A 288,358-nucleotide genomic window follows, 5' to 3' on the forward strand; every position below is an offset into this window, starting at 1 on the left:
GCTATCATGATGGAGTACAGGTCTGCGTACTCTTCATTCTGCTAGACAAGGGTCTCCATAGCGTCCGCCATCCTCCCCATGGAGACCTCCATACGCGCACATGTGGGCACCACTGCATCAGAGAGCAGGCAGACACATTCCTCCGATTCGCATGCCACTCTGTTGAGGGCTTCCAACAGCTCTGTGTGATGGTCTCACGCCTTCTGCTGGCTCTCCGCAATGAGTTGAAAAGCCAAATCCAGAGGTTCATCAGCTGACTCGGACCTCACAGATGCCTGAACCCCAGCAGTCCCCCGAGTGCCGGGGAGCTCGCAGGAACCTGCCTTCAGCTGCTGGGTACACGTGTCCATGTGGTGACTACTAGATTGTGACCTGAGCCTGCTCTAGATCTAGGTCCCACCGAGGTGTGTGTCTCTGCGCTAGTGCAGGGTGTGGGTAAGCACTGAGATGGGTCTTCCAGGCTGCTTATTTCCAGCTCTTCAATGGAGGAGGCGTCCTCTTGTATGGAGGCGAGGACCTGGATGGAGCTGAGAGACTGGCTGGCTGAGGGTACTGGTCGCTTGGTAGATGTCCTTGTGAACCAAAGTAGATTTGTCAGGCATGACTTCCCCTTGCTGAAACCATGGTGACTTTGCCCTATTTTACCATGCACTTCCAAGTATTCTGAAAACTCATCCTTAATAATGGACTCTAAAATCTTACCAACGACCAAGGTCAGGCTAATCGGCCTGTAATCCTGTCTTTTGCCTCACTCTTTCTTAAACAGGGGGGTTACATTAGCGATTTTCCAGTCCTGTGGGACCTGCCCTGACTCAAGTGATTCCTGAAAGATCACCACTAACACCTCCACTATCTCTTCAGCTATCTCCTTCAGAACTCTGGGGTGTAATCCATCTGGTCCAGGTGACTTATCCACCTTCAGACTTTTCAGTTTTCCTAGCACCTTCTACTTGGTAATGACCACCATACTCACCTCTGCCTCCCGACTCTCTTGAACTTTGGGGATGTTACTCGTGTTTTCCACCGTGAAGACTGACGCAAAGTACCTATTCAGTTCCTCCGCCATTTCTTTGTTCCCCACTACTTCTTCTCCAGCATCATTTTCCAGTGGCCCAATGTCCACTTTTGCCTCTCTCTTACCCTTTACACATCTAAAAAAAACTCTTGCAATCTTCTTTTATATTACTGGCTAGTTTACCCTCATATTTAATCTTCTCCCTCCTTATTTCTGTTTTAGTTGTCCTCTGTTGGTCTTTATAGGCTTCCCAATCCCCTGGTTTCCCACTGCTCTTCGCCGCATTGTATGCTTTCTCTTTTGCTTTTATGCTGTCCCTGACTTCCCTTGTCAGCCATGGTTGCCTCGTCCTCCCATTAGTAGGCTTCTTCTTCCTAGGGATAAATTTTTGCTGTGTCTCCCAAATTACTCCCAGAAACTCCTGCCATTGCTGTTCCACTGTCTTTCCTGCTAGGAAATTCTGGCCAGCTCCTTCCTCATGCCTCTGTAGTTGCCTTTATTCAACTGTAATACCGTTACAAAAACAGAATTACCTGGAAAAACTCAGCAGGTCTGGCAGCATCGGCGGAGAAGAAAAGAGTTGACGTTTCGGGTCCTCATGACCCTTCAACAGAACTGAGTAAAGTTAGGAGAGGGGTGAAATATAAGCTGGTTTAAGGTGGGGGGTGGGGTGGGGGGAGAGAAGTTGGGTTGGGGGGGAGGTGGTGGTAGTAGGGACAAGCAAGCAGTGATAGGAGCAGATAATCAAAAGATGTTGGGTTTTAGTAAACACCGTTACATCAGATTCCAGCTTTTTCCTTTCAAATTGCAAGGTAAATTCTATCATATTATGGTCACTTCCTCCTAAGGGTTCCTTCACCTTAAGCTCCCTTATCAAATCTGCCTCATTACACATCACTAAATCTAGAATTGCCTGTTCCCTAGTGGGCTCCACCATAAGTTGCTCCAAAAAGCCATCTCATAGATATTCCACAAATTCCTTTTCTTGGGATCCACTACCAACCTGATTTTCCCAGTCTACCTGCATATTGAAATCCCCCATGATCACTGAAACCTTGCCTTTCTTATACACCTTTTCTATCTCCTGGTGTATCTTGTGCCCCACATCCTGACTACTGTTCGGAGGCCTGTACATAACTCCCATTATGGTTTTTTTACCTTTGCGGTTGCTCAAGTTGAATCCACCCCCTCACATGCTAACCTGCTGCTTTGTTTCCCATTAGTCATACTTCTTGGAGTTTTACCCTTCCCTTAGCAGCTTTTCAAGCATGGAGTGGTGTTGGAGGTCAGGCGAGTCAGGGGATCAGAAGGGGAGTCGGGTGGTGGGGTCTAGTCAGGTCAGGGGATCGGGAGTAGTTGGATGGCCAGGTCAGTGGGGGGGGGGGTGGATTTGGGTTGTGGGAGGATAGTCAGGGGGTCGAGGGGGATGTCAATTGTATAGCTACACAGGAGTTAGACTAGGATTTTTCTGCCTAACATTTCAGGGGTGACGATCCATGTAAGCGAATCAGAACTGTCTGACTCTAACTCAGGCTTGGAGACTTTTTAGGGGGGGGTCCCAGGGAGCAGGGGAATTGCCCATTGGATGTTCAGACTTCCCAGGAAGTTCCCACAGGATCAGTGCATTGGGACTTCCGAGGGGTCCAGTCGTAAAATAGTGGTGTTGAACTCAAGTTGTGTTGGCTGAGCTATAGGAATAATACCAAAAGGAAGTGGTACCTTAGACATCATAGATGCGTCGTTAGAAACTGTGGGTGAACGGTTGAGAAACAAACTTAGAAGCTGTGGTGGAATTTGTACTGCTATGGTTGGTAGGAAGGTCTGGAACCAAATCTTTTGTAAGTTGAGTTTGGGTATAAGTCAAGTATTATTTAATAATAGTAACTAATGAAACATCCAGAATAGTAACTAATGAAACACGCAGAAGGATAATCAAGGTTGAAGTAAAGCAACAAAGTATGAAGTACCTCAATCCTTTCTTCATGTGAGAGCAAGTCCCATTATTGAGGGACTGCAGTGCTTTGTTCCTTTTTTGAAGTGTCTCCATTTTCCTTCATTGTGATGTAACACCCGCCATTTGCATTGCACTTGGTTTCCTGTGAAACCAACCTCTGAGGCATTGGGGAGCACCGTGTAGGGAACAGCTGGTGATGCAGTCGGTTGTAACGTGATCAACATTGTTTCTGATGTCATGTTCCAGGCTGGGTCCTGGAAGACTGTGTATGACTGCACCTTGTTCTGGTCCTCCATTCCTGTACCCTTCAGGAAATCTCTTGTCCACAGAGACAATTTTAAGAGTTTGGCCAATTCGCAAATATTTTCACAGTTCTTTCATTAATAACGGAATGTATTTGAACAGGTTTCTTCCACTTAGGTCTCAAACCAGGTTTTTGTTCAAATTTTCTCTCTTGAACTCATTCCCTTGTCGAGGGTTGCCAAGCTTTGTTGGCCAGCCGATTTTGTCTATTTGTCTCCCTTATCCTCAGATCAATTTTATGAATCTCATCTGTTTTTTCTTGTTTCAAATCTAATTGTTGCTGTCGGGTCAGGGAATCAGAACGTGTGGAGGCAATAAAGGTACCATGGGTAAGTGGTGTATGCATATCAAAACCATACATTAAATAATATGGAGTTCTGATGCTGATGTGAGCACAATATTGAGCGATAGCTGCACCTCCGGCATGATGGTGATCCACGTATTCCCTCTGATTCTCAACAGTTTGGCCAATAGCTTTTATTACTTCCTGGTTTTTACGTTCCATCAGTCCCACCGACTGCAGATGACAGGGTGTGCTGCACTCTAACCAAATCCCCCTTTGCTCACAATAGTCTTTGAAGACCTTGGAAACAAAGGCTTTGCTTTGATCAGAGTATAGGATCGTGGGTGCACCAGCTACAGTAATAATGTCGGTAATAGCATCAACAAGTTTTTTTCTGAAAATGTTTTCATGGGGACCAGCCAGCAGACAGATGTGCAGCTATCAACACAAACAAGAACATGTTTATACCCCAATGATGGGGAAAGTGGTCCAATGAAATCAACAAAAATTTCTGTATGGATTGAGTAGCTTCACAGGAGCTAATGGTGGCGGTTTACTAAGTGAGGACCTGTTTGTTAAATTCCTGGCTCACAATTTGCCATGTATGTTTTACAGGGTTTGAGCATGCCTGGCCACCAATATAAAGGAGTCAATCTGCAGAATGTTGTATAGGCACCACAATGTGTCTGACCCACACCCTCATGAGCTTCTTTTACAAGCTGTTCTCATTTGTGATTCGGTGGTACTTCTCAGGCACCCTTGGGCAACTCAACCAGTACAATACCAGTAGGGCTCTCCGAGTCATCTCCGATGGATATCCTTTTGGATTCTCTTTTGTTGGGTCTAATAGCTGAATCAGTTCCTCATCCTGATTTGCTGCCCTTACTGCACTAGTGATGACACTAACAGTGGCAGGCCCCTCCCGAGGGGATGTCATGCAGACTGAGTGTTTAGCCTGTAGGTCTGCAAGATTGTTGCCTTTTGAGTGTACTGCAGTAGCATGCCTGGGTACATGAATTACATGACAATTACATTTTTTTTCTGTTCGAAACTGAGAATGTCCTCCCACAGTGACTTATGTTTTATGGGTTTACCCTTATGAGTTTTAAAGCATGTTGCTCCCAGAACACCAAGTCCAGGTTGTATCCAATAGATATCCTTTTGGATTTTCTTTTATTGGGTCTAATAGCTGAATCAGTTCCTCATCCTGATTTGCTGCCCTTGCTGCCCTAGTGATGACACTAACAGTGGCAGGCCCTCCCAAGGGGTGTCATGCAGACTGAGTGTTTAGCCTGTAACAGGTTCTATCCCTGTTTACAGCAGCCACTATCTGTACAGATTAACGTGGGCTTGACAGGGTCTGCCTGGTCTAAAGCATACTGTAGCACTGCTGCTTCAGCATATTGTGCTATTCATTGGTTAAGGGATATGTATAGTAATTCCTTCATATAAAAAGAATAAGAATCCCAAAAGGCCCCTACTACTATTCCTATCTCAGCTAAGGATTGTTGGGATGGCCTTTTCTCAGCCATTATCGTTGACCCATCGCAGTAAATAACCTGATGGTATTCTGTAAGTGGTCTCAAAGGCACTTGCTTAATTCCCTCCTCGGTATCATCATCCTCCATAACAGATAGGTGTTCTAAGTCCATGTCTGAGAATAGAAATTTGAAAATGAGCGTAGGATCACTCAGAAATGCAGCGTATTGCATTTGGGTGGTTCTCTTCTCATCAGAGGCCATCTGCAAAACTGACCTCAGGTCTGCTATTTCAGTATAGATGGTAATGGGGCATACTCCCTGAAGGGGTTGTGCCTTAATGAGGCACTGGACTGTCATTGTCATGACTCTTTCTTTTTTATTGTACCTTCTTTCAATATTGGAAAAATTATAAGAATGAAACTAAACAGGCACTGTGTCATTATTGTGAAAAACAGCAACTGCTACCGTGGGTGACGTCTATAAATGAATATTGAGTGGAACGTGCAAGTCCCTTTGTTCCAGGTCAATGGTCTTCAGTGCATCACAGCACAGTTGCTGCAATTTTGAGTAATCATCTACGAAAAAATGAATGGGCCTTTTGCCGTCCCACCCACTCTAACACATAGAGGTGCTGTGAGCTAGGCAAAGGTCGGTGTAAATGACCTTGCCAAATTCAGGCTTCCTAAACTTGCCTGTAACTTTTTCAGAGTCTAGGGTATTGAACCTTCAACAGTTTCTCTTTACAGGAATAAGTTAACCCTTGCCATTCCTGGTTATATAGAGGCCTAGAAAATCTACTTCCTCCTTAATGAACTGACTCTTTTTAATGTTGAGCAGATATCCAGCAGCAGTGAGCTGGGATAAAACCACATCAACACCATTCAAGTGGTTGTGGAGATCACTACATGGAACATATATGTTGCCTACATAAGAATTAACATTAGGCAAGTCTTTTAAAAGATCTATAACATGACCAGAAAACAGAACAGGGTTATTTTGATATCCTTGGGGCAATCTAGTCCAGCAACACTGATAGCCATCAGGTGCAGTCATTGCTGTTTGCTGCCAGTCAGTTTGTTTAAGTGGGTGTGACCAAAAGCCATTTGCTATGTCAATACAGGATTTATATTTTTCTCTTTTATACCAGAGAGAAGGGCAGTGGAATTCTACTGTTGAGCAGTGTGTGGCACTGAAACCTTAGTCAGGGATGTATAATCAACCTCCAACCTCTATCTGCCGTCAGGTTTAGGGTCACCAAAAAAGGTGAATTAGATCTAGAAAGCATTTTTATTAGGGCACTATGTTCCTCTAAATCTCTAATAGTATTTAGAAGATTCAATTTACCTTTGTGATGCTAGATGGGTGCTGTTTCCTGGGCTTGTGCCAACCTGCACCAAGAGAGTGAGGCTCTATATCTACCTTACCACATTGATTTGGATGACACTGTAGATAAGGGTAGTATTTATTAAAGAGCTGCTCTAGGAGACCTTTATCTCCCCTCTCTCGGCAAGTGTGGTCTAGCTGTACCTGAATATTAGTTTGCCGGTCATCCTGGTCCATGGATGCCTCCACAGGCCTGGATGAGATATTAAGGAAATGCTTTATATCAGGCTGCCCTACAATAAGACGGCAAACCAAATTAGGTGCCAGTCCCAACTCTAGGGTGGCTGTATTGTCATAGCCAGTAACAGGAATTAGATAAAAATCAATCATGTTATCTGGTATGATCTGATAGCCATCACAGAAACATGACTGCAAGCTGACATAGATTGGGACCTGAATATTGAAGGGTACATGACATTTAGGAAGGACAAGAAGCTAGAAAAAGGTGGAGGGGTGGCTTTATAAATTAATCGTTAGCACAATAGAGCAGGATGACCTAAGTTTCGGAAAGCAGGATATAGAAGTGGTTTGGATACAGATGAGAAATTATAAAGGCAAGAATTCACTTGTGGGAGTGGTGTAAGGCCCACAGTAGGACGGAATATAAAGGAAGCAATAATGGGAGCTTGTCAGAAAGATACGGCGATAATATGGGGGATTTTAATCTACATATAGACTGGAAAAATTAGATGGGCAAAGGTAGCCTAGATGAAGAGTTCACAGAATGTTTTTGAGATAGTTTCTTATAACAGCATGTTCTGGTGCCAACCAGAGAGTAGGTTATACTCGACCTGGCATTGTGCAACGAGATATGATTAATTAATGACCTCATAGTGAAGGTGCCCCTAGGTAGCAGTGATCACAATATGATTGAATTTTACATTCAGTTTGAGGGAGAGAAGAGTGGGTCCAAGACTAGTATTTTAAACTTAAATAAGGGCAATTAAGAGGGCATGAAAACAGAGCTAGCTAAAGTGATCTGGCAAATTAAGTTATGGGATACATTAATAGAGATGCATTGGAAGACATTTAAATGGCTATTTCAGAATACACAGAATAGATACATTCCAAAAAATAGAAAAATTCCAAGAGGAGGACCCATCATCCATGGTTAACTAAAAAAGTTAAAGATAATATCAAACTTAAATATAACAACACAAAAGACGGGTAACACATCAGAAGACTGGACAGATTATAAAAAACAGCAAAGAATGGCTAAAAGATTAAGAAGGAGGGAAAAATTAGAGTACGAGAGAAAGCTGGCTAGAAATATAAAAACAGATAGTAAGAGTTTCTATAGATGTTTAAAAATAAATAGTTAACAAAGTGAGCGTTGGTCCTACAGGAAGTGAGTCTGTGGCATTAATAATGGAAAATAAGGAGATGGCAGATGAATTGAACAGGTATTTTGCATTGGTCTTCAATGTAGAGGATGCAAGTAGCACCCAGAAATAGCTGTAAATCAGGAAATGGAAGGAAGGGAGAAACTCAAGAAAATTACATTCACCAGGGAAGTGGAACCAAGCAAATTGTTGGAGCTGTGAGCTGACAAGTCCCCGGATCCTGATGGATTTCGTCCTAGTGGCTTAAAAGAAGTGGCTAGTGTGATAGCTGATGTGTTGATTTTATTTTTCCAAAATTCCGAGGTTCGGAGAAGGTTCCATTAGAATGGAAAATAGCGAATGTAACTCCTTTATTCAAAAAGGGAGTGAGACAGAAAGCAGGACACTACAGGCCAGTTAGCTTAACATCTGTCATAGGGAAAATGTTAGAAGTTATTATTAGAGATGTTATAGCAGGGCACTTAGAAAAATTCAAGCTCAACCAGGCAGAGGCAACATGGTTTTGTGAGAGGGAAATTGTGTTTAACCAAATTATTGGATCTCATTGAAGTAACATGTGCTATGGATAAAGGGGAACTGGTGGATGTTCTGTACTTAGGTTTCCAGAAGGCATTTGACAAGCTGGCACTTTGGTGTAGGGGGTAACATATTGGCATGGATAGAAGATTGGCTAGCTAACAGGAAACAGACAGTAGGCATAAATGGGTCATTTTCTGGTTGGCAAGATGTAACAAGTGGTGTGTCACAGGGATCAGTGTTGGGGCCTCAGCTTTTTATAATTTATATAAATGACTTGGATAAAGGGACAGAAGGAATGGTTGCTAAATTTGCCGAAGACTCAATAGTAGGTAGGAAAGTAAGTTGTGAAAAGGACATAAGGAAGCTACAAAGGGCTTGGTGTTGTAAACAGATTTTCTCATCATCCAGACTGAGCAGCCAGAGCTGCAGACCTGAAAAGCTGTCTTGAAAAAAAAGATCTGTCAGGCTGAGAGTTCTGATTTTTTTTAAAGCCGGTCTGTCAGTGCCAGACCAGTTTCACTGGGTTGCTGCATTGCTGCTACTGACCTTCAGGCAACTTCGTGATTCCAATTATTTTTTTAAAAGCCCACCAGGAAACCATGAAGCTGCCTGAAGGTCAATGGAAGCAGCACAGCATCTAAGGGTATTCTTGCTTGAAAAATGGCGAGTCAAATCTCTGTAATTTTAGAATCAATTAGATGCTCTGTGTGTGTGTGTGTGTGTGTGTGTGGGTTGGGATGTGGGGTGTGGGGAGGTAGAGGGGGGTTTTCAAAGGAGGTTGGAAGGAGTTTTAGGGGATTTGGAGGAGATTGTGGGAGATTAGAGGGGGGAGGTTATGGGGAGGTTGGGAAGAGGTTGGAAGGGGGTTAGGGCTGCAGGCTGGAGAAGGCTGGGGGTTTTTGTGGGGGTCTGGGCAGGGAGGCTGGAGAGAGGGTTGAGGGGGAGGTTAGCTACAGAGCTGAATTGTTTTGTAAATGTGATTTCTTTGTAACCGCTTTCCTAACATTAGTCGATTGCTCTGTGATTAATTACCCTTAGAGAATCAGCATTGGGCCTCCAACTTCACCATTGCTACAGTTGCTCTGCCTACTGCTTGCAGGTGTAATGGGAAAAAGACAAAATCTACATTTATTCAGCACTTTTCACTATGTCCCAAATTGCTTTACAGCCAATTAAATACTTTTGAGTTGCAGTCGCTAGTATAATGTAGGCAATGTTATCAAATGGCAGAGTAGGCTCCTGCTCCTAATAAATAAGTTCGTATGTCATTCTGGGATGGATAAGATGAACTGGGCTAGATGGCCTTTGTCGTCCATATTTATCTTATGAACAGAGGGTGGAATCTTGAGTTCTGTTCTTTTTTGTTGCTAATGAAAGTTTACTGTGAGCGGGCTTTGTTGGTGAGGTTGCCAGAACAAGAGTGCATAATGCGCTCATAGTGAAACTTTAACCTGTTTTACGCTGCATATGATTCTCGAGTCTTTTTATTGGCTTAAATCTTGTCCTTTTGTCCACTTACCTATTATCCCACCTTATCTTGTTGCTTTTTATAGGCTTTTTGGGGTATTGAAATATTGTGATAAAGTTATGTTGCATAGCAGACAAAGAAAATATATCAGCAGAGTCTTTAGGCTTGCTGATTATGATACAATTGTGAACCATTCAGTCTTTGTCCTCCGGTCTCTTAAAAGTTGTGTTGCACAGAGACACCTGAGAGCTCCAACGCTTCTCACTGACAGTGAAGAACTATGTTGTTTAATCATTTCAGAGGAGTCATTTGATCTTCCCACCCTGTGAGATTACTGATAAAATAGAATCCAATTACACCCTGTATATGGAATAATTATAATGAATAATATCATGCACTCAGGCCAGAGAAAGTCTTCTAATTCTAAATGCTACTTATTGCTCACTGCATAAACAGTTAAATACATTCCGAATTGGGAAAAGGCATATCCTCATGAAAAGGAAACTTAAAACCTTTGTCTTGACCAATCAAGGAAGCTGACTAGAGAGGAACCAGTTCACCCCTTCTCACCAGGTCTTAACACACCCAAGATGGAGTGCCCCTTTGTGCCTCCCATCTCCCTGGCCTCCAAAACCTGACACCCCACCCTCCTCCCACCAATCCCTAAGATGCCTGATCCCTTCCCACCCAAAAATCCCAGACTTAGTTGTAGTATAAGTCCGGAATCCATACTGTCTTCTTCGTGGGACTGCTTGCAGCAACTGCTACTGAGTTCTGGTACTGCTAGGAGTGCAAGAGCTGTTGGCCAGTCAGATTGGTCAGTATCTCTTGAGAGTGAGATTTCCTTCCGCTGAGGGATGGAAGTCCCACTCTCAGCTTGTTAAGGTCACCTGCAGTGCAGTGTAATATTGTTGCAGGGCGGCCTTTTTTAAAGTCAGTCGATTCATGACCGACTTTTCTAATGGGGGGGGTTTGAGCAATATGCCCATCCCCCACCCCACCTTCCACTATAAAATTCACCCCAACAGGTCTCCCATTTAAGACTGGGATGTGGAGGAATTTATTTTTTCATATGGTCATTAGTGTTTGGAATTCTCCCCCAAGTGAGCAGTGGAGTTGGACTTGGACAGGCTAAGTGAATGGGCTACAACATCGCAGATGGAATTTGTGTGAATAAGTGTGAAGTTATTCACTTTGGTAGGAAAAAACAGAATGGCAGAATATTTCTTAAATGATGAGAGGTTGGGAAGTTCAGGATCCAAAGGGGTCTGGGTATCCTTGTTCATGAGTTACTACACGTTAGCATGCAGGTGCAGTAAGCAATTAGGAAGGCAAATAGTATGTTAGCCTTCAAAGCAAGGGGATTTAAATACAGGAGTAAAGATGTCTTGCTGCAGTGTTATAGACCCTTGGTGAGACCTTGCCTGGAATATTGTGTACAGTCTTGGTCGCTTTATCGAAGGAGGGATATACTTGCCATAGAGAGAGTGCACCAGAGGTTCATCAGATTAATCCCTGGGATGGTGGGATTGTTTTATGAGGAGAGATTGAGGAACTGGGCTTGTATTCTCTAAGAGTTTCAAAGAATGATAAGTGATCTCATAAAATCCTACAAACTTCTTACAGGGCATGATAGGGTGGGTGTAAATAAAACATTTCCCCTGGCTGGTGAGTCTAAAACCAGGGGACATAATCTCAGGATAAGGGGTAGACCATTTAAGACTGAGATGAGGAGGAATTTCTTCACTCAGAGGGTAGTGAATCTTTGGAATTCTCTACTCCAAAGGGCTGCGGAAGCTCTATCATTGAATATGTTCGAGACAGAACAATCAATAGAGCTGAAAGCGAAAAGATCCAGATTCCGAATAAAGCAATTCTTGAGTGCAAGAAAGCAATTTTGCTAAAGGAAATTGGCCTGGAAATGTATAGCACGCTGTAAGAATCCTGGGAAATCCCTACATTGAGTTTTCTTGCTCCTGGGTAAAAGCAATTGAGATGAGAACTGTGATTTGGGCCTTCATTGATCTAAAAAGTGTACAAAGGGCCAATGGTCAAAAGGCAGACTTCAGCAGAAATATAGCAGAGTTGAGAACAGATGACCTGCTCTGCTTGAGCAGGAAGATAGATAGCTCACAGAGGAAAGAGTAGTGCCTTGAATTGAATCCTAGACAAGGCACATGGGTATCAAGGCCACCATGTTTTCATTGCTTGGCATGGGAATCTGACTTCCTTTACCAGGGACGGAGCATGGGAAGCCAATAGTTTGAGAGTTTGAACATTGTCTCGTGCTTCTGCACAGCTCAATGTGGATCAAGATAGTCGACAGTATCTCACGATAAACGCACACATGTGGTTATACTCCCTCACAAAATTGCTTTATGATCTGAAGTCTTCTCCAAAAGTCTTTCAAGCTACAATGAATAATATTTTGCAAGGAGCACAGCATTGTTTGTGCAATCAGGATGATGTGTTGATTGCAATCACAGCAGAGTAATAATCTTCAAGTGTTGGATGAAGAATTAAGAAGGCTCAATGATCACAATGTGAAGTTAAAAAGGAGCAAGTGTGCTTTTGTGCAATTTGAAGTAGTGTAACTGTCCTGAAAATCAATGAAAAGGGGCTACAACCAGTGAAAGAAAAGATATAGGTTATAACCAATGCCCCAAAGTCAAAAGATGTGTCTGAGTTTAGGTCTTTTCTAGGCATGGTCCAATATTACTTGTGATTTCTGCCTGTGCTCGAACTGTTGAAGAAAAATACAAAATGAGAATGGTCTAACTGTGGGGAAGCAATGGCGTAGTGGTATTGTCACTTGACTAGTAATCCAGGACCCACCACAGCAGATGATGAAATTTGAATTCATTAAAAAAGATCTGGAATTAAGTCTAATGATGACCATGAAACCATTGTGAATTGTCTTAAAAATTAATCTAGTTCACTCATGACCTTTAGGGAAGGAAATTTGCCATTCTTACCAGGCCTGTGACTCCAGACCCACAGCAATATGGTTGACTCTTAAATGCCCTCTGAACAAGGACAATTAGGGATGGGCAATAAATTCTGGCCTGGTCAATGACACCCACATCCTATGAACAAATAAAAAAAAGGTGCTTATGATGCATATAAGGGAAGCTTGATCAGTGATGCGCTACAAATACTACAACAAATTGCCACCTGAAGTTAGGATGTGATGCTTCATAGAAACATAGAAACTAGGAGCAGGAGTAGGCCATTCTGTCCTTCGAGCCTGCTCCAGCATTCATTATGATCATAGCTGAACATCCAACTCATTAGCCAGCTCCCGCTTTCTTCCAATACCCTTTGATCCCTTTCACCCCAAGAGCTATATCTAACTCCTTCTTGAAAACATACAATGTTTTGGTCTCAACTACTTTCTGTGGTAACGAATTCCACAGGCTCACCACTCTCTAGGTGAAGAAATTTCTCCTCATCTCAGTCCTAAATGGTCTACCCCATATCCTCAGACTGTGACCTCTGGTTCTGGACACCCCCACCATCGGGAACATCCTTCCTGCATCCCTGTGTAGCCTTGTTAGAATTTTATAGGTTTCTATGAGATCCCCTCTCATTCTTCTGAACTCCAGCGAATATAATCCTAATCGACTCAATCTCTCTTCATATGTCAGTCCCGCCATTCCAGCAATCAGTCGGGTAAACCTTCGCTGTACTCCCTCTATAGCAAGTACATCCTTCCTCAGATAAGGAGACCAAAACTGCACACAATATTCTAGGTGTGGTCTCACCAAGTCCCTGTACAATTGCAGCAAGACATCCCTACTCCTGTACTCGAATCCTCTGGCTATGAAGGCCAACATACCATTTGCCTTCTTCACTGCCTGCTGCACCTGCATGCTTACCTTCAATGACTGGTGTACAAGAACACCCAGGTCTCATTGCACATTCCCCTCTCTCAATTTATAGCCATTCAGATAATAATCTGCATTCCTGTTTTTGCTACCAAAATGGATAACCTCACATTTATCCACATTATACTGCATCTGTCATGCATTTGTCCACTCACTCAGCTTGTCCAAATCACACTGAAGCATCTCTGCATCCTCCTCACAGCTCACCCTTCCACCCAGTTTTGTGTCATCTGCAAATCTGGAGATATTACATTTAATTCCCTCATCTAAATCATTGATATATATTGTGAATAACTGGGTTCCCGGCACCGATCCCTGCGGTACACCACTAGTCACTGCCTGCCATTTGGAAAAAGACCCGTTTATTCCTACTCTTTGTTTTCTGTCTGCCAACCAGTTTTCTATCCATCTCAATACACTACCCCCAATCTCATGCGTTTTAATTTTACACGCAAATCTCTTATGTGGGACTTTATCGAAAGCCTTCTGAAAGTCCAAATAAACCACATTTACTGGCTCCCCATCATCAACTCTACTAGTTACATTCTCAAAAAATTCCATTAGATTTATCAAGCATGATTTCCCTTTCATAAATCCATGCTGACTCTGTCCAATTCTGCCACTGTTTTCCATGTGCTCAGCTATTAATTTTTTAATAATGGACTCTAGAATTTTCCCCACTACCGACGTCAGGCTGACTGGTCTATAATTCCCTGTTTTCTCTCTGCCTCTCTTTTTAAATAGTGGGGCTACATTAGCTACCCTCCAATCTGTAGGAACTGTTCCAGAGTCTATAGAATCTTGGAAGATGACCACCAATGCATCCACTATTTCTAGGGCCACTTCCTTAAGTACTCTGGGATGTAAATTATCAGGCCCCAGGGATTTATCGGCCTTCAATCCCATCAATTTCCCCAACACCATTTCCCTAGTAATACTGATTTCTTTCAGTTCCTCCCTCTCACTAAACCCTGTGTTCCCCAACATTTTTGGTATGCTGGAGCATATGCACTTGCACAAGCTATGCACAAGCCTTGAATTTGGGCTGACATCTTGATTTGCTTGCTGTGCATACACAAAGCCCAATTCTCTCCCCATAGTGTTCTAGGTTTTGAGTAATATGAACATGCATCACGTGCATAGCTTAATATACACTGCTTAGTAGTAGACGATACTTGACATCAAGGCTCTGCACAATCATACACATATGAATGCAAAATAAAAGTTACACCAACTGATATTTCAAGCTGCCTACACCTGATTTGTAGAGTGAAGTGATATTCACACATGGTTATTAATAATCATTATTGTTAATTATGTAGAGGAACAGTAAGTCCAGCCATAAATACTAGAAGTATGTGTTCTGGAGATAAAATAAGTTCAGCTCAGCTGTGGAGCAAAGAAAAATTCTTTTCACCTAATGAAATATGGCCTGAGCTGGTATTAGTCATGATGAAGAAGCCCCCAGTTGGCATTCTTTAGAAGCGGGTAATAAAACAATGCCAAAATATTATTGCTCCAAAGGCAACTTCACAGTTGAAACTGGCAACAAAGCTGTAAACCCCATCAGGTGTGCTTTTCCTAAATCGCCTCTTTCTGACCATTTTAAAACTAACCTTTATCGGTGCTAGACACAACTGAGAATGATCCAAAATACTGATCACTAGTAATTATGCAACCAATAGTTAATGGGAGCACGTGCTCATTTGTAATTCTTTCTAAGCGCTAATGTTGAAACATTTCTGCAATGAAAATGTAATCAGTCGATCTTTGACACATGCTATTTCATTTCAGGAAGGCTAGGAAAGCTCAAACAATGAACATGTTCAAACACTGCACCCAAATTAATCATAGTAAGCTCCTTTCCCATGGGAGCAAATACAGTATTGATTAAGCAGGAGTACAGATAATAGGATGAATTTGCACTTTTTTCAGTTTGTCTGCAATGATTTCTCTTCCTGCTTCTGCACCATTACCTCTGGCGTCCTCAAAGGATCTCTCCTTGATGCCTTCCTATTTCTCATCAACATGCTGGCCCTCAGCGACATATTGTAAAAACTTGGCAGATGGAATTCACCGTCAGTTGTAGCTGGACAGCCCCATGTAAGCCAATATTTCTCATCATTCTTTCTCTTCAGGTACTGTCCGTCTTCAAATCTGTTGTTTTCACCTCTCTACTCAAAAAAACAACTATTGTTCTCTCCATCCTTGCAAGGGATGCCTATCTCTATGGCTGTATGCTTGTGGCGTACAGAGAGCAGATGACAGAGAAGAGAGCAATTGTGGCGCAGAGGGAGGAGAGACACCCTCTGGAAGAAGAGGTGGCTGGGGCTCCTGCATGCGCCACCGAAGAGCCACAGCTGGCCCTTGCTGGTCAGCGCCTAGCTAGACCCGGGGTCTATAGATGCCACCTTTCATCCTGCAGATGACTGAGAACCAGTGTCGCCAAAGACTGCGCATGTTTAGGGAACTGTTCAGTCACATCTGCCAGCTACTGCAAGATTTGGCACCACATGGACTTGGAGGGCATCCATTGCCACTGGCCATGAAAGTGACAGCGGTGCTCAATTTCTATGCCAGCGGCTCCTTTCAGGGCTCCACAGGTGACCTCTGTGGGATATTGCAAGCCTCCACGCACAAATGCGTACATGAGGTCACAGATGTCATCTTCATGAGGGCACACAACTCTGTGCCTTTCGCCCAGGACCAGGAGAGCCAGGATGCAAGAGCAATTGGATTTTCCCAGATCTCAGGTACAGGGTGTGATTGACTGCTCTCACATGGTGTTCAGATCTCCATTGCAACACGCAGTCAACTATGTCAACTGCAAAGGATTCTATTTGATGAATGTGCAGCTGGTGTGCAACCACCACAAACACATCCTGCAGGTCTGCGCACAGTTTCCAGGGAGTGTGCACAACTCCTACACTCTCAGTTGGTCACAATCCTTGATGTATTCCAGGGTCCACAGAGGCTGCAGGGATGACTCCTTGGGCACAAGGGCTACTCACAGAGGATGTGACTGATGACACCTGTGCGGCGGCCTCAGACTGCAGCAGAGAGAAGTTACAATGAGGTTCATGCTGCAATATGCAATTTGGTGGAGCAAACCATCGGGATGCTGAAAATGAGGTTCTAGTGTCTGGACTGGTCTAGTGGAGCCCTGCAATATAGTCCACAGGTGGTGTCATGCATCGTCATCACCTACTGTGCCCTTTTCAACCTGGCAATGAGGTCCTTGCACTGAGGCAGGTGCGCTTGAGAGACACTCATAGCTGCTAGATTTTCAGAGGATGATGATGACATGCAGTGAGGAGACACCATAAGATCCTCACATTGCATCTATGAACGTTTGACTCTAGTCTGGCTTATGGCAGCGCACGTATCATCTGTGAAAATGCTTCTGTCATGGAGAGGCAGTGGAGGCCCTAATAGTCACTCAATTGCAGGAGGATGATGATGACATGCAGTGAGGACAATCCATAGATCTTCACATAGCACCTGTGAATGTCTGACTCCTGTTTGGCTGAAGGCAGCTCGCTTGCACTCAGTGAACAGGATCATATCATAGAGACACAGCCATGAAACTTTAGAAGCATCTGATCCCTTGTTCGACTTCAACACCTGAGCCCTTCAGGAGCACAGAGTCACTGGTCACAGATGAAGAGATGGGGGCCAGCCCCACCTTAAAGATGCTGAGAGTACACAGAGAATGATGGAGCTCTGTGGTGCCTGGCCACTACATTCTGGCAGCAATGACAAGCACCAACGAGGTGTGGGCATCACTAATGTGTCCAGGGAGTGTGAAGTCAAACCATCACTTTGGTCTGAAGGCTGCACAAAGCACAGGGAAGAGGCCCTGGACTGAGACACCTGCCTTTATCTTGTGCAGGGACCAAGGTTTCACATCTGAGTGACACAAACATTGCTCATCAGAACAAAGAGCCATAGGCAGGGAGACATTCTTGAGAGTTAATTGACAATCGTGAACATTATATACAAGTGATTAACACCTGTGCCCAGGCTGTGCAAGCGGAGGAGGGGAGGGTGGGGGGGGGCGGCCAGGAGGGAGGAGGACCTCCTCGTGAACCTGCTCCTGGGCCTGGCCAAATTAGCCATTAACAAGTCCAGGCAGCAGGCGATCGAGGGGGTCACCCGACCCGACTGCCTGCCCCTCTTCCGTGGCTACGTTCGTGGCCGGATGTCCCTGGAGAGGGAGCACGTGGTGTCTGCCGGCACCCTCAAGGCCTTCCGTGCCTGGTGGGCACCGCGGGGGCTGGGGTGCTTTATCGACTCTGTTAATCACATTTTGGTTTGATGTTGTAAGTCTCCTTTAAATTTTGTCTTTGGTTTTGCAGTGACCCTAACTTAGGGGGTGCGTTTAATTTATCCCTCGTTTTGTTAATTTAGTTTAATTGTTTGACTCCAAAAAAAGAGGTACATCTTCCTGACTGCACAGCTGTGGCTCAGTTCATAGCACCCTCACCTTTGAATCAAAGGGTTGTGGGTTCATGTCCCACTCCTGGAAAACCAAGAACTGTGATTGTACTCGAAAGAAGTTGCAATCTGTGACTGTTGGTAACTTGAAAGAGTTTCCTGACTGCACAGCTGTGGCTCAGTTCATAGCACCCTCGCCTTTGAATCAGAGGGTTGTGGGTTCATGTCCCACTCCTGGAAAACCAAGAACTGTGATTGTATTCGAAAGAAGTTGCAATCTGTGACTGTTGGTAACTCGAAAGAGTTTCCTGACTGCACACAGGTGCACCTCGCTGCTGTTTGATGCTCTTGTGGGTTGCTGCTACTGGGGATTCTCTTTTTGGCCTTCCCCCGGAGGAAGAGGTCTGCTGCCTACTGGGAGGAGAAAAGAGTTTGGGAGTTGCACTCTCTTCTTTTTGGAGACTTCTACAACCTGCTGCTGCTGCTATAGGGTGGGGCCTAGCAAGACCTGACGAGCCTGGGAGTGGGAGTTTGAAGAGAGCCAGATGGGAGAGGACCTGACTCCAGCCAGAGGGGAAGGACCTTTTGCTGCCAGAGGTGGGTGCCTGGGGGAGAAAAGAACTGCCTTTTGTCTGTTTGGTTTTCTGCAGGGGGAGGAATAGAACATCCAAGCAGGGAGGGCTGTGAGAGGCTGAACTTTGAAGGGAAGAAGACCTGCACCCCACTCCACCCTCCCTTGCCTCGCCTGGGTTAGCTAGCACTGCCCAGAGCCAGCTGCATCTACGGACATTTACCATCATTCCTGAACTGTGCCTGCACTGCCCAGGTGAAGGCCCCTTCACCTGCAGTGGAACATCGGAACACCCTCCGCTCCACCTGCCTGCCTTTGTCCCCTCTGTCTCCCCTACCCCCCCTTCCCCTCACTCTCCCCTACTCCTGCTCCCCTTTGCTCTTTTGTTGTATGTATTTTGCTTGCATCAGGGTGGGCGTAGCACTCCACGATGGCATCAACGACTTTGCCGGTGGCGGGGCCGCTCGGGCCACCTACATGGGAGCAGTGACCTCTTAGGCTCCTGCAGCCCTGTCACCTTTAAGGCTACTGACCCGCAAGCCCAGGGTGAAGCACTACACCCACCCCACCATGACAATTGAGGCATGCATGCAGGCTCTGGCTGGGGTTGTTGGCCCCTCAGCCATAATGGCAGGCTCCAAGATGTACGGCAAGGCCGTATTCTTTTTGAAGGCCAAGCAAGCGGTGCACCTCACCCTTGATAAGCGGCCCATGGTGGGTGGGACGTTCCTGGCGGTGGACCCCCTGGAGGCCACCGCCCAGAGACTTATATTATCAAACATACCGTCCTTCATCCCCGATGAGCCCCTCCTGTCCCACCTTTGTCATCTGGGGGAGGTGAGATCGGGAGTGGCGCTGACCCTGCTTGGCATGTGTACTCCTTCCGGTGCCAGGTTTTTGTATACCTTGCCCAGGAGGAGTGCATCGAAGGGGGTTTTGATGTCATCTCCGAGGGGGCCACCTACTGCATCTTTTGGTCAGCGAATGGTATGCGGTGCCATGCCTGCAAGGGGTGGGGCATGTGAGGTAGAACTGCCCCACCTCCAAGGCCACCAATACCACCCAGGTGGCAGTGGCTGGCATTGCCGCTCCTCACCCCCGCCACCGCTCCATCTTCCTCCCCACAAGGGGAGGAGCCGCCGGCAGCCACTGTCACCTCAGTTGCCGGCGAGGCTAGGGGAGAGACCTCACGCCAGAAAAAGGCGAGGAAAAAGAGCTGGCATTTGGAAGCGGGCCCCCGAACTCCCCAAACCAACCCTGATCCCCAGACACCGAGTGACACCGGCTCGGGGAGAAAAACACCATCTGGCCCCAGCGACGTGTCTGTGTGTGCTACCGGGCCCTTGTGTGCCTCAGCGGCATGTGCTGGGCCCAGTGTTGTTCATACATGGGCTCCTGGCTCCGACAGCGATGAGGCGCACGACCCCGAGCCAGTGGTCAACTAAAGAGGGTGGACCTGCCCAAACCCCAGGGAGAGGAGCATCCAGAGGGGCTGGACGAGGTGGCGGGGGCCTTGCAGATGGAGGTCTCCTCAGCCCCCAGCCTGGAAGAGACGCCACTCCTCGGAGGGAGAGGATCTCACTACTCATGAGGTCGATTGTGTCTCCTCCTCCAATGAATAGGCGGAGGCATCTCCGCCCCGTAAGTCCTCGCTCTGCCCTCTGGGGGACGCCCAAATCCCCATCCCCTTGCTGCAGTCCTCTGAGCAAGGCCCCTTGGGGGTCAGTGAGGGCACCACTCTTGCAGTGGTGCCCCACCGCAACCCACCTTGTAACCCCGTGATGCCATCTGACCCACCAAGGGCAGTCCCTTCATGGCCCCAAGCCCTGGGTCATCAGGTGGCAGTGACGAGGAAGGCCTCACCATTCCCTCCCAAACCTTAGTTTCTGGGCCCGGAGCTTTTTCCGGACTCGCTTGACAACCCGGTTCCCGGGGAGGAGCAGAGCTCTGAGCTGCCGTCATCTGTGGCCCAGGACCAGAAAGTGAGGCCAGAGAGGATCCCTCTGCCCTTGATCCTGGTGGCGGGATCGAGTTGGAGGTGCAGCTCCAAATCAGCCCCTGTGCTCAATGCAGGTGAGGGATTGGAAACTGGAGGCAATGACCTAGAGGAGGATGGGATTTCGATGGTGAGCGCCGAAGACGGCTTAGAGCCATTGTTGGGTGAGGCGGTGGATCCCCTGGTGCCCCCCACTGATTCTCCCCTCATCCCTTTACGGGAACTCCAGGATTTTTTAGTGAGTAATCGCAGTCTCTGAGACAGGATCCAGTCGACCCTGTCCGGTGACATTCTTTTCCTCTTGTGTCCTGGTCCATCCGCGAGGCCCTCAAGGCCCCTGGGCTGGACTGGAACGCTAAGAGGAGGGTCCACATGTTTCTTGCTGGGCTCCTGAAGGAGAGGAAGGATTAAAATAGTCTTCTCCTTCTTACACTAGGCATGGTGATAGTGGCACATACTTCTGACAATGAAGACTACCATAGCTAGCCTCAACATCAACAGCAGCAGGGACGCACAGCGCAGGTTCCAGAACTTCTTGGTCCTCCGGGATGGGGAGTATGCGTTGTGCTTCCTGCAGGAAACCCATGCTGTTCTGGAAGACAAAGCTATGTGGTTCCTGGAGTTGCGAGGGGGGGTCTATATGAATCACCTAACCACCAATTCTGGCGAGGTGGCTATCTTGATGGCCCCACATTTTCAGCCGGAGATCTTGGGGGTCAAGGATCCGGTGCCAGGCCAGTTGATATTTTCCAAGAAGACCTTAAGAACCCCACGAGTTTCCTCGTAAATGAGGCCAGAGATGTATTTAAAGCCACCACGATGAGCGAGGTGGTGAGTTGCGAGTTTAGTGATTCCCTGGATATTATCTCGGAGGACTTTCCGGTGCCGGTACCGAGACCTTTACCGCCTTTGCCTCTACCGGACATCACACCCGGAGACAAAGTCTTGTATTCGGTGCCAGGCTGGTTGCTGCACCTTACTGTGCGCCTGGGAGGTGCGGCGCTTCACTTTGTGAATGTATACGCTCCGCTGGGCGCGCAGCAGCAAGCGAGCTTCTTTGAGGAAGTGTCCACTCATCTCGGCTGCAACGATGCGGGTGAGTGCATCGTCCTCGGTTGGGGGGGCGGGGGGATTTCAACTGTACCCTCGGTGCCAGGGACCGTCACAGTGCCCAGTGTTGCTCGTTAGGTGTGAGTAAGTTGCAGGACCTGATTGGGTCCTTCGATTTGGTGGACATCAGGCGACATCTCCATCCTGACTCCAGTGTTTTCACTTTCGTGTCACCTGGAGTCGGCGCGTCCACACTCGACCTCCTTTACATTTCCAAGGTGTTCATGTCCTGCATTCCATTGGCTTCTGTGCAGCAGGTGCCATGCATGGACCAGCATCTGGTGCGGGCAGAGCTCGTTCCATTCTGCGCTCAGATGGGGTCCATGTACTGGCACTTTAACAACCTGCTACTGGAGGACGAGCAGTTTCTGGATTCAGTTCGTCGTTTCTGGGCCGGCTGGATAAAGAATTGGGGAGGCTTCCCCTCCTCAAGACTATGGTGGGGCGTGGGCAAGCCTTGCATCCACGTCTTCTGTTAGGAGTACACGAGGGGGTCGACAAAGAGGTGGAAATTCAGGGTTGAGAGTTGGAGAAGGAGGTGCTCGACCTGGAGGCACGTCTCTGTCAGTGGAGTTTTTTTTTTGTTCATTCATGGGGTGTGGGCTTCGCTGGCTGGGCCAGCATTTATTGCCGATCCCTAGATGCCCTTGAGAAGGTGGTGGTGAGCTGCCTTCTTGAACCGCTGCAGTCCATGTGGTGTAGGTACACCCACAGTGCTGTTAGGAAGACAGTTCCAGGATTTTGACCCAGCGACAGTGAAGGAACAGCGATATATTTCCAAGTCAGGAAAGTGAGTGACTTTGGAGGGGAACTTCCAGGTGGTGTTGTTCCTATGTATCTGCTGCCCTTGTCCTTCTAGATGGTAGTGTCATGGGTTTGGAAGGTGCTGTCTAAGGAGCCTTGATGAATTCCTGCAGTGCACCTTGTAGATGGTACACACTGCTGCTACTGTGCGTCGCTGGTGGAGGGAGTGAATGTTTGTGGCTGTGGTGCCAATCAAGCGGGCTGCTTTGTCCTGGACGGTGTCAAGCTTCCTGAGTGTTGTAGGAGCTGCACTCATCCAGGCAAGTGGGGAGTATTCCATCACATTCCTGACTTGTGCCTGGTAGATGGCGGACAGGCTTTGGGTAGTCAGAAGATGAGTTACTCACTGCAGGATTCCTAGCCTCTGACCTGCTCTTTTAGCCACAGTATTTATATGGCTAGTCCAGTTCAGATTCTGGTTAATGATAAGATCCAGGATGTTGAAAGTGGGGGATTCAGTGATGGTAATGCCATTGAACATCAAGAGGTGATGGTTGGATTCTCTCTTGTTGGAGATGGTCATTGCCTGACACTTGTGTGGCACGAATGTTACTTGCCACTTATCAGCCCAAGCCTGGATATTGTCCAGGTCTTGCTGCATTTGGACATGGATTGCTTCAGTATCTAAGGAGTCACAAATGGTGCTGAACGTTGTGCAATCATCAGCAAACATTGTCACTTCTGACCTTATGATGGAAGGAAGGTCATTGATGAAGCAGCTGAAGATGGTTGGGCCTAGTTGGGACACTACCCTGAGGAACTTCTGCAGTGATGTCCTGGAGCTGAGATGACTGACCTCCAACAACCACAACCATCTTCCTTTGTGCTAGTTATGACTCCAACCAGTGGAGAGTTTTACCCATGATTCCCATTGACTCCAGTTTTGCTAGGGCTCCTTGATGCCACACTGTCAAATGCAGCTTTGATGTCAAGGGCAGTCACTCTCACCTCACCTCTTTTGTCCATGTTTGAACCAAGGCTGTAATGAGGTCAGGAGCTGACTGGCGAAACCCAAACTGGGCATCAGTGAGCAGGTTATTATTAAGCAAGTGCCGCCTTCCATTACTTTACTGATGATCGGGAGTAGGCTGATGGGGTGGTAATTGGCCGGGTTGGATTTGTCCTGCTTTTTGTGTACAGGACATACCTGGGCAATTTTCCACATAGCTGGGTAGATGCCAGTGTTGTAGCTGTACTGGAACAGCTTGGCTAGGAGTGCGGCAAGTTCTGGAGCACAAGTCTTCAGTACTATTGTTGGAATATTGTCGGGACCCATAGCCTTTGCAGTATCCAGTGCCTTCAACCGTTTCTTGATATCACATGGAGTGAATCGAATTGGCTTAAGACTGGCATTAGTGATGCTGGAGACCTCCAGAGGAGGCCAAGATGGATCATCCACTCGGCACTTCTGGCTGAAGATTGTTGTGAATGCTTCAGCCTTATCATTTGCACTGCTGTGCTGGGCTCCTCCACCATTGAAAATGGGGATATTTGTTGAACCACCTCCTTCAGTGAGTTGTTTAATTGTCCACCATCATTCACAACTGGATGTAGCAGGACTGCAGGGCTTAGATCTGATCCGTTGGTTGTGGGGCCACTTAGCTCTGCCTATCACTTGCTGCTATGCCATTCTGCATGCAAGTAGTCCTGTTTTATAGCTTCATAAGGTTGACACCTCAGGACCAACTGCAGGTCGGCCTGGAGGGTGCCAGAAAGCTTGACCTGCCTATAAGCCTGGGGGAGCTGACCGGCACCGTCAACAGCCTCTCCAGAGGCAAGAATCCGGGGCTGGATGGGCTGACTGTGGAGTTCTTCAGGGCGTTCTGGGATGAGAGGGACTACATGGGGATCATGGGGAAGAGTATTGCAACTGGGCAGATGCCCCTTTCGTGGCACAGGTCTGTGATTGCCCTGCTGCCAAAGATAGGGGATCTCCGCCCAGGCTCCCTCCTCAGCACGGATTACGAGATCTTTACCAGAGCACTGTCTTTTTGCCATGGCACCATGCTGGACCACATGTTCCACCCTAACCAGTCCTACACGGTCCCAGGCTAGACCTTCTTCGATAACATCCATCTGATCCGGAACACTATCCACTTTTCTCAGAAGACTGGTCTGTCAAGCGCCTTCCTGCCTCATGACCAGGAGAAGGCATTTGACAGGGTAGATCATGAATATTTATTTGGGACTCTGGGAACATTTCGGTTCGGGATGCATTTCGTCACCCGGATCCAACTTCTATACACTAGCAGAATGTCTAGCTAAGGTTAACGGGTTCCTGACGGCACCCCTTCGCTTTGGGAGAGGAGTGCACCAGGGCTGCCCCCTGTCTGGCCAATGGTATTCTATCTGCGTGGAGCCTTTCCTGCGTCTCTTGCAGAGGAGGTTATTGGGATTGGTTCTGCGCGGGCCAAGCATTGGGGTGGTCCTCTCGGCTTACGCCGATGATAAATTCTTTATCTTCACCGACCCGGCTGACCTGCGGAGGATGCGTGAGTGCCAGGAGGTCTACTCTGTGGCTTTCTCTGTCAGGATTGACTAGGGCAAGTGTTCTGGACTCCTGGTCAGTCCTTGGCAGATGAATCCCCTACCCAAGAAGCTCAGGCCTTTCACCTGGAACAAGCAAAGCCTCCTTTACCTGGGGGTCCACCTCTGCCCTGCTGAGGAATCCTGGCCGGCGAACTGTCTGGAGCTGGAGGCCAAAGTCACCACTCGCTTGTGGCGCTGGACAGGACTGCTCCGAGTGCTGTCTTACCAGGGTCGAGTTCTGGTCATAAACCAACTGATTGCCGCCATGTTGTGGTACCAGCTGGTCACTTTGACCCCTCCCTGGATTTTGTCACAAAAATCCAGAGAATGCTCGTCGACTTCTCTTGGGACAAAAAGCTGCACTGGGTCGCTGCTGAGGTTCTGAGTCTCCCACTTAGGGAGGGCGGTCAGGCACTGGTGTGCCTACGCACCGAGATGGCGACTTTCCAACTTCAGGCCCTAAAATCATACCTTTAAGCCGAGCCCTCTTCGAGATGGTGTGCCCTGGTGACGTTTTTCTTCCGCCAAGTGCTTGGCTTTAATTATGATGTGCAGCTCCTGTTTGTAGACCTGAGGGGCCTCCTTTTACCAGGACCTGATCAAAGTCTGAAACATGGTCGCCTTGCGACAAAGCTCTCCGCCATCAGGAGTAGCGGCTATCGTCAGAGAGCTGCTGCACAGGAATCAAGACCTTGGGACAGTTGTGCTCAGCCCTGATGTCATTCTGGGCCTCGAGGTGGTGCAGGTACGCGGTGGTCTTCCGTCTAAGCGTATCCCTGTTTGGACGGAATTCCACATTGGCCCCAAGCCCCGAACCCTCCCTCTGGACCCTGTGCCCCGCAACGTGAGCCATCTCGCAGAAATGCGCTCCGTGCCCTTTAGCACGGCGCGGAGGGGTCTCCTGTATGGCTGCTGCTCTACGCCCTTCACTTCCTTGCCCTTGCCCACCACCCAGACACACCCTGGCATGCCTTGTTACTGTTCAGTGGTGGAGGTCCTCAGTCGGAGGCTCTCTATGGGGGTGTCCTCCCATTTTCGATCAGGGAACTGGGGTGGAGGGTGTTTTATGCAGCAGTCCCTCACAACCGTAAGATATGTCAGTTCACAGACTCTCAAGATGCCTGCATCTTTTGCGGTCTTGTGGAGTCCGTGGACCCCGCATATGTAAGTTATCATAGGCTGCACCCCCTTTTTTAGTTACTTGAAAGACCTTTTGCTTCTGTTTTGATTGCACTTCAGTCCCATGCTCCTGATCTACGGGCACCCAGTGCAGAGAGGGGCCGGCCGGGAGGAGAACCTCCTCGTGAACCTGCTCCTGGGCCTGGCCAAAGTGGCCATTAACAGGTCCAGGTAGCAGGCGATCGAGGGGGTCGCCCAACCCGACTGTCTGCCCCTTTTCCGCGTCTGCATTCACGGCCGGTGTTCCTGGGAAGGGAGCACGCAGTGTCTGCTGGCACTTTTGAGGCCTTCTCTGTGCTCGGTGGGCACTGCAGGGACTGGGATGTTTTATTGACCCTCTTAATCACATTTTGGTTTTATGTTTGTAAGTTTCCTTTAAATTTTGCCTTTGTTTTTGCTGTTTCCCTTTAAGGGGCTGCTTTTTAATTTGTCCCTAATTTTGTTAATTTAGTTTAATTGGTTTGTAACAAAAAAATACATCATCTTAACCTTCCTAACCCATTTTGGTGCAGCGGTGGTGATTGGGGAGATGGTGGGGAAACTTCTAGATACAATTATTTGTGATAGAATTAATGGAAATATGTGGATTGATTTGGAAGAGTCAGCATGGATTTGTTAAAGGAAAATTGTGTCTGACTAACTTGCTGGAGTTTTTTGAAAAGGTAACAGAGATGGTTGATGAGGGCAAGGCCGTTGATGTGGTGTATATGGATTTCCAAAAGGTGTTTGACACAGTGCCACACAACAGACTTATGAGGAAAGTTATAGGTCATGGAATAAAAGGAACAGTAGCACCATGGACACAAAATTGGCTGAGGGATAGGAAACAGCAAGTAATGGTTAATGGGTGTTTTTTGGGCTGGAAGAAGGTTTGTAGTAGAGTTCCCCAGGGGTCAATATTGGGACCCTTGCGTTTCCTGATATTTACAAATGATCTAGATCTTGGAGTGCAGGGGACAATTTCAAAGTTTGCAGATGACGCAAAACTTGGGAGAATTGTAAACTGTGCAGAGGACATTGGCACATTGGTGGAGTGGGCAGATAGGTACAGGTAGCAGATGAAGTTCAATGTGGAGAAGTGTGAGGTGATACACTTTGGTACAAAGAACATGGAGAGACAGTATAAAATAAAGGATACTATTCTAATGGGTGTGCAGGCACAGAAAGACCTGGATGTATATGTACATATGCCTGTCTACCATCTGCAAGGCACACATCAGGAATGTGATGGAATACTCCCCACTTGCCTGGATGAGTGCAGCTCCCACAACACTCAAGAGGCTTGACACCGTCCAAGACAAAGCAGCCCACTTGATTAGCACCGCATCCACAAACATTCACTCCCTCCACCACCGACGCACAGTAACAGCAGTGTGTATCATCTACAAGATGCACTGCAGGAATTCACCAAGGCTCCTTCGCTAGCACCTTCCAAACCCATGACCATTAGCATCTAGAAGGTCAAGGGCAGCCGATAGATGGGAACACCACCACCTGGAAGCTTCCCTCCAAGTCACTCACCATCTTGTTCCTTCAGTGTTGCTGGGTCAAAATCTTGGAACTCCCTTCCTAACAGCCTTGTGGGTGTACCTACACCACATGAACTGCAGTGGTTCAGTAAGGCAGCTCACCACCACCTTCTCAAGGGCAACTAGGGATGGGCAATAAATGCTGGCCCAGCCAGAGAAACCCACCTCCTGTGAACAAATAAAAAATGGCATTAAAGGTTGCAGCTCAGGTAGAGAGAACTGTTTCTAAAGCATACAGTATTCTAGGCTTCATTAATAGGGACATAGAGTATAAGAACAGGGGGGTTTTGATGAACTTATATAAGACACTTGTTAGACCTCAGCTGGAGTATTATGTATAGCTCTGGGCACCACACTATAAGAAGTATGTGAACACATTGGAAAGAGTGCAGTAAAGGTTTATGAGAATGGTTCCAGGGATGAGAAACTTCAGTTATGAGGAAAGATTGGAGACATTGGGGCTGTTTTCCTTGGAGAGGAGAAGGCTAGGAGGAGACTTGATAGAAGTTTTCAAAATCATGAGTGGTCTGGACAAAGTAGATAGGGAGAAACTGTTCCCGCTCATAAGCAGATCGAGAACCAGAGGGCACAGTTTTAAAGTATTTTGCAAAAGAAGCAAATGTGAGGTGAGAAAAGTCTTTTTCACACTGAGTAGTTAAGGTTGGGAATGCAGTGCCTGGATGTGTAGTGGAGACAGGTTCGATTGAGGCATCCAACAGGGCATTGGATGATTATTTAAATAGAAACAGTGTGCAGGGTTATAGGAAAAGGTAGGAGATTGGCACAAAGTTAAAATGCTCAGCGAGCTGATGCAGACATGATTGGCCGAATGGCCTCCTTCCACACCATAACAATTCTGTAATTCTGTGAGGTGGAGGCAGCCTGCTGACTGCTTCACCCTGTCTGTGACGACCTTGATGGGTGTCCTCTGGAGGGCCGAGACTTGGAGGGCCCCGGCCTTTCAGGATCCTGCTTTATGGCAGTGGCAGCCTCTTTAGCCTGTGGAGCTGGAGCTGCTGGGATCACAGGAAGAGGGGATTCGGATGGGCCGGACACTCCCAGAGTCACCTGGGTGGATGGCCCCAGGGTGTGCACCTACTGATCCTCCTCTCTATGGGTGCCCAAGGGGCCCCTGGCTGACTCCTTCAGGAGAAGGGGAAGCTGGAATGAGATCGAGCTGCCCCACACCCCTCTTGCGTACGTATTTTTGGAGGCCAACTATGGCATCAGCGATGGAGTTCAGCCCACGCAGCAGTGCAGGAGTGATGTTCTGCACCAAGATCTCCATGGCAGTCGCCACGCTACCAGTGTTGACCTCGGTGCATTAGCATGCCAGCACTATCATCTCAGCCTGCAGCCGACATCCCTTCCTGATATTCCCGAGCTTGCCTTTGCAGCGCCAGGAACTGTGACATTACCCAGCCCAGAGGCTCGTCATCTGACTCAGACTCAGCAAAGTTCTTGCCTCCATCAGTCCTCCACGTGCCGGAAACCTGGGAAGTCCCTGCCACCACCTGCTGTGGATCAGAAAATGTGATGTGCACACCAGATTGTGATCCCAAGGCTACTCTAAAGCTAGGTCCCACCGAGGTACGTGTTTCTGCGCTAGTGTGGGGTGTGGGTGAGCGCTGTGACAGGACTTCAAGAGGGTGCCTCCAGATTCCTGTTCAGAGGTTTCTCCATGGCTTGATTGGAGGCCCTGGGTCATGGACTCTGTCAGCTGTTTGGCAGATGTACCTGCAAAAGCAAGGGGAGATAATTAGTGTAAGGCAGTGGCCTGTGAAAAAGGACACACCACTCACAGCATGGTTGTCTGATGGATGTTGCACTGCTGGATCGTCACTTGGTAGAGCACCGCCAACCTCACTGTCAGCACAGCATCGGTCCAGATACTTGCTGGCTAGGTGGATGGCTCTGTTTTCAAAGTCCATGAGGACCTTGATTTCAGGCATTCCTCCACCGGTCTGTGACCTCTCCCTCTTGTTGTGTGCCAGCTTGTCCTGCATGAACAGAGATGGAGAGAGTGTAAGCAAGATGTCTGCCAGGACAGATGATAAGTATGCCTGGCATGTGTGGGTGGTGAGTGGTCCCATGGATGGGATGAGAACAATGAAGGTGACTGTGAGAGAGTGAATGGTGATGTCCCTTGAATTGGCAGTGAGTGAGATCCCTGTGGATATGTAATGGGTTTGTGAGCGTGTGAGTTAAGAGTGATGAGAAGAGTGACTTACCCTGGCGGAGAGGAGGAGATCATTCATCCTCTTGCGGTACTGGATGGCTGTCCTCTTTTGCAGGGCATTGGTGCTGACCACTGCTGCCACCACTTCCCAAGTCGGTTTGGTGATGTTGTTGCCCATCCTGCAGCCAGAGCGAGGGTAGAGGACAACACGGTGGGCCCCCACTGTGCCCAAAAGGCACTTGAGGGAACGCGTCCTTGAGCCTGGGAGCTGCAGTCTTTTTGCCTTTCAGGGCCATCTCTTCTTCGCAGCAGTCCTGGGCTGGGAGCACTGAGAGGTGTGCGCCCGGCTGCACTTTAAATATGGTGCCCAGAGTGATGAAGTGGCGAGATGATGGTGTAGCGGCCAATTGAGAGCCCATCCGCCATCAAAACAGTGTGTTTTCCAAGAATGCATAATTAATACGGTGGGTTTGGGACAATACAGCAGCCGGCAGGTAAAACGTGTTTTTATGCGCCTGCTACTGCCCTTAGTGCAAATCTGGGATGATTCCGCGCACAGTTGACCACACCAACCTCTTCCAATGTTTCTCCACTGTTGTTCAGCTAAGTGCAAATGTATGTGTTTGGTTCCATTCTGATTTGTTTAATTGTAGACAAGGAATCACTTGCATTGGCTTCTCTTCCCTCTCACATAGCAGTACCTCGGGTGTATCCCAAGGATCTATCCTTGTCCCCCCACTATTTTCCATTTCTCTGCTACCTTTTGGCAACATCATCCAAAATCACGAAATCAGTTTCCATATGTATGCTGTTGACACCCAGTTTTACCTCACCACCTCTCTCAACTCCCCACTCTAATAGTCATACTGTTTGTCCAATATCCAGTGCTGGGTGAGCAGAAATTTCCTCCAATTAAATAATGGGAAGACTGAAGTTTTAGTTTCTGCCACAAACCATGTCTCCTACCTTCCCAGTTGACAGTCCAGAAGAATATGGACTGTGCAAATGGGCTGGATGGCAATGAAGAAATGGCAAGGCTTTCCAGCTTGATTAGCTGCTCACCTAGGAGAAAGACAACTCCACAATTAAAATCAGCGTCCTTTCAGCTGTTGCACACTTGTGGCACACATTGCACCAGTGAAGTAATAAATGTTGGATGATGAAATTGTCCATCGCCTGGCTAAAGCATGCTCAGCATTTTGTAGGCTCAACCACAGGCTTTGGAGAGAGCATGGAGTTAGTCTCAAAGCATATCAAAGTCTACCAGACGTGTTCGCACATCACTATGGCTGTGAAGCATGCACAACCTTGGCGTCACAAAGTAACTAGATGCATTCCACCTTGCTTCACATCTATCTGCAACATCAAGATCTGAATTTTCAGCTCGGTGGGTGGGCATGATTGGTGGACCCAGGATCAGTCGGGAAACAGGCCGCCAACTGCAATTGGCCGCTGACCGCGATTTCACGCTGGCTGGCCAATTAATGGCCAGTCAGCGTGAAGCGTGCACTGAAAAGCTCGGCGCCGCTGGGGTGGGGGTGAGAGGAGGGCGGACGATGACATTAACGTTGGCCTGGGCGAGCACTGAGAGAAAGCTCCCTGAAGGCAGAGAGCTGCACACCTGAAAACCATGAAATAAAGTTTTGAAAATCAGAAAGAAAATGTCCAAGCATCCCAATCAGGCACCTGAACATATCGATGATAAAAGTGCTGTCCACAGATTTTTATTTTTATTTGATTTAATAACAGAAACCTCATCCCGTCCTTGGATGAGGTTTGATGAAAAACTTTAAAGTCTGCCTGGTCGATTTGCCAGTCTGCCAACTGTAAGGTTGGACGGACCATGAAAAAATGGAGACAATTGCGCCATTAATGGGCTTAATTGCCCTCTTAATTGTCGGCAGGTGTGCTTCCGACTTTTGCGTGCGCCTGCTGAGTGAAATATTGCATGAGCAGGGTTGACATCAGGACACTCACCCAACGTCTTCTCGTGCTATTTTATGCCCAATCAGGTCAGGCGAGTGCCCACGGGATGTAAATTTCTGCCCTAAATGGCAGGGCAAAATCCTGAACACGGAAGCTCTTGCAAGGTGCTGCATACCTGGTATTGAGAATACGCTCACCAGAACTGAGCTTTGCTAGGACGGCCATGTGGTTCACATGGAGGATCCCTGCATATCAATGGCGTATTCTACAGTCAGCTGAATGTGTAGCTTCTGCCTACTTCCTCAAGATGAGCCACCTCTGCAAACTTTGTTTCACTTAGAGAAGTTAAATTAATATTGTACCTGCCTAGCATTCTGACAGATAGGGCTGTTCTATGCTCTGATCTATTGTCCAAAAGCATTCTGACATTCCATAAGCCGAGTGCCATCAGGGTAGTTAGTTGTCCTTTGAGTTTGAGGGGTTTTTTTTAACTGTTTTTACCACAATGATTAATGACCAGCCAGCCACTGAGCACAAGAGCACAAATCCCAAACTTGGATACAAAGATATTCTGAGAGCCAATCACAGAGCCTGTAAGCTGGACCCAATTGGATAAAAAACAACCCTGGGCAGATCCAAATGGACAAGCAATCGCAACACATGAGTTTACAGTCAGGTTCCTGCAGGACAAACATGCATGCCGTAAAGCCAGTGCCTCCACCCACCCCTCCAACAGTGACTTTGTGTGTAATCTTTGCAATCAGATCTGAAAATCAAGATTTGGTTTAGCATCGCATATGAGATGACACAAACCTAGATTATGAACAATTGGTCTCCTTGCTGAACTCCTCCATTGGAGTGATGGGAGGAGAATCCATCATCATCACTTTTTGTCTTCTACTCTGAATACAAGTGCAGAATGTTTGTGTAAAGTCTCTGCCATTCCTTTATTTCCCATTATAATTTCTCCTGTCACTGCCTCTACAAGGGACCCACATTTACTTTTGCTAATCTCTTCCATTTTGCATACTTGTAAAAACCCTTACAATCCGTTTTTATATTTCTTGCAAACTTACTCTTCATTTTCTGGGTCATCTTTTGCTGATTTCTGAAACCCTTCCAAATTCTCTGCCTATGAATCTAGGCATGGTTGTGAGTTATATGACCTTATAGCTGCACATCCAACATGTCATTAAGTGACAATGCTTCTTCCTCAGCAAGACCATGTTACATAGTGTGAGCCTTTTCAAGGCATGAAGGTGCCAAGTCTTTTAAACATTTAAAATTGTCAGCTGTTGTCTAGTGGTGGCACTCTGACCACTGAGTCAGAAGGCTGTGCGTTTACAGACCCACTCCAAAGTCTTGCTCGCTTAATATAAACTGACTTTTCAGTAAAAGACTGCTGCACTGTCAGAGGTGTTATGCCTTAAACAAGACATTGAGTTGAAGCCCTATCTGTGGATATAAATAAACTCATGGCACTATTTTGAAGAAAGCAGGGGCATTCTTGCTGGTACCCTGGTAAATATTTATCTCGAAACAACAATATTGTACATTATGTGTGGGGCCTTAGTGTGTGCAAATCCGCTGCTCTGTTTTCTACATTACAACATTGACTACACTTCAAAAAGCACTTTATTTGCTTTGAGGTGTCCTGTGGTTGTGAAAGGCACTATATATAAATACAAGTTATTTACTGTATTGTGTGCTTTTTTGGGTGTGCAAGGTCAGAAATGAAAGACTTGCAAAGCTGTATAAGAATTCAACATGGGTCCAGCAAAAAATGTGAAATTGGTTGCCCACAACTTTGTGTTGCAGGACTGTATCTGAAAACCATTGTATGTTTAGAGTGTACCATCTTCCGCCATATCTTTTTCCAGGGATGTGAGTGTAAGCTTGCCCATAACCACCTGCACACGTGCTGCCCTGCTTTTCTCTGTAGATGTGTTTTGGTGTGTCAAATGGAGTGGACCTCTCACACCAAGCTCTTCCAAAAGCACCTTTAAGTTACCAGGAATCAGCCTTGGGTTTGGATGCTATGTAGCTCTAGCACCAGCCTAATGGTATTGATTGAATTACTTCTCCAACACAGCTATTATTAGAATCTTAGTTGTTTGGATGCTTAGGCATTTATAACTCTCAATCAAAGCCAAAGAATTATATTTTAGACTATATTTGTACTACAATAGAGTATTCTTATTGTCATTGTTATACCAAGCAATATGATCATAAAATAACCTATTTTTAAATTTTCAACTTTGAGATTCCAATTTTTATGATGTCTGTACTCTCGTAATAATAAATAGATACTCCAGTGGTTCAGAATCTGCGTCTTATTTAATGCCAATTTTAACTAACATTGTCCCCATTGTCTTCAACATTTTCACAAAGATACTACAGAATGAGTAATTTAGGGAGGGAGGTGAGAAGAAAACAAAAGATTCTTGACAAATCCAGGTGGATGAGCATACTTTGATAATCTGAGCAGTCTAATTGGCTGATAATACTAATTTCTTAATCCATTGAATCGCTTCATATTGACATTAAGTCAACTTTTATCTGCCAAGTGAGAAATAAATATTTGACCATTTAAATCTTGTCACTGTTAAACATTTTACTTTTGAAGGAAAGAAGTGTTGTATAATTTTATGACAGCCAATTTTATGGTCTGCATTCAGGTTCACTGGCAGGTTTTATGGCCACATTTTTGGATGAGTGCTCTGTCACGCTAAAACTTCTGGGATAAAGCTAACTTTAATAAAGTTTAAACAAAGATCAAAACCTAAATTGGGTCTGCCAGGAGGTGAAATCCATTTGCAAATTTTAAATGACGATCAGTGAGTCAGAAATTTATAAGACTAATAAACATTTTCAAAGGATATTTGAGGCGTTGGGGCAAGGAAATTGTTGGCAATAAACAATGAGTAACAAAATTAATGTAGAGGCAGGAAGTGGAGCCTTTAAGGATGAGAGATCAATCAGAAACAATGTACAGGATATCTATTTATTTGTGATTTCATCCAGTTTTTGCTATTGGAATGTCTGGTGATTGTATTTGAAACATTTGGTAATCCTAAAGTTACGCTGCTTGATAATAGGGAAAGAGGTTATATTGATGTAGACTGTAGTTAGCAAACTGCACAAGATTTTTTCTGTGTGCTGTATGTACAGGTGTTAAACATGTTATAAAGAACAGGGACGATTTCCTGATCCCCTGCCATACTCTGGAGAAATGGTGCAAAAGACAATTTACAGCATTTCTCCAGGCTTCCCATTGTTTTCTTGCCAAAGTTATGGAAGGAAATTGGGACACTGCTGTAAAAAATTCTACTCTCAAGTTTCCTTGACCCCTCATCCAGCTCAGCCTGATGAGGTGAAAGTCTGCACTTGCTCCCACAATGGCTTTGCGAATAAAGGCATGACCTAATATAGTGTTAAACCATGAAGGTCAGAGAGTGACTGGTTTCTCTTTCAGTCTGTGCTCTTTTAGTGGATCAGGATCCACCTAGGGAAAAGGGGGAGAAAAACCAGCCAGGATTTCTGCTCCTGATATGCCTATTGGAAAGAGTGTGTGCTCGTGCATTCATTAATCAAATGGAGAAAGAATTAACTTCCTCAGTTTAACTAACATTCACTGCATAGGGTGACACATGATGGCACCCACAGAAAGTTCTTTAGCTAAAGTCAGTGCATCAGGAGAGAAAAAGGGGCATGGTCTTTTTTCAAACAAAAGTCTTAGCTTTCTGCTGGCTGTAAAGTGTCTTCTACGAAGTGAGTTTCGGCACATTCAGCCAGGTTATAATTGAGTCCAGACTCCATAAAACAGACCACATTTCAACACAATTGGCAGTAATTGGATAGTCTCAGTATGGAGGCCATTAAAATGACTGGCATAGGAAGAGAACATTTTCGCCGTGCAGTTAATATTTTCTTTTGAGGCTCTGGATGAGATATGTATTTGTACCTAGACTGTGAGTACTTAAACTGTGGGCTCATGCTGATTTTAAAAAAAACAGAGAATATTTTCATCACTAGCTCGATTCATGATGATGTAAACTATCTTGATCCCATGGCCTTTTCTACTGGCAAACTCAGCACTGCTGCTGTCTAGAAATATGCACGTTGCAAATCTGCAGCAGATTTAAATTTTCACCAATATTTTTGATATTTCCAACCAGCAATTATTTGACGACAGTCAATTAGAAATTATTGCTAATATCAGGCTGGAAATTATTGCAGGACATTATTATTAATTTTGGCTCTGACTTATATTTTAAGGGCTGTGCTTCATTAACATTTGGCTGGCAACATGCAGGCTCTAAACAAACCCTGAGGAAGCCAAAAGCAAAATACTGCAGAAGCTGAAAATCTGAAACAAAAACAGAAAATGCTGGAAAAACTCAGCAGATCTAACAGCATCTGCGGAGAGAGAAGCAAAGTTGACATTTTGAGTCCATATGACCCTTCTTCAAGCACCCTGGGGCAGCTGTTCTGCACATATCCCACTTGCAGTGGGCCAGAAGAAGGTAGCTGCATTGAGGAGGGACACACAAGGGTTCAATCTTATTGGGCTGAGGGACCTGGAGTTACAGTGGTTTTGCAGCAGGTTAACTTTGTGAAGTCCAAAGGAGCACTTCTGCTCCTCCCATTCCCAAAAAGATAAAGTAAAACTTATCTGCTACGCTCCTCTCCAGATAGCCAGCTAATACTAGGTGGAGTATGCACAGCGGATCCCACTGTTGCAACATGCCAATCATATTAAAAGACCTACTGTGTCTAAAATGACGCTAGATATCAATTGTTAAACTGATTTATCTTACAGGCAGTAAGTGAATGGACAGAATTTTCTCCCTGTCATGAGGGCCGGGCGGGAGTGGGCGCGGGTGGGTGCGCAGCCAATCACTGCCCGTGATCAGTGCCGCCATTTTACGTGGGCTAGCCAATTAAGGCCCGCCCAGCATGACGTGCACCCGGAAACAGTAAAAGCACTCCCTGTGCGGGAAGGGAGAGGAAGGAGAGTTGGGGCCTGTGCTGTTTCGTGCGAAAGAGCACAGAAATCTCCCTGAGGCAGCTCCGTGCCTCAGGGAGATTTATTTCATTGTGAAAACCTGAAAAAAAGTTTTGAAAAAATTAATCAGACATGCCCCCTCATGTGACATGTCTATGAATTTTATTTTAAAATTTTCTAGAGTTAAAAGACCTTCATGAAACCTCATTCCGCCCGTGGATGAGGTTCCATGAAAAATGCGAAGGCCGCCTGGGCTCTTCACCTGCCCGCCAACCTTAAGGTTGGATGGGCAGCCCTGAGAAGCAGTTTACTTAGTTAATTAATGGCCTTAATAGGCCTTTAATATTTCGGCGGGCGCACAGCCCACTCCGCTGCATACCCACTGAACTCCGCTGTACGCCCACCAAACTGAGGATCGGACTGACGCGCGGTGACGTTGGGACGCAGGCCCGACATCACCTCACATTATTTTGTACATCGGCAAGTGGGGCCCGCGCCTGCACGCTAACCAGAAGATTCAGGCCATAATAAAAGTTCACTTATTTTACCTAACTTCAGAACTCTCCTCGTGATTAGGAAAGCTGATACATCACAGTTTTTGTGGGTTAACAGGCTAACTAGCATTTGCTTTTGGTCAGTCTAGCATTCAAACAGATTAAAGTGTACGTGGAATTAAATAACCTATTTCCCTGTAGTATATTCTATTTGACCCAATCAGTTCATGCCAACATTTATGAACCATATGAACCTTACATTCTCACAGCTGCCCTCATCTAACTCAATCAACATAACCCTCTGTTCCCTTTTCCCTCATAAGCTTATCTAGATTTCCCTTACATGCATCCATACTATTCGTATCAACCACTCCCTGTGGAAGTGAGTTCCACATTCTCACCACTCTCAGGATAAAGAAGTTTCTTCTGAATTCCCTATTTGATTCTTGGTGACTTTCTTATGTTGATGGCCTTGAGTTTTGCTGTTACCCACAATTAAAAACATTCTTTCTATATTTACTCAAGAAAATATTTCACAATTTTAAAAATTCCTGTTAGGTCACCCCTCACATTTCATTTTTCAAGAGAAAAGAGACCCAGCATGTTCACTCTTTCTTGATAGGTATAACCTCATATTTCTGATGCTATTTAGGCAAATATTTTGCCCTCTCTCCAGTGCCTCTATTTTCTTTTTAGAATATGACAACTAAAATTGTACACAGTGCACCAAGTGTGCAAGATTGTATACAGTTCTCCAAGATAGCCTCTGCCATTTTGCCCTAAGATTCTTTTGAAATGTGTGGATGTAATCTGTGTGAACCAGGGGTTTTATCTTCTTTGAGTTTGATTTGTTGATTTAATACATCTTCCCTTTTTTTCTAATCTCATTTTCTGCTGTCATGTCCACCTGATCTGTCCCAGGTTCTCTATTCCCTTATTCCCATTGTCATCTAGCCAATTAATTTTGGGGTAGTTGAATTCTACTCTGATGATTAATCTACTTTTTTACTAATTTCCTTAATTTATTTGCGTATTTCTTCCTTCCATTATTAAATGGTCTGTAAACTATCTCTCTCCATATGATTAATCCTTTATGTTTTATCTCTACCTATATGGATTCTGTTTCTGACTTACTGTTAGCTGCCTCACCTTTTTCTACTGCCATTATGTTATCTCTAAAACTACAGCTACTCCACTTCCCATTTTTCCCTCTCTACCTTTTCCAAATACGTTATACCATAGACCTGTTTTTTTTTATTAATTCATGGATGTGGGCTTCACTGGCTTCGCTAGTTGCCCTTGGGAAGGTGGTGGTGAGCTGCCTTCTTGAACCACTGCAGTCCATGTAGCACCATTGTATAGCACCAGTATTACAATTAATTACCTAGGCCTTTCTATAAACAGATGATCCTGACTGGCATTAAACATTGGGATTCTTCCCTGGAATTCTTCCACCACATTCATGAATCAAGGGACCTTTCTGTTGTTTGCTATATTTTTCATGCTTCCCTGCCTGCCTGTTATTGTGCCATTCCATTTATACCTCCTCTGGATCTGTCCTTTGTTTCTTGTTCTGTTTTCACCCCATTTTTTTTTGCCTTGTACCAGTGGAACTATTATTTAATAGCTGCTGCTCTCCTATTGCAGAACTTTCCATTTTGTTATTTTCTGCCCACCCTTTACCCTTGATTCTGCACTTACCTAAAAACTGTTCATTTCTAACAACTTTTTGTACTATTCATTTCATGGGATGTGGGCCACACATTCAGCCAGCATTTTTATTGCCCAACCCTAGTTCCCATTGAGAAGGTGGTGGTGAGCTGCCACCTTGAACCGTTGCAGTCCAAGTGGCGTAGGTATACCCACAGTTCCGTTAGGGAAGGAGTTTCAGAATTTTGAACCAGTGCCAGTGAAGGAACAGTGATATATTTCCAAGTCAGGATGGCATGTGGCTTGGAATTCAACTTGTAGGTGGTGGTGTTCCTATGTGCCTGCTGCTCTTGTCCTTCTAGGTGGAAGAGGTCATGGGTTTGGAAGGTGCTGTCAAAGGAGCCTTGGTGAGTTGCTGCAGGGCATCTTGTAGATGGTAGACAATGCTGCCATTTTGAGCGTCAGTGGTGGAGGGAGTGGATGTTGAAGGTGGTGGATGGGGTGCCAATCATGCGGGCTGCTTTGTCCTCGATAGTGTTGAGGTTCTTGAGTACTCGTGGAGCTGCACTCATCCAGGCAAGAGGAGGGTATTCCATCACACTCCTGACTTGTGTCATGTAGATGGTGGACAAACTTTGGGGAGTCAGAAAGTGAGTTATTCTCTGCAGAATTCCCAGTCTCTGACCTGCTCTTGTAGCCACAGTATTTATATGGGTTGTCCAAATCAGTTTCTGGTCCATGGTAACCCCTAGGATGTTGATAATGGGGGATTTAGTGATGGTGACGCCATTGAATGTCAAGAGGAGATGGTTGGATTCTCTCTTGTTGGAGATGGCCTCACAGTTGTATGATACAAGTGTCACTTGCCACTCATCAGCCCAAACCTGAAAGTTGCCCAGGTCTTGCTGCATATGAACACAGGCAACTTCAGCATCTGAGGAGATGTGGATGGTGCTGAACAGTGTGCAATCATCAGCGAACATCCCCACTTCTGACCATATGATGGAAGGAAGGTCAATGATGAAGCAGCTGACGATGATTGGGCCGACGACACTGCCCTGAGGAACTCCTGCAGTGATGTCCTGGAACTGAGATGATTGACCTCCAACAACCACAACCATGCACTTTGTGCCTGGTATGAGTCCAACCAGTGGAGAGTTTTCCCTCTGATTCCCATTTGCATCAGTTTTACTAGGGCTTCTTGCTGTCACACTCAGTCAAATTCTGACTTGATGTCAAGGGCAGTCACTCTCACCTCATCTCTGGAGTTCAGCTCTTTTGTTCGTGATGGGACCAAGGCTATAATGAGCTCAGGAGGTAAGTGCCCCTGGCGGAACCCAAACTGAGCATCACTGAGCTCATGGTTGCTGAGTAAGTGCTGTTTAATAGCACTATCAATGACAATTTCCATCACTTTGCTGATTAACGAGAGTAGACTGATGGGGCAGTAATTGGCTGGGTTGGATCTGTCCTTTTTGTGGACAGGACATACCTGAGCAGTTTTCCACTGGCTAGGGAGATGCCAGTGTTGCAGCTGTACTGGAACAACTTGACTAAGGACACAGTTAATTTTGGAGCATAAGTCTTTTAGTACTATTGCTGAAATATTGTCAGGGCCCATATCCTTTGCAGCATTCAGTGCCTTCAGCCATTTCTTGATAGCATATGGAGTGAATCGAATTGGTTGAAGACTACCATCTGTGATGTTGGGGACCTCCGGAGGAGGCCAAGATGGGTCTTCACTTGGCACTTCTGACTGAATTTGTTGCAAATGCTTTAGCCTTATCTTTTGCACTGATGTGCTGGACTCCTCCAAAATTGAGGATAGGGATATTTGTGCAGGCTCTTCCAGTGAGTTGTTTAATTGTCTACCACCATTCATGTCAGGATGTGGCAGGACTGCAGAGCTTAGATCTGATCGGTTAGTTGTGGGATCGCTTAGTTCTCTGTATTGCATGCAGCTTTCACTGTTTGGCACGCAAGGAGTCCTGTGTTGTAGTTTCATCAGCTTAACACCTCATTTTTAGGTATGCTTGGTGCTGCTCCTGGCATGCCGTCTTCATTGAACCAGGGTTGATCCACCGGTCTGATGGTGGTGGTAGAGTGGGGGATATGCCAGGCCATGAGGTTACAGGTTATGGTTGAATACAATTCTGCTGCTGCTGTTGGCCGGCAGTGCCTCATGGATGCCCAGTTTTGAGTTGCTAGAGCTGTTCATAATCAATCCCCTTTAGCACAGTGGAGGGTATCCTCAATGTGAAGACAGGACATTGTCTCCTCAAGATCTGTGCGGTGGTGTCTTCTCCCAATACTGTCATGGTCAGATGCATTTGTGACAGGTAGATTGGTGAGGATGAGGTCTAGTCATTTTTTCCCTCTGGTTGTTTCCATCTGCCGTAGACCCAGTCTAGCAGCTATGTCCTTTAGGGCTCAGTCAGCTCGGGCAGTGGTGGCGCTACTGAGCCACCCTTGGTGATGGACATTGAAGTCCCCTACCCAGAGTACATTCTGTGCCCTTGCCACCCTCAGTGCTTCCTCCAAGTTGTGTTCAACATGGAGGAGCACTGATTCATCAGCGGAGGTGGGGACCGTAGTTGGTAAGCAGCAGGAGGTTTGATGCCATGAGACTTCACGGGGTCCAGAGTCAATATTGAGGACTCCCAGGGCAACTCCCTCCTAACTGTCTATACTGTGCAGCCACCAGGGATGGTGATGGTGGCATCTGGCACATTATCTGTAAGGTATAATTCCATGTGTATGACTATGTCAGGCTGTTGCTTGACTAGTCTGTGGGACAGCTCTCCCAATTTTGGCACAAGCCCCCAGATGTTAGTAAGGAGGGCTTTGCAGGATAGAGAGAGCTGATTTTGCCATTGTCATTTCCGGTGCCTAAATCGATGCTGGGTGATCATTTCTCTGCATTCCCCTTTGTAGGCTTTGTAGAAGTTTGATACAACTGAGTGACTTGCTAGGTCATTTCAGTGGGCATTTAAGAGTCAGCCACATTGCTGTGGGTCTGGAGTCACATGTAGGCCAAACCAGGTAAGGACAGCAGATTTTGTATCCTAAAGTGGACCAGATGGGTTTTTGCATCAATCGACAATGATTTTGTGGTCACTACTACCAAGACTAGCTTGTAATTCCAGATTTATTAACTGAATTTAAATTCCACCGACTGGCGTGGTGGGATTCGAACCTGTGTCCCTAGAGCATTAGTCTGGGCCTCTGGATTACTAGTCCAGCGACATTACCACTCCATTACCACCTCCCCTGTATTTTTAGTACTAATGAAATTTCATTAACATTGGGTGGAGCTTAATGCTCCCCACCCCACAGGATTGGGTTGGGTGGTGGGGATGGAGCACATAATGGGTGGGAAAATGCAGGTACAGACCCAGTCATTAAATCCAGGATGGGAGAAGTCAAGGACGGCTATCCCACCTGGATGCCAATTGAAGCCCTTAAGTAGCCACCTCAGGACCACTTAAGGGCCAGATCCCATGACCACTGGTATTCAACCAGTGGCACGCAGGAGCCATGCCATGTGGGCAAACCACCAGGTGAAACCTCCTTCTCAGGCATCCTGTGCCCAATGGAGGGGACTGCTGGCAGCAAGGGAGAGACCCATGGGAAGTTGCATCCTGCCCCTCATAATGACCCCCAATCCCTCACCAGGGCCGTCCTGACTGCTCCCGGCAATCCCACCTCACTCACCTTCATCTGGAGGATCCGGCAATGATCTTCATCGTCAGGCCTCCTGCAATACTGGCTGTGGCCACCGCTCCAGTGGTGCTGCCTTCACTGGAGAGCTGCCAGCCCCTGGTTGGTCAGCAGCTCTTGGAGGTGGTACATCCACCTCCCAGTGGAAAGTACAGTGGGAAATTACCCCAATGGAGCTGGGAACCTCATCAGCAGCCAGTGGATTGCCTAATTGGGATTAATCCCATTGGGCCTCCAGAATATAGCCCCGACAGTGTTGTTACTGGCTCTCCAGCCAATGGATAGGCTAACCAGCACAACCATTAAATTCCACCTTTAACCCGGTTTTTCCCTTCACAGATGCTGCATGTCCTACTGTGTATTTTCCAGCATCTTCTGCTTTTATTTCAGAATTTCAACCTGTGAAGTATTTTTTCTTTCATTTACACTTAAAAGGTAACTGATTTCCAAATTCTCTCCATGGAAAAAATGGTTACAAACACTGAAATCTGACAACACGGCCCAGCTCAATCATACTTCTGTCTACTATTTTAGCTGAGATATTAACTCGTGCTATCAATAACAGCCATTTCTAGCCATTATGCTGTCCCAAGAAAAGTCGTATAGACCTGAATCATTAACTCTTTTTCTCTCTCCACAGATGCTGCCAGACCTGCAGAGTTTTTCCAGCATTTCCTGTTTTTATTATCTAGCCATTGTGTTCCTTAGTTTCAGGGTAGATTTTGTCAGCCTGAACTTTTGACATGCAGGCTAAAGCTAAATCAAGTATACAGAATTTAAAATACAGTCATTCACTTGTGATTTGTCTGTGAAATTACTTTATCTTTCTATAAAATCGCAATGAACTCGATCTCAAGTGTTATAATTTTACACGGTTATTGCCCTATATTTACTGGGCTCAAATTTGATACAGGGGGCTTGGATTTTTAAATGTGCCCAGGATCCAGATTTAATCCAATCCCCAAGCCATTTTCAATGATGGTGGTTCAGATACGTAATCCTACCAAGAAGTGGTGAGCAGTCAATTAAGGCCAATTATTGTTAATTTAGGGACCTGATACTCTTTCAAGTTATCAACAGTCACAGATTGCAACTCTTTTGAGTACAATCACAGTTCTTGGTTTCCGGGAGTGGGACATGAACCCACAACCCTCTGATTCAAAGGCGAGGGTGCTATGAACTGAGCCACAGCTGATGACTGGAATATGTTGGCCTGGGCCACTTCCAAGACAATGTAGTGGGCTCAGGATGGAGGCAGGGGGAGGGTCATGAATGGTCAAGCAAGGGAGCCCCCCCACCCCTTCACTTGACCCATAATGGCCATTGGGTCACAGCTGCAGCCACTGGCTGTCTCTTGGGTGGGTCGCCCCTCCAGGATCATGGCCAGGCAGCTGTGTTTTTTTAAAAAGTAAAAACAACTTTATCTTCAATTATCCATCACAGTCTTCATGATCAGATGTGCAGCTCCTACCTCAGTTGGAGGGGCTGCCTTTCACTGAGTGCTGGAGGGCCTCCCACTAGCCGTCCAGCATCAGGAGCCTGCCTGCCATCCTTGATTGGATAGCGAGTCCCTCTGTGGCCTTTAATTGGCTGCGGCCATGAAGATTGCTGTGGGCATGCATAAAGCACGCTGTGTGAGATCAAGACCCTTGATCAAGATCAAGACCTAGCCCCCATTCCCGATACCTGACCTCTAATTGAAAATCCAGTCCAGAGCTGCTTCAAGTTCCCAAACTTTAATAAATCTTTTGGTGATTTTTCCAGAGTTTCTGGAAGTAGTGTTGAAGCTTAATCTATTGGAGGTGCTGGCTGTTCTGTGTTAAAATAATAGATTATAAATTGTTAAATGGAGAAAATCAATTAGGACAAAATAAATCACAACTGTCACTTGGATAACACAAACCCAGAGATGAATAAATGGTCAATATAGAAACAATTCTACCTTTACATTTCCATTACACTCTTGACTAACTAGTTTTATCATTAAATTCACATCAGACTATATTTGTCACATAGTTTAACGGTAGCAGTGGCATAGTAGATTATTAACCTGCTGCTGCAGAAAACAGCAACATCATAATGTCAGGCAAAATCTTGATAGGCACTTTGAGAATAAATATTATGGGTAAACTTAAAGTCATTTTGTTCTTCTAGTCATTATTTTTACTGCATCTGTTGTTTTGAAACAGAGGGTGGAATTTAATCAGAAGATCATGGCTCCCAAGGGCAGGACTGGAAGTGGGTGGTACATCTGCTCACAGGAACCACATCTCATGCAATTATGATGCAAGCCATTAGTGCGGTGGGCACATGTACCACGTGCAATCATATCAGGGCTGGGTGAGTGGTGTCTGCCCCCGGTCATCATCTGACTCAATTCTAGGTCAGGGTGGGCTAAAAAAGTCCAGCCTCTACATGCATCAACTCTCTGCAGGCAGGGAGAATTGGTAGGAATTTGGCAGCAAGATCTTCCACCTTCAGGGCCAGTGAACAATTTATCGTTGAACCACAGCCTGCATCCCCCTTGACAGGTTTTGTGAATTAAACCCCCCCCCACTCCTCACTATCCCCTCTCTACAGTAATCAGTTTCCTGGACCCCATTACTGCCTCCTCTCCTCTGCAGCAATCAGTTTCCTGGACCCCGTTCCTGCCCTCATTCCTTATATGAAAAAGAGTGGAAGGTGACTTGGGTTGAGTATAAACACCAGGGGCAGAATTTTTAGGTCGGTGGGTTGGAGTGGTCAGCTGGTCCGGGATCAGCCAGGGAACGGACCGCAGAACACGATCGGCCCCTGACCGTGTAAGGATAGTGCTTCAGAAATATGGTGGCGGCATATAACACAGCATCTCCCCTTTATAGGATTGCAAAATGGCAACACTGTTTGGAATCCCTCTATTAATGTGCTACTTGGAAGTATTCAATCCTTGACCCTCTTCAATCAAGAGTGAATTTATGGATTGTTTGAAAATGGAATTATTCCTCAAGCTGCAATTCTGGTATTCACCTGCATGGCCCCATGCCGGTGATCAAACTCTAGTTGAACTCTGATTGGTGAATACATTTTTCGATTCATGCAGGATCACATTAGAAAAAAGGCTTATTTCAATTATACACTGCACCCGGACCAATCAGCAAATTGGTAGAAGTCCAGGACATGTGCTTTTCACTCCTTGATGTCAATGGAAAAGTTGGTGAACTGATTTCCTCTTGCAATTAAAGGTTCTGTAACCTGATAGATGCAACAATGAACTGTTGACTGGTTTATGCAAGTTATGACGCAGGGGCCCTGAAATCCTTCAGCGGTATTGAATTTGACTATTATGTTCATCTTCGATGGCACATGCGGTGGATTGGAAGCACAAGGAAGGGGTTTTTCAGCAGATGACACAGCTCTCACACTGCCCCTACTAAACCAGAGCCTCTGGAGCTCCAGAAATGTTCATCAAAGTCTATAAACTTACATAGCTCGGTGCTCTTGAGTTGTTTAGTTTTTCTTGATGCATCCTTACTGGTACGGTTCCAAGCAAGCTTCCTGTTTATTCTCCTTCTCCAAAGGGGTGATTTCTATCTGAAGTTGGAAATCTATGATTGCAATGGCTGATAGCATCAAAAGAACTTTGCACAATTCATAATCTGTAGCCAATACAGCTATTGCACAGATTTCCAATTGTTTTGTGTTCCTGCATGCCATTGTAGTGTAAAGTTGCTTGGCAGAGCAAGGATTAACGTGGGACTGGAGAATAGCACCGCCCACAGTATGATGTATGGAGTCACATGGACTTGGTTACAGACTTGGAAGACAGTCTGGAAGAAGCCTGCATGGAAGTAGCACCATGCATGGCAGTAACTGGGATCTGTACATGGTTAAGGATTACTAATAAATTGTTCATGTTTAGACATACAAGTCTCAAGATCTCATCAATGAGACACCAAAGGAACCCATAACACAACAGGTGATTTCTAGGTGATGTCGGAAACCCGACAATGGCTGACAGCATCAAAGGAACTTTGCACAATGCATAACCTGTAGGCAACACATTTATTGCACAGATTTCCAATTTTTGTCCAGTCAACATGTCTTTCCACCATGTTTCTTCTTTCTAACAGTGGGTGTTTCTGCACAGGTGACTAGGCCAGTGCTGCAATGAAGCTGTTCTCCTGAAGAACAATAGGACAGGGGACTGGCAGCTGGGTGTCTCAGTCAAGATCAAGGACCCCAACTGACTCTCAATCTCTGTGAGCTTACACACTAAATGAGCTACATTTAGGCTGAAGCTCACCTATTGTGGCACAACTTGGCATTGTCTGCTTTCAGGTGCTGATGGGGTGGTGACTGACACCTCTTGAAGTGGAGCCATCTGGATTAAGAACATAAATATTCCAGCCTTCCACTTATCCCAACGTCACTGCCACTTTGTCCTTAGATCTCATGGGTTGACAGACTCCATGACAGATATAACATTGACCAAGGTGACCGCTATTTTCCCCATGTTTTGAGAAACCTCTTCAGTACGCCTGTCCTTTCAGGAGGCTGCAGTGCATTTGGGCAGTGATGGGATGGGGTGGGTGAGAGGAGAGGGCTACATTGCAAATGTGTGAGCATACATGAGAGAAAACAAGACTGAAAGAAAGGTTTCAGCAGTGAGGAGATAATTATTAGATAGCTTTAGACATGCCACCTGCTTGAAGGATGCCTGCCTGCCTTCAAAAGCTCACATATCAGAACCTCACAGGTGGACACCTCCAATCTGGTCATTATATTGAGAAGCTACCCTGCATTACTTGATGACTGCATCAAACAATCCATAAATTCACTCTTGATTGAAGAGGGTCAAGGATTGAATACTTCCAGGTAGCACAATAATAGAGGAATTCCAAACAGTGTTGCCATTTTGCAATCCTATAAAGGGGAGATGCTGTGTGATATGCCTCCACCATATTTCTGAAGCACTATCCTTACTGTTCAGGTGCCCTGGACAGTGTCCATAGTGCATTCAGTTCATCCATGACTTTTGTAGTATAAGGGTCTGGCAGAAAAGGATAAATGTGTGACTCAGTACAGTACCCCCTACACCCTGATGTAACAGAACACATGATCCACGCCTAGGGGTCAGTGTAGTGTTGGACAGAGCCGTGGGTAGAAGCAAGCATGGAGTCAGCTCCCAGCTAGCTCCTATGACTATGTATATTGTTTCTAATAGTTAATAAATACTTACTGTTGAACTACTTAAGATTACAAATACTTTAAAAAGACCTACTGAACTGCACCCAAAAGCTTACAGCAATTTTAATTGTTCTTGCAATTCCTTGCTGTTGATTTATGAAGTTCTGCATGCCACTATATGAATGAAGGTACAGAAATATAATCACATAAATTTTTAGCTGCATTGTACAAATATTTTACAAGTGTTAAGCCTGAACTCATTGATAACTTGCTAGAAGTGCAATTTTAAAATTAACTGAGCAACCGAAACAGGTTTAAGATACAAATCAGCAAGGAATTGATAACCTATCAAATATGATTGTATTGCAAATCTGAATTTGATGTGAAGTGATATTAGGAAGCAGGATAGAAAGTCTGTGCTCCTAGACTTGATCACAGCCAGGACAGATGAAGGTGGAATATTACAGGCAGTAGAGTGCCTGGACCAGGGGTTTGAAAGTCATAAAAACAAAAAGCTAAAAGCTACTGCGGATGCTGGAAATCCAAAACAAAAAGGGTCATGAAGACTCGAAACGTTAACTGATTTCTTCTCCACCGATGCTGCCAGACATGCTGAGTTTTTCCAGGTAATTCTGTTTTGGTTTGAAAGTCAGCCACTTTCAATCATCCTTCAATCATCCTGTTGTTTAGTCATCCATCTACGGTAACAGGTGAGATCAGAATTGGGCTCAGCTGCAGTTTCTGCCTCCCGGGCCAATAACCTGCCAATATTCACTGCCGAGGCTAAAGAGATGAAGAATGACCATTTAATAAAGGAGCAGTGGAATTTTACCCCACCATTAGTTAGCCTCATCAGGAAGGGACAGGAATAATTGTGAAAGGTATGGGAAGAAGAGAAATGTGATTTAAATAGTAATTTATATAAAACAATAAGCTTCTTACAGGAAAAGAAATACTCTGGATTTAATGAAGAGGAATTATTATTAACTTTAACCAATGTAATTAGTACTGGCACATGGTGCATTTAGTATTTTTCTTCAGAAATATGAAATCTCTTCAGGTAACTACTTTTTGTTTTCCAATTAGCCTACGTGAGTGATGGTTATTTCAAGATCATGTGCAGAGGAAAATCAATTCAGGCTATTCTATCACCATGATTGAAAGTAAACGCGATTGTTTCCAGATATATTTACAATGAATGTAGATAACCTGTAATTAAAACTTGAACATTGTTTATTTGCTAGACTTTTAAAAATACTGAGAGCTAAGTTTTTGCAAACATATGGGAGGAAAAATTAATTGATAGTGTTATGACACGGCAGATGTTGTGTGCCAGGCAAATCAAATCCATGAGGGAAACTTGGTCACACTACCACAACAGTTTTGCAACTTGTATTTATTTTGAGATGGGTGCAAGACTTTTTTAGAGGGTTTTTTTAAAAGTTAAATTGCAATATTTATTAACAAAAGTGAAAATTTCAAGCACATACATAGAACTACAAATTACTACTATAATAACTCCTAAAATCCTTAATTAACCTGACTCTCAGTTACACCCATTTAAGGCAATGGTCCAAAAATAGATTTTAGATTTCAGCAAGTTAACACAATACCCTGGACAGTTAAATTCAGAATGGCTTTCTCCAGCTTTGGTTTCTGTAGACAGCAGGCTTATGCAGAACTGCTGGAGGCCTCATTAAGGGTATTTCACACACTTCTATTAGATCTCATGATGCCTACCCTGACACAATCCCTCATTCTCCTTTATATATGTTTCTGTCTTAATAAACGTGGAAGAGCTACCCGCACTGTTACAAGGTATCAAGAAACGGCAAAAGGCAATGGGTTGCTGATTTGTTAACACCCGTTTCACTTCATGTGATATCAAGAAATGGCTGAAGGCACTGGATACTGCAAAGACTATGGGCCCTGACTATATTCCGGCAATAGCACTGAAGACTTGTGCTCCAAAACTTGCCGCACTCTTAGCCATGCTGTTCCAGTACACTGGCATATACCCAGCTATGTGGAAAATTGTCCAGGTACGTCCTGTATACAAAAAACAGGAAAAATCCAAGCCGATCAATTACCACTGCATCAGTCTACTCTCAATCATCAATAAAGTAATGGAAGGGGTCATCAACAGTGCTATCAAGTGGCACTTGCTTAGCAATAACCTGCTCACTGACGCCCAGTTTGGGTTCCGCGATGGACACTCAGCTCCCGACCTCATTACAGCCTTGGTTCAAATATGGACAAAAGAGCTGAACTCCACAGGTCTGGTGACAGTGGCTGCCCTTGACATCAAGGCACCATTTGACTGAATGTGACATCAAGGAGCCCTAGCCAAACTGAAGTCAATGGGAGTTAGGGGGAAAACTCTCCATTGGTTTGAATCATGCCTAGCACAAAGGAAGATGGTTGTGGTTGTTGGTCAGTCATCTCAGCTCCAGGGCATCACTGCAGGAGATCCTCAGAGTATTGTTCTCAGCCCAACCATCTTCAGCTGCTCCATCAATGACATTCCTTCCATCATAAGGTCAGAAGTGGGGATGTTCATTGATGATTGCACAATGTTCAGCACCATTCGTGACTCCTCAGATACTGAAGTAGTCCATGTCTAAATGCAGCAAGACCTGGACAATATCTAGGCATGGGCTGACAAGTGGCAAGTAACATTCGCACCACACAAGCGTCAGGCAATGGCCATCTCCAACAGGAGAGAATCCAAGCATCACCCCTTGATGTTCACTGGCATTACCATCACTGAATCCCCCACTATCAACATCCTGGGGGTTACCATTGACCAAAAACTGAACTGGACCAGCCATGTAAATACTGTGGTTACAAAAGCAGGTTAGAAGCTAGGAATCATGCAATGAGTAGCTCACCTCCTGACTCCCCAAAGCCTGTACATCATCTACAAGGCACAAGTCAAGGGTGTGATGGAGTGCTTCCCACTTGCCTGGATAAGTGCAGCTCATCAAGAAGCTTGACACCATCCAGGACAAAGCAGCCCATTTGATTGGCACCACATCCACAAACATTCACTCCATCCACCACCGACGCACAGTAAAAGCAGCGTGTACCATCTACAAGACGCACTGCAGGAATTCATCAAGGCTCCTTAGACAGCACCTTCCAAGCCCACGACCACTACCATCTAGAAGGACAAGGGCAGCAGATACATGGGAACACCACCACCTGGAAGTTCCCCTCCAAGCCACACCCCATCTTGACTTGGAAATATATCGTCGTTCCTTTAATATCACTGGGTCAAAATCCTGAAACTCCCTTCCTAACAGCACTGTGGGCGTACCTACACCACATGGACTGCGACGGTTCAAGAAGGCAACTCACCACCACCTTCTCAAGGGCAACTAGGGATGGGCAATAAATGCTGGCCCAGCCAGCGAAGCCCACATACCGAGAATGAATTAAAAAAAACATCCCCACAGGCACATCACTTCACCACAGGGTTGAATTTCTGGTTGCCTCCCTTACTGGTAGCATCTCAATTAATTGCTGGAGAGGGGCTGTACGGGCGGAAGTCAATTGTAGTCAGCAGTGATCTTGAGAAATGGTGTGGAGCCAGCAGGAGCACTTCTTAATATTCATTTTTTTACTTAATATTTTGCAAGGTCATATTCAAGCCAGCAACGCCTAAGTGGAGCAGCCCAGCACCAATTTCCCAAAGTGGTCCTGAAGCAAATATTAGGCCCCTCATTACCATATGCGATAGGCCTAATACCTGTTTTAGGATGTGCCTGGCCTGAAAGTGGCCTAGCCTAACAGGGGATGAAATCTCTTTCACACATTCTTGGGTGCAGGACATTGGTCCCTGAAGTTGGCTCATAAATATGTGCAACAAGGTCCAAGTTCTAGGCCATGCATCTGTAAGTTTGAACAGAAAATCATATGCGTATGGTTGTGTATCTAGGAGAACATGATTCTCAGGTCTGGGAAATGCAAGTTAAATACAATTGAAAGTCTGATGGGAGTGCATTAGAAAATCATAAACATAAAAGACAGGAATTAACAAGAGACCCAACTGTAATGTAAATTTTCCTATTACAATTTTTTTCATTTCCTATTAGGGAAAATTGTTGATGATCCATAACTGGACTTTGACATTGTTGTATTGTTTTGTCTGAGAATTGGCAGTAGTAAGAATTAATGAAAGTATTTTCTGCTACCAAAAGATGTAAATTTAATATGGACAAAAATGCCATGTCGATTTTTTTTTCATGAAATTAAGGTCCCCATTGAACATTAGGTTGCAGGTTTCATTTTCTATTTTTGTTGCCTCCTCCTCCATGTGAGAGCCGAAGTCTGTATGTCGATGAGCCCCGTACCTACACTTATTTGTTGTCCATCCATGGGTGAGTTCAGTGTACAGCAATCAAGAGCAGGAACATTTACTAATTTCTCTGTGCTAGTTGGCCTAGCAATATCCCATCTGAGATTAGCTTGGCATGACCATTGATCAAATCCAGTCCTTTCAACTCTGTATGGTTCAGTACCAGACCAACTGTTGTGATTATCAATTGAGCCATCAAGGGAGCTGCAGAATACATTTTCAACATGTACCATTGACCCAAGGAGAAAAATTGCCATTGTACTCAATTAAAATGTAACTATCATTTTTTTCTCTCTCCTTATATGTGTATACATAGAATTCAACTCCAGGCTAAAACTTCTGTGCAGATTTCAGAGAGATAGCAGAATGGTATGCATTCATGTCCGTTTGCCTCTGGCATTTGAAGACAAAGTCAGTATAGAACCTTTCTTTCGGAACCCTTAAAGTTGCTTAGGAAACAAGTAGTTGACGTCATCTCATTTTTGCCAGGGAACAAGTATCACATAACTCTGCCTATGGACCAGTTTAGAAAATATTTATTAATCACAATCGAGATAAACGGGAATTAATTTAAATTCATTCAGAAAATAAATGAAGATCTAATTTGTGTGAATCAGGATTGGACATATTTACTGCTTTAAGAAAACTGAATTGTTTCTTTGCAATTGTGGGATTTGTCAGATCTGATCATTTGTCCAGATGCACAGAACATTTTAGCAAAGCTCTAAATGTTTGCACACTTTATTGTGCTTTGATTCCTTTTAAATGAGAGGCGGAAGCTGTCAGGTAGATAATGAGTGTGGTATTGCTTCCAAGTTCTTCGGCAGTCTAGTGGGTTAATGAGTCTCATAAATTGGCAATCCGGTGGCTTTGTGCATTTGCTTTGTCTCATTACCCTGATTATCCTGGTAGTCCTATGGGCTTATCTATCCTCAATATCTGATTTTCCTGGCAGTGCAGTGGATCTATGCAACTGCAGTTTTGATTTGTTTGGCAGTCCAGTGGGTTTATGTATCCATAATATTCAGTTTCCCTTGTATTGAGGTAAGTGCAAAAGTCTGACTTTGTTGGCAGTTCAGATTTTGCATCTGCACTTTCTGATTATCCTGATAGTCTTGTGAGTCTGTGTCCATAGAATCCAATTTCCCTGGCAATGCATTCAGTTTTCCTAGTAGTGCAGTACGTCAACATAGCTTATATGCCTGATTTCCCCAGCAATCAACTGCAAGTTTAGAACATACGGCAAGAAATATTTTTTACACAGAGGATGGTCAACAGATGGAATGGGTTGCCAAGATGTTTGGTTGAGAAGGATTAAATAAATAATTTGGGGCCTTCTGTTATATTTTTGAGTCCTTGCTATAGTTCTTACTTCAGACTTTCAGCTCTTATAAATTAGTTCTCCCTTCTACATGAATCCTAACTCATTATCTTTTTAAAAATATCTTCACCAATCCTGATATCTTGGTAAACCTTTGGTAACATTTCCAAGATCACAGAGAATAGCTTTTGCGCTGATTATTTTGGTCACTGGAATGATTCTAAGCCTCCATAGGATCTTCTTCCTGTTTTTGACAACTAATGGGGAATTACTCAGTAATGCAAATTAGGCAATTTTGTTAAGACAGTATACTAAAACATTATTGAAACATTAAAATATCATTAGAATATCAAAGCTAGCAATAAATTGCATGTGGTCAGAACTTAGGGATTGTACAATCTTTGCAATGCAAAATTTCGTTATTTTGTAAAATGCTCTGCGATTGTGATTTGCACATTTATCTGTAAATAGGTCAGTTCTATTTAGTGCAGAGAAAAGTTTCATCAGGACATCTGGCTTAACTGCCAGCCATTTCCTCAGCATTTGTTCATAATTGAGTGTCATGGTGGTCCTGGGGGCTGGTTGCTCTACTGCTGTTTGAATCCACGCATCTGTGTCTTTTCTTGATTCTTACTCCCATGAGCAACCAGCTACCTCCAGTATAGGATGACCAATTTTCATATCAATCAATAATCTGCGTGTCAAGTTGTCCTTATCAATGTTGACAATGCACTCAAAATGCATATCTGCTGGCAATTGTTAGAAAGGATTAATGCATTCAAAGTGGTTCAATCAAAGGTGGCCATAAGTATCCATGTGGGATCCCCAACCATGTGAGATACTGCTGCATCCTTTACCATTGAGATAATTTATAGTACTGAAAGCAGTTGGCAGCAGATTCCTCCCTTTGATGAATGAATCAATGGATCTTTTGCCAAATATCCAGTGAAATGGAAATTGAGGGCAGAATCATCCATGCCCACTGGCGTTGGGTGTGTTCAGAGGCGTGAGTGGACAATACGGCAAGAAGGCCAAAAATCAGTTTCACGATATTGTGAAACTAGTTTGCGATCGTCCGCTCAGCCCGTTGATGGTTTCTTGCCATCAGACATCGGGAACCTCATTATAATACATCTACATATCATTATAAGCGCGCTGGACTCAATCCCCATGCTGGATTGTCCGTCTACGTCGGCGTGATTGCATGTCGACGTGTTTCACAACAGTGCATAAGTGACCTGGCTAGCTGAACTTCACTCGGGACTTCGAATTTTGTTTGGCTATCTTGCTTCGAGCAACAGTTGCAGTTATCAGAGCCAGGCTTCGCAGACAGCACCACAGCACTTTTAGGGGGGCTCACGGGCTGGTCTCTACCATGGCTAAAGGGCTAGGACTTGCTTGGGGGAAGGGGGAGAAGTGGCCTCAGGCAATGGAAGAGGTTGCAGGGTGAGGGCTGTACTGGGAAAGAGGGGATATCCCAGGGTTTGTGTGGAGGCACAAGTTGATCTGAGCAAGTGGCCTCAAGATGATGAGGACTGAGGAGGCAATCTCCAGAGGAGATGAGTCCAGATGGAGATGTGAGGCTATGTGTGAGAGAGTGAGTGATCACGTCCCTTGAGCTGGCAGTGAGTGAGATGCCAGTGAATGTGTGATGGGCTTGAGTGTGTGAATTTAGAGTGATGAGATGATTGCCTTGCCCTGGCAGCACGGATGAGATCATTCATCCTCTTTCTGCACTGGATAGCCAACCTCTTCTGTGCAGCATTGGCACTGATCACCACTGCCATTGCCTACCAAGCCAGAGTGGTGATTTTGCTGCCCTTCTTGCAGCCAGAGTGTGGGTAGGTGTCCAACAGGCGCTCAAGGGACATGTCACTAAACCTGGGCGCTGTAATCTTCTTGCCTTTCAGGGCTATGTCTTATTTGCAGCAGTCTTGGGCTGGAAGCGCTGAGAGGTGTGCGCAGCTGTACTTTAAATGTGGCATCAGGCGTGATGAAGTGGCGAGGTGACGGTGTGGTGGGTGAATAGGAGCCTGCCCGTCATGGAAACGGCGTGTTTCCTGGTAATGCATAATTAATGCGGTGGGTTTGGGGCGATATGGTGTAAGAAGCCGCCATTGTAAAATGTCATTTTACCCGCCTGCTACCGCGTTTCTAGGATGATTCTGCCTTGAGTATCATATGCAATGGAATAGCCTAGTGTCGTGCTTGTGTTGCTGGACTAATAATCCAGAGTTGCCAAATAACCCAGTAGAATTTGAGTTCAAATCCCACTTCGTAGTTTGAGAAATTGAATTCAGTTCTGTTTTATAACGTTTCTGTGAAGTGCATTGGGTTTAAGTTGTTGTTTAAAAGAATCAATGAAAGTGACCATGATGCTGTCAGGTTGTCGTAAAAATCCAACAAGTTCACTAACATCCTTCAGGAAAGAAAACATGCTGTCCTGACTTAGTCTGGCCTACATGTGACTCCAGTACTGGAGTATTAACTTTAAAATGCTCCAGCAAGTTATTGAGTTGTGTCAGACCAGCACTACAAATGACTGCTTTGGTCTGAGGGGAAAGTCCCACCATCACCTGTCCACGATAGCTAGGAATGTACAATAAATTCTGGATCTCAAGAATGAATTATTTTTTAAAAGTCACTTTCCATACTAAACATTCTTGTTTCATGGAAATCACAATGACACCAATTAGATTTGATAGAAGTTTCAAAATCACAAAGGGTCAAGCCAGTTAGGGAGAAACAGTTCCCTTTAATGGAAGGATACATAGGGCATCTATTTAAGCTGGTTGACAAAACAAGCAACAGCAACATTAATAAAAACTTTTTTAAGCATTGAGTAGTTAGGATCTGGATGCACTATCTGAGAATGTGATTAAGGCGGATATGAAGCAGATACAATCAGGGCTTTCAAAAGGGCATTGGATAAGCACCTGACAAGGAAGAAAATGCAGGACCTGGGTAAAGGGCAGGGGAGTTAGTTGAATTGATTTGCAGAGAGCCGGCATGGATACAATGGTCAGAGTGGCCTCCTCTGTGCTGTAACCATTCTGTGGTTCTATGAGTTGGATCCTAAAGAATTATAGTAAGAATATTAGCTCCATCACAATCTCTCTCTCCCATACATACACACACACACACACAACACACACATACGAACGTTACATGAATTCCACAGTCCAAAGTATCAAGGTGACTTTTCTGCCTTGCAATGTCAAAGAGATGCAGCCACACCTCAAGAAAGAGCCTCAGTTATTCATGCATTTTTGTTGTGTCTACAGATAATAACACCATGAAAGCATTGGAGGATTTTGGAATTCTCAGCCACCAGCAGCTTTATTTGAGTCCAGTCATGCTAGTGCAAACCATGATGGTAATTTGCTGATTGGCTTGTTCCCTATTTGCGCGTTTTTTTTTGTTGATGAAAGCTAGCGGTTTGCTAGGGTGTAGTTTGTAAAAAAAAAGCCGGTTTCACCAGCATTAAGAATGTTTTTATTACATGACCAATTTTCAATGCATTTTGTGGGAGCATCACATTCATTCTCATGTTATCTAATTGAATGGAAATTTTCAAAATGACTGACCCAAAATGAGATTGATTTCAGATTCTTTGCTGCATTTGTTTGCCTTTTCCAGCAAAATAAAGATGAATAGCCCAGGATGCTAGCTGCTCTAGTCTACTTGACACAGCTGATTCAACATCAAGGTAATTTGGGTTACACAACCAATAAATTACTAAAATACTTCTGCACACCGTGGCCAGGATTTTACGTCCCCACTGCACGTGTCTCCCCTAATGGATGCAGCGAGCCATGGTGGAGCGAATGAGATCATTCATCCTCTTCCTGCACTTGGTGGCATTTCAGGCACGGTTGCCAGCCGCACTGACCTATTCCGCGATGGCCTCCCAGGCCAGAGAGGTGAGGCTGCTGTGCTTCCTGCAGCCATCCCTGGGATAAACCATGTGCCTTTGTGCCTGTACCCCTCTGATCAAGGTCTGGGCCGTGAAGCGGGGTGCTGCCTTCTTCTTGAGGTTCTCGGCCTTCCTCTTCTGGCTGCCAGGCATCTCTTGGTAGGCTAGAGTGGGTGTGATTGTGTGCTGGACTGGCCTTTAAATATGGTGCCCCGACCTTTGAACCCCGCAGCCAATGGCAGCTGTACGAATCAACTCCTGATCCGCCAGGTGATTCGGACTGATACGCGTCTTTGCATAATTAATGAAACTCCAAGCGCAGAATTGGGCGCGAGTTCCTGCCATTCTGGACAGCGAGGTGGGTGCTGCTGAAACCGCCCACCACCGCATTTAGTCGCATTTATGGAAAATTCCTCCCGTAGGTCAGACCTGCATGATACATGCTGGTGATCAGACACCAGCTGTACATTAGAGGAGTGCAAACCTCTGCTGTTCATGAAGGCAGCAGGGTTCATTACCGGGAATCTTTGTGGTGATTTGCTTGCAGTCAACAACATTCCAGCATAGCATTACAATATATATGTGCTCCAGAGCTAAAATCCTGCTGTTTTCAGTTACCCATGGGAGGATGAGAGTCTGTTTGCTTTTGTGAACGTGACACGAGTCACCTGCTTAATGTAAGAGAAGCCCATTGCAGACTGACTGGCATTGCTGAAATCTCCCTGCACCACTGCTAATAATACTTGCCATTATTTTATACATATGTGATTATGGTTGAATATTCCCATATTTTAAGCTCTAACTAATAAACTTTGACTGCAATAGACAATGCAGTGTCAACTATGGCAACAGTTTGTAAGCCTTGTATCAGCAGATGACACAGGCTTGTGACAACCTCTCTGAAGGACTGCAGGCTCCTCTGAGAACTGATGTGACATTGCTCTGGCTCTACACGCTGCAGTTAGAAGGTAAGGATGTCTCCTCTGTTTCCTCCCTCTCTGTGATCTTCCTGCAACTGAAACCCCATGGTGAAACCATTGTCAGTTGTTGGAGGCTATCCCCTCAGAAGGTGGTTCATGATGCTTCTCCGCCATCCAAGAACAGAAGCTGAGCAGAGGTACAATAGGAGCCATGCTTCCACAAGGGCTGTAGTGGAGAGAGCCATCGATCTTCTCAAGATGCATTTCTGATGCCTGGACCGCTCAGGAGGTGCACTCCAGTACCCTCCGGATTGTGTGCTGGTGATAGTGGTTGCATGCTGCGTTCTACATGATCTTGCACTGGAAAGAGGGTACGCAGAGGACGATGAAGACGTTGACACAGTGTCTGCAGCTGCACACGATGAGTCCAGCACTGATTCTGGGGATGAGCATGCACAGGTTAATGCTGAGAGGGTAGACACTGACCCGGGATTACAAGGAGGCAGGGACACATGGGAGGCTTTAACCCAACAATCCTTCAGCTAGCTCAACACAAATGGATCAGCAGGACCAGCCTTGCCTGGCGCATCCATACTCGGCACCTAAGTGCTAAATCTGCCAGGTCATCAGCAGGAACTAAGGGCCTTGTACATAAATTTGAAAGACCAAACAAACGCTCATGACAGTTTTCTTAAACATACACATGCAGAACAAACGAGCCACCCTCAGCCATGGTTACACATCTGAATTTTAATTTTCAAATCAGAAGTTCTCCCAATTATTAAACAATACTGTAATCAAGCAAAAAGAAATCCTAAGGATCTAATCTTGGGCCAACACAAAAGCACCTGTAAGAAACCCGTGGTGTGCCTAATGTGCCTTATGTTTCCGTTTCTGGGTGCAACGTCTTGGTGCTGCCCCATCGCTGGGAGTGGAATCTGAGAGAGCCTGCTGACTCTGCTGTCCTGTTGGCCTTGATGACCTTGGCAGTCGTCCTCTGGCCCATGGAGCCTGTGCTGGCCCCGCCTGGGAGGGAGCTGCCAGTTGCACAGCTGGCATCTCCCAAGTCGTCGCAGCCTCACTGGGAGAGGAGCTAGTGCCCTCATCTGGAGCACCCTGAGAGGAGCCCACAGAGACGACAGGCAGCTGCTGCACCGGCGTGAGGTCGCCTCGGACCACCCTGCTCACCATGGATGGATGGGCAACAAGCTGGGAAGCTTGATGCCCAGACCATCTCCCAAACTGGCAGTGAGCAGCTTGCTGGTCAGAGCGCATCCCCAGGAAGCCCTGACGGGTCTCCTGGAGGAGCCTCTCCATGAGACCTGCTACTTGGACATAGTTTCAGCGAGCGTCTGCGTAGACTCCTCCACCACAGACACCAAGTGAAGCATAGCCTCATGTATCTCCCCCAGATGCTCTCGCACACCCGGCCGCATTTCCTGCAGCTGCTGCGTCACGGAAAACTCCTGAGGCACATCATCAGGCACTGACCGCTGACACAATCGGCACTCTCTACCTCTGCCAGTTCCTCCAGCGATTGTGAAGTGCCGTCTCCGCTGTGCCCCAGGACACTAGCTGATGTTCCAATGCCCACCAAGGTGCTAGTATCTGCACTGATGCCTGCCTGGCAGAAATGGTGTGATGCTGGTGAGACTTGAGGGCCCTCAGGTATGAGAGGGGGCATCTGCAACTCCTCCTGCCGGCTGTGCTCTGAAGATGCTGAAAGGAACAACAAGGACAGTGGATCAGTTAGCATGCACACAGTGACACACTTCATCCCTATCCCACTGGCTCATTATGCACTCAACCTTCCAGAACCTATGGACATGAACATTGGTGGGGTGGTAAATAATGAGGAGGATAGCCTTAGATTACAAGCGGATATAAATGGGCTGGTCAGATGGGCTGATCAGTGGCAAATGGAATTTAATCCGGATAAGTATGAGGTGATGTACTTGGGCAGGACAAACAAGGCACGGGAATACACGATGAATGGTAGAACACTGGGAAGTAACGGGGATCAGAGGGACCTTGGTGTGCATGTCAACTGGTCCCTTAAGGTAGTGGGACAGGTACATAAGGTGATTAAGAAGGCATATGGCATACTTGCCTTTATTAGCCGAGGCCTAGAATATAGAAGCAGGGAGGTAATGTTCGAATTGTAGAAAATGCTGCTTAGGCCACAGTTACAGTAATGCATGCAGTTCTGAAATGCACTTTATGGGAGGGATGTGATTGCAGTGGAGAGAGTGCAGGGGATTTTTACCAGGATGTTGCCTGGCCTGGAGAGTTTCAGTTATGAGGTGAGATTGCATAGACAGGGGTTATCTGCCCTGGAGCAGAGGAGATTGAGGGGGGACATGATTGAGGTGTATAAACTTATGAGGGGTATAGATAGGGTAGACAGGAAGGAACTTTTCCCCTTGGCGGAGGGATCAATAACCAGGGAGCATAGATTTAAGATAAGGAGCAGGAGGTTTAGAGGGGGCGTGATGAGCAACTTTTGCACATAGAGGTGGTGGGAATGTGGAACGCACTGCCTGAAAGGGTGATAGATGCAGAAACCCTTATAACATGTAATAAGTATTTGGATCTGCACTTGCAATGCCATGGCATACAAGGCTATGGGCCTAGTGCTGGGAAATGGGATTGGAATAGTTAGGTATGTGCTTGACCCACGCATCCTCGATGGGCCGAAGGGCCTTTTTCTGTGCTGCCCACCTCTGACTCTATCACTCTGTGATCGAGCAATGTTGCAACAATAACAAATTTTACAATCATCAGTGCTATGGATGTTGGGAGGAGATTGCAGACCTCACTGTTGGCCTCAAATACCTGGCCGTGCCACTCCGGCCTCACCGACACCAGTTGACCTGGGTACATGCTGCCTCTCCAGTTCAAGGGCCTCCTGCTCGAATCTGCTTAAGATGAGGTGTGTCTGGCCGTCTCCAGTCATGCTCCAAGGCATTATGAGCATTCTTCTCCTGAGAAAGAGGGAACACCATTCATTATGGCAAATTGCACATGGACTCTGCACGCGCACGCCGCACCCCAACCACAGTGGCCCATATCAGGCCTCCAGTGCCTCCTCTCCCCGCTATTGCTGATCAGTCACACAAAGGTAGTATGCCTGCTCCCAAACCTCCCCAATGGCCCCTTGACACATACTGCGTACATCACTTTAGGAACCACAGGGTATTTGCTCCCATAGCAAGGATGCGCAACCACATGCAGCGTAGAGGGCAGCAGATGGTTCTTTGCTACGACACCTTGAAGCTTCCCTTCCACCATCTCATTACCCTGAATAGGACATGTGCTGGAGTTCTGAGTATGCACCTAGCTGCATCTCCTGCAGGTTGCTCCCAGACTAGTCATGCGTGATTAAGAGCAACACATGGTGCAAGGGAGAACTCATCTCCTCATGAGCCAATCAGGCTGTTGTATGGGCACTATCTGCTTGCCCACCCAGCAAAGGAAAAATGCCCAAATGATTCAATGCAGTCACGACAGTAAGACTTGGGGAGGGGGGGTGCTCAAAGGTTAAGGCTACCTGCTGGGTTATGTGCTCAATGCCATCATGGTACTCACCCTGCTAGAGGGTGAACAAAACGTTGAAGCGCTTACGGCACCGGATCCAGGTACGCCGCACCACGTTTCGGGAGCTCACCACCTCCACCACTTCCTCCCAGGCACATTTGGTCATGTTGGGGGGCCTCCTCCTCCCATCCTGGGGACCAACACCTCTCGCTGTGCTGCCACCTACTCGAGGAGGGCAGCAAGGCAATCACCTGAAAAGCGAGGGGCACATTGGCCCCCCCCGCTGGCCTACCCTGCAGCCTGCCCTGCTCCTGTGGCAGACCTTGCAGCCTGGCCTGCTCAGCCGACCCCCTGTGGTGCGTCTTCGAACTGGCCATTGTGAGCAGCCTACAGGAGGCTGCCAGGCCTTCCTTTAAACAGAATGCCGGTTCGCCATTGGACCCAGTGGTCTGTGCGCGCCCGCTGCCGCCCACACACTCCCGCTATCCATGGGAGTCAGCAGATATGCTGGGCGGGCCTTAATTGACCCGCCCGTGTAAAATGGCGGCGCAGACCCGATCACGGGCGGCAATCAAGTCTGCGCCCGCCTGCACCTGCACCCACTCTCCCCCCCGCCCCCCCCCCCGCAACAATGGAAAATTCTGCCCATTATTACCACATATCACACCACCTCCTCAGCTGATGAATCAGTGCTCCTCCATGCTGAACACAAATTGGAAGAAGCACTGAGGGTGGCAAGGGCACAGAATGTAATCTGGGTGGGGAACTTCAATGCCCATCGCAATGAGTAGCTCAGCAGCACCACTACTGACCAAGCTGACTGAGCCCTAAAGGACATAACTGCTAGACTGGATCTTGACAACAAGAGGGAAAAACATTATACTTGAAGGAGAATGCAAGTCCATCAAATGATCTGTACATTTTACACAACACAACTGCCAGCAGCTACAAGGAGAAATGGCAAAAGATTCCACGTTACAGAAGCTGTGAAAAACCGTCATTGACGGATGGCCTGATTAAATTCAGCGTGTCCACGAACATGAGACTATTTTGGCCTTATCAGGGCAGGTTAGACTTCTCCCAGGGAATCATTTCGAAAGGCAGGCTGGTCATCAAACTGGAATCTTTGCAACCTTAAATTCTTCAACAACTTCATCACTCACACATGGGCATAGATTAGTCGAGAAGGTTCACAGGAGAGCCCGGATATGAATAATGACATTGAAGTCGTCATTATGAAGTACAAGGCATGTCAAGAGCATATGCCATGTCAGCATAAAGAAGCAATGACTCCACATGAAGTTCCTACCCAGCTTTGGTCCAAAATCACATCCAACCTCTTTAATGCCCATGGCACTGACTTTATCGTCATCGTCAATTACTTTGCCAAGTACTCCATTATTCGACAATCGCACATTACATCAAGCACAACTGTTGCACACATACTAAGTGCTATTTTATTTGGTGTGCCTAGAGATATTGTTACAGATAAGGGTCTGCAATTTATTGGTAAGCTATTTCCGGATATATGAGAGAGGTGGAATATTGATCACACTACTTCTTCTCCTCATTACCCTAGATCTAATGACCTAGCTGAATGAATGATTCACATGGTGAAATCCCTAATTCTCAGATGTAGACAGGCCAAGCAAGATCTACACATTGCAATGTTATATCTGAGAGCAACACCTTTAGGTGCGACTATTCCATCACTGGCAGAGCTTATGTTCGGCAGACCGGTGCATTCCAGTTTACATACTCATATCTATTCTACTTTCAGAGACTAGACAGCAACTTTAAAAACTGCATGAGCAGATGACCAACGTGCACGATAAAAATGCAGATATAGAATTGCCAAATTTACAGTTGGGACAATATGTTCATATCCAGGATCATAGAGAAGGTATGTGGTAACCAGCTGAGATGGCAAGGATTTGTTCAGAACCAAGCTTCTGTGAAGTCAGTACACACAAAGGCGGAATGGTGAGGCATAGGTGAGGACAAATCAGATCCATTCCAGTTCCTCAACCATCGTACAGTCCTATTGCATCTAGGACAAGATCCCAAATGAAACAGAAACAACATCCAAGAATGACAACCCCAAGATTACTGTGTTAAAGACATCTCCAGACAAGGTTATCATAACAAGATCTGGGTGTGCCAGCAGATCACCTCTACACTTTAGAGACTCATAGATTCTAATTTCTATACACTTCTGTAATGGTAACTAAACATGAACACGTAAATGCTTATACATTTTTGGAAGGGGGAAGTATCTTTAAAAAGAAAGATGGATGTTGTAATATGCCTTTACGGGATAGCAGCATGCCATCACTAGAAGGGAAATGTGTTATGTTATCCAGTCTCAGTTTCATTTTGGCAAGAACAGAACACAGCACATACAGTTCTGCTGCTGGTGTCTTCAAGCTTTATACCTTTGTATAAATATTCCTATGTTCCTAGTCCTAATAAATGAACCCACAATGTTTACACAATCCCTTATGAGCAACTAGTGCCTTTATATCACTATAAAAACACAATAGCAGCAACTTGTCATGCCTGCTTCAACAGCACCTTCCAAACCTGTGACCTCTGCCACCTGGAAGAGCAAGGGCTGCTGATGCATGGGGACAGCACCACTTGCAAGCTCCCGTCCAAGCCACACACCATCCTGACTTAGAACTATAATACCATTCCTTTACTGTTGTTCGGTCAAAATCCTGGAACTCCTTTCCTAACAGCACTGTGGGTGCACCTATACCAGATGGACTACACCCATTCAAGAAAGCAGCTCACCACCAACTTCTCAAGGGCAATTAGAGATGGACAATATATGCTGGCCCAGCCAGTGATGCCCACATCCCATGAAAGAATAAGAAAGCTTGTCGTATAAAAAGGAGTAACTGTTCTGGTTCTGCTGAGACATGACATTCCTGAAAATATCTTAAGGTCTCCGACCAGGTGGAAACAGGATAGTACTGCCCCAAATTTGGTGGGGAAATGATGCTGTATGTTTTATAGTCTGTGCCATACCAATCTTGTCCTCAGAAAACAACTTGGTGGTTGGAGTGCTACCGTAGGTCAAATAGTAAGTCCATTAAAAATGCAAATTGATAGTATCACATACAAAAGGTCCGATTACCATTTAGGACAGTACAATGCAGAGCAGATTGGTGGTCCAGCTGAAGAGGTTTAAGCCTGTGTTTATTTCTGTATGGCTGGGAGGAGCAGCAGTGCTATTCCAGGCTCTACCAAACCAACCTGGGCTGTTACTTCACCAGGTCTTATCCTCCTGAACCTACTTTCCTCCAGCCTCAGAGGCTGGTAAGATTGCACAATATTGTGACAATTTTTAGTGTCAGTGAGCTGTTCTAAGGTGTTTGATTTCCGCCAGCAGTCAAAGCTTGATATGAACGAGGTCTAGCCCTCAGAAATGGAGTGTCTTCAGCACTATTGAGGGGCTGTCCCACTAGCCAATGCCTAATAGTTAAAACCCACCCCTGTGTGCCTTAACATCAATATATCACAATGCATCAGCAGGGATAGGGTGTGAAATAACATTACATTTTCTGCTGACTACTGTGACTCCCTCTCCTACTCCCGGTTGGTAAACCCTAAACCCACCTTACTGAGTAGATGAAATGGGTCTGGCAAGTGATTTGTTGCAGCATAGCATCCCATGACAAATCTCACAAAGTATTTCTAAAATGTAGTCCTGTTTTTTAGGTAGACAAACCTAGCAGCCAATTTGTATACAAGCAATGTCTCACAGTCAGAGTTGAAATGAATGGCTTATTTATCTCTTTTGGTGGTTGAGGGAGCAATGTTAGTCAGGACTCTCTCACTTTTCTTCAGATAATGTGATGGGGTCTTTTACAGCATCCTGTGCAGTCAGACAGAGCCTCAAATTAACATTTTGGCAAATGCAGCACTTGCTCAATAAGGCCCTGGAGTGTCAGCTTCAATCTCGTGTTTGAGCCCATCATGACACCTGGAGCTATACTTTTCCAACTCAGAGGCAAGAGTGCTACTAACTAAACAAGGGCATTATAAAGTATCAGTAATCAATCCTTTGAACTTATTAGTCTGAAATTCTATTTATTCAACCCAAAATAACAAGTTTTTTGTGTAAATCATTGGAATTCTGGATTTTCTGAATGTAAATCTATAACATGAATGCAATTAGCCTGTTGTGTATTATCAGAGAAGCTCATTGACAGTAATAGTATAAATGGAGCGCATCTGATACTTATCACAAGTAGCATCATGCTCCGATGCAAATGTAAATAAAATCTTGCCGGTCACCTCATGGGAAAAGGGAGAAAAATGCACATCAATTTAAAAATACCAGCAGATGAAATAAAGTCACAACTTTTGTTGGAATAAAAGATTTTTTTTACAACCAGATGTTTCAGTCTCTGAGAAAATCAGTATAGAGGTAGTGCAGTTCACTGTCTAATAGTATTAGAAGAAAATTCACAAAAAAAAGATCTTGCCAAAACCTAGTTTATATGAATGACAATTCTTGGAGTTTATAATATTTACTAATATCCTTATTGTTTTCTCTTAAGGGATTGTTTCCATTTAGTTGTATCTATATCGCAGATTCAAATATCAAACACAATGTTCAAATTACAGGCAATCCCTACATACATTCTAGTATCAATATTTTTTCATCTTAAAAATACAGAATGTAAGTCTTGGTCTTGGGGCTGTAATAATTTGATTCTGTAAATGGATTTATCACTACACCGAGGCTGGAATAACTTTTTTGTGTTTGGTTGAAATTCTATGCATTAAATGAAATGTACCATGAGAGGAACGTGGGAGGGAGAAAACAGATAAATCATAAGAAATCATTTTAAAGGACCTAGATATGAATTACCTCATCATTGCAGAAGCATGCACAGCACTTGATAACTGTAGAAATGTATCTAGAACATGCTTGCTCATTCTATTGAAAAATCACATTTTAATGATGCTCTTCTAGATGCTGTAGGCAATCTGCCACCATCTGTGTCCATGTTGCTGAATAGTTATACATATGTAGCAGAGGTAGAGCAATCGGCATTCAACTACGACGGTCATTGTTTCAATGTGAAAAGTTAATGCTGAATTTGTTACTCCATCAACATGATTCATGAAATACAAGAGTGGAAATTTAGGTTGTGGCATCAGAGTGAAGTCTGCTAAAACATTGATGAATATATGTTATTGTATGAAGAATTACCAATCCTATTAAATGTTAATGACCAATCATATCACTGAACAAGCAAATCTGAGAGAATAGCAACTGAACAGATTTGTTGTGGGACATGTTTGTTGTGATTCACTGATTTGTTTTATATTTTATGTATCTGATTTACCTCAGAGCAATGCAAAGGTGACACCAGTTCGAAATCTAAACAGGTTCATTTATAGAGATTTAATATATCTCAACAATCGCAGGTTTTCTACACACAAGCCCATAGCTCTGGCTTCTCAGAGCTTTTCTCTGGAAGCTTCTGTTTACTTTTTCTCTCAGAGGCTACACCAAGGCTTAATCAGTCAAGCACAGTGAAATAGATCAGTCAACAGACTAACATAATCAAACATGGATCAATTGAACACTTCCTCTTTTCCTCCTTTTCACTAAAGACCTTATTTTAAATTAAATCATCCTCCATGAGGTAATGTTCCATAATTTATGGAATTGAATTATTTTCAATTAATTGGTCACAAGTTAAGTCGTTGGTTAGCTTGCCAAATTTACATGTAGAAGCCAATTGCCACAATGCTGCCACATATTGTTTAATCGGTTCACTATTTCCTTGGCTTCTCTGGCTGAATGTATATTCCTCAATCATCACAGTTTTCTTTGGCTTTAAGTATTTTTCGAGAGCACTTGCTACTGTATCAATTGCTCAAATATTTGCTGGCCTTCTGCTCCAAGACAATGTACGAGTATCTCCTTCCTGTGGATTGCTGCTACATCCGGACTGTTCATCCACGTAGCAAGCAAGAACCCCAATCCCACAACATGGGAGAATCCCCGGCGATGAAAGAAACACTGGAATTGGTAAAGATAACATTTTCTCAACCATCCTTGTCACCAATTTTGTTGTGTATTCACTGGTTTGTTGTATATTTTATACACCTGATTCACCACAGAGCTGAGGTGATGCAGAGATGACGCAAGTTCCAAATCTACACCAGGGCCTGAATTATACCCTTGGAGTGTGCCCGAAGTCGGTGCGGCCGGAAGCAGATGTAAAACCCACTTCTGTTTGCGCTGTGAATGCGATCTCACGCTGGATGGCCAATTAAAGCCCGCCCAGTGTGAAATGTGACCGCCGGATGTTTTTTTTGGTGGGGGTGGGAATACGTTGGGAACCCGGCGGTGTGTTCAAAATCAGGAGAGGCAGCTCCCTGAAGGCTGCCAGGAGTTGTGGGGGAGGCTGAGAGAGCTGTTTGGAAGCAATCCAACAAACGTCCTGGTGTACAGACATGGCTTCAGCACCTGGTGGCTATGAAAGGCGGGAGGGCAAGTCAGGTGGGCACTCTGCTCCCCGTTTCTCAGATGAGTGCCTGGGAGGGCTGGTCGAGGAGGTCAGTGCCAGGCGGTATATCTAATGCCCAGGGGCGGCAAGAGAAGGCCACCCCACCTGACTAAGAAGGCCTGGACAGAGGTTGCCACCCAGATCAGTGGGCACAACGTGGTGCGCCGCACTTGGCTTCAGTGCTGCAAAAGATTCAATGATCTGCTGCGGTTAGCAATGATAAGTGCAGAAATGGCATGGACCTGTGCAGAGAACTTTAATCGGGTGCCCGTTGCTCGAAATGTTCAGGGGTCTAAGAGTGCGTATGCCAACTGGCACTTAAGCCTGCCCTGTCAAGCCTAGGATGTCAGCACGACTGGCCTCAGTGCATTGCAGGGTGAGATGTGCCACAGCGACATGGTCCACCTAATGCCCTTGGGAATCAGGAAAGGACCTTCAGGAAGACAATAATGAGGCTTTCTATTCTTCTCTGTCAGGAGAAGAGCAGTCACAATGCTATGGAGTGCCACAGAACAGGTGGAGGAGGGCCAAATCAGTGCATCCTCACGAAGCACGAAAGCAATGCACTGGAGCTGGAATGCTACCTTCAGTCGTGGTGAGGTGGGAATCTCAGATGAAGCTAAGAGTGCAGGTGACAGATGTGTGAGTGATGAGTACTGGAAACATAACGGGCTCCTCTCATCAGAAGCTGAGCTGTCATAGCCAGAGAGCCCACTGAAGCTCCAATGCAGTTGGCACCATGTGGCAGGTCTCCATTATCTCCTCAGCCCGCCTAGCATGCATAGTGACTATGATGATTGAATGTACTGATCTTTTGTCTTCCTCCCATGGATGCACCATCTGCAGGAGCTGCCGACAACCCCAAGGGTCCCCCATTGAACTCTGAGGAAGATATCACGCCTGCACCAGCGTCACACCGTCCCTCTGAACCAGGCACCAATGCAGATACACACATGTCGGTGGGCATTAGTTATTCTGTTCCATGGGTAATGCACAGTGGTGAGGGCACATCACACTCACATGAGGAGCTGGCAGAGGCAGAGAAGTCCCAGGGAGCCGACAGTGGGAGCACACTGGAGACCAGGATCATGCTGTGTCCGAGGCAGATGACGAGCCTCTGGAGTCGTCCATCAGGTGGCAGATGGTGGATGTCCAGCGGGATGTGCAGTGAGAACTGGTGGGGATCCATGAAGGTATGCGTGCTATGGTCTCCATCAATGGAAGAGTCCATGTAGAGCATGAGTTCTGCATTATCCCTTAATACCGAGTGCACAGCCTCTCCATTGAGAGAGTGGTGACTCTCAGAGAGAGGCAGTTTAGGAGCAGACTCAGGGGTTCCTCGGGTTGCAGTCAGACCTGCAAGCCCTTACACAAGCAGTGAGGGGCTCACTACCAGTGTGAGAGATGGATGAGGCACCTAGTCTCCCTGCTAGGTCCCCATCGATCAATGGTGAATTGGGAGGTGCAAACACACCTCACGCTGGCAGATGAGTTGCCTGTCATCTCTGTGGGCTTCTCTCAGGGCACTCTGGACGAGGGCACCAGTTCCTCTGCACCTCTGCCAGTGGCCACTGCATCTTATGATGCCACAACAACTGAGGAGTATCCAGCTATGGGGCTGTATGCACCCTCCCAGGTGGAGCCTGCTCAGGCTCTGGCGGCTAGAGGACGACCGCTAAGGTCATAAGGACCACCAGAACAGCTGGATTAAGCAGGCTGCCTCAAACGCCACTGTCAGCGAGTGGAGTGGAGAGGGGGTGAGGGTGGGGGTGGGGGCACCAAGGCACAGCACCCGCAGATGTAAGTTGAAAGTACCTTGAGCACAACAGGGGTGTGTCACAGATGACATTATTTGCATTAATTATTTTGATGTTTGTGTGAGGGATGGACACTTTGTTTGTTCATGTGAAGTAACATAAACATTTATTTGACCTAAATGTGCTGAGTTGGCTGGATGGTGTAGTAGGTTGGCTTTTCATTTATTGATTGTTAGTAAAGGAGTCATTGCCATTGTCCAAGGTCATCGCCAATTGGGTCAAGTCTGCTCTGGAATTGGTGATCCACCCTGACCAGACCTGCACTGTGCCGGGCAGGAATATCTCGGACAGCCTCGCGCTGCTCAGGGATACGATTGCCTATGTGCAGGACAGGGGTGTGGACACCTGCCTCATCAGCCTGGATCAGGAGAAGGCCTTTGACAGAATATCGCACACCTAGATGGTGGATGTGCTCTCCAAAATGGGGTTTGGGGAGGGAATTCGCAATTGGATCCAACTGCTCTACACTAACATCAGTAGCGCAGTCTCAATCAATGGGTGGGAATCAGATAGCTTTCCTATTAAATCTGAAGTCAGGCAGGGCTGTCCTCTCTCGCCTGTTCTTTTTGTGTGTTGCATAGAACCCTTTGCTGAGTCCATCAGGGAGGATCCGGGCATAAGAGGAGTGACAATCCCAGGCAGTGGAGGCACTCAGGTCAAAGCCTCCCTGTACATGGACAATGTTGCCGTCTTCTGCTCGGATCTGCTATCAGTGCGCAGACTGATCCACATCTGCGACCAGTTCGAACTGGCCTCGGGAGCCAAGGTAAATCGTGGGAAGAGCGAGGCCATGTTCTTTGGGAACTGGGCTGACCGATCCTTCGTCCCCTTCACCGTCAGGGCTGACGGCCTGAAGGTGCTGGGGATATGGTTCGGAGGGACCAGAGCATGCGTTAGAAACTGGAAGGAGTGAGTGCCTATGGTGAAGAGGAAACTGGGCATGTGGGAGCGACGCTCCCTCTCCATTGCGGGTAAGAACCTGGTCATCAGATGTGAGGCACTCTCGCTGTTGCTGTACGTGGCGCAGGTCTGGCCCATTCCACACTCCTGCGTGGTGGCAATCACCCGAGCCATCTTCCGGTTTATCTAGAGGTCGAAAATGGATCATGTCCGCAGGGACACGATGTACAAGCCTCTAGATAAAGGGGGAAAAAACGTGCCCAACATCGCCCTCATACTGATGGCCACTTTTGTGTGCGGCTGCATCAAGCGGTGTGTAGACCCTCAGTATGCAAACACCAAGTGTCACTATGTGCTGAGATTCTACCTGTCCCCAGTGTTGCGAAGGATGGGTCTGGCCACGCTGCCGCGGAACGCTCCAAGTAGTTGGACCGTGCCTTACCACCTGTCCCTCGTGGAAAGATTTATGTAGAGAAACACCTTTGACCACAAGTCCATCAGGCAGTGGTCGGCACGTAACGTCTTAGAGGCCCTGTGGGAAAAGGAGAGGGTGGATCCTGTGGGATGGTTCCCCGAGCAGACTGTCAAAGTCATTTGGCAGAATGCCTCATCACCAGAACTTTCCAACAAGCACCAAGATGTAGCTTGGCTGGTGGTGAGAAAGGCCCTCCCTGTCAGATCCTTCCTACACGCCAGGAGTCTCACCCCCTCTGCATGTTGCCCTCGAGGTGGCTGTGGTGGGCAAGAGACCGTTGTTCACCTCCTGGTAGATTGTGCCTTTGCAAAGAAGGTCTGGAGAGAGATGCAATGGTTTCTGTCAAGGTTTGTCCGGAGCAGTTCTGTGACACAGGACTCTGTGCTCTACGGGCTGTTCCCAGGGACACACACCAAGACAAACATCAACAGCAGCTGGAGGATCATCAACTCGGTGAAAGACGCTCTTTGGTCTGCCCGAAACTTGTTGGTCTTCCAGCGCAAAGAGTTGTCCCCGACCGGGTGTTGCAGACTGGCACATTCCAAAGTCTAGGACTACGTGCTGAGGGACGCACTAAAGCTTGGGGCAGCCGCCGCAAAGGCGCAATGGGGAAGGGTCGCTGCCTAAGACCTTTCTGCCACAGTGCACCGAGGGACTGGGAACTGTTTAAATCCCCTTGGGCTGTACAGCTCAAAATGAATGTCTGCAAATGATTGTAATATTCATTTTTTGTATCAATGCATTTCGTGATACACGTTGTAAAAGTTGAACCTGATTGTATTTTTGTGTTGGTGATTTTGAAATGGTTTGAAATGTTGTTGAAGATATTTTGTGAATAAAGTATATTTTTGCAAAAAAAAAGGCATTTATGCCTTGGATCCCTAGCTGAAGGTTTGCTGGATCAAAGCATCCCTGGTATCCCTGCCTCCGTGAGGGTTCTTGTCCTCTGCCTCGGGGACCTCACCCTGCGCCTTCCCAGGCTTTTCCACTGAGCCATCCCTTAAGTCATCCTCCCTGGCCTCGCTTTCCTCAGCTTCCAGTGAGTCCCCCATTGACAGAGCCAGGTTGTGCAGGGGTGCAGCATGCAACGACTATGAGGGAGATATGATCAGGAGGATACTGCAATGGTTCCCCTGGCTGGCCCAGGCATCAGAGGTGCATCTTCAGCAGCCTAATGGTCCTCTCCACCATCGCCCTTGTGGCGGCATAACTTCTGTTGAATCTCTCCTCGTCCTTAGTTCTTGGATGACGGAGTCATCAGCCACCCCTTCAAGTGATAGCCCTTGTCACTCAGGAGTCATCCATCCACTCATGCAGGAGACATGAACAGCCTTGGTACCTGTGAGTGCCACAAAATGTAAGCATTGTGTAAGTTCCCAGGGTAACGGGCACAAACTTGGAGAATCTGTGTCCTGTAGTCGCAGATGATCTGAACATTCATTGAGTGAAACCCCTTTCTCTTTACGAAAGGTCCAGGCTTAACTGTTGGTGCCTTGATGGCCACATGAGTGCAATCTATTACACCCTGGACACGGGGGAACTCAGCCATCGCAGCGAAGCCTCGTGCTCTCTCTGCCTGGCTCACCTCATCTGTCCGGAAGTGGATGAACATGTGGACGTATCTAAAGATGGCATCAGTCACAAGCTTGACACAACTGTGTACAGCTGATTGAGAAATACTGCACAGATCCCCCACTGAGCCCTGAAAAGAACCAGAGGCATAGAAGTTGAGAGTCTCTGCGACCTTCAAAATCACCGGCATGGGGTGTCCACCCATGTAGTTGGAGGCAATTTCTGGACCTACCTTGTGACATATTGTTGTCACTGTGTGCCTGGAGAAGCGGAGTCTCCTGTGGCACTGGATCTCGGACATCTGGAGGTAGTTGGAGCGCTGCCTGAACACTGTAGACGCTGGGTAGTGGTGACTTCAGCCCTCCCGCCTTGGCCTCCCCTTGGCAGGCCCTGCACCAATTGAGCCTGTGCGTCTCCTCTTAAAGGTCTGTCCATTGGAAGTTGCCTATGCCCACCTGGCCTCCTCTCCGTCCTGCCCCTTTCTTCCTCTTCACAGGAGGTTCCACCAGTGGAATACACTTTCCCAGTAGATGGGAGGCAGTGGAGTAGTGCCTTGAAAATGAAGGAACACTGTGCTGCAATACTCAGGGGAACCTTCCAGGGAAGATGAGGACCTGAGATGCTGAAAGGCAGGCTTGACAATCAAACAAGATGCCAAGAAATTCTGGGACATCTCTGTACTCACACAGCAGCAAACTGATAATGACAGAAAAAGTGCTGCTGCTTCTGAGGCCTTTTATCCCGCTCGTGGATGAGGAAATGATTAAAACGTGAATTCCGTCCACCAGTTTTGCCCGTGCGACGAGCTAAAAATCACATGGGCAACATAAAATCGCAGTCAGTATTCTTTTTAATGACCTTAACTGGCCCTTTAATGGTTGCTGGGTGCTGCTCCGACTCCCACATGCACCCGCCGACCTCAATATTGCACGCGTGCAAAATGACGTCAGGACGCACGCCCAACATCTTTTCACGCAATTTTACGTGTGTTTGGATCAGGCACGAGCCCAGCCTCAGAATGCAAGATTCAGGCCCAGGCTTATTTGCAGTGCTTTAGAATATCTCGGCAATCACAGGATTTCTACAGTTCAGGCTTCTCAGGTCTTTTCTCACAAAGCTCCTGTTTGCTTTTTCTCTCAGAAGTTATGCCCAGGCTTAATCAATCAAGCACAGTGAACATATTAAACCATTGAACACTACATTGTTGATTAATTAAATAAAAATGGAATGAGTTTAGGAGAAAAAATTTAGGTGCAGAAGAATAACAACATGCTTGTCACTAGTATTCATTAATCCAAAAGTTAGACTTGAACTTCATAGAATTTGAAACATGGGGTAGAAGAGCTGGGTGATGCATTGGTGCATACAGGAACCTTTTGCTGTTGGCATAATCAAATGCAGCCCCCATCAGTCGATGAAAGTTTCCCATATTTTTTGGCTGTAAGGATTTTTGCATGAAATGAGTTTGATCTGGCACTAATTTGGAAACTATTGTTAGGAAATAGGGACAGTTTAAATAAGTTATATTTGTATGTGTAGGTGTAAGGAAGGAGTTTTAGCTTTAAAGTTTAATTTGTATTTCTGTATGTGTGTTAAGAAAGGTCAAATGGAGTTTTAGTTTCACTTTATAAAAAGGTGCTTGCATTTCTAATGAGAATTTATGACTTAAGAGGTTAAGCAAACAAGGGTAGAAGAATTGGGCTGTTGCCTAGCAACAGGGGCCCAGAGAGGCAGGTCCCTCCCACAGGCACACACACAAGAAACTAGAAACAGCAGTTTTGTTTTGGAAGCTGCTGGAGTTCAGCAGGTTTTGAAGATAGCTGCCAGACAGGAGCAGCCTAGAAGGATAACCAGTCCCGAGCTAAAGAAAAACCCCAAAAATCCAGTGGAGTGGAACAGGGGAAAGTCCAAAGAAGACCTTCTAGTCAAAGGAAGGACAGGGACCTGGAAAAGGTACTGCTAAGTGAAGTTAAGAGTGAGGGGCAGAGAGAAGGGCTCCAAACTTCAGATTTAAAGAGACCAAAGCTGCAGAAAGCAGATTTAAAGTGAGAACAGCTTGCAAGAGGCAAGTAGGTTCAAAGAGATGGATGAAGATTTCTAACTTTTTGCTATGGGCATGTGAAGCAGTGGTACTGTTGACGGCTGAGTTAGTGAGAGGGAGTGCGTGGAAGACAGCTTGAATGCATGTGGTGACCCAGACAAGAGGAACATCAGAAGGAGAGTTTGAAATCCTGGAGGTGAACCCTTGCGGAAGGAGTCTAGGAGAAACTGCCGGTTTGGGAGAAGATTCCAAGGCTAGTCCTTGGAGAGTGGAGATTGGAAACCCTCATGTGAAAGATGGAGTTCAGTGAGACTGGTTGGCTCATGGTGTGACAAGCAGCTGGAGGGAGTTGAGGAGAGATCCATAGCATCTGGTTGAGGTGATATCTGTCACTTGGTCTCAGAGTGTGGTGTGCCTGACCACAGGGTGCCTATTGGTACATGGACTGTGTACTTATTGTGGACATTAGAGTATAAGATAGCTTTTGTAACTTGTGTCTTCCTTACAAATATTTATACATCTGTAAAGGTATAGTTGTGGGTGAAGGTGTATTGTAATATCTTTTCCTTGTTTAATAAATATTTTTATTCTATTGTTAAAAGTTCATCAGTTGACTCCTGTGACTCTGTTCAATAGCTACTCTCCATGTATCTAAACAAATTAAAAGTTAGCATCTATCAAGCTGGGTTCCACTCTGGGATCAGGCTTGTCCAGGGGTAAGCTCAGCTGGGGATAATAACACTATGCTCAATAATGGGAAATAAAATACTGCCACACTAGTGCACTAGGGCTTCTGTTCTGAATTTGGGGCAGAGTAGAGGGAGAACCTAAATGTGCTTTATCTGACCTGAGAACATTTGCATGAGACTTACACAGGATACACAAAATGAAAAGCATTCCATTTCCTATCACCATTAAAACAAAAGTTCAAAACATGACATTAAGAGTTTAGATTAAATCAAGAAATCAGTTCTTAATCCCCTTATTCATTTGGATCTAATTTATAATGTTTAAAATCATAAAGTGGAAGGAAGAAAAAGACTTGCATTTATATAGCACCTTTCACAACCTCAGGATGTTCAAAAACTTTTCAAGCCAATGAAATACTTCTGAAGTGTAGTCACTGTTGTTATATAGGAAATGCAGCAGTTAATTTTCACAAACAGCAATGCGATAATGCCCATTCACTCTGTTTTTGTGAAGTTCATTGAGGGATAAATATTGGCCAGGACACTAAGGATAACTCACTTACTCTTTTTCAAAGTAGTGCTGTGAGATATTGAGCTTAGAGAACAGACAGGGCTTTGGTTTAACATGTCCAAAATAAAGCACCTCCAACAATGCAGCACTCCCTCAATACTGCACTGGAACATCAGCCCAGATTTTTATACTCTAGTACCTAGAGTGGGACTTGAAGCCACCGCCTTCTGACTCAGAGGCAAGAGTACTTACAACTAAACCAAAGTTGACAAACAAGCTGAGTTTGTTTTGATTTATATGATGATTACACACATGGGGCAGAGTTTGAAACATTGTTTCCCTTTATTAGTCCAGTGAGGTTGATGAGAACTGTACATTTAAAAAAAAATCACAGTAATTCTATACAATGGTTCAACCACACATTACAGGTAGAAGTGTCAGACAAAGGAAGCTCACATGGATGTTCCTCCTCACATTTCCTGGTCAGTACAGTCCCATCAACTAATATATCATCACCCACAAACCTAAAAGCACAGTGTCCTCAGAATTTACTTTAATTAAAATTAAGAATAATTAACTGATATAATACATTGCTATTCCAGTTATTGTACAGAGCAAATTTTATATTACAATCATTAAAATCCTCATCACGTTTGCCAGACAGGACATAACATCATTACCCAAGTTATAAAGGATAGCCAAGAACTAACATTAGTTACAAACACACAGTTTCACTTAATTTGTTCGGGTTAGCTATTGCTACACACAAAACTATGAAATACTGTAGTAGCAATAGGTCAGAAATTTAACACACAAGAAGCACCTAAAGAAGCTGGGTAATGTGCCTGGTCCTTCACCTCACAACATGATATGCTAAAATTAGATTTTTAAAAATAAACATTTATTGCTATTTTTTGTATTTATTTTTACAATCTTGCTATTACAATAAAGAGGAGAATATTCAAAATCCAGGGAAGAAAATGTAAACCTCAGTTTGGCATCATGTGATACAATGAGTTAAAAGACCTGAAAACTTTATCTAATAATAGTCTGAACAGAGATAAAACACTAGAGGTACTACAGGTAATGAATGACTAAGTCAAAAACCTTTATATTGCTATTAGTATATACTTACAAAGTTGAGAACTCAGTTTAGCAAACATGTGAAGACAATTTTCCAATGGACAGACAATAGAATCTCTCAATACAAATTAGCGATGGTCAAATAAACAAAATGTCACCTGCTATAGCCTGAAGCTAAATGAGTTTAGATGAATAGTGTAGCTGGGATATGTTGGTGTGGGGAGCAGAATGGCATTAGCAGTATTCACAGGAATCCTGTCTTTTCTTTTCTCAACAAATTATGAAGTTAAACTGATCTGAAATTTACTTATCATGTTTGTTGGCTTTACTTTTCCTTTAAAAATAGATGGAATTTGTGGGATAATGCTACCATGGAGTAACAAATAATGGGCTGTAATTTCGGAACACACCTGACATTTTTATTTGAAATCACATGAGTAAACTCTTCATATTTTTCTCCTGATATATTAACTCATATCTAATTTAATGTAAAGGACAAAAATGAAAGCACCTTTAATGATTAAACATATCCGTGGGAGTGGTGACATGATTCATTTTCTAAGTTGTTCAGTTGCAAGTTCATTGTAAAGCTACATTATGGGAAATCAACATTGGTCCATGTGTCTATCAGACACACAGACAATTTTACCCATCTCATTTCACACCTCTCCAACATTTTAAATATAATAGTGTACACTAGCGTCTAACTTGTGGTTACATTCTTGATTTAATTATTGAAAAGAAGGCTGCATTTACAGTGCATAGCTGTAACAAACAAAACAACATTGTTATATTTACATAAAATAAAAATAACTCAATTTAATTTAGTAAATTTGTAACTACACTTCAGCATTTAGTAAATAAAATATTTGAAACACCCCAGGTATTTAATCCCAACTCTTGTCAGTAATATAACACCACATCCAAATATCAGAAAAAATGCTGAACAAGCTGCATATTCCACCAATTAGATTATTGTTTATATATCATGTGTAAAACAGTGCTAACTTATCAGCTGTATTCTTCCTTTTCAATTCCATTTTCTTTTAATTGAATATCTGTCAACTTTCCTCACACACTGCAGCAGCTGTGTTCATGTAAACTTCATTTGTACAGAGTGTAAAGAGGGATAAGATCCCAGGATGACTAATGCAAGTTCTTTGATGGTAAATGAAAGAATGCCTACATGGTACTGCGGCTTCCTTCACTAGTAGCACATTTGGTGTCTGTTACCTACGCAGGCTTCGCTGGGCCTCTTTCAGCAAGGTGTCAAAATCCATTGAGTCATACTTGCTTTTAGTTGAAGTAGGGTCAAAGTCATCTGAATTGGGATCTACAACAAAGGAGTAATGTTTCATGAATACCGTTTCTCATAAAGCTTTATAAAATTAACTAAATGTTTTGCTTTCTGGGATTGCTTTAATACTAATAGGTGATGAAAGGTGTAAAAGAATTCAAAGCAATTTTACCATTTTAGACTTAACGAGACTAATGACTCTTGGTTAATAAAGACTGACCTTGTGCCTGCAAAAGGCAATGCAATGCTCTTTAAAATCATGAGAACTATTGGTTAAATCATTCAAAACATTTTACCTAAGTGTAATTAACAATATATATGTACCCTGGTTTTCAGAAACATAGGTAATTTGTGTTCATTATTTGTCTCATAGTATTTTTCAATAGTACACAAATAATAATGGCTGCGTAGCAAAAATCTTTGAGTGTTCATTGACTACAAGATCATAGATTTAAGTTCCACTGGCCACTGTTTCTAATTTACAGAATGCATGCATTTTTCAACTGGGCTTCAGATTGAGTGTTGTGTGAACAAGACAATTTGGGGGTGAAATTGTTGGCAGTAGCACAAAATGGCTGATACTGAATTGGCAGCCTTTTCTGCGTGGAAAAGAAAACTGGACACAACATAAAATGAGCTGGCAATTTGCAATCTGCCCATTTTGCACTAATGCTGTAGGCCAGTTTCACTTGATCCATCTCTAGAGGAAAAAAACTGAAATCATTCAGTTCACTATGTGTAGTGGATAGTCTATTTGACAATTCAAATAGGGCAGAATTTTACATCCTGCGGGCGGGCATGCGCCTGACCCAATCGGCATAAAATAGCGCGCAATGACGTCAGGCGAGCGTCCCGACATCATCGCGCACTTGCGCAATATTTCAGTCGGTGGGCGCACGCGAGAGTTGGCAGCGCACCTGCCAACAATTAAAAGGCCTATTCCTATTAGGGCCATTAATGTATTAATTACAAGCTATATTTCACTACCTGTCCAACCTTACAGTTGGATGGGCAGCGAGCTGAGGGCTGGAGGGTATGAAATTGTGTGAGGAAAAAATAATGGGAAAGAAAACCAAAGAATGAGGAGGTAAGTCTGCGGGGAAGCGATGAAACATCTAAGCCTCTTAGGTAGCTGCTGATTTGGAACTGGTAGTGTATTATGGAGTATTGCTATTTGTGCAACTCCACAATACCACCCCATGGGTCAGCATTGCAGCATTTCTGCAAGGAGGTGGAATCAGTTTTAAGGCCACAGCTGGATTGTTCCTGTCACAGATGCCCCAGCATTATTGCTGAATAGAAGCTGCTGATATCGTTGCCACACAAGTGCCAGGCAATGACCATCCCCAACAAGAAGGAATCTAACCATTGGCACTTGACATTCAATGGCACTGCCATCACTGAATCCCCCACTATCAACATCCTGGGGGTTACCATTGACCAGAAATGGAACAGGACTAGCCATTGAAATACTGTGGCTACAAGAGCAGGCCAGATGCTAGGAATCCTGCGGGAAGTAACCCGCCTCCTGACTCTCCACTTGCCTTGATGAGAGCAACTTCAACAACATTCAAGAAGCTTGACACTATCCAGGACAAAACAGTCCGCTTGACTGGCACCCCATCCACAAACATTCATTCCCCCCACCACCAATGTACAGTGACAGAAGTGTGTACCATCTACAAGATGCACTGCAGAAACTCAGCAATGCTCCTTTGACAGCACTTTCCAAACCCACGACCACTACCATCTAGAAGGACAAGGGCAGCAGATACATGGGAACATCACCACCTGGATGTTCCCCTCCAAACCACTCACCATCCTGACTAGGAAATATATCATCATTCCTTCATTGTCACTGGGTCAAAATCCTGGAACTCCCTCCCTAACAGCACTGTGGGTGTACCTACACCACATGGACTGCAGCAGTTCAAAAAGGCAGCTCACCACCGCCTTTTCAAAGGCAATTAGCAATGGGCAATAAATGATGGCCTAGCCAGAAGTACCCACATCCCACGAATGAATAAAACAAAAGTAGATGGCACTCAAATAACTGAGAATAGTCACTGTCAGATGTGCCAAAATAGATTTTTTATTATTCTTTCATGGGATGCAGGCATCGCTGGCAAGGCCAGCATTTGCTGCCCAGTTAAGAGTCAACCACAATGCTGTGGTTCTGGAGTCACATGTAGGCCAAACCAGGTAATGACAGCAGATTTCCTTCCCTAAAGGACGTTAGTGAATCAGATGGGTTTTTACCACAATCAAAGATATTTTCAAAGGCCGATTGGCCTATTCACCCACCCGCCAATCGAACGGTTGGATGAGCAGCGAAAAATTCGATTTAATTATTTGATTGAGGAGCTTAATAAGCCTCTTAATTGTCAGTGGGTGTTCTGCCGCCTCTCACGCACGTTCGGTGAGTGAAACGTCATGAGTGCGCGCAATGACGTTGGGATGCCCGCCTGATGAGGGAAAAATTCTGCCCAGTGTATTTATTTTTCCCAAAGATTACTGGTAAAACTTGGTACTATAACAGATTTTTATTATCAGGAAGGTAAAGTCCAAAGACATAGTTAAACAATGGGTATTTGCATTCAAAGGGGAAAATATGTATAAAGGAGCAAAGGCTGTGTATAAGGGTAGGCAGTCTAAGATTCAACAAGTGTGAAACGCCTTCAGCCTGTATGTACCAAACTGCTGCCTCCAGGAACTGAAGTCAAGAAAACTCACTTTGTATTCGACTGGTTCAGGGTATCATGTTTCTTTGCCTGGGCCTTCCTTTTAAAATCTGTATGTCTTACTGTTGCCTTGACGAAAGTGTGATTGGGAGTCAGATTAAGTAGGGGATTTAGAAGTTATCATAGTGGTAATTTGTTGATTTATGTATGTATTTAAACATTTATTAATAGAAGAAATGAGTTTAGTCTAGTTTTGTAAAAACCTATAAGACTTGGTGGTCTTACTATTACTGAATTCAAAGCATGCATCTCAAAATTTATACAAATTGCAAAACAAGTTGTGGCAGTTGTTTCAAGTTTCCCTTCGGGATTTGAACAATTCAGCATTTACCATCAGCTGTGCCATAACATAACTGAATTCAAATTCCAACAGCTGGTGAACCCATCTCCCCAGAGCATCAGCCTGGGTTTCTGGATTATTAATCCAGTGACATTATCTCTATGCCACCATCTTCCCTTATAAGGCTGGTGGTATTTTGGCAGATAAGGAATCAAGGTATATTGGCATGTTTTATTTTATGCAGTATTGCTGAAAGTATCATGAGTCGTGATCAAGATCCTTCTGAAGAGGATCCCACATTACTGTTAGTCAGATGGTCACATATTTTAGTCGGCAGTCCTAGTTTCCTTAGAGAATATAAACTTCTGCATGCACTAATTGTCAGTCAAATCAAGGCTTGGCTACTTGTGTCTGCAGATGAGGGTTTGAAGGTTCCAGCAGGTGAGTACAGGGCACCTCTTGCACAGCCTGACATGTCTGATAACATCCTATCCCATGTGCCCTTCTTCTTCCAATCAACTCAGATAAGGAAATACCCTCTTGCAGCCAATAATGGTGCTGGGAGAAAATATAATTAGCTATTAGGCACAAACCATAGAAAAGATATGATGCAGAAAGAGGCCATTAGCCCATTGCATCTGTGCCGGCCATGAAAAGAGAATAAAGAAGCTAGCCGCTCATTTTAATCCTACTTTCCAGCATCTGGTCTGTAGCCTTGCAGGTTACAGCACTTAAAGTGCATACCCAGGTACCTTTTAAATGAATTGAGTGTTTCAGCCTCAACCACCAACTTAGGCAGAGAATTCCAGACACCCACCTCCTTCTGAGTGAAAATATTTTTCTTCATTTCGCTTCTAATCCTTCTACCAATCACCTTAAATCTATGCCCCCCTGGTAACTAACCCCTCAGTTAGGGGAAATCAAGTCTTTCCTAGCGACCTTATCTAGGCCCCTTATAATTTTGTGCACCTCAATTAGGCCACCTTCCTGTCTCCTCTGTTCTAAGGAAAACAATCCTAGCCTATCCAATCTTACTTCATAGCTGCAATTTTCAAGGCGTAGCAACATTCTTGTAAATCCACTCTTGTAAATTCTCTCCCCATTTAGAAAATAGTCTATGCCTCTATTCTTCCTACCAAAGTGCATGACCTCACACTTCCCCACGTTGTATTCCATCTGCCACTTCTTTGCCCATTCTCCTAACCTGTCCAAATCCTTCTGCAGCCTCCCCGCCTCCTCAATACTACCTGTCCCTCCACCAATCTTTGTATCATCTGCAAACTTAGCCAGGATGCCCTCAGTTCCTTCATCTAGATTACCCTCATCAATCCTCCTTGTTACTTCCTCAAAAAATTCTATTAAGTTAGTAAGACACGATCAAAGCCATGCTGACTATCCCTGATCAACCCGTGCCTTTCTAAGTGACAGTTTATCCTGTCTCAGAATTGATTCCAATAATTTTCCCACCACTGAAGTCAGACTGACCGGCCTATAGTTTTCTGGCCTATCCCTTGTACCCTTTTTAAGTAAACATTTACAGACCTCCAGTCCTCTGGTACCTCACCTGCATCTAGTGAAGATTGGAAAATGACCATTTGGGCAACTGCTATTTCCTCCCTGGCTTCCTTTAACAACCTGGGATCCAGTCCATTGGGCCTTGATGATTTATCCACCTTCAAGGATGCCATTCCCTCCAGTGCTTCCTCTCTCGCTATGCATATTGTATCTAATATTTCACACTTTTCCTCTTTAACTAGAATGTCTGCATCATCCTTCTCCTTAGTGAAGACAGAGACAAAGTACTTATTGAGAACCCTGCCTACATTTTCAGCATCAACGTACAAGTTACCATGTACATCTCTGATAGGCGGCACCCATTCCTTAGTTATCCTCTTCTCTAAATGTACTAGTAAAACATCTTAGGATTTTCTTTGATTTTACCTTCCAATATTTGCTAGTATCCTCTCTTTGCTTTCCTAATTTCCTCTTTTACTTCACCCCTGTACTTTCTATACTTCTTTAGGCTTTTTAGAGTATTTAGCTTTTTGTGACTGTCATAGGGTCTCTTTTTCTGCTTCATCTTACTCTGTATGTTTCTGGGTAACCAGGTGGCTTTAGGTTCGTGGGGACATTTCTACACTCTGCCCATAGAATCTCACTTTTTAATACCTCCCACTGGTTTGACAGTTTTCCCTTCCAATAGCTGTATCCAGTCCACTCTCGCCAGCTCACCTCAGTTTTGTAAAATTAGTCTTCCCCCAATTTAGAGCTTTTACTCCTGTTCTACCTTTGTCCTTTTCTATCATGATACTAAATCATTATTAATCACTATTAATTACTAAATCACTGTATTATGGTCACTATCGCCAAAATGGTCCCCCGCTACTCCTACATCCACTTGTCCAGCTTCATTTCAAAAGAGTAAATCTAGAATTGCGCCCCCTCTCGTTGGGCTTGTTAAGTGCTAGCTGAAAAATTCCCTTGAATGCAGTTCAAGAATTTTGTGCCCCCTGTGCCCTTCACACTGTTCGTATCCCAGTTGATATTAGGGTAGTTGAAGTCTCCAACTATTACTGCCCTTTTTTTTTGCACTCAAATTTGCTGCATATTTGCTCTTCTAACTCTCTTCCACTATTTGGGGGTCTATAGTATATTCCTAGCAATGTGGATGACTCTTTGTTATTTATGAGCTCAACCCATATGGCCTCATTTGGTGCTTCATTTAGTATATCATCCCTTCTCTCAGATGTAACTGTTTCTTTAACCAATAATGTTCCACCCCCACCATTTTTATCTGCCTTGCTATCCTGCCTCAAAACTATCAAGGAATGTTGAGCTGCTATTTTTGCCCCTCTTTAAGCCAAATTTCCATTTTAGCAATGATATCTTGCTGCCATGTTTCTATCTGTGCCCTCAGCTCATTGGCTTTATTTACAATACTCCTTGCATTTACATTTACACCTTTTAACACTGCCAAATTCCTGTGCTGTACACTTTTTAACCTCTGCTTCTTCTGTCCTTCAGAGTTACTCATAATTCTCCATCTCCCATTCCCCGCTCTGAATTTGCTCTTGGGTTCCCAGACCCCCGCAAATCTAGTTTAAACCCTCTAGTCCCCCCTGCCCCTCCAACAGCACTAGCAAATCTCCCTGCGAGGATATCTGTCCCAGTCCTGTTCAGGTGTAGACCGTCTGGCTTGTACAGGTCCCATCTTCCCCAGAACCGGTCCCAGTGCCTCAGAAATCTGATTACCTCCCTCCTACACTAGCTTTCCAGCCATGTATTCAATTGCTCTATTCTCTTACTTTTATACTCACTTGATCGTGGGGCTGGGAGTAATCCTGAGATTACTGCATTAGGTCCTGCTTTTCAATCTTCTACCTAGCTCCCTGAAATCTAATTCAGGACCTCATCCCTTTTCCTTCCTACGTTATTGGCACCAATGGGGACCACAAGCTCTGGGATCACCCTCCCCCGGAAGAATGTCCTGCAGTCTCTCTGTGCTATCCTTGACCGTGGCAACATGCTATCCTGGGGTCACGTCTACAGCCACAGAAATTCCCATCTGCTCCCCTAACTAACAAATCCCTTATCACTACTGCTCTTCCTCTCTTCTTTCTCCCCTCCTGTACAGCAGAGCTGCCTGTGGTGCCACAAACATGGCTCTGACTGCACTCCTCCAAGGAAACAATGCCCTCACCAATATCCAAAACGGAAAACCAATTGGCAAGCTTGACCCCAGAAAACTGCTGCATTACCTGCCTAATTTTCTTGGACTGCCTGCTGATCACCCATTCCCTTTCTGCCTCCAGGCTCCTAAGCTGTAGTGTGACCACCTCTCTGAATGTGCTATCCACATAGCTCTCAGCCTCATGGATGCGCCACAATGATTCCAGCCACCAGTCAAGCTCTAAAACCCGGAGCTCAAGGTTCTGCAGCTGGTGACACTTCCTACATGTGGTCATCAACGACCACATGAATGAAACCGGACGGACCACCAAGTATCGATCTAGGCAGCGGAAATGACAATGGCAAACTCAGCCTTGTCAACCCTGCAAAGTCCTCCTTACTAACATTTGGGGGCTAGTGCCAAAATTGGCAAAGCTGACTCACAGACCAGCCAAGCAATAGCTTGACATATTCATCCTCACAGAATCATATCTTACAGATAATGTCCCAGACACCACCAACACCATCCCTGGGTATGTACTTTCCCACTTGCAGGACAGGCACAGCAGATGTGGTGGCACAGTGGCATACAGTCGGGAGGGAGTTGGCCTGTGAGTCCTCAACATCGACTCCGGGACCCATGAAGTCTCATGGCATCAGGTCAAACATAGGCAAGGAAACCGCCTGCTGATTACACATACCAGCCTCCCTCAGCTGATGAATCAGTGCTCCTCCATGTTGAACATCACTTGGAGTAGGCACTGAGGGTGGCAAGGGCGCAAAATAACTCTGGGTGGCGGATGTCAATGTCCATCACAAACAGTGGCTTGGTAGCACCACTACTGACCGAGCCCTAAATGTCATAGCTGCCAGACTAGGTTTGCAGCAGGTGGTGAGGGGGCCAGCAAGAGGGAAATACATACTTGACCTCATCCTCTCCAACCTGCCTGCCGCAGATGCATCTGTCCATGACAGTATCGGTACAGTGACCTCCGCACAGTCGTTGTGGAGATGAAGTCCCACCTTCACATTGAGGATACCCTCCGTCGTGTTGTGTGGCACTACCACCATGCTAAATGGTATAGATTTCAAACAGATCTAGCAATTCAAGACTGGGCATTCATGAGGTGCTGTGGACCAGCAGCAGCAGAAGAACTGTACTCCAACACAATCTGTATCCTCCTGGCCCAGAATATCCCCCACTCTACCCTTATCATAAAGCCAGAAGATCAACTCTGGTTCAATGAAGAGTGCAGGAGGGCATGCCTAGAGTAGCACCAGGCATACCTAAAAATGAGGTGTCAACCTGGTGAAGCTATAAAACAGGACTACTTGCATGCCAAACAGCATAAGCAGCAAGCGATAGACAGAGCTAAGTGATCCCACAAAAAACGGATCAGATCTAAACTCTGCAGTCCTGCCACATCCAGTTGTGAATGGTGGTATACAATTAAACAACTCACTGGAGGAGGAGGCTCCATAAATATCCCCATCCTCAATGGTGGAGGAGCCCAGCACAGCAGTGCAAAACATATGGCTGAAACATTATCTACAATCTTCAGCCAGAAGCACCGAGTGGATGATCCATCTGGGCCTCCTTGGAGGACCCCAGCATCACAGATGCCAGTCTTCAGCCAATTCAATTCACTCTATGTGATATCAAGAAACAGCTGAAGGCACTAGATTGTGCAAAGGCTTTGGGCCCTGCCAATATTCTGACAATAGTACTGAAGACTTGTGCCCCAGAACTTGCCATGCCCATAGCCAAGCTGTTCCAGTGTAGCGACAACACTAGCATCTACCTGGCTATGTGGAAAATTGTCCAGGTATGTGCTGTACACAAAAAGCAGGACAAATCCAACCCGGCCAATTACCGCCCCATCAGTCTACTCTCCATCATCAGTAAAGTAATGGAAGGGGCCATCAGCAATATTATCAAGTGGCACTTGCTTAGCAATAACCTGCTCACTGACACCCAGTTTGGGTTCTGCCAGGGCCACTCAGATCCTGACCTCATTACAGCCTTGGTTCAAACATGGACAAAAGAGCCAAACTCCCAAGGTGAGGTGAGAGTGACTGCCCTTGACATCAAGGCTGCATTTGACTAAGTGTGGCATCAAGGAGCCCTAGTAAAACTGGAGTCAATGGGAATCAGGGAGAAAACTCTCCACTGGTTGGAGTCATACCTAGCACAAAGGAAGATGGTTGTGATTGTTGGAGGTCGGTCATCTCACTCCAGGACATCACTGCAGGAGTTCCACAGGGTCGGGTACTCGGCCCAACCATCTTCAGCTGCTTCATCAACGACCTTCCTTCCATCATAAGGTCAGAAGTGGATATGTTCGCTGATGATTGCACAATGCTCAGCATCATTCGCGACTCCTTAGATACTGAAGCAGTCCAAGTCCAAATGCAGCAAGACCTTGGCAATATCCAGGCTTGGGCTGACATGTGGCAAGTAACATCTGCACCACACAAGTGCCAGACAATGGCCATCACAAACAAGAGAGAATCTAACCATCAGCCCTTGACATTCAATGGCATTACCATCACCAAATCCCCCACTACCAGCATCCTGGGGGTTACCATTGACCAGAAACTGAACTGGACTAGCCATATAAATACTGTGGCTACAAGAGCAGGTCAGAGCCTAGGAATCCTGCGACAAGTAACCCACCTCCTCACTCCCCAAAGCTTGTCCACCATCCACAAGGCACAAGTCAGGAGTGTGATGGAATACTCCTCACTTGCCTGGATGAGTGCAGCTCCCACAACACCCAAGAAGCTTGACACAGGACAATGCAGCCCGTTTGACTGGCACCACATCCACAACATTCACTCCCTCCACCGCCGATGCACAGTAGCAGCAGTGCATACCATCTACAAGATGCACTGCAGGAATTCACTAAGGCTCCCTCCAAATGCATGACCACTACCATCAAGAAGGAAGGACAAGGCCAGCAGCAAAGGCATCACCAGCTGGAAGTTCCTCTCCAAGTCACTCACCATCCTGACTTGGAAATGTATCGCTGGGTCAAAATCCTGGAACTCACTTCCTAACAGCACTGTGGGTGTACCTACACCTCATGTACTGCAGTGTCCATGAAGGAAGCTCACCACCACCATCTCAAGGGCAACTAGGGATGGGCAATAAATGCTGGCCCAGCCAGCGAAGCCCACATTCCATGAATGAATTTTTAAAAAAAAAAATACTGGTCGCATCCACAACTTCCCACATCTTACAGGATATTCATTCCACACAACCAAGCTGTTCTGCCATTGCTTGAATTTACTTCCCTTATGTTGACTTTATTTTACTTTGGTTTACTTATACTAATTTATTTTACCTGGCATTGACTTTACTTTACTTCCCTATTGCTTGTGTTTCTTACTAAAATCTAACTTGCTCTTTTTTTTCAAGGTAAAATGTGTTTTTCTAATTTTCAGCTACTTGAAGACCTTCCTTAACAGCAGTTTCTCACCAACCGATGAACTAGTGTTTCTCCTGTGATGTCAGTCTCGGATGTTTTCAAAACTCAGCCCTCTTGTGCAGCTTTTCAACTGCTGGTCTCCTGCAGGCTGAGAAAGACAGAGAAAGAAAAGAAAAGAGCACCTCCCTCCCTGAACTCCCTTCTCACCAAACTCACAGCAATTCTACTCTACAGTGCACTTCATGACAGGGCAACTAACCTGTCTCATTTATCCTACTGAGATTCAAATGAATCTCCTATCTGCCAGTTACTGAACAAGATTAGGCCAGTTCCTTCATTTACTGATCTCACCTGCTCTCCAGCAGAGATCTTGATTTGCTTGATTAGCCCTGCCCAAGCCTCTAAGAAACTTAAAAACGGTAAATTTAAGTAAAATGCTGAATTGCAAGCAAACAGTACTAGATTTTATAAAAAATTAACATTCATGAGAACCTAAGTTCCTAAGTTAGTAAAAATGATTTAAAAGAAGCTGAATTATTAGAAACTGAATGGGGCTCAAGTGTACATCCACCAACAGAAAAGGCTGAAGACCCCATTCCAAATCTGAGATGACATAAGCCATCTGCCTGTCTGAAGTAAAATTGCTTCAGAGGCCACACCCTGATCCACTGGTAGATGCTGTAGCAACACACAACCACTTCAATGGACCAAGCAGAAGCTCTTCATGGGCTGGCAATGATTTCCATTGATTTTTTGCCACTTCCAAGTGGAATAATTTCCTGAACCTTCAAAGATAATCACTTGCCTCTAATCACTTTCCTGCAGGATTCACTCTTCTCTGTGATCTTTGGAGTTTTCTAGAGGCTTCAATAGAATACACTCCTGGGTGGAATTATCAGAGTAGCCAAGGAACTTTCACAGACACGGTCCCTTTAACTGAGGTGGGTGGAGGGCATAAGATTCATTCCCTCCCTATCTCTGTTGGAATTAAGCGTGGCACTGTGCATAGGATAAAGAATTGTGTTTTGTTCCACATTCCAACCTGCTCACCATTCTGACACTGGATCAGAATTTTGAGACTAATGCACTTACTTATGCCCTTTAAATTAGCTACCACCATAGTCATCCCCCAACAACATTAGACATGCATTTCGCTTAGACATCCTTTCTCAGACAACCTCTTACATGGTTGACTGCATTAGGACTGGGATATATCCAATGGCTAGTTAACTGAAATGCCCAGCACTTTGAGGTAGCCAGTGGAAACCCAGCAGGTCATAAGATCATAAGAAATAGGAGCTGATGTAGGCCTTCCGGCCTGCTCCAACATCCTGCCAACACAATCATGCCTTGTCTTCTACCTCAATTCCATTCCCACATTATCCCCATATCCCTTAAATCCCTTAGTGCACAAAAATCTATCAATTGTACAGAGCATTGGTGAGGCCACATCCGAAGTACTGTTTGCATTGTTAGTCTTCTTACTGAAAGGACATAAAGGGCATACCTGTCCTAAAGGGAGTGCAACGAAGGTTCACTAGATTGGTTCGTGGGATAAGGAGTTTGTCCTATGAAGAGAGATCAAGTAAGCTATGCCTTTTCCCTTTGACTTGAATATACTCAATGGCCTGAATATTTAGGATGGCAGGTCTTATTTCCCACCATCCAAACAGTTGGCAAGGAACACATCCCCGCCGAAGCCTACCACCCCACAGCCAATTTATGCTCCAAAGAATGTTACTTAGCTGCAGGCAACTCTTCTACCCCTCAGCCGCCTTAAAGAGCTGCCAGCCAATCTGATTAGCCGGCAGCTCCCAGCACCATTATTGGCTGCAAGAGGGATCCTGATTGGCTGGCAGCTCTCCAGTCCCTGCACTGACAGCACCGCAATGGACAAAAACGGAAGCTCAGAAAGATGTTGGAAACTAAGTCTGGGAACCAGAGGCCCAGGTAAGTTCAGGGGGTTCTGGGGCTGGGAGGATAGGGAAGGCTGGGGTGGGAGGGGCGCGCGGTGCGTGGCGGGCAATCGGGGTCTTGGGGGGAAAGAGGCCCAGGGAGTAGGGAATTCCAGAAGCCACCAGACCTTAAGGGGGATGCCTGACTTCAGAAAGGGCCTTCTGATGGAGATGCACCAAAGCCCCCCTGACACCACCACCACCCCACCCCCCTCCCACCTTCCGCCCTGGATATAACTATGATGTATTTCGGTCTTCCCCCACAGAGGTTGAATTGAGGCTGGGCGGGAAATAGCCAATTAAATAGCCACTCAATTGGGGCAAGGGCGGGCTTCCCATCCGAGGCCTTGCCCGCCCTAGCGTAAAATCGCTTTGTGGTTGGGAGCCCAGGGGGAATCACGTCCCTTCCATTTCACGCTCCCCCACCCACCCCGACCTCTGCCTAAAAACCCATTGGTGGAGGAGTGTAAAATTCAGGCCAATGGCTGAGCATCCACAGTTCTCTGTGGTAGAAAATTTCCAAAGATTTAAAGCCTTTTGAGTGAAGAAATTTCTCCTCCTCTTAGTCCTAAATGGCCCGTTATTCTGAGACTGTGATCCTGTGCGCTAGATTGCCTAGCCAGAGGAAACATTTTCTCAGCATCTACCTTGTGAAGCCCTTCAAGAATTTTATACGTTAAATTCAATTAGATCACCTCTCAATCTCCTATAACTCCAGGATATATACATAGACCTACTCTACTCAATCCTGCCTCATAGAGTAATTTTTCTAATCCTAGGAACCAGCCTAATGAATCTTTGATGCATTCTCTCTACAGCAAATATGTCCTTACTTAGGTAAGGAGAACAAAACTGCACACAGTACTTCAGGTGTGACCTCATTAACACCCTGTATAATTTAGTAAGAATCTTTTACTCTTATATTCTAAAACCTTTTAAATAAAAGGAGACATAGCATTTGCCTTTCTAATTCTTGCTGTACCAAAGAAATGTTAACTTTCTTTGATTCATTTTTAAGAACACCCATGTCACTCTCAGTGCATTTTCCAGCCTCTCAGCATTCAAAAAGTATTCAGTTTCTTTACTTTTTTTCCTACCAAAGTGGATAACTTCACACTTCACCTCAATATATTCCATCTGCCATGCTCTTACCCACTCACTCAACCTGTCTATATCCCTCTACAGCCCTTTTGTGTCCTCCTCATTGTTTACTTTCCCACCTAACTTCGTATCATCAGCAAAGTTCGATACGTCATATTCAGTCCCCTCATCTAAGTCATTAATATAGATTGTAAATAGCTAAGGTTTAAGCACTGTTCCTTGTGGTACACTGCAACGATCGGCCTACCAACCCAAAAATGTCCTGTTAATTCCTGCTCTATTTTTGTTCATTAGCCCATCATCAATCCATGCTAATACATGGATCCCAATCCATGAGTCCTAATTTTATGTAATAACCTCTTGTGTGGGACATTATTGAATGATTTTTGAAAGTTTAAATACACGACATCCACTGGTTCCCCTTATACATCTTACTAGTTACATCCTCACAAATCTCAAACAGATTTGTCAAACACAATTACCCTTTCATACATCAGTGTTGACTCTGCTTAATTATATTATTACATAAGAACATAAGAACTAGGAGCAGGAGTAGGCAATTCAGCCCCTCGAGCCTGCCCCGCCATTCATTATGATCATGGCTGATCTCATTTTGGCCTCAACTCCAATTTCCCACCCTCTCTCCATAATCTTTCAACCCATTACTAATTAAAAGTCTGTCTATCTCCTCCTTAAATGTATTCAGCGTCCCAGCATCCACTTCTGAGGTAGTGAATTCCACAGATTCACGACCCTTTGAGAAAAGTAATTCCTCCTCATCTCAGATTTAAATCTACCACCCCTTAGCCTAAAACTATGGCCTCTCGTTCTAGAATGCCTCAGAAGGGGAAACATCCTCTCCACGTCTACTTTGTTCTATCCCCTTTAGGATCTTATATACCTCAATTAGATCTCCTCTCATCCTTCTAAACTCCAGCGAGTATAGGCCTAAACTGCTCAATCTCTCCTCATAAGACAAGCCCCGCATCACTGGAATCAATCTAGTGAACCTCCTCTGAACCGCCTCCAGTGCAACTACATCCTTCCTCAAGTAAAGGGACCAAAACTGTGCACAGTACTCCAGGCACGGTCTCACCATGTACTCGCCTTGTATAGTTGCAACAACACTTCCCTATTTTTATACTCTATTCCTTTAGCAATAAATGCCAAAATTCCATTTACTTACTTTCCAAGTGTCCTGTTATCACACCTTTCATAACAGATTCTTGGGGCTGCATTTTCCGGTCGGCGAGCAGGGGTGAGGCCTACTCGCTGACACGTAAAATGACTCGGGGTGACGTCGGGCGTGCGTCCCGACGTCACCAAGCGTCATTTCAATCTTTGGTTTGGCGGGCACGCACCAGAGACGGCTGTGCACCCGCTGTACTGTCAATGGCCACTTAAGGCCTTTAAAAAAATAGTTAACCCAATTAATGGACCTACCCATCCAACCTTAAGGTTGGCAGGCAGGTGAAGAGCCCAGGTGGCCTTCAGAAAAAACATGAAACCCCATCCACGAGCGGGATGAGGTTTCATGAGGGATTTAAAATGTGTATAAAATTTTTAAAATAAAAGTAATTGACATGTCCCTGCTCATGTGACAGTGTCACTGGCCTGCCCACGTAAAATGGTGCTGCACCCCCAACTGGGGGCGCCGATCGGGAATCCGCCCGCCGGCAGCGCCTGCACCCCACACAACCCTCCTCAATGGGGGGGAACACGCTGCCCTTGGTATTTTGCCAACTACTGATATTATGCTAACTGGCCCACAGTTCCATGTTTTCCCTCTTCCTCCTTTCTTAATTATGTTTTCTGTCTTCCAATCTTTGGGAACTGTTCTAGAACCTAAGGAATGCTGGAAGGTCAAAATCAATGCATCCACTATCTCTGCAGCTACCTCTTATAAAGCCCTAGAATCGAGGTCATCAGGTCTGGGGGATTTGTCGCCAGTTAGTCCCATTAATTTCTGTAGTACTAGTTCTTCACTTATACGGACTTATATGGACTTAAGTTCTTAGTTCTTGCTAGACCCTTAATATTTCACTATTTTCAGTCTTGGTGTCCACTGACTATCAACCCGGTGCAGGGACGCACAGAAATTATTAATTATTGGAATAATGATGAGTGTCAGGTACCAGATGCTGCCTGGCACCAAGAAAATGTATCACAACAAGGATTCAGCCTCATCAGGAGCAGAATAGAGGAGCATAGAATATTAATGAAAGTAAAACCATCTGTAAGTACAGTCTTGGTTTTGTAGTCATTGAATAGGTAATATTTTACTACCTTACAACTCCCCTGGATGGTCCATTTCCAGGCTGAGTTCCAGTGGAGCGAGACTACCCCCATTCCCCCATATTCATATGACACAAACTCAGGGAAGTCATTTATTATATCCAGTAGAGTTTTTGCTGCCAAGCGGAAACATACCAATGTGAAGTTGAGAATCCTGAATGTTTTGCACAGTTAGCTGTATATAGGGCCACAATATACTTGTAGTGTAAGGGTCTGATACATTTAGGGTTACCATGGGACTGAGTACAGTACCACCCACACAGTGATGTAAGAGAACACATGACCCGAACCTCGGGGTCAGTCTAGTGTGGGACAGAAACGTGTGCACAAGCAAGCATGGAACCAGCTCCTAGCTTGAATCCTTTACTGTATATGTGTACATAGTTTCTGTAGTTAATAATACATATAGTTAACCTACATAAGACTATGAACACTTCATTAAGACCCACTGAATGGTACACCATACAACATGGTGGCAGCGAATGGAAAAACACAAAGCCTCACAAAAAGTGCAGAGAAAAACTAAAATCTTGCAAGACTGAAGAAAAATTTGAAGAAGCATTCTGACCTGAAGAAAAGCTCCAGGAGCGCAGAGAAAAATCACTAGGGAACAGCTCCAAAGGAAGCCTTGGAAGCTGAAGGCAGAAGTTTAAAATTCCTCAGGCGGCAGAAGACTCCATGGAATCTCTTGGAAGTCTAGCTTCCCAGTGTGCAGAGTCAGCAGACCCATCAGGGGCACGCTAAAACTTTTAAATTCCAGGATACAGCCAGTCCTGAGAAACTATTAAATAGTTCAGTGGTCAGAAATTGCCATTTAAAATTGGAATAACCAGATTCCCAAGTCAGTTTGAGCTCACTCCAAAAAGAAGAAAAAATTAATTCATTCATTCATTCAAAAGAATCACAACTACGTAATCAGCTTTAAAGACCAGCAAAGTCCAGGATTCAAGGCTTTCCTGACCCTAAAGCATATCCTTGAAACGGAGAAGTCTGCAGCTAGTTGATCTAAGCAGCCATCGTTTACAATTCTTTCAACGCTGGGTGTGAGTGCTAATGTAGCATGGGCCCACCAAAACGGGCAAGCACAGGTAAATCCTTTGTCTTCAAATGGACAGCAGCGCCATCTTGAATTTCAGCAATTTATTAAAGCTGAACCTACACTTTAAAATGATTTAACCATGGATCAAAATTCCAATCTACCAGATCAGTTTGGATTCATCCAAAGGCCAAACCTAACGGAAAATTGGGCATCCTGGAGAAGAGGATTTTTAAACTATTGGAGTACATAAGCTCCCAGTAGAAAGTCAGAAAAAGTTCAGATTAATTCCTTTTTCTACTGGTTTGGTGAACTTGCAAATGAAGTAATCTTAACGTGGTGCATTGATTAATCCTCAACCAGCTTCAATGAAATATTAAAAGCCTTTGATGAATATTTTGATCTTCAAATTGTGGAGTGCAGAGAGCTTAAAAGGAAGCCCAGAAAACCCCCAGTAAAGCGCCAAAAGGGTAAAAGACAATACTCCAGTAAACCACAAAAGGGTGCTTGAGAGGCAGGGAACTTTCTTTAAGTCTAAAAAATATATATTTTTGGAAATTCTGACAGATTACCTGAACGGCAACAGCAAGGGAGGCAATGGCGTAGTGGTATTGTTGCTGGATTAGTGATCCAGCGACCCAGGGTAATGCTCTGGGGACCCAGGTTCGAATCCTGCCACAGCAGATGGTGGAATTTGAATTCAATAAAAAAACTAGAATTAAAAGTCTGATGATGACCATGAAACCATTGTTGATTGTCATGAAAACCCATCTGGTTCACTAATGTCCTTTAGGGAAGGAAATCTGTCATCCTTACCTGGTCTGGCCTACATGTGACTCCAGACCCACAGCAATGTGGTTGACTCTTAGGGATGGACAATAAATGCTGGCCTAGTCAGTGATGCCTGTTTCCCATGAATGAATTCTAAAAAAAAAGGTGACACTACAGAGCAAGCAGCTGGCTGTTAATGAAGGAAAGTTATCTAACAAAACCCAAAATAAACAAACCCTGCAAAAAGAAAATGAAATAAGGTTGTAACATGTTCATATCAGAACTGAGTGGGAAGATTTGAAACTCAAGATTCAAGCTGAGTATATTCCCTTGAAAACGTATGAGACACTAAAGTCGTCAATGAACTAAACTGTTCAAGATATGAACAAACAAAATTTTGAGGTGTCACAGAGATACAAGAAAGAGACTATAGAGCTGAAGAAAATAGTTGGACACTTGGAAGAAAACTTTGAAAGACATTACATTACCTAAGAGATATATGAAGAGATAAAAATCAATAACCTAGAATGGCAAGGCAAAGTAGAAGCTCTCACAAAAGAGTATGAGGAGTCTCAAAAATAATTAGCAGAAGCACAAGTACAAAATGTAAGCTTGAACAACAGCACAGAGGAATTATACTCCGCCAAGGAAAAACTGATCAGTACAAGGAATCAACTTTCACATATGAAAGATGTGCTCAATAAGGAAAAATGAGAACCAATGAGAACATTGGAATGTTGCTCACAGGAAATAGAACACTTGAAAGAGGACTTGAGATGCTTAAATGATGAACTTGTAGAAACAAATTTGACAAAATGGATCTTCGATTAAAACTTAATAAACTTCAAGCATCAGAAGTTTCTAGCAAGCACTGTGCAAAGTGCCTCAGGAGAGGGTGGCGTAGTGGTAATGTCACAGGATTAGTAATCCAGAAGCCCTGGCTAATGCTTTGGGGAACAAGGATAATTTGGAATTAAAAAGCTAGTCTCAGTGATAATGACCATAAAACTATTGTTGATTGTCATAAAACCTATCTGGATCACTGATGTCTTTTAGGGAAGGAAATCTAATTATCCTTACTTGGTCTGACCTACATGTGACTCCAAATCCACAGTAATGTGGTTGCCTCTTTACTGCCCTCTGAAATGATGTGGCAAGCCATTCATTTTAGGGGCAATTAGGGATGGCAACAAATGCTGGCCTTTGCCAGTGATGCCCACATCCCATGAAAGAGTAAAGAAAACAAAAACAGGAGAAGGATCAGATGAATCAGAACAGTTTCTTGAAAGCAGAATTAACAACCAAAATTGATTAACTTCATGAACTTTGGTCCAATCTGAACAACATGAAGGATGAGATATGGAGTATGGAAGTACAAATCCAGACTTTAAAAGCAGAAATGGTGAATTCTATGGAACTGATTGAAGGTCTAACTAGTCTAAGGAGCAGTCATTGACCATGGAAGAAAGATTCCGGATGGAACTGAATGCCCAGGTGAAGATGTCAAACTTATGCAAAGGTTCTGCAGATAACTCTGAAACAAAAACAACTCAACTTACCAGAGTAGTTACTGAGCTGAATAAAAAGATTCATAAGCTCGAAAAACAACTGGAGAAGAAGAAAATACTCAAAAACTTGGCTAAAATTCTGAAACAAGTGACAATAAATGTTCCGTCGTGAACTTCCATATACGTCACTGTGAGCCACATGACAAAAGAGAAAAACACACTAGTCCCAATATTACCATCAGAAACACCATCCTGTAATTGGGATACACCTAAAAGCAAGGAAGTCTTGAATTTATATAAAACCTCATTACCGCCTTGGTTCAAAAATGGGCAAAAGAGCTGAACTCCAGAAGTGAGAGTGACTGTCCTTGACATCAAGGCAGCATTTGACCCAGTGTGGCATCAAGGAGCCCTAGCATAACTGGAGTCAACAGGAATCAGGGTGAAAACTCTCCATTGGCTGGAGTCATACAAAGGAAGATGGTTTGTGGTTGTTGGGGGTTAATCAACTCAGTTCCAGGGCATCACAGCAGGAGTTCCTCAGGGTAGTGTCCTAGGCCCAACCATCTTCAGCTGCTTCATCAATGACCGCCTTTCCATTATAAGGTCAGAAAAATGGGGATGTTCGCTGATGATTGCACAATGTTCAGCACCATTCATGACTCCTCAAACACTGAAGCAGTTCATGTCCAAATGCAGCAAAATATGGACAATATCCAGGCTTGGGTTGACAAATGGCAAGTAACATTCGTGCCACACAAGTGCCAGGCAATGACCATCTCCAACAAGAGAGAATCCAACCATCGCCCTTTGACATTCAATGGCATTACCATCACTAAATCCCCCACTATAAACATCCTGGGGGAATACCATTGACCAGACATTGAAATGGACTAGCCATATAAATACTGTGGCTACAAGGGCAGGTCAGAGGCTAGGAATCCTGCAGTGAGTAACTCACCTCCTGACTCCCCAAAGCCTGTCCACCATCTACAAGGCACAAGTCAGGAGTGTGATGGAATACTGTCCACTTGCCTGGATGAGTGCAGCTCCAAAAACACTCAAGAAGCTTAACACTGTTCTAGACAAAGCAGCCCACTGGATTGGCACCTCATCCACACACATTCACTCCCTCTATCACCGACGCAAAGTGGCAGCAGTGTGTACCATCTACAAGATGCACTGCAGCAATTCACCAAGGCACCTTAGACAGCATCATCCAAACTCACAACCACTACCATCTGGAAGGACAAGGGCAGCAGACAAATGGGAACATCACCACCTGGAACATTCCCTCCAAGCCACTCAACATCCTGACATGGAAATATATCGCCGTTCCTTCACTGTCACAGAGTCAAACTCCTGAAACTCCCTCCCTAATAGCACTGTGGGTGTACCTACACACATGGACTACAGCAGTTCAAGAAGGTAGCTCACCACCACCTTCTCAAGGGAAATTATGGATGGCAAGAAATGCTGGCCTAGCCACTGGCGGACACATCCCATGAAAGAATTAAAAAACTTTTACAACCAACAGATGCCCCAAAGCGCTTTACAGCCAATTAAGTATTTCTGCAGTGTAGCCACCATTGTAATGTAGGAAACAAGGTAGCTAATTTGCACACTCCCACACACTCCCTTGAAAACTCCCACAGATAGCAATGTGATAATGGCCAGATAATCTGTTTTTTGTGATGCTAATTGAGGGACAAGTATTAGTCAGATTGCTGGGGATAATTCCCTTGCTCTTGTTCAAATTAGTGCCATGTAATTTTATAGGTCCACCTGATGTGGTAGGCAGAGCTTCAGTTTAATACCTAATCCTAAAGATAGCATCTCTGACAGTGCTGCAATCCTTAGTACTTCACCGTAGATTGTTGTGCTCACGTCCCGGAGTGGGGCTTGAACCTTCTGACTCAGAGATGAGAGTACTGCCAACTATGCCATAGCTGACCCACCTGACACAGCCATGCAATTTGAACCCTCCACCCCTGGAGATCCAGAACACCACATGATCTCTTTCACTCCTCAAGGATATCTACCTGCTCACTTAAGCTTTGGCTCTGTGAAGCAAGATTCCTGCCTGAAAGGTCTCCAGCCTATCAGTCAGGCTGCATGTGGGAAGGAACCCCATTTAAAGAAGCCCTGCAGTTAAATTCTGCAGGACATTTGGGAAACCCATTCTTCTGGGTTTCCCGACCTCACAACAGCTTTTCACACCTGAACAGAATTCCTCTCAAGGTTGAAATCCAGGCCATAGCCTCCAAAATTTCCTCTCCTCCACAAGCCACCTATACTGTGACTGTGAGATTCCCTGTCTACTGCACTCCTCAAGATCCCTCCCATTTCTCTGAAATCTGCCTATTTTGCCACTGATATTCCTCTTTTTTCTGGGATTGAGGGCAATTGTCGAAGACTGCTAACTAGAATCCAGTAATTGTGCAGAAGTGATCACAGATGAATAATTTGCAGTCCTGAAGAAGAATCATATTGGACTCAAGATGCTGTCAGGCCTGCTGAGTTTTTCCAGCACTTTCTGTTTTTTTTCCAGATCTCCAGCATCCACGGTATTTTGCTTTTATTGAATAATTTGCTTGTTCACTTTTGGGGAACAGTATTTAAGCAAAATTTTCCTTCAATGGGATTAAATAGACAGGATGGAGCCGATTATGGGGCAAAGTGTACAGAACTCATGGAAAGAGTCAAGCATCTTCATCTCATTCATTTTTTTTTCACTTCTATGACACTCCTATTAGAGTATTTTCACCTCAAACTTGAACCCTAAAATGAACTTCACGCATCCTTCATTGTTCACTCTCCAACACAGTGTGACCTATCAGGCAAAGGACTAAAATCTACATTCATTTCACCCTCACCATGTTTGGCCACCTTCTCCAAAATATATAAATATCCCACAACTCTGTTTTTAAGTAAGAATAAATGTGATTTTTTTTGTGCTTCTAACCATTAAGGAAATATTTTAAAATTGCTATTGTAATTGCTGTTTAAATTATGTTCTCATTGGCATGGTTTGTGTATACAACACAAAAGCATTAAGTAATGAGTCTGAATACCATTTGCAATTAAGTTTATTACAGTGGGTGTGGGCACTTTGTTAGAATCTAAGTTGATTTGTACTCAAAGGTGCTAGAACAACCTAAAACTCTATTGGCTTTCCCTAAAGCCGTCTCACACCTTCTATAAGTGATCAGCTACTATCCCCACTCTTTCTCTTCATCCCTTAACGGTACCCTGAATGATGCAGACATGGCCGGAATTTCAGATCCAAATGAATATCATTACACTCTCCATATTATTTTTAGTCTGCTGCACATAAATGCATTCACCTATCTTATCTAAATATACCTGAAACCCACCTACATCATCTGGATTAACTGGCCAAAAAAGGGAGCGTGGGTAATTCAGTGCTGAACATCCACAAGTCCTTCAACTAGTGGCCCTATCAGGACCAGTGGTTTAAAACAAACACCTTGTCCTCTTTACAAGAGAAATAATTTCCTTGCAATGTCAGAGATTTCTTTGTGGATACAGACCAGATCATAGAACTGGCCCCCATACCTGTCATATTATTGAACTGAGGCTCAGTCCTGTGACACTGGAAACAATGCAGAGGCTGCTGGGTTTGGAGGTAGCCTGGGCGGAAGACATGCCTCAGTACACTACCACTTTGTTGAAGCAAGGGGGAAAAAAGGCAAAAACAGACCCCCAGCCCTCGGACCCACTCACTCACCTGTGCTCCATCCATGCCAAACCATGCCATCTCATGCCACCCACCCACCACCTGGCCCTTCATACTCTCCTTACCAACCTATGCCCCTGTAGCCACACCTCCCATGGTGTCCCATACCCCTCATGCCAACCTATACCCCTCCACCCACACCCTATAGCTCCTCATACCCTCCATGTCAAGCTACGCTCCTCCACCCAACCCCATGCCCCCTCTTACTCCCAGACCAATCTATGCCCCTCTGCCCAACCCCTGTGGCCCTTCACATCATCCAGGCCAAAGATGCCCCTCTGCCCACCTCCCATGGCCCTTTATAGGGCATATGCCAATTAGTGCCAATGCATGCCATCCCATGCCCCCCATCCTTTGCCTTTACACCTACCATTCACCCAGTATTCACAATGGGCAGACTTCAGGACCCATGCTGAGATTAAATAAATTCTTAGTGTCTATTGGCGAATTCACTATTTTAAAAAAACTCTCATTGATAAAAAACCATTTACGACATTAAACTTCCCTTAATCCCTTATAAAAACAAGCACTGGAATTCAGTGTCCCGCTGCAAAGAGTTTATAATCACCTGGAGCTGTCAATCAAACTGTGAACTGACAGGCACCCCACTGGGACAATGAAAGGTTGTGAAATCAGTCATGCAGCACTAATTATTTAATGATAACCCTCATGCTTACGTCAACAGACAGAGTGAGATAGCAAGCACTGATTTTTGTTTTAAACGCTGCAGATAATTTTTAAGCATTTAAAGGGCAGCAGTTTTAAATACCTTAATGGCTTGACCCTTTGCCAGCTCCCTTTGAAAGCTCTGTTGACAGTTCCTTTTGACAGCTGCTTTGGACATCTCCTTTGGACATCTCCTTTAGACTACTCCTTTTGACAGTTCCAATGAGCTTGACAGTTCCAATGAGTATATACACTTTTTTTGGCACATTCATGTTTTTTTTTATTCATTCATGGGGTGTGGGCGTCACTGTTTAGGCCAGCATTTATTGCCCATACCTAATTGCCTTTGAGAAGTGGTGGTGAGCTGCCTTCTTGAACAGCTGCAGTCCATGTGGTGTAGGTACACCCACAGTACTGTTAGGGAGGGAGTTCCAGGATTTTGACCCAGCGACAGTGAAGGAACGGCGATATATTTCCAAGTCAGGATGGTGAGTGGCTTGGAAGGGTACTTTCAGGTGGTGGTGTTCCCGTGTGTCTGCTGCCCTTGTCCTTCTAGATAGCAATAGTCATAAGTTTGGAAGGTGCTGTCTAAGAAGCCTTGGTGAGTTGCTGCAGTGCTTCTTGTAGATGGTACACACTGCTGCAACTGTGCGTCGGTGGTGGAGGGAGTGAATGTTTGTGAATGGGGTGCCAATCAAGCGGGCTGCTTTGTCCTGGATGGTGTCAAGCTTTTTGTGTGCTGTTGGAGCTACATTTATTCAGGCAAGTGGGCAGTTTTCCATCACAGTCCTGACTTGTGCCTTGTAGATGATGGACAGGCTTTATGGAGTCAGGAGGTGAGTTACTCACTGCAGGATTCCTAGCCTCTGACCTGCTCTTGTAGCCACAGTATTTATATGGCTAGTCAAGTTCAGTTTCTAGTAAATGGTAACCCCCAGAATGTTGATAGTGGGGGATTCAGCGATGGTAATGCCATTGAATGTCAAAGGCATTCTTGTTGGAGATGGCCATTGCCTGTTATTGCTGTCTACGTTTAACAATCCTAAAGATCACCTTACTTCTCTCAAAAGACATCTGATCTCCCCAAAATGTGTCCCAGGACCATATCCAAAAGGGTACCTTACCTCTTTAAAAGGGTACCCCGTCACTCCAAAGAACCCTGGCAGCTTTAGAACTTCTCCTACCAGGTCTAAAGTGCACAAGTCACGTTATGGACATCCCACTATCGAAAATCAAATCAGCCTGAGGAAGCTGCACTTTTACGTGTGCAGCTGGTAGGTGCTGGGGGCTGGACTTCCAGGTCCAGGCCTTCACCACCATTTTCACATCAACGGAGAGGCTCTCTGTCTTTATGAAAATTCAGGCCTAGTTATACAGGCTGCTTGCTGTGGTCCAGGCCAGGCAAAGGAATTCCTGTGAACTCAACTCCTCTGACATCACGGCCCATGTTTGGGATGAACTATGGACTCAGGTTCTGTACCAACAAATCATCTCAGAAACTTCAATCAGTGGCTTACAAATCCTGGATCTGAAGCCCCAGCAGTGACCAGAACCCCTCATTTCTGGATCCTGGCACAATTTCTTGCCCATCTCCTGCACTTCTGTGCTGGAATTGCACTGCTCGATGCACAAAATTTTTGTCCTAATCCATTTTGCTTACTAGCATATCCTTATGCTCACACATAACCTATCCTGACAACTCCTCAAAGGACCAATAGAGTTCTTGGTTATTCTCTGACTCCCAACAAAAGCCTTGCGATCAATATGATGATCACCCACATTCCTAATATTGGCTTTAGTTATTGCCAGCTGATTTTCAAACTTATCCTTAGCCCCTTGACAAATGATCCTTTCATACATAATTGAATACTTTCTGGAGATTAATTTTCCTATGACTATCCTAAATTAGCCATTTAAGTTTCACTTTATCTAGAACACTCCTTTTATTCCTAGGGCCATAAAGATGGAATTCTTATCCTTCATCTCTGAAATAAAAACGTAATTTTCCCACTATTATCACAATTATTCTTGTCCAACAGCAAAGCACAATGTGCCTTTCCTAAATCTTGCTTCATAAGTGAAAACTTAGCCCTGCTCCAATTAACTAGTAACATTAAATTATTGTTAGATTTTTATGGCATTCTAAGATTTTGCGTGCTAACATGTGTAAGTGTACTCACCATGTGAGTCAAGTTTTGACATATGCCAAGCCTAGATATGAAATCATTTTTGCCCAGGTTGCAAGGCTATAGAAATTCCCAGTGAGTTATTATGATTTTCTATTGCGAATGTAAGAATTTATGATCTTGGCTAAACATGCATTTATGAATAATTAAATCAAACTTTCAAGAAATTAATAGTGATTCAAAACTATGCTTAGTTCAGATGCCTATATTGTCTTTGAAAACATAAGAGAAACTGTGTTGTAATGCAATCTCACCTAGATCTGCATAGTTTGACTTGTAGAACTGTCTACGGCCACCAAAGCACAATTCAAAAGAGGGCTCATTAGATCTTCGCAAAGTGTGTCCATTCTCAAGCGCAGCAAATGCATCACAGGTGTAACGATAAGTGATGAAACCATAGTTGTCACTGAAAAGAGTTGGAGCAACAATAATGAATGTCACTCATTGCGGCCAACCTCGCAAATCATACATTAGATGCATAATATAATCCAGTGGACTTCCATCTATCAGACATTAAAGAAAGGAAGTCTTGATTCAATGTAGGAACATCTTAAAGTTTTTCACATATAATGGGTCACTTTGAATTGCTTTGGCAAGGCAAAAATGGGGCAAATTTTTACAGCCGGGCTTTCAGCCGGGGAAGTGCGCAAAATTGAGTGGATGCCTTTCCCGCCGCTTACTTGCCTCCCCAAGATTTGGCCATGATTTAATGGCTGGCAGGTGAGGCCTCAGACGGCCTGTCTGCCCTCACACCAATTGACGGCACTTCCCACCTAGCTGCAATTTTCAGCTGGTGGGAGAAGGTTGGCGATGGGTGGGAAGCTCAGCAGGTAAGCCTGCTTGGGCCTTGGGAAGGAAATGGGGTAGTGCCTCCTTCACGAACCCCCTTTTCCAAATGGAGGGCCTCCCCCAAGGTCTGCCACCACCGCACCCCGGATGTCCCCTGTGCACCCCAGCTCCCGTCTCCTCACCCTGACCCTGCCGAGAACCACCCCAATTTACCTTTCATCCAGCTCCTGGCTCTTCTTCTTTGGGACTGGATATTCCCAGTGGTCCTGTTGGGACCAGAGAGCTGCCAACCAATCAAAAGCAGGACTTCGTCCTCAGATGGGGGCAGCAGGTCCTTTTGTCAGAGCACTAAATGGCTGTAGGGCAGCTCGCCGGAGTGGGTGAGTTATACACATGGAAACAACTTTTCAAATGGAAAGATCCCACAAACAGCAATGAAATAAATGATCATTTACTCTATTTTCGGTCAAAATGATTGAGAGAGGGGTTTCAGAGGGGTTTCAACAGAACACTGGGAGAACTCCCTCTCCTTTTTTGAATAGTGACGTGGAATATGGAATAAACTGAATAACCAAGGTTTCTTTTTAAGCTATACACTCTAGGTCAGCTTTAACTTGTTTTGTCTGGCATTAAAAGGGGTCAGTAGGTCGGTAGCCTTATTAACCCTGACAATGCAACTGCCACCATTTTGAAAGAGAACAACCACTGGATGCCCAAAACATCTGTCTACTTCAGGTGGTAGATCCACTTCAAAATGCAAATTGGTGTCCTAGAACCCCAATTTGTATTTTACATTGGAAATAGTTGGAGCATGCTCCATGAATATTCCAACCATTTCCACAATGATGAAGCTGAAGAGCCCAGTCAAGATATGGTTGATATTATTTTGATGTTGCCTAAGGAGCAACAGTGCTTCTCCTGGCCACATAAATTTAATCTTGGTCGTAGCCACCAAGGCCTCACCCTCCACAGTTGTAACCCAAGCACTTACCTTGAAGGCAGCCAAGTTCCCTCAATGTTAGTCAACCTTAATCGGGAAAGCTGTACTGGGGAGGCATGTTTGGTGTCCCACATCTCAGCATCTTCATGTAAATGAGGCCATGGGCACAGATGACAGGAGGGCATGCTCTGCCGGTTAGTCACTCATAAGTCAATGTCAGTCACACTTACACTCTAAAATTATGGACACCTTTCCAGGTCCATTTTGTTTTTACTATGTCTGAGGTTCTACAATAGTTCTATTATCTACTATGTGAAAACCAGATTTTGGTTATTCAGGAGCACATTTACTATGTAAAATGTAGCCATTTGTAACTTTACCCATCTTCACGCAAATGGACAGTGCATTCTTCGATTTCACCAAAAACTTCAAAGCGCCTCTTCAGTTCTGTACGTGTTATGTCACCTCTGACTTTTCCCACATAAATAACACGGCGTTCCTCCTGGAGAGATTTTAAAAATATCGTTGAAAGTCAAAAAGTTACGTTTCCTACATTTACAGCATATCTAAATTAGAATAAAAGCTACTACAATGCTTACAATTGCCTTTTGCCTTTGACGTTCCCTTTGCTTTGCCCTTTCAAATTCACGTTTCTCATAGTCTCTTCGATATTCCTCTCTCTTAAGCCTTTCATTTTCATATTCCTCATAGCTGTCATACCTGAAGAAATTGAAAACAAATGAAAAATGATAACAGTCAGAATTGTGCATGCAGTGTTTTATATAGAAACATTCATTTGACATTAATAGGCTTTCCCCATTCCAAAAATTTCTTACTGAATCTCAGAAAATTCAGTATGTTTCAAAGCCGGATTAGATACTCACAGTGGGAATGAATTTCCTTGGGGTTTCTCCCACTCAGCCAACATAACTTGCATGTTTGCATGCATAAACTAAAAATACGATAAAGTTACAGCAGTGGAGTGTAAGATGCCACGAGGAAATTCCCGGGGATAAACCTTCAGAGTGACCTTTGAAATATATAGCAGCTTTTGTAATGTGATTTTTCCTTGAACTTCGAACTAAGGGGTAAGTATTCCTCAAAGGACCATGGCGAAAGTTCACAAGCTACAATCCCAGCAGTTACCTTGTGATTGGAACCAGCTGGTGCCCTCCAGCACTGACCCTGTAAGAACTTGCGAGGACAGTGGGAAGAGATTTTACTTGCTCACAGCTGGTGGGCACCCGTGCACTAACAGGTGCATCCTGGGGCCCTGTTTATCCCATGCTGCCTCCAACTCTGGTGCTCACCAGCTAGTTGGAGGAGTGGGGTGGGGATGCTGAGCTCATCCTTTCCAATTACAGCTCCCTTAGCCCCTTGTAAAGATTGGGGGGGGGGGGGGGGGTGAGGGGTGGCATAACTGAAACTTTTTGTTAAAAAAAAGACCCAGATTTGGGGCTCCTGACTCTTTTCTTGCCCTATTGAACCCATCTCCCCACCCAACTCCTCCCTCCACTTTATTCAAGTGGATTCTACTTACTGGTGTCCTAACAGCAGTCTGAAAATGAAGATTTTTCTTCAGCATTCCTGTAATCTTCAGCCAGAATTACTTGCCTACTCTTCAACAAAATGTCAAGGAATCACTCTGAAATTCCTGTTCCCCTCCCGCCCAGGCCATAAGTGCCAAAGGTGCCTGCCCATTTTAAGCAAATGACCCTGACCCTGGAATTTGCGATATGGCAACAAGGACTGGGCCAAACTACGGCTGGAGATTTCTATTGAAAGGCCTCTTGAACTTGCTCTGTGATTCAGTAAGATTATAGTTGATCTTCCACTTCAAATAAACTTTCCCACCCTATCCACATATCCTTTGGTACCTTTAGTGTCCAAAAATTTATCAATCTCCATCTTGAAAATACTTAACGACTGAGCATCACTGCCCCCGGAGCAGAAAATTCCTATACTCCAGTTGAAAGAGTAACAGACAACTTGCCTCTGATGCTTTGTAGTTAGCCACAAAGAGTTGCATGATGGGAACACAGATTAACAAATCATTTCAATTTTTCCTCTGTGTGAAATGCCTAGCCTCTCACTATCTGCCTCCACTTCAACATCCAGCTGTTAGTCTTTTACAGAGCAGGAAGCCACAGATATGAAGTTGCATTCTACCCTTCCACAGGACAATGACAAAATGTTGGAACACCAACAAGCAGTGTCATGGCACTAGTCAGGTACCCGCTAATGTAAATCAAATACTAGGAGTTGTTTTAGCACCTTCTATCCAGGTGCTAAAACATGTACTAAAAAAAAGACCCACTAAACTGTAATTTTCCCACTGCAGCAAACCACATTTAATCACACTGTCACTGTGAAATTTACAGTATTGATCAAACACTACAGAAGTAGGTCAGTTACACAGCACAAAAAATAACCTGCAAAAAAACTTCAATTAATCTTTCTAGCACCTTCTCATAATTTAAGTTAAGGTGCTGAATCAGCAGAAATCAATCATCAACTTACAAAGCAGCAGGTTTACTGATGTCCTGAAGTAACACAGCAACTTTGCACCGTGACATCACTGTTTGAACCAATCCTTTAATATTTTACACTTTGATGAGTTTTTGTACTCGTCAAAGTGAGGGATATCAGTGCTAAGGAGCTAATCATTTTTCATCTTTGGGACCGTTTCCACATTGTGCATAAGATAGATTGAATGCCTAGCAAAGCTCCCTTTACAAAAAGCAAAATCCTGGAAGAGTGAACTGGAAACAGAAATAGGTGCAATAAAGGGTGTGCGACTGACATTTGAAATTTCAGTGCATTGTTGAGGCAAAGTAAAGGGAACTTTGAAATAAAAACAGAAAATGTTGAAACTTTCAGCAGGTCATGCAGCATCTATGGAAAGAGGAAGTTGGGGGTTCTGACAAAGGATGGGTAAGAACCAAAATGTTAATCCGACATTTTTCTCTCCATAGATGCTATGTGGTGTGCTGAGTGTTTCCAACATATTTTGTTCACATTTCAAAGTTCCCTGTGCTTGTCTCAACTGTGCACTGAAATTTCAAGATTTAGATGCACATCATTATTGCCCCAACTTTCTAAAACATCTATTTCCATAGTTTCATGGAACCAGATTAATAATGCAATGCAAATCAGGGCCTACTAAGGGCTGTTTTCTATTATGGGCTCATATTTACCTGAACCTGGGTTCAAACTGTCCAGGAGCCTTTCACATAGCACTTAGACTCACCAGAGAGACCAAGTTTGCAGGACTGAATGTAAATTTTACCAGAACTGAACACTAACAGCTGCCTACATACACAGAGCATCTAGTTGCTGCTTGCTAGCATATAGACAACTTGAAACACTTGCGCAACTGACAAACTTTTTGTTCTCCCTTCATGCCTGTTCTATGCATTTGAAAATTTATCCTCCTGTTCACTTCTATCGGCTGCTAAAAATAGACCCATCTGCTGCTCCCACAGTGAGGTAAAAATCAAGACTACCCTGATCCACCTTAAGCTCCAAAGCAGTGAGAACAGACTGTTACCAACCATGAGGGAGGCTGGTAAATATATGCCTACCAGTAGATTGACAAATCTCTCCCTTACTTGAGGCTGCTATTTTATCAAAGCAGAGATGCAGGGGGTGGGAGCCTTGAGACTCATCTGATTGTGTAAAATGGGAAGCTAGGTACATACATACTAGTGATTGTGAAGTGAGAAAACTCAAGAGGCACATACGGTAGCAGAGGCATCATGGCATTAAGGAATTGAGAAAGAATCAAAAGTATAGTTGATGAATCGGGATCAAGGGCAAGTCAGAAAATCACTAGCAGTACATTGTGTGGTCAAGGAAAATATATTACTGTCCATTATTCTTCTCAATCAATTAAATACTGAGGATCAAATGCTGTTTCCTGTAACTTTGACATTTGGTACTACAGCACCACTGTGCCCTAGTTATAGCATATAGACTATGCTTCAATGTGGAGAATGGAATCTGCTTATTAATAATTTCAGACAAATAAGTTAGGCACTCAGGCAATTATACAGCACCTTCCCAAAGGACAGTTAACATCGATTAACTCTGATTTTAAAAAGGAAGCTGATTTTTTTTAAAAGTGAGTATATTCATCTGGGTAAGCACCTACCTGAAAATCTCAATGAAATATTAATCTTATTGCTTTAACATCAGGAGGGAAGTATACTTAATAAAGTCTGGTTTAATAGAATACATTAAATAGTTCTACACTATTATATTCCCTCACCTGGGTCTACTATAGCAGCCGTAAGGTGACCTGGATCGTGACCTTGAGTATGAGCCAGGGCTTCCACGAGATCTGTGTTGTACCCTACTGCACCCTGAATCAAAGTAGTGATGTGATCTATAAAGCAAAATAAATGTAAACATATGATCACTGAAAATAATACTGATAGTATATTTTTTAAGGTATGAAGGTTGACTTCTGTTCAGCATTTACTAACCCACTGGAAAGCAGGGCTTGGACTTAATTCTTTACATGCACAGCCAAACCATCAAGGGAGATATGAGCAGAGTCTAGGCACTACCATATCTGAAGGCTGCGAAATGTTGGTACACCTTTTAACTACCTTGCTACTCAGTAAAACTGGCAAAGACATGCAGAGAAGATTGCCCCTAGACCAGGAGATAGCATGATGGGAGGAGATCTAACAGAGGGGGAAAATAACCAAATAAGTAACAACATTTTACATAACATATTATAGTGTTCCCTATGGCTTATAAGTAGATGTGCAATATACACTAGGAGAAGTAAATTCAATCCTTAGCCTGTGTTGAGTTATTTGAAACCAGTTTTGGGATAAGGGTCGCCCTGGGTTAAAGAAGAACATGTGATCAGGATTCCCACCTTTCTGGTGATTTCTGTGATTCCTGATGAGGTATGGCTGGTGATGTATGCAAAGGATTGGCTCAAACTGCAATGCCTTTCGTGAAGGAATAATCTGCTGCCATTCACTGGCTAGGCTCAAGTATGAAGAATTCTGACTGGGACATGATATTAGAGGGCAACCCTGCCACAGAACCTTACCCCAGCCAAAGAATCAACAACATTGGGAGAGGAAGGGAGGAAACTGAGGGAAAAGATAAAGAATACATTCTGAAATCTCCATAAATTGCTTGTGAATGCTAGTCATTGTTAACCAAGGACAAGCACAGAAAATAATCGTAAGATCAATAAGAAAAATACCTTATTTAGATGGAAGAGAAAAAAAGAAGTTCACATCCTGTTTCAGAATCAAATTTTGTAATTATGAAGTAAGGTTTATGTATAAATGAATAAAATCTGTTTTTCAGCAGAGGTCATTAATTTAGCTGTAGTCTGTGCAGGCTTGTTATAAAATCTTGAGGGGCTGAATGATATGCACACAATGCCCTTTCCTCTTCTTCTCTCTCCCTCTCTTTCTTGTCACCTCTATATTGGTTGGGTACAGTTCTTGTTAATATATGAGGGTGGGTGGTGGTAGGGGGAAACTCAACTACTCACATCATTCTAACAGAGCACGAATGGCACCGTGTTTTAGCAACCAACTTTGACAGTGCCAAATACTCATTGCAACGGTGAACAAAAATTTCTTGAGCCTGGAGACCTGATATTAAACTTATCAGTAAGGATTTATTTATCCTTTAAATTTAAGTAGCTAGGGTACAGCAATACAGTTAATACTTACATGGTTTTAATCATTACTTTTTACATAATTTACAATCGACATCAGGAAATGTGGTTTCGAACCAAATATAGTATTATAAATATTACCCCTTCAATTATCTTTAAGTATGGTGCAAACTATCCTAAGTGCCTTCTTATGTTATATGTATATGTTTATATTTATGTAATGTTGATGTTTCAAATTAATTTTATCAGTACAAATTCTTTTGAGTTACATTATAGCTACAGAATATGTCACTGATACAGTGAGCTCTCCTGAGCTTAACACTGTTTTACATTTACTGTAATGATAATTAAGCTATATTATGCTCATATCACCAGCCTGATAAACAACTCTGCTTGACAAACATTGTTAGAAAATATCAAATTGATTCAGAATACAAAACTCACAATATCAGGCTTAATGATCATTCTCAACAAAAAAAAACAATCTCACTGAAGGCATAAATGAGGTCAGATTTTAATAATACCTGAATTCCCAGAACAGTTCTTGAGGTCAGATGAATAATTCATGACAATGTAAATGGGGTTTTAATAACATTAATCTTAAGTAAAAACAGGTGTTTATTTCCCCAAGAAAGATGGCAGTGGATGTACTAGTCACTGTTAATACTATCACCACCTAAAATTAATATTTCCTTTTGTTGTAGAAATGTATTATTTATTATAATGTGCAGCAAAGCAGCATTATAATGTGGGGCATATAATCTTCTTTATTTTTCTAACTTAAAGGGAAGGTTTCCCCTGAGCGCCTTATGCAACCAGATCATAAGGGATTTCCAATTTGAGGACATGCAATGCATGGAGGAAATCTACTCCCCCAACCACCACCATCTCCCCAACCCCCACCCACACTTGCTGGGTGTGAAATGTTGCAAATTGATTTCTGGTGCATAGTTAGACTCTTGTTCCTTCAAGAGTAAGTTTATAAACTGGAAGCGTTTGATGACCACAACATGGATAGGACTAGATTTTAGTGGCTATATCTCTACTACCAATAAGAACAAGCTGAAGTTGTGACAAAGGACTGAATTATACGGTGCACCGGATTCTCCACTTCCCATTAATAGGTTGGAGGTGGAATTTCTGCCCCTCAGGAACAGAAGGTCCCGTCTCAGAGAGCAGCCGGCCATTTAGAGGCCAGCAGCTCCCCAGCACTTTGGGCCAGGAGAAGGTGTGCAGCGATGGATTGAAACTGGTGAGTATTTCGGGGTGTTGGCGGGTGCCAATCTGGCAGGCCCTGAGAAGAGAGAGTGGGGACGTGGATGCAGGGATGGGGTTTCAGAGGCAGTGGGGAGAGGGCAAACTGAGGAGGCATAGAATCTTGGCAGGGGGCTCCGATGGGCACAGGGAGCCCCCTGCCTGCTACCAGTCATGCAGGGACACCCACGAGGATGGTCACTTCTCATGGGTCTCTCCCACTACCAGCGTTTAATGGGTGTCAGCAGGATGAGGCAAAATTAAGTGGGTATTAATTGTCCACTTAAGGGCCTCAATTGGCCCACTTGCGACAGGCCACCCCACACCACCACCACCACTGGTATAAGTGTGGCAGGGACAGGGGCAGCGGGTAGGCGGTGGGTAAGTCACCTGCTGGATTTAATATGACCCTCATTTTCAAACCATCTGAGGGGCAGCTTTAAAACCAGCGCAATGAGTTTGTCCAAGCTTCAACAGAAGGTCTTAAAGGCAGTTTTGGAAACAGGAAAATAGACCACCTGTAGGTATTGCAACTTTAACCATACAAAAGAATAATGTTACATTACTACTAACGCCTGCACAGTGTTATCAAGGCAGAACATTTCATATATCAATCATAATAATTGACTATAATAGAATTAAAATGGTGATGATAAAATACCATCTATAAACACATTATACTCCCATCTACCCAAATTAGCTGAAGGATTTGTTTACTTACCTTGAAGAGGATCTACGGTACGGAGATCTTGATCTGGAATGAGAATATGGGGAACGGGAATAAGCTCTACGCCGGGGGTAGGAATTAGATCTAGACCTTGCCCTGACTATTCTTTGAAAAGGTGCATAAGTCTTTGGTGCGTAAATAGAATCACTGCAGGGGAAACTGGACAGAGAACGAGAACAAGGTCTTTCTAACAATAACCCTTCGGGTGTTCCATCCCATGGATAGAGAAATTTTTCGGTCTCATCATCACTATCATCAAATACGCCATCGAGGGACATTCCTGCATTGAGATAAGTAGGCAGTTTTGAATAATATTCATGGCAAAAGTCTTTTTCTCTTTGATGACTTGTCTTATCTTCTACTTCATCAAAAAAGGCTTGACGTGGATGCCCAAAGTGCTTGTTTAGTTCCGCTCGGATCTCTTGGTCTTTCAGTTGTATCCTGGTATTAAAGCAGTTCATAGGCTGTATATCCAGTTGTTGACTTTCCTTCTTATATTCTTGATCATCATTAGCAGAAATAAAGATTTGTTTGTGCTCCCCAGACCAGGGTTCTCTGCAAGGGTGATCCTGAAGTTTAATGTCTTTAGGCTCTCGTTTCTTGCAGAACACTCTGGTATTTAATGATTCTACCTTTGCATTTATGAACTGACAGTAGTCATGGTCACCAAAGAGCCTCGTGCTTGTCCGTTTCACCTTCCTCTCTTCACTTTGAGTAATGCTAAGTACACTGGATGAAGTCTTACTGAGCTGGGCATACAGTTCAGTTTGTTCAGGACCCTTCTTTATAGGACTGCTCAGTTGAGAGTTAGAGGCAGAATCACTTAAACGTGATTTCTTCAGTGGTGGACTACGCACTGAAGAATTGCAGGATGACCTGTGTCTGACCACAGTCTTAAATGGATTATCTTGATTAGCTTTATGTGGTGGAGTGGTTGGTGGTGTTAGACCTGAAATAAAAATGGCGATATATATTTTCTCACCAGTGATAAGAAGTCAAACAGTTAGAATTAACAGCATTTTGAAGCACTGTACTTTCTCAAATAACCAGATGCCAAAAGCTAAATCACATTGTGATATATTCAGTACAGCACTGCTTTGCGCAGCTGACAGCACAATTTGCAAATGCAGTGTGCAACAGATTCTAAATGACTTGATTACAATGTTCCTGTCTCATTGTTACTCATTATTTAAATGAAGTGCTACTAATGCAGCCTGAGTTTTATAAATGATACAGTTTTTCCTTCAGATTTGCAATATATAGGCATCCATGCAACACAAATAATAGCAGATCCTCAGTTTAATATTGTTTACAAGTGTATTTGCTGGAAATATTCTTAGATGGTTTGGCATGGCTGATACAGAATGGATATAAAACATGTTCGAAATTACCAAAAAATGAATATTGCTAATACAATAATTTGTCAATATTATTCAAACATTTCTTGCTATCCCCTATATTTTGCAGTGCTAATCACTGATGAAATATATAAAGACAGATAGCTTTATGCTTAGGCCAACAAGTAGTAGTTTATGGCTCTGTCATTATATATGCACAAAAACCCTGCACTGAAACACTATACTAGAATGTGATTTGGGCTATTGTTCCTTTGTCACCTCTTTGCCACCTATGTGCATGCTGCATGCTACATTCTGGTAACAAATAGCTGATATAAATTACACAAAGAGTAAGTGTGTTTGCAAATTGTTTTAAGTAAACAGTGTCAGTGATGCTTAACATTTTCTAAAATAAAACTTTTTTTAAAAATGCGGTTTTATTACAAACTACAAGTTACATATGTATATTCACATTTGTATTCATATTTATGCATGTCTGTGAATAACTCCTTCTACTGAATGTTAAGCAAAGTCTTTCTCATTATTCTGCCTTTCTTTGGATGGATTTAATAGACTGACTACTTGTCAAATGTCACATGGAACCCCCTTAGCTATAATTCCTGAACACTGAGAAGCCAAATTTTCAAATAGGACTGTTTTTCAACTATCATGATTTTTGCCATTCAAAGTACTAGCCACAGGTCAGAAAATTAGGAAAGCTTTTATTGTATGACTTTGTTTTTCCTAAAATTTACATGCATTTATACAGTGTACAGTAAATTGTGACCATAATCTTCCAAGCTACTGACTAGATTCCATGGTATCTAACAAATGTTGCTTCTGTTCAAATTCCTTGGTGTCAACTGTTAATCATATTTTTGTTCATTAGTTTTAAAGGAAAGTGAGCAACAATGTGACTTATTTTCTTGGCATCTACAAACACTGGAAAATATTGCTATCTATTAAATCTCAGGTTTGGTTTGCCTGACTAGCTGTAACTATTCAATATGATGTACATTACATTTTAGTTAACAGTTTCTGTGGAACCATCCTTCCCAAACCACATGTTTTTACAATAATTCACACGCAGTGTGATCTCCCAGATAAGTACTGCAGGGCAACAGCTTGAAAGATGTTCAAACCAGTTCCTGTCAGCTCCTAAAGCAAGTTTAACAGTACTACCTCATTGTTAGGACAGTGTCAAACACTCAGTCAAAGCACTGAACAATTTCTTGGAACACACTCCTTAAATTATGCAACGGCATATTTTCAGAATCATATCTGGCCACACCATAAACTCAACATAGTTTGAGTAGATGTTACATGCACATGTCACTGTTGAATGTTAGCACAAATTTAAATAAAAACAGGTGATTGCAAAGCTAGCAAAACATAAATAAAGAAGCATGCACCAGTTACTCACCGTAACCTGCAAATCTGAAAACTGTACTGAGCCAAATAGGAATGTCAAATGGATACATGTTCACAAGTGATGAGTCACTGAGTCAGAAATACTAGGGCAGATTTTCCTCCTTCCCAATATCCCAGTGCTGGATAGAAAAGCCAAGAATCCTTGTCTATTAGCATGGCATGGTGGCACCCTGTTGCAGTCCCAGTCCCTGGCAGGCCCTAGCATTAGCAAGAGAAGCAGGAATTTTAAATGCAGCAGCAGATCTCTGAGGTCTATTGTCAGCAAGTCAGGCCTCTGAGATTGGGTCCTGCAAGATTAACTATAGAAGATCAACAGCTAAAGGTTCCCGATTATCTCTAAACCCTGAGGGGGTTGGGGGGTAGTGTAGGCTGCTAGTTGCCTTCCCGTCTTTGACCTTGCACCTGGAAACCTATGCAGTTGGTGAAGATCTGGGTGCCATTGTGCTGGGGGCATACAAATACTCAAGGGAAATGAGGAGAGAGTCTGGAAAGTACCTTCCTACCTCACTTATTGATGCAGTGGGCCTGGAGTCACTGTGGGCACAGGCTGTGCTCTGTTCTGCTTCCCCGCAACCCTTCTTTCTCCCCTCCCCCACAACCAGACGTTCTGGAAGTCGTGGACTACGTAAAAGGAGTGGCAACCCAACAAAACAGATTCCTGGCCCTAGAATATTTCCAAAGAGCAAGAGTCAGGAAAATTTACCAAATTATTCCTTTGCAGTGTGTCTTAGCTGGGTTCAGCAGTAGCGCTCTTAAGAACATAAGAAATAGGAGCAGAAGTATGTCTAATAGCCCCTTGAGCCTGCTGTGCCATTCAATAAAATCATGGCTGAACTTCTATTCCAAGTCCACTTTCCTGCCTCATCTCCTTATCCCCGATTCCCTTAATGTCAAAAAATCAAAACAAAATGACTGATTGAGAGCTGGCAGTCCATTTTGCATCTCTTCTAATTGACCTCAGTGGAAATAAAAATAACAGGATAGGACTAAAGGCTGACAAATCCCCTGGATCTGATGGCCTGCATCCTAGGATCTTAAAAGAAGGGGTTGCAGAGGTAGTAGATGCATTGTTTGTAGGTTTCCATAATTCCCTAGATTCTGGAAAGGTCTCAGTAGATTGGGAAACCGCAAATGTAACACCTCTATTCAAGAAAGGAGGGAGACGGAAAGGAGGAAGTTATAGGCCAGTTAGCCTAACATCTATCATTGGGGAAATGCTGGAATCCATTATTAAGGAAGTAGTAGCTGGGCATTTAGAAAATCATAATACAATCATGCAGAGGCAACATGTTTTATGAAAGGGAAATTGTGCTTGACAATTTTACTCGAGTTCTTTGAGGATGAATTGTTAGCACAGATGGAAATAAATGTATATGGCCTGAAAGCCATAGCAGAGACATGGTTAAAAGGTGATCAAGGCTGGGATCAGAATATTGAAGGCTATTTGACATTTCAGAATGACAGGAATTTAGAAAAAGGTGGTTTGGTAGCTCTGTTAATTAAGGATAACATTAGTACAGCAGTGAGAGATGATCTTAGCTCGAAAGAGCAAGATGTAGAATCAGTCATCCATGATTATTGCAGTACTTTTTTTGTGGGAATAGTTTATAGGCTCTCCCCAACAGTAGTCACAGTGTAGGACAGAGTATACAAGAAGAAATAAATGGAGTGTGTAAAAAAAAAAAGTACTGCAATAATGATGGATTACTTTAATCTTCATGTAGATTGGGTGAATCAGATTGGCAAAGATAGCCTGGAAAATAAGTTCACAGAGTGAATATTTGGGACAATTTCTTCGAGTAATATGTTCTAAAGCTGACCAGGGAGCAGGCTATTCCAGACCTGGAAATGTGCAATGAGATAGGATTAATCAATAACATAATTGTAAAAGAGCCTCTAGGCGACAGCAATCATAACATGATAGAATTTCATGTTCACTTTAAAAGGGAGAAGTGTAAGCCTAAGACAAGTGTTTTAAACCGAAATAAAGGTAATTATGAGGATATGAAGGCAAAGTTGACTAAAGTGAACTGGGGAACTAGATTAAGAAGGTAGGACAGCAGAGTTGCAATGGCAGACTTTTAAGGGGATATTTAATAACTCTCAGCAAAGATTTATTCCATGAGAAGTAATAGCTCTTTGAGAAGGATGTATCATCTGCAGCTAAGTAAGGAAATTAAGAATAATACAATTCTGTGAAGGGTAGTGGTAGGTCAGAAGATTGGATAGATTTTAAGAACCAGCAAAGAAAGACTAAAATAGAAAGAGAGAAATTAGAGTATTAGAGAAAGCGAGCCAGAAGAGTTTCTACAAATATTTAAAAAGGAAAAGAGTAACTAAAGTGAATGTTAGTCTTCTAGACAGTGAGTCTGGGGAATTAATAATGGAAAACAAGGAAATAACAGAAGCGTTGAACAGATATTAAATGTAGAAGACTTAGGCCAGAATCTTCTGTTCGGCATGCGGGGCGGGCCCCACACGCTGTTGCGTAAAATGATGCACGGTGACGTCTGGCGTGTGTCCCGATGTCACCGTGTGGCATCCTGATCTTCTGTTTGGCGGACGCGCACCAGAGTCGGCTGCGCACCTGCCAAACTGTCAAAGGCCTGTTAAGGCCATTAATAAACTAATTATTCCAATTGAGAAAGCTGCCCTTCCAACCTTAAGGTTGGCGGGCAGGCGAAGATCCCAGGCGGCTTTCGCATTTTTCATGAAACTTCATTCACCGGCAGGATGAAGTTTCATGAAGGTTTCATTAACTGGATAAAAATTTTTATGAAACTTCATAAACATGTCCCAGCTCATGTGACACTATCAAATGAGGAGACATGTCTGAATAATTTTATTTTTTTATTTTTTCCAAGTTTAAAACTTAAGTTAATCTCCCTGAGGCAGCTCCATGCCTCAGGGAGATGTCTGCGCTCTTTCATGCACATGCGCGAAAGAGCGCAGGCCCCGACTCTCCCTCCTCCCCCCGCCTGCACTGGTAGCACTGAGCACTTTCAGGCACGCATCACACCGGGCAGACCTTAATTGGCCCGCCTACGTAAAATGGCGGCTCCATGCCCACCCACGCCTGCTTCTGATTGGGCCTGACGGGGAGAAAATTCTCCCATTAGAAAACTTCCCAAAGATACTTGAAAATCTAGGAGTGAAAGAGAGGGAGGGATTTAAAATAATCACCATTACAAGGGGAAAAGTACAGGGGAAACTAGTAGGCTTAAATGCTGACAAGTCCCCTGGCCTGATGCCTGCATCCTAGAATCTTAAAAGAAGTGGCTGCAGAGATAGTAGAGGCATTGGTTATAATCTTCCAAAATTCCTTAGATTCTGGAAGGGTCCAGGCAGATTGGGAAATAACAAATGTAACACCTTTATTCAAGAAAGGAGGGAGCCAGAAATCTGAAAACTACAGGCCAGTTAGCCTAACATCTGCCATACGGAAACTGCTAAAATCCATTATTAAGGAGGTTATGGCAGAATACTTGGAAAACCTTAATTCAATCAGGGTTTTGTGAAAGGGAGATCATGTTTGACTAATTTATTAGAGTTTTTTGAGGAAGTAACAAGCAAGGTGGATAAAGGAATCCTGTAGATGTGGTGTGCTTGAATTTCCAAAAGGCATTTGATAAGGTGCCACATCAAATGTTGGTACACAAAATAAGAGCTCAAGGTGTAGGGAGTAACATATTAGCTTGGCTAGAGGATTGGTAAGCTAATAAGAAGCAGGGAGTAGGGATAAATGAGTCCTTCTTAGATTGGCAAGTGGAACTAATGGAATGCCATAAGGACCAGTGTTGGGGCCTCATCTATTTACAATCTATATCAATAACTTGGATGAAGGGACCAAATGCATGGTAGGTAAATTTGCCGATGATACCAAGATAGGTAGAAAATAAGTTGTCAAGAGGACGTAAAGAGTCTACAAAGGGATATAGATAGGTTACGTGAGTTGGCAAAAATTTGGCAGGTGGAGTATAATGTGGGAAAATATGAACTTGTCCACTTTAGCAAGAAGAATAGAAAATAGCATATTGTTTAAATGGAGAGACGGTGTAGAACTTGGTGGTATGAGTGTTCTGGGTATCCTGGTACATGAATCACTAAAAGTTAGTTATGCAGGTACAGCAAGTGATTAGGAAGGCAACTGGAACAATGGAACGTTGGTGTTTATTGCAAGGGGAGTGGAGTATAAAAGTAGGGAAGTTTTACTGCAGCTGTACAGGGCCGTGGTGAGACCACACATGGAGTACTGTGCACAGTTTTGGTCTCCTTATTTGAAAAAGGATGTAATTGCATTGAGCAGGTTGAGCAGGTTGGGCCTATACCCAATCAAGTTTAGAAGATTGAGAGGGCGATCTTATTGAAATATATAAGGTCCTGAGTGGACTTGATAGGGTGGATACCGGGACGATGTTTACTCTTGTGGGGGAGATTATAACTAAGGGACACAGTTTATAAATATGAGGTCTCCCTTTTCAGACGGAGATGAGGGGAAATCTTTTCTCTAGGAGGGTCTGTGGAATTATCTTCCTTATAAAGCAGTGGAAGCTGGGTCTTTAAATTTATTCAAGACTGAGTTGGGCAGATTTTTGATAGACAAGGGAGTCAAGGGTTATGGGGGACAGACGGGAAAGTGGAGATGAGACCACAACCCGATCAGCCATGATCTCTTTGAATGGCAGAGCAGACTTGAAGGGCCAAATAGCCTACTTCTGCTCCTAACTCCTATGTTACTAGGATGTAACAAGCAGGGTGGATACAGGGGAACCAGTAGTTGTAGAGCAGAATTTTATGTTCCAGGGGCGGGCGCTCACCCAACCTGAACAGGTGTAAAATTGCACGAAATGACGACGGGCAAGCGCCCGATGTCATCGCACGCTCATGCAATATTTCGCTCAGAGGGTGCGTGCAGCAGTCACCGGAAATTAAGTTCATTAATGATGTAATTGTCCATGAATTTTCATGGCCCTTACGGTTGGCGGATAGTCCAATCGGCCAGGAGACCTTTACATTTTTGATGAAAGCTCATCCAAGGGCTGGATGAAATCTCTGTTAGGGAATAAAATAAAAATAAATATCTGGGGACAGCATTTATATGAGGTATGCTTTCAGGTGCTTGATTGTGCTGCATGGACATTTTTACAGCTTTTTTGCGCTTTATTTTATTATTTGGAGGTCTACAGCTCCCTGAGACAGCTGGCTTGTCTTCAGGGAACTCCGTGGAAGCGCTCACCAGCACCCATGGTGACATCATCACCTGCCCTCCTCCCAACCCCACCCCGGCAGCGCTGAGCTTTTCAGCACGCATTTCACACTGGCTGGCCATTAATTGGCCAGCCAGGCTTCACACAATAAATGGCCAGCCAGTGTGAAATCGCAGTCAGGGGCCTGTTTCCCAACTGCTCCCAGGCCCGCTGATCGCGCAGGCCCGACAAGGGAAAAATTCAGGCTGTAATGTATTTGAATTTCCAAAAGGCATTCAATAAAGTGCCACATAAAAGGTACAACAATAGATAAAAGTTCATGGTGTTGGGTGCATAATATTAGCATGGATAGGGGATTGGCTAACTGATAGGAAACCAAGGGCAGAATGTTTTTTCCATCAGGCGGGTGTGTGCCCGACCCAAACGGGAGTGAAATACTGCACAATGACGTTGGACAAGCTTCCCGACGTCATCGCACACTCTCGCGATACTTTGCTCAGTGGGCACACGCAACAGTTGGCAGCGTGCCCAACAATTATGAGGCCTAGTAAAGCCCTTAATCAATTAATTAAATTGAATTTTTCACTGCAAGTCCAACCATTCGGTTGGTGGGCGGGGGAAACGGCCAGGCGGCCTTTGCATTTTTAACAAAGCCTCATCCAAAGGCAAGATGAGGTTTCAGGCAGTAAATAAAAAAAGCAATAAAAATTTTTAAAACTCATTTTAAACATGACAGAGTCACATGAGGGGACATGTTTTCCTTATTTTTGAAACCTTCAGCTCCCTGAGGCAGCTCTGTGCCTTCAGAGAGCTTTCACTGAGTGCACCCCCGCACATGCACACACTTCAGCGCTCACGCTCCTCCCACCCCCATCCCAGCAGAGTTGAGGCTCTGAGCGCACCTTTTATGCTGGCTGACCCTTAATTGGCCAGCCAGTGTGAAATCATGGTCGAGGCCCGACTGCTGGTGATAGTTGGTTTTGCGGCGGTTCCCGGGCCTGCCCGCCCAACAAGGTAAAATTCTGCCCCAACAGTCAGGATAAATGAGTCATTTTCAGGTTGGCAAGGGATCAGTCCTGGAGTCTCAACTATTTATAATCTGTATTAATAACATGCATGAAGGGGCCGAATGTATTGTGGCCAAATTTAGTGACGATACAAGGATAGGTAGGAAAGCATGTTATGAGGAGGACACAAAGTGTCTGAAAAGGGATATAGATAGGTTAAGTGAGTGAGTAAAATTCTGGCAGATGGCGTATAACGTGGGAACGTGGGAAGAATAGAAAAGCAGAGTATTATTTAAGCAGAGGGACACTGCAGAATTCTGTGGTGCAAAAGGATCTGGGCGTCCTTGTGCATGAATCACAAGAAGTTAGCATGGAGGTAAGCAAGTAATTAGGAAGGCAAATGGAATGTTGGTCTTTATTACAAGGGGGGTAGAGTATAAACATAGGGAAGCCTTGTTACAACCATACAGAGCATTTGTGAGATCACACCTGGAACACTGAGTATAATTTGGTCTCCTTATTTATGGAGGGAGATACTTGGTGTCAATTCAGCGAAGATTCACTAGGCTGATCCTAGGAAGGAAGGGGTAATCTTATGATGAAAGGTTGGCCAGTTGGGTTTATATTCATTGGAGTTTAGAAGAATGAAAGGTGATCTTATTGAAACATATAAGAATCTGAGGGGACATGGCAGAATAGAAGCTGAGAGGATGTTCCCCCTCATTGGTGAATCTAGAATTAGGGGTCACAGTATTAAAATAAGGGAGAACATACTCTCAGCTTCTATCCTGCCATGTCCCCTCAGAGATGAGAAAGAATTTCTTCTCTCAGAGGGTTTGTTAATCTTTGGAATTTTTTTTTATTATTCATTCACGGGATGTGGGTGTTGCTGGCTAGGCCAGCATTTATTGCCCATTCCTAATTGCCCTTGTTCAGAGGGCATTTAAGAGTCAACCACATTATTACATATTCTGGAATCACATGTAGGCCAGGACAGGTGAGGACAACAGATTTCCTTCCCTAAAGGACATTAGTGAACCAGATGAGTTTTTACAACAATCGACAATGGTTTCATGGTCACTATTAGATCTAATTCCAGATATTGAATTCAAATCCCACCATCTGCCGTGGTGGGATTTGAACCCAGGTCCCCGGAGCATTATCCTGGGTCTCATAGGTCTCAGTGACAATACCACTACGCCACCACCTCCCCCATTCACAGTGGAGGTTGGGTTATTGAATATATACAAGGATGATTTAGGCAGATTTTTGATCTATAAAGGGGTCAAAGGTTAAAGGTTAACGGTCAATGGAGCCAGGCAGCAAAGTGGAGTTAAAGCCACAATCAGATCAGCCATGATCTTATTGAATGGCAGAGCAGGCCCAAGGTGCCACATACCATACTCCTGCTCGTTTTTTATATTCTTATGTAAAATGGCTGCCAACTCACTATCACCTGTTCTGCACTATCACACAAAGTCTAGGTCTACCCCACAGATGTGGACAGCGCATCTTCCTTTTATATAGCGCCTTTAGTGAAACCTCCAAAGGCGCTTCACAGGAGCATTATCAAACAAAATTTAACATCGAGCCACATAGGGAGATATTAGGGCAAGTGATTAGTGTTTTCAGGAGCTTTTGAAGGAGGAGAGAGAGTTAAAGGAGTGGAGAGGTTTGGGGAGGAACTTTTGGAACTTTTACAGAATTGGACAACTACCACCCCCCGCCATCCTCACCCCCCAAATCCTTATTTGCAACTTATACTATTTTCACACCTATCTTTAGGTAATTGAGGTTACCATCATCATTGCACTCTAATTTAAACTCTGTCTACATATCTCTTCCTGTATTCATGTCCATTGTTTATCATTTAGTAATAAATTCTCAAATTAGTAACCGTCCCTCTTTTTATCTCGATTCCAGCCAAGTTGATTCAATGTTTCACTTCTGTTTATATTAATCATGGTGCTGTGATGGAATATTTGATTAATTTTATCACTTCCTTTTTTCCTGCTCTATTTCTCCTGAATATTTTATAATCAGGAATATTTAGCTTCCAGGCCTCTCCGAGGCTGTCACATGTCTGTTAATGCCATGATATTACACCCATGAAAATAATTTGCACCTCTTGCCAGTTTTATTCAGAATATCATGTGCATTTACATTCATCCAACTCAAAACTACTTCTGTTTGGTAATCTTATTTCTTTTAATTCCTTCTCCCTCTGGTATGTCAAGCACAAGTGGTCTTTTAAATTTTTTTGCTGACTAGCTCTGATTAACTAATGTTTCTTCAAGCATTTAATAATTTCATCCTGTATTATAGACTCTGGTAGTTTATCACCAACTGAAGTCAATTTAATTGTCATAATATCTTGGCTTATCCCTGCCTCATTTTGAGAAAGTCAGATTTATTGCTCTCCAATTCTCTGGCAAAATATCAGCCCACAGAATTTTGGAAGCAGAGAGTTTGTATTCACATACTGAGAAAAAATTAGAAAGGAAATCGTGCAGGCTCTGATTATAATTTTCTACTGTAAGAGTAATTTCTTTAGCCCTATTTAGTTTTTGAAAAATCACCTCTCCACTAACTGTTCTGCATCCACCTCTGTTGGTGCTACAAACCCAATATTCAATTTCTGTGTGAAAACTGAGATAAGGCATTTATTTTATGTCATTCCCTCAATCTCTAGTACAAGAGACTCCTTCATCTTTAATCAGCGCTGCCCTTACTTTTAATGTCTCATCTGAAAGACAACACTCCCACAATGCATCACTCCTTCAGTACAATCTTGTGGGATCAACTAAGACTACATTAAGCAAATGCACTGAATCCACAATATACTGATTTCGCAAGCTCGTTTCCAATAGAACTGTGAGATCTTGGTTGAGCAAATCTGTTATGTCTTACTATGGGGTCGCTTTGCTCCTGAACTGGTTGCATGTTTATCTGTTGGCAGGCGAGTCGATTACAATGTACTGCAGACGTAGAGACCAATATGAAATGAAGCACAAACTATTTATTTACACAAACAACAGAGCACTACCATGATTTGTGCTTCTCCAACCAGACCCTACTCTAGGCTAACATTAACATGGTAGCCCGCGGTACACAGCTATTGGGTCTTACAGTCAATCTTCTCACAGTCTCTTAAAGGTGTATTACACCTTAGGAATAGGAGGATAGAGAGAATGAACGTGTGGCTGAAAAGGTAGTGCAGGAGGGAGGGCTTTAGTTTCCTGGATCACTGGGTCTGTTTCTGGCGAAGGTGGGACCAGTAGTAGTCGGACGGGTTGCACCTGAACTGGAAAGGGACCAACATCCTTGCGGGGAGATTTGCTAGTGCTGTTGGGGGGTGGGGTTTAAACTAATTTGGCAGGGGAATGGGACACAGAGTAGATATGCAGTAAGGAGTGATGCACAGACAAATATAGAAGAAAAATGAAGTCAGCCTGGAAGGCAGAGACCTTTTAAGGCACAAGGGAATAATGCAAGATTGGATTGCATCTATTTTAACACAAGCGATCTTATATGTAAGACAGATGAATTGAGGGTGTTGATTAACACGTGGGAATATGATATTGTTACTATTACAGAGATATGGTTGAGGGAAGGGCAGGACTGGCAGCTCAATATTCCAGGGTAAAGAATCTTCAGGTGATATTCCAGGGTATAGAATCTCAAAGGAGGTGCCATTGCACTATTGATCAAGGAGTCAATTACTGAAGTAAGGAGGGATAGTATCTTAGAAGGTTCCTCAAATGAGGCCAGATGGGTAGAACGTAAAAACAAAAAAGGGGCAGTCACTTTGCTGTGAGTGTATTATAGGCCTCCAAACAGTCAGCAGGAGATGGAGGAGCAGATATGTAGGCAAATCTCAGGGAAGTGTAAAAATAATTAATTAGGGTAATAATAGTAGGGGATTTCAACTTCCCCAATATTACCTGGGATAGTCTTAGTGTGAAAGGCTTAGAGGGGGCAGAATTCTTAAAGTGCATCCAGGACAGCTTACTGAGCCAGCACGTAGAGAGTCATACAAGAGAAGGGGCGGTACAGGACCTAACCTTAGGGAATGAAGCTGGGCAAGTGGTAGAAGAGTCAATGGGGGAGCATTTTGGAGTTGGTGATTATAACTCTGTAAGATTTAAGGTAGCTTTGGAAAAGGACAAAGATGGACCGGAAATAAAGGTCCTGAATTGGATGAAGGCCGATTTCAATAAAGATCTGGCCAAAGTGGGCTGGGAGTAGCTACTTGTAGCAAAGTCTACATCAGACCAGTGGAAGTCATTCAAAAAGGAAATAGTGAGAGTTCAGGGCCAACAAGTTCCTGTAAAGGTGAAGGGTGGGATCAACAAGTCCAGGGAACCCTGGATGTCATGGGATAAAGAGGATTGGATAAGGAAAAAGAAAGGAGGTTTATGGCAGATACAGAGGGCTGAAAACAGTGAAAGCCCTAAAGGAGTATAGAAAGTGTAGGGGTATACTTAAAAAAGTAATTAGGAGAGTGAAGAGGCGGCATAAAAAAACACTGGTGTGCAAGATAAAGGAAAATCCCAAGGCATTTTATAAATGTATTAAGGGCAAGAGGATAACGAGGGAAAGAGTAGGGCCAATTAGGGATCAAAGTGGCAATCTGTACATGGAACCGGAGGACGTAGGTGAGGTTTTAAATGATTACTTTTTATTTGTGTTCACTATGGAGAAGGACAATGTAGGTGGAGAAATCAGGGAGGGAGACTGTGACATACTTGAACAAATTAGCATTGATAGGGAAGAGGTATTTGCGGTTTGAGCAGGCTTAAAAGTGGATAAATCCCAAGGCCCAGGTGAGATGTATCACAGCCTATGTGAGGCAAAGGAGGAAATTGCAGGGGCTCTGACACTAATTTTCAAATGTTCTCTGGCCACAGGAGAGGTGCCAGAGGACTGAAGGACAGTGAATGTAGTACCATTATTCAAGAAGGGTATTAGGGATAAACCAGGTAATTACAGGCCAGTGAGTCTAACATCTGTGATAGGGAAACTGTTGGATAAAATTCTGAGGGACAGGATTAATCTCTACTTGGAGAGGCAGAGATTAATCAGGGATAGTCAGCATGGCTTTGTCAGGGGGAGATCATGTCTAACAAATTTGATTGAATTTTTCAAGGAGGTGACTAGTTGTGTAGATGAGGATAGTGCAGTTGCAGTAGTCTACATGGGCTTCAGTAAGACTTTTGACAAGGTCCCGCATGGGAGACTGGTCAAGGAGGTAAGAGCCCATGGGATCCAGGGCAATTTGGCAAATTGGATCCCAAAATTGGCTTAGCGGCAGGAAGCAGAGGGTGATGGTCGAAGATTGTTTTTGTGATTGTAGGCGTGTGACAAGTGGTGTACCACAGGGATTGGCGCTTGGGCCCTTGCTGTTTGTTGTGTACATTAATGATTTAGACATGAATATAGGAGATATGATCAGTAAGTTCGTAGATGACACGAAAATTGGTGGTGTCGTAAATAATGAGGAGGAAAGTCTTAGATTACAGGACGATATAGATGGGCTGGTAAGATGGGCAGAGCAGTGGCAAATGGAATTTAATCCTGAGAAGTGTGAGTTGATGCATTTTGGGAGCACTAACACAGCAAAAGAATACACAATGAATGTTAGGAACCCTAGGAAGTATAGAGGATCAGAGGGACCTTGATGTACATGTCCATAGATCCCTGAAGGCAGCACCACAGGTAGATAAGGTGGTTAAGAAGGCATATGGGATACTTGCCTTTATTAGCCGAGGCATTGAACATAAGAGCAGGGACGTTATGTTGGAGCTGTATAAAATGCTAGTTAGGCCACAGCTGGAGTACTGTGTGCAGTTCTGGTTGCCACACTATAAGAAGGATGTGATTGCACTGGAGAGGGTGCAGAGGAGATTCACCAGGATGTTGCCTGGGCTGGAGTGTTTCAGCTATGAAGAGAGACTGGATAGGCTAGGGTTGTTTTCCTTAGAGCAGAGAATGCTGAGGGGGGAACCTGATAGAGATATACAAAATTATTAGGGGCATAGATAGGGTAGATAGGAAGAAACTTTTCCCCTTAGCAGAAGTGTCAATAACCAGGGGGCATAGATTTAAGATAAGGGACAGGAGATTCAGAGGGGATTTGAGGAAAGATTTTTTCACCCAGAGGGTGGCTGGAATCTGGAACACACTGCCTGAGGGGGTGGTAGAGGCAGGAACCCTCACAACATTTAAGAAGTATTTAGATGAGCACTTGCAACACTATAGCATACAGGGCTATGGGCCAAGTACTCGAAAATGGGACTAGAATAGATAGGTGCTTGATAGCCGGCACAGACACGATGGGCCGAAGGGCCTTTTTCCATGCTATATAACTCTATGACTCTATGACCTCAGATTACCACATCCTCTCCCCTTTATTTGAAAGTACATTTTACAGTATATTAACTATTTACAAAAATGAACTATTTACAAATTCAGTCTCTCAGGAGGCTTTTTCAATGAGTCGTCCATCGTAGTTCTACGACTTCGGATGGTTTATCTGAGGCCTCCCTCTCGGGTGTTGGCTGTCCAATAGGCTCCCCAGTAGGAACCTGTAAGTTTGCCTCTTCAACTCTCTCAGGCTCAACGGGTTCTACAGGTACTTCCAAAACAATAGGAGTTCCTTCTACCCGTGGTGCAGACTCCAATGGGAATGTTTGCCGCACTTTTTCTTGTGGATCTGTTTCCCGTTTCCTGAGGTGATCTACATGTCTCCTGATTATCCGACCTTCAACAGATATATGGGAGGACATGGTCCTGTCACTGCACTCCCTTCACCTGATAGCTATTTGGGCTCCTGCAGTGAAGTTTCTTTCATGACTGTGGTAATCATGTTCATTTTTCTGGGCCTCCTGAGTTCTCTCTACCCTGCCCCCTAAATTTGGCCTTAACTGTGCCCTGAGACATCTCTTCATTAATAACTCTGCGGGGCAATACCGGTGGTCTAATGCAGCGTAGTCCTGGAGCTGAGCAGGAAGCATGATAACTTCATTGCTATAGAGTCCCCCTCTAGATTTTTCATCCTGGCCTTGAAGGTCTGAACTGCTCTCTCTGCCAACCAATTGGATGCAAGGTGGTATGGCAAGGTCTTGATATATGTTATGCCATTGAGAGTTGTAAATCTTTGGAATTCCCTGCTAGTGAATGCTGTTCCATTGTCAGACACTATTATCTCTGGTAAACTGTGTATCGTGAAACTCTGACACAATCTGTCTATGGTGGCGGCAGATGTGGGTGATCTCACCTCATATACATCAATCCACTTTGAGTGAGCGTCTATAATCAAGGGGAAGATTGTGCCCCAACAAAGGCCTCATGTAGTCAACGTGGAGATGGACCGATGGCCTTCCTGGCCATTCCCAAAGATGCAGTGGAGCAGGAGGAGGCAACTTCTGCACCTGTTGGCACTGCATGCAGCTCTGAACCATGTTTTCAATTTCAGTGTCCATCCCTGGCCACCATAAGTAGCTGCGCACCAACGTCTTCATTCTAGAAATGCCAGAGTGAGCAATTGCAATTCTATCAATAATGCTTCTCTTCCTCTGGAAGGCACAATGACTCTCACTCCCTACAGTAAGATTCCATCTTGGCAGGTGAGCTCATATCTCCTGTTAAAATAGGGCTTCATTTCGTCCGACTTTGGCTCGTTAGACCTTCACTGCAAGACTTGTTACCTGACGTGAGACAGAACGGGACCATGGTTGGCCTATTCTCTGGTCTGTTTGGCATTCACTGGTGATGAATCCAGAAAGTTTAATAACAAGACAAGTTCTTGAGGGATGAGGACATGCACATTGATGTCCTTTAGAGGTAATCGGCTCAGCGCGTTGGCATTAGCAATCTAGATTCCTGGCCGGTGGATAAAAGTATATTCGTAAGCAGCTAGACTCAGTGCCCACCTTTGGATGTGTGCCAAGGCGTTTGGAAGTATTGCCTTATCTTCCCCAAACAAACCTAGTAGTAGCTTATGATTTGATACTATGGCGTAGTGGTGACAATGGATCTACTGGTGGAATTTCTTAATGCCAAATACAATGGCCTTCTTTCTCTAATTGTGAGTATCTTCGTTTTGCCACACTGAGTGATCTTATAACATAGCCAATGGGCCGCTCTGAGCCATCTGGCATCCGGTGGGAGAGTGCCGCCCCTACTCCATAAGGGAATGCATCGCAGGTTAAAATCAATTCTTCCTTTGGGTCAAAATGTACCAACAGGGCTGATGAATGTAGTAACTGCTTTACTGCTGTAAAAGCCTGTTGTTGTGGGCTTGCCAAGTCCACCTGTGGTTTTTCTTGAGTAACCCATATGATGGAGCCAGCGCTGTTGACAAATTTGGGAGAAAATCACTGTAGTAGTTAATAATTCCCAAGAAGGACTTGAGTCCTGTGGCATTTTTCAGGGCTGGCGCCTCACAAATAGCTCTCATCTTGTCTTGAAGGCCCTGCGAGTCAAGCCTATGACCCAGGTAGATCACTTCTTTTGCTTGGAAGATACATTTTTCCCTTTTCAAGCATTCTCCGGCTTGTGAGAAATGCTTCAATACCTCTTCCAAGTTAGCCAGGTGTTCTTTATCCGATATTCCTGTTACTAGGACATCATTGAGATAAACCACCACACGGGGCAGGCCTTGCAGCAAATTTTCCATAGTCCTTTGGAAAATGGCACAAGCCAATTAGACTCCGAAAGGTAACCTGGTATACTGGTATAACCCCCAATGTGTGTTGATAGCCACAAAATCCTGAGAGGCCTTTTCTAACTCGACTTGTTGGTAAGGGTGGTTCATGTTGAGTCTCGTATATGCAGTTCCCCCTGCCAGCTTGGAGTACAGTTCATCAATTTTTGGTATAGGGTGCCTATCAAGTCTGGCTCCTTTGTTAACAGTCAACTTGTAGTCCCCGCATAATCGCACACTCTGGTCAGGATTTAGTACTGGAACTATGGGTGCTGCCCATTCGGGAAATTGTACAGATTGTAAGACTCCCAGCCTTTCCAGCCTGTCCAATTCAACATCCACTTTTTCTTAATGCATAGGGAATTGGCCTCGAAAAATATCTGGGGGTTGCCCCAGGGTCCATGTGGATTTTAGTTTGCAGCCCCGGAATCTTCCCGAGCTCGTCCCTGAATGCAGAGGCATATTTCTGTAATAATTCTTGCAGATCTTTCATTTTGAGTTGAAAAATTTCAGTCGACTCCAATTTTATTTCCTTAAGCCAGTTCTGATCAAGTAGAATTGGACCTTCCTTTGCTACCACTATCAGGGGTAGGTTAGCAGATTGGCTTCCATTTGCACTGGAACCTTGCATACACCGTTCACTCGTATGCTTTCACCTGTATATGTCTTTAGTCTGGAATCTGAGTTTTTCAGCTTTAATGAGTGGCCTCTTCCATTCAGATACTTAGATGTGTGTTTCCCCGTGACTGTCGTGGATGCGCCTGCATCCATCTCCATTCAAATGGGTTTTCTGTCGACTTCTACTGTCATGTAGATTGGCTCTGTTTTACCTATTTTTAAATTGTGTAGTGAGTAAATATCTGACTCTGTTTGCTCTGGCTCCTCCATTATATAAATTTCACGACTTCTGCCTTTTTGTTTGAACTTTGGCCTCAATCTTTCTTTACAATATCGCATAATGTGCCCATTGCGGTGGCAGTAAAAGCACTTGGTTCTTTTAAATTGTTGTTCATTTGTAGGCTGTCTGGCTCCAATTCTGCTATTATGAATGTAGTTTTTATCCGTTAAGCCATTGTTTTTTGCTGGTCTGTTGGGTGGCTGTTTCCCACCTTTCCGTGGAGCCGTGCGCTTCCGCGCCATTTCTAGCCGGTGCCTCCCTCCTGATGTGAAGAATGGTGCCATTTTGTGCTCCCTTGATTTCTTCTGAGTCCCTGACTGTGCTTTCCATTGCGAGCACCAAGTCCAGTGCTTTGCTGAAATCCAAATTTGTCTCTGACAACAATCTTTTTTGAATGGCACCTTTGTTTATCCCACACACTAATAGGTCTCTTAACATGTCATTAATCGACATCTCAAACTCACAGCACTCTGTCAATTGTTTTAAGGTTGCTACATAGCAAGCGACTCTCTCTCCAGGGGCGTGACACCTCGAATTGAGTTTAAAATGTTGCGTTGTTACTGAGGGTTTTGTTTGGAAGTGGCCTTTCACTAGATTCAGCAACCCAGTAAAGCTCTTGGAATCTGGGGTGTTGGGTGCCAATAGACTACGAATTAGCCCATATGTTTTACTGCCACATGTCAATAAGAGGATTGCCTGCCTCTTCTCCTCCCCTGATATGTCATTGGCCAAAAAGAAAAATGCAAGGCATTCAATATAATGTGACCAGTCATTGGTGGTCTTATCAAATGGTTCGATGTGGCCAAATTGTGGCATACTGGAGGGCGAGAACTTTGATGACTACGGTAAGGGTTTACAATTGTAATGTACATGGCTAATTCAGTACAGTTGAGTTTTCACGGCTTTCCTTGGTGTTGTCGACTGGTTGTGTTTTTCCTCGTCGCCAGTTGTTATATTTTACTATGGGGTCGCTTTGTTCGCAAACAGGTTGCACACTTATCTGTTGGCAGGCGAGTCGATAGTCGATTACAATATACTGCAGACGCAGAGACCAATATGAAATTAAGCACATGCTATTCATTTACACAAACAACAGAGCACTAACATGATGTGTGGTTCTCCGACCCTACTCTAGACTAACATTAACATGGTAGCCCGCGCTACACAGCTACTAGGCTTACAGTCACGTGGTCAATCTGCTCACAGTCTCTTATAGGTGTATTACAGCTCAGATTACCACAAAATCCATGCTACATAGGAGGCAGTCAAGAGATCACATTTTATCCATGAAAGAAAATACCTCAATCATTGTAAAGTTATAAATCATTGCTCAAAAAGATGGGGACATTTTCTGGATTCAACACATCACACAGCTAAAGTATTATAGTGTTTAAATTGTTGCTTCATAAAACAATGCTTCTACAATTATTCTGCTTGACATTTATTACCTGGATTATTAGACATATAAAGACCAGTTTCTGCATTATACCTTCATCCATTCTCATCTTTCCTGGAACTCCATGTTTGAATCCTCCAATCAAGTTTCTGCCCCTGCCACAGTACCGAGACAGTTCTTATCAAAGTCACAATGATATCCTATGTAACTGTGACAAAGGTAAACTTTCCCTCCTTGTCCTTCTCAACCTGTCTGCAGCTTTTGACACAGCTGACCACACGATCCTCCTCCAAAACCTCTCCACTGTTGTCCAGCTGAGTGGGACAGCGCTCATCTTGTTCCATTCTTATCTATTTAATTGTAGCCAGAGAATTATTTGCGATGGCATCTCTTCCTGCTCTCGCACTATTGCATCTGGTGTACCCCAAAAATCTATCCTTGACCCTCATTATTTCTCATCCACATGCTGCCCCTCTCTCGAGGACATCATCTGAAGTCGCAACATTATTTTTCACATGTACACTGACTATACCCAGCTCTACCTCACCACTACCTCACTCGACTCCTTGACTATTGCTAAATTATCAGATTGTTTATCTGACATCCAGTACTGGGCGAGCAGAAATTTACTCCAATTATATACTGGGAAGACTGAAGCCATTGTTTTCGGTCCCCGCTCCAAACTCCAGCTACCAATTCCATCCCTCTCCCTGGCAACAGTCTGAGATCAAGCCAGACTTGTCACAACCTTGGTGTCACATTTGATTCTGAGATGAACTTCCGACCTGATATTCATGCCATCAATAAGGCCACCTATTTCCACCTCCATAATATCGCCAGATTTTGCCCTGTCTCAGGCCAACTGCTGCTGAAATCCTCATTCATGCGTTTGTTCCCTTTACAATTGACTATTCCAATTCTATTCAGGCTGGTCTCCCACATTCTATCTTCCATAAATTTGAGGTCATCCAAAACTCTACTGCCCATGTCTTAACTCACGGCAAGTCCTGTTCCACTTTCACCCCTGTGCTTGCTGAGCTACATTGGCTCTGGGTCAAGCAATGTCTTGAATTTAAAATTCTCATTCTTGTTTTTAAATGCCTCCACAGCCTAACCCCTCCCTATCTCAGTAATCTCCTCCAGCCCAGATCCATAGCCCTTCGAGATCTCTGTACCCAGCCTTCTGTGCATCCCCAATTTTAATCACTCCACCAACATTGGTGGCCATGCCTTCAGTTGCCTAAGTACTGAGCCTAGAATATCTTCTGGAATACCTTCCTTACATCTCTCTACCTCTCTTTCCTCCTTTAAGACACTCCCTAAAACCTACCTCTTTGATCAAGCTTTTGGTCTTCTGACCAAATTCTCCTTATGTGGCTCGGAGTCATACTTTGTTTTATAATGCTCCTGTGAAGCACTTTGGTATGTTTTATTATGTTAAAGGTGCGAGATAAATAAAAGTTTTTGTTGCATCTCTTTCAATTGGTCAAGAGGGACATTCTGATTTTGGGCTATTCCTAAAACAATTTTTGACTGTAGGAGCCCTCCAGGTCTTGTTAATTAATTTCCTAGTTTTCCAAGGTTGCACGCAGATGAGAATTCCCATTTTGCAAGGAATTTGTTTTTCAAAGCTCTATCAAATTATTATGAAAAAATATTTTCAATGGACAAGCATTTGACAAGCCTCTTCTTTGTTGTTTGCTGATGCGTGGGGGCTGTGTGTGGGGGGTGGGAGGGGTGGTGGTTAAACCAAGTGGGTGAATTATTGACGCCATTCCTACTCGGTGGAAATTTTGACACCATTGGGGGCAGACGGCTGGAACCCACACCCTCCCCCGGAAGTAAAGTCAGCATGGAGACACCGACCTACCCCGCAGCCATAAAGTGCTGTGGGAGGGCTTAACGAGGCCAGTGTGGGACTTCCACCTCAAGTCCTGCCCTCTGTAGCTGCCGGCCAATCTGATTGACCAGCAGCACCATCAGTCCCAGCAGCACCAAGAGCGTGTTAATGCCAGCTGCCAGGGCTGCAAGTAAAAATGTAAGAAGGCCCAGGGATCCACAGAACCGATAAGTCTGGATTCTTAGGCGGGGAGGGTTTCAGATGGTCAGGGAGACGGGCAGCAGGATGGGTGGAGGGGGGAGTTGGGTTTAAGGTTAGGTGGGTTAGGAAGAAAGGGGGTTTGATCTTAGGGGTGCAGTCCCCAATCCACAAAAGGGCAGCCCCCAATGATCAAACCCCACCTCCCTTCCCACCCTTTGAAGGATCCCTTTTTTAAAAAAAATCAGGCTGCCCACTCCCGCCTATCTGCCCACACCAAATGTTTATGGTGCGGGCAGTGTAGTATCAGGGTCAACTGGTTTGGTAACAAGCCTAACTGACCCTCGATTATTTATTTAAATATGGCAGATAGGCTGCTGATTTCGGTGCCTGCCCTTATTATGGGGGTGAGCTTGGGGATGAGTGGAAAGGTAGTGGGGTGGGCAGCCACCCTATTTTACGTGCCCCCCCCCTCCCCCCCCCACCCCAACTGGAAAAACATCTGCCAGTGGCATGTAAAATCCATCCCCTAGTTAAAATCCAACTCATGTACCTCTTTCCTCGTCCCAAACAAATAAAATGCAAATGTTTTATGGTGAAGATATGCTTCTATAAAATGCTGTCATTATACTTTAATGGTGAGCACTGCACTAAAAGCACAGACACTTGTGTGTCTGATATTTCTCCATTTTATTTCAAAATGATGGATGACTGATTTTTTTCAATCTGTTTTAAGTTAATTGAATGCTTTTGTAATGATCAAATCTAATGATGTTTCTTTTATTGTTCTCAAGCTCTTTGGAGAGATTAGAACCAGAAGAAGTGTTAAAGAGCTGTCATTGACAATGAAAAGCTGTCAAGTAAGTTTTTCAGTAATTTTGCATTCATGCGGTGCAAGGGTATCAATGACATCACCAACTGTGTGAATATGAATAAGATTGTGCAATTGGACAGGAAAAGTATTAATGGCTTCATTCTCAACCCTACTGATAATGCTTGCTGGTTCAGGGATGCGTGGCCATTGAATAAGGGTAGAATTGAGCTATGATAGCTCCACTGTCAATCAGCATGCTAGCATTCACTGTTGCAACAGATATCAGAGAACTGCAGCTCAAACTTTAATGACTGATATGACTATTCCAGAGAAAGGTTTTCATAAAAGACTTTCAGCCAGTTTGTTAATAATTTCTTTAGGTGTCTATCTTAGTCTATCCTCTTGTAATTTCTTTCTCCTCTTCATGTTTGTTTGTCTGTTTCACTTTTGTTCTTCTCTCTCCTTTTCCTGTCTGCACTTCAATATTCCCTGCTCCCTTTCCTCTTAATTATTCTCACTTTTTGTTCCCAGCAAGTGAGATGCTGAATGACAACTGTAGAGAATAGCTATTGCACAACATCTTGGAGATGGGGGTTGAGGGGAGGGGAGTGGGTGATGGTGCGATTTCTATAGTGATGAGAAGATCATGGCTGTTTTAGTTCAGAGAATTTTTTGCCAGAATATCATTAGATCGATTTTTTTTAACGTGATACGGGGAGAAGAGTTTTATATAAAATGATTTGTGAATAATAAAATTAATGAATAATCAAGATAACATTAGAAAATCAGACTTAAATACTTGACCTCGGAGAAAAGTTGACAATCATGACAGAAATTTTCATATAAAGATATAAATGCCATAATCAATAATAAACATTATAATGGGTTACAGAAATAGTCGATAGATTAATGATTTCAGAGCCTAAATTTTTCGCTCATCGGGTGCGTTCAATTGACGGGCCCAGGAACGGATGGGAAAAGGGGAAAAAGCGGAGACTGCGATCGGCCTCTGACCACAATTTCACACTGGCTGGCCAATTAATGGCCAGCCAGCGTGAAACATGCACTGAGAAAGGCTAAGCACTGCCAGTGGGGGAGGGAAGAGGACGGACGCAGACATCACCGCAGGTGCTGGGTGCTACCTCAGGGAGCTGCAGACCTCCACAGAATAGATGAAACAACAAAAATTATGCAAAATATGTCCATGCAGCACAATCACGCATCTGAAAACATAACTCACAAAAAACAATCCTCAGATATGTCTTTTTGTTTTATTTCCCCATGGAGATTTCATCCCATCCTGGTTCAAGATTTGAGCAAAAATATAAAGGCCGCCTGACCAATTGGCCCATCTGCCAACCATAAAAGCAGACAGGCCAAGAAAAATCGCTTTCAATAGCCTTCTTAATGGGCTTAATTGCTGGTGGGCAAGACCTGAAGATTGCTTGTGTGCGGGATGACATCAGGACGCTCACCAGACATCATCTCGTGCTATTTCATGTCCGCTTGGGTCGGGCGCGTGCCCGCCAAGTGTAAAATTCTGCCCCAGATGTATACATTGTTATATAACTGCAAAATCGAATAAATATTAACTATTATATGACCTGCTAATAAATTAGGAGCGGGCTGTCTGGATGCAAGTTGTTAGGGTGATTGGAAGATGGTAAGTATAAGTGCATTCTCATCCATCCAGAACAAACCCCATCGCTTCGTATGGTTCTTTCTTAAATGATTCTAGGGTTTTCACCTGCACACTCCACTTGGAAGGCTACTCTAAGTGTTGACCATTTACTGCATGAAGAAAAGCTGCATAATGCTTGCCTGAAAGTTAGCTTTTGTTAATTTAAACATATGTCCCACACTCTATTTCCATATTTTAATTTGAAGTAATGTTCTGAATTATTATTTTCTATAACATTAATTTATATATTCAAATAATATCATCTCTTAGCCTGAAGAGACTTTGGCTGCAGATTTGGACTCTGTAGTGTTGCTGGTGTTGGAACTACGGAAGCCCTGAGAGACTGAAGATGGCAGCCAATCCAGTTCTTACCTCTTCAGAGACAGCCCGAGAGGATGCCATGCATGCACCAGAAGCACGCAATATGGGAAGACGGTTATGTCACTCAGCATCTAAGATCGATTTGGCATCTGATCTGCCATTTTGGATCACACAGGACTTGTTAATGACCTCCCTTAAACACGTAGGGCTGGATTTTCATTGAGGAAGTGGCAAGGTCATGCTGGGAAACTTCCCCTCCAAGCCCCCCATGTATCCTCCACTGCCATTCATCCAGTATCTGCTATGGGAAGACCTCAGTAACCATGTGGATATGAAAATATTAAACTTCTAACAGTGCATTGAAGCTCCCACTGAAACACACTTGATCCTGAAAAAAACCTCTTTCATGGCACCCATCCAAAAAATTGAAATCCCCTCAAGGAGTCATTCTGTTGTTCAATAACCACATCAAAGATAAATAATCCTTTAATATATTCTCAAAACTGTCAATCAAAATTTGAACACAACCTCCTGCTGAGATAAATGGTTCTTAATCTTTTGAAACTCAGCCAAGCACTCATAATGGGCTCAACAATAATAACAAACCCTAGAAAATGTAAACAATGGGGTCCATTAAAACTGAAAATCTATTTTTTCTTTTGTATCTAGCTACACCAGATGCCCTGTCAATCAAAGCAGTCCAAGAGCAGGTGGGGGCTTTTTACAGCAGCTGAAGGTTTTTTCCCCCATTTTACAAAGACTCTGACCATTTAAATCACTTCTTCTTGTATGCAATGGAAGCTGAAACATCACTAAAGATCCCAATCACTGTAGTAAAAAATCTAATGTACAATACCGTACCTAACTATTGAAACTAAAAGACAATTGCTTTTTGCATTTCAAAAGCCTATCAATGAAATAATTCTAAGAGCAGTTGGCCTTTCTTTTGGTTTGCCACTTGAGACTGGAGTTCCCCCTGATTCATGCCTCCTCTGAGAGGCTGACTCCACTAAAATTGTTGCTTAAACTGCCCACCCCTGCAATGGAGCCAACAAGGGTGGGAGTGTTGCATGCAGGCAGGTTACCTGCACTCTTATCCCATGAATGCTATCATTCTGAGAAAGGCAGCAGATTCATGCACCATGGAACCACTGGCATTCCCCTGGGACGGTGCCTCAGTAATCCTAGTAATCTGCTGGAGCACATGCCACTTTGAGCTCTGGTATCTGCATCCATGATGGCAGCAGTCTGAACCTGCATGGCAACAAGCATAGATCTCATGAACTCAATATGAGCTTCTATTGCAGCACTAAGACGTTCGGTGACTTCTCCCTGTGTTGCAATGGAAACTGAAACATCAACCACTAGATGCAGCATGATGGCTGGGTCTGCACATGCTGTCATGGTGATGCCTAATGTTTCCATGCTATAAAGGATGGCTCTAAACCCTGCACGAAGCCCTATGCCAAGTTGGAACTGGACTCCTGCAGACTCCCTGGCAGTGACAAAAGACAATGCTGTTGACAATGCATCAAGCACCTCTGTGTGCATGCCCACCAAACTTTTCCTGTATGCTGCACCTCATCTGAGTTGTCTACAGCAGAGCTCATCTGTGATCGCATTCTCCAAAGATCAGGCATGTGCATGATCCATTCCCCATGCCTAGTTGCAGTCCACTTGTGCCCACTGACTCACCACATACAGATCCTGCCTCTATACATGTAGTGTCTGTATCTGAGCTGGCGGCTGCAAGTGTCAGATGAATTGACAGTTTCTTGTTTAACACTCAGTCACTCTTCTCATGGTATTTGATCCAAAGCAGGAGAATACAAGTCACACTGCACCTCAAACACTGATGTTCAAGTTCTGGAGCCAGGTCGACCAAAGAAGAGGCATAAAGCTGATCCCTAGAGTTAAGGCTGTATGTAATGGAGAAACACTTAATGAGCAGGCAGTCCAGCATCATGGGGGCATAAGAGCATGGAGTAAGGCAAACAAGAATAACTGGATAATCAGCTGAGCTCCAGCTGGAATTGGGGCATGACCATCAGATTTTGGGCCCTGTAACGATGAGCAGCAACACCCAAAAGATGTGGGAAGAAGATGGTGGGAAAGGATACTGAACACAGAGGTGCCCTCGTTTCTCAAGGAGATTATCAGGCATGGCAAGGGCACAAAGCACTCATCAGGATGCTATAAACATTGGGGATCATTTAATTCACAGCATTTTAACAAGAGTCCCTCTGAACCAGGATGAAGGGCATAGCCTTCCATGAAGGAATTCAATCTGAGGTACTAATGCTAACGCATCCACTGAAGATGTGTGTCTTGAAACATCAAAACTTTTACTGCCAATGAATGCACATCTGCCCAGGGGTTTTGCCCTCACTGTGGGGGAGACATGATCTCCTTCGCCACCTAATACCACTTTTCGCGCCAACAATAAAAGGAGCTCAGACTTGAGGCTTGAAGTGCATCATTTATATAGTGCAAAGAAAGGGAAACAGCACACAGAGACAGTAAGAAGACACTTTAGTACCCACTGAGTGCTTGGCGACTCCTACAGAGTGCTCCTCTTGTGGCCTTGGAGGAGGAGGAGCCAGCCTGCTCAAAGGGGTCTGGGTGTCCTAGTGCATGAATTGCAAAAGGTTAGTATGTAGGTACAGCATGTAATAAGGAAAGCTAATAGAATGTTATTGTTTATTGTGAGCAGAATTGAATGCAAGAGTAGGAAGGTTATACTTCAGTATACAAGGCATTAGTGAGTCCACATCTGGAGTACCGTGAGTATTGGTCTCCTTATTTAAGGAAGGATGTAAATACATTGGAAGCAGTTCAGAGAAGGTTTACTAGATTAAGACCTGGAATGGACGGGTTGTCTTATGAGGAAAGGCTGCACAGGCTAGGCTTGTATCTGTTGGAGTTTAGAGAGTAAGAGGCAAGATCCTGAGGGGTCTTGACAGGGTGGATGTGGAGAATATGTTTCCTCCTGTGGAGAATCTAGAACTAGGGGATCACTGTTTAAAAATAAGGGATCGCCCATTTAAGACAGAGATGAGGAGATATTTTTTCTCTCAGAGGGTCATGAGTCTTTGGAACTCTCTTCCTCAAAAGGTGATGGAGGCAGAATCTTTGAATATTTTTAAGGAAGATGTAGATAGATTCATGATAAGCAAGGGAGTGAAAGATTATCAGGGCTAGGCAGGAATGTGGAGTTGAGGTTAAAATCAAATCAGCCATGAACTTATTAAATGGTGGAGCAGGCTCAAAGGATTGAATGGCCTATTCCTGCTTCTAATTTGTATGCTTGTATGTATGTAATTGTCTCTGCTGGAGATTGAGACACATGTGTCGTTCTAGTGGATGTGCCAGGAAGGGGGCCATCATCTCCAGAAGCTAAAGCACCTGCATCATTACAGGGGCACCCTTCAACACTTGTACCTGTTGAGCAGATGGTCCTTCAGTTAGAGAGGCCAAGGAGGCAGGGAATGATGAGGATGCCCCATGAGGGCATCCTCAGCTCTTGTTGGGCACTCCAAATGTCTGGAGGAGGATAGCAACTGGGGAGCAACTGGCATTCACTCCAAAGATTTCTCAGCCACAAGCATCACTGACCGGTTCAGCTTAGATAGTGTGGCATGAATCTAGTGTGCATCAGTGCACAGTTCCTGCATGCACTTTGAGTGCTGTTCCATATGCCTCTCCATGAGATTGATTACTCTCTCAGTAGAAGAGCTGATAGGTTCATAGTCCTGAGTGATGGTGGCACACATGAGCTGGATGGACTACTCCATGCTCTGCCCAAGACACCAGACTGCTTCAGGGAACTCACATATGGGAGCACATCTCCTGCTGCTGTTCAAGGTGGAGCCTCCTTTCTTGTAACTTCTGAGGCCCTGCATCAGTGCCCAGCTGATCAGTGCAGGGTCTGTCCTCCCTCTTCCATGGGAACTGCCCACTGCTTTCTCTGCATCTCACTCCTCCTTCTGCTCACTCATGACATGATCCTCATCCGATCTGCATGTGTTTGAGGACCCGTCGAGGTATTAGTATCTGTGCTGGTTGATAGTGCAATCATAACGTGTGATAGTGCTTCTTCATCTGCATCCTGCTCCTCAGGGGCTGCGAAGGGAGGGAGAGAGGGTGCTGTGGATTGCACCCTTGCACCTGTGAGAGACATAAGAGATGATGAGAGGCAGCTTAGAAGAGTAGAAATCTCTGCTGTGCTGAGCTACCCAATGTTACTCAGTGCACGACGCACTTTGGAATGGGTAGAGTGCACTAATCCAATGTAATGACCACATGTCCTCCGTTATCACCAGTTCCACCGTGAACTCCCGTCTCACCAGCCCCAACCTCCTCCTTGTCCAGAATCGTGGTTACCTCCATGCCTGGCTCCTCCATTGGTGTAAGGCGGTAGAAAATGTCACCCCTCCTCGTGTCTGGACCTTCTCTCGGACATTGTTAGTCTGTCTCTCTTCCAAGGTCAATCAGAGGCCAGCTGCTCCCTGATATCGGCAGTATATTAGGAAGCAGTGGCTGGCACTTCAGTAGCCTACAAGTAGGATCACTGCTGGAGTGCTTGAGGAAAGGTAGATGAGGTGGGATCACCAGGATCAGCGAGGGAAGCCCTGGGAGGGTGGGTAGGGATTAGGTGAGAGTCCTCCCATGTGGCTGGCCCTTGATTCTGGTGGGTCTCTCTGTCAGGCATGGGCTACCCAAGTAGGAGGGATCTCCCAGCCCCTCCCCCCCCATCCCTAGCCCATTCCAAGCCACAGGCATGCTCATCCGCGTTTATATGGTGTGCCCCCTGCCCGCCAATGATATTCTACCAGTGGTGGTGGGATGACACCCTCAAGTGGCCACTTAAGGGCCTCAACTGGCCTCCAGATAGGAAGGCTGTTTTTACCCCTTCCTGCTCCAGACTAAATCAGGGGAAAATTGGGAAGGCGCTGGGGTCTCCACCCTTTACCGTTTTGTCCCATTATAGAGGCTCCCCCAACTCCAAAACCACCTCAGGGGTGGGGGGGGGGGTGGAGCAGGGGTTGAGGAGGAAGCATTAAGTTCAATCTTGTATCTGCCTTCACAGTAGATGACACAAATTATATACCAAAAATAGACGGAAACCAAGGCTCTAATAAGTGAGCAACTTTAAATAATTAATGTTAACAGAGAAAAAGTTATATAGAAACTAAAGAGACTAAAAGCCAACAAATTCCCAGGACCTGATGGCCTACATTCTCGGGTTCTAAGATATAGCTACAGAGATACTGGATGCACTGGTTATGATTTTCCCAAATGCCTTAAATTCTAGAATGGTCCCAACAGATTGGAAATTAGCAAACAAAACACTACTACTCAAGAAAAAAGGAGAGAGGAAGCAAGGTCAATTAGCCTGACATCAGTTGTCAGGAAAATTCTGGAATCTATTAAGAAAGTCGTAGAAATACACTTAGAAAATTATGTTTTGATAGGGCAGAGTCAAATTGGTTTTGCGAAAGGAAAATTGTGTTTGACAAATTTATTAGCTTTTTGAGGATGTAACTGTAGCAGGCTAGATAGGGAGCCAGTAGATGTAATATACTGAGATTTCTAAAAGGCATTCGATAAGGTGCCGCACAAATTGTTAATACAATAGATAAGGGCTCATGGAGTTGGGTACATATATTAGCGTGGGTGGACAATTGGTTAATAGACAGAAAGTAGGTGTAAATGGGGAATTTTTTAGTTGATACTATGTAACTAGTGGAGTGTTGCAAAAATCATTCCTGGAGCCTCAGAAATGTATAATCTATATTAATGACTCAGGCAAAGAGACCAAGGTTAAATTATCCAGGTTTACAGATGATACAAAGTTAGGTTGAAATGTAAGCTGTGAGGAGGACATAATGAGGCAACAAAGCAACGTTAAGTGATTGGTAACAAGGTGAAAGATGAAGAAAACATTGGAAAGTATGAGGTTACACACTTTGGAGGTAAGAATAAAATATGCAGAATATTTTTTGCAAGGTATGAAACTTTTAAATGCTGATCTTTGGAGAGACTTGGATTTATTCATACAAGGAACACAGAATGGTTAGCAGGTACATCAAGCAATTAGGAAGGCAAGTGGCATGTTGGCCTTTATTGCAATTGGATTGAAATACAAGAATAAGAAAGTCTTGCTATAGTTGTATAGGGCTTTGGTGAGACCAGACTTGGAATATAGTATACTTGCCTTGGAAGCAGTGCAGCAAAGGTTCACTAGATTGGTTCCTGACATGAGAGGGTTGTCCTATGATGACAGGCTGCATAAATTGGGTCTGTTTTCTCTGGAGTTTAGAAGAATGAGAGGTGATCTCATTGAAACATAAAAGATTCTGAAGAGACTTGACAGGCAAGAAACTGAGGTTGTTTTTCCTGGTTGGGAATCTAGAACATGGGGGTGGGGCGGTTGGGGAGGTGGGGGGCACAGCCTCAGGATATGTGATCAAACATTTAGGACTGAGGTGAGGAGAAATGTCTTCACTCAGGTGATTGCAAATCTTTGGAATTCTCTACCCCAGAGGGTTCCAGATGCTCCATAATCGAGTATATTCAAGGCTGAAATCTTTGATCTTTCAGATAATCAAGGGATGTGGGAGTGGGTGGGAAAGAGGAGCAGAAGATCAGCCATGAACATACTGAAAGATGGTGCAGGCTTATGGGGCTGCATGGTTTACTCTGGCTTCTATTTCTGTGTTCTTAGATTATTGAACAACAGAACACTATTCTTCCAATTATTCAGGTCAAGTGTTCTACAATGTTCCAGTAGTGTAGGCGCACATTCACACAGCCACAAAAAAGATTAATTTGGCAATAACGCAATTCCCTTTCAGATGGACAAGGATAAGAAAAGTCAAGGAGCAAGAAAAAACACATAGGCCATTATATCTAATCAAACTACCCTAGCTCTTCCATTACAGGATTCAATTGCATTCAAATTCATATTTAAATTATTCTAATTAGATATCTAATATTTTGATTCTATCACTTAAATTGGATGTAATGTAGCATGTAGAATGCATTTATGCATTTTATAAACATCTTTTAACTCAAGTGATTTTGGCAAGTGCTTCAACTGATATATGCACTAAATCTTATATGGTCAGTGGAAACTATGCAGAAAGATTGTGTGGAATGACAAAGTCAAGAGTAAGTCTGTCTCATGAGAGGAATACATTCTTCATTACACAGCTCCCTATTCAATATTCAATTTATACAACAAGTGTTTTGTGTAGTAGATCATTGAAACAGAACTGGTGAATAAATTATGGTACTGACGAAATGTACAATAACATAAGAACATACAAACATAAGAAATAGGAGCGGGAGTAGACCACATGGCCCAATGAGCCTGCTCCGTTATTCAATATGATCATAGCTGATCTTGGGCTTCAACTCCATTTTTCCATGACAAAAACATAAAGTTTATAAATTACCAGGCATTGTGTAAAATTTACTATGCAATTTGTGCCTTTATGATTGATTTGACAAGTATATGCATGAGGGAACAAGACTAAGATTTTTGCTTAGAAGCTGCATCTAGTCACCATGTCTCAATTTTAACAATCATAATGCTAAAATGTTTTTGCTTTGAAGAGTGAAAAGCTCTTTCTATTTAATTAGCTATTTAAAGATGGCATGAGGATACTTAATTTTATATTGGTTTTGTCTTGCAATTAATACCTAGATAAAAGGAAGATTTTATGGCAAGCATCTGGTTATTTAAAAATAAAACATAATGATGATGTTTATGATAAAACAACATTCTGTTTGCTTTAAAAATTGTTGCCCTTCATTTCCCCAGTACGCTCATTCCATTGCGCACTTGTGTTTGCTCAGATATCTTATCATAGTGGCTCCCAAAGTGGGGTACACGTGCTTCTGGGAGTATGGCAGATGTCTAAGGGGCATTTTTTTCTTAACTGTGTAATGGCAGATATTCAGGGATGAGAATTTTTTCTGATCTCCCTGTCCGTAGTCCAGGGGTTCCCAACGCAAGTGTCTCTGCTGCTCAGGTTCATGCGCCTTCACTCACCTTCCCACTGCTCACTACTCTACCAATCACAGCTTGTTTCTCTCCCACGCTTGCTGTTAATAGGCACACAAGTAGGATGCAGTTGTGCCTATTAGCAGCAAGGGCGGGAGAGAAACAACCTGTAATTGGAGAAGCAGCGAGCAGCGGGAAGGTGAACACTGGCATGGTGGCAGTGTGAGAACAGCAGTTGCCGGCTGAAACACTATACAAATGGAAGAGGCAACGATTTGACACACAGGTTAGTGGACTGCTGGGCGGATATGGCCTGCTTGACCGATGCCATCACCCTGGTGAGGCTATCTCACTACAGTTCAAAGGAGTGATTGGGGGTAAGGAGCTTGGGAAGAGGGGCTGCTAATTGAGTGAGTGGCAGGTGAGGAGTGGTGGGAAGAGGAACCACTGAGTAAGTGAGTGGGGTCAAGTGGGGTTGGGAAGAGGGGCTGCTGATTGAGTGATTCTGTGGGGGAAAGGGGATTCATTGAGTAGCTAGCAAATGTTTTCACAATATGCTGAACAAAATTTTATAATTAGCTTCCTCATCATATTATTAAAAAAGTAGCTAGAGTATTTAAATTATTTTTAAACATATCAATGAGAGTAAATGCAGAAAAACATTGGGCAGGATTTTTAGGTCGGTGTGCAGGTGCGATCGGCGGGCCCCAGAGCAGCCAGGGAATGGATTGCCGACAGCAATCGGCCCCTGGCTGCAATTTCATGCTGGTTGGCCAATTAACAGCCAGCCAATGTGAAACGTGCACTGAAATGCTCAGCGCTGCCAGTATGGGGGCTGCCTCAGGGAGTTAAAGACTTGAAAACAAATAAATAAAGCTTTTAAAATCGGGAAAAAAATGACCAAGCATCACAATCAGTCATCTGAACATATACATGGTAAAAAAGTTGTCCATAGATTTTTTTTAAATTTAATAACAGAAACCTCATCCCGCGCTTGGAGAGGCTTCATGAAAAATGCAAAGTCCGCGTGGCCAATTCGCCCATCCGCCAACAATTAGGTTGGATGGACCGCAAAAAGTCAGAAGCAATTACAACTTTAATGACCTTAATAGGCCTCTTAATTGTCGGCGGGGCGGGTGCACTTCCAAATTTTGTGCGCACGCACCAACCGAAATATTGCGCGAGCGCGGGATGACGTAGGGATGCTCGCCCTACATCATCACGCATGATTTTGCACCCAATCAGGTCGGGCGCATGCCCACACGCCAAACTAAAAATTCAGCCCATCATGTGCACTGTTTGCCTCCAATGATCACACAACATAGCGTTTGCCCCTATTAGAGCCTTTTCGGCTGTAAAGTTTCCAAAACGTGTGGTCATTAGAGGAATAGTTAAAAAAGAAATTATTTGTAGGGATATGCCAAAAGTTGGTAAATCTGAATAGGGGTACATGAGCAAAAAATTTTGGGAACCATTAGCAAATAGGGTGGCTACTGAATACCATGAATAGCCATTGGCCTTTTTGTACCATGCAGCAATGAGAATCCACCAGTGGAGTTTAGACTGTGAAAATATACAACTGGTATCACAAAACAGCTTGCAGAATATAATGAGGAAATGGCTGCTTGAAATATCATGAGTGTTTGGAAAATATAATCTTGCTACTGAATTGTTGGTTCAATGTCTAAAGAACAATTGATTGAGAATGCAAAGGTGAAGTAAAAACAGGTCTTACCAGCAGTACCAGAGAGTTGCACACTAAGCGTACGTTCAATGGTCTTGGTCTCAAATGGGGAACCTCTAGGATCACTGAAAAAGTTGATTTATTCCTTTCAGTTGCTTGATAATTTTGCATTAAATACACAAATACATTGCTCCATTCAAGTATGAGCAGTCCTAAAATTGTTTTAGAAACACTTACTTTGATGATTCGGGTGTCAAGGGCAGGGACAGAGTTGTTGGTCTAGCTGAAAAAGTGAAAATAGAAACACTTGAGATAAAAGCAAAACACTGTGGATGCTGGAAATCTGAAGTAAAAACAGAAAATGCTGGAAAAGCTCAGCAGGTCTGACAGCATCTGTGGAGAGAGAAACAGAGTTAACGTTCAGAGATCTGAAGAAGGATCATACAGCCTCGAAACGTTAACTCTGTTTCTCTCTCCACAGATGCTGTCAGACCTGCTGAGTTTTTCCAGCATTTCCTGTAGAAACACTTGAGTATTGATAACCTAAAGAATGTGCCTTTAGCTTTTCTTTCTCTGTTAAATTCATTTAGGGGTAAACAATGAGATTAAAAATAAAAACTGCACTCTGAGTTTTGCAATAATAACAGAAAATGTTTGGAGTTCATAGCAGTGTAGCCACCATCTAGAAGAGAAAGTTATGACTGGAACCCTTCATTAAGAATAAACAAAGGTCCAACTAGTTGTTCCATTAAGGGAAGTGAGAACCTTCCTGGGTGAGACAGTCTACATAAAAGTTCTTTTCCTTGCTCCAAAGGCAACAGGTTGTTGCTATTTCATGATATACATATCTTGCAAAGGCGAGAGGTGGCCGAAATTTACGGCAGAAGTTAAATGGGGAAAAGCCAGCAGAACTGGATTCTTCCCCAAATTCCAGAGCCCTGGAGGGCAATATGCCCATTCTCTGCCCTCTCTGGTCCCAGGAATTTCAGCTTTTAAGTAATCATTTTTACAAACAAATAGCAATAAGAGTTTGAATAGGCGAGTCCCTCCTAAGAGACTATTAGCTAAAGTTGAAGCTTTAAAGTTGAAGCGAACACAACTTACTTACCTTGTCAAGAAATTGGGTAGCGGAAGCTAATAGAGTAATGATAAAGGGCAAATGCTGTAATTGGCAGGAGGTAACCAGTGGTATCCAGCAAGGAACTGTGTAGACCCTATCAATATACGTTGTGTATATTAACAACTTATATGATGGGATAGAAAGCCACATATGCAAATTTGTTGATGATACAAATATAAGCACCATTGTAATAATTGCAGATGGGAGTGTAAAATTACCAAGGCCATGATTTTACATTGGTTGGGCGGGCTCGGTGGGAGCAGGTGGGGTCAGTCGGGAACCCGACCGTCGCACACGATTGGCTCCGTGTTGCCATTTTACGCAGGCGGGCCAGTTAAGGCATCAGTGAGAAGGGGCAGACGGAAACGGGAGCTCAAAGTCCGCCGGGTCCAATGGCGACCCAGCGGCCGATTCAAAAGCGGCCACGGCAGCCATGCGAAGACTGCCATTGACTTGGAGGATCCTCGTTACGGAGAACCTTGGTGCTGAACACGGCAGGCAAGAGGGCAGGTCAGCGGGGCAGTCGGCCCCACGTTTTTCTGACGAGTGTCTCGCTGCCCTCCTGGAGGAGGTGGCAGCACGCCGGGATATACTTGACGGGAGCAGGAGGCCGCCCCACCTCACCAAAAATGCCTGGGAGGAGGTGGAATCCAGGGTGAGCTCCCATGATGTGGTGAGGCGCACATGGGTGCAGTGCTGTAAGTGCTTCATTGATCTCTTGCGATCAGAAAGGGTGAGTCTCGTGTTGGCGTGGGTCACTTAGCACAGCAGTTAGGAGCGCCCCCCACCAACCCCACCCCAAACCTCAGAGGTCTTACAGTGTGAGTGGCAAATGTCAATGAGGCAGCATCTGGGCAAGGGGGTGAGCTCTGGCTGCTTAGGATGAGTGTCTTGTGGCTCCACGGCCACAAGTCGGCTGAGCCCTGCGAAGTATTCCTCACGTAGGGTTGGCCAGGCTGCAATGGCAATGCAGGTACAGGGTGGACTAATCAATGCTCCTCTCTCCTTTCAGGAGAAGACATCCCACAACAACGCAGAAAGGTTGTGGACTGGCGGAGGTCCACCCCACCTTCTAATCTTGACCAGATATGAGCAGGAGGCCCTGCAGCTAGAGATGCGCCATGTGCCTAGGTCAACCGGCCGCAGTGAGGTTGGGGTGCCACAGGGAGGTAAGAGTGCAGTGCACTGAGGTCAGAATGTCTGTAATAGCAACCATTCCACTGTTGTCTCTATATTTATGTGAGCCTCGAACATGGAATCTCCAGTGATAATGGAAAGACGAGGGCACACTGATCCGGATGCCAGGCATGCACAGTAACAGTATAACGACTTCAACTAATGACATGTCCTTTCAGCCTCACCAGAAGCCCATCAGGGTCAGGAGCTCACCCCAGAGGAGACAGACCATAGAAACACACCAGCATCACACCCTCTCAGCCAGGCAGGTACCAGTACAGATATCAGCACCTCGGTGAGTATTAGATCGGCAGATAGTGTCGCGGTGCAGTGAGGCCACTTCACACTCGCTTGAGGTGCAGGCGAAGGCAGAGTGTGCCCAGGGCGCCGGCAGTCAGAGGACTGCTGAAGACCAGGAACATGCTCAGTCAGTGGCTGATGATGTGCCCCTGGAGTCAGCCCTGACGCAGCAGATGCTGGAAGTCCAGCAGGGTGTGCGAGAGGATCTAACGGAGATACATGAGGGAATGCGTGCCATGGTCTCTGTTGTGGAGGGGTTCATGCGGAGCATGAGCAATGCAATGACCCTCATGGCTGAGCGCACTGCCTCCTCCACAGAGAGAGTGGTGACTCTCATGGAGAGGCTGCTCCAGGAGCTGAATCAGGGCTTCCTGGGAATGCGCTCGGACCTGCATGCCCTCACACTGGCAATGACCTCAGGTGGTCACTGTCAGTGTGGGAGATGGGTTGGGCACCCAGTATCCCAGCTAGGTGCCCGTCCATCAATGGTGAGCAGCGAGGTCCGAAGCGACCTGACGTTAGCGCACGAGCTGCTTGCCGCCTCTGTGGGATCCTCTCAGGGCGCTCCGGATGATGACAGCAGCTCCTCTGCCCGTGATATCCAATGAGGCTGCAGCAACTGGGGAGAGGCCAGCTGTGGCACAGGCCGCTCCATCCCAGGCGGGGCCAGCACAGGTTCCACGGGCCAGAGGACGCCCGCCAAGGTCATCAAGGCCAACAGAACAGCATAGTGAGCAGGCTGTCTCTAATGCCAGTGCCAGCGAGGGGGGAAGCACCTAGACGTAGCACCTGCAAATGAAAACTTAAAGCACCTTAAGCACAACATGGGCTTATCACTGCTGATATTTTTTCCCTCCATTTTTACGTTAATTATTAGTAGGAGCGATGGAGAACACTTTTCCATTTAATTTGTTTTATGTATGCCAGGCACCACAGCATTAAATGTGTATGTGTTCAAGCCTCTGGGTGCTTCATTAGTTCTGCAGGTGCAGGGTAACCCATGATGTTATGAGTGACTTGTTTGCCATTGAACTTTATTGAAATAGCACATAGTGTATGTTGTTCCCGACCAAGCAAATGTTCCTGTCAGGTATCGAGTATAGAGCCTGCAGCCTTGGCATGTGGTGATGGTTCATCTTTGGTAGGCTAGCTGAAGAAGCGTTGGATCAAAGTGTCCCGGGTGTCCCTGCCTCCCTGGAAGTTGCCCAGGTCAGCGTCTATCCCCTCAGCGTTCTCCTGACAGTGCTCGTCCTCGGACTCACTGCCAGACTCATCATCTGCTGCAGCCACGTCAACATCTTCTTCCTCCACTGCGTCCCCCCTTTTCCAGCGCCAGATTATGGAGAGCGCAGCATGCAACTACTATTGCAGTGCACCCCCTGAACGGTCCAGGCATCAGAAGCGCATCTTGAGAAGACCGATGGTTCTCTCTACCACTGCCCTTGAGGGGGGCATGGCTCCTATTGTACCACTACTCGGCCTCTGTTTGTGGATGGCATGAGCCATCTTTTGAGGGGATAGCCCTTGTCATTCAGCAGCTATGCATCCAGCCAGGCTGCAGCACTGAAGAGTCTCGGCACCTGGGAGTGTCTCAGGATGTAAGCGTCATGGGAGCTGCCTGGGTAACTTGCCCAGATTTGCAGAATCAGCATCCTGTGATCACACACTGTCTGCACGTTCATGGAGTGGAAGCCATTCCTGTTGACGAAGGCTCCCGGCTGACCCGCTGGCACCTTGATGGCCATGTGTGTGCAGTCGATTGCACCCTGGATGCGGGGGAACCCAGCAATCACAGCAAAGCCTCTGGCTCACCCTACCTGGCTGGCCTTGTCTGTGCGGTAGTGAATGAAAGTCAATGCGCACCTAAACAGAGCATCTGTCACCAGCTTGATACAACTGTGGACAGCTGATTGGGAGACTCCACAAAGATCACCCACCGACCCCTGGAAAGTGCCGGAGGCATAGAAGTTGAGGGTCACTGTGACCTTCAGCACCACTGGCATGGGGTGTCAACCCTTCCAGTTGGAGCTGATCTCAGGGCTGTTCATCTGACAGATGGTGGTCATGATCTCCCTTGAGAGGCGGAGCCTCCTTCAGCATTGCACCTTCAACATGTTGAGGTAGCTGCATCACCGTCTGTAAGCCCTGGCAGCAGGATAGTGGCATCTTCTGCGGCATCTTCTGCCTTGGACTTCCTGTTGGCACTGCGCCCCTTGTGCCTGCGCCTGTCTTCCCACAGGTCGCTCCCTTGGAGGCTGAATAGGGACACCTGGCCTCCTCCCCGTTCTGGCCCTCTCTTCATCCTCAGAGGAAGTGCCTCCAGTGGAGACCACAATCCCCGTTCCCAGGGTAAGGGAAGGCTGTCTGATACCTGGAAGGACCCAAGTGGTATGACTCCTCCAGAGTCCTGAACCGAAGCCTGTTATTTCTGTCAAAGCAGTTCTGATGCAAAATGAAATTGTCCTCTTCACACAAGCAAGCAGCAACAAGCTATAAGCTAAAGCACTAACAACTCATATTAGCGAGCCCACTCACCCCACTTATCCCACCCGTGGATGAGGTTTTTGAAAATGCGTCCTACTCGTCTGCCCGTTGCGCCTGTGCAACGCCCTGAAAATCGCACAGGCTGCGTAAAATCAAAGACAGTTCGTGCCTCAAGGGCTTTAACTGGCCCGTTAATTATTGGCGAGCACGCCTCCAACCTCATAGCGCCCACCTAGTGAAATATCGCAATGGTGCACAGTGACGTCGGCACACGTGCCCGACCTCATCGCGCGTCATTTTACATTCCGGCATCTCGGGCCCGTTCCCACATGCTTAATGTAAAATTCTGCTCCAAGAGATATTGAAGATTAAATGAATGGGCTAAAATGTGGCACATTGATTTCAATGTAGGGAAATGTGGGGTCATCCATTTTAGATATAAGAAGAATAGAACAGGATATTTTCTAAATGGTCAAAAGCTAGGAACAGTGGAGGTCCAAAGAGGGGAGGTGAGGTACACAGATCATGAAAATGTCTTGAATAGGTGCAGAAAACAGTCAAAAAGGCTAATGGAATGCTAGTCTTTACGCCTAGAGGAATAGAATACAGGGAGGTAGAAGTTATGCTTCAGCTACACAAAGCCATGGTTACACCATACCTAGAGTACTACAAGTAGTTCTGACACCACACCTTAGAAAGGATATATAGCCTTGGAGGGAGTGAAGTGTATATTTACTAGAAGGATACCTAGACTCCAAGGGTTAAGCTACAAACCGTTGAAGGTGACAGGGCAGGTTGAGAAAGCAGTTAATAAAGCATATGGGGTCATGGGCTTTATAAATAGAGGCATAGATTATGAAGATGTTATGACGAACCTTAATAAAACATGGGTTAAGCCTCAAATAGAGTATTCTGTCCAATTCTGGGCATTGCACTTTGGAAAGGATGTGAAGGCTTTAGAGAGGATGCAGAAAATATGTACAAGAATGAATCCAGAGATGAGGGACTTCAGTTATGAGGGTAGATTGGGGTTGTTCTCCTCAGAAAAGAGAAGGTTGAGAGGTGATTTGATGGAAGTGTTCAAAATCATGAGCGTCTGGACAGAGTAGATACGCAGTACAAAAGCAAAATACTGCAGATGCTGGAAATATGAAATAAAAATAGAAAATGCTAGAAATATTCAGCAGGTCTGGCAGCTTCTGAGGAGAAAGAAACAGAGTTATCATTTCAGGTTAGAAATCTTTCAACAGAAACCCATGAGTAGGGAGTAACTGTTTCCATTGGTGGTAGGGTTGAGAACCAGACAACACTGACTTAAGGTGAACAGTAAAAGAACCCAAGGCAACATAGGGAAAAGCTTTTTTATGCAGCGAGTGGTTAGGATCTAGAATGCACTGCCTGTGGATGTGGCGGAGGCAGATCCAAATGTAGCTTTCAAAAGGGTATTGGATAGACCTGAAGAGAAAAAATTTACAGGGCTATGGGGAAAAGGTGACCAATGTGACTAGCTGAGTTGCTCTTGTAGAGAGTCGGCACATACATGCAGCTTGAAAGGCCTTCTGTGCTGTAACCATTCTATGATTCAATGCTTCATTTTATTTCTTCCAGGTTCCTCGCTTTCCTTTTTCTCTTTATCTGGATTGTTCCAACTCCGGTTGCTGCCATCCCAGTTGCTTCCAATCTTGTTTCAATTTTCCAGACTGATTTTCTCTCTTGTGCTGTGTGTTATTTGGTTATTCCTCTAAAAGTGGGGATCTTGTTGCAAATTGTGCTTTCTTCGCAAATTTTCAAATGTTAAATGTGAATTTGTGAACTGTGAAATGCTACCTCTTCCTCAGTCAATTTTAGTTATTTGAAATTTTACAGGGGGCGGTAGTATTGTGGTAATGTTACTGAACTAGTAATCCAGATGCCTGGACTAAGGCTCCAGAGGCATGATTTCAAATCCCACAATGGCAACTGGGGAATTAATTTTAATTAATTAAATAATTAACCTGGGTCTCTTTAATAATGATCATGAAACTACCAGATTTGGTGGTTCACCAATGCCCGCCCACCGCCCTTCCCACCCGCCCCACGGAAGAAAAATGCCACTCCTACTGGTTTGGCCTATACAGGATCCCCAGACCCATAACGGAATGGTTGTCGCTTAACTGCCCTCTGAAATGGCTTTGTAAGCCACTCAGTTGTATGAAATCACAACAGAAAAAAAACATTGTGGATGTGCCTGTACCATAGAGATCGCAGAAAGTCAAGAAGGTGGCTTGACACCACCTTTCTAAGGGCAATTCGGGATGGGCAATAAATCCTGAACTGTAATGCTCACATCCCAAGAGCAAATAAAAAAAATCATGGGCTTAGATTTGTTGCCTGGAATGCTGCTATGGCTAGATAAATTCTGAATCAGGCAATGATAGCACTGGGGTCAGCCTCTTTCAAGCTCATAATTTCAAACAACTAAAATTAGCTGAGGTGGAAATAGAATCAGCTGACATTGCAAGAAAGAGGAGCAGCAAGAGTGAGCCATGAAATAAAAATGTCAAGCATCAAAGGAGTCTAGTAAAGTGGACCAGGAGTCAAGAGTTGTGGATCAGAAGGAACCTGGATGCCAGACGAGTTCTTGCCAATTGTTCTTGTTGGCCTTGATCTCTCTTTCCTCACCCCACTCATGTTGCCCCTTTTTATGAACCTGAAATCATTATTCCACTTTAGTAAGGAATTTTCTTTTAATGGTAACATCAGGAGGTGTATTTACCTTTAAAAATAAAATACAAAGTGTCAAACTTCATTTGATAATGACCCTGTGATGTGACTTGGGTAATTTTACTAAATTAAAGATGTTATATAAATACATGTTGCTGTTGTTGATTCTACAATCTGGGTAAATTTTCTGCCTCTATACCCCTGGTACACATCAGGAAAACATATCAGAAAATTATGCGCCCCAACCCACACATTTCTGTCCATTAACTTTAATGGATGGAAAATCTTAGGGTGGAGGTGGCACTGCACTATTTCTCCATCAAAACTCAGAGTGCAGAAGTGGAAAAAACCTCCTTTCTATGGGAGTGGTTCTTTTAATTTCTATTATTTAATTACATATATCCAAAACTTTGTGTCAGATTTGTCTTTCTTCTTCACTGAAAATTGTTGATTGCTGTTTTTTTGCAATTGCAAACCTTGCTTTTTGTGAGTTGCACGGAATGTCTACAGCAAAGCAAGGAAGTAAGGATGGGATAAAAAAAAGCTTAAACATGGAATACAGTTGAATGGTGAATATCAAGTTGCATTTCACCACACGTTAGTTTGGCTCACCTTTGGAGAAATTAAAGTATATGCATGAAAGACATGAGTGCTGAGTTTGGGTTACAAGTAGGTGCTTTTGTTACATCCACAGGTTACACTGTTGTACAATTAAGTATGGGGCAGCGTGAATGAACTCCCATAGAAGTGAAATGTGTTCAGACTCACACCAGTGAACCCAAGAAGGTTCCTATGAAAGGCTTGAACTTGTAATAGTGATATATCACAAATTTCATTCTTACCTTGTAGGTTATGTGATTGCTGAGGTTGCAGCTGTATCTTCCTTTTGGAGATGCTTTTGGCTCGACTGCTAATTTTGTGGTCATTTATTTTGGACTGTGGCGGGTCATCACTGGCAGTCAGATATTTGAGCAATTCTGTGCATGGGCGGCGTTGGCCCTGTGATTTCTGCTGCTGGCAAATATTGCTTGCCTTGGTACTTGAAGTTGACTCCACCTTATAAAGACACAATAAAACAACAGTTATTAAAAATGTGAATGTAAGTTATTCAACATACCAACTATTCCCACTTGAAAAATACAGTATGTGTTACTACGCTACTTTCAAGATTAGACAGTTGCTAGTATGGTTCTTGTTTTGTACATTTCGTTGCATAACAAAATGCAGCAGCTGCTAATAATTATAATAAGGGCAGATGTCACATGAAATTAATCCTATTGACTGTTGAGATCACAGAAAGACTTGAAGAAAGAAGTTAAATGTTAAAACAGTTTCACATTAAAGTTTTTCTGTTGAAGGAGGGGAAAGGACCAAAAGACCTATCCATCATTTTCACGCAATAAAATCATGTGTAAGTGACAGTACAGTGTGCTTGAACATAATTGCGTCTTGCTAAATCAATCAAAAAAGTTTGCCAAATTCTTTTTTGATGAAGGTAGTAACACTGTGAAAATAAATATTATATCTTATAACATTTGATGTGCAGACGTTGACAAATTTAGAGAACAATAAGAAATTGATGGGAGTTCAGTTTTTCAGTAGTACCTGCTACTACGGCGATGGAAAATCCAGCCCTGTATTTTTAGAATTCTTTCAGTTTCTAATAGGTTTGCAAACTGTTAAGAATGTAGTATCAATACAATTGTAGTCTTTAGTGTAATATGTAGAAGATAGTGGTGAGTCACCTTCTTGAATAGCTACAGTCTGTGTGGTGAATGTACTCCCACAGTGCTGTTAGATAGTAAGTTCAAGAATGTTGACCCAGAAACGATGAAGGAACAACGAGATATTTCCAAGACAGATGGTCTGTGACTTGGAGGGATACTTCAAGGTGATGATGTTCCCATGCACCTGCTGCCCTTGCCCTCCTTGGTGGTAGAGGTTGTAAGTTTGGGAAGTACTGTTAAAAAAGCCTTGGTGAGTTACTGAAATGCATCTTGTAGATGGCATACACTGCAGTCATGGGTGTCGATGGTGGAGGTTATGAATGATTAAGGTGCTGGATGGGATATGCAATCAAGTGGCCTGCTTTTCCTAAATGGTGTTGGGCTTCTTGACTGTTGTTGGAACTGCACTCATCAGGGCAAGTAGAGAGTATTCCATCATGCTCCTATCTTGTGCATTGTAGATGGTGGACAGGCTCTGGGAATCAGGTCAGTCACTCACTGCAGAATACCCATCTTCTGACATGCTCTTTTAGCCATAATGCTTATGTGGCTGGTCCAGTTAAGGTTTTGGTCAATGGTGATCCCAGGATGTTGATATTAGGCACTTAACAATCGTAATGCCATTGAACATCAAGGAAAGATGCTTAAACTCCCTATCATTGAAGTTGGCCATTGCATGGCATGAATGTTGCTTGCCTCTTACCAGTCCAAGCATTAATGTTGTCCAGGTCTTGCTGCATGCAGACATGGACTACTTCATTACCTGAAAAGCTATGAATTTTCAGGGAATGGCAGAGTAGTGATAATGCTATTAGATGATTAATCTAGAGATCTGGACTAATGCTCTGGAGAAGAGTTCAAACCCCACCAAAGCAGCTGGTGGAATTTAAATTCAATTAACTAACTTTAAAAAACTGGAATAAAAAATAGCTAGTTTCAGTCATGGTGACCATAAAATTACTGGATTGTCATAAAAACCCATTTGATTCACTGATTCCTTCAGGGGACAAAATCTTCCAGCCTTATCCGGTCTGGCCTGTATAAGACTCCAAACCTATAGCATTGTGATTAATTCGTAACTGACCTCTGAAATATGCCACTCAGTTCCATCAAATCACTAAGAAGGTGGCTCACCACCGCCTTCTCAAGGGCAATTAGGGTTGGGGAACAAATGCTGAACTTGCCAGCGATGCTCACATCCCATAAATCAATTAAAGACAAAAGATTGGAACTGAACACTGGCAATCATCAGCGAAAAACCCCTTCCAACATTATGATGGAGGGAAGGTCATTGATAAAGCAGCTGAAGATAATTAAGCATAGTGCACTGCCCTGAGAAACATCTGCAGCAATGACCTGGGTTGAGATGATTGACCTCCAACAACTACAACAATTTTTCTTTGTGATAAGTATGATTCCAGGCAGTGGGGAGATTTCCACCGAATTCAATTTTACTTGGGCTCCTTGATGCCACTCATCAAATGCATCCTTGATGTCAAGGGTAGTCACTCTCATCTCACCTCTGGAATTCAGCTCTTTAATGGATTCTTGGACCAAGGCTAAAGCGAGGTTTGGAACCAAACAGTCCTGGTGGAACCCAGCTGAGCATCACAGAATCATTACAGCACAGAAGGAGGCTGTTCAGCCCATCGTGTCTATGTCAGCTCTCCAAATTAGTAATTCACCTATTGCCATTCCCCTGCCTTCTCCCCGTAATACGGTAGGAGGGAGATAGTGACACTGGACTAGTAATCCATAGGCCCAGACTCATGCTCTGGATCACAGGTTCAAATCTCACCATGACAGCTGGTGGAATTTGAATTCAATTAATAAATCTGGAATTGAAAGCTAGTCTCAATAATGGTGACCATGAAACTATCGTTGATTGTCATAAAAATCCACCTGCTTCACTAATGTCCTTTAGGGAAGGAAATCTGCTATTTTTACCTGATCTGTCCAACATGTGACTCCAGACCCATAGCAATATGGTTGACTCTTAACTGCTTCTCTGAAATGGCCTAGCAAGCAATTCAGTTCACGGCCAATTAGGGATGGGCAACAAATGTTGGTCTTGCCAGTGACGCCAAGATGACATGAAAGAATAAAAAAACACTATGATGCTACCATTCTGAGGCCTAGACTTTTGCAAAGCCATGGGGATTCAATGCCTAACCCAAAATGGTGCTGGGAACCCAGATTGGAAGTCTCGCCTCCTCCCCCAGTTCCGACAGATCCTATTTTCATTGGTACGGGAATGGGGCAGGGTGGGAAGTGGGTGGTTGGGGGAAGTGAGGCATGACTCACACATGCTGGAAACCCAAATTCAGCAGGACCATTTGAACTCATTGTTGAGTTCAAGCAGACCTTATTTTCGCTGGACTGAGACCTTATCCTGCAGTGTTTGAGTTACAATTTTTTGGAATAGAAACAAATGCTTGCAAAGGGCGGATAAGGTCTGTGGAACTGTCAAACTGTCAAGTTATTTAAATGCACAACTCTTAAAAATTCTGAAAAAAAATACAGCCTGTCCATGTCTGTGAGTTGAAACAATTTTTTGCTTGTAGTTTCAATAGATGTGTGTTCACATTACCCTCAGTGCTATCATTATAGCATTATTACTACTTGACTGCTTCCACAATCTGTAATTATCACAGTGGGGGCCTGTAAGTTCACAGTGTGATTGATAGTTCCAAGAGGTTATTAATGGATTAGCGGTCTTTGACGTGGGGTAATGAATACAAATGTTTGTTTCTTATATGGGATCAAGCCCATGAGGGGATTCAAATCTATTGAATGGGCTTTTATGAATGAGAGTTTTTTTTTATGTAGCATCTATATCTGTAATAGATACTTAGAACATTATTTCATTTCATCTAGGGAGGGGAGACAGTGGCGTAGTGGTAATATCACTGGACCAGTAATCCAGAGACCCAAGCTAATGCTCTGGATACGTGGGTTGAAATCCCACCATAACAACTAGTGGAATTTGAATTCACTTAATAAATCTAGAATATAAAGCTAGTGTCAATCACGGTGACCACGAAGCTATGATCAACCGTCATAAAAACCCACCTGGTTCACTAATGTCCTTACCTGGTCTGGCCTACGTGTGACTCCAGACTCAAAACAATGTTAACTTCCGTCTGCAATAGCCTAGCAAGCCACTCAGTTCAAGGGCACTGAGGGTTGGGCAATAAATGCTGGCCTTGCCAGGAATGCCCACATCCCATGAAAGAATTTTAAAAAAATCTCAGCATGGCTCCTGGAGTCTTCCCATGGTGGATACTGGGTGAGTTTGGTGGTGCATGGGGCCATGGGTTGGCATGAATTGGCACTAAGTTGACATAGGGGCTATAAGGGGATATGGGGATGAGTGAGGGGCACAGGTTGGCACGAGTTAGCATGGATAGGGAGTGGGTGTGGCAGTGAGGGAGTGTGATGGGTACTTAATAACGGAAGAAGTCCCAGACTGCCTTTAAACCAGCCTGTCTTGGCACTTGGCAGCCCCTGTGGCCACAGCTGATCTATATCCAGAGTGGCAGATCCAGCACGCATCTCACCACTGAATAAAGATCCCTCCATTGGGGGATTTCTTCCTGAGGCGGGTTCAATGAGCTGGACAATTTCCTGACTCTAGGAGTGAATAGGCCATAACATCTATATCAAGCATGCTACAAATCTACATGCGCATGCTGGTTCATTCTTTCCCATACAATTAAATTAAATAATCCAGATGGAATGCGGGCATAGCTGGGTAGCCAGCATTTATTGCCCATCCCTAATTGCCCTTGAAAATGTGGTGGTGAGCTGCCTTCTTGAGCCGCTGCAGTTCATGTGGTGTAGGTACACCCACAATGCTGTTCGGGAGGGAGTTCCAGGATTTTGACCCAGCGACAGTGAAGGAACGATGAGATATTTCCAAGTCAAGATGGCGAGTGGCTTGGAGGGGAACTTCCAGGTGATGGTGTTCCCATGTGTCTGCTGCCTTGTCCTTCTAGATGGTAGTGGCCGTGGGTTTGGAAGGTGCTATCTAAGGAGCCTTGGTGAGTTCCTGCAGTGCATCTTATAGATGGTGCACACTGCTGCCATTATGCATCGGTGCTAGGGAGTGAATGTTTGTGGATGGGGTGCAAACCAAGCGAACTGCTTTGTCCTGGATGGTGTCAAGCTTCTTGAGTGCTGCACTCATTCAGGAAAGTGGAGAGCATTACATCACACTCCTGACTTGTGCCTTGTAGATGGTGGACATGCTTTGGGGAATCAGGAGGTGAATTACTCACTGCAGGATTCCTAGCCTCTGACCTGCTCTTGTAGCCACAGTATTTATATGGCTGGTCCAGTTCAGTGTCTGGTCAATGTTAACCCCCAGGATGTTGATAGTGATGGATTCAGTGATGGTAATGCCATTGAATGTCAAGGTAGCTCTTTGTGGCATAAAATATTCCTTTCTTTCTTGCACATAAATTTCTGATAACAGCACTGAAGTGTACCTTGACAACAGCAGGGCTTGGTCTAATCCTGTTATTATTGGTCATGTGGATGTGTGTAATGCCTCCATGGCATTCATTGTAGATAAACTGTGAATTAGCAGGAGCCAGCAAGAGCTTCTTCAACTGGAAAAATACAACCAAAATGGGGGGAAATTTAATGATGCATGAAATAAACAGAATCTACTTGTAAACAACTTATCAAATCACATGTCATTCAAATTAGTTAAATTTCCAGTTTCTGTTGCTTTTTTCATCATTTCAAAAATGCTTGATAGCAAACTATGGTTAAGAAAAACATACTTACACATGCGCATACTTAGAAGCTGTAAGTGTTATTGCACCCAAGTTACCATAGAATGCAATGATACAAGGATGAGTTTTATAAGATTGTTTTGGGACTGTCATTAATTTAAAGTGAAGGGGATAATGTGACCTGTTCTGAGGTCTGTCTGACAGCAAGCTTGAGTGGTTTGATTGCTAGAGATTATAGGGGGCCGAGTTTGTTTTACTGGGAAGAAGGTTACAAGGTGTTTACACTTGGAGACAATGACAGCAACTTGTGCATTATCAGTGGATAGACTGCGAGACTCCAAAGTCCCAGAAAAGTATTGAGAATGTCAGGCTGGAAACAGTTGCCCTTCAAACTGCACATTTACTTCCAAGATAGAAGAGAGTCAGAGTTTCAAGGATAGCTAATCAGCTTTGCTATGTGAATACAAGGCCCATGTGATTCACATTGCCATGGAGATGGGCTATGAGCGGGGAAGGGCTTAAGATATCCCTAAAAACTCACAGACAATATTATTCTGCCAATATCTGGGAAAGGCAGAGTAACTCAAAACCAAGGTCTCTATGATTCACCATGTAGGAATGTATCTGGGAGCTTGTGTTCAGATTAAAAAGACTGAATTCATGAGGAATTAAAAGAAGGATGAAAGATTTCTCCACAGGAAAAGAACATCTCACTGTGAAAGACAGTTCTGAGATTAAAATTTGAGGCTGAGGAAGGAAAAGAACAGAAGTAAGCCCTCAGGACTAGTTCCATCAGAGTTGAATGTCCACTTAAAGAACAGTGCAAAGTACATCTGTGAAGTGTGTTTTCAGTTGCACTAAAAGGAAACATGGAATGTTGTGTTTTGTGGTTTAAAGTATATGTTGCCTAAAAAGATAGTGTTTAATCGTGGTGCTTTTAGCCTTTTATTACAGTATAAGTCTTAAAATGTGAAATTTTGTCATGTCATCCTTTCAGCTATTATCTGGGAGTTTAAATGTCCTTTTAAAAATCTTCGGGCTCTATGGAGATTTTAACGACAATCTGTTCTTAAAATGCATCTTCTCTTAATGTTACATTTTTGTAGGCATTTAATACTTTCAGTTTCCTTGTGGCCTTAATTGAAAAATCCAAACCTTATTTTGACTACATCATACAGCGGGTAGCCAGAGGCTCATCCAATTCTTGTTAAACAGTAGGAAGGATTCTTACTAGAGACGGCTCTTCAGCCTCCGGAGTCGGAGGAGTGCCGTCAGGCATTGATGGAGGACTAGGATCATTGACATTGGTCGCATCCCCATCTGTCAGTGCATCAAATGAAGGTAATCCATCTTCATCTATTGGGATGCTGTCCAGTGTCTCCGTTAAAGCAGCCAACAAGTTAGCCTCATTTTCTTCATCCATCTTCTGCCAAAAAAGAAAGGATCCTTTAACAGTTTATCACATGGCTCACGACAGGAACATAACCTTTTAGGAAAATTGCATTTTGCTAAGGAAAAAAATTGCAACTCAAAAATATATGGTGAATGACACCACTACTGTGCAACGTTTTAAACTTTCAGATTTTCTTTACTTGAAAGTATGCAACTGGAATATATATTTCAACTATCTTAGCTGATAAATTTTAGCTGGCTCAGTATATTGATGTACTCGTGCACTGCACCAGACCATGACATTGACCTCTTATTCTCCCCATTGGGAGATGCTCAGACCAGGAACTAAGTATGAGAGTTAAATCTGGCAGAATTGCTCCATGACAATAAGTGTTAACATGCTAATATTTAACATAAACCTCTTAATTGATTAACCGTCCTTCAAAGTAACCACTTATTTAGCATTTTCATCGTATCATTTTTTACAAATGCAGTAATTAGACAAAAGTAATGTGCATTATTCATATACTAAAGTCAGTGAGGTCCTCCTTTAAATATACACATCAGAGTCCTATGACATCTTTGGGTCCTGACAACAATTTAAACCCCGGCTGAGCATGTGGCTTTCCTGCCTGGTAAGCTGAAGTTTCTTTGTGGAGCAAGGTGGAGCAGAATATTCCTCCAAGCCAGTCAAAGAAAGTTTAAGTCTCTCATGCTGTGTAATTCCTGGTTTATCTATCCTGGATCCCAGTCTCCAGGCCATAACCATCTCCAACAAGAGGGAATCTAACCATCTCCTCTTGACACTCAATGACATTACCATCGTTGAATCCTCCCCCCACCTCTATCAACATCCTGGGGGTTACTAAACATTGGCAGGTAAAATAAAGGAAAATCCAAAGTTATTTTACAAGTACATTAAGAGTAAGTGGATAACTAGGGAAAGAGTAGGGCCCATTAAGGACCATAGTGGTAATTTGTGTGTGGAGCTGGAAGATGTAGGTAGGGTTCTAAATGAATACTTTGTGTGGTGTTCACAAGTGAGAGGGACGACATGGGTGTGGAAATCAGGCAGAAGGACTGTGATATAATTGAAGAAATTAGCATAGAAAAGGAGGAGGTTATAAGTGGTCAGGCAAGCTTAAAAGTAGATAAATCTCCAGGCCCGGATGAAATGTATCCCAAGCTGTTGAGTGAGGCAAGGGAGGAGATAGCAGAGGCGCCAGCAATAATTTTCAATACCTCTCTGGCCACAGGAGAGGTGCCAGAGTACTGGAGGACAGCCAATGTGGTACCATTATTCAAGAAGGGAAGAAGGCATAAACCAGGGAACTACAGGCAAGTCAGTCTAACCTCAGTGGTGGGGAAACTATTTGAAGCAATTCTGAGGGACTGAATTAATCTACACTTGGAGAGGCAGGGATTAATCAAGGACAGTCAGCATAGTTTTGTTAAGGGGAAGTCATGTCTGACCAATTTGATTGAATTTTTCAAAGAGGTAACCAGATGAGGGCAATGCATTTGACGTAGTCTTCTTGGAATTCAGCAAGGCTTTTGATAAGGTCCCACATGGGAGACTGATAACGAAGGTAACAGCCTATGGGATCCAAGGCAATTTGGCAAATTGGATCCAGAATTGGCTGAGTGGCAGGAAGCAGAGGGCGATGGTTGAGGGGTGTTTTTGTGACTGGATGCCCGTGTCCAGTGGGGTTCCACAGGTTTCGGTGTTGGGTCCCTTGCTGTTTGTGGTATATATAAACAATTTAGACTTGAACATAGGAGGGTTACTCAGTAAGTTCGCCGATGACATGAAAATTGGTGGGGTGGTAAATAGTGAGGAGGTTAGCCTTAGATTACAGGAGGATATAGACGGGCTGGTCAGATGGGCTGATGAGTGGCAAATGGAATTTAATCTGGATAAGTGTGAGGTGATGCTCTTGGGCAGGACCAACAAAGCACGGGAATACATGATGAATGGTAGGACCCTGGGAAGTACTTAGGATCAGGGGGATCTTGGTGTGCATGTCCACCGGTCCCTTAAGGTAGCGGGAGAGGTAGATAAGGTCGTTAAGAAGGCAAATGGGATACTTGCCTTTATTAGCCGAGACATAGAATATAAGAGCAGGGAGGTTATGCTGGAATTGTATAAAACGCTAGTTAGGCCACAGCTAGCGTATTGCGTGGAGTTCTGGAATCCGCATTATAGGAAGGATGTGATTGTACTAGAGAGAGTGCAGAGGAGATTTACCAGGATGTTGCCTGGGCTGGAGAGTTTTAGCTATGAGGAGAGATTGGATAGACTGGGGATATTTTCCCTGGAACAGAGGAGATTGAGGGGGGACATGATTGAGGTATATAAAATTATGAGGGGAATAGATAAGGCAGACAGGAAGGAACTTTTCCCCTTGGTGGAGGGATCAATAACCAGGGGCATAGATTTAAGGTAAGGGGCAGGAGGTTTAGAGGGGATGTGAGGAAGAATTTTTTCACCCAGGGGGTGATGGGAAACTGGAACTCACTGCCTGAACGGGTGGTAGAGGCAGAAACCCTCATAACATTTAAGAAGTATTTGGATGTGCACTTGTGATGCCATGGCATACAAAGCTATGGGCCTAGTGCTGGAAAATGGGATTAGAATAGTTAGGTACTTGTTTGACCGGCGCAGACTTGATGGGCCGAAGGGCCTTTTCTGTTCTGTAGACCTCTATGACTCTATGACTCTATTGACCAGATTCTGGACTGGACCAGCCATATAAATACTGTAGCTACAAGAGCAGGTCAGAGGCTTGGAATTCTGCAGCGGGTAACTTACCTTCTGACTCGCCAGAACCTGTTCACCATCTACAAGGCACAAATCAGGAGTATGATGGAATGTTTTCCACTTGCCTGGGTGAGTACAAGAGACTTGACACTATCCAAGATAAAGCAGCCCACTTGGTTGGCACCCAATCATGCACCTCAAACATTCACTCCCTCCACTACCGATGCACAGTGGCAGCAGTGTGTACCATCTACAAGATACACTGCAGCAATCATCAAGATTCCTTCGACAGTACCTTCCAAACCTGCGACCTCCAACACCTAGAAAGATAAGGGCAGCAGACCAATGGAACATCACCAACTGCAAGTTCTCCTCAAAGCCATTAACCATCCTGATTTGGAACAACATCGCTGTTCCCTCATTGTCACTTGGTCAAAACCCTAGAACTCCCCCTCTAACAGCACAATGGGTGTACCCACACCATCTGAACTGCAGCAGTTCAGGAAGGTAGCTCACCACCACGTTCTCAAGGGCAATTAGGGGTGGACAAAAACTGCTGGCCGAGCCAGAGACACCCACATCCCAAGATGGAATATATTTTTAAAAACTTATTTGAGGACTGACTGCTACTTCGTGCTAATTTTTCAGCTGGATTGGGGGTGGAGGGTGGTGGGCAGTGTTAGTGGGTTAACTAGTGGGTTAACCACTAGTTAAATATACAGTGGCCTCATTCAGCCATAGGGAGGCAAGAATTTAATAACTGAAATGCATTATCAGTTAAAAATACCACATCTTGACATTTCTAGACTCCATTGCATAGATTCTCTGATACAGTTCGACCAAATTACAGGTGAAAATCAAATCAAAATCAAATTATTTGGTCATTTATATCTTTGCTGTTTGAAAATCAAGTGGATTCTATGACTAGTAGGCAATCTAGTCTGTCAGATCATTGCCCAGCTGGTGAAGATAAAATTATACCCAAAGTATCTTTTGAAAGTATTTGCTTAATTTAAACGTCAGTAATTCAAAACTTTACAAATGAACAATGCATGTTTTTTTACTTCAAAGGGATTTCTGTAATCAAGTCAGTTGTCTTTCAAGTTGTCCTTGCTTGTATAAATATTTTGTGGCTTTCTAAAAAGATCTTATTTCTTCCATTATCTTGCACATTCATGGTTTAAAACAAATTCCAATTGTTATCTAATCTTAATACACAAATATGTGGTAGTCATCTGGACTAGAAATCATAACATGATTTTAATTTTTTATCACAATGTAAACCATTCAAGCCAGGAGTCTTATTAAGTACATAGGCGTATAGGGAGTTCAGAACCGAAATAGACTTGCTAGTCCATCTGACTGGCCCCAAATCTAATCCCTCGCAATCACATCCCACCACGCTCCCCCGTAATGCTTATTTAATTCTCAACTAAATTTTCCTCACGGTATCCACCTCTCTGGGCATTCATCAACCAGTCCATAAGGTAGTCGAATCAAAACTGTCTCCCCACTCTCCTTCTTTGAAATTCAAACCCATGTCCCTTGGTTGTAGAGTTTCTGGCAATCTCCATCTTATTACTGAGTTCCATTTATCTGCCTCAAGAGTCTTGAATATGTAAAACATATCTTCCCCATGTTTTCTCTTCTCCAGCGTAAACAATTTCAGGTTCTTCAGTCGCTCCTTAGAGTTCATATGGCTTAACCTCAGTATCGGTTTGGTTCCTCTTTACTGCACTGACTCCAATGCCTGGTATTTTTACTATGTATTATAGCCCAGTCATTAGCTTCCAGCTGTGTTGTGAGCAACTGGGCTGTAGAAAGGGCTTTCAACTAAATAAAGTGGGTGAGGGTTCTGGAGACGATAAACGTAGGCTTACAAAGCAAAAGGATATGGCATCATTGCAGAGCAGCTATTTAGGTAATGATACCCAGAGTGTGACAGGAAGGGGCAGAGTGTACAAACATAAAAAAGCAGCAGCAAATAGGGTCAAAGGGGGGAAAATGGTAAAAAGGCAAAATTAATGGCTCTTTACTTAAATGCTCGTAGCATTTGGAAGAAAATAAATGAATTAATGGCACAAATAGAGGTTAATGGGTACAATCTTACAGCCATTATGGAGACATGGTTACAAGGAGTTCTAAGCTGGGAACTAAATATTCAGGGGTATGTAACCTTTCGAAAAGACAGGCAAGAACAAAAGGGTGATGGGGTACCTTTGTTGGTACAAGATGGAATAAGTACAACAGCAAGAAATGATCTTGGATCGGAAGAGGTAGAATCCATCTGGGTGGAGCTAAGCAATAACAAGGGGAAGAAGCCACTGGTGGGAATAGTCTATAGGCCCCCGAATAGTAGCTATACTGTGGGACAAAGAATAAATTAGGAGATAATGAAGGCATGTAAAAAAGCAGTACATTAATCATGGGTGACATTAATCTTCATGTAGATTGGGAAAATCAAATTGACAGAGGTAGCCACCAGCAAGAATTCATAGAGTGTATTCAGGACAGTTTCCTAGAACAATATGTTGTGGATCCAACCAGGGATCAGACTTTTTTGGATCCGGTAATGTATAATATGGCAGATTTAATAAATGATCTGAGTGAAAGATTCCCTAGGAAAGATTGACCATAACATGATAGAATTTAACATTCAGTTTGAGAGTGAGAAGCCTGGGTTGGAAACAACTGTGCTAAGCATAAATAAGGGTAATTACAAAGGAATGAGGGCAGAGTTGGCTGGAGTTGACTGGGAAAATAGTTTAGCAGAAAAAAAGGTTGATGAACAATGGCAGACATTTAAGAAAATAGTTCATGACTCACAACAAAGATATAGTCCAGTGAGGAAGAAGGATTCTAGGAAGGGGATAAACTGACTATGGTTAACCAAGCAAGTTAAGGATAATACCAAATTGAAAGAAAAAACATACAATGTGGAAAAGATTTGTGGTAAGCCAGAAGATTGGGAAAGTTTTAAAAGCCAACAAAAGATGACCAAAAAAATAAAGAGGGAAAAAATAAACTTTGAGGGTAAACTAGCAAATAATATAAAAACGGACAGTAAATTCTACTTTAAATATATAAAAAGGAAGAGAGAGGCCAAAGTGAACATAGACTCCTTACAGAATGAGGCTGGGGGAACAATAATGGGGAACCAGGAAATGGCAGAGGAATTGAATAAATATTTTGCATCAGTCTTCACGGTAGAAGACACTAACATTATTCCAAAAATACTAAATAAACAAGGGGCAAAAGGGGGTTGGAAATAAATGCAATAACTATCACAAGAGAAAAAGTACTAGGGAAATTAATGGATCTAAATGCCGATAAGTCCCCAAGACCTGATGGGTTGCATCCTAGGATAGTAAAGGAAGTAGCTACAGAAATAGTGGATGCACTGGTAATAATCTTCCAAGAATCCTTAGATCCTAGGAAAGCCCAAGAGGATTGGAAAACTGCCAATGTAACACCCTTATTCAAAAAGGGAGGGAGACAAAAAAAACAGGTAACTATGAGCCAGTTAGCTTAACATCCATCATTGGGAAAATGTTAGAGTTAAAGGGTGTAATAGTACAGCATTTAGAAATACATAATATAATCAAGCAGAGTCAGCATGGCTTCATGAAGGGGAAATCATGCCTGACAAATTTATGAGATTTCTTTGAGGAGGTAAAAAGCAGGATAGATAAAGGGGAACCAGTAGATGTAATAAATTTGGATTTCCAAAAGGCGCTTGATAAGGTACTGCACATAAGGCTACTTACTAAGATAAGAGCCCATGGTGTTGGGAGCAGTATATTAGTATGGTTGGAGAATTGGCTAACTAATAGAAGATAGAGAGTTGGGTTAAGAGGGACATTTTCAGGATGGCAACCTGTAACAAGTGGAGTGCCACAGGGATCAGTGCTGGGGCCACAATTATTTACAATAAGTAGTAATGCCTTGGATGAGGGAAGTGAATGTACTATCGCCAAGTTTGTGGATGACACAAAAATAGGTGGGAAGTCAAGCGTTGAGGTTGACACAAACAGTCTACAGAGGGATATAGACAGGTTAAGTGTGTAGGCAACAACTTAGTAGATGGAATGTAATGTGGGAAAATGTGAGGTTATGCACTTTGGCAGGAAGAATAGAGGAGCTGAATATTATTTAAATGGAGAAAGACTGCAGAAAGCTGCAGCACAAAAGGGTTTGGGGATCTTCAGGCATGAATTACAAAAAGCTAGCATACCAGTTCAGCAGGTAATAGGGAAGGCAAATGGAATGTTAGCCTTTATTTCAAAGGGAATGGAGTATAAAAATAGGGCTAAAACTATACAAGGCACTAGTTAGACCACACCTAGAATACTGTGAACAGTTTTGCTCCCCTTATGTAAGGAAAGATATACTGGCATTGGAGGCAGTCCAGAGAAGGTTCACTTGGTTGATCCTGGGTATGGAGGGATTTTCTTATGAGGAGAAGTTGAGTAGGTTGGGCCTGTACTCATTGGAGTTTAGAAGGATGAGAGGTGACCTTATTGAAACATATAAGATTCTTAGGGGGCTTGACAGGTTAATGCTGAAAGGTTACTTTCCCTTCTGGGATAGTGTAGGACCAGAGGGCATAATCTCAGAGTAAGGGGGTGCCCATTTAAGACAGAGATGAGGAGGAATTTCTTCTCTCAGAGGGTAGTGGAATCTGTGGAATTCTTTACCACAGAGGGCTGTAAAGGCTGGGTCTTTAAGCATATTCAAGGCTGAGATAGACAGACTTTTAACCAGTAAGGGAATCAAGGGTTATGGGGAAAAGGCAGAAAAGTGGAGCCGAAAATTATCAGATCAGCCACGATCTCATTGAATGGCAGAGCAGATTCGATGAGCCGAATGGCCGTCTTCTGCTCCTACGTCTTATGGTCTTATCTAAAACCAAGTTTCTGTTCCTGAACCAAAAAATCTATCATTCCAAGATCATTTTGAAAGTCAACGACAACTCCAGGGCCTTTATAGCCATGACAAATGCCTCATTAATCCCTTCTCCTCCACCTCTCCACTATGATCTCAAAGACTAAGAGCGGAATTTAATTTTTTAAAAATTCATTCATGGGATGTGATATCGCTGACTAGGCCGGTATTTATTGCCCATCCCTAATTGCCCTTGACAAGGTGGTGGTGAGTTGCCTCTTGAACTGCTGCATATGGTGTGGTGTAATACTGGCAACAGGGCCTTCTGCAGGATAAAGGAAATTCTGATACCCCCAGGGCTGGAAGCACCTTATTGCCAATGGCAGCACCATGGGAGCAATGGAAGCTGCTGCCAAAGCACACACCAGAGGCCCACAATCAGCAAGGGACCCAGGCCACAGGTAAGTGAGGGGGGGGGGGGGGTCTCAGGAAGGGGGTCATTGGCTGGGGTCCAGGGAGGGCAGGTTGGAAGAAAGGGAAGGAATTGGCTTTCAGCCCCCCCAACTCCCCCTGTCACCAACCCCCAGCACCCCACCTTCCTGAAGCCAAGTCCCTCAATCAGGCACTGAGTGCCTGACAATGAGGGACCCCCCCTCCACCTCAGGCGTCCGCAAGCAAACACAACAGGATATGTTTCTCAGGCTTCCTGCATGGTGACTGCCCTGCCTGCTGCATTAATTGCCCACTTAAGGGCCTAAATTGGTATTGGAGCTGGCAGGCCATCCATGAGCCTTTTTGTCCCAGAGTTAATTGGGGTAGGGGTGGGTAGGTGGTGGGGTGTCCCCCACCTCCAAACCCATCTATGGGGAGAGTATTACATTCCACCCTAAGTTTGAGAAGTTCACATGGTTAATCAAGATCATCAATGCAGCTGCCTCTGTCTGTTCATCCAGCCCAATACCCCACAACCTCTCATACCAGGATCCCTACTTTTCCTTTTGCCATCTCTCATCCAAATGCACCCCTTTCCTCTAAAGCTTATCTTATTCACAGACCCCTCTGCAACTCCATCAATCTTCTCTATCAGCGCCTCTCTGGGCCTCCATGCTAGCTGACGTCATCATTCCTCATCATCCTCAAGCTTTCTGTGACATTCAATTTTGTTTATCATATCATTCTGCTCCAACTCTCTCATCTATCATCCAACTCCACAGAACTACCCTTGCAACATTCCATTCCTACCTGTCTGAATGTAGCCAATACCTCTCCAGCAAATGGCTTCTCTTTCTGCTTGCACTATCATTTCTGAGGTGTTTGAAAGATCTCTCCTTAGTCTCCCATCTCTTATCTATATTCTGGGCCTCAGTGAAATAATCTCAAGTACAGGGTCAGCATTTACATGCGCAACAGTTCTACCTCTCTCGACTGATTGAATATCTCCCTTCATACAGCTTGTCTAGGATGAGTCATAACTTCCTACAGGGCAACATCAAGAAACTCCAAATTATCAGCTGCAGCCTCTGTCACAAACTCTATGGGCAGAATTTTCTGCCTGTCAGGTGGGTGGGCCCGACCCAATCTGCGGCAGGCATGGAGCCAATCACTGCCAGCGAAGCGGGCCGCACCGCCATTTTACGCGGGTGGGCCAATTAAGGCCCGCCCAGCGTGACATCCGGCGGGAAGCACTACGCGCTCCCTGTGCGGGCTGCGGGGGAATCCCTGAAATCAAGAGTGTGCTCTTTCGCTCATGCGCACGAAAGAGCGCACATCTCCCTGAGGCTAAGTGCTGCCTCAGGGAGATCGCCTGGACTTTGAAAAATATTAAAAATAGAAAATAAATATTCCCTTACATGTCCCCCTCATGTGCCAATGTCACATGAGTTGGGACATGTTCATAATATACAGAATAACTTTATTAAAATTTTTAAAACCCTGCATGAAACCTCATCCCCCGGTGGATGAGGTTTCATGTTTTTTCTAATTCCCGCCAGGGCTCCTGGCTTGCCCACCAACCTTAAGGTTGGATGGGCAGATCCTTTAATTGGTTAAATGATCTTGTCAATGGCCTCAATTGGCCATTGACAGGTCAGCGGGCCCGCAGCTGATTTTGCTGAGCCCCCGCCTTCCTGAAAATTTAAATGGGGCGCGGTGACGTCGGGGTTTCCGCCCGATGTCATCCCACGTCATTTTACGCATCGACGAGCGGGCCCCGCCCCCTGCTCGCCAATGGCAAAATTCTGCCCTATGTCTTGCCTTCCAGCTGTACTGAAATAATATGGGTTCCACTCCTAAGCATTCATATGTGTATAGGAATGAGCCAAAAATTCACAACAAACATCTTTGATTTCACCTGAGAAAAGGAATGGAGATTTTCTAGAATGGGGGGGGGCTTGATAGTTAACAGGTTAAAAACTGAAGTGAGAGCTGTCCAAATAGCACAAAGACATTATAATCTCTTTTTCTAAGGCATATACATCAGATTCATTACTTAGTCAATAATCAGTAAGTTGATCTAAGTTGGGATATCCCCCCAGTCCCTCAGGGTTGTGTCTTAGGCGCAACCATCTTCAGCTGCTTCATCAATATAATTCTCTCTGACATAAGGTCAGAAGTGGGTATGTTCACGAATGATTGCACAGTCAGATACTGCACACAGCAAGATCTGGACAATATTCAGGCTTAAACTGTTAAGTGACAAAGTAATATTCACACCACATGAGTGCCAGGCAATCATTATCTCTAACAAGAGAGACACCAGAATCTTATTGTAGCGTCCAGTTATCCCAATGGTGGAATGGCTGGCCATGTGCAGTCACATGGCGGACAGCCAATTATCTATGCAGAGGCGGGGGCCTGACCAATCATGCAGTGGGGCAGGCAGGTCGTCACTGGTCTTTATCAAATGGGGTCAAAAGTTTGGACGCCATATTTAAATGGCACCCAGACAGGCATCCACTCCCTGCAATCCAGCAGCATCATTCTGTCTATCGTTCTGAAGGTTTCTCTTCCCAGAAGTGCTGCTGCACCCCCCCCCGCCCCTTCTCTACTGTCCCCCATGGATCCCTGGAACTGCTGCTACCCCCTCATCCCCAACCATTGATTTTGGTCACTTGCAGTCATCCCATTCAAGTAGTGAAGAATGCTCCAGGCGGTGGTCCCATGGTTTAGTGATGCCTCCCTGCAGGTTCTCCTCCAGGCCGTCTGGGAATGGCAGGCAGTCCCATTTCCCAGCAGGAGGCCCTCCTGCCTGACCAAGGCAGTCTGGACAGTGGTCACGGTAGAGATTAGCAGCTATGTAGTCCACAAGGGAAACTAGGTGCAATGCTGCAAAAGGGTGAATGACCTCCTGTGATCTGCAAGGGTAAATGGCATGATGTAGTCACTGAAAAGCGGCATTCATAAGGTCATCAAGCAATGTAAAAGTGCAATGTAAATGACAGGAGTAATAAAAACTGTGGCCTTGATATTAACCACATCTTCTCCCTAAGATAGGCGGGAGAGTGTTGGGAGTGGGAGGTGGGGGTTCTGTGTGGGGAGAGTTAAAAATTTTTAAATTGGGATGCGTCCCCAACCTACCTTGTGTACACCAATTACTGTTTATCCAGTGGTGAGTTTTGAGTCATGCACGTTATCCACTGTGAAGAGGCAAGATACTTCAGTACCATATTTAAATCAGTTTCCCATGGTGCAGTTGGAAGCTTGATTTTAATTTAACAGTTTGTGAGAGTTTTCCAGGGTTTGGCAAGCTTAGTAGTAAAAGCGAAGCATAAGGTTTTAGATCAATAAAGTAAGCACTCCCTGTGGGCCAGGAGGAGTCCAGGTCTCTTGCTCCTTCCCCCTAGGAATGCTCTCTCCTCTACAAGCTGCAATCTCTCACTCCCTCTATCTCACAATTCCCTTTTTCCCACCAAATTCACGTTTTGTCTATCCCGGATGACCTCTCTCACCCCCAGCCAAGAACGGAACTCTCACTCCATCCCTGCTCCCAACTACTGGGGACCACCTAGAAGGGTCCACAGCTGCAGCCTCCTGCTGCTGGTTTTCCCACCTTGCAGTCAGCCAGCCTACGCAATTTGGCTGATTACCAGGCAAGAAATGGAAAGTAAGCAATTATAATCAGGCCCTGCCATTAAATTCAGCAGGAACCCCATGTCTTCAGCCTTGGCAGATTTGCCCTAAGCTCCCTGGTACCTTCCCTGTCTTCCCATAAATATCACAGCCAAAGTAAATCACAAAATAATAATTTGCTGTCACAAAGATCGTGGGAAGAATAATTAAGCATTTCTACAGTTCTGAGATCCTATGAAAGAATCAATATGGACTGGATATTAATAAAATAGAGAAGACAGCCATATCGATGGTATAAGAGCAATTCAAAAAGAACTAGAGAGGAATGTTCAGAAGAACGGTCAGCTAAAATGTATTAATTAGAATAGAAAAACATGAAAGGCTGTGATACAAAGACAGAAGGTTAGAGGATATGAGTAACAGATGATTATCTACAATGTTTTACTATATTCTGTCCAAGAGCGAAACAGAGGTGCTCAAAGACCCTTATCTGAGATGGGAGCTATTTTTATGTTCTCTGCAACTTGGGTTTTATAAAGATTTAAGAGATGTTTGTGGTCAAAGCACTTGAAACAAAAGATGAGATCAAATTTCTTAAGAGAGTTTTACGGAAGTGTGAATTCCATTTGAGGTCAGAGGAGATAATAAGACCAAAATTGTTGATAGATCAAAAAGACTAAGGGCAGAATCATCAAAAGCAAGAGGTGCCTGTTTTTGGTTTGATTTGTGAGAGACATGAAGAAACAATTTCTTTGAAGAATTGAAAGAAACAAAATTTTCACTGACTTGCAGAAGGTCATGAAGAAGATTACCCATTGTAACATAAGAGGACTACTAGTAATAAGGGTGGAGCATATCAATCAGAAGTAAGTTGATGAATGCGTAATAAAATCATAATAACAGATTATTTTTAAATATCCTCATCTTTTTGAATTGTTCTTTTGCTTTCTAATATGCCTTCAAAACCATCCAAAAATATATAAAACAAAATATGAAGTCCCTTTAATAACCACAGTGAAGATAAGACTGATAAAAGTACACAATTACATTTTTTCCTTCCTTGTGATGTTAAGACCAAATCTGATTGATTACTTTGTACCTTTCCCCTGTAAATAATGTTGTGCAAATACAATGTACTAGCAAAATGTCATTCCTCTTCCCCAGTGACGTACACCTATAGATTTGGCACAAACAGGGTCAAAATAGGTAGTTAATTAATCGTAGCTTTATCTATTTGACCTTTGTAATGTAAGACATGAAGCAGTGCAGAAAAATGCAAACAATGATCAGTCTCACTTACTGCCTCATGCTTTAAAACTGCCCAGTTTGCAGTTCAAAGTTATATACAATTTAACATGTTAGCTAAAAATAAAGAGAATGTGGTATTATCTTGTTAAATTATATTACATGGTATGGAAATGAGAATGCTGTCATAGGCAATCTCCCCAATGTCAATACTGGAGATGCTTAGCATACCTAATGTGAGTTGACTACTTCAACTGGGAAGGAGTTGGTCATTACCAGACCTTGGCAGTCAGCTCTCACTTGTCAATGTTTATTGCCCATAAACTACTGAAATCAAATTTTCACCAATTCAAGGATCTGGACTATGAGTAACCACAACCCCATGGAGCATAGGTAATTTGGCTGCAATGAATAAAAAGCGGACTTGTGAGCTGTCAGCTGGTGAGGTCTAGTTACAAGTCTGCCCTGCTTGACATGATGGTAAGCATCACCACAAAGCACAGTGCCTCAGCTAGTCACCTGATTACCTACTGCTGACCAGCTTGTTCCTTTGAAGCTTCATTCCTTATTTTAGAGGCTCCATGCTTGCTACTGAGACTGGGATTATATAGTTTTCAACCTGATGTACATCGGTTGCTGCCCCATATTGATAATATTACAGTTCTATGATGCCAAGTGGTGTTCCACAGGGCTCGGTGTTGGGACCCTTGCTGTTTGTGTTATGTATTAACGATTTGGACGTGAATGCTGGGGGCACGATTGGGAAATTTGCAAATGACACAAAGATTGGCCGAGTAGTGGATAGTGTAGAGGATAGCCATAATCTCCAAAACGATATAGTTGGGTTGGTGGAGTGGGCGGTAAAGTGGCAGATGGATTTTAACATAGAGAAGTGTGAGGTCATACATTTAGGGAGGTCAAACAGTTACAGGGATTACAAAATAAATGGGAATATACTAAGAGGGGTAGATGAAGTGAGAGATCTTGGCGTACAAGTACACATGTCCCTGAAGGCAGCAGTTCAAGTAGACAAGGTTGTAAAGAAGGCATATGGAATGCTCTCCTTCATTGGCAGAGGTATAAAATATAAAAGTAAGGATATAATGTTGGAATTGTATAAAACATGGGTGAGGCCACAACTGGAGTGTTGTGTGCAGTTCTGGTCACCACATTACAGGAAGGATGTAATAGCTCTGGAGAGAGTGCAGAGGAGGTTTACAAGAATGTTGCCAGGGTTAGAAAAGTGTAGCTACGAGGAGAGATTGGATCGGTTGGGGTTATTTTCCTTAGAACAAAGAAGGCTGAGAGGTGACTTGATTGAGGTGTACACAATTATGAGGGGAATAGATAGAGTGAACAGGATAAAATTGTTTCCCTTGATGGAGAATTCTAGAACCAGGGGACATAGATTCAAGATAAGTGTCAGAAGGTGTAGGGGGGACATGAGGAAGAACTTTTTTACGCAGAGGGTAGTGAGTGTAGGGAGTTCGCTGCCCAAATTGGTGGTAGAGGCAGAAGCTTTAAACTCTTTTAAAAAGTACTTGGGTCTGCAACTAAAGCGCTGTAAGCTGCAGGGCTATGGGCCGGGTGCAGGAAGATGGGATTAGAAAGGGCACCTGGGTGTCCTCAGACTGGCATGGAGAAGATGGGCCGAATGGCCTCCTTCTGTGCTGTAACCTTTCTATGGTTCTATGGTTCTACTACAGCAGTCTGAACATTGATAGAGGAAGTTTTTTTTTAATACTTATTAATTGGAAATGGGTGTCACTGACAAGGCCTACATTTATTACCCATCCCTGGTGATTCACCACCTCCTTCTCAAATTCCCTTGAGAAGGAGGTGGTGAATCATCTTCTTGAACCTCTGCAGTCTGTGTGGATTATAATTTTTCATAGTGATTGTGGGATCATTAACAGGGAAGGGGTGGGAAAGCTGTTCTCCAGTGAAAATATCCCTGAAGCTGCCATAAGCTTCATGGTTGACTCCAGTCCTGTTAAGTTGTTCTACAATGCCCTGTACTCACATCTAATAGCCCCATCCACACAACTTTCTATCTGCAAAACACTGTTCAAAACATTCCCCAGTACTCCCACAAATGTTTGGCTCTTTTCAATACAATTTTAATGACGAAACTGGTGGGCAGTAGATTCCCAGATTATTCAGCCTTTGGCCTTCCTGCAGACTCCTGCATGAGAGTCACAAGTGGCAGAGGTCCTAATCTTGGACACAATATTTCGTGCATCTACATCCTTGAGCTTCTATGAATAATTACTTCTCTGCCTAGCTTCAACATACTGGAAGATTGATAGGAGAAGCAGTGATATAGGATAATGAGAGTTCTCCCTCAGTGCCCAGTCCACCATTTATCCCTCAACTATCTTGTTCGTGTGAGCTTGCTGTGTGCAAACTGACTGTCACATTTCATTCATTACAACAATGGCTATAAAGTCTTTGGGACACCCTGGATCATGAAAAGTGCTATATAAATGCAAATCATTCTTGTCTTTTTTTGCTGCCTTGAGATTTTCTTCCACGGGAAAAATTCCCCCCCCCCTCCCCCCCGCACCGTTGGGTGGAAGTGCGGGAGTGGGCGCGCCTCCGATCGGCTCCCCCAATTGGGGGCACGCCACCATTTTATATGGGCAGGCCATGAAGCAGGGGCATAGTTCAGGTAACCACAGGTTGGGTTGCTAATGCCATCACAAAACACTCCATCCATCTGATCTAGTTCCTTCAACTCAAATGGCATCATATCTGCCATAAAATGGACAGAATCAGGTAACCGCCACAGCACATATAGTGGAGACAGTTCCAAGCGAAAGGGGGCTTACTCTTGATCCATCACAAAGAGATGCCATACCACAAAAATCTTAAAGAGCCTCGATTAAAATACCAGCCATCTACCATACATAGCCCTTCCAGTAGGGAAGTATTTAGAAGAAGCAGCATAGTGTTAGAAAGGCACATATTATATATACTTACCAATGGGAAGAACTCAAGCAAGAGCATTAAACTTACATATACTGGTCACCAATATGGAAATAAATTGGTTGCACTTAATGTCAACTTGTTTAAAGTGCTTAGGGAGATTTTTTTGTGTAGCACTGCGCAGACTATGTCAATTCCCCAGGGGAAGGTAGTACTGCGTACCACTACCTGTACTGCTAAATGAAAGTGCGGTTTTCGTCAATTATATCAATGGCATGTGGGTTGCACAAGTCACGGCCTGGAGTGCTGTCCTTCCCCAGGAAATCAACGCAAGTCTGCAGAGGACTACACAAACAAATTTCTCCCCCCTTATTTATGATAGCAGCAGGTAACAGGATAGCAAGAGATGAACATCAATCATATGTGGTGCAGAGGATAATGTTGGTAAAAGTATTTCAGACCACTTGGTTTTGTGCATGTACACTAGAGAATTTGTTAAAAGCTCAAATCAGCTGTTTAGCTGAATGTCAGTATAAATAGCAAATAGTGCAAATGTTTTCTTGGCAGCACAGATGTTTCTGCAGTGACATCCTCTTGGTCAGTGTCTGTATCCTGCTCTGGCCTTGATTGCAGGTTATTCTCCTCCTCAATGGTTAGGTCTCTTTTATTACAGTATGCTACAGATAGCGACCATCATCACGTGCACTTAGGTGTTCCGAGTTGTCATTGTACATGGAACACTGCTTCAAGGTCCCGATGATATGCCATATAATGATCCTGGTAGATACATAGGTCTCATTATATCCACACTCTGTTTCTCTCTATAGCTGCTGCTAGCACATGTGGCAGAGCCAGTTGAAGAGGTTAACGCTGTCCTTCAAGGAATGATCCTTGCAATCGGCCTTTGCTTTTAAAATCAGTGTGGCACAGTTTGTCTTAAAGCAAAAGCATCCTAGTAATGCCAGCTGATCTCCCTGGCGTGGCTTCTTTTATCTTCTACCATTTTGAACCTGTGCTTGGTGTAGTTATAAATCCTAAATTATTTGAAAACTTAACTTGAATAAAAATGACACTTTCCCTTTAAGAGCACCCTTCCTGACATGCAAGAATTCAGCATATCTGATTACCTGCTTTGAATGGGTGGAATTAATACACTGAGGCATACCCAAAATTTGTAAAATCTATGACTTAATTTCAGTCCTCTTAGTGCATGCACAACTAAGGGGTCATATATTCTGTATGTATGCATCAGTGGGAAGGCTGCTTGGAAAACTGCAGGGTGGGCAGTTGGATAAAGTTCCCAGTGGAGAGTCTGAGACAGAATTTCCAATTTCCACTCAAACCATCAATGCAGGTGGCAGTGTCAGAAAATCCATCCCTTTGTGATGTTAATGACTTTAGTTTCAATGAGGAACTAATTTAACAAAACTAAAAATATAGTCGTATACTTTTTTAAAAATTAATATACTTTTAAAAATTTTTCTCAGATTTGCTTGACATACCACAAAATGAATATTAGGTGAAATTAGGTGTTTGTTATCTGTGACTGAATAGTCCCAAAGTTTTAAGACACAGTTGCTTTTCTTTGATCATCAATCTGTTCCTATTGTATTTGGTAATTCACATGTGTGTTTCTGAACCTGAAGAATATTCATCCAACATCAGCATCACGTCTAGCTCTCTCTGACTTTTCAACTAGCCACATTAAATTGTTATGTACTCAGGTTTTATACAAGATGGAAAATTTTACTAGGCTCCAACTACCTATAGCCAGTGCATATTAGAAAATTGTGGGCATGCTGACCACAGTTTTTTATCCACTCAAATTTACCATGAGGCATTTTTCTTAGGTACAGATACTCAAAGCACTCATCCAGCCAAAACCTTGCTCCCTGGAGTATGCTTTTACTTGAGGTAATTTATAGTGAACCCAGAGAACAAACATTCTTAACTGCATTTAACCTGGAGGTTATATTATGACCCCTCATGTCAATTCCCTCAAATTCAGAAGATGGTAGAATAAATGATTTACTAGTCTATGATTTAGGCTATAAACTGTCAAATAGATTTATTAACTATAGATAAGTAAATGGAAGCAAGGACAGGCTGTAGGCTTAAAGTAATTTTAGGCTTAACTATTCATCCTTGGATGATATATAGCTATAGTCATAATTAATGGACAAGGGATGAACACTTGCGAATAAAGGACAACAAAAGAAAATAAGAAATGCAGGGAGAACTATTTTACTAAAAGGGCGGTAAGTATATGGAACAGATTACTGGCATGGGTTATGGAACAAGAAATCTTAATGGATTTCAAAAAGTAACTCTGTAGGTTCTTCTCAACAAATGGGTTTCAGGTTTATTAGAAATGTAGCAAGGGAATATTGCGACTCGGTGGGCTAGATCGAAGATTTTGTCCTTTCTGATACTGTTATTTTGTTACTATGACAAAGTCACACCTAATGTAAACTGCATCATAAACAGGACTGAACACTAGGACCTACATTTTTGAAGTTCCAATCCACTTGCAGCAGGAGAGGCCAACAGTGTGACGGGAACCTGGAGGTTTCATCAGCGTGTTTGTCGGTGGCTTTTTAACTCAGCAACTGTATTTGCATTTGGTTTAGCAGTTTAATTAGAGCAGACAGGAGTGATGACGACCCGCAGGAGTTTGTGTCAGCCAAGTTCAGAATGGAAGCCAAATCAGATCCAGCATCTTTTCAGAGTGAGGGTCAACATGCAAAGGTTGCAACACAATTCTCAGATGCATTTCTGCACATCATGCTATGGGCTGTAAGGGCTTGCAAGGAGATTCTTTTCCCTGTGGATAGGTAAAAGGAACCTGCCACAGGGAATGAGCAGGCATGATTAGAACTTTTCAAGGAGGTCAGCAACAGGAATTGGGTGCTTTGCCCCTGGGTAGTGTCGCAAGAGATTCAATAGCTTGCCCAGGGTGAAAAAGGCACATCCTCACATCGCCATCTGATAAGCCACCACTGACATTCACCTTCATCTGATTACAATATCATATTCATCCCTCACAGTGACCCTCCACAAATGCTCCCCTCCAACCTCTTGAAATATTCCACTGCTCACCTGCACTTGTCTCTTCTTTTGCTCTTTACAAGTGACAACAGGACAGAACAGCTGGGAGAGACAGAGAACCAGAGACAGAGCTCCAATCATCACCACATTGACATTTGTGGAGGAGGTGACCATGGAGATAAGCTGGCTTCTAGAATGCTTAACCAATGGAAATTGAGAGACGGGAATCTGCCAGCAAGATGGTGACAGAATTAAATACAGCAGGGCTCCATGGGAGGCAACATTCACTCATGTTACCTTGATGCCAGCAGTCACTGAAATATGATGATGGGTACAATGATGACTTAGAGATCTCTCACCTTGGGCCGGACTTTTGCTCCTGAGATGGGAAGCATGAGTTGAGAAATTTCCTGACTCACTGCACCTGCCTCAGGAGAAACTCCATCAAATGGTGGGATCTTCATTCCAGGGGGGCGGGTGTGGAATGGAGTTGGGCCCGCTGCCCCCAGACACACAGACTGGAGGCGGTCATAGGGGCTGCCATGTGCTGAGGCAGGCTTTTTAAAAGGCCTGCCTCAGTTCTCTGGGACTTCGTCCCAGTTGTTTTGTTAAACATTAGGCCCTCTAGCCTTCACCCATCACACCTCATGTCCCATCCATGCCAACTCAATCCCCCCCACCTGCCCCTGATGGGGCCTCATACCTCAGGCTCTGTATCTGAATGTGCATAGCATTCATAACAAAATGGAAGAATTGATTACACAAATAGGAATAAACATGTATGACCTCATGGCCATTTCAGAGATGTGTTTGCAAGGTGACCAAGGCTGGGATCTAAATATTCAAGGATATTAGTCATTCCAGAAGAACAGAAATCCAGGAAAAGGTGGTGATGTAACTCTGTTAACTAGGGATAACATTAACACAATAGTGAGAGATGACCTTAGTTCAGAAGATCGAGATGTAGAATCAGCTTGGGTAGAGATAAGAAATGACAAAGGTAAGAAGTCACTTGTGGAGTAGTTTATAGGCCCCCTAACAGAAGGTGCACTGTAAGACAGATAAAAAGGAAGAAGCAATGGGGGGCTTGTAAGAAAGGTAAAGCAATAATCAAAGGTGATGTTAATTTTTGGACAAATCAGATTTGCAAAGGTAGCCTGGAAGATGAGTTCATAGAGTGTATTTGGGACAATTTCTTAGAGCAGCACATTCTATTGCCAACCAGGGAGCAGGCTATTTTAAACCTGATAATGCACACAATGAAACAGAATTAATTGATGACCTTATAGTAAAAGATCCTCCAGGGAACGGTGATCATAATATGATAGAATTTCACTGTCAGTTTGAGGGTGAGAAGTGTGGGTCTAAGTGTCTTAAACTTAAATAAATGTAATTACTAGGGTATGAATAACGAATCGGCGAAAGTGAACTGGAAAAATAGATTAAATGGTAGGACAGTAGAGGAGCAGTAGCAGACATTTAAGGAGATATATTCAATTAAGAAAGAAAGGCCCACCGAGAAGGATGCACTATCCGTGGCTAACTAAAGAAGTGAAGGCTTGTATTCAATTGAAAGAAAAAGGGTACACTACTGCAAAGGTTAGTGGTAGGTCAGAGGTTTGACAGATTTTAGAAACCAGTAGAGAATGACTTAAAAAAAGGGAAGAGCAGTTAGAGTATGAGGGAGAGCTAGCTAGAAATATACAAACAGATAGTAAGAGTTTCTACAAGTATTTAAAAAGGAAAAGCGTAACTAAAGTGAGCATTCGTCCATTTGAGACTGAGCCTGGAGAATTAATAATGGGAAACAAGGAGAAGGCAGAAGCATTGAACAGGTATTCTGTTGTGTCTGTCTTCATTGTAGAAGACACAAAAACATCCCAAGAATAGTTGAAAATCAAGAGGCAAAAGGGAGGGAGGAATTTAAAACAATCACTAGGGAAAAGGGATTGGGAAAACTATTATAACTAAAGGCCCCTGGACCTGATGGCCTGCATCCTAGGGCCTTAAGAAAAAGTGGCTCCAGAGATAGTAGGTGCATTGATCATGGTCTTCCAAAAATTCCTTGATTCTGGAAAGGTCCTGACCAATTTGAAAAACACAAATGTGACACCTCCATTAAAGAGAGGAGGGATACATAAAGCAGGAAACTATAGGCCATTTAGACTAACATCTAGTGTATGTAAAATGCTAGAACCCATTATTAAGGAGGCAATAGCAGGACATTTAGAAAATCATAATAAAATCAGGCACAGTCAACATGGTTTTGTAAAAGGGAAATCATGCTTGACTAATTTATTAGAGTTTTTTGAGGAAGTAACAAGTACAGTAAATAAAGGGGAACTTGTAGATATGGTGTATTTGGATTTTCAAAAGGCATTCAGTAAGGCGCCATACCAAGGGTTACTGCACAAAATAAGAGCTCGGGGCAAAGGGTTAACATATTAGTATCGATAGAGGATTGGTTAGCTAACAGGAAGCAGAGGGTAGGGATAGTTTGGTCATTTTCAGGTTGGCAAGCTATAACTAGTGAGTGCCATTGAGATCGGTTCTAGGGTCTCAACTATTTACAATCTATATCAATTGGATGAAAGGACCAAATGTGTGGTAGCTGATGACACCAAGATAGGTAGGAAAGTAAATTGTCAAGAGGACATAAAAGTCTACAAAGGGATATAGATAGGTTAAGTGAGTGGGCAAAAATTTGGCAGTTGGAGTATAATGTGGGAAAATGTGAACTTGTCCACTTTGGCAGGAAAAATAGAAAAGCAGCATATTATTTGAATGGAGAGAGACTGTAGACTCTACGGTGCAGAGGGATCTGGGTGTCCTGGTACATGAATCACAAAAAGTTAGTATGCAGATTCATCAAGGTAAATGGGATGTTCACACTTATTGCAAGGGGGATCAAGTATAGAAGTGGGGAAGTTTTACTGCAGCTGTATAGGGCCTTAGTGAGACCACATCTGGAGAACTATGTACAAATTTGGTCTCCTTAGTTAAGAAAGGATATAATTGCATTAGAATCAGTTCAGAGAAGGTTCATTCGACTGATTCCTGGGATGAAGGGGTTAGTTTATGAGGAAAGGTTGAGCAGTTTGGGCCTATTCCCATTAGAGTTTAGAAGAATGAGAGCTGATCTTATTGAAACAGAGGAAGCACTACCACAAATCATGCATACCCTACAATAGCTCAGATACATACACCTCATGTAGACACCATGAATACTAGCACCTTGTCTTGTTTTCTCTGTCCTTTGTTTTCACTAGAACTGTTTTTGAACCTTTCCACTCCACAGTTTGGTTGCTGGGCATATCAAAATTCATGGGCTTTTCATCCATGTTGCTGATATGATTTAATGGGTAGTAGTGATTTTGCCATTGTCTGGTGATGTATCGCTGGAAATTGTTCATTTTGGCATCTGGGCCTTTTGGTAGTCATAAGTAGCCTTGGTCTTCTGCCGCAATACCAGACTGTTTTGTTCCATAAAATGACTACACAAACTGATTCTTGGTCCAAAATCTTTGCTGCACTCAGTGTTTGATTTGGCCCTCGTAAGTGCGTATATATGCATTGCATGTCCAGTGATGATGTAACCATTCTGACAATTTTCAAGGGCCCATTCTGATACATGCTTCTCAAGATCAGGCCAGTTGCTGGTCCATGATCTGATGGAGCATTTAGTCTTGGACACCTTCTTCAGGGCGAATTCCTTCTTCTTCCATTCTCACACCAGTTTTCATTAACACTGAATTTCCTTGCTGCAGCACAGTTATTTGATAAGTTGGCATATGTTACAACTTTTAGCTTGAAAGCAGCTTTGTACTTCATTCTTTTTGCTGGAGGACTCATTTCTCGTCACTCACTAAGCCATATGTGGTCTGTTCTGCTGGGCGTTTCTTAAACTCCCACATATCATCTTCACATTGCTTGCTTGATCCCACGTGCTGGCTTACAATATAAGTTAAGTAAAACATGCATTTCTGGGGTGAAAAATTGAGGTCAACTTCTAAGGCAAGTACTGCATTTTGTAGCTGAAAAGTTGGGCGGGGTCAACTTATACATTGAGTATATGAGAAAGCATGATTTTTGGCGTTGCAAAAAATGGGGTCATCTTATAGCCCAGGTCAACTAATATGCTGTAAATGTAGGAAAAGCAATATATCCGAACACTTCCTTAAAAATTCAATTTGTTTTTACCATTGAAGTGCAATACAACACAGAAATTATTTTAAAACAAAATGCCACTTTAGTGTAGTTTAGCCTTAGAGGGTATGCAAATGCAAATTTGCAACAAGATGCCCACCACTGCACTTTATGATTCTATAGGATTTGTTCCTTACCCATTGAGTTTTTGTGCAAACACAATACAAAGAGACATACATTCGATAGCATGTAAGTGTCCACCGACAGACCATGATTAGCACATGTCCATTTTTTCTGATACAGGCAGCAGGCTAAATTCATGTGCTTTGTAATTTGCATGATTGCTGTGTGCAGTGAGCACTAAACAAGCTATTGAGTGGCTGCATGCCTCAGCGGGGGGCCCAAGTTCACGCAAAGCTGTCTCCACTTAGAGCTAGCCTGTACTACTAAAAGCCAGCCTGCACCTCTTAAAGGAGAAGTGCATTCTGGCTGCAGAAGTTGCTGCAACTGGTTGTGTAAGAGTCTGAGCGGGAAGAAAAGTGAATTATGAATGAACAGAGGAGGGACTGTGCTCCAAGATTCTCTGGCACAGCACTGGGCACCTTGGTGGACAGTTGAAGAGGAGGAGAGATCTGATCTATCCACAGGGGGCCAGGAAGCCCTCCAGACAAACTTTGTGAACATGGTCAATGTCAGGAGTCAAGTCCTGAGGACATGGATGTACTGGATAAGGTTCAATGACCTGTTCAAGGTCAGTGAATACATCTTCACATGCCGTATCCCACCAACTACACGACTAGCATGGCACAATTATCAATGCATCCCAATCCCTCAATTACCAACAATCCTTATCAATCAGGACTCACATCTAATATTCATAGTTTCATCTCACCATCATGCACTTAACACCACTGCAAGTCTCACACCCACATCTTACTGCTTGCACACAATGCCAACTATTCAACCATGTTAAGCCAATCTGAACAGCTTGCAGCACTGACATGCATCCCTCTCTCCTGCAGGACATGTTGGCACATGACCAGGAGCAGCAGGAGCTGCATGTCCTTTCCCATTGAAATGACATTGGTGACCATCACTGAAGTGGCCATTGCTGACGCTTTGGCCAGTAACACGGCTGAAACTATTGAAAGTGATGTATCTATGCCTAACCCTCGTTCTTAGATTCTACTTTGCCCTCATCCCAAGTTTATTCACAAATGGTGTAAAGCTTCACTTCATGCGTTCCCCCACTCCTCCCCAAAACAATCCATCCTTGTGCCTTTCTCCTTTCGGAAATCCAAGAACTGCAACTTGCCAGACAATGGTAGAAAGGCAAGAGATGGAAGTGAAGGAAGGAACTGATGAAGAAAAAACATCGTCACACTTTCTCACACACACACAACCACCAACTCAGATACTGTGTGTAATTTAGAGATAACTTAAAGGGAGGATATGCTTATAGTGAGACACTGGGTGGCCTGCAACCATGGCAGGGGATAAGAGTAGCACAGGTGCCAGCTCACTGGAAGCTAAAGTCTCATGTGAGCTCTGCTGCAAGACTTAGATGAGGAATTTGACTAGCTGGACTATAAGCCTGCCAGAAAGTTTATGTACAATGTCAAGAACGTGGAGGAGTCCAGCATCACAGTTCTGAAGAAGAGTCATATTCGATTTGAGTATTACCAGCACTCTGCTTTTATTCGAGTACCAACTTGGCATAGGGCTTTGCCATGATACTGCATCTGATGGAACAGAAACTGTTCATTGTGCATGTTTAAGAGACAGCATTAACTAGAGTATAAAGCTTCAAAATAGCAGTCCTGGCATTAAATGACATGCTAATTGACATCACAATTTACCGGCACATTTCAAGCAGGTACTCCCTCTGCATGCGCTAATTGCCTCATCAAAATAGCACCTGGCATGCCTTACACTAGAAGTTTGCATGGACTGCAGGCACAATTTTGGAACCAAAGTGGCACTCATAGTGCCAAAAAAACAGGCACTAAGGAACAAAATTTTGCAGCCAAATATTGCAAGGGTCAGAAATATAAGCAAAATGCAGAGCTGAATTAAATGTATCTTAAAGAGTAGTCTCTTTAACATTTATAATGTGCAAACCCAGGCAATGGCCAACTTTCCGACATAATGATTATTGCTTTAGGTGAAGTAATCAGAAGGAACTGCATCCTGTACATGTACATATTAAACAGAGTTTGTGATTGGTAACCTAAAATAAGAAGATACCACTTATACCACTGGTATATGTGCTACGAATGTTATGAATGAGTTATGTTATCATATTAGGAATTTATACACTGGCCCACCATGTATATAGTTAATTTGTTATAAGTATTAGAAAAGTATGATCTATTATCTGTAACTCACTGGCAGAAATCCTACCTATGAATCAGAAGGTTGTGGGTTCAAGTCCAACTCCAGAGACTTCAGCACAAATCTAGGCTGACATTCCCGGGAAGTATTAAGGGATAGCTGACGGAACATTAAACCTATGTCATCCCTCCGGCAAATATGAAATATCTCCTGGTACCATTTCAAAGAACAGGTGAGCTCTCCCTGGTATCCTGGCCAATATTTATCCCTCGGCCGAAATCACAGATTATCTGGTCATAATTTTATCACTGTTTGTGGGAGCTTGCTGTACAAATATTAGTTGCCATGTTTTCTGCATTACAGCAGTGACTGCACTTCAGAAAAGGACTTCATTGGCTGTAAAGGACATCCTGAGGTTGTGAAAGGCACTATATAAATGCAAGTCTTTCTTTCTCCTTTACAAAGCAGGGAGCTCAGTGGTACAATGATGAACCAGCGTATTGGGCCACACACAGCAGAAAGTGGGTTTCATGCACAAAGTTTGTTTGTAAAACAAAACTGCAATACATACTCCACAAAATCGCTTTAATTATTAGCGCAGTGACAAGGCTCGATTAGTAATATTAATTCATTTGTTCCAGGTTAGCTATTTGGGGGTGTATTTTAATGTTGAGAGACACTGGCACTGGGAAGATGGTGAGTTGGGGGGCAGGGGGTGGGGCAGTGCTGCCCAATAACACACGGGAAACTCAGAAGTACGTGAAATATATCAGTCAGTGGCTTCTTAACACAGCCACTGCATTAATATACAAATTCTGCGTTTCCCACCAATTTGAGTCAATGAACATGATGCATTTCAAAACCATTATTTAAAGGGACACTCCAAACCTGGATGTTGGAGCAATTGGAGGTGCGGAGGAGAGAAAATGAAGTGTTGCCATGGCAGGTCGAAGGTCAAAAGCTGTGCCCACTTCAGTGTCCCTGAATGTATTGTTAGGGGTTATAATGGACAGGAGGGAAGAGTTTCTTCTCTACTGATGTGAGGAAAAAGCCTGCAGGTGATGCAAAGAGGGCACGGTTGCAGAATTCCCAGGAGATCAGCAGCAGGAGTATAGTGCCATGTCAAAATAAAAACAGAATTACCTGGAAAAACTCAGCAAGTCTGGCAGCATCGGCGGAGAAGAAATCAGTCAACGTTTCGAGCCCTCATGGCCCTTCAGCAGAACTGAAGCATAGTTTCAACAAGGGAGAAATATTTCTCCCTTGTTGAAACTATGCTTCAGTTCTGCTGAAGGGCCATGAGGGCTCGAAACATTGACTGATTTCTTCTCCGCCGATGCTGCCAGACTTGCTGAGTTTTTCCAGGTAATTCTGTTTTTATTTTGTTTTGGATTTCCAGCATCCGCAGTAGCTTTTAGCTTTTTGTTTTTATGTATAGTGCCATGTCCCTGGATCCAATGCAGAAAGCCATTTATTGCTCCAAGCAGGGTGTGAAAGGTGAATACAGTGGCAGAGTCACCCACATCCTGATGTGTATTACTCCATCTCCAACCCCTTCATTATGCCATCTCATGCCTATTCTAGGACATCACACCTCACACCTACTTATCTTGCAGGTGAGCCCATCCCTCGCTGTCTATTCAATTATATCATCTAATGATCCAGCACTCTCACTTATCTTTTTGTAATGTCATGCCTCTCACTTATGGTCACCCTTAACAAATGATTCCAATCCATTGGTTAACCACATTCCATTATTCTCGCTCATAGGTCGCTTCTTTCTCACCTTACCAGAGAAGAAAAGAGAGAACACCAGGGAGAGCCAAAGAAGCAGATACGGCCCTGCAGTCAACTCACAACTGACAACTACAGAGAAGGAGAGGCTGGAGTGTGTGTGTGTTTGGCTGCTGAGGATGGGGAAATGGGGACCTGCCAGCAACCTGGTGACAGAATTAAATATCAGCCAACCACACATCATACAACAGTCATGTTGGCTTGAAGTTAAAAGCCACTCAAACATAATTGTGTGCAGTAGGAAAACATCTAACATTGTTAACTTCACAATACTAACTTATATCTTTTTTTCCCCCATAGGGCCTACATTCATCAAGCAGGTGGTCAGCTTGTCATCATGGTGATGACAACTCGTCAGACTCTTCTTTCATTTTTCTAAACTTAATTTTTATTTTGAAAACCCTTCATGCCCCTGGCCCTGTGCCTCAGGGAAATTCTCAAGCGCGCACTCGCCCCGTTTGCCCTCCTCCCGCCCCCCCCCCCCCTCCCCCCACCGCAGAGGCAGCTTTAAGCGCTGCCACTCATGTTTCACGCTGGATGGGCCTTAATTAGCCCGCCAGCGTGACATTGCCTTCTGGCCCGCTGAGGTCAAAATTCTGCCCCCTGTTAGCAGCATCATTACAATAATATACATATATATGAGTTGCCTTCCTTTGGTGCTGAATCTGCCCTGTTTTACAGTGTGGGAAGGGTGAGTACACCTAATTCAGTTAGGGGTAAAATTCTGAAACTCTGGAGTACATTTTTTTTTAAGCCCACCCTTGGCACAGATTGCTAATGCGACATATCTCTTTAAAAATCGCACTGCTATTTACTCTTGTTTATAATATCTTAATATTTGCATAATTTGTATTAATAATTCCATTATTGTACAGTGAAAAATAATGCTACAGCAGCATTCTCAGTTTACACACAGGACACAATTTGGTCAAGGTAAAATTCAGGATTTTATTGTTTCTTGACAACTCTTTCGTGTGAGCTATTGAGGCATGTGTTTGGGGTGCTGACAGCTTCACTCCTGAGCAAATACCAGTCCCTACCCCAAATAAAGGCATGTTATAACTTCCTTAAGGTTTTTTTTTTCTATAAACAGCTGGTTGATATTGTGTGTTGAAATTCCATATGTATTGTACCAGTCTCCTGCTTTAACTCCAGTAGGAGAGTATTGGAATTCCCAGGTACATAGCAGACTATTCCTGAGAGTTTCCTACTTGCCTGCTGAGAAGTAGAAATTTCATCTGTCCGTTAACAAGGTAAATGATAGTTGAGGGGTGCAGCCAGAAATGGAGACATCTTAAGTTGAGAATTGCTGCTCTTGTGTTTGGAATAGGCTCTAGTACAATAATGTTAGCCAGTACGCCCAGTGAGTGGGGCCCAGGTCAGACAAGTGGCTTGGATTCATGAAGACTTCAAACTTATGCCTTTAAAAACTTTCTCCACAACAGCCCTTTTGCTGATGGCAGGGGAGGAACTCCAGTTTTCAACATGTATAGATGACCTAGGCAAATGCGTGCTTCGGACCGATCCCACAAACCTTGAAGGTGTCCGCACTGAAAGGCATATTGGGTCCAAGCCGACCATAAGTACTCAGATGAAAAACCACATTCACTAAAAAAAAACATATTTACCCATAACTGTGGTCAGTAGAGTCAGAAAAATTGGAACAAGTACTCACTTGGAAAATCTGCCTACATACTATTATGACAAAGTCAAGGTCACAACTTTATCTGAGGTCCAGCTCAGTGGAACTGGCCTCTCTTGGTTCCATTCTTATCCATCTCTAGCAGTGGCATCTCTTTCTGTCCCATCATCATTAATTCTGGAGTCTCCACAAGGAGTCATCCCTTACCTTGTCTTGTTCCCCATCTACATGCTGCCTCTTTGCAACATTATCCAGAGACTTGGGGGTCAGCTTCCACATGTGTGCTAATGACTCAAAGCTCTACCTTTGCATCAGCTCTCTTGACCCCGCCAAAGCCTCTCTCTTGCCAGATTGCTTATATGGCTTCCAGTTTTGGATGAACCACTGTTTCCTCCAGCACAATATTGGGAATAACAAAACCAACATCTGCGCCTCTACTGCAAACTCTCTTTACTTGCTAGCAATTCCATCCACCTCCATGGCCACTAACTTAGCCTAAGGATTTGATAATCAGCAAATTGCTTTTTGAAGTCAAAATTCATATGGCTGTCACAGATAAGACTGTTTTTACTTTTAGGTTTTTCTTTGTATTTTCGGAATCAAGTGTAATTTGAACAGGGTGACCTTTTGTTATTGAAGCAAATAGACTGAATTTTCAAGGATTCTCTGGTCTCAGTTACCATAAGTATTGATATTGGATCCATAACCCAAATCAATCTCCACATTAATGTATATTTTAGCAGTTTGTCTTGTTCGTAGTATGCAGAATTATAACTTGATGTAGAATGAAAATGTTGTGTCTAAGAAAAATTAGGGGGTGGTGATTTCAATGTGGGTGAAAACTGGGTTTGGATGCAGGTGGGCAGAATCCTTGAAAAATGCATTTGGAAGCTAACTCCAAACTTCCAACTTTTACATTTCACTTTGGTGTATTAAGTTGTTTGCCTGCAACTCCCTCAGGAGAGGCAGATTGTCGATTTCAAAATATTAAACCTTCAAATAGATGTGGATTTTGCAATTAATGTTGGATCCATGGGCTTCTGAAGCTTCCTGGAACTCACCAGTGAAAGCAAGGCAATTGAGGGCATGACAAGGAAATATGCCAATAAATATTCAGTACACACTGCTGCTTTCCTTCCTACCTTCCTACCTGGGGAATAATGTTAGACTAAGTTCCACAAAGGGTTAACTGTAATAGTCTGTGATGTCACAGAAGGTGACATATACTCTTGTGATCTGAGAGTCTAGGAGAAAGCAGCATGGAAAGAAGCTAGTGTAAGAAAGGGAGTGTTCTCATAACTGTAAAAATGTTATAATCAGGATAATCTCCAGGATAACTAAAATATTGTCTGCACTGTCACCCATTGCATACAAAAGTGTACTGACATGCACACAGACTGGCTTCACTACGAGACCTGATGCAGTGCATTTGAAATCGAGTGAATGTCTTGTACCACTTTGGCCATGCTTCCACCTGATTTAGGCCTACAGCTTTCTCAAAACTCTCCAGTAGAGGTAGAGATTTTTCCATTACCATCTTTTTACTTGCCACTATATGTTATTGTATCGTTGGGTCAGAGTAGTTTCAATAACTCCCAAGGACTGCTGGCTGTTTGCAATGAGTTGGTGCTGGTATCGGTTCCAAAGCCAAGAGATTCCATAAGAATACATGTTGATCTCACACAACTCAATAAAGCTGTGAAAAGAGAATTCCATCCAATTTTATCAATGAATTAGAATTTAGCTAAATTAGAGAAGAGCTCAATATTCTCTAAATTAGATGCTAACAGCAGATTCTGGCAAACACCAATAGGAGTCCAAGCTTCTCATGATGTTCATAACACCGTTTGGAAGATTCTGTTTTAGCGGGTTACCCTGTGAAATAACATCAACACCAGGGATCTTTCAAAGAATAATGGCAAATCTTTTTAGAGTAGTTACACAGAGTTGTTTGCTACATGGGTGACATGTTAACACATGGGTCCACTCAAGCTGAGCATGACATGAGAGTGAAAGCAGGGCTGAGAAGACTACAACAGGCAAGTTTGACACTCAATAGTAAGTGAGAGTTTTCACAACCAGCAATCAGGTTTCTTGGTCACATAATGAGTGCGTTAGGAATAAATGTTGATCCACTGAAGACCAGAGTCATAAAATAATTTCCAGCTCCAGGAAAAAACACAGAGTTACAAAAATTCATGGGGATGGTGAATCAAGTAGTAAAATTTCTAAAAAAAAAACTTAACAGAGCTCAGCAACTCATCACTCCAGTTGTTATACCGAGAGAATGGATGGAGTTAGGAAGAAGCATGACAGAAATCATTGCAAAAAATCAAGGAGAAGTTGATGTCAGAGATATTAGCAGATTACAATATGGAATTACCTACAATAATAACAGCAGGTGCATCCTCTACAGGATCGGACACAGTATTTTTTCAACTACAAAGAGATGGAAAATGCAAACCAGTCTTTTACACATCATGTTCATTAACAGATACGGAGAAGAGACACACAGTAATTGAAAAGGAAGCATTAGCAGCCACGTGGACATGCAAGAAATTTGCTGACTATGTTTTTAGTCTTCACATTATGATAGAAACAGACTATAAAACTTTAGTCACACTACTGATTTCAAAAGAGCTTTCAGCGATGCCATCAAGAGTTCAAAGGTTTAAATTAAGATTGAGGTTTGATACGCATACAGTATATGTTCAAGGGAAGCAACAGCACAGCAGGCGCGTTATTATGCATTGACACAGAGAATCCAGAAAAATATGATATTGAATTTGTGGAAGAAGAATTGCTGCCCACCAACTGAACTATCGCGCGACTGCGCGTTGATGTCGGCACACTTGCCTGACATCAACGCAGGTCATTTCACACTCAAGCGGGTTGGGTGCGCGCCCGCCAGCCGAGGTGAAAACTCTGTCCATGGAAATTATGCTTGGCTATATCAGCAATATGCAAAAGCAGAACAATTATCTTTTTCTAAAACAGTGAAGATTCTCCTTTGGAAACAAAGGACTAAATTTTCATCCTCAAAGCAGGTAGCAGGAATCAGGGTAATTCCCAGCTTCGTGCGCCCAGCTCAGGAAAAAGTGGCTCCAGAGGTGCAATTGTCATTGTCAGGAGGCGGGTGCAGGCTGAAGTTGAGCCAGCTGATCACGGAAACATTTTGGAGGCAGTGGTGGGACCAATTTAGGAAACAGGCTTTTCACTCAGGCCCTATATAAAGCGCCACACTGCAAGTCACTCAGTGACAGGAAGGAAGTTGTGAAGGGGTCATAAGGTTGCATGGGAGGAGACTTCATTGCGTTGTCATGTAAGTATAAGTTTTTAATGTTGGCCAACTGGTTATTTTTGCTGCAAACAATGGCCCATTTAATGCCTTCAATAGGAAACATAGATACTGAAGTCTGCCTACTGCAAATGTGTAAGGAGTGTCCACACAGCTAACATTCACTGTTTGCAGAGATCCACCACACACAGCCATAGAGATGTCAGCATCTTTGCAGCTACAGCAGGTGACAATACTGTTTAGCAAATGAAATGAGCAGGGCACCTCAGGGGCTGGTATCAAGACCCCACATGCAGATTTTTCATGTCTAGCCACATTCCATTTAACCTGTCACATTTTCAACTGTGGATACCCAAAAGTGCCTCGCCCAAAACCATGGCATCAGCATACAGTCTTTGCAGATATGTGAGACTCCAAGGGAGAGTTCCAGCAAGGTCCTCTAAGCTCCAGACAACATCATGGCATTCTGGGGTGCTCGCACACAAGCACAATACACCTAGCCCCTAACAATATAAATCTGTGCGTTACTCGAAAAGAAGGCACCAGCAGGTTGGCTGCACCTGGGTACTGAGTAGTGCAGCATAAAGAGAGAATCATGACTCGTCCATGTGCTTTATTCATTGTTATGGTAGAATGTCCCAGAGAACATGTCCCAGCATGACTGAGCCTCAAGAATTGAGTGTACCCAGGTTCAGTGACCAGGACCTGGAGATCCTGGTGCAGAAGGTCGAAGGCCAGAGGGATACCCTGTATCCAGCAGGTAGAAGAAAATCCACTGCCATCACAATAGCATGGCAGGCAATTGCAGCAGCGGTGAGTGCATCAGGCGAATATGTCCGAACATGGTTTCAGTGCTGCAAGCGGTCCCACGACTTGCTGTGCTCAGGCAAGGTGAGCTGTTTGACTGAAGTATACATTTGCCTCTAGTTTGGGTCACATATGACTGAGACATCAGATGAGACATAATTACCATGTCCACCATTAAAAAGGATAACCGAATGGACGTGACACTCTTGTATGTTTAAAATTGGTTGCATCCGAATATCCACTTTGACACATGGCCACATAGATCATGCTCATACACGGATGCCGGATTCAATACCCCTAAATCTTGCTTTATTATTCACTTGCAGGAGAAGAGAGCTCAAAATGCTACGGCAATGGTCCAGATAGAGGGTGGGTGCATGAACCTCAAAGTGATTCGTTCAGTAGAGGATAGGGCCATGCAGATAGCACATGTGCCTTCCCAGGACAGTATAGGAGTTGACAAATCACCCACTTCAGGAGCCAAAGGCAGTGTTAAAGACGCCTTTGATTATGGCTTCATGTGTGATAGTGTTGGTTGTTTAGCACAGGAGAGGTAGAGCAGGCATAAATGGGCATTTGGCCATGGTAGAGCATGAAGGAAGGCTTCCGGGCCAAGAGTTCTGCTCATCTGGCTTTTGACAATGACCTGCAACTGCATGTGCTCTCGCACTGAGCAAGGACTATGCTAGTTATCGCATGTTGTCTCTCACACAGATCCCATCAATGCACGCCCATCCCCAGAGCTGTAACTTCCCTCAGGCATCACAAGGAGGATGAAGAGCCCACAATCCACCAACACAGATTATCTTTGTACAGCCCCCTTAAGAGGGCAGTGACAATGATGCTCCAATTGGCATAGAGTTGGGGGCTTAGGAGTCACCTTGTGAGGTACGGTACTTGGATCAGCAGCAGCAGATATGCAAACATCTGGCAGCACTCCCCGTTGAAATGTGCACTCATGCACTGCAAGTGAAGGTGATGAACTCAACCTTGTCTCAGGGGCTCGATTGCATGAACTCCAAACATGGGACAGTGGCCAGACTCATGGAGAATCACATGCAGCATCACTCCCAGTGGATGCAAGAGCAGTGCGAATTCCTGCAAAGGGAACAAGGCTCACTCAGTTGCCTAGAGCTGTCCGTTCAGAGTATAAGTATAGTCCTCCATGGAGTACATGTGGAACTGCGTACCCATAACAGGACATTCTCACTGGTGGCACAATGGATGCTGGAATGAACAATTGCTGCACCCCAGCAGACCAGCCCAGGAGCTAGCAGAGGGGGTGAGTCTGCTGTGAGCAGCTCTGCACACTCATCTTCTGTGGCTTCCCCGGCCCCTCCACCAAACCTCAGCTGTGGTATGTGCTCCAGTGACCATGGCTGCCCCTGCAGAATTGCAGGTCCCACAGTCTCAGTTATGTCCTCAACGCGTACCTGCATGTAGAGGCCAGCCAAAATGCTCCAAGTGCCTCACAGACAGAGAGGTGAGAAGACTGCCTCTAATTACGCTGAGGCAACATGCAGGGGTCAACACGTAAGGGTGTTCGAGCTCAAAAGGTGCAAGGCATTTCGGTCACTGATGGGCTGACATGTGGTGTTATGTCTTACATTATTAAGTATACCTTTTTCATTTTCTGTAAATACACTATATAAATCAAAGGATGGATGTATTGGTCTACATTTGCTGAGTGGCACATACAATAACTGGGTAAAAATACAAATGCATGATGTTTCCAATGTCACTTAAGATTGCAGCCAGAAGTCCATCCCTCAGTCACCTGACAGTTGTGAAGGGTGAAGCCATGCATGTCATGTTACGACACAGCAGATGATGTGTGCCAGGCGGATCAAATCCACGAGGGAAACTTGATTTCACTATCACAACTGTTTTGCAATTTGTATTTATTTCGAGATGTGTGCACTGATTTTAGAAGAAATATGTCCACCAAGGCTTTTGGGGGTTTTTTAAAGAAAACTAAATTAAAATATTTATTGACAAAAGAAAAGATTTCAAGCACACACATAGGACTGCAAATTACTACTATAATAACTCGTAAAATTCCCAATTACCTTGACTCCCAGTTACACCCCCTTTAAGGCAACAGTCCAAAAATTAACACAATACCCTGGACAGTGGAATTCCAAATGACTTTTCTCCAGTTCCAGTTTCTGTAGACAGCAGACTTATGCACAAATGCTGGAGGCTTCATTAAGGCTACTTCACACACTTCTGCTAGATCTCACAATGCCTTGCTCTGACACTTAGATTCATTCTCCTTTATAAACATTTCTCTCTTCTTAAAATGTAAATGTTATTGTTTCATAAGACTTTGAAACTATCTCCCTCATAACATAAAAACTTTTATATTGTCACTATATATTGTCAGTAACCCTTGGGGAAAATAAACATGTTCCTTGGCTTTGCTTGTCTGGCTATTTGTAAACAGACTGAGATCCTTTGAAATACAAATCCCTTCATCTATCTGAAAATGCAAATTCCCTTCACATCTTACATGCTAAGCCAGCATCCATGTTTACTCACTAGCATGTCAAGCACCTGGCTTCTTTTGAAGACTCAAAGCATGCAGTCTATCTGACTTCAAATGTAATTAAATCACACACAGACAGACATAACTAAACTTAGCCCCATAGACCTACTTTACAATAAACCAGAAAAATATTATGAAAATTATTATACTTTCATAACAGAGGACTTGAGTACAAGAGCAAGGATATCTTACTGCAGCTATACAGGGCGCTGGGGAGACCACACCTGGAGTATTGTGTGCAGCTTTGATCTCCTTACCTAAGAAAGGATATACTTGCCATAGGGGAAGTGCAGCGAAGGTTCACCAGACTGATTCCTGGATTGTCGTATGAGGAGAGATTGGGCCAACTAGGCCTGTATTCACTGGAGTTTAGAAGAATGAGAGGAGATCTCACTGAAATGTATAAAATTCTGAGAGGGATGGACAGACTGGATGCAGGGATGATGTTTCCACTGCCTTGGCAGGGGTAGTCCAAAACAAAGGCCCACAATCTCAGGATATAGGGTAGGCCATTTAGGACTGAGATAAGGAGAAACTTCTTCATTCAGAGGGTGATGAACTTGTGGAATTCTTACCACAGAAGGCTGCAGACACCTAGTCACCAAATATATTTAAGAAGGAAATAGATTTCTAGACTCTAAAGGCTTCAAGGGGTATGGAGAGAGAGCAGGAATATGGTGTTGAGATAGAGGATCAGCCATGATCATATTGAATGGCGGAGCAGGCTCGAAGGGCTGAATGACCTATTCCTGTTTCTATGTTTCTAAGTAAGGCGCTCAGTAAAATGTCCACTGCTAGTAGCAGTCAACAACAGGGTTTTGGAGTCACTGGCCAGGTCAGCATTTATTGCCCCATCCCTAATTGCTCTTGGGAAGGTGGTGGTGAGGTGCCATCTTGAACCGTTGAAATCCATGTGTTGTTGGTACATCCACAGGTGTTCTTAGGAATGGAGTTCTAGGAATTTGACCCAGCAGCACTGAAGGAACGGCAATATAATTCCAAGTCAGGATGGTGTGTGGTTTGGAGGGTATTTTTCGGGTGGTTTTGTTCCCACGTATCTCCTGCCCTTGTCTTTCTATGTGGTAGAGGTTGCAGGTTTGGAAGATGCTGTTGAAGGAAGCTTGATGAGTTGCTGCTGTGCATCTTGAGGATGTGATGCTTTAGTGGTGGAGGGAGTGAATGTTTAGGGTGCAAAATGGAGTGCCAATCAAGCAGGCTGCTTTGCCTTGGATGGTGTTGAGTGTTGAGCTTCTTGAGTATTATTGGAGTTGCACTCATCCAGGCAAGTGGAGTGTATTCCATCACAACCCTGGCTTGAGTCTTGTAGATGGTGGACAGACTTTGGGAAGTCAGGAGCTGAGTTACTTGGCTCAAAATCCCCAGCCTTTGACCTGTGCTTACAGCCACAATATTGATATGGCTGGTCTGGTTCAATTTCTGATCAATGGCAACCCCCAGGATGTTGATAGTGGAGGATTCAGCAATGGTAATGGCATTAAATGTCAAGGGGAGATGGTTAGATTCTCTTATGTTGGAGACAACCATTGCCTCGCACTTTATATTGCCCAGCCTCGAGCTGCACATTTCTGTTGGTGCAGCCATGATATCTTCACATCCTGAATCTCAACTGACTCTGCACAGAAGCACTCTTGACATTGGGACCAGGACATGGTTAGTGACTAGGTGACTTCTTCACTGTCTATGTGACAGCCTCCAAAAAACACTTGCAGGCCCCTCTGTCACAGTAAGCATCTCATGGTCAGTCCCTCCAGATGGCTGGATGCTGATTTATGAAAGTGAAGATTTTCCCATTGTGATGCCAGCGAGTCTCAAGGACATTCTTAGATTTTTTCTCTTGTGGTGGAATGGGCATCTCCTGGGAGATGTCAGGCTGCAATAGTATAAAAAGCACTCATCTAGGGATGGCTGTACAGCCATGGCTTCCAAAGGTGCATCTATATCCTCAATGTTGCTTAGGAGAAGTGCCTCTGTATTAGGTCCTCCCTGTTGACAATGGCTAAGCCAGCTCTAGGTACCCGGAAATACCTCTCATCATTTCCCCATTGTCCCCCTCATCCTCGTGCTTGTTCTCCTCAGTTACATCTTCATCTGAAGCAGATGGCTCCTCCTCTTCCTCCACCTTTTCCTCCAATGAGTGGTCTAGTTCACCAGGCTCTGGATCTTGTAACTCTTTCGAGTACATTCACAGTTCTTGGTTTCCGGGAGTGGGACGTGAACCCACAACCTTCTGATTCAAAGGCGAGGGTGCTATGAACTGAGCCACAGCTGACGCCTCCTGGATCTTGTATATGTACACCCCTTTGCTGCGCCATATTATACAGCATGCAGCAGGCCACCGCTATCCTTGACACCCTCACAGGAGAGTATTGCAGTGCTCCTCCCGAGCGGTCAAGGCATCAGTAATGCATTTTTAAAACGCCAATGGCCTGCTTGATGTTTGCTCTGGTTTGAACTGACTGCTATTATAACACTGTTCTTGTACTATCTCTACTGGGTGCAATGGAGTAAGCTCTTCAATGGGTAACCTTTGTCACCCAGTAGCCAGCCACGGACCTGGAGTATAGGCTCAAAAAGGTGCAGCATGTTTGACTCCTTCAGGATGAAAGAGCCATGGCAGCTTCTAGTGAATTGTGCACAGACATGGAGGAGAACCTAATTGTGGTCACACACAAGCTGCACATTGATGGAATGAAAATACTTTCTATTCATAATTCTGTATGTCTCCTGTGGTAGTGCTTTAATGGCGATGTATGCATAATCTGTCACATCTTGTACATGTAAAAAGCCAGCTATTGACATGAACACCATTGCTCTTTGGCTCTGAAACTCCACATCTGTTGGAAAATTAATGTGCTCCCATACCCTAGCAAAGAGGACATCAGCACTGATGTTACGCACCTGTGGATGGCTGATTGTGGAGCCCTGGAAGGATCCGGCTGCACAAAAGGTGAGGACCATGGTAACTTTCACCTCAATTGGCAGGTCTTGGGCACCTGTTGTTTGAGGCATAAGGTCTGCCTCCAATCTGGTGCAGACTTTTCTGACCATTTGCTAAGGCATTCTAAGCCTTCGCCTACACTGCCTTTCGGTCATTTTGAGGAAGCTATGCCTTTTCCAGTAAATCCTTTGTTCAGTGTCACATCTCAATCTCCACCTTCTTGCTGCTCTGACTGAGGGCTCTGCCACCTGATGCCCAGGTACCATGGCTCTAGCCGCATGCTGCTGCCTCTTCCTTTCCTCTACATGACGCATGTGTGAGGGTCCTGCACCCATTTCTTCAACTTTCCTTCCCTTGTGGACAACATTCTACACACCCAGTGAGATTGGAGGTCTAAAATGTCACCCTCTTGGTTTGCGAGGCAAAGAATGATGAAGAGGAGCCCGTGTGAATGTGGCCTTTCTCTTTGCCAGCCACCCCACCCCACCCCCTACCTCTGAGGTCATACAACAATCTCTATCTCAGAAGCAATTTCAATTTTAAATCTGATACCTCACACAGCTCCAAATAAGGCTTAGAATTATTTACCTCAGGCCTTCAGAGCTGTTCATGTCTCCAGTCCCAAGTCAGGAACACACATAGCAATTTTTGAACCTTTTAATAGTGAAAATCATGACTTCCTGTTCTCTCCTATCTTTTTAAATGGCCCAGCTGATTCGTAAATGCCACAAATGCGCACTTAACACTCTGCTTCCTTTCACACATCTTTCAATATTGGAAATGCCGAGAATAGGGGCGGAACTTCCAGATCCGGGTCCTACCTGCCAATTTGAACTCACCAAAGAGTCTCCTCAATTCCATGAAAATCCAGCCCAAAAAGTCAATTTGATCTGTTCAAACTTACAACATGCAGGAAAATCAACATGTCCAAAAACTTCCTTAAAAGTTCAGTTTGCATTTAGCACTGATGTCTAGTATGAGATAGACATTATTAGACAGCTTAACTTGGAGGGAGATGGTGGTGAAGACCAGTAATCTAGAGGCCCAGGCTAATGCTATGGGGACATGGGTACAAATTTCACCATGGCAGTTGGTGGAATTTGAGTTCAATTAATGAATTAAAAAATCTTAATTTGAAAAGCTTCATGACTAGCTGACATTGATTGATGTAAAAATCCATCTGATTCACTAATGTCCTTTCAGGGAGGAAATCTACTGCCCTTACCTGGTCTGGCCTACATGTGACTCCAGACTCTTAACTGCTCTCCACTCAGTTCCAAGGCAATTATCAGACCAAGTTGGGTGGATTCAATATTCAAATGTTCTTAAACAAACTTGCTCTTTGACTAAATACAGCATGCTATCATATAGCACAACACAGTGCCGTGGAGATGTGAACAAATTTGAATATCTTAGTAATTTACATTATTTTAACTACGTAAATTTTAGTGGATATCTAAATTGCATAAACTGGGCTTATATTGTCTAAAATAGAAAGTTAGTGTGACTGGAATTCCAGTGCTGCAAATTTGCAGTGGCTTGACTGACAATGCCAAGGCATTTTTAATCACTTTTTCACACTCTACAGAGACTACATTGGCTTGTAGCAAGACAGCTGACCTGATACTACCATGTATTTGGATTGTGACTATAGAACACTGTGTCCTCTATAACAGAACTGAAGGCCTTTTATAATTAGATCGACCATTTGTCTCCAGTTTTAGTAAGGATCAGAAATCCTTCGAGTCTCCAGCAGCATGATGGCAATTGCCCTTTAGCAAATAAAAGTGCTGCCAAGTTGCAGTGGATTAGGTAGCACATGCTTTGGCTAAGGTGGACGTGAATAGAAACATGAAACCTCAGAACTGCCAAATGAAGTGGTAATGAATGTGGTGGAATGTTTGCATAACAGGACTGTGACCTGCACATTTGTACTTTCCACATCATGTGCTCAGGAGTGGAAGACTGTGGCTGGGAGAGCGGTTAAACACTAAAGTTGACACAACAGCTGTTTCATCCTGATTCAAACACATGAGCAAAGGCACAGTTAAAACAGGATCAAATTGGTTCTGTACTGTAAAACATTGGTAAGCTGAACAAAAAAATTCTTTAAAAAATGCTTTAAGCCAAACTCTTGAAACAGCTGATTTTGAACCATTTTGTCAATAAAGAGTGCTGGTTTGTATTTATTGCAGGGATCCATTTGGAATAGCCTGTGATGCATCCAAATAAAAATGTTTTTAATGACAGTTTTGAGGTGCTTTGGTCGACCATACTGTGCCGAGGAATATGGTTTTCCACTCTCTATGATCTTAATGCAGTCAGCTAAAATCCTGTTCTTTACAGTTAACCCATTCATTTGAAACAGATTAAAGTATTGCTATAATAATAGATACGTAGAACAAACCTGATACCTGGAGCCTGATACCTAAAATATTTCTGGGTCCCGAACCCACGTTACATCAGCATTAGTGAGGTGACGTGATTTTGAAATGCAAAGTGCCTAATGGGTCCAGGGGTAAGTTCGATGCCAAGTGGCCTGGAGAGGGAACAAAGAACTGAGGGTTCTTTGAAAAGGTGAGTGGCAGCCATGACTAGGCATGCTGTTCACTGAAGAGCCAATGTTGGCACAGGAGGGTGTCCACAGTCAACCCCAAGGTTCTCTGATACCTCTCATGAGGTATTGACTGAGGCAGTTGCAGAGAGGCGAGCAGTAATGTTTTTGGTGCCAGGTGGAAAAAAACTGTCCAGAGACAAAAAAAGTACATGGATGGAGGTGGCTGCAGAAGAGGAGGTCAGCAGTAAAGGAGTGATCAGGAGGATGTGGGTCCTTATAAAAGATTCAATGACCTGTTAAGATCTGGAAAGGTGAGTGGCGAGCGACACCCGTGTGACAGGTCTGTAACTCTGCATATATCAGTATGCACACAGACTGAGCAGAATACATGCCTGAATACTCCCTACCATTGTCAGATGAAGTGGCCAGTTGCATCACTGAGGCATCAGCCATAGTCACATAGGAGGCACCATGGAGAAGGGAGCATCACCAAAGAGTGCAACAGCTCATATCAATGTTATGTTGAAATAGGTGATGAAGACTAGGCTACTCATACATCATTCTCTCCCCATCCTGCAGGAAAAGAGAGCTCACAATAGTCATGACATGTCTTGAACTGAGGGTGGTGAATGATGGTAAAGATCGGAGGCCATGAAAAGGGAGGGCCTTTTGACAGCTCAATCTTCAGGTCAAGGGCATGGAGGAAACCCTTAAGTAATGCACACTGTGGCTTGCCAACCCTTGTCATCTATGGGATTGGTTGTGCTGAGGCACCTGCTGAGTATCCTGAGTTTTCATCACCACCTTCTTGTATTTCCCACAGGCCTGCAGCGAAGGGGAGCACAGTGTCCCACTACAGTTGTCAGCGTTTCTTGGCAGGGGAAGATTCTACAGAACCCACAAGATGAGGTGAGTGTGACTATCCTTGACATCAAGGCAGCATTTGACTGCATGTGGCATCAAGGAGCCGTAGCAAAACTGGAGTCGATGGGAATCAGGGGGAAAACTCTCCGCTGGTTGGAGTCATAACTAGCACAAAGGAAGATGGTTGTCATAGTTGAAGGCCAATCATCTCAGTTCCAGGACATCACTGCAGGAGCTCCTCAGGGTAATGTCCTAGGCCAAACCATCTTCAGCTGCTTCATCAATGACCTTCCTTCCAACATAAGATCAGGAGCGGGGATGTTCGCTAATGATCGAACAATGTTCAGGACTATTCGCAGCTCCTCAGATACTGAAACAGTCCATGTCCAAATGCAGCACGACCTGGACAATGTCCAGGCTTAGGCTGACAAATAGCAAGTAACATTCCTGCCACACAAGTTCCAGGCAATGACCATCTCCAAAAAGAGAGAATCTAACCATCGCCCCTTGACATTCAGTGGCATTACCATCACTGAATCCCCCATTACCAACAACCTGGGGGTTCCCATTGACCAGAAACTAAACTGGACTAGCCATATAAATACTGTGGCTACAAGAGCAGGTCACAGGTTAGGAATCCTGTGGTGGCTAACTCACCTCCTGACTCCCCAAAGCCTGTCTACCATCTACAAGGCACAAGTCAGGAGTGTAATGGAATACTCTCCACTTGCCTGGATGACTGCAACTCCAACAACACTCAAGAAGCTTGACACCATCCAGGACAAAGCAACCTAGCGATTGGCACCCCAGCCATAATCATTCACTCTCTCCACCACTGACGCACAGTGGCAGCAGTGTGTACCATCTACAAGATGCACTGCAGGAACTCACCAAGGTTCCTTAGACAACATCTTCCAAACTCACGACTGCTACCATCTAGATGGACAACAGCAGCAGACATATGGGAACATCACCATCTGGAAGTTCACCTCCTAGCCACACATCATCCTGACTTGGAACAACATCGCTGTTCCTTCATTGTCACTTGGTCAAAATCCTAGAACTCCCTTTCTAACAGCACAATGGGTGTACCCACACTATCTGAACTGCAGCAGTTCAGGAAGGTAGCTCACCACCACCTTCTCAAGGGCAATTAGGGATGGGCAATAAATGCTGGCTTAGCCAGCGATGCCCACATATAAATTTTAAAAATCATATCATACATCTGCTCCATCCACCAGTGCAGCCACATTCACCTTGGTTGGGCCTAAACCTAGTTTAGAATGGGGAACATTGGGTGAGCAGCACATCACAAAAGAACAGGAGGAGGAGAGTGAGGCAGAGTCAGCTGTGGACAATGCCCCTCAGAGGATGGATGACGGACACAGCCATGCTCCAATGGGCCTTCGGTATCACACACAAGGTGGGAGTTTTTGGAGCAGAGGCAGATGAGTTCCCAAATGTTGGAAATCCTTGAGGCATTGCAGAGTCATGGGCAGACAATGGAGGTGTCTATTCGGAGCATGTGTACTATTATGACTCATGGATTTAAGTGCATGGAGCTCCACCATTAACAGAGTGACCAACCTCTTGAAGAGTCATATGCACCACCGCTCTGAGTTGGGTCCAGGGGCAGCATGCTGACATGCACGGAAAGAGTGTGACTCTCTAGCATTGACTGCAGTGTCATTAATGGCACAAAGATGTTCAGAGTGGATACCAGCTACACCCAAGCCCGTGGCCTCATCCAGCATGAAAGAGTGCCATAAAAGGGCTGAAGCAGCCAAAGATGCTGATAAGGGTGCCAACTGTCAGAGGGCACCAGTATCATTTCTCATTTCCTTTGCCCCTCCAACTCAGGACCTATCCATGCTGCAAGGCTTTGACACCGGCTGCCCCTGCAATGACGTAGCAGTCCCATGTATCTCTCAGTATCAGTGACAGGAACTCTCTGCTACTGGTTGAGCAGCTGAGCATTATTGCCTGTTTCTTAAATACATTGACCAGTGCATCCATTAACCCTCATGACTCCCCACTGTGTTCACGACAGCTAGACCCTTATGTGTCCCAGACACTACCTGTTCTCATGCCCTCCAATTGAAGCTGCTCCTCTGAGAATGTGATTTTCAAATGACGCCGGTAGACCTTTCTTCCCTCCCCAAACCCTCCCACCCCCCATCCCCACCCCCCTCCAGCATTTGGAAATCCAGCCCCAGAAGTTCAAATGTTTACTTTAGATGCTTGTATCTGTCACATAATTTCAGGGCCAATTTGTTTCAAAAATAACTGGAATAATTTTGTCCAAGAACCAAGAATAACTTATCATGTGGCAACAAAAAGTAAATATTTTGAAACAGGAAAAACTTTCAGGGAAAAAAGTTCACTAACTTTTTCTGTTGTGAAAAAAGAAAAGAATAATAAGCCATAAGTCATTTTCACCATTGGTCTGACTTGTGCAGAAGGCACACTAATACACTTCAATGCGATTTGTATCCGCATACTGTACATTTGAAAACAAATGAAGAAAATGTTTTGCCAAACATTTCATGTAAAGGGTGCCTTTGATTTCAAAAACAACCACTGGGTCCTGATCTTATGTTGGCATTTCTGCCGTTTTTATAAGGACTGGCATCTAGACTGACCCTTATAAGGCCAGCGTTACATGACGGTGCTGAAAGTCCCAACACTTAGAGTTTCCACATCCTCAACTCTAAGCAGGACCTAGTATTTCATGGGTAGCATTCTTAGTGAGATCAAACAAGACTGGTTGTCAAGTGGTAGAAATGGGCTCCACTTTGAGATATATCGAAGTTCTTCCTGAGGTAGATTCAGCAACCTCCACCTAATGCAATAAGTTGCACTGACATTCCTGGGCAGTGAGCAAAAATGGGCACTATGTGTGCCCATGGTGGTGTTGGAACCTACCACAACTTTAAAATGAAAGGACTTACCCCATCTTCCAAGGTCTTTGGCAGAGTTAGCGATAGTGGTCCTGAGCGGATATATCCCGCTATTTCTGCCATGATGTACATTACCTCCTCACCATTAATTTTTTGCTCCACCATCTTTTTTACACAAAATTTACATGATTGCAGGGGTTCCACGCTAAAGGAATTAAGACTTTGTTCCAATTTGTGCATTAGCTACACTACTTACTATCTTACATATAACCTTACATATAATATTTCAATAGTATTTATGTATTATTATTATTATTAACACCAAATATCTTGATGCTACTGAACTAACACCTCTAAGGCATGAGGCTAGTGTTCCATGTTTCATTGCAAACATCAAACCTGATTATACACGTGTGATTGCTACATCTGTATAATATTTCCAATCTCCATTTTGGTGCATGGGAAAGTTGATAAATTTTGAAGATTTAGTGCAAAAGTGTAGCTGCTACCTAGGACCAATTCCCAGTCTTTCATTCACTGAAACATCTTAGTTAAAATCACTCCCTCAGGTTAAGAAACATGAAAACATACAGAGATTTAGAGCACTGAAGGAGGCTATTATGCCCATCATGTCTGTGTCAGATGAAGTAAAGATTTCCAGTCTAATCCCACCTTCCAGCTCTTGGTCTGTAGCCATGTACATTACAGCACGTCAAGCGAATATGCCAGTGTTATTAAATGCAATAAGGGTCTTTGCCTCCACCACCCTTTCAAGCAGTGAGTTCCAAACACCTACCCACCACCCCCCGCCCCCACCACCCCCCACCCCCACCAGCCTCTCCGAAAAACACAACTCCCCTCTAATCCTTCAAACAATTGCTTTAAATCTATGCCCTTTGGTTATTGACCTCTCTGCTAGCAGACATAGGTCCTTCCTATCCAGTCTATCTAGGCCGCCCATAATTTTATATATCTCAATAAAATCCCCCCTCATGCTCCTCTGTTCCAAAGAAAACAAACTCACCCTATTCCATCATTCCTCATGGCTAAGATTCCCTTGGCAACATCCTCATAAATCGCTTCTGTGACCTCTCGGGCATGATAATATCCTTCCTGTAATGCAGTAACCAAAACTGTGCTCTAGCTGCAGTCTAATTAATATTTTTCACAGTTCTAGCATAAGCTCCCTGCTCTTATTGCTAGGCCTCAGTAAATAAAAGAAAATATCTTGTTTGCCTTCTTAACCACCTTTTCTGTCTGCCCTGCTGCCTCCAGGGACCTGTAGACATATGCTCCGAGGTCCCTTTGTTCCTCAACACTTTTCAGAATCCTACTATTTATTGTGCTCCCTTCCCTTGTTTGGCCTTCCCAAATGTATTACTGCACAATTCTCAGGATTGAATTGCATTTGCTGCATTCCTGCCCACTTGAGCAGTCCACTGATATCTTCCTTCAATCTACAGCTTTCTTTCTCACAATCAAGCCCTTTTCAAATCATCTGCAGACTTCTTCATCATGCCCCCTGCACTTAAGTATGAAGCATTGATAACCACAAACAGCAAGGGACCTAGAACTGGCCCAAAGGAACCTCACTGGCAAATGCCTTCCAGTTACAAAACCACCCATCAACTGTTACCCTTTGTTTCCTGCCACTGAGCCAATTTTGGATCCAACTTGCCAATTTCCCTTATGCTCTAATTTTTTTCTGGAAAGAGCAAAGGAACATTTTGGGCTTTAAGTGAATCCAGGGATCCTGGGACAAAGCAGGAAAGTGTAATTGATGTGAAAGTTTAAATATGATCCCACTGAAGACAGAGCAGGCAGAATGGGCTTTATGGCCTACTCCTGCACCTATTTCTTATGTTCTTGTAAAAAAATATGGGAAGCATACTGGAAACTAGTAAAACTGATAAGAGTAATAGCTCCCAGGAAACCCATTAACATGAGTCACAAGACTAAGAAAATATCAGTGGCTATTAAAAGTCAGGAAATGCCATTTTACACAAGGTCTATCAATCAATTAATCCATGCACACTGAGAATGAAAAGCTTATAGTTGAAATGCAAAGGAATTTGCAAACAAATCTTGGAGTATGTATGAAACTAAGGTTATCAATGTCTTATCAATACAAGTAATTTCAAGTATGTATCAATTTAGTAGCTGCAGTATAACTTTGAAGACAGGACGGTGAGCAAGCTAAAGCATAGAAGTGTGAGAGGGTTCCTAGCTGACAGTTTACACATTTTGGGCTTTGCGCTAAGTATACTGCCATTGTAGCCTTGAGCGTAGCTACATTTTAGTCAGGATCAGGCTATTATGATCTTCAAGCAGCATAAACTCACTCGACTCTTTTTAATATGTACATACAATTACTGTCATCTGCATTCTCATAACACTAAAGCTTAGCCTGCTAGGGAACATAACTCTGAGCATGAATCCAAGCAACCATGTGCAGTGTTTCTTTTTCATTGAATATATCTTAAATCTACTGTCAGCTTATCATGCCATACAGATACTGGTCTGAGACTACTATATAATGGCAGGTTAAGTCAAGTAACCTTTAGAGCATTTTCAAAATAATCATTATCCAAATATTGGGATAAAAGCAGAGCAAAATTTTTAACAATCCAGTTACACTTTTTCAAAAAGCTGAAATTGTATGACAGGATTGTTGAAGGGTTTGTTATTCTGCAGGTAGCCATTCAGCCTTTTCTTTTAATTCTGCAGTGCAGAAATGTGCCTTGCCAAATATCCACCAGAATGATATTCTCTAAAATTCACATTTTCAATTTTAAAGAACACTGTCTTTCTCTAAAGTGTTTGACAAAGAAATTAATTTTTATTTGGGAAAGAAGAGGCTTGCATTATTTTCATTATGATGGTGTCATCTACAAATGACATGGTAATATGGTTCAATGTGATATCTATCATTGCATTTAGTGCTTGTAAGGAAACAAAAAATGTTTGTCAAATAATTTTTCATGCATACCCAAGGAAACAAGGAAAAATAAAATGTCTTTCACCCTATCATGGACAACCTGTTGTATCATGGATTCTATTCAACCCATTTAATCAACTGACAAAAGGTTGTGCATACATTATTATGTTGTTGGGTTGGAGTAGTTTCAATAAATTCACAAAGATTACTGGGTACTTTATTGTAATATATTTACAGTTATGAAAACAACACTTTATACTAGCTTCTGACCAGGCTTACTCTTCAATTCCCAGATCACAAGCGTATGTCACTTCCTTGCTTGACATCACAAACTGTTACAGTTAACCCTTGATGGGATTTAGTCTAAGATACTCCATTACACTACATCTCCCCACAAGTCTCTGTTCAGACTTCAAAGTTCCCTGATGTTCCAGGAAACACAACACTTCAGTCCCTTAGTCATTCTCAACATATCAGTGTTTTGTAGTCTCACAGGAAATGTAGCCTCCTTTTGCTCTCTTAGGTAAATTTTGCTCATCTCTCTCTCTCTCCCCCAATGTTCTCTTTTGGTTCCCCCTTTTCTCTCCTCTTACATCGATAAGCGTTGTGGTGCCTTCACAAGTCTACTGTACCTAGTCCTCCTCTCGTTTGTATGCAATAAGGCGTTTTCAAGGGGAGATGGTCATATTCTCTCGTTGGAGATGGCCATTGCTTAGCACTTGTGTGATGAGAATGTTACTTGCCACTAATCAGTCCAAGCCTAGATATTGTCCAGGTCTTGCTGCATATGGCCATGAACTGCTTCAGTATTTGTGGAGTCACAAATGGTGCTGAACATTGTACAACCATCTGCAAACATCCCCACTTCTGACATTATGATGCAAGGAAGGTCATTGATGAAACAGCTGAAGATGGTTCAGCCTAGGACACTACCCTGAGGAACTCCTGCAGTGATGCTCTGGGACTGAGACGATTGGCCTCCAACAACCACAACCATCTTCCTTCGTGCTAGGTATGACTCCAACCACTGGAGAATTTTGTCGTATAAGGGTCTGACACAAATAGAGTTAACGTAGGTCTGAGTACAGTATTGCCCACAGAGTGATGTAAGAGAGCACATGACCCACACCCTGTATTTGTCTAGTCTCAGACAGAGCTGTGTGTACCAACAAGCATGGAGACAGCTCCTAGCTTGAACCCTTTTCTGTATATTTGTAAATAGCTCTAAGAGTCATTTAAGACCTACAGTTAACCTACATATGACTGAAAAGACTTCTTCAGACCTACCAAACTGTAACCTACACCCTACAACATGGTGGCAGCTTATGGAAGAACCCAAGACCTCACAGGAAATGCAGAGAAAAAGTAAAATGCTGGAAGATTGAGAAAAAATACAGCAAAGCAGTCTGACATGAAAAGAAGCTCCAGAAGGAGAGGTGCAGAGGAAAATTCACCAGGAAAATGCTCCAAAGAAAGCTTTGGAAGTTGGAGGCAGGAATTTAAAATTTCTTACTGCAGCAGAAGACTCTGTGAATCTCCTTTGAAAGTCCAACTTCTAATCCCAGAGACCTAGAAGGAGTGTGCTAAATCTTTTAAAACTCCAGGCTGCAGCAAGTCCTGAGAAACCTTTAATTAATCCAAAATCAGAAGTGCAGCTTGAAAAAACTCATTGCTAAAACTCGATCCCCGAGTCAGCGCCTGAACACATGGCGTTTGAGCTCGCGCTGAAACAGAAAAATAAATTTTAAAATACAGGAGAATCATCACTTCTAAATTCAGCTGAGAGCAAGCAAAAAGCCTGGATTCGACAAATTCACGACTTTAAAGTAAATCACTGAGCAAGAGAACTCTACAGGCAGTCGATCCATGCAGCCATTGTTGAAAACTTTTTTTCAATCTGAGCGTGATCACCATTGTAATGGAGCCTGCCAAACCAGCAGACATGGGAAATCCCTTTGTCTCCAAGTGAACGGCGAGGGCCATCTTGAAATTCAAAAAGCCCTTAAAGCAGAACCTACACTTTTAAAACTTTAACCATGGATCAAAATTCCACACTTCCAAATCAATTCGAACTAATCCAAGACCCAGATCAATCACATAAGTGGGGACTTTGGAGGAAACGATTCTTAAGATACTGCACCGCTTCAGGTTTAGACAAGAAGCCAGAGACAGAGCTGGTTAACACACTGCTTTACTCAGCGGGACCAACTGGGGATGACATTATTGCAAGACAGAGAATCAATGAATCATCTGCTAAAGCTGAAGAAGTACTAAAATCTTCTGATGTTTATTTTAATCTAAGAAGCAATAAAGTGTTTGAAAGATCTAAATTTAATAAGTGAGTCCAGCAGCCAGGAGAACTTGCAGATTTATTTATCAATGATCTGTACAGGATACGGAGACATAAAATCTGAACTCATCAGATACAGAATAGTGGTAGGAGTAGTGGAAAATGCACTGTCTGACCTCATGCAAGCAAAGGAGGATCTAATCCTGGAAAAGGCAATCCAGACAATTAGGCAGTCAGAACTCTGAACGGCACAGAACCATTTTAAGGGAAGAATATAAACCGGGGTGCAGAGGCCAACCCACAGTTCAGCTAGTCTAGCAAAGACACAGTGACATTCCAGGCCAGGAAAAGCAATACCTGAACCGGCTAGCAGAGTGACCATGTCAATGCTGTGGAGCAAGGCACCCCTACAGGCAAGATCAATGTCCTGCAATTTAAGCCCAATGCTTTCAGTGCAACAGGATTGATTACTATGGCAAACTGTGCAGGGCAAAAACCCTGAAATGCACAGAAGGCCCCAAGATTATTTACGAGGTCAAAACTGCCAGCCCGGAAAATGCACAGCCATGCTTCTTGGGTGTGTTCAAAAGTCATGGTTTCTCATTTTGGAATGTGGACATTTCAGTCAATGGCCATTTAACATATTTTAAATTAGACACAGGAGACAGCATAACAGTCCTTTCAGATGAAAGACTTCTGGCTTCGAACACAGACACGCCACTCTATGGGCCTGGAGGTATCCGACTTCTAGTCACATGCATGGTTGTGGAACCACTCAGGTATGGTGGCAAACAAATCTTCAAGCTGATGTGCATCATCCGTAACCAGTCTTTTTCTCTCTTGAGCAGAGATGCCTGTGTAACCCTGGATCTCCACAAAAAGGCAGAAGGTGTCAACCAACCACTGTTGTTAATCATACAGAGCTGCAAGTTCCCAAGTACTCAAACAAAAAAAAAGTCTCCTGACTGAGATTTCAGCTCTGAACTGTCTTCTCTCCTAGTGGAGAAGGTTTGTTCATTTTCGTTACAGGTGCCACAAAACCTCCAATGGTCAGACCAACCAACCACCCAGGACGTAACCACTATGCCTCCAGCGGAGGATGTAATTGAGAGCAACTAGCAGTCCGATGAGCCTCAACCTCCAGCTCCAACAACGGTACAGCAGGTCAACACTGCAAACACCGAACATACGCTGCAACTCCCAGCCAACATGCCAAAACCACAAAAGATGCTGGACCCTAGTAGCAGCTGTCCATTGCCGACAGCAAAATGCAGAGGTGAGAGCACCACTTATCTTCATTCCAGTCACAGGAATGCTTATCATCCACCACAGAGAACATTGCCACAACCCACATGACAATGGAAGAAGCAAAAGAAATGACAACGAGACAATGTTCATTCACCCGCAAGAAACAAGTTCGGGTTGCAACCATTAACCAGCACAACAGCCAAACCAATCAAGTGCAGTTCAAACCAAAACAATGGAAGAAATGGAGAAAAACATACCCGAATGCCAGAACAGCCTCCAAACCTACATGAGGAACCAGCAACGGCAGAGCCTGCCCCTCCTCCAACAGTAGTGCAAATGAGATATGGAAAGGTCTCTATAATGCCTCCAGACTGCCTGAACCTTTGAATTCAAGAACTCAAAGGGAGTAGTGCTAATGTAGTTAAAACAATGTAAGACATAAGATAAACTATAATCACTTAAAATGCATTGGATAAAGGCTTGGGGGAGGAGGCGTAGTATAAGGATATGGCACGTACAGGGTCAATGTGTGACTGAGTACAGTGCCAGCCACACAGTGATGTAAGACAGTACATGACCCACACCCAGGGTCTAGTGTTGGACAGAGCTGTGTGTATCAGCAAGCATGGAGACAGCTCCTAGCATGAATGCTTCACTATATATTTGTACACAGTTCTAGTAGTTAATAAAGACTTTCAGTTCACCTATGTATGACCATGAAGACTTCTTCAGACCTACCAGACTGTAACAAACAAGTTTTCCCCCAATTTCCATTGACTTCATTTTTGGTAGGGCTCCTTGGTGCAATTTCTTCCAATGAAGTTGAAAAACCTGGCCACCAAACAGAATGCTGAGCTCTGGCTCTGCACTTGGTAATACTTAAATGACCTTGATGTAGGTGTTGTAAGATCTTAAGTCTCTATGCTCTTGGGGATTGCTATTCCATCATCATAGACCAGTAAAATCACCTAAAATAGTCAGTTGAGCTCTCTGCTCGAATATGATCACAAAATAGGACTATATTGTATATATGTTGGCCATCCTCTAATGCAAAATTCTCTGATCTGCTTACATTTCATGTCTGATTTCTGAACCTCTCTGATTTCACTCATTTTTTGTGTAGTTGCTGATAATGTATGGACTGCCATTATAGCAAATTCCTTGACTTCTTCCACAAATTCAATATCACGTTTCTCTGGATTCTCTGTTTCAATACGTGATAATGCGTCTACTGTACTTTGTTGTTTCACTTGAACATATACTATATGAATATCAAACCTTGTCAATCTTAATTTAAACCTGTGAACTCTTCATGGCACCATTGCAAGCTCTTTCGAATTCAAAGTGAGACTAAATGTTTATGGTCTGTTCTATTGTAATGTGAAGACCAAGGACCTCAACAGCAATTTCTCATAGGCCCATGTAGCTGCTGATGCTCCCTTTTTGATTACTGCGTATGTCTTCTCCATATCTATTAATAAACATGATAGACTGGTCTGTGATTTTCATGTCTTTGTACCTGAAAAAATACTGCCCCCAATCCTGTAGAGGATGTGTCCACTGCTATAAGTATAGGTAATTCCAGATCATAATGAGCTAATATCACTGATGACATCAACCTCTCCTTGATTCTTTTGAATAATTTCTGATGTGCTTCTTCCCAACAACATTCACTGTCTTGGCGTTAACAATTGACATGGTGGTTTGTTGAGCTCTGTTAAATGTTTTAGAAATGTTGCTACTTGATTCACCATTCCCATGTACCTTTGTAACTCCATAATGTTTACTGTTGAAAAAAGAGACATGCTGTCAAAGCTTTTCGTCTTGCACTCATCACGACAGCTTGCAAGAATACCACTAGTAAAGGGAACAACCATTTATGTACATAAAAGACGCTCTGCCCATCACACAAATGAGTAATGTGGTTTATGAATTTCAGTGCCTGTGTGATGCCAGGTATGTAGGCTGTACAACTGGCGGATCATATCAAACAGCACGTCCCTTCAGCTGTTTGCAAAAGATAAAGTACTGAACGTACACAACCAACCCGTGCTTACAAAATTCAAAACATAATGTCCAACAATAGATGTGATTCCACAATTGGACAACACTTTCTAAACAATCCAGATTGTGTTGAGAATTACACTGAAAACCAATTTAAGATTATAAGCCAGGCTCGCAGTGTGGTTCACTTATGCATGCTAGTCCACCTCCCTGGTTTGAATTTGAATAAAAGATAGGCAGTTAACTGTTACCTGGTACATTCTCCATGGCAGTGCCTCTACAAATCAGAGTCCACTTGTCAACCAATTAGCACTGTGTTCTCACGTGGTACAAATTATTGTTCCCTTTACTAGTGGGATTCTTGCAAACTGTCCTGATGAGTGCAAGATGAAAAGCTTCAACAGCATCTCTTTTTCCAGCAATACTCAAGTTTTGTACTACCAAACGACTGTCCGTAATGTTTCTTGGGTGCTGGAAATTATTTTATGGCTATGGTCTTTAGTGGAACAACCTTTATTTCTGATACACTTTATGACCAAGAAACTTGATTGTTGGCTATGAAAACCTGCACTTACTGTTGAGCATCAAACCTGTCTCATGTAGTCTTCTCAACGTTCACTTTCACGTAATACTCAGCATGAATGGACCCATCTATCGACACGTCATCCATGTGACAAAAAATACATCATTCATGTGCCAAACAGCTCTGAAAAACTTGACATTGTGCTTTGAAAGATCTCTGGTGCTGATGTTATTTCAAAGGATAACCTGTTAAAACAGAATCTTCCAAATGATGTTATGAACGCCGTGAGAAGCTGGGATTCCTCTTAAAGTGGTGTTTGCCAGAATCCTCTGTTAATGTCTAATTTAGAGAATATTGAACTCTTCCTGAATTTAGCTAAATTCTCATCTGCTGATACCATTGGATGGACTCTCTTTCCACAGCTTTATTGAGTTGTGTGAGATCAACACATATTCTTATGGAGCCAAATGCCTTCAGAACTGGTACCATCCCTGAGCACGAACTCATTGGCTCTTTTATGGGCGAAATAACTCCTTGTCTTACCATCGAGCAGGTCTCTTTCTTTACCTTTGGAGGTAAAGGGTGTGGAATCTTTCTGGGTGTATACAAGCATATTAGTTTTGCTTCTGGGCTTCGTGTTATTGATATGCTGTTTTCAGTTTTCCCAATCCTGTAAATAATTTCAGAAAGCCTGCTCTGAAGTCTCTTGATTGACCTTCACCATTCTTTATTTCTTCTATTCTGTGGACTAGATTCAACTCCGCACATGCCTTTTTACTTAAAAATGAACAACTTTGATCTTGAATTAGGCTGATCTTGAAACAGTACTTCAATAATTACTTTCTCTGTGCTTTAGTTCTGCTAGAACCTTCAGTTCTGTTCCTCCTGGTTCATGTAGCTTTTTGCAGGATGGTTGAAGAACTCTCTTGGTTAACCATGATTCAGCATATGAAAGGACCAAAGCTGCTGCTCTAGTATTTAGTTTAAAGTGTGTCTTGTGACCTTCTACCAGGATCTCTGCACTCTACTAATTCCTGCTTAAATCTTTAATCTCCCCCAAAAAGGGTATCTCCATGTCATGTGAATCTTCAACTTCATAGACTCTATTTCCTTTGAAGTGTTCTGCCTATTTTTTCTACTATGACATACTGCATGAAAATGCCCCATCATTTTAGACCAATGGCATTGCTTGCCTTTGCTAGGTCAATTCCCGCACCTATGTCTTTCTCTTCCACGCCAGTAACAGCTAGTTTGGGTTGTTGCCCTTAATTGTTTTTCTTGTCAGACCTGTCTCCTTCTCTCAATTTTCCCTTTTTTTGTCTGAGGAATTCAACTATATCTGTTAATTTGGGATTCAGGTTGTCTCTCTCTTCTCTGACTGCTGATCAGTTTCTGCCTCCTGATTTTGGCTTGTCTACTTAACTGAATCACCTTCAACAACATTAAGTCATCTTGGGACAGCAAATTATCCGAACCCTCTCTAATGAAATACAAGTTAAGGAACATGAATTTAAGGTAAGAGGTAGCAGGTTGAGAGGGGATTGGAGAGGAGACCTGCTGCTCCCAGATGGTGGGGGGAATCCGGAACTCTCTGCCTGAAGGATGGTAGATGCAGAAATCCTCATGATATTTTAAAAATACTTGGATATGTACTTGAGGAGCTGTAACCTGCAAGGTTATGGACCAAGAGCATGAAAGTAGGATTCAGCTGGATGGCTACTTGCCAACCAAGAGGACATGATGGGGCAAATGGCATTCTTCTGTAATATGGGCAGAATTTTGCCCCTGATGGGCAGGTGGGCCCGACCGACTCGGCAGCGGGCAGGCAGCCGACCGCCGGCGCTGAAATGGGCCCTGCCGCCATTTTAAGTGGGCGGGCCAATTAAGGCCCGACGGGAAGCGCTATGCATGTGCGCGAAAGAGCGCGCATCCCCCGAGGCAAATTGCTGCCTCAGGGAGATCGCTGAAACTCTGTGAAACTCTAAAAATAGAAAAATAAACAAATCATTAACATGTCCCCATCATGTGAAAATGTCACATGAGATGGGATATGTTAGTGAAGAACACAAACACTTTATTAAAAGTTTTTAAACCCGATATCAAACCTCATCCCGCCACTGGATGAGGTTTGTAAAAAAAATCACTTACCCGCCTGCCCGTTGGGCCCGTGCGCCGACCCGAAGTTCGCATGGGCCCCTCAAAAGTCTGGTCGATTGGAGAGTTAATGGCCTTAACAAGGCCTTTCATTAATGGCGGACACGCGTCCCACTGCATAGCGCGTCCGCCGACTGAAATATCGTGATGCCGCGCGCTGACGTCAGGACGCTCGTGCGACATTTTAAGCGCTGGAGTGCAGACTCTGCCACCCGCACGCCAGCCAGAAGTTTCTGCCCTATAAGTTCTATTCTATAATAGGGCCTATCCAAAGGGAGGATGCATAAAATTGCAAACAATATTCCATAGGCAAAATCTTGTGAAGGCATTGTAGGGTGGGGGTGGAGGTTAGGGTTCAGTCACCAGCAGAAGCGCCGGTGAGATCCCAGTGTCACCTCTTATTGGAAAGGCCCAGTGCATCATGTGCCACTCAGGTACTTAAAAGGCCAGAGGCAGGCCTTCCCCTGGGCAAAAGGACCCCTGGGACAGAGATCTCGCCTACTGGGAGCTGTTGGCCAACCAGTGCCACAAGGAAGGCAGTGGTTGCTGCTGGTACTACGCCCACTTAAGGTCTCAGATCAACGAGGGACTTCTTGTCTTTTCATGGTCCCTATTGCTGTGTTTTCTTTCCAAGCCTGCTCTTTTAATTCAGGAAGCACAATATTGAGTGATGGCAGGAGGGGAGTGGTGTAGGGGTCACAGGAGAGTGGAATGAGGGATGTCAGCAGCAAAGGCGCAGATTTGGGTGTCAGCAGGTCCCCCTTCCTGATGCGACATCCCTCGAACAGGCACCAAGTACCTTTGAATAAAGGACACCTGTGGGAGCCCACAAATAACACACCAGGTCTTGCTTGTCGTGCTGTCCGCATGGTGAGCTCCCTGCCTGCTGTTGGCTTGATCCCAGTGGCAGCGGGATGAAGCTTTTTTAGGCGGGCATTAATTTCCCACATAAGGGTCTCAGTTGGTAGCTGGGCAGGAAGGCCAACCTCAGGCCTTCCCGCCACAGACTTAATCGTCGTGGTGGCCGGGAGGTGGCAGTTCTCCCGCCACCCTCCTCCCTGAGTAAATGCCCCCCCCACCCACCTAACTCGCTTTGGGGAAGGGCACAAGATTCTGCCCCAAATGTGGCCTTGCCACACAGATATAGAATAATTAATCAACTTTTGGAGATGTATCTCAGCACACAATTAGCCTTGCAATCAGTAACAACATATATTAGGTGATTTCAATGAATAATCATCCACAAATTCTTTTTCTTTTCTACCTTTGTCAATGGACATTCCTCCATTGTGTACTTATGCGCTGTTTCTTGTTCCAATGACCATGAGGACAGTGTACTTCTAAATGAAAAACCAAACAACTGACTGTTCATTAATATTTATTGGAAAGCTAAATTCAATCTAGTTGTTTTTGAACAAGTATGGAAATGGTATCATTGTTCCACTTAAGTGCTCATCCTGCTAGAGTAACTGCACCCAACAAGTATCCTGGGCCTTTCCACAGTCAACACATTTAGTAAAAGGCTACTTGTGCTAAAGAAATATTATTTTAATTTTCTCTTTTTTCAGTTGGGTTTGCCACCCTGCAACTACTCAAATTCTAGCAAAATATTTCATAAAATCCTGTAGAAAAATAGATACAGACCTGAGCACAGGCTATCGACATTTCCTACTCAAGTGAAGATTTACAGATTTTACAATTTTTTTGTGTTTTTTTTTATTTTTCCAATGGAAAGAAAGACTTGCATCTTTTATGACCTCAGGATATCCCAAAACACTTTACAACCAGTGAGGTACTTTTTGAAGTGTAGTCAATGTTGTAATGTTGAAAACATGGCAGCCAATTTGTGTGCAGCAAACTCTCACAAATAGCAATGTGATACTAACCAGATAACCTGTTTTTTAAGTGGCATTTGTTGTGTATAATGTTGTACTCTTGTACTGTACTGTATCATGATGGAAGACGATAACCTAAATTTTGCAATGGTGTGACCTTTTTCAGAAATTTGGTGGTATGGGAATGGCAACAGTCTGATGTCACGACTGTTGACCCTACTGTAATTTTCACTCATAGAAACATAGAAAATAGGAGGAGTAAGTCATTTGGTGCTTCGAGCCTGCTCCACCATTCAATATGATCATGGCTGATCGTCTATCTCAATGCCATACTTCCATTCTCTCCCAATACCCCTTGATACCTTTAGAGTCCAGAAATCTATCTGAAATCTATCTACTTCCTTCTTAAGTATATTCAGTGACTTGGCCTCCACAGCCCTCTGTGGTAGAGAATTCCACCATCCTCTGGTTCACCATCCTCTGAGTGAAGAAGTTTCTTCTCATCTCAGTCCTAAATGGCGTACCCTGTATCCTGACATTGTGACCCCTTGTTCTAGACCCCCCAGCCAGAAGAAACATCATCCCTGCATTCAGTCTGTCCAGCCCTCACAGAATTTTATATGTTTCAATGAGATCCCCTCTCATTCTTCTAAGCTCCAGTGAATACAGGCTTAGTCGGCCCAATCTCTCCTCATACGACAATCCTGCCATCCCAGGAATCAGCCTGGTGAACCTTCGCTGCACTCCCTCTATGGCAAGTATATCTTTTCTTAGGTAAGGAGACCAAAACTGCACACAATACTCCAGGTGCAATCTCACCAAGGCCCTATACAGCTGCATTAAGACATCCTTGCTTCTGTATTCAAGTCCTCTCACAATGAAGGCCGACATACCATTTGCCTTCTTAACTGCTTGCTGCACCTGCATGCTTGCTTTCAGTGATTGGCCTACAAGGACAACTAGGTCCCTTTGTACATCAACATTTTCCAATCTGTCACCATTTAAATAATACTCTGCCATTCTGTTTTTCCTGATGAAGTGGATAACTTCATAATTATCCATGTTATACTGCATCTACCATGTATTTGCCCACTCACTCAACCTGTCTAAATTGCCTTTAAGCCTCTTAACATCCTCGTCACTGCTCACATTGCCACCAAGTTTTGTGTCATCAGCAAACTTGCAAATATTGCATTTGATTCCCTCATCTAAATCATTGATATATACTGTGAATAGCTGGGGCCTAAGCACTGATCCCTGCGGTACCCCACTAGTCACCACCTGCCACTCCGAAAAAGACCCATTTATTCCTACTCTCTGTCTCCTGTCTGCTAACCAATTCTCAATCCATGTCAATATATTACCCCCAATCCCAGGTGCTTTAATTTTGCACACTAACCTCTTATGTGGGTCTTTATCAAAAGCTTTCTGAAAATCCAAGTACACCACATCCACTGGTTCTCCCTTAACTATTCTGCTAGCTACATCTCAAAAAATTCCAGAACATTTGTCAAACGCAACTTCCCTTTCATAAATCCATGTTGACTTTATCCAATCCCACTGATATTTTCTAAGTGTCCTGTTATCACATCCTTTATAATAGATTCTAGCATTTCCCCTACTACCGATGTTAGGCTAATCGGTCTGTAATTCACTGTTTTCTCCCTCCCTCCTTTTTTAAATGGTGAGGTTACATTAGCCACCCCCCAATCTGCTGGGACTGTTCCAGAATCTACAAAATGCTGGAAGATGTCAAACATCGCATCCACTATTTCCATGGTCACCTCCTTTAGTACCCTGGGATGTAGATTATGAGGCCCTGGGGATTTATTGACTTTCAGTCCCATTAATTTCTCCAGCATTATTTTTTTAGTAATACAAATATCCTTCAATTCCTCCTTCTCACTGGACCCTTGGTTCCCTAGTATTTCTGGGAAGTTATTTGTGTCTTTCCCTGTGAAAACAGAACTAAAGTAGTTGTTTAATTGTTATGCCATTTCCTTGTTCTCTATTATAAATTCTTCTGTTTCAGACTGTAAAGGACCTACATTTGTCTTCATTAATTTTTTTCTTTTTACATACTTATAGAAGTTTTTACAGTCTGCTTTTATGCTCCTTGCAAGCTTACTCTTATACTCTATTTCTCCCCTCCTAATCAATCTCTTGGTCCTCCTTTGCTGAATTCTAAACTGCTCCCGATCCTCAGGCTTGCTACTTTTTCTAGCAAATTTATATGACTCCTCTTTGGATCTAATACTATCCTTAATTTCTTTTCCTAGCCACGGTTGGGCCACTTTTACTGTTGTGTTTTTGCACCAGAAAGGAATGTATAACTGTGGCAACGCATATATTTGTTCCTGAAATGTTAGCCAGTCTGGCTCATTTGAATACTGACAGCAAGCTCCTGACATTGGAATTACCCCTGATTAGGAGTTCACCTATTGGATGGAGGCAGGGAGGTGACAAAATTAATCCGTTGTAGGAGACTGTAAAGCAGCAGCTTAAAGTGCCAGGTATCATCAACATTGTTTTAGCTGCAAGGCTACACACCAGCCTGGCATTTGGGTCAGGAGAGGCTTTAGATTAGGCTCATGAGTTCATACTTCACATGCTGGTAGCAAGCTGAAACACGAAGAAGTACTAGGCATTTACATACACATTATGAATTGAAAATTAAAGATTGATTGCGCATACAAATTTTGTTTTTAGAAAGATGTGTAATTGCTTTCCTGAAGCAGCCTAGTGTAGCAGGGAGTTGAGCAGGACCTCAGTCTCCCCAGCTCAGACTTTAGCACTGGGCCAGATGCTGGGTTCTGCCCACTCCAGGGCCTTGCCTGTGGGGCACTGGGTCCCCTCCAGCAGATTGTCAGCCCGGGAGTACGCCAGGCAGGGGATTCGGCCAGCCCTGTGGGCCCCCCTTGAGACACAAGATGATGTCCTTGGCAGGCGGGGGGTGAAGACTGAAGCCCAGAGTGAGGGCTAAAGAAGGGGGTGGAGTCTGAAGCCAGGAGCATGGGCTGAAGAAAGTGCAGAGCCAGAATCCACAAGGAAGGAGAGAGAGCCAGAAATAGAAAGAAAGGGAAGCAGCAGCTGCAAGGAGCAGAAGCAGAAGCTGGGGACTTATCAGCTGCAGTGTAGAGGAGCCAAGCTATGAATAGGGCAACCTGAAGCCTCTGACAGTGGCTAGAGAAATGGGAAGTCTAAGTGGAGCAGGCATACAGCTATTAGAGGCCTTGTCGGACCGCCTGGACATCATGCCTGAGTCTGAGAAGCCCCAAGGAGAGGAGGATTCCCTTTGTGTTTGGGAGGCAAAGTAATCTGATTCATGTGGGCACGGAAAATTAGCAATAGGACATCCATCAACTGAACTCGATCAGAAGTTAAGCTCTCAGCGGTCTCCCAGTGGATCTGGCATGTCGGTGCAAAGCTTTTCCATTAACTTTTATAAGGATTTGATGCCAGTGGAATAAAAGATCCCTCTTCTATAACCTTTGTGCAGTCCATGTGCTTGAATCTCACATAACACCATCCAGCTGTTGTTCGAAGGGGAGGAACTGCAGATAATGGCATCATTGCAAAACTGAAAATTGTGGACAGGACTGTTAATGGAGTGGCTAAATATGCAAATAAAGGGAAAGCCTCCAATATAAGAGTAGCTTGAATGTGGCTGGCATTGGGTTCTCTTCTACACCCTTTTCAGGCTGCTGTTCCTGGATTCATTCCACCTTCTTTATAGTAGGAAGCACTATTGTTGGGAATCTAGCTGGACTATATTGCAGAGAGCCCCAGATAAACCGAGGAAACTGTGCATTTAATTAAGACTAGTGATTTTTGAACTTCACTACATTGATGCTCAGCTCCTGCAGGGATGCCACAAAAATGTCATCAGCCATAGCTGCTAAGGATAGACCAGGAGTGACCCTGAACCTTTCCTTTCAGGGTCAGAGTGCTGGCACACTAAATTGCCTTAAATGGTAGCTGCCAGGCAAACAAGCATTCATGTAATAAAGTAGTGCTGCTGGTCATAAATGAACTGCATATAGCAAAAGTGGAATCCTTTGCTATTGATGTAGGTACTGGTATTGATCAAAGGAGCATACAAGCAACATGATAGCTATCTGAGACTTCCAGGAAATTCAGAAATATTGTCACTGTGTAAAATTGCAGTGACCTGTCATGCTGATGTAGAATGTCCATGGGGAAAGAGGTAACATTATTTGCTCTACCAGAAAGTGCATTCATGATTTGCTTAATGTTTCTGCGCACAGCTAACTGGCTAATATTAGTAATGTTCCCTGTGGCAGCTCATAGTGACATTGTAACATAAAAATTCAAGGCAGCTATAATCTTAAGAGCTACTGTCAGAGTCACGTGGTGCATATGCAGAGGTGGGCTGTATGTTGGGTTGCAGCATGTGACATAATTCAGTGACGGATTGTTTTGCAAAGTCCCTGAATAATTGGAGGTATGTGCACCTCTGCCTGTATATTCTGGTGTAATTACACTGGTAAGAGGGTACCAGCCATTGCTGGTACTTCCAAGCAAGCCTGGCATCCCTCCATTGTTCTTCATCATATTTTCCCAAGAAGCAAAGATACAGGGCAATTACTAACAAGAAGGCTAATCAGTTGTACTTTGAAATCTAGAGGTGAGATTTAAATAGTAGATCCACAATAAATCCACAAAGGCAAATGAATAGTGGCTGTCACTGGTATAAAACAAAACAAAAATAAAATATCAAAACCAACTCAGAAAAAAGCTACGCACACATTTTATGAAGTTGGCTATTGGGTTATTAACATTCATTTCTGCCTTTTCTCCAGGGCATAGCCCAATTTAGTCATGACAAGAACATGGCCTGGTGGAAATCATAGTATCACAGTATCTTTACAGTGTTGAAGGAGGCCATTTGGCCCATCAAGTCTGCACTGGCTCGCTGAAAAAGCATTCCTCCTAGTCCCACTCTCCTGCTTTTTCCCCAAATCTTGCATATTCCTCTCTTTTCAGGTAGCAATCCAATTCCCTTTTGAATACCTCAATCGAACCTGCCTCCACCACCCTTTCAGGAAGTTTGTTCCAGACTCCAACTACACTCTGGGTGAAAATTTTTTTCCTTACATCATTTACTCCTTTTGCCAATTATTTTGAATGTGTGCCCTTTAGTTCTTGATGTTCTCTTGAGTGGAAACAGTTTCTCACTATTTACCCTGTCCATGCCCCTCAGGATCTTGAATACCTCTATCAAGCCTCCTCTCAGCCTTATTTTCTCCAAGGAAAACAGTCCCAACCTCCCCAGTCTATCCTCATAGCAACAGTTCTTCATCTTGGGAATCATTCCCATGAATCTCCTCTATACTCTCTCCACGGCCTTCACATCCTTCCTCAAGTATGGCGCCTAGAACTGGATGCAGTACTCCAGATGAGGCCTAACTAGCGTCTTATACAAGTTCAACATGACCTCCTTACTCTTGTACTCAGTAAGGCAGACATATTGGAAAGTCAGGCAGAAATGAAGAAAAATGAGATATCTGGTGCCATTACATCATTGTTGCCTCATTTGGGCCTACCTAAAAACCAGTGAGGACTTCACAACTTGACAGAAATGATGTCAATATGTGTTGCAAGTGCTTAGGTGGTTGAAGCTGCATGAATCAGAAGTACGATCTATTTTCTGCTACTGACTCCAACTTATTCCACTACAATGGGGAGTTAATAATGGAATTCTGGCTGACGTGTAACTGCTTAAGCTTTGAGCTGATGTGTCTGGTTCTTTCCTACAACAAGCAGCAATTTTATGCTCGTGCTTCTCTTCTGTCTTAAAGAGTCTTAGATTGATGCAGTTAGTAGCATCTGGACTCTGCACATGAAAATCATCGATTCAAGTCCCACTACAGAAATTTATCTGTGCCAAGTGTTGTACCTAGAGAGTCTAAACTGTCATGGGTGTTGTTCTTTGGATGAAAATCTCCTTGAAGAGTGAGGAATTGACCTAGCCAAGATTCCTTCTCCAGTGAACACCACTAAAAGGAGATTAAATGGTTACTCATGACTAAAGGTTGCAACTCTCTTGCATTAGGTGCTGCTCCTCAACTTTTGTTTGCATCATCAGTCACATGGGTTGTGGCAATAGGGGGTGGACACAGGGAGCAGAGGCTGGAAGGCAAACAAGAAGACCTCTTCATGAGATTTCACCAGTGCCTGGTGAAGACTGTCATTCACAGGTCCAGGGTATGTAAAATCACTTGATGTCAGGGCAGTCACTCTCATCTCACCCCCGGAGTTCAGCGTAGTCCATGTTTGGACAAAGGCTGTAATGAGGTGAGGGCCATGGAGGAGCCCAAACTGAGCATCAGTGAGCAGGTAATTGCAGAGCAAGTGCCGCTTCATAACAACATCGACGACCCCTTCCATTACTTTACTGATGATCAAGAGTAGAGTGATGGGGCGGTAACTGGCCAGGTTGGATTTGTCCTGCTTTTTGTGTACAGGCCATACCTGTGCAGTTTTCTACATTACTGGGTAGATGCCAGTGTTGTAGCTGTACTGGAACAGCTTGGCTAAGGGTGCAGCTAGTTCTGGAGCACAAGTCTTCAGTACTGTTGCTGAAATGTTGTCAGGGCTCAATACCCAGTGCCTTCACCCATTTCTTGATATCACGTGGAGTGAATAGAATTGGCTGAAGACTGGCATCTGTGATGCTGGGGGGCTCAGGAAGATGCCGAGATGGATAATCCACTCAGCACGTCTGGCTGAAGACTGCTGAAAATTCAGCCTTATCTTTTGCACTGATGTGCTGGGCTCCCCCATCAATGAGGATGGGGATACTTGTGGAAGCCTCCTCCTCCAGTTAGTTGTTTAATTGTCCACCACCATTCACCACTGGATGGGGCAGCACTGCAGAGCTTAGATCCGATCCATTGGTTGTGGGGTCGCTTAGCTCTGTCTATCGCACGCTGCTTTTGCTATTCAGCATACACATTGTCCTGTGTTGTTGCTTCCCCAAGCTGACACCTCATTTATAGGTATGTCTGGTGCCTCTCCTGGCATGCCCTCCTGCACTCTACATTGAACCAGGATGGATGGTGGTAATGGTAGGATGATGGATATGCCAGGGCATGAGGTTACAGATTGTGGCTGTATACAATTCTGCTGATGATGGCCCACAGTGCCTCATGGATGCCCAGTTAAAAAGAAGCATATTGTCTGAATGGTGAGAGATTGCAGGGCTCTGAGATTCAGAGGGATCTGGGTGTCCTAGTGCATGAATCACAAAAGGCTATTATGCAGGTACAGCAAGTAATTAGGACAGCTAATAGAATGTTATCATTTATTGCGAAGGGAATTTAATATAAAAATAGGGAGGTTATGCTTCAGTTGTACAGGGCACTGGTGAAACCACATCTGGATAGTGTGTACAGTATTGGTCTCCTTATTTAAGGAAAGATGTAAATAGTTGTTTGGTAGTACAGAACTTGAGCATTGCTGAAAAAAAGACATGCCGAAGCTTTTCGTCTTGCACTGTCAGTCATCATCAGCGGTGCATTCTCCATGGCAACACCTCTACCAATCAAAATCCACTTGCCAGCCAATCAGCACTCTTTTTACATACAGTAAAAATTGTTGTCTTCCCCCTATATTGGTATTCTTGCGAAGTATCTTGAAGAGGTCAAGATGAAAAGCTTCCATATGTCTCTTTTTTCAGCAATACTAAAGATGTAAATGCGTTAGAAGCAGTTCAGGGAAGGTTTACTAGGCTAATATCAGGAATGGGCTGGCTGTCTTATGAGGAATAGTTGGACAGGTTAAGCTTGTATCCACTGGAGTTTAGAAGAGTAAGAGGTGACTTGATCAAAAATTTTCAGATCCAGAGGGGTCTTGACAGGCTGAATATTGAGAGGATGGTTCCTCTTGTGGGAGAATCTAAAACTAGGAGTCACTCTTTAAAAATAAGGGGTCGCTCATTCAAGACAGAGAAGAAGAGAATTTTTTTCTCTCAGAGAGTCATGACTCTTTGGAACCCTCTTCCTCAAAAAGCAGTGGAAGCAGGATCTTTGAATATTTTTAAGGCAGAGCTAGATAGATTCTTGATTAACAAGGGGATGGAAGGTTATTGGGGGTAGGCGGGAGGTTACAATAAGATCAACATGATCTTATTGAATGGTGGAGCTGGTTTGAAGGGCCGAGTGGCCTACTCCTGCTCCTTGTTCATACGTTTGTATGTTTGAAATCAACCCCATTTAGTACAGTGGTTGGACGCACGATGTAGGGATTCCTCAATGTGAAGACGGTACTTCATTTCTGCAAGGACTGTGCAGAGGTCACTCCCACTAATACTGTTATGGACAGATGCAGCTGTAACATGTCAAGTGGTGAAGATGAGGTCAAATAGTTTTTCCCTCTTGTTGGTTACTTCGCGACTTGCTGTAGACCCAGTCTAGCAGCCAAGTCCTTTAGGACTCGGCCCTACAGCTTGGTCAGTAGCGATGTTACTGAGCCACTCTTGGTGATGGACACTGAAATTCCCATTCCAGAGTACATTCTGTGCCCTTACCACTCTCAGTGCCTCCTCTAAGTGGTGGTCAACAGGGAGGAGTATGTACCAGGGATGGTGATGGTGGCGGCTGGGACTTTATCTGTAAGATATGATTCCATGAATGTGACTTTGTCATGCTGTTGCTTGACTAGTCTGTGGGACAGTTCTCCCAATATTGGCACAAGCCCCCAGATGTTAGTAAGGAGGGCTTCGCAGAGTGACAGGGCTGGGTTTGCCATTGTTGTTTCCGATGCCTAGGTCAATGCCAGGTGATCCATCCGGTTTCATTCATTTTTGTGGGCTTTGTAGCAGTTTGATATAACTGAGTGACTTGCTAGGCCATTTCAGAGGGCAGTTAAGAGTCAACCACATTGCTGTGGATCTGGATTCACATGTGGACCAGACCAAGACAACAGATTTCCTCCCCTAAAGGGCATGAGTGGACCACATGGACTTTTACGACAATCGCCAATGGTTATCAAGACTAGTTTGTTCATTCCAGATTTATTAACTGAATTTAAAATTCCAGCTGCCGTGGTGGAATTCAAACCCCTGTCCCCATTGCATTAGCCTAGGCTTCTGGATTACCACGATACCACTGCCTCCCCTTCAGAGTAGGTAGACAATAATGATGGTACAGATAAGGGCTGGTGCTGTATACTTAAAGTCACAATCCTAATTTTTCTAATTTAATTACTGAAACATTTCTTTAAAACAGTAAAATTGAGAAAGGCGTTTGGAACTCACGAGGTTAAAAAACACATTGATTTCATGTAAGTAGTTAATATCATTTGCACATTACGGGCGGAATTTTATGCCGGCGGGATTTTACGGTCCCGCCGAAGCCAATGGACTTTTGAACAGCTTGCCGCATTTTCTGGTCCCACCCCACCGGGATGGGGCTGTAAAATTCTGCCCTATATAGCAATAATAGTCAGTTAAGCTATGTGTGACAAATACAACATGAAATATGCTACAACCTGAATTACACATACAGCTTTTAAAGAACTTACTGATTTGATTTTTTTTCTGAATCTTAAACAAAATTTGTTGCAGAATTTGGCATTTTATTAAAGAGCAGGCTTCTGCTAATATGTTACTGGCTCACATGACTCATACTACAGTGATATTGTACCATATGAGTCATATTGCAGTTTTATTTCACAGTATCTAACAGAAAAAGAGCACCTTATCATAAACATAATTTTGGTTTATGTAAGATTTTATTTTAAAAAAGAAATTTAAGGTTGTGGATTTCGCTTAAAGTATAGAACCATTTTAAGGTTTCCTTATCCTGTGACCTATTTGGGACATTAACCATACAACTGAGATAGCTTTTATTTACTAATTTCCACTGTTCTCAGGCCATTTCATTGCACTGTGTTCAGTCAGATAGAGCTTTGTGCAACTAACCTGAACTGAATATTCAGAATGCCCCAGCTCCTTTTTGAAGGAAACAATCTGCTTTGGCTGAGTTCAAGGATTTGCCAGATGTGGAACCCCAGACTTGAGGCATCCTATCTCCCAGTGGAGAATGATAAGATGCCAGCTCGTGGTTCCATTGTATTGTGTAGCTCAGGCCTCCTTGCAATTTCTGCAGCACATTTGTAAAAATCTGCACCACTTAACCAACTTATAATCAAGTTTAACATATAAAAGTTATTGAGCAACAAAAAACCTTGCAACATCCTGCTGTTAATGTAATATAATGTAATATAACATAATTTGCAATTGTAGTTGGTAGTTGCAGTTTTCACTTACTGATATAACCGAGACCACTCCAAGTTCAAAGAAATACCTAAACTGAAAACTTACACTATAAATTTTGTATGCATTATTTTTTTAAAAAGAAAGCTTGAAGGATTTAAAGGTGCCAGCATGATACATTATTTAAGTCAGCTGTAGGAACTATTTAAGCTTTACTGTTGTAAGTCATACATCCAATGGAACACCCCCTCCCTTTAACTGTGTTAATGCCTTATAATGGACAACGAGTGTGAAGTTATGTTAATTATAGGGCATCTTTATATGTGTGCATCTAGGAGATGCATGTTCAGGAGCATTGGAACATTTTATGTAGCCAATTTTCCCCGAAGGCACTGAGTTTTTCTGGGACATGGTCCACGGGTGCTGGCAGTCCTTCCAGTGCATTGGCAAAGGGACCAGTCTGCATATTTGAGCTTAGGCAGTGAGTATCTGCAGGTGAATTACCATGGCATGTTTCACAGCCAAATCTGACCCTTCCCTAACCTGACATAAGTACGACACACTTCGCAACAAGGGTCACTGAGAAGTGATCAACAGTGGAAGTGCAGGTTAATTTTTCTCCTTCCTAACCTGGGGCACTCATTTCAATAAAAGCACCTCAAATAGTATCACAGCTGAAACAGCTAATTTAGCATCGGACAGAAATTGAATTACAATGTATTTAGATATCATTTCAAAATGGATGATTCTGGAGCTTGACGATCCTAAAATTCATCCACTAAAATTAAAGCAAATTACTGCGGGTGCTAGAAATCTGAAATACAAACAGAAAATGCTAGAAATACTCAGCAGGTCTGTCAGCAACTGTGGATAAAGAAACAGAGTTAATGTTTCGAGTCCACATGATTCTTCTTCAGAGTTGGAGAACTCTGAAGAAGAGTCTTACGAACTCAAAACGTTAACTATGTTTCTCTCTCCACAGGTACTGCCAGACCTGCTGAGTATTTCCACTACTTTCTGTTTGTATCTAAAATTCATGCAATTGGACGAATTTTAAAGTGACCACATCCATTGGCTGAGAAGTGGGTGGAGTAAGCCTTGTTAAAGCAGTCATTAGTCAACACAATTTGCATGGTTGAGGCTCATTTGGAATGGCCCCCTGTAGGAGATATTTGCCAAGTAGAGGAGACAAGAAATCCGGCAGCTCCATTGCAGAGTCCAGCCAGTTAATGAGAGGACGGGGGCTGCGGGAAATTAGGCATTGGAGGGGTAAAATTTGTAAGGTCAGGAGGAGCATGAATGCTCAATGCTACATCACAAAAATTGCTTCAAATGCTTAAGTTTGCAGTTGTCCCTTTACGAATCATTGGTTACACTGCTCTATCTCATAGGGCCCTGATTTTCATGGGCTAATGACACTTGCACCTGTTTCTGAAAGAATCTGAGCCACCTGTTTCAAAGCGTCCGCCAAAATTGTAGGTTTCTAGATATTGGTAGGAACAAGCTTCCAATTTTGTTTTGCTTCAACCACATTCCCACCCATCAGGGAGGTGGTCTGGAACATGTGTGGATGAAAATCAACTCTTTCATCATGATCAGGAAACAGTTCATTGTAATAACGGACTAGATTTTCCCAGCGCCTTGGAAATGAGGTTGGAGGTGGGGCAGGGAGAGCTTGGGCAGGAAGATGTAGGGAGCCACATAGGGATGTCTCCTCAACACATTCCACCTTCTGTGGACCTTTTGCGTGCTGGACCAAGAACCAGGTTTGCTGCCCGCTCCACAGAGTTGGTCTGCCAATTAGGGCAATTAAGGGTTATATTATGCTGGCGCTTGCATTTTGCCAATGTCAGAGCAGCCCCCTGCCATGCACTGAGGCTGACAGCTCAATCAAGGTGACCTCCCAGCGGCAGGTCAGGGGACCATCAGAGCTGGATGCTCTGTGCTCCAAAGATGGGGCTGCAGGAATGAAAGGCAACAACCCCGTCCATTAGTAGTCCTGGAAAGGGGTTTCCCCCTCCAACCCAACAGCCATTCTGGCGTAGGGCCTATTTAATGGAGTACTTCTATACAGGCAGCTCCGGACCCCTCCATGTTGAGGTGCCCTCGTGCTGCCTCGGCAGCACCCAGCTTTTCCAGTGGGGCTTCCAGCCTGACATTGTGGGCTCTCTGATTGAGCTCGCAGCCTCAGTAGCTCTCCCATCATCCTTAATAGGATGGCAAGTGGGGAGACAGCTAGTTAGGAGACCACTCCCCAGTAGGTTGGCCACTGGGTGCACTGATGATATGGAACAGTTTGGAACCCCCATATGGATATACGAACATGCAAACTAGGAGCAGGAATAGGCCACTCGGCCCCTCAAGCCTGCTCCGCCATTCAATATGATCATGGCCAATCTGATTTTAACCTCATATTCCTGCCTATCCTGATAACCTTTCACCCCCTTGCTTATCAAGAATCTATCTACCTCTGCCTTAAAGATATTCAAGGACTCTGCCTCAACCACCTTTTGAAGAAGAAAATTCCCAAGTGTCACGACCCTCTGAGGGAAAAAAAATGTCCTCATCTCTGTCCAAAATGGGTAACCCCTTATTTTGAAACAGCGACCCCGCATTCTAGATTCTCCTTCAAGAGGAATAATCCTTTGCAAATTCGCCCTGTCTGGGTCTGCAGGAAAATCCAACAATCCATCTCAACATTTCAAATGAGACCACGTTTGAAATAAGGTTCAAGGTGTCATCCATTCTTCAACTGTTCCAAATTCTGTATACTAATTTATTTCTGATTTAGAATCAACATTTGCAACAAGTATCCATTTAATTTTCATTGTTCATGTTTTTAAATCCGAATATATAGTAATCGCTGCGAAAGACAATTTATGTCCCACTTGAACTAGTGACCATATCTCATCATCATTCATGACTATCAGGTCAGCTCAGTCGTGGACTATAAATCATATTGCTTTCACTCTCATACATCCTCTATCCTTTTTCAAATAATCAATGCCAACTTAACAAAATTTGTTGAAAATGCATCAGAATTTTGTCCACAACATTTGGAATTCTTTAATAATCATTTTGAAAGCTTTATTATTCTAAATGGTTCCTTTGCATGTGAGTATCCTTTGAATAATTGTTTGGATTTTGCAGTCAATGGCAAAGCAAAGGCGCTCACCACTAACCTCTAAGAAAGTTACCCATAAAGATCTCTGTGGCATGGATTTCACGTTTCCCAATGTTAATTTGCATCTGACGCCAAGGCTGGAGCACCCCAGGCATCCAGCAACAGTGACCTTGGGCAAACAGCCTGAAAAAATCTTACAGATAGAAAATCAGGAACTAAAATGCACTGATCAACCCTCACATTTTATCATTTTTACAGAGAGCGAAATAAAGATTGAGACAATAACACATTAAAAGCTGAATAAACATAAACAAACTTTCGTTAGAAAAATAATTAAGAGTCTATGAAATTTTTTATCATAATGGAAAAAATGACATTACACAAACGTAAAATTAGTTTTCCATGGCCAGACAGGCTGTTCAGAAACATTTATGATTTAGTATACTGTTAAAAATTCAACTACATCTTATAAACAAGGTATATCAGCCCAGATCTTCCGAGGCGTGGCAATCATCGTCAGATTGCCGCTCCGGTCGAACTTTAGCCTGCCTCGTGCTGCTCCACATTTCTTGCTGTTTTGCAACCCAGATTTACCAGAAATGAGGAGTGTAGCGACCCTCTGAGAGGTCCGTCATAGCGCTGTACAACTGGGGAGAAGACAGGACACGCCCCCTTTTTACAGCACTAGCTGCCGCATGGTAAGTTTAATGTCCAGTCTGAATGTTAATGAATGTGCGAATGGATGAATGTTAGCGAATGGATGAATTGGTAGGGTAGTAGGGTGGGTATGTGGGTGAAGTAAGTGGGTAAGGTGACAGGTGGGTGAGGTAACTGGGTAGGGTGACAGGTGGGTGAAGTGACAAGAGGGTAGGGTGGATCGGGATGGCTAGTCAGGTCAGGAGGAGTATTTATGCCAGGGCTAGTCAGGTCTGGTCATGGGGAGGGTGGGGGGAGGGGGGGTAGTCAGGTGGTCTGGAGTGTAGCATGGTTGAGAAGGGTTGTCCGCCCAGGTTGAGGGGATAGTCGGGAGGGGGTAGTTGAGTTGGCGGATATTCAGCCGGTCAAGGGGGTAGTCAGGTGGTCGGGAGGTAGTCGAGTCAGGGTGTTAGAGTATAGTCAGGGGATCAGTGGGGCGGCCGGGAGTGTTGGAGGAACGGTTGTGGAGTTACCCAGGAGCTAGACTAGGTTTTTTCTGTCTAACATTTCCTGGTAAGCACATCAGAACTGTCCAAAGCCTCCAACTCTAACTCAGAGTCAGAGACATTTGTGGAGGGTCCTGGGGAGCAGGGGAATTTCCCATCAGAAGTTGAAACTTCCCAGGCAATTCCCACATAGGTCAGCACACCAGTACTTCCACTGGGTCCAAACATGCACCTTGTGTTGTATATCCAGTCTCTAACGATCCAGAGACCAAAAGATTTGGGCCAACATTTCCAGGGGTGGGCAAGTTTAACAGTGATATCACAACATGAAAGAGGAAGTTCTCATCAGTTCAGTGATATCTACAAGATTGCTGTCTGCAGGGACTTCAATAGTGCACATTGTGGAGCAACAGGGAATTACTGACAGCACCTATTAGATTTCCGGATGTGGATGGCAGAAGTTGCTATTAGTTTTACAGGGTAATGATTATGAGAATGACATTTTCACCATCATTATAACTGCAAAATCTGGGCTTTGTCTTGCTTAAAGGATATTAGGCCCTCAGCAGGTTTATGGAATAAAAGTCGCTTACCTCAAAGAGGTCGGATGATTCATTGCCATATTGGTTAGAAATTATTTCTGATTGGTCACTGTACCACTTGAGTCCACCCAGAAAATTTTCTGTGTCCAAATCATTTCCATCAAGCTCAGAAAGATCAAGTTCAGGAAGATCGGAACACAGCGGCTGGTCTTCACCAACTAAAGCAGCACACTACAGAGAATAAAACAGAGCATGCTTTAAGATATTTGACTTTACTAACAAATATTGTAAAGTTGGTACATTATAATAGTAACTTCACTAAAGATTTTCAATGCCTTGGCAATAAGGTTTCAGCCAATTCTGCTCAATAGATTCCTGTTAAGAGGAGTGCAAGAGCAATGCAGGTTAAGTCCCCTTTTGACTTTCCCAGCTGCATTCTCTAGGTAAGCCCCTCTTACAACTGGCAACATCCTTTCAGGCATTTACCATCATAAAGAATTGCTTCAAAATGTGCCGTGGTTTTCAAATTTTTGCCACCTTGTTGTTTAAAGCTGTTGTGTTTTCAGTACAAAATGGCTTTGATAACAGGGAAGATGAGACAGGAAACAAAAAGCCATGCCTGTAGTAAAAGGATTGATTGACCTCATATTCTACCAAGGAGCAAAGCAGGTTTGACATCACTTGGCTTCATAGAGCTTCTCATTATCAGTAAAGTAATTGGAGTTCAAAAATAAGTTTGGGAGCAAAAAATATCGTTTGACTGCAACAATTGTCCAAAATATCTGGTGCAGCTCTGTACAATAGTGACACTGAAAATGCTTTGCTGCCTTTTTACATGGTGCAGTAGGAGATCAATAAAGTTAGTGCCCAGGTTTGCATTGCCAATAACCAGAAATTCACCCCAGAGGTGAGTGTCTGATAAATAAATGGCAAAATATCTCAAGCATGTGCTTGATTTTGGCAGCTGAGTGAATATCAGATTGATAGCATAAATGGGCTTTTAAATAGCTGCCTAAGATTAGGGAGTTAACGTGGAGAAATTGTGAGGAAATCTACAGCTTAACAGTTTGCATATCTCATTGCTAGATCTACATAGTTGCACTGAGCAGCTGATTCTGAACCTTTTTTTTTAACTAATCTTCACTTATATGGCATAATGAGCAAACTTTATTGTGCTGCTAGTAAAACGATTGGCAGTTTTACATTGTTAATCATCAATCAGCACAACTTTTACTCAATCACCAAATAATCCTAAATGTCATAAAAACAGATAACCTTATGTTTCTTAGTATCCCCTGTTGGATGATTGTCTCACAAACAATGAGTATCAAAGATTATTTCTGTATATTGCCTAATAATGATCAGTGCTCCATTTTGTATATTGTTTTATAGCTTGAGGTCACTAGATAGATGCAGCCTCAGAAAAATCATTTGCGTAGAACTTCTCCTGATGTGAAATCATATACTTCTATTCCGTGACATCATGAATAGAGTGTGCTGCCCACAATCCACTGCTTCCCATTCATAAATAATGTCATTGGAACACAACTTTAAGATATCACAACAAGGGGGAGTTCTACACAAAACATTTTTCTCAAGATACTACTATTCAACACAAAACAAAAAAAACTAAGGACAACTGAGTGCCTCAGGTACACGGACATGTCCTGTTATAACTTTTACAATTATGAGACAATTTCATTAACTTTTAGCTGATCTCTTTTTAACTCCACATTGAATATAATAGGATTTTAAAATGCAAATTAAAGCATTGAACAAGGTATTCTGCCAAATAACACTTTCACCTTTGCACTCTAATAAATCTCAGCATGTAAAGGAACAATAATTTTCTGAAATAATCTTTAATATTACTTGCTACTGTAAATGATAAAAATCAAAAAATGCATAAAATCCACAATACTGCACTCTTGCACTTAATAATTATTTTTCCCATTATTTTCTCTCCCTAGAGAAACAGAATTTATTGGTGAGATTACAAAACATGCTTCTGTGTCTCAAACTTAATTCTTTATTCAGCTCTGGCTCACTCATAAAACTAATGCATGACTGATGAAAACAGATTTGCAAATGATGAAACACATTCTTTGACAAAACCACTCAGCTGCTTATAAACGAACAGAACCTCAGAGGCATCAAGAGGTCAGCAGATATTCCCAGCTTCCATATAAACTGGAATGCAAGATTTATGTCCTGTATGTGGTTGGTGAGCACACTATATAAAGCATGCAACAGTATAAATGCGCTTCATTCACATGCAAGAATATAAAACGACCTACTGCAACATTCTGAAAAATACTGGAATACAAAAAGCAAACAAAAACACATGAATGATTACACAGCTTTTGCCGCAGGAAAGATTATATTCTTTCTAGCAATTGTGTCTCAAGATTATCACAAGGTTAGCAGCAATCATCTTGGCATGTGAGCATTTCTGAAGCTGAACATGAGCACATAAAACCCCTTACAGAGCAATAAACTTACTACAGGCATACCCTTAAGAACAGCTGTGAACCTTCCTGCTTTTTCTTCATGAATTGTTCCCATGCAGGTGATACAGATTTAATATATTGGTGCCTATTTTTACATTACCAGCAGCAAGTCTTTCCAAACAAACATTCCTACTGTGGATGGCTCAGATCTAATGCTTAAAAATAGTTATTCTAGAGGAAGATTATTGTGCAAGAAAAATATAAGATTGGTTTATCAAGAGCAAAGAAAACATTGCAAAACTGAACTCAAAGCTTTGGTTCATACATTGTGCTAAGTTATCTAATTTACTCTAACACTTGTTTATGGCAGAGTGCCAAACAGATTACCAAATGACAGTGAGATTTTAGGTTAAATTTGAACCTTATGACACAAACTGTTTCATAAATGAAAACTGCAGTAAAAAATAAGTCAGTGTCACCTTTAAGAACATTGAAAAATCACAGATGTGTGACTGCAAATGAAGGAGACAGATAAAATCCAAGATAAAATTTCTGCCTTGCTTAAAACACTGCAAGGTTGTAACTACACAGAAGTTTTAAGGCGAGCTTTTTTTTTATAAAAAAGAGCAGTTCAGTGAAACTAGCTCTTCTCACAGAGAATAATAAAAACAACTTTGCCTCAATCATGCGCTGGTAAAAACAAGTTTAAGACAGTTCAGGTTTAGGTGAGTATGCTTTTAAGTAGCATTCTCTATTTATTTAGACATAAGTTCATTCCTACTCATTGCTGGTGCAAAGATCATTGAATTATGCTCCAACTCACCTCTGTTTCACTCCACTCAAAGTCTTGGTTGCACCTGTCCCACTCCATTCAGCTTGTGGCTTAAAATCTCAATAAATCCACAGTCACACACAGCAGGCACACGTGTGGGGTGCTGGCCCCTTACAGAAATTGAACTGAAGGCACCTGTCTTACTACTACACTAACGCTACTGTTCAGTGTCACATGATAAGGTTATTAAAAGTAGCTAGGGCTGTCAGTCAGAGGTACTATTCCATGATAAAATGAATGACGTATCAAGAGGGTGGAGCTACAGCTAAGTACAGTAAATCTTTAAACTACTCAACCTTTGAATCTTTAGTCCCGTGCTGTGATTAAATCCTAGTTTATGAACCACACCTTCATAAGAATCCTGCCAAATTAAGAAATTAAATGATAAAGGCACTTTGCTTTTTTTAATCTTGAAAGAAGAGTCTGACACGGCATGAGGTAAATACTGTTTATGTTGTCCTAAATTATTTTATTCTTGTTGCTGTAGAAATTAAACATCTTTATTGCATTTGCAAGGATCAGACAATGCACAACTCTTCAATCCTGAATGACTTTCCTGCACTTAATTTTCTGAATTATAAGCCATACACATATTGAACTTCCAAGAAACTACAATACTGAAGTGCATGTATTCATCAAAATGAATAAATAAAAAGTGTTGTCAAGTTTTTCCATGTAGAATAAGGGAACAAAAATTAATTCTCAGAAAAGCTTTATTATTTGATAGTCACCTAAGCCTGTGCTTTACCAAAACTTACACACATAGAAAGAAAGCAACAATATCATCTGAGTTGATAGCCAAAACAGTAAGGTGCAGTATTACATTATGATTTTGTGAAATTGGTATGGATTTCAAACATACGCAAGCTCTGATTTTAATCAATGTACAAAAAGGGTGTAAGTGCTATTGTTTGAAATATAGGATTACAATAAGAAGGGGGAGTTAATGCCTGCATCACTCAGGGCAGGATTTTGTCGTTTGGGTCGGGACCTCGACATCGGGGTCAATTGAGGCCACATCCCTGCACTGTGTGTTGAAACAGTCGCTTGGTAGTGATTTTCCCCAGATTGGCCAGTTTGTGGTCAGAGGACAGGCATGTTGTCCAATTAAGAATGGTGGGCAGGTTCTTAAAGTTGAAGAACCAATAGGAGCAGCAATTCAGTTCAGTAAAAGAGAGAGAGTATGCCTTCATCTTGAGGTGCCCTCTTTCCGACCTTTTAAACTTTTTATCTTCAACAGCCAGGCCATCATTGTGGAGGGGATCCCCTTCACAGGGGGTGGCTTGTGTCTGCAGATTAGACCAGGCAGGCAGGAAGGGCTTCAAAATCTGCGTGGAGACCTTGGCGCTGACCTGCCAATGTGAGGCTGCCTGTAGGCAGCTGGTCTAGCCTCTGAAGCCTTCTAGGCTGACTTGACAATTCCAGGCCATATTTTTTCAGTCGGCCTCGAACAATAGGCCTTTAACTGACAAAGCTCAAATATCTCCAAATCTTTAGCCAAAAGTGCCAAGTGGATCAGCCACCTTGGCCTCCTCCAGAGATCCTCACTATCACAGATGCTAGTCTTGAGCCAATTTGATTCATTCCATGTTATATCATCAAACAACTGGCGACACTGAATATAGCAAAGGCTACAAGTCCTGACAACATCTGGGTTGCTGTACTGAAGACCTGTGCTCCAGAACTATGAGGATATGAAAAAATATTGACAGATAAAATTAAAGAAAATCCTAAGATGTTTTACCAGCACATTAAGAGCAATAGAATAACTAAGGGAAAGGTAGGGCCTATCAGAGATGTACATGGTAACTTGTAGGTTAATGCAGAAGATGTGGGCAGGGTTCTCAATGAGTACTTTGTCTCTGCCTTCACTAAGGAGAGGGATTGTGCAGACATTCTGGTTAAAGGGGAGGTGTGTGAAATATTACATACAATAAGCATAGTGAGAGAGGAAGTACTGGAGGGACTGGCATCCTTGAAAGTGGATAAATCACCAGGGCCTGATGGATTGTATCCCAGGCTGTTGAAGGAAGCCAAGGAGGAAATAGCAGATGCTCTGAGGATCATTTCCCAATCCTCACTAGATACAGGTGAGGTCCCAGAGGATTGGAGGTCTGCGAACCTTGTACCATTATTTAAAAAGGGTGCGAGGATAGGCCAGAAAATTATAGGCTAGTCAGCCTCACTTCAGTGGTGGGCAAATTATTGGAAATAATTCTGAGAGGCAGGATAAACTGTCACTTAAAAAGTCACAGATTGATCAGGGATAGTCAGCATGGTTTTGTTAGGGGAAGATCATATCTCACTAACTTAATGGAATTTTTTGAGAAAGTAACAAGGAGGATTGATGAGGGTAGTGCAGTGGATGTTGTCTACATGGATTTCAGTAAGGCATTTGACAAGGTCCCACATGGCAGACTGATAAGGGAAGTGAGATCTCATGGGATACAGGGGAAGGTGACAGGTTGGATCCAAAATTGGCTCAGTGATAGGAAACAAAGAGCAATGGTCAATGGGTGTTTTTGCAAATGGAAAGCTGTTTCTACTGGTGTTCCACAGGGCTCACTCTGTGTTAGGGTCCTTGCTGTTTGTTGAAAATATATTAATGACTTAGACTTAGATGTGGGAGGCATGATTGGGAAATTTGCAGATGACACAAAAATTGACCATGTAGTTGATAGTGAAGAGAATAACTGTCAAATCCAGAATGATATCAATAGTTTGGCTGGGTGGGCAGAGAAGTGCAAATGGAATTCAATCCGTAAAAGTTTCAGGTCATGCCTTTGGGGAGGACAAACAAAGCAAGGGAATACTCAATAAACAGGAAGTTATTGAGAGGGGTTGAGGAAGTGAGAGACCTTGAAGTGCATGTCCACAGGTCATTGAAGGTGGCAGGACCGATGGACAAGGTGGCCAAGAAAGCATATGGAATGCTTTCCTTTATTGGATGAGGTATTGAATACAAAAGCAGGGATGTAATGATAGAGCTGTATTAAATTCTATTTAGGCCACTGCTGGAATTTTGCGTACAGTTCTGGTCACCACATTACAGGAAGGACATAATTGTTCAAGAGAGAGTACAGAGATTTACAAGAATGTTGCCAGGGCTTGAAAATTGCAACTATGAGGAGAGATTGGATAGGCTAGGGTTGTTTTCCTAGAACAGAGGAGGCTAAGGGATGACCTAATTGAGGTGTACAAAATTATGAGGGGCCGAGATAGGGTATACAGGAAAGACTTGTTTTCCCTAACTGAGGGGTTAATTACCAAGGGGCATAGATTTAAGGTGACTGGCAGAAGGATTAGAGGGGACATGAGGAAAGACATTTTCATTCAGAGGGGGGTAGTGGGCATCTGGAATTCACTGCTTAAGTTGGTGGTTGAGGCTGAAATGCTCAACTCATTTAAAAGGTACCTGGATCTGCATCTGTAGTGCTGTAACCTGCAGGGCTACAGATCAGGTGCTGGAAAGTGGGATTAAAATGAGAGGCTAGTTTCTTTTTTCTCTTTTTGGCCGGTGCAGACATGATGGGCTGAATGGCCTCTTTCTGCACCATAACTTTTCTATGGATCTATGATTCCAACTAGTTGCATCCTTGGCTAAGCTGTTCCAGTACAGCTACAACACTGGCATCTGCCTGACAACGTGGAAAATTGCCCAGGTATGTCCTGTCCACAAAAGGCAGGACAAATCCAATTCACTCAATCCCATCAGTCCCACCATTCCCAGCAGTCTACTCTCAATCATGAGCAGATTGATGGAAGGTGTCATCAACAGTGCTACCAAGCAGGACTTACAGAGCAATGACCTGCTCACTGATGCTCAGTTTGGGTCCTGCCAGGGCCACTCAACTCCAGACCTCATGACATCCTTGATCCAAACATGGACAAAAGAGCTGAACTCAACAGGTCAGGTGACAGTGACTGCCCTTGCATCAAAGAACCCAAGCAAAATTGAAGTCAATGGAAATCAGGGGAAAACCTTCCATTCATTGGAGTCATGCCTAGCACAAAGGAAGATGGTTGTGGATATTGAAGGCCTAATCAATTCAGTCCGATGACATCTCTGCAGGTGATCCTCATTGTGTCCAAAGGCCAACCATCTTCAACTACTTTATCAATGACCTTCCCTCCATTCGAAGGTCAGAAGTGGGGATGTTCGCTGATGATTACACAGTGTTCAGCACCATTCACAAATCCTCAGATACTAAAGCAGCCCATGTCTAAATGCAGCAAGACCAGGACAATATCCAGGCTTGGGCTGACAAGTGGCAAGTAACATTCACGCCACATAAATGCTAAGCAATGACCATTTCCAATAAGACAGAATCTCCCCTTGACATTCAACAGCATTACCATCGCAAATCACCCACCATCACATTCTACAGGTTATTATTGTCCAGAAATTCAACTAGACTAGCCATATAAATACAGTGGCTACAAAAGCAGGTGAGAGACTGGGAATTTTGCAGTGAGTAACTCACCTCGTGTCCCCAAAGTCACCTACAAATCACAAGTCAGGGTTGTGTTGAAATATTCTCCACTTGCCTGGATGAGTGCAACTCCAACAACACTCAAGATGCTTGACACAATCCTGGACAAAGCAGCCCACATGATCGGCACCAAATCCATCAACTTATTCCCTAAACACTGGCTCACAGTGGCAAGTGTGTACCATTTGCAAGATACACTGCAACATCTGTAAGTGTGCCACCTGACATAATGGAAAAACATAGGCAGTGAGCCATCCACCTGATACTGATGTTAGACTTGTTGCATATGTAAATATGGGGCCTAAATTCTGTTTCAATACCAGTGTCTACATGCAGCCAAACCAGCAGTCCCTTTAAGGACTGCTGGAGGCCTCCACCAAAAAAGTAAACTTAAAAAAAAGCTCCCAAGTTTTACAGCAGTTCCAAAGGCGGTTCTTGGCCTCTTGCCAATTGCCCCACCCCTCCCAATTGCCTCTTCACCTCAAAATTACCCACCCCTTCTTATTGCTTTCCTCCCTCTTGATCCTCCCCCATACCACACAACCATCACCTCCTCCCCTCCAGATCCCCTCTTCCACCTCCCAATCACCATGTCCCTCTAGATCTCTTACCTTCTCCAGATTGCTTCTCTGCAACAATTACCTCTACACTTCCCAATTATTTTCCCAGAACTGTTTGCATTTTTCACCCTCGACCGCCCACTCCTGATTGTTCTAGATTATCAGGCCTCCCCCTGGGTCCTCTCCACCTCGCTGGATACTTTCTCCCCTCCAGACTATCTTTCCTCCAACAATCGCCTCTACCTCCCTCCATCATCACTTTCGCCCACTGACCACCTTCTCCCTTCCAAAAGCCTTCCTCTTTCTGATCACTTCCCAGCTGCTGATCCTCTGCCTCCCCACAAACCTCTAATCCTCTCCCTCTCCAGATCGCTTACCATCCACCTCCCCCAACGATCACTTCCACTCCTACCAATCATCTCCTCCCGACTAGATCCTCTCCTGCCAACCGGAACCCCACTCTTTTCCAGCTTGCCTTCCCTGCAACAATCCTCTCCACCCCTTCCAATCAGCTTCTCCCTGCCCATCATCTCCTGCACCCTGCTGCTCCCAGTGATTGCATCCGTACCGCTTTCCTCCTCTAGATCGCTGAACCTCCAACAATCATCTCCCCCACCTCAATCACCTGCAAGCTCCCAGCACCACCCCACCCCAGATCACCCCACTATTCCCAGAAACCATCTGTGAGTTACTGCCAAAGGTCCAGTGGTCTAAAATTTAAATGTACTTCGCCAACAAGCTGCCTGAGGCCATCCAGCCAGCCTGATTTAAAAGAAACCCAGAACCCAAAATGAAATTTGTCTCAGGCCTATTCATCCCATTGCTATCTAATTTCATCCCATTGAGATAGCAGTGTATACATTCTCGAGTTTGTTTCAGAATGCATTACTTAAAGCCACAGCAAGTTGCTGACCATCTTCTCAAATGCAAAATGGAGCATAGAATTGACTGTTGTTTAAAGGGGAGCCGAAAATGAGCTGACATCTGTGCTGGATCCTCTCACACTAGAACTGCATTGTTATGTGTGCAAATTTTTATGTTTAAAATAAACAGGTTAATGCTGATTTTCATGCTAATTTGATCATAGCATGGATCAATTATTTTGGAGGGAGCAGGGCTGATTTTAACTCCCTGTTCTGGCTGATAACAAGGCATACAGTGGGTCGAAATGGAGGCAGTGTGCAGCTTGGTGTCTCATTCACACTGGCCGCAAATTTTACTCCCAAGTTTTAGGAGGCCCTCACCTGTGGGAAATCCCCAATTTAACATTGAACACCCCACTGACCTCCAAAGCAATAACTAAAAGGCAATAAGCAAAAATGGAAAAAAAATCCAAGAGTAAAATGTTAAAACGGCTCCCCAAAATGTTTTCAGATATCAAGGTCACATTTCCTACTTCAGTGCCTGACCAACTACCAATCCTCTCACCCTTGTCTAGTGCAACATTTGCCTTACCTTCTGGTCTCTCCATACTCTCAAACAGTAACATGAAAGTGTTATAACTTTTCTTAGTGAGTAGTGAAACATTGTTTGTTGAAATATTGTGAGCAAAACAAATTGCCCATTGACAACAACTTGCATGGTGTGCAGGTAAATGTCTCAAAATGTTTCACATTAAGAAGAACAGAATAGCTGATGCTTAGCTGATGAGGAGAGAAAATAATGGAGATGATTATGCTGGTGGACCAAAGGAATGGTCAAATCAGAGAGGAGATAGGTGGCAGAGCAGCCAGAACTGTGCAGAAAAACTCAGGAACCAGGTCTGCAGTGGCTTAATGAGGGGCCACCAGCGATCAAACTGAGGGAGTGGATATAAAGAGAAGCTAGAGTTGCAGAAGATACATGAAGCAGGTGTAAATTATTAAGATAGGATATGACAAGGCAAGTGTGAGGATTTGTAAATGAGAATGAAAATTTTGAAGTCGACCACACGATCACACGGCAGCCAGTCAAACTTAGGAAGATGGGTATTGAGAGTGTGGCAATTTGTGTAAGTGAGAATAGGGGCTGCAGCATTTTGATTTTTTAAATATTCATTCACAGGATACCAGTGCTGCAGGCAAGGCCAGCATTTATTGCCCAAGAGAAGGTAGCGGTGAGCAACCTTCTTGAATAACTGCAGTGCATGTGGTGAAGGTACTCCCATAGTGCTGTTAGGTGTCATTGTTTCTCACAGTGGCTTTTTGATAGAAATTAATGGCTTGCTATGCCATTTGAGAGGGGAGTTAAGAGTCACCCACATTGCTGTGGATCTGAAGTCACATATAGACCAGGTAAGGACAGCAAGTTTCCTTTCCTGAAGAGCATTAGTGAACCAATTAATTGAATGAGTTAAAGCTCATGGAGATTTGATGCAGGGAAGAAGAGGTTGAAGTAAGGAAGTCAGCTGGGACAGTGTTAGAGAAGTCGAGCCACATGTGATGTTAGTATGGACTGGGACATTGACACAGCTGCAGAGACACCAGCGAATGGAAGAAAGTACTCAGTAATTAAACAGATAGGGGAGGGGAAGTTGAGTTCATGAGCAAACTGTTCAAGAGTTCCAAAATTCAGGAGTTGAAGAGTGCAATATTTGTCTTTGAGTCAATGGAAGAGAAAGAGAATAGATTTGGGGTCACCAGCCATAAATATGGGAGTTAACCTCTTGCTGCTGGATGAATTTGCCAATGGAAAGCATGTAAATGTGAACATGTGCCCCCTGAGTACAAAGGGTGGTGGTTGTGCTGGCAAAAACAAAGAAGGTGTTGGAAGCACATACTAAGTCTCAATAGAGCTAGGAGAGCAGAACTGGACTGTTGGAGGAAGTTGGCATAGTCATTAGCAAAGAGAGGAAGGACCTGAAAGAACAAGTCAACATAAAAAGGAGCAAAAAGCCAATTGATAAACGGTTCCAGGCCTGCAGGGTTCCATAATGCACTATTTTCATGGCGCGGGACATTTTGGATGTCGGGGTTTCCCATTCCTCCACCAGAAGGGGTGGATCACAGCAGCTCCACAGCCATTTAACACTCTGAAAAGCATTGATTGCCTGGAGATGGGACTTCCACCCCTAACTCGGGAGAAATTCCATATCTCAGAGAGCTGCTGGCCAATCTGGTAGTGGCAGCAGCGTCCAGGACTGTGACTGCAAGCAGTCCCCAAATTCTAAATCCTGGAGACCAGGACCAGGTAAGTGCGGGGGGTCTCATTTGGGAAGGTTGGGGGGCGGGGGGGGGGGGGGGTGGGTGAGGCCCAGAGGGCTGGATGAGGAGTGTGGTGGTCTTGATGGAGAGGCCATGGCAGAGTGTGGGGAGCAGACTTTGAGTGCAGCACCGAATGTGGAAAGGGGACTGTTGGTTTCCCTTCCTGTCCGAGACCTGAGCAGGATGACTCACTGAGCAGCACCGAGCCCCTCCCCCTGCCCCAACTTGCCACTGAACCCCTGGGCAGGAAGCAGCTATTGGTCACTACTGGTCAAGTAAGATGAGGGCGTGTGGGCCACACTAGGCCTCACTCGCCCCTTTGTGGATAGATCGGGGTTGAGTGGGAGGGCGACGAGAAGACCACCCAGAGAATTTTATACCCCTGCCACCTGCAAATCCACTGGTGGGAAACTGTAAAATTCTGCCCATGATCACAGTTTCAGTTTGGTAAAATATTTAAAACAAGATGGAGAACTCAAGAATGTACTCCTGCCCTGTCAATATCAAAGAATTCCAACCTTTTGGACTTGGCGGCTGGATATTTAATGGAAGCGATGGGGTTCTTGCCCACTGGCTGGAAAGCCAGCGAGAGCCCATGGTATCTCTTTTCGGAAAGGCCCACTAAATTCTGGCACTTAACTGGGCAGTAATGGGGCCTTCCACAGGACATGGGATCCCAGGGCAGAAGTCCCACCTGCCAGCCAGAGGCCAGCAGTTCTTCATTGCTTGGCAGTGTCATTGCGAAGGCGGTGGCTGTTGCCGGTACTACACCTACCTGAGGTCTAGGATCACTGATCAATCCAAGCACAGGTGAGTGATGGCGGGGGAAAGCGATCACCCGGTGGGGCTTGTGGGTGAGGATGGATGGGGGTAGGCAGCAAGGGCAGGGTTGGCTCTCAGCTGGACTCCCTTTCCATTGCCAGGTCCCTCGATCAGGCACTAAGTGCCTTTGAATGAGGGACCCCACAGAGGCCCATAAGCAACACTGACAGGGTTTCCTTTTTGGGCTTCCTGCATGTCAAGTCCACCGACCACTTCTGGGTAATTACCAGCAGCGGCAGGTTGAGGCCTTAAATGGGCATTAATTGCCCACTTAAGGACCTCACCTGGGGATGGGAAGGCCACCCACAGGCCTTCCTGCCACGGACTTAATTGGGGCAGAGGCAGGAAGGTGGCCAGGTCGTCACCCACCTGATTAAATGCCCCCCCGTCATCAAACACTCCACGGGAGAAGGCAATAAATTCCATCCCAATAATGTGGAGAGTCAGAGAGCCATCATCATGAGTGTGCAGATGTTGTTTGTTTCTCTGATCAGTGTGGTCTCAATGCTCTGAAGAAGGGGGCAGATAGCATATTGAAAGGCCCTTAATAAGGAGTGATGAGAGAGCTGGGAATGTAGTGGTCAAATAAATTCGCATTCCAAAAACTTAGAAAGAAATGGCGGAGGCGGCAGATAGGGTAGAGGCTGGAGAGTTTCTCATGGAGGGGCCTGATAATGGTGGTCTTGATATGGGGGGATGGTGGTGAGTAGAGATAATCTGCCCTTTTATCCTTGCTTTGCCTGACTGGAAGCTTGCTAGCTGTTTGGAGTTGGATTTGGGATTCGCTGTGTGATTCAAGGGAAACTAACTGCCTTTCAAGTTTGATTGATTGAACCTGAGGTAATAATTGTCTTTCATATCCCTTTTGTGGTGCACTGTTCTGTTCTAGTACTGTCAGATTGCTTTTATTCTTGTCCTGTTGTAAAAATTGCTTTAAAAATATAAAGAAGCCTACTGCATACGAATGTGTGAGAGTACTAGAGCTTGTTTCCTTTCTGCCAATTTGCAGATTGCATAATAAGATTGTTTAACTGATTAAAAGTTTTACTCAGGACAAAGTTCAGCATCTGCAGACCTGAACATAATGTACCTTGAAGGAATGCTGATCAGGCAACAGTTGTTAACTCAGTCAATTATTACTAAATATACCAATGTGTACAGCGCTCAGCACTATAATAAATACTAGGTGGTTAATTTCCACTCTAATGCATTTTTGGAAACAAATTAATATTGGATTCCCCTCTGACAACAGTACCCTGCCCCATTTCCCTTTATTCCTCAACCCCTCACAAGTATTTATAAAAGATGCTTGACCTCTGAATTATTTTCAAATTTACTCACAGCGATTCTGAGTAAAAGTAGCAAAGAACCATTTGATAAATGGTTCCAGGGCTGCAGAGTTCCACAGTGCTCTATTTTTATGATCATAGGGTAGAATTTTCCCTCCAGCCCGCAGCGGGTTTCGTGGCGGGTAAGACCGGAAAATTTGGAAAGAAGCCAAAAATCGGAATCCCGCTGGTGGGAAAACAGTTTGGAATTTTCCCCTCACCAATTTCATGGCGGGCTGAAGGCAGGTCAGGTTTACCGCTGATCCATGGCGGGAACACCATTTACATGCATTACCATGTCACGAATGTTCATTAAAAACTCTACTCAACGGAATCACGTAACCCATCCCAAGCTAGCGCCACATCAGCGGGAAATTAGACCAGTCTAAATCACATTTGGAAATGAGTGGCGTGCAGCTGTTGGCCCTCACTTCGCTCCTGACTTTGAGGTGAGCGCAACACTCAAAGCCTTCATGCAACAACGCCACTCCGGTTTCTCACCATTGCCAGTGAGACACTACGCTGGTGGGGGTGTAGGGTTACTCTGCTCACTGGCTTCCTCCATTCTCTGGGAGGGTGTTATCTGGGTGCTCAGGCTGGACAGCAAATCAGACAGAGACCAGCTTTGCAATCGGGGTTAGGGAGGGGGAAGGAGATGCAGGGAAGAATGGGCAATGTTGGGGTTGGAAAGGTGGGGTGGGAAGGAGGGTGGAGATATGGAGGGCAATGGGCCATGGTGGGGTAGGAGTGCGGGAGGTGGAAAGGAGGAAGGTGACAGGAGGGCAATGGGCATTGGTGGGGTTGGAGTGGGGTGGGGTGGGGGGGGAAGATGATGGCAGGCGGAGGGGAGACCAAGGGTGGGGAAGCTGGAGCCCAACATGAAAGACTGGAACACAAACACAGAAGTGGGTGGAATGGGAACCAAACTGTACGAATAGGAGGGGATGCGCGCAGACTCCAGAATACGAGGGGGGTAGTGATAGTGTGGCACAAGAGGGACAGGCTTGCACATGAGGGACGGGTTGCAGAGACTCATGGAGTGGGAGGTGGAGGGACACTGTTTTGTCGGCAGTAAAGAAGGAATGGGACAGCTCATTAAAAGGCAGTCATAGTCCCTGATCTGGGGCCAAGTAGTCTGAGTGAGAGATTAAAGGTAGTCCTAGGGCTAAGTGCACCTCACAGTCAGACTTAAAGGTTAAAAGCAGTCCTGAGGCTTTGTGGGCCATGCTACAGGGCTATGCATGGAATTAAAGCACGTTTGGTTGGGGGGAGTGGTGTCAAGGGCTGCCCTGCTATTCTGCTATTGAGGTGATGTGGGTGGGCGGGGGGTAAGGCAGCCCTGCCATTGAATATAGCACACAAGCATTTGTGGCGGTGGGGGGGGCAAGAGGTAAGCATTAGGGACACCTTATATAAAGTGACCATTCCTCTGCAACTGAGACAGTTCAGACACAGCCACATTGATGTAATTGGAGTCGGGCTTCTAGCTTATCTGCCCACTCAAGCAACGCAGAGGCATCAAAGTGTCACCAAGTGCTCCAGAGCTTTTCACCCCCCTGGCACAGACTGCAAAGTCATGAGCATTTTAGTGGACTGCAGAACAATTGGACGACTGAACATGTTGTACAATCTCCTTGCTAAAGCTGGCCATGGATCAGTCACTGGTGGAGGCGCTCACAGCCCCTTGCAATGTCATCATCCCAGTTTGGACCAGTCTCCCCAATGGTTCAAGCAAACAGTGCAGCCTTGCAGTGTGGGTTAAGAAAATGCCTGCACCTGAGCTGAGAGGACAGCATACAGTCCAATGGGCAAAGATGCCACTAATCAGTCGGGTGGAGTGGGGCGGACCTGGGGGCTGCATTCTTCTTGATTTTCATGGACGTCTTCCGTGCAGCAGTCATGGGTTGGAAGCACTAAGATGTGTGCGCGCAGCTACAGTTTAAATATGGCGCCCGGTGTGATGAAACGGTGAGGTGATGGCAGGCGGGCAAATGACAGCCCGCTCACCATCGAAATGGCATATTTCCCAGGAATGCATAAATAATGTGGCAGGTTTGGGACGAAACAGCATGAAAACCTGCCATTGAGGCCAATGGGTAAAATATCGTTTTACCCTCCCGCTACCACACTTAGTGCAAATCTGGGATGATTCCACTCAGAGCATTCAGAATTTATTCCTGTCTTTCAATGTCAAAGAATTCCAACCTTTTTGACTTGGAGGCCGGATATATGTTTACAATCCAAATAATGGATTATGAAAATGTGAACTTCAAACATAAAACTACGAGTCACACATAAAAAAATGAAACTGTCCCATATGCAGAAAAGTGAGACCAAGTGAGACTCGCAATTTTCCCCCTTTGTACCCTCTCCTTTTCCTCCACTCGTCCTCTCTTTTACCCGAAGCGTTCTTTTTTCACTGTCCTCTTCTCAGTCTTTATGTTCCTACATCATGGGCAATATTTTCCCCCCTCGGGGGGGATGTGCGGGAGTGGGCATGGGTGGGCGGGTTCCCGATCGGCGCCCGGTGCCGCCATTTAACATGGGCAGGCCATTTAAGGCCCGCCCAGTGCGACATCCGCCAGGAAGCACTATGCGCTCCCTGTGCAGGCTGGAGGGGATCCCCTGAGCCAGGAGTGCGCTCTTTCGGGCACATACAGATGTCCCTGAGGCAAAGTGCAGCCTCAGGGAGATCGGCTCAGGTTTGAAACATTAAATAAAGATGAGAAAAAAATTTTGCTGCCATGTCCCCTCATGTGACACTGTCACATGAGTTGGGACATGTCCATAATTTTTATTTTAAAATATTCTGAAATTTTTAAATCCCTCATGAAACCTCATTCCACCCATGGATGAAGTTTCATGTTTATTCAGAAGCCCGCCAGGGCTCCCAGCCTGCCCACCAACCTTACGGTTGGACAAGCAGGTCCATTAATAATTTCAATTACTTTTTTAATGGCCTTAATAGGACGTTGACAGGTCGGCCTGTCCTGAGAGGCCGACCTGAGAATGTAAATGATGCGGGGTGACATCTGGAAGCCCGCCCGACGACACCCTATCATTTTATGCGTCAGCGAGCGGGCCCCACCTCCCGCTCACTGACCGAAAGATGCAGCCCCATGTCTTTCCAATCCTCTCTCTCTCCTCAGGGTGTCTCTTGCCTCATCTCTCCTCCCACTTTTTTTTATTTTTCTCTTTTCTGCTCCCTTTTAATATCTGTTCCCTTTTAATGGTCTATATAACATACCACAAACTATGGTAGACATATCAGTTTCTTTAGCAGATTGAATACTTAAAGGGGTACAATTTTCTTTTATTCTTTCACATGATGTGGGCTTCGCTGGCTGGGCCAGCATTTATTGCCCATTCCTAGTTGCTCTTGAGAAGGTGACGAAGAGCTGCCTTCTTGAACCGCTGCAGACCATGTGGTGTAGGTACACCCTCAGTGATGGTAGGGAGGGAGTGCCTGGTGCTGTCTGTCTTCCTCTCTCATCTGCTGCTTTCTTCCCCATTTTTCTCAGAAAGTTTCAAGAATACAATCTCAATTTAAAATGAGTTTCCTCTACAAACAATGTAGTGAGATAGATTTGACTGGAGCTACTAAAGCAATACAGGAGTGGTGGAAAATTGGCAGACTTAGAGGATTGGTGAATTTGCTCCTGACATGTACATTTGGACCAGCCTTCTGCAGTCCTGCAGATCCGGGAACTTTAAACAGCTTTTGATGGTGAAGTGGTCTTCTGTACACAAGTGCAAGAAAGTTGCGAACTGGCAGAAGTTTTGCAACCATTAAAGAAGCATCTGGCGGTGGCCAGGTCTTGGCCATCAATGGTCTATATAACATACATCAAACTGTGGTAGAAATATCAGTTACTTTAGCAGATTGAATACTTAAAGGGCTACAATTTTTTCCATTCATTCACGTGATGTGGGCTTCACTGGCTGGGCCAGCATTTATTGCCCATTCCTAGTTGCCCTTGAGAAGGTGGTGGTGAGCTGCCTTCTTGAACCGCTGCAGTCCATGTGGTGTAGGTACACCCACAGTGCTGTTAGGAAGGGAGTGCCAGGATTTTGACCCAGCGACAGTGAAGGAACGGTGATATATTTCCAAATCAGGATGGTGAGTGACTTGGAGGAGAACTTCCAGGTGGTGGTGTTCCCATCTGTCTGCTGCCCTTGTCCTTCTAGATGGTAGTGGTCATGGGTTTGGAAGGTACTGTCTAAGGAGCCTTGGTGAATTCCTGCAGTGCATCTTGTAGATGGTACACACTGCTGCCACTGTGCGTCGGTGGTGGAGGGAGTGAATGTTCATGGATGTGATGCCAATCAAGTGGGCTGCTTTGTCCTGGATGGTGTCAAGCTTCTTGAGTGTTGTGGGAGCTGCACTCATCCAGGCAAGTGGAGAGTATTCCATCACACTCCTGACTTGTTCCTTGTAGATGGTGGACATGCATTGGGGAGTCAGGAGGTGAGTTACCCATCGCAGGATTCCGAGCCTCTGACCTGCCCTTGTAACCACAGTGTTTATATGGCTAGTCCAGTTCAGTTTCTGGTCAATGGTAACCCCCAGGATGTTAACAGTGGCAGATTCAGTGATGGTAAAGCCATCACTGGCAAGGGGTGATGGTTAGATTCTCTCTTGTTGGAGATGGTCATTGCCTAGCACTTGTGTGGCATGAATGTTACTTGCCACTTGTCAGCCCAAGCCTGGATATTGTCCAGGTCTTGCTGCATTTGGACATGGACTGCTTCAGTATCTGAGGAGCTGCGAATGGTGCTGCACATTGTGCAATCACCAGCAAACATCCCAATTCTGACCTTATGATGGAAGGAAGGTCATTGATGAAGCAGCTGAAGATGGTTGGGCCTGGGACACTACCCTGAGGAACTCCTGCAGAGATGTCCTTGAGCTGAGATGACTGACCTCCAACAACCACAACCATCTTCCTTTGTGCTAGGTATGACTCCAACCAGTGGAGAGTTTTCCCCCTGATTCCCATTGACTCCAGTTTTGCTAGGGCTCTTTGATGCCACACTCGGTCAAATGCAGCCTTGATGTCAAGGGCAGTCACTCTCACCTCACCTTGGGAGGTTAGCTCTTTTGTCCATGCTGAACTAAGACTGTAATGAGGTCAGGAACTGAGTGGCATTGGCAGAACCCAAACTGGGCGTCAGTGAGCTGGTTATTGCTAAGCAAGTGCCACTTGATAGCACTGTTGATGATCCCTTCCATCACTTTACTGAAGATTGATAGTAGGCTAATGGGGTGGTAGTTGGTTGGATTTGTCCTGCTTTTGGTGTATAGGACATACCTGGGCAATTTCACACATAGCCAGGTAGATGCCAGTGTTGTAGCTGTACTGGAACAGTTTGACTAGGTGTGCAGTAAGTTCTGAAGCACAAGTACTATTGCCGGAATATTGTCAGACCCCATAGCTTTTGCAGTATCCAATGCCTTCAGCCATTTCTTGATATCACGTGGAGTGAATTGAATTGGCTGAAGATTGGCACCTGTGATGCTGGGACCTCCGGAGGAGGCTGAGATGGATCATTGACTTAGCACTTCTGACTGAAGATTGTAGCAAATCTGCCGTGTCTGCTTCAGCCAGAATAAAAGGCCTTGGTAAACTTTGCATTGTCCATTTCCTAGAATATGACACAATGGGCAGAATCTTGTGAAGGCAATTGGGTGTCATGGCCCCCAGCTGGAGAGCCAGTGACACCCTCATATCGCCTCTTTTTGGGAATGCCCGCCACGTCTTATGCAACTTAGGCATTTAACAGGCCAATGGCAGGCCTTCCCCCCGGGATGAAGGACCCTGGCGGGCGGAAGAGCCGCCTGCCAAGAGCTGCCGGCCAGTCAGAGGCTGGCAGATCTTCTGTACTCAGCAGGGCCACCTGGGAGGTGTTGGCTGTTGCCAGCACAACCTCCACCCGAGGCCTCGAACCGTGGAGGCACCCAGGCACAGGTGACTATTGGTGGCAAGGGGATCGCAGGTTGGAGGTCATGGCAGAGTGGGTTGGAAGGGGATTGACAGCAAGGGCAAAGGTGTTGCTTTCAACACCACCACCCCTTCCCCCTCCCCCACTTCCCTTGCCGGGTCCCTTGATCAGGCACTGAGTGCTTTTGAAGAAGGAATTCCACCCCCTCCCCCGCCCCCCACCCACCCTCCCCCCCACCCAACCCCCACCTAGAATCCACAAGCCTACACGCCAGGTTTGTTTGCTCCTCACCCACCACTGGATTAATATCAGCAGCGGAATAAGGTCGTTAGTGCTGCTGCTGCTTGTAGCTATTCCTAGCAAGAGATCCCTTGTCATGGTATGTCACTCTCGTCTGCCTTGCACCATGCTTACACATCCACTGTGGGTCATCTGCAATCACTCTGTGACATCCATCATCCAATTAGGTTGACCCCTCTTCATAGAGTCATAGAGGTCTACAGCACAGAAAAAGGCCCATCGGCCCATCGAGTCTGCGCCAGTCAAACAAGTACCTAACTATTCTAATCCCATTTTCCAGCACTAGGCCCATAACTTTGTATCCCATGGCATCGCAAATGCACATTCAAATACTTCTTAAATGTTATGAGGGTTTCTGCCTCTACCACTCTTTCAGGCAGAGAGTTCCAGAGACCTACCACCCTCTGGGTGAAAAAATTATTCCTCACATCCCCTCTAACCCTCCTGCCCCTTACTTAAAATCTATGCCCGGGTTATTGATCCCTCCACCAAGGGGAAAAAAGTTCCTTCCTGTCTACCCCATCTATGCCCTTCACAATTTTATACACCTCAATCATGTCCCCCTCAATCTCCTCTGCTCCAGGGAAAATAACCCCAGTCTATCCAATCTCTCCTGATAACTAAAACTCTCCAGCCCAGGCAACATCCTGGTAAATCTCTTATCAATGTCTCTCTAATGTTATGTTTTCATCTACACTGCATACAATGGTACCCATCTTTGTGTAATCGACAAATTTGGATATGTGGCTTTCTATCTCATCATCCAAGTTATTGACAAATATGGTGAATATTTGAGGCCCCTGCACATTCTTGCAGGACACCAAGTCAATTAGAGTGCCTGCCCATTATCACAACCGTCCATCTCCTGTCGCTCCTTTTTTTTTTCATTTGTTCATGGGACATGGGCTTCGCTGGCTAGGCCAGTATTTATTGCCCGCAGGCATTTTTAAGAGTCAACCACATTGCTGTGGGTCTGGAGTCATATGTAGGCTCGACCAGGTAAGGACAGCAGATTTCCTTCCCTAAAGGACATTAGTGAACCAGATGAGTTTTTACAACAATCGGCAATGGTTTCATGGTCATCATTAGACTTATAATTCCAGATGTCTATTGAATTTAGATTTCACCATCTGCTGTGGTAGGATATGAACCCAGGTCCCCAGAGCATTACCCTGGGTCTCTGGAATACTAGATCAGTAACAAAACCATTATGCCTCCTGCTGTCCTCCACTTTGCACTCTAGAAGAGATCTCTAGCTTTTCAGCTCTGATCAAATGGCCGAAAATACTGACATTTACTTTTCTGGATGTCACTTTTTAGAGTTATTTTCTCTCTTGCAATTTCAAGCACCTCTTCGTTTGTCTCATGGTCAGTATATGGAATTTTAAGCATACGTCTTGGCATCCACATTTCAAAGTCCTTTATTTTCTTCTATTAATTGGCCACACAAGGGCTTCAACTGGTGGCGGGGCGGGAAAGCCATCCACTGGCCTTCCCGTCAGAACTTAATCGGGGTGGAGGCAGGAAGGTGGCGTGGTCCCCACCCACCACCCTCCAGCCTGATTAAATGCCTGCCGACACCAAATTCGCCAAGGGGGAGAGCACAAGATGCTGCCCACTGACGTAAATCATGGTGAAATGCATCATTGCATTAATTGTACATTATATCATTGTGATTAAACTGAAAAAAGTATTTTTGCTCCAAAACAAAAATGTTTTGTCAAATACATGCTATTAATGAAGACAGGCTTTATTTAACTTCATACTATTCTAGGGTAATGTGAAATGGTAATTCAAAGCGTGGCAGGTTCCCATGACTGTATGACATGACAGCAGTAATATTATATCAGTTAGTCAGTCATCATGACAAGGTTGACTACAGACGCCACAAGACCTCATCATTGCACTCTCTCCTTTGCTAGTTCCCGCAGCTGTCTGTCCATTGTCACTCTTCCAAATATTACACCACCTGATTTATATTGCAATAGTCTGGGGCTGGACATTCTGCTGGGAACTATATTAATTGTGAATCTTACATTTACATGTTTGTAAAATCGTCTGTCAGATAAAAGCATTTTCTCAAAGCAACTTATGTTAGAGTTTGTAGTTTGCTGTCAATTTTGCTGGAACAGGGTTACTGGGGATAAGTTGGACGTATTGCTTCACATGCCCACAAGAATGAAAATAAAGACTAAGTTGCTTTTGTCCGCAGACCACCAAATATATTCCTGTAATGGCTCTCTCCTTTATCAGCTGGTAGGAATTCAATAGGATAGGCTCCAAGCATGGATTGCCTGGCACTACGGATGGTGATTGGGGTTTAGGGGGAGGGAGGGGAACGTATTAAAAGGAAAGTCCAAAATATTTAGCTTTCCTTTCCAACCTGAAGTTATCATTGCCTTCCTGCTGGCACCCTCACAACTGTTTTCTGGCATCCAGATGCCAGCAGAATATTCAGGTATGTACAACAGAGTCTTGTGATCAGCAGTGGAAAATTTAATTGTTTACTATTGGCAGTAAGCCCTCGCTGCTTGACCAAAGTACTGAGATCACAGTTTTACTTTACTGATATTCTAGGTTTAAGGCTGTCAGCTGTTGTTTAGACATTGTTTTAATGAACATGTTCTTCTGTATTCTTCTGAAGCTTTAAGCAGCTTCCTATATACTTGAAGAATGTACTGTCAAAATGACAATACAACTGAGGGTGGGGTTTGCAACAATTGGGGTGGTTGCAAGGTTGTAGTGAAAAGAGGAGGGAAAAGAGTTGCTGTAGCAATCCCAAGTGTACAATTTAGCACAACCAGATCCAGGCTACATGCATCTTTGCACCAAACCCCTAACCATCTAATAAACTGCATTAAAATGGAATGCCATTTAATGCAATCTCTTTTATTTGTTACTTCAGCTTTTTTCAAAACACATCACATTCCAACAGAGTAATAGAGTTCTTTAAGGAAGGCAAGGAAACTATGCTGTTGTTGAAGTGAATAGATGGCACCATAAAAGTGCAAGAATTAAAAAAAATTGTGTGCTGCTTATTCTATTATAGTATTCTCCAACTGAGAAATATTGCATGAAGCAACACTGCATCAAACTATCACTTCTGAATAAAGAGGCAATGACAGACAACCTCACTACTGCATCTTTCATGTTAAAATAAATCATCTGTTACACATACCATAAGCAGACCTCTGTGGAACTGAGTCAGCTTTTTTGTGAGCCAATGGTTATGCTACAACTTATTTTTCAAAGCAAATCAGAAAGAATTTTTTCCTTTCAAATCCCAAGGTTGACCATTCGGTTTACTATTCCAGAGGATTTAAAAATAAAAGCACTTCAGTTGATAAAAGACATTTTCATAAATCAAACTGATGCAGGCAATTAGTTGATTTTAAATGACTTCATGAAAAACAAATCCACCTCAATTTCAGTAACCTAAATTTTAGCAAATGATGTTTTTGAAAAGATGCTTACAGCATGATATTTTTAGCTTTCTAAATTAAAAAATGTATTCCTCATATTGCTTTTGTCCAGCCACAACCATCCACATAATGAAAATTCTTATACATCACAGGTTAAATATATAGATCACAATTTTGTTAGCAATTTCAGTTATTGAGAAAATAATATTACATCAAGATTGTTCTGATGAAACAATTTGTCAAAGAATTTTGAACTGGGGTTAAAATGATATACCACCACCTGAAGGTCAGAGAATGCAATTGCAAAATGAACAGTTTACATAGCCAATTTCCATTATAAATGGTAGGCATAAGGGAATGAACTTTCATCTCATGACACTGAGAAACCCCGCTTTGGGAGGATCAAATGGGAGGTGTGCGGGGTTGCAATTTCATATATACCCTCTGATTCCTGCCACCCACTATTCAAATGCCTGCTCCAAATACAATTTCCCTGAGGTTGCTATTTTCATCAGCCACAACGTTGGGGGTGGGTTCCTAAAGACTCTGGGAACTATGCCAAATAAGTCAGTTTGTGAACCTTGAAGGAAGCCTGTTGTGGAGAACATTTTGGCAGCTAAGCTTAAAAGTTCTTGCCAACTTCACTTGGTAACTGTCATAATTAAAGCTGTTTGAAAAGTTCAATATGTTATGTAGTAATTTATCCTAGGGCTTGTCCTTTGAATTGACCAGCACTGTATAAGGGTTGATATGTATTAGAGTACTTTATCCAGTTGATAAATTCCTCTTCTGCATTAAACAGCATACAGAATCAGATATTCATGCCTGTTATGGACCCTGTGGTTTGATTTTCACATTGATTTAATGTCCTGACATCTGCTGAGCTTTTGAAGCACTCTTCCAGTATCCACTTAGTACAAACCTATGAGCCATATCATAACACTGACAAGTCTTTGAAATTTAAAAAATCAGCATTCAAAATTCCCTTTGAAAACATTACCTGCTTACAAGCTCATAAAGCTGTCAATAAAACACAGCCATTAAAAAATCTTTAATCCACTTAATATATCCTAATCTTGTTCAAATAAATAAACAAGCATTCAAAAACCATTTGGAAAAAAAAGATAAATTTATTACAATCTAATAGGTGCTGTTTTGAGTTCAATAGTTGCTGCCCAAAAGCTGAGACATCTTTAATAGCTACTTCTATCTTCAAACGGGGAAAAAAATCCTAGCACTTTCAAAGAAGAACAAGAGCTTTCATCATATCTTGGCCCACATTCTTCCCTCAACCAATGCTACCAAACACAGATTAGCTCAAGATTTGTGGGATCATGCTGTGGACAAATTAGCTCCAGGTTTGTCTATTCTTTTCTTCAAAAGTTAATTTATAATGCTTTGAAACACATCGAGGACATGATGAGATTAATATGCAACTACATGTCTTCCCCTACTACCATCCTTCTTTCCTTATTGTCCATGCCAATGGACCACACTTGGGTTCTGAAGAGGGTTTTGGTTTTGGTTTTGACTTTTCCGTTACAACCAACATAGGTGAGAGAAGTTATACATCTCTATAGCTTGGCTAGGAAGACTATATACATATCACGTAGAATATCATCTGCAATTATAGATGGCTCATAGTTGGCAGTAGTCAGCCTTCATTCATTTGTGTGTAGACACTGTACGGATACTTGGAGTGTAAGATCACTCTGTGTAGTTTGCTTATCAATGGACAATTTTCCTGGGTGTTGAATGTTAAACTACAAAATTAAACAATTTGGAAATTCTCTGAGTAACAACTTATGAGTTGTGACATGTAGTGTGCAGGATTACATATAATTAATGATCATGTCATAAGACTGGATCTTCAGCACTGTGCTTTACACAGGGATCAAAAGTTAGTGATCTATAAACACTTTAGTTGTCAACTCTAGATAGATGGGTGGATTTGTTGCACAGCCATATAGCTGTCAATACACATGCTCAATTTGGCTGCAGTACTGTTCTGTGGAATTAAGTAAATGATTGTCATGGATGATAGGTCCCATTGTACAAAATTTACCAGCCTGGCATTAACATATATATCAAAAGTAAGAAGTAACATTTATAAAATGTTTTTTACAACCTCAGAACATCCAAAAGCACGTTACAGCCTAGGTCTCAATCCTGCGCATCCTAGGATATATGCTTATCTTTGGAGTTGGATTTGAGCCCCCAACCTTCTGACTCAGAGGTAAGACGGCTACCCACTGAGCCACAACTGACATCTATTTAACACTCTAGCGACCTATTACAGTATTATCAAATAAGCCCTTATTGTATAACTAGTCAACAGATGCATAATGTAAAGTAGGACATGATAATGCTTGACTTCCCACATGAATATAGGTGCCTAGAATTTCTCCTGGTTGCCTGTTGTAACTCCAGCAGAACTTGTGAAAACTGCCAGTTTTGGGGGGTTTCCTTAAAAGTTATGATAAATTAATCAAGAGAGCCCCTGCAGAAATGCTATCCCATTATCTTTATTGGTTCTGTGGTAGTGGTGTGTTACAGTTCACTCAGGGAGTCTGAGTTGCTGCAGCAATATGCATGTTGTAGTCTGGAGCTTTGGATAGTGATGATAGTGGCTCCAACTTCTTTTTCATCACATGGCTGACTAGGAATCTCTCCCAATCTTACCGCCTGCCTTTGGCATGCATTGGAAGGGTTTGCAGGTTGATACTCAGCCTGTTCGGCCATGTTATGAACTTATCTTCCTTGTGACTTGAACCTGGAGCTTCTGGCTCAGAGGCAGGGACACCACCCACTGTGCCACAAGAGCTCCTCACAATGGTTCTGTCGCTGTAGCCAAATTGAAAATATAATAGTAAGGTAAGCAGCCATGCCTAGATCAGTGTTACTTGGAGCTGGAATCTCGTGAACTTTGTTTATTTTCTTGTGACCTGATGATGTTCCCTAATTTATGGAGAAAATATTCTGAGCCCTCCTTACCAAAATGACATTTTTCACAGGTGAGTGTAAGTCATGTAGCCTATGAAAAAAATATGCAACGGTGCTTGTTATATTTTGCTTCAGTGGATGCATGTGTTGCTTACTTTCAAGATCTCCACAATACTGTATCAGATGAAAAAGAGAATTAGAGAGAGAGGGAAAGAGTGGTAGAGAGATAGAAAGAAAGAGAGAGAGAGAGAGAATGAAAGGAAGTTAGTTGACACTTCCTCAGAATTTCACAATCCTGATTTCACAGAATCACAGAATTTTTACAGTGCAGAAGGAGGCCATCAGACAATTAATTACTTTTTGTGACTATTCTGTTGTTATGTAGGCCAGTGGGGCAGCCATTTTTTTACATCAGAAAATCCCACAAACAAGAAATGTGACAAATAACCTGTTTATCTGCTTTGGTGACTGATAAATGTTGGTCAGAACTTTTTATCCAACTGGACAGCCAGATGGGGCTTAAATTTGACAATTCATCTAAAGATGATAACTCCTACAACCGAACATTCCCTCATGACTGGACTTGTGTTAACCTATATTATTTGATCAAGTCACAAAAGTAGGATGTAAGCTAACAATTTTTTGACCTAGAATTAAAAATGTTATCACTGATCCAAACTGACAGTTATACTAAAATCCTTTTATATCATTTTAGACCAATAGGTGCTGCAAACATAAAATAGCGGCAATAATCAATTTGTTTGCTGCTCACATATCATCATAAAGATATATGTAATTAGAATTTTTGGGTTTGGGGTGATGATTAAAGGTGAAATCTAAGTTATAAGACCATCTGTATCTTCAGTGACAACTTTTCATAACAAGCACATCAGTTAACAGTGTTTGGCCTAGAAATTGGATCATGCCCAAATTGGGGTACAGTTTTGGTGCAGTGTACCCTGCATGTGCCGAATGAGGCCAAGGGTAGGACCACAGGAAAATGCGTGCCAGCTTCATTAGCATCATATCAGTGAACTGCAAACAGCAGAGGCAGCCTGCAGGTAGGAGGGGACAACAAGATCAAATGGCTCAGATGCTGGCCAGGAGTCTTAGGAGAGTCATGGAGTGAAGCAATCAGGAATTAAGGGACAAGCCATGGCTGTTTGAATATGGAGCTGTGAAGAGAACTCCTACTCTTCCTGGACCCACAAAAATATAAGAACATTTGCTAAAATTGCCTTTTGGGTAGTAGCCTCCTGTGGCCCCTCTAAAGACCACTAATATGGCTGCTGAATGACTGACAAACCCAGCTGCAGCATTAGGTGCATACTATGGTCATTTGCAGACTAATTTCTCAAAGAGTCTGGAAACAGTATTAGGCTCCCAATTACATATGTAATGGACCTAACACCAGTTTCATGTGCACACCTACTAATAGTAGATGCCTACCGAGCAGTTTAATCCAATATGGCACACAACACACAATTCCAGGATAAAAAGGGTGCAGCATAATCAATTTCGAAGATAATATGAGCAAAGCATTTGCCAAGCATTGCAAGAGGTGTCTTTGTGTCAAATGGATATAATTTGATCTTGTATGTTGGAGCTTCAGTCATAATTCAGAATGAGCAGCAACAGATTGGTAACTGAATGTTACTGATAATATTCCATGTTCAACTGTAATCAACAATGGCTTAAATTTGTACCTGTGAAATGGGCAGAATTTTGCCCTTGATGGGCGGGCGGGCCCGACCGGCTCGGCGGTGGGCGGGCAGCCGAACTCCACCGCCGAAGCGGGCCCGCCATTTTGAATGGGCGGGCCAATTAAGGCCCGCCCAGCGGCCTGGGGGAGGGATTTCCCAACTGTCAAAGTGCGCTCTTTCGCGCATGCGTGCGAAAGAGCGCACATCTCTCTGAGACTAAGTGCTGTCTCAGGGAGATTGGTGAAAACTTTATAAACATCAAAAATAGAAAAATAAAAAAATTATTAACATGTCGCCCTCATGTGACAATGTCACACGAGATGGGACATGTTAATAAAAAGCACAGAAACTTTATTAAGCTTTTTAAAAACAGACATGAAACCTCATCCTGCCAGTGGATGAGGTTTCATGTTTTTTCAGAAGCCTGCTGGGGCTCCTGGCCTGCCCACCAACCTTAAGGTTGGGCGGGCAGGGCCTTTAATTGGGTTAACTACCCTGTCGGGTTCCTCCTGATGTCATCCCGCATCATTTTCGTGTCGGCGAGCAGGCCCCACCCCCAACTTGCCGATGGAAAAGTTCTGACCATAGTCATTAGCCCATTACTGATTACCAAATTCACGGTGTGGTCTCTTGATATGATGAACAACTATGCATCATCACCTACACAGCTGCATTCAGTAGGTTCTGTTTCAGAAACTTGCTGCATATTGTGCTGTTCTGGGCCAGCATGGTGCATCAGATGTTTTTGTAGAGATTTACGGATGCATGACTTACAGCACAAGAGATGTGATTTTGTTTCCAGCACGCACAACCTTTTTAACCCTTTGCTGTACAATCACAAGTGTGAGAGAATTATTTATACAGTAAGAGTACATGTGATTAGAGTTAACTTGGCTTGACTAGGATTTTGCATTGGCATGATGCACTTTTCACTTGACATTTATCTGGTTGTTAAAAACATGTCGTTTAGTTTTAACAGCTGCTGCATGACATTCAGTTAGATCAAGTGTTCTTACCAGTTCTGAAAGCTCATCTAAGGTTCTCACTTTCTCCAGGGATTGGCAAAAGAGAAAATCTCATACCAATGCCCTTCAATAATCTGTGCTTTTTCATAACCAAAATCAGTGAAATTACATTTTGCTGCTTGTCGATGCAAGTGTATGCATGTACAAAATATGCAGATTCATTTTTGTGTTATATAGCCCATAGAAATATGACCCATATATTACAGTTTGGGACTAACATAATCAGTTCGGGCTTGCTTAGACTTCTCACAGTCTGCATCATGTCCGGTGTCAGATAGCATGTTGTATGCATCTCTCCTTCATAATAGGAAAACAAAGGTTTCTTTCAATATTATTCATGATATCAAAACTCATTATGCAATAATTAAACCAATGCATTCACTACTGCCACCCTGATGGGACAGATGAAGAGTTGTTATTTTGTCAAATGTGTTAAGTCCATATTATTAGCAAAGCTGGTATTATTATCTAGAAAATATATAGATGCATGGGACACACTGAATCTATAATTATTGACTCAGCCTTGACGTACGCAGATCTACTGGGAGACAAAGCTTGCGTAAAACATTTCAAGGGAGGAAGAACTTGCATTCGTATAGCACCTTTCATGAATACAGGATGTGCCAAAGCCAGTGAAATAATTTTGAAATGCATGGTATCACTGAGCTTTGGGCAGCAGAAGCAGATTGCCAATTGGTCCCACCATGATAGGGAAACGCAGCAGTCAATTTGGGTATAAAAAGATCCCATAAACAGCAATGACATAATGTCCATACAATCTATTTTGGTGAAAACAATTGGCTAGGTTACAAGGGAAATCTCCCCTACTTTTCTTCAAGTAGCGCCATGGTATATTTTACATCCAGTTTGATGTGTGATTCAAAATACAACACCACAGACACTGCAGCACTTTCCCACAGTCAATCTGGGTTATGTGTATGGGCTATGTAATGGGACTTGAATCTACAACCTTATAATTCTGAGGCAAGAGTGCTACCAGTGACCAGCACTTACTATTTATTATCTTCTAAGCTCATCTTGGATTTGGCTGAGATAATTCATTAATATGCTTAACCAATTATTGTTGCTGAAATATTGTGATTCTCACATGGCCCTGATGTTAACTTCTCAGTAACAAAATTTCCCAGCTCCTCCCCATGGCCAGGAATTTTTTCAGTCACCTTGATTTGCAAGGAAGCACATATCAGGAAATTCTACATTAGCTTGTGTTTTTTGAAAATCATAACCTAGAGATGCAAAACTTTCTAATATGCACTCCTGATCTGCTACAGGACAGTGAGAATGGAAAATCCTGAACATAGTATCCAGATTGGTACACTACAGCTACTGTCTGCATCTGTTCTACATGTGGTTCACTCCTAGCTATAACTGCAATATCATCTAATTGCTCACACATGAATCAAACAGGCGTCCGTTCAGTGGGTGGCATGGACAGCACTTTAATTTCCTTTTCTGCAGATGAGACTAATGAGACTGATGTTAACCACTCGTATGTTTCCTAAAGTGCAGGGGATATCAATGGCTTCCAAGTGCCCAACCTGAAGCCTCTGCTGTGTGTCAGCAAGTAATCAGGTTTATGTTTCAATGCTTTTAGTACCATGAAGCGCATGAAAGATGTGCATGTGATAAAGTGCACAGTTTTAAATTGCATCTTCACTGCACAACAAGGTAGATATGGATATGCATAGAATGCAAAATATTATTTGCATAGGAACAGAAGTAAGCCATTTATTCCTTCAAGCATTCAATTAGATCATGGCTGATCTGTCCTTAAACTCTATTAACCTGCCTTTGATCTATATCCCTTAATAGCCTTACCCAACACAAATTGGAATTTTCAATTGACACAGAATCCACATAATCCACGGAGGATTTGAAGGGTTCACTACCCTTGATATGAAAAGGTGCTTCCTGATTTCAATCCTGAATTAGCAAGCTGTCCTATGGTACAGCCAATTAATGGCCCGTGTAGCTAGATCACCTCCAAATCCACGCAATCTCAGTTTTGCTAATAATCTAAAGAACCACATCAAATGCCGTCTGGTATATCACAAAGTTAGTGACCATATAAAAAAAAACAATAAACCAGATTAGTGATGGCCTGCACTTCACAAATCCATGTTGATCAGCTCATACTTGTCCAAATGCTCAGTCACTCCCTTAATATGGCCAAAATTCCCACATACACTCTTGATCTCTTAGCAATTTTATAAAAAAAAACTTTTATTCTTACTTTTGTAACCCTTTGATTTTTTTTATAGTGCTCTGAGTCTGCTGGTCTTCAACTTTTTCTTGCATTTGTGTACAATTTTTCTTCCAGCACAATACTGTCACTTACCTCATTCATTGACCATGGTTCTTAGCTTCACAAGTGGAATTTTTGCCTTTTATGATATACACTGTCTTTTTTACGTCCCAAAAATGTCCTTGAAAACCTCCTAATGTTTCAGTTTTACCCATTTCTAACTGTCAGGGTGCTGGTGAACTTGGCATAAACAACCAATAAAAGTGGAACAGGTTGGCAAGACTAGAGCAGGGGCTTTTGGGCCATCTAGCTTGTTTTTTTATGTGTTCAGGGGATGTGGGCATCGCTGGCTAGACCAGCATTTATTGTCCACCCCTAAATGCCCTTGAGAAGGTGGTGGTGAGCTGCCTTTTTGAACCACTGCAGTCCATGTGGTGCAGGTACATCCACAGTGCTGTTAGGAAGACTAAACAATGGAAGCAGCATGCTATAGACAGAGCAAAGCAATCCCACAACCAACGGATCAGATCAAATACCTGCAGAATACAACATTCAGTTGTGAATGGTGGTGGAACAATTATCAATTTAAAGGAGAAGGTTCCAGAAAAATCCTCAATGATGACAGAGCGCAGAAAATCCATGCAAAAGACAAGACTGAAACATTTGTAACCATCTTCAGCCAGAAGTGCCAAGTGGATGATCTATCTCTGCCTCCTCCTGAGGCCCCCACTATCACAAATGCCAGTCTTCAGCCAATTTGATTCCCTACACATGATATCAAGAAACAGCTTAACGCACTAGATGCAGCATTGGCTGTGGGCCCCAGCAACAAGTTGGTTGCAGTACTCAAGACTTATATTCCAGGACTAACTGCACATCTAGTTAAGATGTTCCAATACAGCTACAATACAGGCATCCACCTGACAAAATGCCCAAGTATGTCTTGTCTGCAAAAAGCAGTGTCTGCCCAATCTACTTACTCTCAATCATCAGAAATGTGATGGAAGAAATTATCAACAGTGCTATGAAATGGCAGTTACTCACCAACAATCTGTTCACCAATGCCCAGTTTGGATTCTGCCAGGATTACTCAGCTCCAAACTTCATTAACCAGAAGACTACAATTCAGCGGAGAATGTGCTGTAATGTATAACTGCAGCATGGGATTCTCGGTTGTGTTAAGAAATTACTATGGAATACTTTTCTGTAGTTTAGTATAGTAGTTGCCTACTAAGTAATGTTTAGTCGAAGATAATTTTAGTTTGTTTGTCACAGTAAGTCTTAAAACATGAAATTTTGTTATCTGATTCCTTTTCATTGGGCACTGGGCATTTTATATCTTTAAAAGTTATTGGGCTCTATGGGGATTGTAACAATGCCTAAGTCCACGTCATTACTATATAGCAAAAAGTGCAGTGGTCCTAATACTGACTGCTGGAAAGAACCATTTCATACTTCTCTCCAGTCTGAAAAACAACTGTTCTCCATTGCTTTCTGTCAGGCAATCTTGTATCCACACTGCCATTACACTTGTAATCTCATGGGCTTTAATGCTGCTAATAAGTCAGGGCGGAATTTTCAGGTCCCACCAATGGTTTCGTGGGAGGCAGGTGGGGAAAATTTGGAATGAGGCCCAAAGTCTGAATTTCACCAGCAGGAAAACAAGTCACATTAAACACAGTCCTGGGGTTCTGTGGGCCTCATAGTTGGTTTGAGAGATTAAAGGTAATCTTGGGGCTCTGTGAGGAATGCTACAGGGCTATGAATGGCATGTATATCGTGGTCCCACTCCAGGGAGGGTGAGGCCTGTATGCTCAATGGGGGTCAGGGATAGCTTGGAATGCAGGGTGTGGTCATTGTCTCACACACATACGAACATACGCATTAGGAGCAGGAGTAGGCCACTCGGCCCCTATAGCCTGCTCTGCCATTCAGTAAGATGATGGCTGATCTGATTGTAACCTCAACCGCACATTCCTGCATAGCCCAATAACATTTCACCCCTTGTTAATCAAGAATCTATCTAGCTCTGCCTTAAAAATATTCAAAGACTCTGCTTCCACGCTAATGATTAAGCAAAGACAACATGGATTTATGAAAGAGAAATCATGTTTGACAAACCTTCTGGAGTTTTTTGAGGACCTAACTAGCAGAATAGATAAGGGAGAACCAATAGATGTGATGTATTTGGATTTTCAGAAAGCTTTTGATAAAGTCCCACATAAGTGGTTAGTGTGTAAAATTAAAGCACATCGGATTGCGGGTAATATATTGGCATGGATTGAGAATTGGTAAGCAGACAGGAAGCAGAGAGTAGGAATAAATGGGTCTTTTTCGGAATTGCGGGTGATGAATAGTGGGTTACTGCAGCGGTCAGTACTTGGGCCCCAGCTATTCACAATATATATCAATGATTTGAATGAGGGAACCAAATGTAATATTTCCAAGTTTGCTGAATACACAAAACTAGGTGGGAGTGTGAGTGGTGAGGAGGATGTTAAGAAGCTTCAGGGCAATTTAGACAAGTTGAGTGAGTGGGCAAATACATGGCAGATCCAGTGTAACATGGATAAATGTGAAGTTATCCACTTTGGTAGGAAATTCAGGATGGCAGAGTATTATTAAAATGGTGATAGATTGGGAAGTGTTGATATACAAAGGGACCTGGGTGTCCTTGTACATCAATCACTGCAAGCAAGCATGCAGGTGCAGCAAGCAGTTAAGAAGGCAAATGATATGTTGGCCTTCATTGCAAGAGGACTTGAGTACAGGAGCAAGGATGTCTTACTGCAGCTCTTCAGGGCCTTGGAGTATTGTGTGCAGTTTTGGTCTCCTTACCTAAGAAAGGATATACTTGCCATAGAGGGAGTGCAGTGAAGGTTCACCAGACTGATTCCTGGGATGGCAGGATTGTCATATGAGGAGAAACTGGGCTGACTAGGTATGTATTCATTGGAGTTTAGAAGAATGAGAGGGGATCTCATTGAAACATATAAAATTTTAACAGGACTGGACAGACTGGATGCAGGTTTGATGTTTCCTCTGGCTGGGGTGTCTAGGACAAGGGGTCATGATCTCAGGATACAGGGTAGGCCATTTAGGACTGTGTTGAGGAGAAACTTCTTAACTCAGAGGTTGGTGAACTTGTGGAATTCTGTACCACAGAGGGAAGTGAAGGCCAAGTCACTGAATATATTTAAGAAGGAAATAGATAGATTTCTAGACTCCAAAGATGTCAAGCGGTATGGGGAGAGAGCGGGGGTATGCTGTTGAGATAGAGGATCAGCCATGGTCATATTGAATGGCGGAACAGGCTCGAAGGGCCGAATGACCTACTACTGCTTCTATTTTCTATGTTTCTATGTAAGAGAGTTCTAAAGACTCACTACCTTCTGAGAGAAAAAGTTTCTCCTCATCTCTGTCTTAAATGAGTGACCCCTTATTTTAAACAGTAACGCCTAGTTCTAGATTCTCCCACACGAAGAAACATCCTCTCCACATCCACCTTATCAAGACCCCTCAGGATCTCAAAGGTTTCAATCGAGTCACCTCTACTCTTCTAAATTCCAGTGGATACAAGGCTAACCTGTCCAACCTTTCCTCATAAGACAACCCACCCATTTCTGGTATTAGTCTAGTAAACCCTTTTCTGAACTGCTTCTAATGCATTTAGATCGTCCATTAAATAAGGAGACCAGTACTGTACACAATAATCCAGATGAGGTCTCACTAGTGCCCTGTACAACCTAAGCATAACCTCCCTACTTTTGTAATCAATTCTCCTCACAAAAAATGAGAACATTCTATTAGCTGTCCTAATTACTTGCTGCACCTGAATACTTATCTTTTGTGATTCATGCACCAGGGCACCCTGATCCCTCTGAATCTCAGAGCTCTGCAATCTCTCAGCATTTAGATAATATGCTCCTTTTTTATTCTTCCTGCCAAAATGAACAATTTCACATTTGCCCACATTATACTCCACTTGCCAGATCTTTGCCAACTCACTTAACCTATCTATGTCATTTTGTAGCTTCCTTATGTCCTCTTCAGAATTTACTTTCCTACCTATCTTTGTGTCATCAGCAAATTTAGAAAGCATTCCTTCGGTCCCTTCATCCAAGTAATTTATAGAAATTGTAAAAAGTTGAGGCCCTGTCACTGATCCCTGTGGCACACCACTCGTCACATCCTGCCAACCAGAAAAAGACCCATTTATGCCAACTTTCTGCTTCCTGTTAGCTAGCCAATCTTCTATCCATGCCAGTATGTTACCTGCTATACCTTGAGCTTTTATCTTCTGCAATAACCTTTGATGTGGCACTTTATCAAATGCCTTCTGGAAATCTAAGTATAGTACTGGTTCCCCTTTATCCACAGCACATGTGACTCCTTCAAAAAACTCCAATAAATTGGTTAAACATGATTTTCCTTTCACAAAACCATGTTGACTTTGCCTGATTGCCTTGAGTTTTTCTAAGTGCCCTGCTATAACATCTTTAATAATAGCTTCTAACATTTTCCCTATGACACATATTAGGCTTACTGGCCTGTAATTTCCTCCTTTCTGTCTCCCTCCCATTTTGAATAAGGGAGTTATATTCAGATAATTTTGGACAATTAAAACCAATGCACTTCTTTCAAGACCTTAGGGTGAAGCCCATCCAGACCTGGGGATCTGTCAGCCCGCAGCCCCAACAATTTGCTCAATACCACTTCCCTGGTGATTGTAATTTTCCCAAGTTCTTCCCTCCCATCTATTTCAGCTATTTACAGCTATTTCTGGGACATTACTTGTGTCCTCTATAGTAAAGACCACAGCAAAATACCTGTTTAATTCATCCACCATCTCCCTACTTTTCATTATCAATTCCCCAGAAGCACTTTCTATGGGGTCAATGCCCACTTTGTTAACTCTTTTCTTATTTAAAAATCTATAGAAACTCTTACTATCCGTCCTTCTATTACTAGCTAGCTTTCTCTCATACTCTAACTTTTCCTATTCTTAACCTTTTTGTCATTCTTTGCTATTCTTAATATTCTTTCCAATCTTCTGACCTGCCACCTGTCTTTGCATCAATATATGCTTCATAATATAATTACGAAGGTGGTCCTGGGGCTGGCTGGCTCAGTACTGGGCTGCAGATGGGATGGTCATGGTCAGGGGAGGCATCTGCAGCCTATATATGGGGAAAACGTAGGAAAGGGGGGGATACTCCAAGCTCTCGTGGGAGTTGGGGGGCAGTCACCTCTCTAAGTGGACATGCACAAAGCCTCAAGATAGGGAGGGGTGAGGTCCACTTGGGCATGGTGACATTCGCAGTGATGGGTTTGGGAGGGCTGGAATCTCCACAACAATAACTATGTGTTCCAGGGTTACTGGGGGAGGATGGAAAACTATCAGATGGAGGTCAGCTTGCACATTGTGGGTTTGCAGGATTTTCAGAGGGGCATGAACTGTGATGGGGGAGGGTTGTAACTGGTCTGGAAGTTGAAGTGCAGCACCACCATCTTGAGACCCCGAATCAATGATGTTGTTTAAAAATAAAACTGTAAAGAGATCTCCACAGGGGGGTCTGAAGCAGTGTCAGCGGAGCCCACAGCTAGACACAAACTCTTTCAGGGGGCAGCCTTATAGTTAGTAGATTCTCAACATGGAGATGAAGGATCACTTTATAGAATTCATGAACACTTAATTGAGAACTGAGAGTTGGAACCACTAATGATGTGCTTTTATGCAAGACAGCAATAGTCAAGGGCTAACATTACAGGTGGTCTCATTGAGCATTTAAACTTCAGGAGTATAAGAAGGGAAAAGGCATCCAGCCACTAAGGGAGCACAGCTGCTGGATATCTGCAAGATGCTCCATCAAACCCTATAAAGTGCATTGTCCAAATGACATGGGTTAGGGGCAAAAAGGCATCCAGTCATTTAAAAAGTGCATGGCAGACTTAATCTCTAATCCAAAACAGGCATTGTATGAGTGCCTTTAGTGAGGGTGACCAAAGCATGGCTGTTGGGATGCCTTCTTCGGCATCTATAATCTGTGAGGGAGCGCCTCAGCTACAAGGCTGTAACAGGGAAAGACAAATTGTGCAGGCGCAGCACTAGGGCAAGGCAGTGGCTTTCTAGCTGAGAGTGGGAGGTCTACTATAGTTGGTCAATCTAATTTCATCTGTTGGATCTATCTGTCCACAGGAAGAAAGAAGATTTAATAATGGAGGCTGTGCTTAATGCTGCCTTCTTGATGGCAGTGTTCAGATGGCGGAGGAGAAGAAGGGCCCGGCGCCGTCTAGCACAGCTTAGAGAAGACCACAGGCCTGAGTTGCATGGTCCAAGGGAGCCCCAGGATGAACAAGAGGCTGAAGTGGTCAGACCCATCCCACGGAGACAACTGGCACGACCACGGGTTTACTGAAGACACCTTTCCTATTTGGAGATGAGCAAGAGACAATGCTGTGCATGTCTGCGATTGTCAAGGGACGTGATGACTCATATCTGCCACGTTCTGCAAGAGGATCTAATGCCAAATGGACTGGGAGACCATCATCTGCCAGTGCCCCTGAAGGTCATCGCCGCACTCAAGTTTTTTGGAAATGGCTGTTTCTAGTGATCCACATGGGACCTAATCCTCCACACATAAATGATTAAAGGAGGTGTTGGATGCCCTCTACAGTAAGGCTGATTGTTATATAATCTCACAATTGATGACGCTATCCAGGCTGCTAGATTTCTGGAATTTGCGGCGATCTCAGGCCTCCCAAGAGTGCAGGGTGAAATCGATTGCACACATGCTATATTAAAAGCTCCCTGGTAGCAGCACCTGATCTTCATTATCAGGAAAGGGTTCCACTCCTTCAACATTCATCTGGTGTGCAATCATCAGAAGCAGATCACGCACTTTTTTTAAATTCATTCATGTGGTGTGGGCTTCATTGGCTGGGCCAGCATTTATTTCCCATCCCTAGTTACCCTCGAGAAGGTGGTGATGAGCTGCCTTCTTGAACCGCTGCAGTCTATCCGGTATAGGTACATCCACAGTCCTGTTAGGGGGGGGAGTTGCAGGTTTTGACTCAGCGACAGTGAAGGAATAGCAATATATTTCCAAGTCAGTATGGTGAGTGACTTGGACGGGAACTTCCAGGTAGTGGTGTTCCTATCTATTTGCTGCCCTTGTCCTTTCTTCTAGATGATAGTGGGCATGGGTTTCGAAAGTGCTGTCTCAGGAGCCTTGGTGAATCCCTGCAGTGCATCTTGTAGAGATACACACTGCTGCTACAGTGCGTCGGTGGTGGAGGGAGTGAATATTTGTGGATGTGGTGCCAGTCAAGCGGGTTGCTTTGTCCTGGACGCTGTCAAGCTTCTTGAGTGTTGTGGGAGCTGCACTCATCCAGGCGAGTGGGGAGTATTCCATCACACTCCTGACTTGTGCCTTGTAGATGGTGGACAGGCTTTAGGGAGTCAGGAGGTAAGTTACTCACTGCAGGATTCCTAGCCTCTGACCTGCTCTTGTAGCTACAGTATTTATATGGTAAATAGTTTCTGGTCAATGGTAACCCCCAGGATGTTGATAGTGGGGGATTCAGTGATAGTAATGCCACTGATCATCAAGGAGTGATGGTTGGATTCTCTCTTGTTGGAGATGATCATTGCCTGACACTTGTGTGGCGCGTATGTTACTTGACACTTGTCAGCGGAAAGCCTTGATATTGTCCAGGTCTTGCTGCATTTGGACATGGATTGCTTCAGTATCTGAGGAGTCACGAATGGTGCTGAACATCGTGCAATCACCAGCGAACATCCCAATTCTGACCTTATGATGGAAGGAAGGTCATTGATGAAGCAGCTGAAGATGGTTGGGCCAAGGACACGACCCTGAGGAACTCCTGCAGTGATCTCCTGGAGCTGAGATGACTGACCTCCAACAACCACATCCATCTTCCTTTATGCTAAGTATGACTCCAACCAGCGGAGAGTTTTCCCCCTGATTCCCATTGACTCCAGTTTTGCTAGGGCTCCTTGATGCCACACTCAGTCAAATGCAGCCTTGATGTCAAGGGCAGTCACTCTCACCTCACCTTTGTGCCAGGTACCCTGGAGGTTCCCACAACTCCTAGATCCTGAGTCACTCTCAGGTGACATAGATATTCAAAGGGCCGTGGTGCTTACAGGGTTGGCTGCTGGGTGACAAAGGATACCCTCTGAAGAGATAGCTCATGACACCCATGTGTCAACCTCAAAGTGCCTCAGAGAAGAGATACAACAGGGCGCATTGTGCCACAAGATCCATCATTGAGCAAACCATTGGCATCCTGAAGATGTCCTCCCAATGTTTGGACCTCTCAGGGGCCCTGCAGTACTCTCCACAGGGAAGGTGTCCCGTATTATTGTGATCTGTTGCGCCCTGCACAGCCTGGTGCTTCAAATGGGAGATCACTTGCCAGAGGGAGACACGGAGGAGGCTGAGAACTCCTCAGACAAAGAAGATCTGGAAGGGCAGGGACCTGAAGACAGCAATGATCGTCAGCTTCCATGTGAGGATGCCCTCACAGCAGCACAATGCGGAAGACGTGCCCGTGACACTCTGATAGCCACAAGGTTTCAGCAGGAGTAAGGTCCAGGCAAGGGGACCTGAGCACATTTCTCCTGTCCCTTAGTGCCATGCCAGTGATTGGAAAGGCCTTTACAAGCAGTGACATTGTAAGTAGGGTTAGCAATTTGCCTTGGAAATGCAACCCTCAAGGATCACGATGCCCTTATCACTGGAAAGGTCAGCAGCCAAAGCTGTACATAGCCTTTATGGGAAGTGAAAAACTGCACACCAGCACAAATCCTGAATCAACTGCACATGATGCAATCATGGCCACCTGAATGAGACACTTTGTGCAGCCACAGAGATGCGCACAAGGTTGTGAAAACCATAATGGCTGCAGGACCTGTGTTTTCGCACTAACTATGAAAACAGCTGCGTTGATTAAATAAAATAACGTGTAAGCCTCCAAGATACATGAGCACACATAACTCTATGGTGTGTTGTAAGGCCTAAAGATCCCAAACTCAAGGTGCAGACGCTTTCAGGAAAGAGCTTGACACACATCCCTGGCATTATGCAAGGGGCAAGTAACTAACATGATTCTGCTCAATATCACATGGATCTGAGGCTCACAAGGGGAGGCAATTACGGACTGGGAGCTTGGGTCACACTTGCAATAAAAAGGAACACAGATGCATATGAATGACTCATTCAAATCATGAAGCCATTGTCATGAACAGATGTATTTACAAAGCTGCATTATATATACAATGAGTGAAAACCCATGCCCCTTAGTAATCTCAGAATTTCTTACTTTTTCTAATCCTGCCACATCTTGGTGCACCCCCAATATCTGCAACAGAGGTAGAGGCAGTCTGCTTACTGCCACACCCTGTTGTCTGTGATGACCTTGGTGGGTGCCCTCTGGAGGGCTGAGGTCTGGAGGGCCCCGGCCTGCTTTGGGTCCCCTGCTCTGAGGCAGGTGCATCTCATCACATTCCATCCATTTGACTTCACGAAGGCTAAGCTTGCTCACAACAGGACAAAGAGATCCCAGACCAGAACATGGATGACTGACATCCTGGAGCTCAGTCGCTTCAAGGGGGATGCCACCGAGTTGGCAGGGAAGGACAGGGATTGTTCCTGTGGTGAAGGCGAGATCCTCCTCTCTCAGAAATCCAGTATGGAAAATCCCTCCATGAGATAATCAGATCCGATAATCACAGTGAGTGACATGCAATGTTGTATTCAGCCTGCTCATGACAGAAAGATAGGTAGGAATGTAAGTTGTATAGAGGACATAAGGAGGCTACAAAAAGATAAAAATAGGTTAAGTGAGTGGGAAAAGATCTGGCAAATGGAGTATAATGTGGAAAAATGTGAAATTGTTCATTTTGGCAGGAAGAATAAAAGAGAGGCATATTATCTAAATGGTGAGAGATTGCAGAGCTCTGAAGTTCAGAGGGATCTGGGTGTCTTATGTGCATGAATCGCAAAACGCTAGTATGCAAGTACAGCAAGTAATAGGATAGCTAATAGAATGTTATCATTTATTGCAAAGGGAATTGAATACAAAAGTAGGGAGGTCATGCTTCAGTTGTACAGAGCGCTAGTGAGACCACATTTGGAGTACTGTGTACAATATTGGTCACCTTATTTAAGGAAGGATGTAAATGTGTTGGAAGCAGTTCAGAGAAGGTTTACCAGACTAATACCTGGAATGGGCAGGTTGTCTTATGAGGAAAGGTTGGACAGACTAGGCTTGTATCCGCTGGAGTTTAGAAGAGTAAGAAGTGATTTGATTGAAACATATAAAATCCTGATGGGTCTTGACAGGGTGGATGTGGACAGGATGTTTCCTCTTGTGGAAAAATCTAGAACTAGGGGCCATTGTTTAAAAATAAGGGGTTGCCCAGAGATGAGGTGAAATTTTTTCACTCAGAGGGCATGAGTCTCTGGAACTCTCTTCCTGGAAGGGTGGTGGAAGCAGAGCCTTTGAATATTTTTAAGGCAGAGGTAGATAGATTCTTCGTAAGCAAGAGAGTGATAGGTTAGATGCAGATTTCAAACCAGCCAGGATATTACTAAATGGCGGAGCAGGCTCGAGGGGCTGAATGGCTTACTCCTGCTCTTTGTTCATATGAGAGCCCTCTCCAGTAAGGGCTGAAGATGCTGTTTGTGAAACATGATAGATAAGATGCTGGTGATGTTAAACTGTCCATGAGACATTCAATGCTGATATCTCCCCTGCTAATATTGTATGAGATCCCCGAAAACCATAAGCTTTGAGTGCACAATGCCATTTTGAGAGTGAGAGTTTGGGGTGAGCTGAAGGTTGACTTACCCTGGCAGTGCGATGAGATCATTTATCCTCTTCCTGCACTGCAGGGCATTTCACTGGCAGTTGCCTGTAGCACAGACCTCCTTTGCAACCACCTTCCAGGGCAGCAAGGTGAGGTTGGTTTGGAACAATCCATCGGGTAGAGGTGGTGGGCACCTCTTATTAAAACCTCCAAAGAGTTGTGGCTAAACCTCAGGGTTACAATCTTCTTTGTCCAGGAGGCCATCTCAGGGTCAGTGGTGAACACAGCTGGGCTGCAGACAGTGATTGTATGTGTTCGAGTGGCATTTAAATAAATAAAGGACTTTCGACCCCATTAGGTGATGGCGGGGCAGACGAATCAGTGACCACCCCACCACCAGGGAGCTGCTTGCCGATGCATAATTAATGAGCTTCCAGCATAAAATCGGGCATGAAATCCCGCCCGGCTGCACAGCGGAAAACACGCTGCTTATTTTGCACACCACCATACTTAGCCTCCGGAACGGAAAATTCTGTCCTCTAACTTGTGGTATTTTATCTAACACCCTTTGAGAGCGCATGTACACAACATCAATCATACTTCATCAAAGAATTCAATCAAGTTAGTCAAACACGAATTGTATGGAACAAGTCTGCGCTAACTATCACTTATTAACTTATACTTTTCCAAATACTAATTTATTATGTCCTGGATCGTTGTCTCTATGTGCTCAAGTTCTGGAGTGGGCTTGAATGCATAAATTTTGGAACCAGTGGTGGCGTATTTCAGAAATTCACAAATATTGCATATAATTACCAAGCCCTTTAAAAATAACGGACTGGGTGAAGTCAGAAAATTACTCCTGACCTGTGAAACAGACTCCCAGTGAAGGTACTTGATTCAGGGTCAATTGTCAATTTTAATTTTAATGAATGGAAAATTATGGGCAGCTTGAGCCTGCAGTGACAATTAGTGCTTTTGCCCTGCCAAGCTCTTATGCCTGGGTGCTGAAGAGAAAATTCTGCTCCTTTGAGTTTCACGTTGTGTACTGACAGAAATGATGCTTATGATGCCAGTGGGATCACTTTGATTATGCTGCAAAATAAAGTTAATATCCAAAATCCAGAATGTCAAAAATGAGCATCTAAAAGCTTGCCTCCTACCAGTTATGATCCCTGTAGAGATCAACAAACCAAAAGAACTGAATTTACCGAATAACCCGAATTAGAAAACAAAACAATAGACAAGATTTCACCTTTTTATAACTTCTATTTTAACAATCAAATCAAAATCAACATAAATTAAACATGAATTAACAAGCAAATTGTGGTCAATATAAATTATAAATTGCACATTAAATAGCAGATGCAACAAAGATAGATCTCACAGATTTACTAGGCAGTCCACTCAACAAATGAGGCACTAATCTCAGCCACACAGTCCTTCAAAGCTCCAATCTTCCTCAGATAGAATTCCAGATCCTTTTCTTCAATGATTTAGCCGCCAGTTCTCACCTGACAGCGGGTCCCCTCAACCCAAGTTCCATGGGTACAATCTTCAACCAAATGGCACACTTCTCCAAAATCTTTTCAGCTCTGTTCACATTGGTCTTGATTGCATGGATCTTCCAGTATTACCTTTATCCAAACCACCAGTGACCACCCTATGCACTGATGGCCAGTTCTAGTCAATCAGTTACTTCAACTAAACTGGAACAGCAGCAGCAACCTTATTTTTGCTTATCGCCCACCTCCTGGATCCAGCCTTCAGGTTTCCCCTTTTCAACTGCGCCTCCGCCTTCTCCCTCACCAACTTGGTCATGTGGGCACCTGTTTTTCATGCTGCACCCTGGGTCACATGCGCCCATTTTGCACCCATTCAGAGGCAGAGGTCCTGCCGGGAGAACTGGATGCTGGTCCCCATTCGCACTTGAAGCATCACCCAGCAAAATACGCACTCACTGTAGAATGGTATCACTTACATCCACCAGCAAGCCAAATCTGTCCTCCAGCCCTGCCATCCCACTGCGGCCTCCGAGGCGACCCCGGCAGCTGTGACACTATACATGCTAACGCATGCAGCCCCAGGGTCAATCAGCTCGAAATCGAAGTAAATTCCAGCAAAAATCAAACCCATCACCGGGTTGAGGAAGCCCACAGGAGGCCCTCGTGGCTGACACCACCGCCCTCAAAACATGCCCCACAAAGCCATTAGCATCGTTAAAGTCAGGATAGAGCAGCTACCACTGCCTGCCCACTCTCCCAGACTCTGCAACCTGCAGACTCCAACACATTTAAAATCAATGGCTATCTCCCTAAGTTACCCAGAACTACACAGAGCAAACAACTATTTTTTCTAGAATAATGATGAATTGAGAGTGTTATTTAAAATTATGAAGCGATGGATAGGCTAATTTGAAACCTGTTTTGAGGGGTCTGGAACAAGGGAACGTGGATTAAGTGCAAGGGATTTGGGTGAGAGGGCAAGAAACTTGGGTGATATATGCCAGTAGCTCAATATGAGACAGTGGAATGGACTACCAGAGGTAGTGATTGAAACAGAGACCATGTCAACATTTAAGATCAGGTTACGCATGTGGCTGAGGAAAGGATAAAATAATATAGAAAAGGGACATGCACATTTGATTGGGGCTACTGATCAAAAGGACAAACATAAAAACAGATGGGTTGAATGCCCGTTTCCATGCTGTAACTTCTATGCAATTCCATGTCTTTGGTTTAATCCCCCGTGTGTGTTGAAATAGCTGCTCTCAGCCTGAGCAGTAACAGAAGCACTACAAATGGCATTCACACCTCAATGTTCCTACTCCTAATCTCTCGTGATCCTTACAGTAGTACACATATATAGATGGTGATTGAAGACTGATTTATGCTTAGCTATGATGCCCCTGCAATCGCATTGACATTCAATGCCATGAATATTGACCCCTTGGTGAGGTACTGAAGGTAATTGGTACCCATGGAGCAGTACCCCAACAAAGAGTCAACTCTTTAAGGAGAGGATGATAGCAGATAAAAGGTGGCAACAAAGAGAAGAAAACTGTAAGCTATGGACTGTTTGGCAATAGATATTTCATATAGAACACCCCTGGGTGGTAATCCTATGGCCCCATGTTAAGGCCATTGTCGGTGAAGCACAAGACCATACTGAAGAGGCCTATTCTTTATAACATTCAAAATTATGGATCAATCCAGATTATGCATGTCCTTTGAACCTTCTGCTCTGAACATTATAAAATACAATGATGAATATGGTTGAATCTTTAAAAGAATGACAACATTGCTTTGCAAGAGTTTTGTTGCAACTATGCAGTAATTATTAGATGGCATATGTTAGTAGTTCGATATACTACTCATTGCTTTGTTCATTCACCTGTTGGCTGACTCACCGGTTAACACTTAAATCCTGTGAAGCTTCCAGTGGGTTGTTTCACAAAACTAAGCAAATTATGTATCCGACTTAAATTTATGCATTTTTACATTATATTAGCCCTGGAGTTGGTTAGCTTAGTTGACTAGATGGCTAGAATCTGGTGCAGAATGATGCCAATGACGTGGGTTCAATCTTTGCTCTGGCTATGGTAGTTCATGGAACCCTGCCTCCTCACCTTACCCCGTGCTTGATGCATAGTGGTGCCTCTCAAGCCATATAAGCACTTGTCCCTCTCTAATAGAGAAAAATGCCTATAATCCCTCGTTAACTATGGCTAAATATCAGTGGTATTTCAAGAGACTTCTCCCAATATAGTTGAGGCTTTCATCCTGCAAGTGCTACCTGCAATGTTCTCTACAGTTGTCTTTAACTTCAATCCATATTCCCTTAAATTTGAATAAAATCATCCCTAATATTTTAATGTAGTCACAGATTCTATCACGAGGGTGTAGCTCAAACTTAGAAGAGGGAGGGTGAAAAGACTGTTTAGTTTAACTACTTTATCCAGAGTGTGACGGATGTATAGAATAGATTGCCAAGACAGAAAGAGAGGGCTGACTGTATCAGCAAATTGAAGGGAGAGTTGGATAAGTACCTGGTGGAAACATTGATAGAGGAGCAAGAGAGCTACTGTGAAGCTTGATTTTTTTTTTACAGAAAACGGGACAGGTCAGATGAACTGCAATGATATTTTCTGATCCTGTACATTCCTATGTTTCTGTGCATATGTATCACATGTATGTTGCATATCATCATTCTTACTAGTTAAGCCATACTACAATTTGACTTATCTGATTTCAATAAAATTCAGACATTTGGGTTGTTGCTAACTGTCAAATATTAGTAACTTTCATTCATTGATGAAGAACAAAATGTTAAGTTAGTGAGTTGAATTGGATATGGCACTGAAGATGGCTATTATATTTTCTATGCAAAGAATTAGAAATGTCCTCTCCCATCAGAAATGAAAGATATGATATAGCTATTGCAAATTGCAACTACATAAGAAACATATCAATGAAATCAACTTCAAACTTACATTTCATTGAGACTTCAAGCAATTTAAAAGATATCTCCAGAGGCTGATTTTGCAGTAACGTTGAAGACCGGTGCTTCCTTTGCCAACTACAAAGATTAATGCCCTCCATAAAACATGAGATAATTTTCCTCAGAGGTAATTTACTCTAAACTCTTGAGATGGTATACCATCTTGTAGATGGTAAACGCTGCTGCCACTGCGTGTTGGTGGTGGATGAAGTGAATATTTAAGACGGTGGTTGGGTTGCTGATCAGAGCGCTGCTTCATCCTGGATGGTGTTGAGCTTCTTGAGTGTTGTTGGAGCTGCACTCATCCAGGCAAGTGAAGAGTATTCCATCACACTCCTAAATTGTGCCTTGTAGATGGTGGACAGACTTTGGGGAGTCAGGCAGTAAATTACTCATCTCAGAATTCTCAGCCTCCAACCACCTTTTGTAGCCACAGTGTTTATATGGTTGGTGTAGTTAAGTTTCTGGCCAATGGTAACCCCCTGGATATGACAGTGGGGAATTCAACAATGGTAATACCGCTAAATGTCAAGGGGATATGGTTAGATTATCTTGTTGGAGATGGTCATTGATGGGCACTTGTGTGGCACCAATGTTACTTGCCACTTATCAGCCCAAGCTTGAATGTTGTCCAGGTCTTGCTACATTTGGGCATAGACTGCTACAGCGAGAAGTCTTTAATGGAACTGACATGGCCACCATTGTAAAGGTGTGATATTTGAAACTCAGAGGCATATTATTTGTAACAGGAGAACTGCAATTCATTGTAACTGGATTCTCTGTCTTCTCAAACAGACACTGTGGTCACTTAAATGGTAACCTATCAAAGGACATATGTCTTCTCTGCATATTCACTAAAGCTCCCATGATATTTGAAACACACCTATGATGCATGGGCATAGGAACATAGAAATTACAGTCCATCTGACCAGATCCAATGTCTAGAAAATATCACATGTGATAAAATTGATAAGATAAATTGATATGATTAAAAAAAACCTGCTCACTGACAGTTTGGGTTCAGCTGAGCCACTCAGCTCCTAACTTCATTACAGTCTTGATCTAAACATGGACAAAAGGGCTGAACTCAAAAGGTGAGGTGAGAGTGACTGCCCCTGATATCAAGGCAGCATTTGACCGAGTGTGGAATCAGTGAGCCCTGGCAAAACTGAAATCAACGGGAAGCAGGGGGGAAAGTCTCCACTGGTTGGGGTCATGCTTAGCACAAAGGAAGATGGTTGTGGTTGTTGGAGGTCAATCATCTCAGTCTTGGGGCAACACTGCAGGAGTTCCTCAGGGTAGTGTCCTAAGCCCAATTAGCTGCTTCATTAATGACCTTCCCCCATCATAAGATGAGAAGTGGGGATGTTCATTGATGATTGCACAATGTTCAGCACCATTCACGACTCCTCTTGAAGCAGTCTGTGTCCATGTGCAGAAAGACCTGGACTATGTTCAAGCTTGGGCTGATAAGTGACAAGTATTATTCATGCCACCCAAGTGCCAGACAATGACCATCTCCAACAAAAGAGAATCTAACCATCTCCCCATGGCATTCAATGGCATTACCGTCAACGAATTCCCCACCATCAACATTCTGGGTTATACCATTGACCAGAAACTGAACTGGATCATATACATACTGTGGCTACAAGAGCAGGCTGGGAATTCTGTGCAGAGTAACATATTTTCTGACTCCAAGAAGCCTGTCCACCACCTACAAGGCATATGTCAGGCGTTTGATGGAATCTCTCCATTTACCTGGAAGAGTGCAGCTCCAACAACACTTAAGCTTGACACCTTTCAGGAAAAAGCAGCCCGTTTGATGGCACCCCATGCGCCACTTTAAACATTCACTCCCTCCACCACCGATGCACAGTAGCAGCAGCATGTACCATCTACAAGATGCACTGCAGCAGCTCACCAATGCCTCTTCGACAGCACGTTCCAAACCCGCGACCTCTACCACCTAGAAGGACCAGAATAGCAGATCCATGGGAACGCCAGCACATGCAAGTCTCCTCCAATTCACGCATCATCCTGACTTGGAAGTATATCAATGTTCCCTCAATTTCGTTGGATCAAAATCCTGCAACTCCCTTCCTCCCAGTGCTGTGGGTGTTCCTACAACACATGGACTGACCAGTTCAAGAAGGAGGCTCACCACCACCTTCTCAAGTGCAATTAGGGATGGGCAATAAATGCTGGCCTAGCCAGCGATGCCCACACCCATGTACGAATAAATGTAAAAAAACTCTTATGACTCTCTGTCAACTTTTCCACTAGATACCTATAAGACCCTTATACATTTGATGACACAGTCAGCTTCCTTTACCTCTTTTGTCAATCCATTTCATACATTTGTTGCACTCTTTGTGATGTAGGTAAACTAAGCAGTTTTTTCAGTCTCCCTCTTTACTAGACTGTGTTCAGGTTTGTGGGGTAAGGCTTGAGGCTGTAACATTCTGACTCAGAAGCTGGACTACAACTAAGCATCAACTAAGATGCTTGACACCCAAGCTAAGGTAATAATCATCATTTTAATCTAGTTAATTTTTGCATTCGTGAATTTCAGAAACGGAAAAGCATCTCTGTAAGATTCCATATCGAAGCAAGGCTGCTGTTCAAAATTTTTGCTGAAATGCTAAATTACATTTTTTGTGACTTCCAATATTTACAATAAATTATGGAAACTACATTGCAGATAATCATTAGCCTTATGAAAGTTAGATGATATGGAGAAAAGCTTCACTTTACAAATTTTTTTATGAGTAAATTTGTGTGTGCACTTGAAAATGAAAACTATATTGGAAATGGGAAAATGATGTATTTATGCACTTAAGATCTATGTGTTCTTCTTAAATTGGACAGATAATGCAAACATTTTAATGAATTATTTCAGAGAATACAATCACATTTTATCTTTTCTGTGACACAACATTCCTTCCTACAACCAACTACAGGAGTTTTCACAGAATTAAATGTAGTCTCAAGAAGCCTTTCTAGTTGCATCACCTCAGAAACAAAACACAGGTCCTTGATGGTAGATCAGCCCTAGCTCCACATGCACATGTTACTGTAATTCTCATCTACAACTTTACTCCCCAACCAGCAGCAGAAAACAAGGTCATGGCTTTCTTGGAACAACTGTTAATAATACTTAATAGTTCAAAGTCTTTGCAAATGTCATTCATGCCAAACAGGAAAATACTTTCTTCAAGTACTCTTTTAGATGGCCTTATGTTAAAATGAATAAAGCAACAATACACCTACAATTTATCTATCGGCCATTATGCAATCTAGTTTGATCCATGCCACATAAGAGACAAAATTTCAGAAAAAAAGTAAATGATCAATCAATGGTAAGCAGTAAGTGGTAATGTTAGGTGAGGCTAATACTGAAGCCTGATAGAGCTGTTAGAAAGTTTGAATAGTGATGAATAACACATTTGCTTTTGAAACATTTAGTCACTGGTTGGAATTTTTCATCAATTTTTTTTAACAAAGGACAAAATGCTTAAAACAAAGCTGGGGTTCAATTGAGTTGGATTGTGCCGAGAAATGATCAAGTTAGACTGAGGAAAATTACAAGTCCAGTTGACACCCCAAGGCTGTTTAACTATTCTTGAAACACTTCCAGAGTCCATTCTTTTTGATTTTGTCATTTTCACAAGGCAGGACTCTTTGTTCCAAGGAATCTCAGGGAAAAAATTTAATTAAGTCTGCTAGCAGACATGATGCGCAATTACCCAACACCCATTCAGCTGAGGCAGGCAGCACACAAATGTCATTTTGCCTATTCATCTAAATTATTTAAGTATGAAGGCCAGCACAAAGCACACTGCTGACTGGCTGCATGCTCAGCATGGGGCCCAGGAATGTGCATGGCCAACATGATGCACAGCTAACCAGCACTTCTTAAAGGCAACCTGCCACTCACAAAGGAGAGGTGCAGTGGTGCTACAGCAGCCAGTGGAACAGTCTCAGAAAGGCTTTGCTACAAGTAAGAAAACTGATAATGGAGGACAGAGAGAGGGCTGCCAGTTTCCCTGATGAGGCACTGGAGACCTTAATCTAGGAGGACAAAAGGAGGAGAGAGGCCATGTATCCATGTATCTACAGGGGCCAGGGGTCCTGAAAGGCATGTCCTGTGAAGGGAATGAGAGCTGGTGACCAAGGAGATAAATTTTCAGAATCCAGCCTTGAGAATCTGGCTGCAAAAAGTTCAATGCTTTCACACGTGTAATCAAGATCAGTGAATACATCTTCAAATGTTATCTCCTACCCATCGCACTACCAACCTCTCAGGTTGGAGAATGGTAACCTGGTGGTCATGTTACTGGACTAATGGTCCAGAGGCCTGGACTAATGATACAGAGACATAGGGCAGAATTTTTCATATGGCGGTCGGGCTCAGTGGGAGCAGGTGGGGGCTGGCACGGAGCCAATTGTGGGCGGTGATCAGCTCCGCACCGCCATTTTACATGGGCAGGCCAATTAAGACCCGCCCAGCGTAAATCGCGGCTCCCAAGATCAGCGGGAAGGGGCGAGCGGCGGTGGGAGGCTAGTGTCTGCTGGGTCCAATGGCGACCCGGCGGCCTATTCAAAAATGGCGCAGGCAGCCATCCTAAGGCTGCCACTGATTTCGGTCAGGACCATGATGGAGAACGTCCTCAGAGAGCAGGCCAGGTGGAAGGGAAAGTTGGCAGGGCAGTCGGCCCCAAGGTTCTTCCATGAGTGCCTTACTGCTCTCCTTGAGGAGGTGGCAGCACGCTGAGAGATCCTGGTGCCAAGGGACGGAAGGAGGAGGCACCCCCCACCTAACAAAACGTGTTTGGGAGGAGGTGGCATTACGGGTCAGCTCCCACAATGGGTGCAGTGCCGCAAGCAGTTTAATGACCTCTTGCGATAGGGAAGGGTGAGTAACGTGTTGACATGGGTCACTGAGCACAGCAGTTAGGTTGGTCCCCCAAGACCCCAACAAAGCATAATTTTGTGTTTGTATTCATCATTCATGGGATGTGGGCTTTGCTGGTTGGACCAGCATTTATTGCCTATCCCTAGTTGCCTGTGAGA

The 288,358-nt window shown here is 43.8% G+C and overlaps 1 protein-coding gene across 2 annotated transcripts; it reads right to left on the reverse strand.

The window, feature by feature from the left end:
• Nucleotides 1-76,850: 76,850 nt before the first annotated feature.
• On the reverse strand, nt 76,851-240,114 carry ppargc1a (peroxisome proliferator-activated receptor gamma, coactivator 1 alpha). Of its 2 annotated transcripts, XM_078545718.1 has the most exons (13): nt 239,950-240,114; nt 236,728-236,907; nt 163,693-163,887; nt 162,210-162,332; nt 156,835-157,048; nt 148,447-148,492; nt 148,261-148,334; nt 113,672-114,626; nt 110,311-110,427; nt 106,640-106,760; nt 106,421-106,542; nt 104,566-104,717; nt 76,851-78,948 (listed from the first exon to the last, which is right to left on the reverse strand). In XM_078545718.1, the coding sequence occupies exons 1-13, from the start codon at nt 239,995-239,997 to the stop codon at nt 78,845-78,847; spliced, it is 2,451 nt and encodes an 816-aa protein (XP_078401844.1). In that variant the 5' UTR covers nt 239,998-240,114; the 3' UTR covers nt 76,851-78,844. The 2 variants fall into 2 exon arrangements, with proteins under 2 accessions (XP_078401844.1, XP_078401855.1); XM_078545729.1 differs by lacking the exon at nt 104,566-104,717.
• Between the last annotated feature and the right edge of the window lie 48,244 nt (nt 240,115-288,358).

The sequence above is a fragment of the Cetorhinus maximus genome, chromosome 1 (genome assembly GCF_964194155.1).
Source record: "Cetorhinus maximus chromosome 1, sCetMax3.hap1.1, whole genome shotgun sequence".
Taxonomy (NCBI): Eukaryota; Metazoa; Chordata; class Chondrichthyes; order Lamniformes; family Cetorhinidae; genus Cetorhinus; species Cetorhinus maximus.

Coding starts and splice junctions, on each gene's coding strand:
- ppargc1a (XM_078545718.1), bottom strand. CDS start 239,997: ATGGAGTGGGACAGGTGCAACCAAGACTTTGAGTGGAGTGAAACAGAG. Junction 157,049..162,209: donor CAAGCCCTGCTGTTGTCAAG/GTACACTTCAGT, acceptor TGTCTTTATAAG/GTGGAGTCAACTTCAAGTAC. Junction 78,949..104,565: donor GTCAAACTATGCAGATCTAG/GTGAGATTGCAT, acceptor CCTTTGTTGTAG/ATCCCAATTCAGATGACTTT.